Source organism: Equus quagga, chromosome 5 (assembly GCF_021613505.1).
Source record: "Equus quagga isolate Etosha38 chromosome 5, UCLA_HA_Equagga_1.0, whole genome shotgun sequence".
Lineage (NCBI taxonomy): Eukaryota > Metazoa > Chordata > Mammalia > Perissodactyla > Equidae > Equus > Equus quagga.
Genome location: NC_060271.1, coordinates 80,994,820 through 81,226,571, shown reverse-complemented (window position 1 = coordinate 81,226,571; position 231,752 = coordinate 80,994,820). Strand labels below are relative to the sequence as shown.

The 231,752-nt window shown below is 40.3% G+C and overlaps 2 protein-coding genes and 1 non-coding gene across 19 annotated transcripts; 1 reads left to right on the top strand and 2 right to left on the bottom strand.

Annotated features, from left to right (window-relative positions):
• Nucleotides 1-7,254: 7,254 nt before the first annotated feature.
• NFU1 (NFU1 iron-sulfur cluster scaffold) lies at nt 7,255-33,942 on the bottom strand. The gene is made up of 8 exons (XM_046660063.1): nt 33,831-33,942; nt 31,599-31,699; nt 27,337-27,472; nt 22,640-22,706; nt 19,147-19,261; nt 15,193-15,253; nt 10,041-10,215; nt 7,255-7,423 (listed from the first exon to the last, which is right to left on the bottom strand). Exons 1-8 carry the CDS (start codon nt 33,890-33,892, stop codon nt 7,379-7,381), a joined length of 762 nt encoding a protein of 253 aa, XP_046516019.1. The 5' UTR covers nt 33,893-33,942; the 3' UTR covers nt 7,255-7,378.
• On the top strand, nt 17,726-17,832 carry LOC124240521 (U6 spliceosomal RNA). The gene has a single exon (XR_006888910.1). It is a non-coding gene; the product is annotated as a U6 spliceosomal RNA (small nuclear RNA).
• Nucleotides 33,943-47,901: 13,959 nt separating the features above from the next.
• Nucleotides 47,902-213,084, bottom strand: AAK1 (AP2 associated kinase 1). 17 transcript variants are annotated; one of them, XM_046660222.1, is made up of 22 exons: nt 212,880-213,084; nt 212,168-212,578; nt 141,382-141,500; nt 122,394-122,502; nt 120,733-120,875; nt 110,873-110,994; nt 109,453-109,534; nt 108,814-108,946; nt 106,011-106,114; nt 103,980-104,059; nt 99,741-99,895; nt 98,458-98,759; nt 95,005-95,277; nt 90,490-90,722; nt 89,001-89,176; nt 87,404-87,508; nt 81,847-81,942; nt 69,778-69,879; nt 68,612-68,713; nt 67,133-67,243; nt 65,407-65,517; nt 47,902-54,751 (listed from the first exon to the last, which is right to left on the bottom strand). In XM_046660222.1, the coding sequence occupies exons 2-22, from the start codon at nt 212,328-212,330 to the stop codon at nt 53,622-53,624; spliced, it is 3,951 nt and encodes a 1,316-aa protein (XP_046516178.1). In that variant the 5' UTR covers nt 212,331-212,578; nt 212,880-213,084; the 3' UTR covers nt 47,902-53,621. The 17 variants fall into 17 exon arrangements, with proteins under 17 accessions (XP_046516178.1, XP_046516180.1, XP_046516179.1 ...); XM_046660224.1 differs by having other exon boundaries at nt 89,001-89,158; XM_046660223.1 differs by having other exon boundaries at nt 90,490-90,719.
• Nucleotides 213,085-231,752: the final 18,668 nt, after the last annotated feature.

Here is a 231,752-nt window from a genome sequence, read left to right as displayed (position 1 = left end):
GTATTAACCTCATTCTGTGAGCTGCCCCTTTAAAGCAATATGCTTTGATATTTTATGATTTTTTGTGTATGTCCCTACTAGGCTGTAAGTTTCTTGAGGCTAGAACAAGTCTTGGCAGACCAAACACCTAGTATAAACCCTAGCACAAAGTAAGGGGTCAAAAATGTTTTGGGGGGCCTGCCTGGTGGCTGAGTGGTTAAACTTCCTCACACTTGACTTTGGCAGCTCAGGTTCACCAGTTTGGATCCCAGCAAGGACCTACTCCACTTGTCAGCCATGCTGTGGAGGCATCCCACATACAAACTACAGGAGGATTGGCACAGATGTTAGCTCAGGGCGAATCTTCCTCACCAAATAAAAAAAAAAGTTTTTGAATGAGTACAAAAAGCTATATGTTCTTAGGAAAATTGACTTTCTACGGCTGGTTATATGATCATATGAGCAAAGGGCTTCTCAGTTTTTCTCAGAGTGAAAAAAATGCCTTTTTATCACTGGCCTCAAAGAGAGGGGGAAAAATGTCACATTTAATTAATCAAAGAATTTCTCACCTGAAAGTCCTTTAATATTTCATGCTCTTAAACAGGTCCCTAAATCACCCAGAACAAAGTTAAAGAACAGCGAGCTCTTTGTTAATAGACAACACATTTCTTAATTCAAGAAGTAAAAGGCTCTGTGGATGTACATCTTCTCCTCATCTTAGAGGTTCTGGTCAGACCTTAGTAATGTTGCCAAGGAGTCGAGGTATGATTCCAATGTTTGAACAACACGGTTGTGCACTGCCAGCAAATCTCTCCAGGCCACAGAGAATGCCCGCAGTAGCACCAAAGTTCTCATGCTCAAACTATAATAATCCATTGAACCCCTGCTTTCTTCTGCTGCTTGTTACTCCACCATGACTATCAGTTGTCTTATCTCCATTCTACAGCTATTTTGGAAGGTGCTTACGACCAGCTGAGAGGAAGAAACTTTGAAAGCCAATATTTTCCCAACCCAACCATGAACAACATCACTAACCCACTGCAACAAAGAGCCCTTTGTAACCATATGCCAGTCCAGACAGTAATATGGAAGAAGTTTGTTTGTCTGACCCCCCTATATCTGGAGCTTTGTCTTAGCTGGACCTTTGGGAATAAGGGCTGGAGGAGAAAATAAATGATCTATGAAAGAAAGGGGACAGCTGGGTCTAATTCAGACATCTGAGGAAATGGAAAGGATTTTCTCTCCTAATCAAAAGTTCTGAACTGAACTAAAAAAAAGTAGTGATGGTAAGGGGATGTCATTCATCACCCCTTATGTAAGTCCATTTCCCTGTTCACAAGATTAGTCCTGTCAAATCTGATGGCTCTCAGCCTTCTCTTTGCCATGCAGCCTGATGGAAGGCCATCAGAGCTTCCAGTTGCCATTTCCAAAGAAAAGAAGAACCATGTTTGAAATAGCTTTATAAGATTTTTAAATGTCTTCCCATGTCATTTTTTGTTATCACTTATCAGAATTCCAAAGACAAATAGCAATAAAATTATTAAAATAAAAAACATCTGGTTATAAACTTCCACTTATAAAATAAATAAGTCCTAGGGATGTAATGTACAGGATGGTGGCTATAGTTAATAATACTGAGTTGTATATTTGCAAGTTGTTAAGAGAGTAGATCTTAGAAGTTTTCATCACAAGAAAAAAATTTGTAACTGTAGTGATAAATGTTAACTAGACTAATTGTGGTGATCTCTTTGCAGTATATATGTATATCACATCATTATGTTGTACACCTGAAAGTAATAGGTTATATGTCAATTATATCTCAATTGAAAAAAAGGTCTGTGCATAACAAGAAGGTGGGAGGGGGAGGAATTGGTCCCACTTTTTAGGTAGTTTGTGGAGAAATGTACCATAATGGACAGAGAAGATGGAGGCAAGTATCAAAGGAAAAAAAGCAAATTGAGCCACTAAGGCCTCTGAGAAGGAAGAAATGAACACAAGAACAAAAGGCACCAGTCAAGGCCTCAGAAAGACTCCTTAAATGAATCCCTTTGCTTCCACCACTACCCGACTTCATCCTTTCAGAGTGACCTTTCAACAACACAAATCTGATCCTGTTTCTACTTGCTTCCAATTCACTGAGTACCCTTCACCTGTAGGATTAAGTCCAGACTCCTATGCACACACACGGTTCTTCAGGAAGTGACTCCTGCCAGTTTTATCAGCAACATCTCCCACCACTCTATTCAAGCATGTTATGGTCTAGCTATATGGAACTACTGCCAGTTCCCTAAAAAAGAATGCCATCTCAGACATCTACATCTTTGCATTTGCCCCTTTTTGAAAGGAAACGTTAAAAAGGGAACCAGTTGTTAAATAGTTAGGGCTTGACTATAGAGTACTAGATAGTCACTCACAAAATGAGATTATAAGGGGACCAGAAGTTTCCCTCATCCAACGTTACCTCCACTCCTTACCTATCAAGTTGCCTAAACTCCACCTGTACACATATATTTAACGCAGAACACATCCTCCTTCCCCAGGAGATCCTACATTAAGTCATTATCATCTATTAACACTTTAGAATGAATTATTTATAGGATTACTTTTCATTTGGATACCAGGTGTGAAAAGGTCACTGAGGAAATGCAAGTTTTAATGGGATAAAGATAATTCTGAAATCAGAAAGAAGGCAGACCTGGAAAGATTACCTTGGTTGGTGACACTGAACAAGAAAGGGACAATACAAGGGCATGTGGAATTGAGTGCAGTAATGCAGAGAGAGGGGGTCAAGATATGGAAGAAGGAATCAGGAATAAATTGATGATGAAAGCAAACTTTACCCACTGTAATGGGTAATTGTATGTGTCAACTTGGCTGAGCCATAGTGCCTAGATATTTTTAGTCAAACATTATTCTAGGTGTTTCTGTGAGGGTACTTTGGATGAGACTAACATTTACATCAGTGGACTTTGAGTAAAGCACATTGCCTTACATAATGTGAGTGGGCCTCATTCAATCAGTCGAAGGCCTGAAAAGAACAAAAGATTGACCTCCTCAGAGTAAGAAGGAATTTGCCAGTAGAACTGGACTTGGGCCACTACCTTGGCTCTCTCCTGTGTCTGCAGCCTGACAGCCCACCCTGCAGATTTTGGACTTGCCAGCCTCCATGATTGCATGAGCCAATTCCTCAAAATAAATCTCAATTTCTCTCTATATATATCCTATTTTATATATATACTATTAGTTTTGTTTCTCTGAAGAACCCTAATACATCCACCTAATGTTGATTTTATTGATTTCCTCAATGTTGAATACATGTATTTGTTTTAAATTCCTAGAGGATAGAGCTTTCAATCACAAACAACAGAAATCCACTCAAACTAGCTGAAGAAGGGGATCTATTGGCTAATGTAGTTGGGAAAGACAGAGATCAAAAGAGCTTCAGGCATATCTATATCTAGGCACACAATGTTGTCAGAACTCTTTGATTCTCTATCTGACCTCATGGACAGGGAAATGACCTTCAAACAGCTCTGGAATCACATGTTTAGGGCTCACAGTCAAAGAGGAAAGAGAGTTTCCTTCATACGTGCTTTTTATATTCTAGGCACTGATTCTGATCAGTGCAGTGTGAGTCATATGCCCCACTCCTGTGGCAAAGAGGGCAGGACACTGTGATTGGACAATTCCACCAGAGCCACACACAGTAAGCAAGAGGTAGCAGTTCTTCAAAGAAAGGAGAAAGTGTTGCTAAAAGAATGAAAAAGAGACACCAAAAGATGACCACTACATCAGGTGAACATGACCTTGATTGACCCACCAGGAACCTCAGGCTTGAGAACAAAGGATGCTGACTCCATCTGGAATTAACATTCCCCAATACTCTTCCCAGGGTGGCTCCAAATTTTCCCAGTAGGTAGAACCTGGGGCAGAGTTTTCTAGCTCTGCTTGAAAGAAACTGATTCTACTGCCAAGAAGTTGTCAACAAACTGGAAACCATGAGATTAACTCGTCCTATCTACTATATCTGTCCTGTAGGATGTAATCGGAGTCAGAATAGAGGTGGACCATTCGGGGAGCTGCCTAGAGCTGAAAGATCACTAGAAATGCAAGGTGATAGAAAAAATACTATTTTCTAGAGTTTCTTTCAGAGAATACAGAATCACATCTGCATAGCCTGCAAGCACCCTGTGGAGTTATCATAGTTAACTCTGTTGTGGGGAAATGGGGTATAAGGCTGGGGTTTCCCAAAGGGAGGTAAATTCCCACTGGACTGGAGAGCAGCTAGGTTATATTTCTGCATAAAAAATGGACACACATGCACTGCTTTGGCCGATTATGGTCTGGAGCAAGCAAAAGATGGAAAAGACTTTTGCCCACTAGAAAGCAGTACCTGTGAAGACAAGGAAAGCTTCTCTCCTCCCTCAGGTAGAAATACTCAGGCGGGGTATGTGGGTCCAATCCTTAAGACAAAATAGTATTGTAGCAATGTGCGTAGGGTCTGCAGCCAGAATGCCAGGGCTCATGTGCCAGAATGCCAGGGCTCATGTGCCTGGCTTTTCCACTTATATTGTACGGCAATAGAATATGTACTTCTCCCTGTGCCTCATGGGGACAATGATAGTTACCGATCTCCTAGGATTAAATGACAAATGTAAGGTGCTTAGAATAGTGTTGGTCACATAGTGAATGCTCAATGAAAGTTTGCTATTTTTGTATATTTTGCTCCTTATCATTTTGTATAGGGCTTCATCCTAATATTGGTTAGCAAAAAATCCTCCAAGTGCTTGGGCTTACTCTTGGCCAATAACCTTAGTTTCAAATACCTATTGAAACGTCCCTTATTTATAAAGTGTTTTCAAGAATACTTCATGCAAACAAATATTTTAAACATCTTAGGGGGTTAATTGATTCTTTCTTTTGGACTGTCTAGGAGGAAATTAAGTATAATTGAAAATGTTCAAAAATAAAAACTACTACCTGATTAAACTATACCTTCTAAATTAATCTTCGATTGAAAAAGTGGCTCGATTAATTTAAAATGTTAGTTTTCATTTTAAGATTGACATTTGGCAGTGACTGCCACAAATTAAAAAAAGCAGTAAAGTTATTTACCAAGTCCTCCGTGATTTAGCAGGCTCTTTGTGTATTAGAAGGCAATCTAGCAGCAGCTTCTAGTGACAGAATACCTGACAACAGCAGCTATTAACAAGAAAAACTTCCCTCTCAAGATATCTGAAAAAGGGTGGTTCCCTGGCTGGCTCAAAGGTCAATAATGTCATCAAGGATCCAGGACCTTTTTTTCCTTCTTCTTTGCCATTCTTGGTGGACTGGCTTTTCAGGATTACAAGTTGACTGTCACAGCCTTGGACATCAAGTCTTCATACTACAGACTACCACGCAGGGAGAAAATGAATGGATAGGACTAGAGCCTTATTTACAGAGACTAACACTCTCACTCTCTATCAGGGAAGAAAATCCTTCCAGAACTTGTCAATAGACTTTCTCTTACAGCTCACTGGCCAGAGCTGGGTCATATGTCCACACCTAGACTAATGACTCAGAGAAAAGGAATTAAAATGACTGATTTAGACTAGTTATAATTTATCCTCTGGAATTGAGATGGGACCTACCTTCCCTGGGCGTATTACAACCAAATGATAATTGAGAGGGCCTCTCTAAGTAAGAAGCAGGAGTGTATGTTGGGAGGCAACCAAGAGTTTCTCTTTTGTTGTTCTTTTCGAGGAAGATTCACCCTCAGCTAACATCTGTGCCTGTCTTACTTGATTTTGTATATGAGTTGCTGCCACAGCATGGCCATCAATAAGTAGGTGTAGGTCGACACCTGGGAAGTGAAGCCGGGCCACTGAAGCAAAGCACACCAAACTTAATCACTAGGTCACGGGACCAGCTCCCAACCAAGAGTTTCTGCAGCACTCTCCATACTGCCCACTCCCTACCTCTGCACCATTTCCAGCTAAGCACTTCCACTTCACACTCAAGCTATACTTAGCTTCTTGCAGTTCCCAAATACACTTCCCAGCTTCCAGATTCTGGTTACATTGCTCTGTATGGCTAGAATGTTCTTCCCCACCTTTCATCCTTCTTCATAGCTGCTCCCTTTTGTAGAAAATCTTTCCAATACCTTGGCCTCTCAGTTCCGTGATTTCCCTTCTTCCAATAATGTAATCCACTACTCACCTCAGCCACTTATTTCATGGCCATACCCAAGACTTGCCATTAACTGCATCTCCTCCACAATCTCCATTTCCTGTAGCTTCAGCTAAAAGGTGAGTTAATGTGCCTAGCTTATAAAGCAATTCCCAGAGTCTAACCTGAATTCATCTATAATAGCTCAGGGAACAAATTCTCCAACTCCACTGTCGGGTTCTATGAGCCAAAGGAAAAAAATAAAAACTTCAATTCCCAGCATTCGTAACTGCTGGAGTTCTTCTTGTTTCCATCCCTATCTTAATCTCTGTACTTTCAGGGACCAGAATTCCAGAGATGCAATGTACCTATCTTTCCTTTCCTAATATTGTCTTTGAACTGTTCTCTCTGAATTACCATAGAGAAATGAGAGAGAATGATAACATGCTATTTGGGCTATCTGAAAAAGCAGTACTCTCTAGTAGAAAGATAACTGTCCAAATTTCTGGCATGGCACAGATTATAAATCTCTAAATCAGGAGAAGCTAGTGGAAGAAGGACCAAAGTAGTTTCTCACCTTTTTTTCAAAGAGATTCTGCTTCATAAGGTAAAGACTGAGCATGTTAAAGGCAGTTCTTCTCAATTCAGCCTGCTCTGTCTTATAATCAATGCAAATTTTGTCTCCATTCTAGAACTTGGTTCTTTATCAGTTTTCAACATTACAATTTTTCTTTTTTTTTTTTGGTCTTTTAGTGAGAAGTTATGTGCTACTACACTGGGGACTACTAGCCAGATACCATTTTTAAACCAGAATTGTTTAGTTTAGTTTTTTTTTAAACAAGGTAAAAATTCAGTAAAAATAGTTTCAAACATCTCACAAAATGGCTAAGCCATTTTAGAATATTTTAAAAAGCAATCTCCCTATTTACTTCTGCATAAAAAAAGTAAATAAATTAGATGGAGGAAAATGTATTTTAAACTGCTTCAGACATTATGCAAAGAAGGAACCATGAGATATGAAGAACAAAAATAAAAATATCCCTGGATAAAATCCATGTGTACAGAAGATGATTCAGGATGTTACAAATAACTCAGATGAGGTAAAGCAAACATGCAATATTTATGTAGCATTCTCTGAAGAAAGGGCATATTTTATTAATCCTCAAGTTCCTTAGCAGATTAATAATAAAAGCTTGATATATATTATCAACAAGTCCAACTGCTGAGCCCAAAGAAAACTCAAATTATTTTAAGGTGAGTTTGCTTCTTTTTCATCTGATTCATCATCCATAACCTAAAAACAAAAAAACAAAGAGAATTTAATACTTAAGAAAAGGATTAGGAACTGCTATTTCCTGATTTTAATATTACTTACTTAACTGAAATACTCTATAACGATGTATGTCAATCCAATAAGAATAAATCTATCAACAGCTCCCAAAGCACAAAGTTTGCATCATAACTTGGTATTCTAACAACATAAAAGCAAACTGAATGTCAGCAAATTAATTAAAGCACTGGACTCTTTTCCTGTCCCCAAAGAGGCTTCCAACAGCAGAGTCTCAGCTGGACAGAGAAGACTATAACAATTAACTAGTATTTCCTAGCCATAAGACCAATGTAATTGACGTTTTTTGTTTTTTTAAAAAGCATCTCACTTACTTAAATACATTCTGGGGGGCTATACCAAACTGTTACTGTACAATTATATATCAGAAAAATGAATCTCTAAAAAAAGTAAAGAAACAAAATATCATAGTAGCAACTAATTATTTTGGTCTTACTCAGATAAAAATTCATTTTAAACCTTAGAAAAATGTGAAGGCTTTTATTTCTAATAAGTGAAGGAAAATACTAATGAATACTTGAAGAAAAAAATGAAAAGATTAATATCTTCTCGTGAGTTAATATATTACTCAGATAATAAAGATCAACTCCCTTGGAGAGGAAAAGAACTATGTAAGCCTAAGAACTTTTTTTTCTCTTCACCGCACCTACTACAATTAAATGCTAATTCAAGTTTATAATCTGACTGCCAATTCATCACCCCACCCTAATAAATATGTTCCTTTGTCAATCCACCAAGTGTCAACTAATATAATTTTTTTTTAAGATTGGCACCTGAGCTAATATCTGTTGCCAATCTTTTTTTTTTCCTTCTTGTTCTCCCCAAAGCCCCCCAGTACATAGTTGTATATTCTAGTTGTGGGTCCTTCTGGTTCTGCTACATGGGATGCTGCCTCAGCATGGCCTGACGAGCAGTGCCATGTCCGTGCCCAGGATCCGAACCGGCGAAACCCCAGGCTGCCAAAGCGGAGCGTGTAAACTCAAGCACTCAGCCACGGGGCCAGCCCCTAATATAATTTTTTAAAAAGGTATATAGAGCATAAAGGAACAAAAATAATTTTTTTAAAAACATCTAAAAGAACCTGGTTCTGATGTGAGACAATCAATGGAAAAATAATTCTCTCATAGTTCCTTTTCAGGGTTGAGTAAAAATGGATATTTACTTCCAAGAAATTGATATTTAATATTCAATCTCAGCAACACCCAATCCAAAGAATTTTGTCAATCAACTCCTATTTTAGGCAAAATATTCCTAAATTTGGAATATTTTCAAACATTTATTTAATACAAACTATGTATAAAACACTTATAACACATAGGGCTAAGGGCTGCAGAACACAAAGACCTAGACATGACTACAGGTCTCTCAAGAAACTTACCCATAGACGCAAGGCTGAAACAGACACACAGAAAGAGGCTTTGGACCAAAGGAGAGCTCAATTCCAAGCAGAGGACTGATAAGGACTTCAAAGAGGAGACGGCATGTATTGTACCAAAAGGACAGATTTTAATACTACCCAGAGATGTGTAATTCTCAAAGGAGCTGAGAAGAGATTCCCTCTCCTTAAAGGCACAGAATTACCTGAAGACTTTTCTCAAATTTCTAATTTGCACACCCTCTTTCCCTCCGTGAGAACCTCTCTCCATAAGGCCATGCCTCTTGGTTGAGAATCATGCAATGAGGATAACTATTACTGCTGAGAATGGGCTTTGCGGTATTCCTTAGGTCTCTTGGGGCAGAAAAAATTTTGACATCAGGTGAGAGGTAAAGCTCTATAACTCTACTCGGTACTGTTTTACTATACAACAAAGTACGATTTCTCAGTGAGCTTCTTGCCTGCATGTTTAAGAACAAGAAGTGGATAAATATGATGTAGTGGAGCTCTTCCACCAGACTTCCAAATCTCATCTGTAAAATTCCATGACGCTTTGAATCCCATTTTCATAATTCTTCTACAACCAGAGCAGCAGCATGCCCTGTAAATCTCAATTTCCTATATACAAAATGGAAATGACTCAGTAACACTACTAGGAGTGCTACTACTTAATATGCTGTGTTGTTAGAAGATTAAATGAGGTAATACTTGTAAAAATGCCTGGCACATAGTAGGTATTCATAACACAAGATAATTCTAAAATAAGGAGGAGCCTTTGGGGCCGGCCTGGTGGCAGAGTGATTAAGTGTGCGTGCTCCACTTTGGCAGCCCAGGGCTCACGGGTTCAGATGCCAGGCGCAGAGCTACATATGGCTCATCAAGCCATGCTGTGGTGGCATCGCACATACAACATAGAGAAAGACTGGCACAGATGTTAGCTCAGGGCCAATCTTCCTCAAGCAAAAATAGGAAGATTGGCAACAGATGTTAGCTCAAGGCCAATCTTCCTCACAAAAAAAAAAAGAAAAAAGAAATAAAAAAATAAAATAAAATAAGGAGGCTTCAAGTCTCATAACAATTGCAACACAAAGATCCAGCCCTTGAAGAAAATGACGGGTCATGAATCTCTTTTCTTTTCAAATATTTATTTTAATAGTAAATCCGAACTGCCATATAATATTGACATACCTGTTCTACGCCTTCTACTTCTGGAATATAAAACTGCAGCATGTTCTGAATTCCATTCTTCAGAGTAATGATTGAACTGGGGCAGCTCGTACAAGAACCTTGGAGTTTCAGCTGGACGATGCCATCTTCAAAGCCTTTATAGATTACATCTCCTCCATCTTCCTGCACAGTTGGCCTGTGGTCACGGAATATTTGTGATATATGTAAAAGAACAGAAGTTTTGTTGAAAAAATTTAATACAACTCAGAGCTTAGATTTTCTATTGGTAAAATTCACAAAGTCAGAGCTACTTTTATAATAGAGAACAATAGGGTCTGGCCCCGTGGCCAAGTGGTTAAGTTCGCACGCTCCACTGCAGGCGGCCCAGTGTTTTGTTGGTTCAAATCCTGGGCGCGGACATGGCACTGCTCATCAAACCACGCTGAGGCAACGTCCCACATGCCACAACTAGAAGGACTCACAACGAAGAATATACAACTATGTACTGGGGGGCTTTGGGAAGAAAAAGGAAAAAAATAAAATCTTTATAACAGAGAACAATAACTGTGGCTAGTCTCATTTGTAACATTTTTTTACTTTCAGATAAAATGTCAAAATTCATTCATACAAATATTTGCTCTATTAAATCATAATCTTGCTTATTAATAATCTTCTCTGGCATTTAAGACTTCAAATTTCCTTTTTTTTTGCTGAGGAAAATTAGCCCTGAGCTAACATCTGCTGCCAATCTTCCTCTTTTTCTATGTGAGCCACCACCCCAGCATGGCCACTGACAGACAAGTGGTGTAGGGCTGCGCCCAGGAACCAAATCTGGGCTGCTGAAGTGGAGCACACCAAACAACCATTAGGCTACCAGGGCTGGCCCAAGATTTCAAATTTCCTAATAATCATAGCGATTACCTAAGATATACTCATTCACTTCTTTTGGGTGAACAGAGGGAGAAGGACACATTCTGGCTTTTTTTTTCAGGTAAACTTTTCATTGAAAAATGGCATTAATACAGAAAAATCCATACATCATGCTTGATCAATTCAATGAATTTTCACAACATGAACACACATTTGTCCCAGACCAAGAAATAAAACTAGCATCTCAGAAGTCCCCCTTGTGCTTCCTTCTGATTATTCCTCCCAACCAAAGGTAACCATTATCATAATTGCTATCACTATTGATTAGTGTCATCTGTTTTTTAACTTTATAATTTTACTTTTTTAACTTTATAATTTATAAATATAGATTCCATCTCGAAAGTACAGTATTTATTCTTTGGTATCTGGCTTCTTTTGCTCTTTATGAGATTCAGCCACATAGTTCATTCAATCTCACTGCTGCATAGTATTCCGTTAAGTGAATACGCCAGAATTTATCCATTCTATTGTTGATGGACATTTGGGTTAGTACGAATTTTGGGCTTTTACAAATAGTATAGCTATGAAGATTCTTGCAAATGTCTTTTGGTATACACAGATCTTACTACTGGGAATATACCTGAAAGTGGAATTGCTGGATCAAGAATACCCATATGTCCAGATTTCGTAGATACTGCACTGCCAAACAATTTTCCCAAGTTATATAAACTTACATTTCCACCAGCAGTAAAGGAGTGCTTGTTGCTCCACATCCTCACCAACAGCTGGTATTGTCAGTCTTAGTGATTTTAACCCTTCTAATGGATTGGCAGTGATATTTCATTGTAGTTTTAATTTGAATGTTCATAACGACTAATGGAGTCGAGCATTTTTGCATGATTAGTGGCCATTTGGTTACTGTCTTTTGTGAATTCCTACTCCAGTGCTTTCATGAAGAGACTGCTCCAGTCTCTATTTGACTGTTTGCCTTTTTCTTAACAATTTGTAGGTGTGTTAAAACATATTGTCATATATGTATTATAAATATCTTCTACTTTGTGCTTTGCTTCTTCCCTGGACCTGGTGTTTTTTGAAAAAGAGGAAGTCATAATTTTATTGTAGTACAATTTATATGTATTTTCCTTGATTTTTCTTGTTTCCTGTCAGAAAAAAATTTGCCTACCCAAAGGTCATGCAGATATTCTCCTATTTTAAATTTCCTTTGTGATTTCTTTGTTGACTATGGATCTTTTTGAAAAGCACTGTTTAGTTTCCAAATATATGAATATTTTTTAGTTACCTGTTAGTGACTGATGTCCAGCTTAATCCCACTGTAGAAAACAATATTCTCAATTATTTCAATCTTTGAAATTTGTCCAGAGTTGCTTTATGATTCAAAATAGTCTATTTTAGCAAATGTTCCATGTAAACTTGAAAAGAATAAATATTTTGTTCTTGTTGAGTGTAATGTTCTGTATGTGTCAATTTAGTCGTTTGTTAATCACGTGTATAAAACTCCTATCTTAACTCACCATTTTATATGCTTTCTCTATTGTTATTGAGAGAGGCGTGTTAGTCTCCCTCTATGACTGTGGATTATTTATTTCTACTTTCAGTTCTAACAAATACTCTTCATTTATTTTGAAGCTGCTATTAGATACATACAAGTTTAAAGTTAGTATATATTCCTGATAAAAATTACACTTTTATTATTATGAAAGATTTCTCTTTATCAGTAGTAATGTCTTTAGCTATAAAATAATTTTGTCTGATATCTGTATAACTAGATCAGCTTTCTCTTACTCATTCTTTTCATGCTATACATTTCTCCATCTTCTTACTTTCACTCTGTTTTGTGTCCTTATATTTAAGGTGTATATCTCATATAAGCAGCATATAAATGGTTGTTTTTTAATAACCAATCTGACAATTTTATTTTTTGTTAATCAACCTATGTACATTAAAATACAACTACTAACATCTTTGGGCTTATATTACCATCTTACTATTTTTCATTATTTTGGATCAAGTATTTTTTTATTATTCCATTTTTTCCTCTGTTGGCTTGTTGGCTATATGGTCTTTTACCATTCATTTGGTGTTTACCCCACAAGATGCCTACTTGGTTTCTTAGTCTCTAATATAAATTAGCACTTTTTTTTTTTGAGGAAGATTAGCTCTGAGCTAACTGCTGCCAATCCTCCTCTTTTTGCTGAGGAAGACTGGCCCTGAGCTAACATCCATGCCCATCTTCCTCTACTTTATATTTGGGACACCTACCACAGCATGACTTTTGCCAAGCGGTGCCATGTCCGCACCTGGGATCCGAACCAGCAAACCCCAGGCCTCCGAAGCAGAACGTGCGAACTTAACTGCTGTGCCACCGGGCCGGCCCCTAAATTAGTACTTTTATCAATTCCCAGATAATGCTAATACTGTAGAACGCCTCCTCTTAAACTCACCACCTGTTACATTTTTGTCATGTATTTTTATTCTAGCTATATTAAAAGCTCTACAAGACATTCTAAGACCTTTTTTGTCATGTATTATACGTCTCTCACGCTTTTTCCTGTATTTTCCATTCTCTTTTCTGTGCTTCAATCTGGATATTTTCTACTGACCTCTATCCAGTACACTAATCTTCTCTGCAGCAGCATCTGTGATGTTCCACTAATCTAACGAGTTCTTAAATTCAGTTATTACACTTTTTAGTTCCAGGATTACTACTTCTATTTTTATAGATTCCAGTTCTCCGATGAAATTCTTCATCTTGTTTTCTATTTTCTTGAACATGTTAATCACAGTTATTTTAAAGGCCATGTCTGATAACTCTAATATCAAGGTTACCCATGGATCTGTTTTATTTTCTCTTGGTCCAGTTTGTAGGTATGCCTATGATTTGTAACTGAATGATGGACAATGTGCATGAAAAACCGAAGTGATCTGGGATTATACTACATCAGAAAGGATTCATCCTATCTTCTGGCAGCAGTTCAATCCACAGTAGACTCAAGCTCACTCAATACTGGACTACAGTTTTATAAGGCTTGGTCTACCACTGGCTTGCTCCCATTTCAAGGGTACAGTCCTCTAGGGAGCCCAGTTGAGAGGCTGTTTCTTGAGGCCTCACCTTCCTTGACAGATCCTAAATTCCAATTTTTGTCACCCCTAGCACCATAAATCTACCAAACTCTATTCAGCTTTCCAACTGCTTTTTGTTTGACTTCTTAGTCAGCTCCCCTACACAGCTAAGAATAAGTAGATACCTCGTGGGGAGAACCTCTGTAATTTTAGGCTTACTTTTTCTTAACTTTTCTTCTCTCTGGGATTTTGACCCTTTAAGTCAAAGCTTCATTAATAATCTAGAATTTCAATTTTTGTCTTCCCATCTCAACAAATTTTCTAAAAGCTAAATGGTTTCTGATTCTTAGCAGCTATGCTCTACACAACTTCTCTTACTCTAGCCTCACATGAAGAATCAGCAAATGCCCCAAGGGAAGCCTCCATGTGCTTCCCTCTCCTACAGGATCTTGTTTGCTTAGGCAGCTATCTAATTGCCTTCAAACCAATTATTTTTTTTTTAAAGATTCGCTCCTGAGCTAACAACTGTTGCCAATCTTTTTTTTTTCTGCTTTTATCTCCCCAAGTCCCCCCAGTACATAGTTGTATATTATTGTTGTGGGTCCTTCTAGTTGTGGCGTGTGGGACACCACCTCAGGATGGCCCGACCAGCGGTTCCATGTTCATGCCCAGGATCCAAACCAGCAAAACCCTGGGCCACTGAAGTGTAGTGTGCAAACTTAACCACTCGGCCACAGGGCCAGCCCCCCAATTTTTCTTTATTGCATATTATCTACCCTTTCTGGGAGCTCTCAGCAGGATCATTGGTCTGCTACAAGAAAAAGTGGAAGCCTGTGGTTCTCTACTCATTTAAATTTATTCTTTATGGGCAACAGCCTGGAAACAGGGGATCCTTCTCTCCTCACAATCCTCCCAAGCACCAAGTCACTTTTTCTTTCAAAGGAATTTCCTATTATAACAATATCAAACCTAAATGGTGACTGTGAAAGACAAATTCCTTCATTGGCTATGTTTAGATAGATTGAGTGTTTTAAAATTTTGAGTGAATATAGAGAATGTACAGGCTTTAAATTAAATTGTTATGGTTACCTATCATGTTTTACATTAAGGTATACTTATTTTGGAACTCCACTATAATTGCATAAACAACCAAAAGTATACTGCTATAACAAAAATTGGCTCTGTAATATATTTACTCTCAGGTAGAAAGATGAGCACATACCGTATTCTAGTATCTAACAATTCCTTAATCATTGCCACAACTTCATCATCTTCTTCAGATCCTAGAAACAATGAAAAATAAAACATATCAACAGCAGAAATTTTATATCCTTGCAAGTACAAGTATTAAAACATGATGATTTTAACTTAACATCTCATTAAAAAAATAAAAGCATAGAATATGTAACTTGGTATGGTGATGTAAGTGATTTTGGGGAAATGGAAAGATCATTCGATTCTCTGAAGAAAAGTTAAGGAGAACTGATCAACTCAACGTTTGGTGATAAAGGGGGGTATACCGAAATAACTTGATCTACTGATGACGTTAGGGTTTGAATTTTTTGGCCAATAAATTTTTAAACTTTCATCATTTTCAAGGATTGAAAAGTAGCAGAGAGAGAGATTGTCCGGATTTTGATGGAAACTTTGAGACAAAAGGTACACCTACTTTCTAAATTAAGTTACATTTTTAATTTCTCAGTTTAGTGGTTTTCAAAATGACAATCATACTAAATAGAGATATAAGCCTCATGGAAATTTCCAAAAAGTCCTACAAATCTGAGAAAAAAGTTGGTTTTTTTCATTTTTTCTTTTTATTTTGTAAGGTTATATACTGATGTTCACTAAAGCCTTTTTATGGGTTTAAAAATTTTTCTTTGAGAAATTTATTTACCTTTGGGAAAACTATAAATGTAGATAATTCAAATTACATTATAACAAACTAGAGTTCTGGCAACAACATAACAACTACTAACATTAAATTATATTAACTTTGAGACTTTTTTTAATAAAAGAAATAAAATATAATAAAGCTAAAATTCTCTTACATCAGCAAACCTAAGTGCCATTGCACACCATCTCTTCCATAGGCAATCGTTATCATGAGTTTAGTATACATCCTTCTAGTACATGTTTACATTTACATGTGTACACTTACACAGATGAGATCACAATGTTCTATATCTTGTTTTTTTTGTATTTGATACACCTTAAAACTCTTTCCATATCAGCATATACAGATATGGCTCAATTTTTAAAATAAGTGCATAGTAATTTTTGTATAGATTTGTCTTCATTTAGCTAATTTCTTATTTCCATTTTTTCCAATTTGCTGCTATTTCTAACAATTCTGGAGCATACATGCTTGTGTAAAGTATGCATCAGTGTACTTTTGCAAATATGTCTATGAGATAAATTCCTAGTGGTGGGATATTTGGGTCAACAGGCTTGTGTATTTTTAAATTTTGGTAGATATAGTCAAATGCCTCTCAACCATTATATCAATTTTACAAATATAGATATATATATCCAACAAGAACACATATAACTGTTTCATGTATTTAAAAATTTGCATAGGGGCCAGCCCCATGGCCGAGTGGTTGAGTTTGCGTGCTCCACCTCGGCGGCCCAGGGTTCACTGGTTTGGATCCTGGACGCAGACATGGTGCCGCTCATTGAGCCATGCTGAGGCGGCATCCCACATGCCACAACTAGAAGGACCCACAAGTAAAAGTATAAAACTGGGGGGCTGGCCCTGTGGCCGAGTAGTTAAGTTCACGCACTCCACTGCAGGTGGCCCAGTGTTTCATTGGTTCGAATCCTGGGCATGGACATGGCACTGCTCATCAGACTATGCTGAGGCAGCATCCCACATGCCACAACTAGAAGGACCCACAACAAAGAATATACAACCATGTTGTACCAGGGGGCTTTGGGGAGAAAAAGGAAAAAGATAAAATCTTTAAAAAAAAACAAAGTATACAACTGTGTACTAGGGGGCTTTGGGGAGAAAAAGGAAAAATAAAATCTTCAAAAAAAATTTGCATAAATGGTATATATGTAGGAGTATGTAAATAAACATATTATTTAATTTTCTTTTATCACTTATTTTCTTTTATATCTTTTCACATTGATATCTCCCAAACTAGTTCATTCCTTTTAACTGCTGAAATATTTTTAAAATATTTCAGGGGCTGGCCCCGTGGCTGAGTGGTTAAGTTCGCGCACTCCGCTGCAGGCGGCCCAGTGTTTCATTGGTTCAAATCCTGAGCACGGACATGGCACTGCTCGTCAAACCACGCTGAGGCAGCGTCCCACATGCCACAACCAGAAGGATCCACAATGAAGAATATACAACTATGTTCTGGGGGGCTTTGGGGAGAAAAGGGAAAAAAATAAAATCTTAAAAAAAATAAATAAAATAAAATACAATATTTCAATAAATATGCTTCTACGTGTTGTCTTATGTACATTTATAAGACTCATTTAGGGTATATATGTACAAGTGAAACTGCATCATCTAAAGGTGATTATACAAATGTGTGTGTGTGTGTGTGTCTGTATCTTTATCATACTGGAGAAAGGAAAAAAATCATCAACTACAAATATAATAGTTACAGCTAATACTTGAGTTCCATGTGTAGTCACTCTTCCAAGTGCTTTCCTGAAAATAACTCATCAAAATAAGGTACAAAAAGCACAAACCACACAGGAAAAGATAAATATACTTGACCATATTCAAAAGAGAAACTTCTGTGCTTGCTGCAGCAACACGAATACTACAACTGGAATGATACAGAGGTGATTAGCATAGCCCCAGTGCAAAGATGGCATGCAAATTCATCAGAAGTTCCATATTTTAAAAAAAGAGAAAAGGAAAAATTTCTGAATGACAAAAGACGTCCTAAACATAGTAAAAAGATAAGGCATGGTTAGGGAGAAGATATTTGCTAGAAATATACATAACAAAGGATTAATACCCAGAATATTTTTTTTAAAAAAACCTGCTAAAATAAATGCAAAAAAGACATACAACTCAATTTTTTTTAAAACGGGCAAAGATTATCAACAGGAAACTTACTGACAAGAAAAATAATGGCCAATAAACATATGAAAACCTTCATGCTCAGTATTAATGAAGTAAATGCAATTAAAACAAGATACCATTTTGCATTTAACATATTGATTAAAAACAATTTAAAGGACACTAAGTGATGATAAAGATATAAGAAAGTTGAAATTCTTATAACTGCTAATTTGTATGTAAATTAGAACAGATTTCAATACAGCAATTCTGCTTCCGGGAATATACTCTAAAGAAACTCTCCACATATGCACAAAGAGACTTGTACAAGGATGCCCACTGCAACAATGTTTGCAATAGAAATTAGCACAAACAATTCACTTGCACATAAGTAAAGGAATAAACTAACTGTGGTTTATTCATATAATGAAATACTACTCAGCACTTAAAGTAGAACTACATTTTTTCAAAATGGATGCATTTCAAAATACCCAGCAAAAAAAGAAAAGTTGCATATAACACAAGTTATTCAAAATTTAAGAACAAAAACCAATATTATATATTCCCTGTAGAGACGTATATGTGTAGTAAAAATTTAAAAACAAACCAAGTGTACATACATCTCTTGAAAGGGAAAAGGGATGGGGGTTGGGGCTTTGGCTGGGTCTTAATACTTTATTTAAAAAGGAGTCTAGGGCCAGCCCCGTGGCCTAGTGCTTAGGTTTGGCATGCTCTGCTTCAGCAGCCTGGGTTTGGTTCCCAGGCGTGGACCTACACTTTTTGGTGGCCACACTGTGGGGGTGACCCACATACAAAATAGAGGAAGATGGGCACAGATGTGAGCTCAGGGGCCATTCTCTCAGCAAAAAGAGGAGGACTGGTAGTGCATGTTAGCTTAGGGCTAATCGTCCTCAAAAAAAAAGAAAGAAAAATTTAGTTTTGTATAACAGATTCAATTTATACACAAATTTTCAAAAGTGATGGGCAAAACTAGTATATCTGAAGTTTCATTTCCTCTGGAATTGGTTCTAGAGCTACATATGATACAATGATAAAAATCTGTACTCCTAAGACTTCTGAAATCAAGACAAGTGTGAAGAAAGTAGAAAAGTTAAAAAAAAAAAGATAAATATTAGTTACCGAATATATTACCTGCTTCTCCTGAAGATGTTTCCTCAGTAACTAAGGGTAAGCCAGATGCAAAGAAATCCATGATTGTAGCATAAATATCTGGTTTCAGTAAATTCCAGTCTAACTCTTCACTTTCCTATAAATATGTGAAGAAAAATGGTATATTTCCACCCAAAGGCATAGACAAATACAAAACAATACTTTCTATGCTTTAGGAATCTTTTCCTCTATATATTCTGTACCATGCAACAGCACCCATTTTTGGAGAATACATGTCAGTTTCACTTCTTAAAGGATCTGACTTAAAAGGAATTTCAGAAGACATAATCTTAGAACACTTCCCATTCATTCATTCATTCATCAAACTTGTTTCAAGTATGCTGTATGTACCATGCCCTATACAGGAGATACTAAAATGATTAAACGACATTTTTTCATGAAGCAAAGAGAGTTAAAATACTGAATAGATTCTCTGTGTTTAACAAGATGATAAAGAGATTTCCCATTCTTTTAAATAGGATATAATTACTTGATCAAAAGGATATCCCACAACTATTCAAAAAATTCAACTAACATATATTACTTAAGAATATTGAAGAAATCCAATGATGCAACTATAGAACCAAAACATATAATGTGTCTTATCTGTGGCTACTGTGCTAGGGCACTTGTGTACCACCAATAAGACCAGTATCCATAAGAAAGAATCCATAACTTTTTCACCTCTATATCTAGTCAACTAGTTGACTCCATAAAAAAAAGATAGGATTCTTAAATACCTAAATAGTGTTAACATCTGAAAAAAAAAAAGGCAGCATGTTTTGTTTTAGTTTTTTAAAGGATAGCTCTTTAGGAGGAAAACTATTAGATACAGTCTATTTAGACTCTTAGGAGGCTGTTAGCCAGGGTCTCTGCTTAAATACAATTAAACATTGAGTCTACAAGCAAAAGGGACTACTTTTGTCATGGATTAAGAAGCAATTTAGAGACAGCACACAGAAGGTAAGATAAATGGGCACTGCTATGGAGACAAGAGCAAAACTAGTGAAGACGCCATGTGATTGGGAATAGGAACTAATTCTAGGTAACATTTTAATAAATTATTTCCAAGACGCATCAGAGTACCTCAGATCTTCAGCAAATAGTGGGCTCTACTGAGTAGGGAAATATTGATAATAAAAAAAATATTCTGAAGTTGAATGAGAAATAAAAGCAGCATATAAGCTGCAAATACACTTATACATTTAGTAAAAAAATATAAATGATGCATAAAGAAGCCCCTGAATTATCAATTACAAATCAGAAAGGAAAACAGGCGATCCTGAAGATATCAGGTAAATGAAATAGTCCATTGTGAGGAAGGTAATTGAAAGAAAAACCAAATCTACTATTCTACCTATTAAACATCAATGTATGTCCTAATTTGGAATATTATTTATTGGTTATGTCATTTCATTAAGAAAAAATAGTGGAGCTGAGAGATTTCAAAAAGGGTAACTAAATTATGAAGGGAAAGGGAAATAAAAGATGACTTACCAAAATCAAATCAAGAAATAAAATTGTAAGATATAATCACGTTTTCATCAAAAGAAAATTTTCAGTGGCCAGACCCATGGCCTAGTGGTTAAGTTCGACATGCTCCACTTTGGCAGCCCTGCTCTGGTTCCTGGGCACGGACCTAAAGCACTCGTCAGCAGCCATGCTGGGGCAGCAACCCACATACAAAATAAAGGAAGACTGGCACAGATGTTAGCTCAGGGCAAATCTTCCTCAAGCAAAAAAAGAGGAGAATTGGCAGCAGATGTTAGCTCAGGGAAAATCTTCCTCACAAAAAAGCATACTTTAAAAAAACATATATATATCAAAGAAAGAAAACTGAAGAATAACAAAGACAGGCCAAACGTCTATAAACTGGTAAAGACTTGGGATTGGTTAACACAGATTTGCTCACCATAATCCTACATTTGGGGTAAACCACTTGTAGCCTGAAAATTCAGTTTAGGAAATTTTACATCATCATTTCCTTCTACAAAAATTTCTTTGAGGGCATACTATGTGCTAGGCATTGTCAGGTGAACTTAACAAGATGGACATTCTTTATCTTCATGGAGTTCACATTCTAGTGCAGGAAAAATAGGTAATAAAAATTTAAAAAATATGATGAAATGTTAAGTGCAATAAAGAAAATAAACAAGGTAATGAGCTCCTGGAAGGAGTGCTACTTTCACTGATAAAGTCAAGAAAGGACATTTTGAGAATTTAGAACAAATAACACTTTAAGCAATAGGGAAAAATATTTTACAATTGGGATATTTGCAAGAACAACCATAGCCACTGGGATTACCACCAAGGAGAAAAATCATAATTCTCCTCCACACATAAATAGCTACAAGAGAATACTGGACTAGATGTAACGTGTTGCTAACCCAGTATGTCCACTTCTATGATGCATCAAGAACTCAGAGTAATCCTTTCAAATTGCTTAAAAGGAGCTGAATGAAAACCTTTGACTTTGATGCAAAATTTGACAAGTGATTAAGTTCAGTGCATATTATATACCAAGTAACAGAATTAAAAGGACACAGCCCAAATTTAAATAGTTCATTTCTCATTAATCTAGTGCACTTAAAAAAGAAACAGCCTTTTCTAGCAGATACCTCAGCTGTTGGAACGGGTAGCACATGTAGCTTGACTTTTTGACTTCTAGAGGCTAACTAAGTGCTGCAGAACCACACAGTCCACGGCTCTCATCTGTGAAGCTCTGAAGTGTTACTGCAGGATCGAAGAATGTGCAGACACCATGATACAAGTGCCCACCTTGAAAGGGGATATATATTCAACCATTCTGTTGGTCAAATATATATATATTATTTGGTTATTTATTTGCTTTTTTTCACTTTATCAATTTAAATTAAGAATTAGTAAAAATAATATTTGGAAGCCTAAATTCTAGCCCTGCCAAAGTTGAGTCTTGGCCCTGCCATAAGGTAGCTATAATCTTGGACATTGCATTTAACCTTCTGAAGCTCAAGTTTTTCTCTTTTGAAAAATGAGGAATCTGGACTACAGATAATTTCACCTTGAAAATTCTACTAAATAATTAACTTTAGAAACGTGAGGGGCCGGCCTCATGGTATAGTGGTTAAGTTTGCATGTTCCACTTCGGTGGCCCGGGCTTTGCTGGTTCAGATCCTGGGTGCAGACCTACACACCACTCATCAAGCCATGCTGTGCTGGCGTCCCATACACAAAATAGAGGAAGAGTGGCACAGATGTTGGCTCAGGAACAATCTTCCTTGAGCAAAAAGAAGAGGATTGGCAACAAATGCTAGCTTAGGGCCAATATTCCTCAAAAAAAAAAAAAAAAGAAAAGAAATGTGAGAAGCAAACAATTTGATATTTTTAATAACAGCATGTGTAAAATATACCAAGAATGGAAATTCTAGAGAGGAACACCTGATTCAGAAAAAACTAAAAGTACTTCACAACTTATTTTATATAATCCTATGTTTACCTTTGTGACAGTGATGAAATCTGGTCCAAAGAAGACACTTTTTACTCCTTCAATCCTAAATAACTGCCTGTGAAAAAATAAAAATAAAATGTTTTATTATGGAAAAGTTTACACATACAAAAAGATAGAGAGAAAAGTCAAAGAACCTCCATGTACCCATCACTAGCTTCAATAATTATCAGCTCATGGCCAATCTTGTTTCATCCTCTTACCCTACAATCCAGCAATCCCACTCTTAGGTATTGACCCAAGAGAAATGAAAACATATGCTTCACAAAGACTTGCACATGAATCTTTATGGTAGCTTTATCTATAATAGCCAAAAAAATTCTAGAAATGTCCATCAACTGGTGAATTATTAAACAGACTGTGTATACCCATATGTTGTAGTATCACTTGGCAATAAAGAGGAATGAACTACTGATACACACAAAAAAGGATGACTCTCAAAAGCATTATGCTAAATGAAAGAAGCCAAACACAAAAGACTATATGGTTACATTTACACGAAACTCTAGAATAGGCAAATCTGTAGTGGCATAAAGAAGATCAATAGTGGGGCCAGCCCCGTGGCCAAGTGGTTAAGTTTGTGCGCTCTGCTTCAGTGGCCCAGGGTTTCGCTGGTTCGAATCCTGGGCACGGACATGGCACCGCTCATCAAGCCATGCTGAGGTGGCATCCCACATGCCACAACTAGAAGGACCCACAACTAAGATATACAACTATGTACTGGGGGGCTTTGGGGAGAAAAAGGAAAAAAAAAAAAAGATCAATAGTTACCAAGGTGACAGATGTGTTAACTCATTTCACAGTATATATGTATATCAAATTATTCTATCATACACCTTAAACTTACTCAATGTTTTATGTCCACTGCATCTCAAAAAGGCCGGAAAACATTTTTAAATAAAAAGTCATTGCCATAAAAAAAAATGACCAGTGGGGGCCAGCCCTTGTGGCCAAGTGGTTAAGTTCATGCTCTCTGCTTTGGCAGGGTTTCGCCAGTTCAGATCCTGGGTGCGGATCTAGCACTGCTCATCAAGCCATGCTGGGGCAGCGTCCCACATATCACAACCAGAAGGACCTACAACTAGAATATACAACTATGTACTGGGGGGCTTTGGGGAGAAGAAGACTGGCAACAGATGTTAGCTCAAGTGCCAATCTTAAAAAAAAAAAAATGACCAGGGCATGGAGGTGAAGCAAGAGGCCTGAAAATGCAAAGGGAAAAGAGGGATATTTTGCAGTGATAAAAATGTTCTATATTTTTATTTTGGTGGTGGTTACACAATTATACACATTTATCAAACTCACTGAATTGCATACTTAAAATTGGTGAATTTTATCGCATGTAAATTATACCTCAGTGAAGCTAATTTCTAGAATCCTGTGAGAGGAGAAGAGGCAGACTATAACTTGAAAAGTCCCTACAGGGGACTTTGAAATGCCTCTTCCTTCTCCAATCACTGATGGATGTACCATCCCTAGTATACACTCTACAGCAGTTTCCTTATTCCCAACCCTAGGAATAAAAGCGGACACTCCAAAGAAGGTCATGGTTTTCCTTTTCTTTGTCTACCATTACAAGAGTGCTATCAAAATTGCTGTTTTTAAATTATTTAGGAATTTGTCTGAAACAATGTCATCTGAGTCATGTATACAACCACTCAATATTAAATTTAAAAGTAATTATAGGGTTCTTGGTTCAGCTTATGATCCAATAAACCCAAGCACAGACCTTGGAGTAGGCCCTTTGATTGGCTCGGTACATCTGCACTGTTAGCAAAGCCTTTTTTTCCAAATGAAAGGACCACGCAAAGGAATCGACCTGATCTATGGGCCATGTCATGGAGACTGCTTTAGGCAAGAGTTCACAGGTTCTGTCCCTAAAAGGAGGAAAAAGCTGAAACAGGAGTTTCAAACATTATCATACACGCTTTGCTTTTTAGGTTACTTTCCTTGGGACAATTTCAACTTGTCAACATCCAAAATAAAATATGATACCCAGAACTGAACACAATATCCCAAATATAGTCTGACTTGTTCAAGGTACAAAGACTGTCACCTCTCTTGAGCTAGACACTATGACTCTGTTAAAGTTTGATTGACTTTTTTGAGCACTGCATCATATTCAACATGAAGAACTAAAAGGTCAGATTCTTGTACTCCATAATTGTGCTATTCATTTAAAAACTTCAAATACAAGGCTTAATATCTGTTCCTGTTTGATTTTATCTTATTTGCTTTAACCTATCACTCCCGCCTAGTGAAACTTTTTTAATTTCTCTGAATTTTGCCATCCAACATATAAGCAATTCCTCCCAAGTGAAAAACTGATAATTATATCTTTATCAATGCTGTTGATTAAAAAAAGTATTGAACAAACATGCCAACTACAGAGAGACAGAGCCCTTTCACATGTCACTAAAGACAGGTTTACACTCTGCTTACACTTCTTTGTCTTGTCCATAAGGATAGGAAGAAAGAAGTCAAATGCCTCCCTGAAGTAAGATATACTACTCTCTATTCATTCATTCAATCAGTTACTCATTCATTCAACAGATATTTGAACGCCTCTGAGTACTAGACCCTGTACAAGCACTAAGGATACAATGATGGACAAGACAGCTGGGTCTCTGTCCTCATGAAGCTTACATTCTAGCTTACAGCAAAAACATTCTCTGGGAAAAAAACAACAAAAATAAGATTGATTTTGCTTAACTTTTAAGATAATAAATTCTGTGAATCCAGGAAATAGGCTACTTTCAAAAGACTACTTTGAAATGGGCTTTTGCCAACTGAATATCAGACAGAAATAATCTCCAACTAACCTGCAACTGACTTAATTAAGGCCTTTTCACTTTTACATTTTTTAAAATACAAAATATGTGAACTCATACTTGATATAAACATTTCAAACTATACATATAAAGTGAAAATGCCTCTTGACCACTCCTCCCAAACCCTCTGTTACCGGTTTGGTGTGCATTCTTCCAGATCTTTTTGTCAGTGCATTTTTGTTGTTTGAGGTTTTTGTTTTTATATACATAATAATCATATTCTACTCACTGTTCTGCAACTTGCTTTCTTTATTTAACAATATGTCTTAGAGGTCATTCAATGACAGTAAATATGGGTCCTCCTCATCCTTTTTATTATCTGCAGACTATGGATGGACAAAGTTTACCTAACTCTTCCTGTTGATGACTATTTAGATTGTTTCTAACTCGTTACCATGACCAACAAGGCCACAGAGAACATCCCTGCACACACCTTGTGTACATACACAGGTATCCTCTAAAGGAGTGTTTTTCAAACCCACCAGTAAGTTGTGAAATAAACTATGTAGTGACCAGGATCTTATCTAATAAAATAAAACAGAACAGAGGAAAATAAAAAGAACAAGAAAGGAAACAGAAGAACGCATTTCACACTCCTAAGGTGAAAACTGTCCTCTCAAACACCTGTTTCATACATACATACACATGTATCTGTGTGTGTATACACACTTATATATGTATATCTGTGTACATACATATGTGTCTGTCTGTCTGTGTGTCTGTTCATCCTGGATCATAATATAAAACATTTCTTCAGTGTGGCTTATATAAAAAAGTGCGAAAAACAAATGCTCTAAGGTATATTCTGAGAAGTGGCATGTTTAGGTCAAAGGAAATGAGCATTTTTATCAATTAGAAATTTAAAAAACCATTCCTGAGATAAGCATATATCTGGCTTCCCTAAATGAGACATATAAAACGGCTGTAGTATAGAGATAGTTATCTAAGCTTTATTTTCCAAATATCCTTGGCAATCAGTATCAAGCTTAGGTTAACAAAAACTTCAATTGTTGTTGACTGACTCTAACATTTCTTTTTTTGGGGGGGGGGGGGATTAGCCCTGAGCTAACTACTGCCAATTCTCCTCTTTTTGCTGAGGAAGACTGGCGCTAAGCTAACATCCATGCCTACCTTCCTCCACTTTATACGTGGGATGCCTAGTACAGCATGGCTTTTGCCAAGCGGTGCCATGTCCGCACCCGGGATCTGAACCGGCGAACCCCAGGCCACCAAGAAACAGAACATGTGAACTTAACTGCTGCGCCACTGGGCCGGCCCCCTAATATTTCTTATTGTAAATAATATCTCTAGCTATCAGTTAAACAAGGTTCATTCCAATAATTTCATCATTTATGCTTTATCATCTAAGATACATTTAACATGTGTTTATCTAGTAAATTTAAAAACTGTCTTTGCTGACTAGTCTGATATCTATTATCATTTCTAGTTCTGAGTGGAACATTTCAGAAACAATTCCATTTTTAAACATCCAGAAATTTATCCTTAAGAATAAAATGAGCAAGTTTTCATTGCTTTTTAAAAAGAGAGTTTTAAAAACTTAGGATGGATATTTACCATATTATCATTTTGATGGATTTTTTTTTTCTTGAGTAAAAATACAAATTTTCATTTAGTTATGCTACAGATCTCTCAAATAAATCACTTTTCAGGAGAACGGTTTCCTAATAGCAATTCTTATTTTTCGTTATCTCTTAACTGAAAAGAAAATACAGTATTCCTTACACTGAAAAAAAATGCAGTGCACATAAAAATGCAATAGCTAAATATTGGCTGCCTTAACCCCAAAGTCAGTTATTTATGTTTCTTGGTAAAAGCAAACGAAAAATAGTAATATACCTAGCCAGAGGGGAGCGAAATGCTGCAGCTGGTGTGGGAAAATCCATGGTCCTTGTTTCAAGAACTGGTTTTCCTGGAATAAACTTTAAACTGTTGGGATTTGGGGTATCTTGTGTTTGAATAAACATGTATCTGACTAAAAGAGAAAAAAAGAAGAAAGAATGTTATTCTAGAAAAAACAGCAGTTAACAAATTTACAGAATATGGAGGGCTCATTTTCAGAGAACCAAAAGAAGTAAGAAAAATTAGAAAAAATAAAATAAGGCTTTATTCTCCAAGCTGACGAAATAAGAATTTTTAAAGACAAGAGAGAAATTTATCAATATATTTAGGATAACTGCACTGAATTTTATATAAATACTAACTATTTAGATAGCTTTGTTACTCAACAGATTCTAGCAATATCCTACACTTAAGTAGGAAGGTATAACATAATTCAAGAGTCTTATGCGTATTCAATTTGGTGACTTAGAACCAATGGCTATCACAATCACAAATCATCATCACTAGAATATTAAAACAGTAAAATGTTACATTCTCTTCTTTCCAAAGTGCTACCATTCTTTTAAAGACAAAAAATTTATAATAATAACTAATATTTACTGTGTGCTTACTTATTACATGCCAGAGACAGGGTCAAGTGCTTTAAATGTATTCAAGCTTTTAATAACCCTATGAAGAAGTATTATTATTACCATTTAACAAATGAGGAAACTGAAGCTTAAAGTAACTTGCCCAGTGGTATAGTTAGTGACATTATAAATTATCACATAAGTGGGAATCTATGCGAATTACTTTCTGGAATACTTTTGAATTATCTTTACAGGTTCTTTTCTTCTCTGTTTCTTCTGAGGCCATGTTTATATTGAGAATGAATTCATTACAGCAATAAAGAAAGAACAGAATCTTTAATTTCCTACCTTCCTATTATGATTATATAGCTTGTAGGACAAAAGTATAGTACTGGGGTTTTAACAGTTTTAAAACTATTAAACAGTCCCTGATTATTTATTATGAAAATAAATATTCTGACCCCCCCAAAAAAATTCTCATCTTAGAACAATATACTGAAATAGGTTAATTCATTGAGTAATTATCATGTGCTGGGCATGGTGCTAAGCACTGTATGTAAATTACATCATTTAATCCTTATATCCTGCCAAGGAGGCATTGCTTTTATCTTATCTTACAAATGAAGAAACTAAAGCTCAAAGTCACTCAGTCAGTTAAGTGATACAGCCAGCATCCAAGCCCAGCCAATTCCCCAGCATTGACTTGTGTAACCACGGTGCATACTGCCACTCCATGCTGGTAAGTGCCAAGCATAATAGGAAATATATTAAGATCAGTCTTCCTATTTTGTCATACTCCTCATACCACATATCTTAAGAAAGATAGTAAAATATCAAAAACAACAGTTTTATTTTAAATTACAAAGAGATTAAATTTGGCAAAACATATGGTTGGTATAGAAGTGCTTTTCTCAATCATTACAAGAGAAGATTCTAATCTGACAGCTCAGAGTTGTTTTTGTACCTTGCCATGCAGTTCCAGCTAACTGATGTTAAGTCATTTCCTTGGTGAAGCAAAAAATGAAACTAAACTCCTATACATTTTGCTTAAGTCACTGTCCTATAAAGATATCAGTTGGTGACTTGGTAACCAGGCAAATTCTAAAAAACAGAAAAATTAAAAATGATAACCTCAATGTGCAAGTACTTGATTTAAAATATACATACTTCCGGGGCCAGCCGGGTGGCGCAGCAGTTAAGTTTGCATGTTCCCCTTCAGCGGCCCGGGGTTCGCAGGTTCAGATCTCGGGTGAGGACATGGCACCGCTTGGCAAAAGCCATGCTATGGTAGGCGTCCCACATATAAAGTGGAGGAAGACGGACATGGATGTTAGCTCAGGGCCAGTCTTCCTCAGCAAAAAGGGGAGGATTGGCAGCAGTTAGCTCAGGGCTAATCTTCCTCAGAAAAAAACCACAAAATTTATACCTCCAACCAATAAATTCCTCTGAAAATCTGCATTACAAGGGAACCATTTTTGAGATGGAACATTAAAGAAAGGACTGCTACTAGTTTCTGTAAATATAAAGACAATAAGGTTCTTTTAACCCTAATTCTGACCAATCATTTCTTACGGTCTTTCTTAATAATTTATTGGTAACCAAAATCTCTGCACTCAATAGGCACTCTATCAATATCTGAAGAATTAAATCTGGATTTATTTTATTCAATCCATTTGTGTAAAACTATACACACAGAAACAAAAAAATTTTAAATATTTGAAGGTGAGAACTACAAACATAAAAAAATTTAAGACAGCATAATCTATATATACTGTCTGAAGTAGAAAATATATGACATCATTACATAAATTTTCTCTTTTCACAATGAACAAAGCTATTTCAAAAGAGTAATTTGACTAGATATTAACAAAATCATTCCAATTATAGTCTAAATTGGGTTTAATTAGGCATTTCAAACATGACTTCCAGGTCCATCATCCAGAAAGATGCCCCTGAAGGTGTTGTAAGGGTTACAAGAGGATAGAGAGACTGATCTAAAATAATTTTTCCCATTACGTTTGGTACTAATAGGTAATAGATAAATAGGTAGGTATAAGTTCCTCCCAAATAAAGATTAATGGTGCTTAAAGTCCATATCAAAAACTAAAATCAGGGCCAGCCCCCATGGCATAGTGGTTAAGTTCAGCATGCTCCACTTAGGCGGCCCAGGTTCAGTTCCCAGGCATGGACCTACAACACTGGGTTAGTGGCCATGCTGTGCTCGTGGCCCACATACTAAAAAAATAGAGGAAGACTGGCATGGATGTTAGCTCAGTGCCAATCTTCCTCAGCAAAAACAAAACAAAAGAAAAAAAACACCTAAAATCAGCAGGTTTCCAATTTGAAAAACCTAGATGACCACATAATTCAGTCCTACAAAATTTAAAAGTCCAATTAAAGTAGCTTAACATGGAGTAGCTGAGTTACTCCATATTTATGTCTAAATTATTCTGTGATTCAAGCTGACAGGCAAGGCACTCGTGTTCTTGCCCCAGTACACAGGGGAGGTAAGGTCTCTACCCAATCCAACTCATGCCTATAGCCAGAGTGAGTCACCTTCCAGAGTAAGGCCACAAGGAGACATTCAAGGTAGTGATGGAAATGGAGATGGGCCCAGAGCTGAATCTAAACTCTTAGAGCTTCATAAGTGCATATAGGCAGGTGTTTACACACACACACCCTCCTCCCATGGTTCCCTAACCACGTGACAGTGTTCATATTGCAATAATCTTCTATCTTCAAATCTATTTTCACTATTAAAGAATATAAAAGTATGTAACATCAATAAGATTGTCAACAAAACGACAGCAATTAATTTTGACAAAAAAAAGAAAAACCACATTCAAAGTACTACAGCCTAAGGCCTAGATGAAAGTAGAAATTTACTGATTTTAGAGGTATTCTTATCAAAATAAGGAGAGTAACGGATGGCAACTAGACTTTTGGTGGTGAACACAATGCAGAGGTCAAAATATAATGATGTACACCTGAAATTTATATAATGTTACAAACCAATGTGACTTCAACAAAAAAATAAAAATATCAATTCTTGGGGCCGGCCCAGTGGCACAGCGGTTAAGCTGGTGCACACATTCGGCTTCAGCAGCCTGGGGTTCGCTGGTTCAGATCCAGGCACAGACATGGCACCGTGTGGCAAGCCATGCTGTGGCAGGCATCCCACACATTAAGTAGAGGAAGATGGGCGCGGATGTTAGCTCACAGCCAGTCTTCCTCAGAAAAAAAAGGAGGATTGGCAGATGTTGGCTCAGGGCTAATCTCCCTCAGGGGAAAAAAAAAATTGATTCTTCCACACAAAAAAATTGAGGGCAATAGCTTAAAATACATGATTCTTTGAAACACATTTGTAACTTCTTTTTACAATATTTTCATTTCAGAAATCATTTATTGAGCAACTGTATGTTCCAGAAGATGTGTTACACAAGATACTGAGATTTCATGATCTATTGAACACTGTGCTCAGTATTCTCAAAATTTAACGCCAAAGATATGTGTAAGCAAATAACTACAGTAGAGTATGATGGTATAACAGAAAAAAAATGCTATGTTCTTTTCATAGCCATCTGAATAGAAAATTGACAAATTCTAATCTTTTATGACCCACAGAATGTCATTCAAGCACAGTTTAATTAGCTTCTGAAACACAATTTGCTCAAAAAGATGAAATTTTACCTGTGTTACATACGGTTGCAGGTAGTGGGAAAAGTGGTCTTTGTACAAACTGATGCAGAGGCTGTTTCTTAATGGTGTATGTATTCATCACATGACAGAATCTACATTTAAAAACAAATAAAAATGACATTTTAAGACAATCTTTTAAGCTTGGTTTCTACTTCTCACATATTAAAAAAAAAAAACCATAAGGAAAATAATAGCAAAGTCAAATTTTCATTTTCCATCCACATTATTTCCACTTCCTTAGGCAAGCAATAGCTACAAACAATTTAAAAACAAGAGCTCAAGGGGGAATTTACAGCCTCAGTAACTACACAGGATAGTGCAATATCCGGTATAAAAAACAGAAATGCATCTACGTTAGTGATTTATAACCTGGAGTCCTAGGTTCTTAGCTTTGCATTAAGGAGACAAAGAACCACAAACTGTTTTTCCCCTCTTTTTAAATTTTTAAAAATTAGGTAGTAGAGTCACATGGTTCAAAATTCAAAGGGAATTTTGTAAATACAGTGAAAACTCTTCCTCTTTTTCTGTCTCTACCACCATGATTCCTTAGAAAGAGATAAGCTATGTTACCTACTTTGAAAGGTATTTCAACGCTTCAAAAAGTCTAATAGAAAGTGTACTATTCTCCTCCAAACTGCTCAAGAAGCCAACAATCTACATATGCTTTTTTATTGGAAACATATTAACCCAGTGTTGCAACTTTGGTTATTTTACTCTGATAGAGAAGTGGTGATTGGCTATTTTTTTAATGGCTTTGCCAAATTAAAAACAAAGGCAGAAGGGAAAAACCAATATTAATGGAAAAGGAAATAAAAGGAGACATTAGTAGTGAAATAGTTTAGAAATCTGATGCATTACTTTAAAATCCAGTTTACCTCAAAATTCTATTGCTATCCATTACAATTTTCATTTCACTGGAGTCATTATGGAATTTCAAGCATATATATGATGACTTCTTTTAAAAACATTTCTGTGATTATTTTCACCTGCAAACTCATTAAGGGGAGAGACTGTCTTCATTTCCTATGTCCCCGTAGCAGGCGCGATGGCCTCCGTTCCTCATCTCTAAAATGAAGTTAATACTCACAGCTCCCCCATAAAGACTGCTGCAAAGATGGATCCAGATAACGCAGGTAAAGTGCTTAAAAGAGGGCTAGGCCTAACCATTCAATAAATGTTAGCTGCCACTATTATCACTATGTGATAGGTTGCCCAGTAATTATTTACTGAATGAAGTTCAAGGTTTGGGGAGAAAACACTTTTATCTACAGCTCATTGTCTAAATCTTGAACAGTCTGGAATATGGAAATACACTGGAAAACCAGTATTCTTGTCCCTTCAGCCCAGGGAAAGGCAGCAGAATGGATAAATATTCGGACAGAGATGGGTGTAAACTAACAACATGGTAAAGGTAAGTTAAATTATTTCAGGGAGACAGCTACGCAAATATGAGAGAGGGAGGTACGAGGTCACTAACAAAAAATCCTTCTGCAAACTTAACTGTTTGAGGAAATGCATTTAAACTTCAAGAGCATCCTTAGCACTAAACCTCCTAACACTCACGAGATCAAATCCCATCAGGCCTTTTTTTCTCCTTTTGTTCTAGAAGCAAAACCAAGGTATAACACCTACACAGCTCCTTCCACCTAACCAAGGTTGACAGATGTCGTCGGGAGGCCAAACTCAAAGGCAGGGCGCATGAAGCGGGAAAACACAGTGGGTGTAAGTGGCGGGAAGGAAATCTGGGTCTGGATTCTCATGAGTTCCATCCCTTCGAAGCTGTGTGACCTCACACAGGTCACGTCCCCTTTCTGGCCTGCACTGAGAAATGAAACAAGGTATGCTCTCCCATTGTGTAACTTTCTGATTTTGTGTTTAACAGGCAGGGGAGGGAATGTACGTGGTGAAAGGGCTGGAGATCACACGATTTTAAAAGGAGCTCCTCCGTCTGGTCTCTACAGCCGGGTTCTGGGAGCCTCCCCGCTGCAGGGGCTCAGAGCCCGAGATCGGGCACAGCCGAGGCCGCCCGGACCGGGGCGCGGAGCGGCCTCACCGACCGCCGCCCACCTCCGGGCTACCCCTCAACTGCGCCGACGGGGCGGACCCAAAGCTCGGTCACAGGCACTTCTCCCCGCTGTCTGAGAAAGGGTGGGCACGGCGGTGGCCGCTCCGCTGGCTAAGCTCGGCGGCACCCCTACACGCAGCTCCGGGCTCGTCACCTACCGCGTGCGCAGCCCCGCTGCAGCGGCCACAGCTTCCCAGCCCAACCGGGCCGCCGCCGCCATCTTTGTCCGAGTGCGCAGGCGCGGGACTGTCCTTCCCCCGTACTCCGAGCCGCAGAAGCCCCGCGCAGGCGCAGGCGCAGGCGCAGGCCGGCCGGGAGCTGGAGAGGCACCGTGGGGAGCGCACCCTACCGGCCGCGGGCGGCGCTGCTGCAGCTAAAGGGGGCAGGCTTGCGCCCGGCTGTTTGCAAACACTGCCTATCGTCTGTGTAGACCTGAACAAAGAGGGGGGAAAAAAGAAATCCCTGAGATGTTGTGCAGGCGTCCTCGGTAAGGCGGCACTGTACACTGTTATCCTACTTGCTGGGTGTTGTGCTTGCGCTGAGTGATTCTGCAGTTAGAATGCTGTTCCCCACCCCTAAATCTGCCTCACTGCCACTTGTAGGCTTCTAATCACCCTCCAGGCCCAGCTCAGTGACTGCCTCAAAAGACTGCCTGGAGCATCCGCTCTGAAGGTTCTCACCTTCCTCCAGCGAGCTGCCTGCCTTTCTCCCACGGGCTGATGTGGACCAGTGTGTCTTACCCTTCATTTGGGCTGGGCTTGTTAGTCGGTCATCGTGGACCAACACGCATCGAGGACTCACCTAAATGCAGGGCTGCCCTTTGCTGTATAAACACAAGTATTGACTAGTTTCCAGAGCTAAGTACAAAAGCTCATTAACTATTCTTCCAGAACTTTCCTGGGGTATTCGGCTTTCTCTAGTCCAGGGGTTCTCAAAGCGTGACCTAGAGGCAGCAACAGCGTGGGAACACGATGGAAATGCAAATTATCTTGCCTTACCTTAGACCTACTGAATCACAGTCTCTGGAGATGGGGTCCAGTAATCTTTTCACAAGCCTTCCAGGTGATTCTGACGCAGGCTAAAGTTTGAGAACCACTGCTCTAGAAGATATACACACAGTACTGGTTTCTAGAATGGAAACAGCACACTTGTTATTGGACAGGGTGAGGCCACACCCAGGACAACCCCGGTGGTTTCTGTGGCCGGGAGAGGCATCTAAGAGGGTGGATGCGGCTTCAGGCCTGCAGCTGGCCTGGGCCTGGACACTGCCTCCTCTGAGTGCCATTTACATTCTCAAGGCTGCATGTTGGTTTCCAACCACCGTCTCTCTTCATCGACCCATTCTAGACCTCAGTGCAGTCCAAGGCTTGCCCCTTACTCTCTTCTAGACCTTGAATCGAGTCTAGTTTTTCACCTCCCACTGCTCACACCACTGAAACCCAGCTTCTGTGACCCACCGTTTCCCAGGAGGGGGCTGCTCTAGTCAAGACCACCCACCACCCCTGTGTTGCTGTATCTGAAGGAGTCTTCTTGGTTTTTACCTTTCTTGATGTCTGGAACATCGCATGCTGAGGCCCTCTCCCTCCTCTTAATAATCTCATGCCCTAGTACCACAACTGCCAGTTTTTCCTACTACTTTTCTGGTTACTCCTCTGTCTCCTTTTGCAGGGTCTCATCTGCCCACCTCTTAAATGTTGGTGCATTTTGGGATCTCCTTCCAGGCATTTTTCCCTTCTCATTCTTTTGTGATTAATTGACAAATGTCACTTCAGGGAGTTTATACCAATTAGCATTTCAATCAGCCATCAGAATATGTTTCTCTCCCTTGCAAAAACTGGATTAAAAAAAAGCAAACTTTGCCAATTATTAGTCATTTACATTAAGTGAAAAACAAAACTGGTTAGAAACAGAACGTATAGTCTGATCCTATTTATGTAAAATTGTTTTTGTCTATGAGTGTGTGTGCTTGCACGTGTGTGCAAAGAAGTGTCTGAAATGCAGACTGCCAGCCTCCTCTCTCTTTCCCCTCCCCTGGCTGTTCTCAGTTCCTTAAATATGCCAGATTATTTCCTACCTCAGGGCTTTAGCATAAATTGTTACCTTTGCAGAGAATGCCTTCCCCCCCCCCCGCCCCCCTTTTTTCTTGACTCCCTTGTACTGATTATGTGAGGTCTGGGCCTAAATATCCCTACCTTAGGGGGCCTTCCCTGACATCTCCTTTCATTCCCATCAAAATAGTCTCCTCTGTTATTCTCTCTCAACACCTCCTCTCCTTTTCCTTCATAGTACATTGTCATAACTTGAAATTATGGATTTGGGTATCGATTTTTCTAATGATCCTTTCCCCTGCTATACTGTGTACATATACTGTTTGCAAGGGACATGTCTGTCTCTTTACTCGTGTATCTCCAGCACCTAGTATAATGCCTGGCACATGGTAGGTGCTCAAAAAGTATTTGTTGAGTGAATGAATGTAGTCACTTCAAAGCACTCGTTCAACCTGTGTGATGACTGTGTGGACAGAAGAAAGGGAGGAGCAGTAAGGCAAGTGTGGCCTGGCCCTATTCACCCCTCACCTGGTACTGTGCCAGGGCAGGGCGCAGCATCTTATAGAGAGGACTGTGCCCATTGGCGCCTGAAACTGAGGAGAGAGGCCAGGTGAACAGCCCAGGAGCTGATGTGGAACAGCATTCTTTTTTTCCCAAAATAAACTAGAGGGAAGGTGACTCTTCAGGAGAAAGAAAAACTACTACTTGAGATATCTGCACCTCTCTATTTATACCCGCTTCTTTCCTCTTTCCATCTCTACACCACACACATACCCAGACACATAAATACATTCACAATGAGAACTGATAGACAACTGATATTTTCCTGAATACTATTTTAGCAAAGACATCAATTCTATCTTAATTGTTGGCTAAGAAGAGTCCCAGACCATGTGACATGGACCAAAAAGTCATTTACTCATTCACCCATTCATTCATTCAATAACTAGTTGTTGAGTGCTTTCTCGATAGTATGGTGCTGGGCACTAGGCTTTGTATTCGGGATTGAGGCAGACAGTCTAGACACCTTCCAATATTCACTTTCCCCTTCTTCTTTACTAGCAAACACTGATTTTGTTCAGGTAGCAATGTGTCCAATTTTAAAAAACCCACTTTCCAGCCTCCCTTGTAACTAGGAGTGGTCATGTGGCACAGTTCCATCCAACGAGATGAATGTGGAAGACTGCCAGGAATGTTTGAAAAGGCTTGGCTTTGCTGCTGTAAGTGCTGACCCTTCCTCCTGCTTGCACAGGGTTGGGAATACTGGAGTCCTGGCAGCCAGGCTTCAGCCATGACATCCCTGAGGCAATGAGCCAGCGACAAACAGCAACCAACCTCTTCCAGACTTCTTGTTGCATGAAAAAAAAATCAACCTCGAATTTGCCGATGCCACTGTTTAATCAGGTTTCCTGTTATTCACAGATGATCAAAATCCTTGGTACAGGGATATAAAGATGAACAAAACAATTCCTGGTCTCCAGGAGCTCCCAGAGAAGAGGTGTGTAAGTCAACAGAGGCAGCCCAGGGGAACAAAATGCTTCATGAGGGCTATGTCGAGGACACACGGGTGGCAGGTGGAGAAGTGAACCACAGTTCGAGGGTGAGAGGAGAGTCGGAGGAAGTCTTCATACAGAGGAAATTCTTGTGCTCAGTGCTTAAAGAAACATTATCGTTAAGATGTTCCTGCCATGGATGTCAGCACCAGCGCAGAACTGGACCCCTGGCATTAACTCCTGGTTGTGCCACTTACTCGGTGGCCTCACTGGACTGCGAGCTCCGTATAAGCATGCATGTTTATCTGATTCTTGATTTTATTCCCAATGCCTGGCATTTACGAGATGCTCAAAATATACTTGCTGAATTGAAACCTCTCTGAAGTTCCATGGAACCAATTGCCTTCTCACATATATAATTTATTGTATTATTATGCTAATGATTTATTATCAGCTTCCCCCCTCTAGAATATACCCTCCACAAGGGTAAGGATCTTCTCCTACATTGGTAACTGATGTCTCTCACATGCCTAGAACAGTGGCTGCACATAGTAAGTACTCCATAAATGCTTGTTGAATGAAGGAGCCCTAACTTTCCCAATCTGTAAAATGTAGAAAACTATGCCTACCAAAAATGGTTGAGTGGATTAGAGAAAACGCATTTCAAGTGTCTTGCACTGAGCTTGTCACATGGTTGCTGTAATGATGTGCTTGTCTTCTCCTCCTGTAAAACTTTGAGACCCGTTCCTGACACATCTACAGAGGATGACATCTGAAGTCAGCAGCCTAGTCTGTGTTATTCCTAGAACTGAGACAGGTTTGAGCATTTCTGGGAGCCAGTGTGGCAGGTCCAGCAGATAATTATTTACCTGAGGCATGGAGAAACCTCCTGGGAAAGAATTTATCCTGGGGAAGAATTCTTCTCCTGGGGAAAAAATTCATTATTCAAAAGTTTGATCCAAGGTCATTGAGCCCTGCTGCTCAGACTGTGCTGGACCCACCCCCATGGACTCTGCCTGAGGCCCAGGGAGAGGGCTGGAAACCAAGGTCACACACAAAATAAGAGAGCTCTTTCCTTAAAACATCTGAGACTGTGTGAGTCCTGAGCCCCACGTCATGCTGCTTTATAACCAGGGAAAGGAGAGTGTGACAAGTGGAGCACAATTAAGCACCAACTGGATGCCAGCCTGAAGCAGTCTGCAGCAGCCCCCATCTGGACAGAAGTGGGAGGACATTACGCTGTGGGTGCCTGGCCCTTCTGGGGCTGATTTGGCAGCAAGCAGCAGAGCGATTGAAGAAGTAAACACACAAATGGTACAGAACAGAATCTGTTCCAAGCACATGTGATCCCAGGAATAGTTGGGAAGAGATGCAGGTTGTTGGAATCCACAGAGAAAGTGGGAGCAGACAGAGAAACATTGTATTGTGACCCTACTTTTACCTAGAGATTGATGAAGCTCTCAAGAAACAGGTTAGGGGCGGGGCTGGTGGCATAGTGGTTAAGTTTGCACACTGTGCTTCGGCGGCCCGCGGTTCACCTGTTTGAATCCCGGGCACGGACCTATGCATCGCTTAACAAGCTGTGCTGTGGCAGGCATCCCACATATAAAATAGAGGAAGATGGGCACAGATGTAAGCTCAGGGCCAATCTTCCTCAGCAAAAAGAGGAGGTTTGGCAGGAGATGTTAGCTCAGGGCCAATCTTCCTCAAAAAAAGAAAGAAAGAAAGAAACAGGTTAAATAGGTGACAACCGAGATAATACCTTCTAATTATCACTCTAATTCCATACAGCCCTCTCCACACTGCCTTTGGTTTGTTGGTTGAGAGAAAAAAAAATTCTATTCCTCTTTCTTAAATGTTTTGGAATAAACATTTTAAAAGCTAAATTCCTACTTTAGTATTTCCCCCAGTTGCTCTGCCAGCTTTGCAGCTCCTCTGCTATTTTATACCTCATTGGCTTATACCAACAACCACCAAAACCTGGCTTCCTTTATCAAACTGCACCTGTCCCGTCACCTCCAAAGCCAGGAAGGAGTCCTTAGATTTGATATTGAAGAGGAAGACATCTGGTCATTTGGGTTTATTGCTGTGTATCTGTAGCCGTAGAGACACTGCTTCTGGCCACGCGGGTTGTGGCCTGCATAACCCTGGGGCCACAATAATGGGCTGCAGCCCTGGCGTTGTGCAGCCGGGTAGCCTCATGTCACAGGGTATGGACTGGGACTTTTCTTGTTTTGAAGTTTTGTCTAAAGCCTCAAAGTCAAGGACATTAGGTGAGAAGGGCTCCAATATTTTAAAATGATTAGAGACAACTCTGTAGGCTTCCTAAAAGATTTAGAAAAACGGTAACCACCCCCGCAACCCATCCACAGAAGACAGGGCAACTGAAAATCATTCTTTAAGGCCCCAGGGTGCCTGTGAGAAGAGAAGTATAGCGTCTCACCCCCTGGCTGCAGGCCTCCTGAGCTGCAGAAACTCTTGGGTTTGTCTCCCCGGTTTCTGGGCTAAAAGAAACGATGGTAAAAAAAAAAAAGATGGTGAAGGAGTCCTTGGAGTGTACCCAGGAGTTTGCGGTGAAGCCTAAAGATGGGAGGCTGGTGGAAGCAGCCCACCAATGGCACAGCAAAGAAGGAAGGAACAGGGTCCTAGTTTGCACTCCCGGCATTTGGTGAGACAAGGATGCAAGACTTTCCCATGGAACAAGGGGATGCTGCAGAAGCGAGCCAGACTGAGCTGTCCTGGAGGGCTCCTGCTCATGCAAGTCTTCAGTAGGGCAAGGGGCCCCTGCTCGCTGAATAGGGTGCATCACCAGGGGCAGGAGGGGAGGGGAGTGGGTTGCAGGAGTTAGTTAGAGGAACGGTCAGCAACCTTATCTGTAAAGGGCCAGAGAGTAAACATTTTAGTCTTTGCAGACCATATGGTCTCTGTCACAAGGACTCAACCCTGGCATTGTAGAGCAAAAGCAGCCGTAGGCAATACATGGATGAATGGGTGTGGCTGTGTCCCAATACAACTTTATTTATAGACACTAACATTTTCGTCTCATATAATTTCCATGCGTCATGAAATACTGTTCTTCTGATTTTTTTCAGCCATTGAAAAATGTAAAAACCATTCTTAACTGTGGCCCAGATTTCTTGAGCTAGAGGGTACATTGTTCTGGACAGGAAGAGTGCGGAAAGCCCCAGGCAACCCCAGCCAAGGAAAAGGACAGCTGTACCCTGATCCCAATCCCCTTCCTCCTGCCCCAACCTGGGTGCCCGAGCCCCACCCAGGGAAAGAAGGGAAGCTTGGAGGTGGAGGAAAGACGGAACTCTTAAAGAGTCGGCTGGATTCTTTAATACTTGAGAGTAATGTGGAAAATAAGATCGTTTCTAAAGCTGAAAGTGACCAGAGAGTGATGCGATCTGCAGGGAATTTCATAAAGGAGTGTGAGGCAGATCAAAAAGCCCACACGAGCCCTTTCCTGATTGTATCTTACTCAACTCCGTCTGTCCAACATACTGGTTGCATATATCTTAACCATTCCCTTTATTGGCTACTCCAAACTTCACCCCTTCCTTCCTCATTCTTAGCAGATTTTACTTCGCAGAGAAAAAGATAGAGGCCTTGGTGATAGGAGTGATAGCAAGTGACTTTCTGAACTGTCGGAGCCCTGCCCAAACTCACACGCTTATCTCTTGGTGCTGCAGGCATCCAGAACATACCACTGCAGAAGAGCTTTGTTTCATTTTCTTTTCTCTTGGACTCTGCTTATCTATCTAAAAGCAGAGCCTCCCAAAAGAATTCAACTCCCCGGGAGTTTAGCAACCAGGAAAGACTGACTCCTATCCCTGGAGAGGAGAATTTGGCTCAGGGGTAAGAAATCACCTAAACAGACATTCTCACAAAACCATCCTATCTCTATTCTCCCAAGAGTCCATTTCTCTTTTCCTAAAAGTCATTTGTTTTCCCATAGGTGCCCTTCTCCCCTTCCCCATCTCTTATTAAGATGGTATGTGAGCCCCAAATTCTAACTGCCTCCTTGAGTCACATTTTTCTGTGACCTCCCATGTAACTATGTGAATAAGAATCTCTTTTCTCTTGCCGATCTGTCTTTTGGCAGTTTTAATTCGCAGGCCCGCAAGAACTTAACATGAGAGGGTAAAGGAAAAGTATCTTCTCTCTGACACTGCATTAATCTTACCTCCTCCCTCCCATAGCAGGCGAAGAGGCATCTTCCTTACCCAAAGCCAGTATCTTCACCTGTGATCCACCTCCCCACTCCTTACTCCCCCTCCTACTCCTTAGGTACTTTGCCCTATTTTTTAAGAAATTATTTTATTGGGGTCACAGTGGCCTACAACATTGTGTAAATTTCGGGTGTACATCACTATATTCCAGTTTCTGTATAAACGGCATCATGTTCCCCACCAGTGGCCCAGTTTTATCCATCACCATACGTGTGTGCCCCTTTACTACTTTTACCCTCTCCCAACTCCCTTCTCCTCTGGTAACCACTACTCTCCTCTCCTTATTTCTGTGTTTGTTGTTTATCTTCCACATATGAGTGAAATCATACAGTATTTGTCTTTCTCTGTCTGACATTTCACTCAGCCTGATACCCTCAAGGTCCATGCATGTTGTCGCAAATAGCCAGATTTTCTCTTTTTTATGGTTGAGTAGTATCCCCATTTATTTTTTTATGTAAACTTTTTTTCTAGAATACTATTAGATTTACAGAAAAGTTGCAAAGATAGTACAGATTGTTTCTGTATATCCCTTAACCAGTTTCCCCTGTTGATAGCATCTTAGATTATCATTATACGTTTGCCACAACTGAGGAACCAGCGTTACTGCAGTCATGCACCACATAATGACATTTTGGTCAATGATGGACCACATATATGAGGGTTAGTACCATACAGCCCAGGTGTGTAGTGGGCTATACCATCTAGGTCTGTGTAAGTACACTCTGTGATGTTTGCACAATGACGAAATTGCCTAACGATGCCTTTCTCAGAACAAATCCCCATCGTTCGGCGATGCATGACTGTATTTATTACAGCTAGGGAACCAACATTAACCAAACTCCACAGTTTATCTGGATTTCACTATTTTTTTCCCTTATGTTTTTTTCCTGCTCCAAGATCCTATCTGGGATACATTATATTTACATGTCAGATCTCCTAGTGTCTTTTGGCCTGTGACAATTTCTCAGACTTCCCTTGCTTTTGATGACTTTGAGAGTTTTTTAAATTTTTGTTTATTTTTTTTGAGGAAGATTAGCCCTGAGCTAACATCTATGCCCATCTTCCTCTATTTCATATGTGGGACACCTGCCACAGCGTGGCTTGGTAAGTGGTGCCATGTCCATGCCCAGGATTCGAACCAGCGAACCCCGGGCTGCTGAAGTGGAGCGCTGCGCCACCTCGTGGACCCCTGACTTTGACAGTTTTGAGGAATGCTGGTCAGGTATTTTGTGGAATGCCCCTCCATGGGGATTTGTATGATGTTATTCTCTTGGTTAGGCTGGGGGTCTGGGTTTTTGGGAGGAAGACCACAGAGGCGAAGCGCCCTTCTCATCACAAAGTATCAAGAACTCATATTATCGACAGGACTTACCATTATTGATGTTAACCTTGCTCATCTGGCTGAGGTGGTGTTTGTCAGATTTTCCCACTGTAAAGTTACTTCCCCACATCCCCCTTCCATACTCTCCTCTTTGGAAGCACAGCCCACATTCAAAGGTTGTGGAATTAAGCTCCACTCTCAGGAGGTGGAGTGGGTCTATGTAAATTAATAGAAATTCTGTGTGAGAAATGTCTTTTCTTCCCATTTATTTATTCAGTCATTTTTTTATATCAGTATGTGCTCATGGATATTTACGTTACACTTTGTTACTACAACCTAATACTATGTTATTTATTTTGTTGCTCAGATTGTTCCAGCTTTGACCATTGGGAGTTCTTTCGGGTCGACTCCTGTGTACCTGTAACTTTTGGGGTTTTTTTGAGCACTTCTTTACTTCTGGCACTGCTCCTGATTTATCTTCTATATTTCCTGTCCCAGCCCTAGAACCAGCCATTTCTCCATGGAGCCCTGTTCCTTTTAGTAGAGAACAGTGTTTGGACACCAAGACTTGGGTGCTGGGTATGCTTGTTGTCCATTTCATTCTCTTGTGCCTCCATCTTCAGCTGCTCCCTCTCTACGGCTTGTTTCTCCTTAGCTGCTGGCATACCAACATATTCAAGTGCTTCCCCCATTAATCCTTCATGCACGTCCCACACAGGCAAGCTTCCTAGCTCTTTTTTCATTTCCATTCAAGCTCTTAGCATGGTCACGTTTTATATGAATTTCAAAGTGCTACATAAGAGATTAATAAAGTCTTAACTCGTGCAAAATATGAAATAAATGCAAATATTAAAAATTGTCAGGTAAAGCACAATTTCAAAGCTGCTGGGCTGAGGGAATTGTGCCATTACCACACGGTGGCACCATTACAGCTGGTGACTCAAATAGAAATGGCTAACATTGAGCATTTAAAATGGGCTACCCTTCTAAGCACACCTCCTAACAGTCTATGCCGTGGGCATTCAGTGTTATCCCTATTTTACAAGGAAGAAACAGAGACCCTTAAAGTTCAGTAATTTAAGTTTCCACAGCTAGGCAGATGGACCAGGGATGTAAAGCTAAGCAGTCTTAACCCATCTTCTTCACCACCATCCCTCATCACCACGTAGCCATTGCCCTTTGTCACTATTGTAAGAACTATGCTGTTGCTAACTTGTCTTAGAACTTTGGAGGGTAATTTTAGTGACTGGATTAGTTTCCTATTGCTGCTGTAACAAATTATCACAAATTTAGAGGCTTAAAACAGCAAATTTATTTCCTTCAGGGTGGAGGTCAGAAGTTTAAAAGTCATTTTTACTGAGCTCAAGTCAAGTCGTCAGCCGGGCTGGTTCCTTCTAGAGGCTCCGAGGGGAGAACCTATCTCCTTTCCTTTTTCCCCCTCTAGTGGCTACCTGTATTCTTTGAATTCCTCCATCTTCAAAGTATCACTCCAATCTTTGCTCTGTCATCACATCGCCTTCTTCTCTGACTTCGGCTGCATCTCTCTTCAAGGGCGCTGTGATTATGTTGGACCCACATGGATAATCCGGGATAATCTCCCCATTTCAAGATCCTTAACTTCATCGCATATGGCAACTTCCCCTTTGCGGTATAGGTACCATGTACAGGTTCTGGGGGTTAGCACATGGATATATTGGGGAACTGGGGAGGCATTATTCAGCTTACCCCAGTGACTGCTGTTTTTCTTTAATTCACTGATACTATGGTGTAATTCTCCTTCTCTATCCTAAAAAATGTCATCTATTAAACAGTTGTTCAATGATGTTACTAGTATGCGAACTGGAGGGAAAAAAAACACATCCAAATCAATGATGCTGGAATGCAAGTTAGATATAATAACGTATGAAGAAGGTTAATTTAAGGAAGATAAATCTTTCAAGAAAAAAAAATCATTGTATAATGTAAAAAAAAAAAAAAGGGAACCATTTTGGTGTGTTAGGGAAAGGATCATTCATCTTCTGTGACTTTTTTTGGGTCAATTTACGATAGGTTCCTAGAAATTACTACTTATTTTTATTAATATCAGTACAAGTATGGTGTGCTCTTAAATTTTGGATTATTCATCGTCCTTGTATAAAATGGAACCACCCTGTTTTTTAAAACGTATCCTTCGTTCTCTATACTCTGCTCACTCCTCAACCCACTGCAATCTGCCCCCACCACTTTATTAAAGTTGCTCTTGCTGAGATCATCAGTGGCCTCCTAACTGACAAGTCCAATGAACATTCTTCTGTCTCTTTTGATCTGTGGCATTTAACAGTACTGACCACTGCTCATTCTTGAAATTTTTTCCTCCCTTAGTTTTTGTGTCACCTTTCTGCTTTTCTTCCTACATGTGTGGCTCAGTTTCTTTCATGGCTTTTTTTCTCCACCCATCCTTTAAATGTTGATGTTCCCAAAAGATATTATAGGTGCTCTTCTCCTCACTCTACATTCTCCTTCATTGATCTTATCATATCCAGGCATTCAGATACCACTCACTGATGACTTCCCTCTATCAGCAGTCAAGATTGCTCTCCTGATCCAGACAGCTAATGGCCATCTGGACAACTTCACTCTGATAGCCCATGTGCAGGCATGGGACATTTTGAACCACTGTGGCTGTTTCACCCAATGTTTTTGAATACAGATATTTTAACTGGGCTAATATTGATGAATTCTCATCAAGAAACTCTATTAAGCAACTCTGTTAAGCCAATTTAATTCTTGGATCAATTTCTTCTGCAATGCTTTCCTATTTTATTGTAATTTTCATTGGGATCCAGTCTTTTCTATATTCACTTTATAAGGAAGATTAGTCAACTTTTAGTTCATTTCAAATTTTACCAATGGTATCTTCTGTTGAGCTCTCTTGTGGCCACTATACCTACTAAGTTCAAATCTCTGAAGTCGAAATTTTGACTTAAATTTTGTCAAGATTTCATTCGCCCATCAATGTTTAATGGTGTACAAGGTGTGTAGTTTTAGCTGTTTTGAATTTTGCTTGAAGTAAATATTTCTACCAGTAATATTCATTATAAACTGAATAAATGCTGGCAGTTTGTATTTAATTTTTGGTTACTCTATGAGACAACTGTGATCAATCCCCCTCAGAAACTCTAAGTTTTTCTAAAGAGTGAAAAAGAAAGTATTCCTTGGAGTCAAAAGATCCTGCTCAAAAAACAGGATGAGGGGGCTGGCCCCGTGGCCAAGTGGTTAAGTTCGCGCACTCCGCTGCAGGCGGCCCAGTGTTTCGTTGGTTCGAATCCTGGGCGCGGACATGGCACTGCTCATGGAACCACGCTGAGGCAGCGTCCCACATGCCACAACTAGAAGGACCCACAACGAAGAATATACAACTATGTACCAGGGGGCTTTGGGGAGAAAAAGGAAAAAAATAAAATCTTTAAAAAAAAACAAAAACAAAAACACCAGGATGAGGCTTGGGAGATCTGGTGAGCTAATTTCACCATGTCTGACTTTAGGAATTCCATCCCTAGTGAAGGTCTTGGTCCCAAAACCTCAGTGCTGGAGGACTGAGCTGCCTTCTAAAGGGAATATTTGGATTCCTTTTGGGTCTCTGGGATAAGCTTACATAAAAACAGGCTGAAGAATTACCTGGTCTCCTTCCATGTAAGCTGACATGCTAACTTAAGCCATCCAGATCTTACCACTCCAGTATAAGGTAAGATAAACTCAAGGAAAAATACATAAGACGGAAGGGGAAAGATCTTTGTCTCCAAATCCAGAGAAAAAGTTCTAAAACATTTGCTCATGGCTTTTCCCTGGGTCTCACTCGTCCCTCCCACTTGGTTCTCTATTAGGGGGCAATATAAGGACACGTCTTCCCTGACTGGTCTCTTACCAACCGGTGTCAGGGCTGGCAAAAGTGAGCCACAAAAGGGTGAATGCAAACAGAGCCCACCCCGTGGGAGATGGAGCTTCTAACTCTGGCTCTCCCTACAAGGAAGGCAGGGCTAAGTCCCTGCAGGTGAGCTCTATCCACATTTGCAGAAGGCTCTGACCCCTGCATCTCAGTGGGAGCGATACATCTGAACGGGCTTGGCCCAGAGCTGCCCAAGTTGCAGATAAGGAAGACTGTACTTTTTTTTTGGGGGGTGAGAAAGCTTGTCCCTGAGCTAACATCTGTTGCCAATCTTCCTCTTTTTGCTGGAGGAAGATTGTCGCAGAGCTAACATCGGTGGCCATCTTCCTCTATTTTGTATGTGGGATGCCACCACAGCATGGCTTAATGAGCGGTGTGTAGGTTTGCGCCCGGGATCTGAAGCTACAAACTCTGGGCCACCCAAGTGGAGCACATGAACTTAACCACTATGCCGCCAGGCCGGCTCCGGAAGACTGTACTTTTGGTTAATGGTAACTTGAAATAGAAAAAGCATAAGAACTTCACATTGTAGAACTAGGTAGGGCATATATTTAAAGATAGACAGATGAATCAGATCGTAAATCAATCCTCAGAAAAAGCAGGCAACTTTGGTTTTACTTGTGCCTATTATACCAGAACTCTTTGGATCTCTGGATCTTCTTTGAACACTCTCCCTGAACCACGACGTCAAGCTCAATGAAGCACAAATGTTACTGTTATTTTCTCAAATTTAGAGAGGAACTAGGCAGGCAGGTTCTCCTCTCCTGAATGGATTTAAAAATTCTTAGGTGTAATCCATTTCCCCCCAAGACTTCTCTCTTTAGTTTCTTATGTTAACGCTGGTCTCTCTGCGGGGATTTTTTTTTAAAGACTGCATATTTATGCAAGTTACATTCAGATACATATTTTAGAAGCTCACAGTAAAGTTTATATAGCAGGGAGCTCTGTAGTTTTCCCAGCTCAGTTCTTATGGCCCCATTATCTTGTATTATTTATGTCCCCACCATAATACCATCTAGAATGGAAAGCAGGTCTCAGGAAATAACAATGCCAGCATTGGAAACCATTCAACCAAGCAACTAACCAACTAACCAAAAGTTGTTCCTTGAAACTTAAAAACATAAAACTAGGCTTAGTACCAAGTGAAAGGTGCTTATGGAGCCCTTCAATCCTAGGGAGATCTGACTTAAGAAATAATACAAAGTGTGAGTCACATACTTTAATTAGGTCCATTTTAATAAAGTGTATCGGAGTTTACAACTCAATTATTCATAAAAACTATCAGATACATAAGACAGATCACACGAAGAGTGCAATAACGTAAATCCAATAGTCTGCAAATAAGAGGTATTGCAAAAACTGTTAAGATTGACTTTATAAATGTCTTTTTCCCTTCCTTTCCCGTGTTCACAGCCCTTGAGATTGCATGCACATATTGTTTTCTGAGGTCTAATGACCTCAGTATTCCTTACAGCTGGGTCGATCTCCTCATTCAGTCAACTCAAAATACAGTCAGCTGAGGGAGTTCACCTCTTCATGGAATGAGTATGGTCCTTGGCCTTTATTTGGTTTCTATTTCCTAACAAATGACATTAAACGTTCCCTCTTTCAAAGTAACATCTTGCAGGCCTTGTGGTTTTCTGGTCACTATTGCCCTACCAACACCACACAGGAGCCAAGGGTTCAGGTCAAACCCTACTGAGTTTCATCCTTGTCGATGAGACCAGCATGCTGGCCATGGAAATGAGGCTAAGGCAGTGGCTGATTTTTCCCACCCTTAACTAGAATAACTCCAGTTCTAACTCAGAGAGTTGTTGGGAAATGAACTCAGTTTACTCATGCCAAATACCTACTGTCACCTCCTGGTATTCTTTGGATTGCCTTCATTAGGAGGTCTTAACAGCACAGCAGGAAGCACGAGGATACATACATACACACACATGCACACAGACACTCCATTCACGCTCCTCCAACAGTCGTCTTTGGTAGACTCAGAGAATACAACTGACTTCCATTTCAAAGTGAAAAGGCTACCATTGTCTTCTCTCACTCCCAAAGACTCACTTTAACTGACATTGGTAACAATTATATCTGCAATTCTTTGCCAAAAAGAACAAAACAGATTCCTTGAACATGTATATATGGTTCTATCACAATGCAATGCAGATAACATTGACTTGATTTCAAGAACATTGTTACCATAAACTCAAAACACTGTCACATATATTGAGATTTCTGATTTCTGGGAAGTAGCTCAGATGAAATTTCCTATGGAATTAAAAGTTATGGGAATACTGGATGAAGCCACCAGTGTGCTGGTTACATTTAGCCATTTTTACAAGCTATTCTAGAGTCCCTTCACACATAAACTTGCCCCTGCATTCTGGGCCTGTATTAGATCACGGTGGAGAGACGCCTTTCAGTTGAGTCTCCTCAGAGTAAGGCTGGGCTTCTGCCAGCCTTCCTTCATCGTTTCTTCTAATCCATACTAAATGGAGAAAATGAGCCATTTCATTCATACTTGGAATTATTCCAGTGTGGTGAGATTATCACAGGCTAGGCTGAAACCTAAGAAACTGTTTACAGTAACATGGGAGGCAAATAAAAATTAACATGATCATTCAATCATACCTCTCATCATCCACTTATTGGTACAGTCATAATAGGGGAAGGTCAAGTGAGGAAATGAAGCAGGAACAGGAACAAGGGAGGTGAGCCAGGAAGACTTGTAGTGGTAGAGAAAAAGCAGGAAAGAGCTGTGTCTGGCAGTGTTTTAATGATGGGATCTTGGGTACCACACATGGGAGGCCTGTTTCCTAACAAAGGTCAAGGTGCAAATGAGGCAGATAGGACCAGGAAGTCAGACAGCAAGCTGGCATCCTGGGAATCAAGACGCTGCCAGAGCGGATTCCCACGTCTAAGCTGAGGCAGGTGGTTGTTTTCTGCAACCTAGCAAACTTATTTTGTAGCAAAAGAACACAAAAATAATTCCCAACCAGATATTACTGTTTATTTTCAAACATTTTGAAATCTTTCCTTAAGTGAACTTCACAAGTTTGCAAGTGTTCTGGTGGTTTAAAAAAAAAAAAAAAAAAAAACCCCACATAGGCAGTAGTTGACAAAGGTATAGGAAAAACTATAAATTTAAATTGCATGATTCCATTTAAAATCTTCATGTTTACTCCATCAGGCAGGTTAGAGGAGGATTAGAACTCAGGGGTGGCTGTGGGCACTTACAGGGCCCTCCTGCTTCCTTAGAAACTGTGGTCTTTTCAGCAGCTCTCCTATGTACCTTTCATCAAAATAATCTGGATTCCAAATTTATCAGATAAAACAGCATCTGTGTGACCAGAAGCCATACAGAACTGATTGGCATGTGTTTTCCAATTTCAATTCCAAAGACATAGCACAGAATAACATCTTTCTTTATTAAAGGGACCCAAGTGGCTCCATTTTAAGTAGCATCCTTCCTGCTGGAGAGCTGGATCTCACTCTCCTCTAGTTTCCTATAAAATTTCCTATTTGATATAAAGCATACCTATTACATGATCTATATATTGATGATCTTTCTTTATGGAAGCAAATACAGCATGACTGAATTTCTACTGTCAGCTCACTCTGGTGATTACATTTATTTTAAACAAACCTGATAATCTGATACTTTATGTCACTGAAATGTCCACCAAATAGTTGAAAACACTGATGTTCATGTATTCTAAAACTTACTAAATAATGAGTCAATAAATATCGGTATTTTTCTTGAAAGTTTAGAAAGAAATCTTATTGCCAGATTAAACTCAGACCCAACATGGGCATATGAACACATACACACCAGTCAACATATATGAAATTTTCAACTCAACAATGAGTGAGCCCAAAATGAAACAGTTGATGACCTAGATTCCCTTAGGTCCTGCCCAGCAACTGACTCAGTATCACATTTTGTTTATCCCATTTTCCAATCTACAAAGGATTTGGCGCTAAAGGGCTTGTATATGAGCCCAAGAAACATTTATGTTAAGTATTTATCACCACACATAACTAACTTCATTAATTCAATAGTGCCTGTCAGTCAATTAATGTGGATTCTTTAAGAGTTCATCAGTGCATGTTGTGGTTCAATGCTTTATATCTAAATATATTCTGGCTCATCGTGTTCCACTGAAATGAAAGGTCACGAGTTTCTGCATTCCCTATCACTCCCTGCTTTGTGTAAAGCAAATAACACATAAACTAAAACAAGAAGTGCAGCATTTTGTTGACTATGTATTTGTTCTCTTTAGTGTTAACTTGTTGCGGTATAGTTACTGGAAACATGCATTTGCTACTAACTCAGAGCACCCTGAGCACTCTTGATTCCCTTAAAACTAAATTTTCCAGATTTCCAGATTCAGGATGGCTTCTGGCAAGAACATTTTATCTTTAAATGATGCATTTACCCTATATGATCCAAAGAAGATCAGTGCAGAATTCACCAGTTATTAGCTAATAATTAATGTAATCCAAGTCAAAAAATTTCCATGCATCACTCAGTACATACGAATAATACAAAAGTACTTTGCATGTGTTTATATTTATTTCCTATTCAAAGAAGGTATTTAGAGTCTCCACCCATCAAAGTCTCCAGTGAGAATAAAAAAAGGTTTACAAGCCCATGCTTGACAAATGATTCAACTATGTAATAAAATCACCACGATTTTATTGATTTTACCTTAAGAACTAAAATGGCTACTTGATTAGGAGGGAGTGATCGAGTAATCAGACATTTGCAGGGCTGTTACATAGGTAATCCTGAATATCTGGAAGAGTGAATTAGAATGACTTTTCACTTTTTAAGAGTTTTTGACTTGGGGTGAGAACTCTCCCTGAACATTCCTATCCTCTTAGTTCCTGTGTTTGAGGGCTTTAACTGATAATGGCCAAGGGAAGAGTCTGGGGTGCAAAGTTCCCTATGTATCAGCCAAAACTATTCTTTCAACTGGAAAGATGATTTTACATCCATTGCTACACAGAACAATCAGAAATGATCCCTGGGAGAGAAGCAAACTCTTAGAATGAACATTTAGCAGCCGCCAAAGTGAAAGACTGTCACGCTGAAACCTCAGTTGGACAACCATTGCTGGTAGCCCTAATCCAGTGCCAATTATTTAAGTTTATTTTTTAACCTGGACACTTTAAATAGGTGAAGAGTAAACTAGAAAAAGTCTTGAAAAGTAGCTGTTCATATTTTACTGCCGAGATCTCTGAAGTTCAAATTTAAAGAGTATGACACCTACTCAACTGCGGTAGAGTCTGGCATTCAGGCTTGATTCTTGGATGAATTCCCAATAATTCTTAAAGCATTAATCTGGTTTGGTAGGCAATCTCCCGACTTCTCCACCTAATGGAGAAATCACTAACGTTTACTACAAGTCACAGGAAGCTTTCAAGCTGAAACATGGTGCAGCAACTCCTTCCATTAAGTTGAACGTCCTCAGCAGAAATTGTCCCATTGAGACATGTTTCATTTTAAAGCAGTGATGATAAAGGGAGGAAAACAGTCAGGAATGAGTCAGATCCTTCCAGAGATAGAAGACATTTCAAAAACACAAGTCAGTCACCTGTCTGGCCTACTTCAACATCTAAAGAGGATAGAGAATTGAAAGGTTTTCATGTCTAGCTGATTCACCTCTTTTCCTTTCTCCCAAACTTATTTACATGTCTCAGATTTATATTTCCTCAAGAGGCAGCAGAGAAAGATGGCAAGGATTTGGAAAAAACAAACCAGCAAATCTAGTAGCCTAGTCTCATGATTGATTAATTCCATGACAGTACGGAGTGCTCAGAACTAAGGTTTTTAAATACTTTAAAAAATTACTAAGACCACATACCCAGTGGTTGGAACTGCAACAAGGTGCTCTTTTCTATTGTACTCAGGGAAAATGTATAAGGATAATTAATTTTTCAAGACCACGTAAATGGAATTTGTTAATAGCAAATAGTAAATTCTGGAGGAAAAAAAAAAAATCTAATCTGAAACCTCAGTTCCAGCAGAATTTTCCTACACCTTCCAATGAATTCAATTTTGCCATGAGAAAAGAACTAAATAAAAATAGGGTTCAAGTCAGTTAGGTCAAGAGACAAATGCCAGTAAATGAGTGATTGTGGAGGTAGGCATGATGGGACAGGATTTACCTAAAGAAAAATGCTTCCTGTGCACGCGCACACACACACACACACACACACACCTGTGCACTCATACTAATTTAAAAAGCATCGATGTGGGGAAGGCTCAACACTTAGACATGAGCACAGCTATGTCATCTGTTTGCATTTTTACATAGGAGAGGATGTGACACACATTACACACCCAAGGACACTCTCATGGACAAGGGCCAGCCTGGCTTGCACAGACTCAGAAACAGATCTGGAGAATCCTTCTAGAGCTGCTGGTTTTACAGGAATGGTTCGTATCTGCAGGATTACACTTCCTCTTGATGTGCAGGGTTTTTATCTTGCATTTCTTTCCAGAAATATCCCCTTTTCTAGTCCTGGAGGGACTAATCTTAATTCCTTAATGGACATGACTCAGAACAGGAACTGCAGGAATAAATTAGCAGTAAGATGCCCCTTTGGGGTTGGGGTGAAGTATTTCTGGATTTAAACAGTTTCTGGGCAAACAAAAAAAAAAAGCAGAGTTCTGGGTGGAGATGCAGATGGAAGTGCCTGAAAGTCCAGAAATCAATATAAACAAAAGAAATGAGCATAACTTAAAGGGGTTTCAACTAAGTATCACTGCAACTGGGTTTGTTGACTGAAGTTCTGCTCTGACCCATGGAACCGAAAGATAATAACTGATATATTTCTTCTTAGGAAGGCTCAGCTGGGAGTGATGTGGTGGGTACTGACAGTGGGGTTGAGACAGAGAGGCCTAAGGCTCAGGTATTGCTCCTAAGGTTTCTGCTTGGCTGATTTTGAAGGAAAGGGTGCTAAAGAAAAAGGATCAGCAGCTGGCAGCTCCATAGTCCTGGAGGAAAGGGATGTGATGGAAACAGAGCCAGCTATCGACTGCTTGTTGGTTTGTGAAACAATTTTGTAGGCAGCAATGGGCTGGGCTTCTGGACTTGGCTCATCTTCTGGGCTATAGTGACGGGAATATTTGGATAAAGACTGGGGGCGGAATGGTTTGCCAGCCACAGGGCCTGAAACAGCTTCTTTCTGGGGCTGAAGTCCTTGGTTTCTGTCATTAGGATGGGCCCCAGATTCCAGGGAGGATCCCCTGGGAGAGATGCTGTCAAGATGGTCTGCTGCTTGTACAGAATGGAAGGGGAGGTTAGATTGTTGGACAAAACCAGTCATGGAATACTGAGCTCGGACAGAGGCATACGCTGCTCGATCAAGGCCTGAGAGCAGAGGGACATCGTCTGTCTGACTGAGGAGACTGGCCTGCGCAGGCAGCTCCTGGGAGGTGCTCTGGGCAACTGTTAACTCCTCCATGCTTTTCTTCTTGGTAAAAGGAGCTCTCAAGAACACGTCTGCTTCCTCTGGCTGGGAAGGAGCTACATTGCCCTTGGAGACAAATGGGGCTTTGGAGAAAATGTCCATGTCATCAGTTGGAACCCTTGAGCTCCTGAAGGGAGCTGTGGCAAAAACATCTGGCTCACCGAGACCATCCGTGGTTAGTTGTGTGACGGCCTGGAACTGGTTCTTTCTTCCACCTTGCACTGCCTTTGCTGTCTCAGTAGAGACTTCTGGCTGAGCGAACGGAATGGCTCCTCCCACCTTCCCCTGCGGAGGCTTGCAGCTCTCATCCTCCTCTTCAGACTCCATGAGGAGCGGTCGAGACCCGCTGCAGTCTAGCATGTCCCCCTCGAGGTCAGTCCCTTCCTCTTCACTGCTGTGGAATGAGCTGTTGCTTGAAGGGCCATCTCGGGCCAAGTAGTCAGATTCTAAATTGTTCTGAGTTTTTGTGCCAGGTGCTCTGGAGGGGTCTGGATACAGGGGAAGGCCTTTAACACCCGCTGATTCTTTAAAGTGCTCTACAGTAATTACAGGACAGGGATTGGGCTCTCTCTGGAGACCTAGAAAAGTGCAAAATGCAGAATTAATGCATAGGTCAGTTCAACTTTCCTGGGAACACTGAACGGTCAGCTCGCAGCGGAAACATTGTGGGACCAAATAATAGATGTTGAAAATGGAAAAGGAAAAACAAAAAAAAAAATAAAAGTCAGGCAAGGAAACTGCACACAAACTGGAACACAACCAATCACTGTCTCACATTTTGGAACATGATAGGCACAATGTGCAGGAAAGGAGGTGGAGATGTTAGGCACACAGACATTCAGCGTAACTACGCAATGCTCCTACTCGTGGGGCCAGGCACAGGCACCTGCTCTACCTGGCACTAGGCTCATGATGGAATGAAAACAAACCCAGTCACTCATCTCCACATATACCATGACAGTTCTGGATTATGTAGAAATACTGTCTGGGGACAAAGTCAATTCGGTATCTGACATGGGGTCATCTGCTCCATAATGCCTATATCTGAGGACAGAACCACCCCCCCCCACCCCAAAAAGCAGCAGAACATGGCTGCTTGACAAATGCAAGTTTATTTGATGATTTACATCACAAGCACTACTCAAAGAGCACAAGAGTACCCAAAATGTGAATACTAAAGGCACTTTCTAAGGGGAGGAGACATAAAATCATATTAAATAAATCACCTTCAGCTGAAGTTGCCCTGGAATTTTTGTTGTCAGTCTTCTAAGTTAGCAAAGATCTCCTCTGCTTAAATGAATCCATCATAAAGTTCTTTAAGCAGAAGAAATAAAATGCATGGGTAGTTACTGCAATATTTGCAAGCTCTAATATACTAGTCTATTTCTATCTAGGTAGAGGTGCCTCAGGGTGCTCTGGCTTTTAAAATCAAATAGACAATTATCAGAATGCAAGAGAGCTTACCTTCCAAGAAATATTAGCAGGTTAGAAGTATGTCATTGGGCACATGTTAGCAAGAGGGCAGGAAAAAGGCATAAGTAACTAAGCAAGAAGAATCCAGAGAAGGGGCGGTTGGGGACAAAGGTATCATCTCATCATGGGTTTCCCAACCCACCAGGATAAGAACATTAGGTTCAATGGTTTGGATTTGATAGATGACTCAGAACCTCAGTACAGAGGTCATTCAATCATCCCCTCCCCACATTACCCTCTCCCCTTCTATGCAAACCATTAGCTGGTAGAAACTTCTGCTAACAATTAACCCCTGCTAAAGCTGCTGCTTGAAGTAAGCACACAGAACACAGCAGAAGCGGCATCAAAATCAGTTTATTGGGAAACCAGTTACTTAGAGACATTACATTATAAAGAAATGTAGAGAGAGATCTGAACATTTTAGAAGATACTGTACAAAAATATTATGTTTCTCTGAATCCTATAACTTTTTAGCAGTGCTTATTTTTAAACAGTTCTGGCCTTATATACTGTTTTCAGAAACAAAAAAGGTGGGTCCCCCCATTTTTATTTCCCTTTCTAATGGTTTGAATGCATTTGGTGAATTCCAGTTAGAGTCTTTAAGTTAAATTCTTTACTGGTGCCAAATGGCTTTCTGAATAGTATTTGAAGAATATGATTTTGAAGATGATAAATATTTCCTTGCATTATAACTTTAATATGTGCACCTACATGGTGATACAAAAGCATCAGTCAGCTGATAGGAAATAAAGGAAGACCTTCTCCTTTGCAATATATGTGGAAAGACATAATCCTAACCTCTCAGGTAAGTGTATTGATATTAGATCTGTCACAGTGATTCCCACATGATGACTGCTGGGAGAAAATTCAATGAAAGGGGGCAAAGAAGTTTTCCAAAATGAGATTCACCAAGCAAAGTGGTATGAGAGGCCCCCAAAACTCTTCAAACCACTTTCTAACGTAGCATCAGCTGGACAAAGTTCTCAGTTGTCAAAACAAAGGTACAATTTCTCATTTCCAAAACTACTCTGAAAGTTGATGTTATTAAGCTGGTTCTATGGGAGAGCAAGATATCTCTTAGGAAAAAAATGGTAAATTTAGTCAAGTTAATGACCAACTCTGACATCATACAGATCAATAAGGAAAGTGGAGTTTTCTGGAGTTTGACTGGAGTTAGTGTTTTTGGGAAATTTAAATTGAATTCACTCAAATCAGCTGCCCAAAAGCAGCTGCCTATAGAACCAGGGGCACTTTGGATGCCTGCAGTGTTAGACAGGGTTTGTTTCCCAGTCAGGGGACCACACCACCCATCTGTCGGTTGTCATACTGTAGTGGCTGTGTGCTGCTGTGAGGCTGAAAGCTATGCCACAGGTATCTGAAATACCAGCAGAGTCACCCATGGTGGACAGCTTTCAGCAGAGCTTAAAGACTAAGACTGACTAGGAAGAAGGATCTGGGCACCCACTTCTGAAAAAATTGGCCATGAAAACCCTATGAACAGCAGTGGAGCATTCTGATATAGCACCGGAAGGTGAGAGGATGGCGCAAAAAGACTGGGCAGGGTTCCATTCTGCTGTACACAGGGTTGCCAGGAGTCAGAATCGACCTGACAGCACTAACAAAATGTGTTACATTACATTTTGAGAACCGTAAAGAACCAAGAAGGGTGCCCACATCCAGAGTTAGGAGAGAAGAACATGCCTAACCCATCAAAATTACCCATGTTAAAAACTGGGTTCTCAGTCAAGTCAACTGGAAACTTGTCAACTCAGGACATAGTCTGTGACCTTCATGGTGAGTAATGGGAAAACCATACTTAAAATTCCAACAACTTTTTAAAATTGACAAACAGTTACAAAAATACTCTAACATCAAGTTTGAAGGGAAAACTAGTCTCCTGTCCTTCAAAACAAGGCCAGGCCTATCTCATATCTCTCTTTCAGCATGAATCTGCTTTACAGGATTGGGAAAGTACATTCAAAGGATTCTCCTGAGAAAGCCAAGTCTCCCAACCTTCCATTCTTTTTAGAGGAGGTGCAGTGTGACCAAGGCAGAGAGCAACCATCCTCTGCAACTCTCCAAGCCTGGTGCTCTGGAGACCAAAAAAATGCTGGCGGATATGGAGAAACGCAGACATCCACACTGCCTCAGGGAATTTTGGTGGTGGCAGCACAAGGAATATAGTAGTCAAGAGGAGAGAGTCTAAGTAACTGCAAACAGAAGATAGACATTAAACCTTTTGGCAGTTAGAGGTCTTTTTTGGATATGAGTGTGTTCTTGTGGGGAATGTATGTGTTTTCAAGGTGAACAGTCCTTATATATGAAGATAGCCTTGTATTGTGAGGAAAATGTGTTTGAAGTAGTCTGCCTACTAGCAATGAAGGATTTACACTAATTTAACCTCATGCCTTGGCCCATTTCCTTTGGTAACCAACAGCATGCACAGCAGATGCCCTGAGACCACAGAGCTCTAAAGCTAGCCAGTTGTTCCTGGGGGCATGAGGGAGCTTAAACGCAGGACCTGACCTCACATTCTGTACAAGGGTCTTTCTTATCATGAAGGCTAAGATAGGGTATTTTGTTCTGATTCCCTCAAATTGGGTCATGTCTTTTATTTTGATTTAGCACATTAAATTAAGCAAGAAGTCAAAACACATTTCTTTTTCTTGTTCTGATATAGGACTGTGTGCCAGCTTAAGGTTAAGTACACTTTTCTACACTTCCAATAGGGCTAACTCCATTTCTCTTGAGGCTCCAAATTATGCCGTTTTCAGTAAGAGCTCATATGCTTCAAAGAGTAGGATGAGGGTCCCAAAAAGTATTTGATGACTTGGCAAGTATCCTTACTAACTCCCTATTAACTTCTAAAGCAACCAAAAATGTTGAATGATTTGGGATAGGTTCACCCTGGAAATTTTATCTGATGGACACAGTGAGGCTCATCAGAGTGCCTTCCAAAAAATCAAAATCTGAAGACAAATTTCAGGCTGAATATTCCTTAGTGAAATATATCATGTAGAACCAGAATTTTACTTTCCCATAAATTAAAATAACAGTTACAGGGAGTATCAAAGACATAATTCTTGCCAAAAGCTGAAAATGAAGACTTGGAGTATTGAGAAACCTCATATAGTTAGCAAATAGAAAGCAAAAATCCCTTTGGAAGAACTTCAGAAATGCAGCGCCAAAGTTGAAATTCAGACTCTTGGAGCCTAATCAGGGAATCCAGAAATATACATCAAACTAATAATTTCCATGACCTTTTGGCTTAGATAATAAAATGAAGCATGTGGTTCTACCATATGTTGGGTAGTTACATTAAAACCCAGGACTGGGGAATAAGGGATTCGATAGGAACCAACACTGGCTAGTGATGCTCTGTCTCTCAAGCCAACGGAGTCATTAAATGAGAGAGATTTCTCTCTGGGCATAAAACTGCTGCTGCCAACATAAAATCTTTAATTAAATTGGCCTGTGTATATTCAAGATTAAATCAGAGGAGGGTAGCTGCAAATCCGTGCTCCGTTTTCAAACCTGTGTCTGGTCACAGCAGATGCAGGCTCACAGGGGTTTTATTCTCCCTGACCACAAGGTGAAGAGAGGGGAGCCACGACTCACTGAAATGTCCTTAGCATGTGTCTCACACATATTCGCACTTTCCTTGTGCACAGGTACTTATTGTCATTCAACAATGTCTTTAAATCTTTTTTGCAAAAGTGGGTTTTCAGGAAGTCAGGAAAACAGCAGCTATTTTAAGTTATTTACATCTCTGAACATGCTCCCATTTGAACAGATAAAAGTCTTTATTCCCCTGTATGTTTACATAACAAATTTGTTTACAGACGTTTTTTATACAATACTTGCGTAGCAATGTTCAAATTTCACATTTTTACTGCATAAGATAGCTTCGTGTACCTCTGTTTACTTTGTCTTCTTGGGGAGGACAAGATAAAGACCTGTGGTAAATACACATCCACGTGACAAGGAGGTGTGCAACAGGGCAGAGTAGAATACTCACAGGAAAAGAGTGAATTCAGGACACTGCAACAAAGTGGGAACCAAGGACGTGTGTTCCATCCTAGCAATACCATTTAGTACCTTTGCATAGGTTAGCATTACCCAAAGAACCTCCCTCCCCCACCTTAGAGAAAGAAAACCCTAGGGAAACAAAATAGTATCTTGTTACGGATTATTTGAAATGGAGGCCATCTGGGATTCATTCTGACTCAAAAAACTTCAGCACACCCAAGTTTAGGAACATTACTAGAGTGGAAAAGGAAAAGACTAACTGTGTTAGTAAAATTATAGCCTCTAGAGAGGAATAAAAGATAGCTTTGTAATATCTGGAGTGTTTCAGTAAAGATTCCATTTTAAACATCCATGTGATAGTTTCTCTGTTCTGCCTGGCAGCCTGTAATTTGTTTAACTCAGTACTTTGGGCAATCCTGTCATTTTTATCCCCAAACTCTAAGTTAGTGGCTACAGGATCCTGATAATCTTACAGACTGAGAAAGTTAAAGACTCTGGACATACAGAGAGACGTCATGGCGGGAGACTTTATTTTGGCCCAAGGTATCTACAGCATGCCTTTGTTCAGCTGAGCTCAGATCTCTCCATACCTCTGGGCTGAGGTCAACCCCAAAGGTCCCCTCCTTCCCACAGCACTGCTGAAGGCAGAACTGTCCCAACCTGGCGGAAGGTTGTGTTGGTTTGAATCAAAATGATCAACTATCTGTCAGGAGAGTAGGAAAAAAGTATTATAAACAAAATACTTCGTCTTGAGAAAAACAGTTTCCTTCTTGGGTTTGTTCCCCTATAATTATTAGCAATCCAAGTTCTATGACTCTAACTCAGGAAGAGCCAAGTCCAATATCAAATGACACTGAACAAAGTGACAACTTCTTTCAGAGGTATTTTAAAACTCCTATCTTTCAATTTTCTAAACCATACTAAAGACAGGCAAAATTACAGAAATTCCCTTATTCAGAATATTAAGGAAATTAAAATTGTTATGACTTCCCATTATAAGGTCCTCTCTAGGAATTTTCTGTGGATTTCTTTTTACCATCTTCAATAGTAACCACTGTCCGTCTTAGGGGGGTAATTTTACTTTCTGGAAACAGCTGAATGTTACTTAGAACCAAGAGGGGTAGAAAAAGATCAAGAAAGAGAACATACTTTCAGATGCTGAAAGTGATACTAATTAGATGATAATACAACTGGTTTTCTTATACCCTGTTACCTTCCTTGATGGTATTTCTAAGGAGAGGAGTTTCAAAAGTAACTTAAATGACGGCAGCATCATTAGAATAAGGATTAGCTTCCCAATTAAAACCAGATGCTTTTGAAGAAAACAACACTCAATTAGCTGTCAAAATTCTGACATGTCTGCTAAAGAAATCATTAATTAGAATCATATTTAGGAGTATCCATTTAAACCTTATCTGCTCTGAGGCCTGCATTTTAAAAAATACTGGGACTTGAATTTGATGATCTAGTTGTTTGAATGCTATAAAAGGAAGAAAAACAATGTGTGATGTCTTCTGGTGTAGTTACTACTATTGCACAGCTGGAATAAAAGCAAATCAGAAACATATGCTCACAGTATTTGCCCATTTTTAAATGGCAGATCATTGATTATACATTTTAAAAGAATTGAAATCTTCAGATATTGTTTTGTTGGAATAGGTAGGAGTGTGTGTGTAATATTAAAAAAGGAAAAATTGATATCCAAAACTCGGTGATGATTTAGGCTTCTATTCAGATAAACAAAAAAGAGCAACCCGGTTTAGTTAAAAGCCCTATAATTCTCTAAAATGTAAATACTGTTACAGTAATAGTAAGAACTATAGAAGATAACGGAAGAACATCAGGATTATATAAATCCTTCATAGTCCTTCCAAAGCATAATAATATACGTATTTAGAACCCTAGAATTCTATAATCTTAAAGACCATGTAGTCCAAACCCATCATCATATAAATAAGGAACAGCAGCTCTGAGAAGTGAAGCACCTGCTGAAGGCCACTCGGCCACTGACTGGCAAAGGTGAGGATGAGACCCCAGGTGGCCTGTCCTGCCCAGGCCTCTTCTCCCACCAGCTTGCATCAGGTTCCCACACCTGTGAAATGAAATGGATGGACTAGAGGATGGTCTCTAAGGTCCCTCTTGTAGCTCAGTATATAGTTTCATAAGTCTATCAATTATCAGCACACTACACTCATCTCAAATAAACCCTTTTAGTTCAGGGATGATGCTATAAACTAAGGGAGGCCCGGTTTACTGAGTCACTCACATGTATTCCTTAACAGAAAAACAGTTCTCCCCTTTGAGGCCCTACTCCTAAAGAATAAGCCCAAGATAATTTCATGTAATTATCTCCCTCAGGCTTCCTCCAACCACTCTCTGGCTTCCAGTCTGTTCATTGTCATTAACAGCCTCCATTAAGCTTTATTGAGCCAGATGACTAGATAATATATCTCAAGGCGATTATGGGTAATACATGAAAGGAACAATTTAGAGACACTTACCTAATTTCTAAACTGTACTCTTCATGGTTTCAATTAAAGTGAGAAACTAGATATTTCATTATATTTCTAATATGTATGTATGAAAAAAATCAAATTGGAAAACATAGGCATAAAACATTATTCTTATTTAAAAATAAACATTTCCTTCATTGGTTTATACATTCTTTCTATGTCCAGGGAAAAGAAGAGAATTTTGATCTTCAATAATATTCCTGTCCGTGAAGGGGCAACCAAGTCTCATTTGCACTGCTATCCAATGATGGAGCTCTTCAAAGATATCTTTTTTAATCCTCAGTAGGAAGGTTGTGCCTCCCTCAATTTTGGAAATTATCCATTATCCTAATAGAGGCCTTTCCTTAACTCCTTAGTTTCAGCTGGCATGGGAAATATGTCAAGTCAGAAAGGAAGACTGAAAGATTCAGACTTTTCCTCTGATGCCTTTCAAAGGCTGCTCTCACATCACTGGGGTCAAAGCTGGACCTCCAAAGTGCAGTGTTTTGCAGGCTGTTGTTGCTGTTCAACTTTCTTTTTTTCCCCTTAAAGTGCAAATGTGAGGAAGAAGAAACAAAAGTACTAGATAGAGAAACAAGCAAATGGCCTTGGAATTTTATTTGTACAAATCTGATCAACTAAGAGTTCCCCCTTCTGATCATGGAAAATGGCATTCAAGGAAGAGAACCACAATGGGGTTTCTCTGTGCCCACCTCTTTTCAAAAAGGTGACTTTAGAAGACTGCTTTCCAGGTAAGGAAAAAAAATACACTTCAGTGAGTAAGGACATATACAGAGGGTGACCATGAGGCATGTTGTCATGTCAGTGCAGGGTCCTTTATTTATCTTATGAACAATAGTCTAAGGTCAGTGAGGAACTATGCTTTGTTTCGTTTTTTAATCTAGGAAGCCAAGGAAAACCAGCTGAACATATTTCATTGGCTGCATCCTTCAATTCAAACATCAGAGAGAAAGAAAGGTAAGTAGCCAGGGGCAAATTGTGCCTAGCTAGTCAGCACACTTATTTCTGATTATTTGAAAATAAACAACATGCTTATTCTACAAAGACAGAGGACCTGCTGAAAGCTTATAGCAACACACAAGTCTACTCAAAATGATTCCATATGTTACACTGTAAGATTGTTGTGTAGTTATACAAGGGAAAGAGATCAAAACCCTGTACAGACACCTGATATCGGACTGGAAACGCCAAGTGGAAACAGAACTATTCAGCGTCTTCATTTATACACAATTTACAATATTTGATTCAAAATAAAAATCACAAGAAAAATACATCTGTTTCTGCTACAATTCCTTCCCCTCCCCCATCCACCCCCCAGTGAAAAGTCTTCTAATAAAAGGTATCATATTACCACCATTGTCTTGTTTTGGTCTAATTCTGAGATCCCGGCTTGGGAGAGTTAACATGAAAAGGAATGGCAATATTTGGGATTTATATAATGTACATATTTTATCCAAGGATCTCAAGTACTTGCAGTCACGTCTCCAGATCTGAGAAATCACGGTTCAATGGAAGCCAGAATGCTGGACGAATGCTGGGCAGGTTGCATGGGGTGTAAATCCCTTGGCTAAGTCTATGATCAAACAAGGTCAAAGTTGGCTGGCTAGAGCTGGGTTCACATTCTCTTTTCAAATATATACCATCAGTCAGTCAGTTTTACTCTCTCTTAAACCACACACTCATCTCCAGGCTACCGCCTTCTCCAGGCTACTGCCTAGAGTTAAGACCAACTGAAGAAGCCATATCCTCATGATAACGCAGCAGGATAAAAAGCAAAAACAGAGAAACAAATTCAGCAGCATCTGGCCAAAGGAGACAGGGGTTGGGAGGATTGATTTGGGAGGCCATTCCTAGCAAGAATAAGACAAAGGTGTCAATTCACTAGTTTCAGTTACAGTTAAGCTTTTGGTGGAGTTGATTCCAGCAGAGGTGAAGCTCATGGCATCTAGCGCTTGATTTAAGTTAATGCTATTGAAGAAGGGTAATGAGAAAACACAGCAAACTAACAGGGAGGAACTGGCCAAGGACTATCTGGAGGGCCAAAGTGATTTTCTTTCCTTATCATTTCTACAGGAGAAGGCAAGGGGTAGGAGATAAGGGCTAGAGGGTCCCTTATTTGCAGATTTTTAAAAAAATCATTTTCTTATAACTCCATAATGAAAATGTATATTATGGTATGAAGGTTACAGAACTGCATCTGCTACTGGGTCACGGCTACAGGTCTATGAGCTGATCCACCAGCAGTAAAGACCTGGCTAGGTTGGGAAGACTGGACTCAGAGCTCCCACTGCTGTTTCTAGAGTGCCCACCTGGAAGTGGAGAGATAGGAATTCAGTACAAAACACAGAGGGTTACGGTTTAGATGTGCAAAGCAAGCAAAGGAGAAAAAAACCAAAACAAAACCCTAGAGAAGCAACAATTTACATTTGCAAATTCTTACATCTTGATTTTTAAACATATAAATTAGGTATTCACCACCTCCCACCAAAAGTTCAGGCACTGTGTGCATACCATACTAAGGCAGGACACCTTACAAAAGAGGATGCTATTTTCAAATGAATATATATTTTGCCTGAGAACTTCCTAATAACATTGAGTCATCTCCCTGATAAAGTAAAAATCAATCATTTTTGTTTTGCAGAGAAATCATTTATTAAGACCACTGCAATAAAAACATGCTTTAAAAAACATATATAGATGGTCCTATGGCAATTCGGTGTTTTCTGGCATGTTCAAATGATTTTAATCCATCAGAGGAAAAAGGATGCTCCACAAATGTCCCAATAGATGCAAATGATACCAAAGCATGATTGCTAATGTCTTTGGGAAGAATATTTATTACAGATTGTTCTAATCATGATAAAAAATGTTCAGTGCTTTTTTTTTGATATATGCCTTCAGGTTTCCACTGACTGAAGATCACTTTATTTTTGGCTTGATAATTTGTAAAAATCAGCTTTTAGTCAAACCATTCAATACTTTTCTTCTCTCTAAATAAACGCCATGGTCACGCTTCAAGGTATATATATATATATATATATATATATCTCAATATCTCTGTATCTAGCTATACTGGTCCAGCTCACAATGATTGTCATTACCCGAATTTCCTTCATTAAAGCTTGATGCTTTTTCTCCCCCTTGTAGATTAGGTACATTACTTATTTTGTAGAGAGCTGATGTCAAGCTCTTTTTTTTCCCCATCCTCTCTTTCTTACCTTGTGGGTTTTTGGTTATCAATACAGGAATAGGGTCAAACTCATCTTCTGCCACCTTGTCCGAGCCCTCAGGGACATCAAAACCTGAGATGAGATTACTATCTTCTGCAGCTTAATACAGAATGCAAGTACACAAGCAGAAACAACAGAGGTAAAGATTAGCAAAGGAGAGAACGTGTAAAGGGCACAAAGTTCCCAACCATACAATCACTGTTGTTTTTAAAGGTGAAAATGCTTATTTTTCTGAGTTGAAATAAAAGTAGCAAAATTAGAAACCTTAGGGAAATAGGAAAAGATGCTTTAGAGCTGGCCATGTTAAGACTTTTATAAATGATTAGGGAGAAGGGGTATAGGATGGATTGTCTCTACCATTATAAGACCATTTAATTGTAGTTATTGTGAGGCATCTCTTCAACATCAGTAATTCACAAAGGAAGAGGGACTAGTCATTTATCTTCTTTATTGAGCAAACAGAGACCTGACCAATAATATTTGAGGGGGGCAGGGGAAGGTAATTAGTCACTCTTTAATAAGCAAGTGCTATACACAAGGCAAACAAAATACTTCTGAGAGGACGGACTGCCCTGTGATTGGAAAAATAAAAATTTTCAAACAACTCTGAGGCATCAGGAAATGTTGACTACAAGATCACACACACCGAGACTTCAAGCAGAAGTTTGTGAGAATATTCTTCTCCATTCTAATTAAGGCTATCCCACCAGCAAGTGCTCGCTGAGCACCTATTCTGCAAGCGATGCTTCTCTGTAATTACACATTACTGCTGACACACTCCTGCCAGACATACCTGGTTAAATAGGTAACTTCTCTCTACAGGCTCTATAAAAACATAATCATTTTAATGCTGCCAAAGGTAAAAACAAAAACCCAGCTATTACCAGGGCAAACCACAGGCTAATCATTTTTTAGTCATCTCAGGGACGCTTCCTCCTTAGATTTCCTTCAGAAAGGACTTAAGCTGTTCCTCTTCTATGTACTGCTCCTTCCAGAAAGCTGCTGTCACTACTCGAGCACAGAAAGAAGTTTAGTGAAGGCCTGCGTACAGTAAGCCTGGCACTGTGCCCAGCGCTTTCACAAACCACTCACTGAACAGAACTCAATCCAAGTTCCCTCTGTCCAGCAGAATTTCAAACCAGTACTAACTCAAGACTAAGAAATGAAAATGGTAGATTAGAAAGAGAAATCCAGTAACCAGTCATGACTCAAAGGTTAACTAAAATTCAAACTTTTACAAGTTCAATCTTTGAAGACTGCCTTTTGAGGAATGATGCCTGTTTCTTTATTGTAGTAATCACTACAATAAATCACGCAAAAACTTTAAATCAGATTTGATGAAACAATTTTAAGTTCTAAGGCCTAAAAGTATCATATTAATAATTAGAGTCAGTTCGTGGACAGTCAACTCAACGATCTACGGGGGCTGACTGCAAAGGTATGGAGCTCCACCTTTAACAGACAACATGAACTATCTGCTCTCTGGGTGACGGCCAGAAGGCAATACCTCACTAACCGGTTGCCTAAGCTTTCTTAAATGTTATTACTGAGAGAGATTATAACACAGTGGCTAAGAGTACAAACTCAAGTTTTCCACATAAAAGACGTGGTTAAAAAGTTTCACTAGCAAAGACCTTTGGTGAGGAAAATTCTCAGGAGTTGTTCAGTTCTCCTCTAAGGATGCATGTGGGCCCGAGACGAGGAAAGCATTTACCTTTATGGGCCGGAGCAGAGATCGCTATGGGGGCAAACTCTTCCAGAAGGTCAGCAGTAGGGTTAGAAAGCAGAGAGTAATCAATCAAGGAATCTTCCCCAGTGAGAGAATCTGAGTCCAGATTAACAGCATCCCAGGTCAGTGATGGCATTAAATGGCACACACAACAATATCACAAAATTAGATCTTAGCCTTTAAGTTATTGCATTTACATGTTATACATACAAGCCAAGGTGGAAGAAAGAAAATCAAAAGGAACATATTAAGCCTTCTAGATTTGTATCCATAGAAACATGTATTTCTAGATTCCTCTTAACATTAATATATAAATATGGAAGAATTTTTTGCTCAGACAGTTGCTGTTAAGCAAGAATGTGATCTGGATGACAATAAAACTTTAGCACCTTAGTTCTCCACAAACGCCCTTTGGGAAAAAGACTTTGAAACTAAAGAGATTCATTGAGACTTTCCCTAAACGCTCACAGAAAAAGTTACTATAGGATGGGGTATCAAAGCTGACTAGGAGGGCGTTGTCTCTGTTTACTAATGCAGAATATGATATGATTAAACAGTACTTCTAGAACTCAACCAGATTCCCATTCAAAATAGAATGATCTTGCCTCTTACTAGTTTTCTTTAAATTTGAATTGCTCCTTTGAACATACGGTTTTGCTTTTAGTTAAAGAACAAAAGGAAGACAAAATTCAGAATTCAAGCATTTTAACACACAAATTGTTTTCTGGGAAAGTTTTCTAAGAGAAAACAGTCAAGCACAAGGAAAAGGAACAATATTGCCTTCTGTGTTAATTTTTTTTCCACCTAAATGACTATTGTCATACTTCCTAGACTTCTAATTGTTTCTGTTCCAAGTTAGGAAATTGGACACTTATCAAGGTAATTCTGGTCTCAATAAAAATGAAGGCTATCGAATCTATATTTATGGGCAGTTAAGAAACTCCACAAAGAGTGAACTTTGAAATTAGGATGAAAGCAATGGCAGGATCCAGGAAAGACTTCAACTTTGCCTACAATTTAACAGCAAATCACCTACATATGAGTAAAGTACTATGCTGGAAACAGAATGTCAACATACAGAACACGAACTCCATGGATATCACTGACATTGTCAGATAGGAAAGGCTGCTCAGAAATCTCGGAGGAAGTAAACATTTCCTTAGAGCTCAGCAGAGTTCTTTAATTAAGGAGGTGGAGGGAACCTGCCACCAGTAAAAAGAATCTTGAATAAATACTGTAACCAGAGAAAGCCAGGGACTACTCTAAAAGACCATGGCTCCAAAAAGTACTCTGCTCTTTAGCAACATCTAGAAGCTAGGTCTGTAACAATATGGAGCATCCATTCTAGGAGGAACTGACCAAGCTGCAAAACAAGCCCAGGATCATCTGCCATGGGTGGGAAGACTGGCTCTGAGGGCTCACCACAGTGACCAGTCCCTGCAGCTGGAGAGACACCTGACTGACCTGTGCGGTTCGAGGTCACAGATTCCGTCTGAGATGGGAGGCGCTGGGGGACCGGGGGCTCCAGTCCTGGTATGAGACTCTCAACAGCAACATCAGCTTTTTCTTTTGTAACAGAGCATTAAGAAAGGAGAATAAAGGGTAAGGTAAAGAAGAGTCAGAAGCTTCTTTAGACAATTCTGTTAAGACTTTCTTCTACAGGTCTCTAAAATGCCAGTCTCAGGTGAGATGGACAGCACAATGAGTTACTTTATTTCTGCTGCTCTGAGTTTCTGGGCTTCACTGACTGAACACGCATGTGCATGGTTAACTGCTATGGCTAGTCCCAGTGATTCTGTTTTTACAGATAAATGAAAAACATGAGCCACCCAGCAGATTTATTCTATGCCAGAAGACATAGGCTGAAAGGCACCTTAATATCTTCTGGTAATTTTGCTTTTCTTAAGGGATAAACTTGGGGGCAAACATCCTCTGTGCCTTGCAAAGGCCATTAGTCCATCTCAAATCTTACCCCCTGACGTAGCTGGGAGGTATTCTGCACTGTGTGACATCCCCCAGTTGGAGGCCCATCTCTCTGTAGGGTCATGGCCTTTCTGAGTTCTAGGACTCTGTGTCGATGGAGTACAGGGGCCCTGGACATTTTGTAGGTCTTGCCTGCCTTGCAGTTGGAGCACAGGAAAATGTCAGAGCAAGCAGACCAAGCCCCTGCCCAGGATTCTACTCATGGGCTTCACCGCTGGGCAAGTGTTTTCTGTTACTGATTCTTGGAACATACAGAGGCCTTTTGAAGAAGAATGTACTAAAGGTTAAAGTCTAGCTCAAAACAACTGTTTCCATGAAGGTTTTGTAACTAATTTGTGAATTTTCCCACCTTCCTCCTCATTCATAAGAAATTCACTCCAGAAATCTCAGGATATCAAGAAAGGCAAAAATAACAGCACTGTGTCCCTGGAAGGCAGAGAAAACACTTCATTTGGGGTGGTGACAAGTGAGATTAAATAGCCTTGGCTTCTGGGTTGGCACAAGGCACTGTTCCAAAACCAGCAGACTTTGTGGCATTTCCACTCCTCACCAGGGCTATTCACTAGGTATCTGTTAACTAGTTAGTTACTGTTCTCGAAAAAGACACACATATCATGCATGACTAAAGAATGAGATGATGACTTTACCAATCACAGCATCGGAAGTACTACCAAAAGGATCTGTCATAGGCAAGAGGTCAGGGAGCAGAAGAGAAGTGTCAGGAGATTTGAGTCCCTCAATTAGTTTTTCTAGGTTGGGCAGAGAGGTAGAGAGAAAGCAAAAATGCAATGAGATGTTAAAACAAGCTGATCATTTACCATTCTCTATGTAAACACATTTTAGAGGTCAAAATTTTGTATGGATTCATCATAAAAATGAATACTGTCAGCATCTTATTAAAAACAGACTTTCAAAGTATAAAAATGATCATTTCCTCAACCGAAGCAGTCACTTTGTAAGGCATTCAAGATGCTGCTCTAGGTTTATTTGTTTATTTTTAAATTTTTGGTATAATTTACACTAAATAAAAGTCACCAATTTTAAGCATACAATTTGATGAGTTCTGACAAACGTACACATTCAAATAAGCATCACTGTAATAATGGTGTCGAACATTCCCATCACCCCAAAAAGTACCATTGTGCCCCTTTCTGGTCAATGTCTTCCTCTCACTCCCAGACCCTAGCAACAACTGATCTCCTTTCTGTCCATATAGCTTTGTTTTTCTAGAATTTCCTATAAACAAAACCAGTATGTAGCCTTTTCTGTCTGATGGTCTTCATTTAGCATAATGCTTTTGAGATGCCTCCATGGTGTAGCATGTACCAGTAATTTGTTGTTTTATCGCTGAGTAGTGTTCCACTGCATGAATATACCACATTTTGTTGTTTCATTCACCAACTGAGGGACATTTGGTTGTTTCCAGTTTTTAGCTATTAAGAATAAAGCTGCCAGAAACACATGCATGTAAGACTTTGTGTATTCATATCCCTTCCTGGGCTTAGTTTTAAAACTCTTTTCTGGACTTGCATTTAGAAATGGTTTATAACTCACCAAGAGAATCAATTAAACCACACCTGGGTCAACTTCCACAATCATTTATTGTCTGCCAACTAAGAGCCTGTGACTGCCGGGACCCTTATTATTCTATGGCCAAATCTCAAAAAATTCACTTAAGCTTGCAGATGGATTACTTTTGATGTCTTTTGGCTAAGAAACAAAAGGACATTGGAAGCCACTAGATTTGTTGTGTCTGATAACTTAATGTGTGATAACATGTACAAATTAAGATTCCTTCTGAGGGCCAGCCCCATGGCCGAGTGGTTAAAGATCTGTGTGCTCCATTTCGGTGGCCCAGGGTTCACAGATTCAGATCCCAAGTGTGGACCTACTCCACTCATTAACCATGTTGTGGAGGCATCCCACATACAAAGTAGAGGAAGACTGGCACAGATGTTAGCTCAGGACTAATCTTCCTCAAGGAATAAAAGAGGAGGATTGGCAACAGATGTTAGCTCAGGGCAAATTTTCTTCACACGCACACAAAAAAGATTCCTTTCAAAACAACTCCTTTAGCCCTGATCCATCAACAACTCTCTATTTACCTTTAATATATTAAAGGTTAGTGCATTAACTTGAAATACAACAATGAATCATAGAGTGTTACAGAAAGAAGGGAATTAAGAGCTCATTCTTTTATTTACAAGGAGACTAAGGCCACATAAATTCTATAACTTGCCCAGTTAAAGGCCTGTCAACAATGTTTTCTATCTCACAGAAATAAAATTTCATTAAGATAAAACTAAAATTAAAATGTTTGAGAAAAAGAAGTGACTTAGAAAGTTCAAGTATGTGTATATCACATTTTAATGAATCTGTATTTTTCTAGATCATCAGGAATTGAGATAAGCAAAGACAAAATTGACATTCACTGAGGGGTAGGAACCAAATTTTAGGTTATCTATAATTTAGGTTATCTATAACGACACGGGTGAAACAAAATGATGGATTTTAGTGTCTTGGCAAGATAAATTGTTTTGGTACAATTAACACACTGCAGAAAAAGACATTTTTACATCCAAAACCAATTTACCATCTTCAGAGTATATGGCATGTAGATATCTTTGAATTAAATGACAATATGCTACATTTCTCATTTACTCCTGATTTACACTGAAGAAAGGAAGAAAAAAAAGAAGCTTCTCAACAGCAGGGAAAAAAATCCAGGGTACTAGCCAAATATACAAGTGTAATCACATCAGCATTAACCTTGCACTCTATAAGACATTTTATTATAAGAAGTTAAAAATACCTTTGACAGTTTTCTGCATATTGGCAAAAATAAGATGGTTTTCCCAACAAGCTTAATTTTTCATTATTCTGAACACTAGTTTTTCTTTTCTTACCCCCAAAAAGCTGCTTCTACTTAGAAAAAAGTAATTATTTGCTTCTTTCACTTTTAGCACTCATATATTTGCAATCTTGTGAAGCAATGGATAAAAAATAAAGACTCAAAATTATTTGTCTTTCATACAGCAGTTTACCTTGGTGTAAAACCTTAAGCTAGCATTCTTTTGGAGTCTGAATTCCAGAGTCCATCTCCAGTGACTGGCTGTGACCCTGGGGTAGTTCCTTACACTTCTGACATTACCTGTTCAGCTGTAAAATGGAGACGTACCTCCCCCAATTTTTGTGTATTGGTCACTCAAGTATTTGCTCCTCTAAGCCTTTCTCCACCCTCCCCGCCTCTTCAGGGACCTTTGGAGCACCCTGTGCTCACTTCTCTTGCAGCTCTTACAACATGACTGAAAGCAGGGAAGGTGTCTCATTAATCTCTGTACCCTAGTTCTTGGTTCCCTCTCATACTCTATATCATATCTCTGCCTTTTGGCTTCATTGGAGAGGTAGGGAGAACAGGGGATCAACTGGAAAGAGTTAGGAACTTCAACAAGAATCTATTTTATTAGCCATTAGCAAAAAGCATGTGAGAGGGTAAAAAACTACGTGTGGGCATGAGCGCGTACATGTGTTGTGTGGTGAGACGGAATGGGGTGGGGATGGGGTCAGTTGCTAAATTTAGGGATGCTTATTTTCTGATCAAACCTCAAAGTAACGGGCTATTCACATAGATACTTTGTATGGTCACTGCAGCTTGGGAAGACTCAGAAACTGGAACGTGAGAGGGAGGATCAGGGGACACAGTAACACCAGGCAGAAACCTAAGAGTGAGAGTACAGGGCCACAGCATAAGTAAGGTAGCTGGCATGTGCAAAAACAGCTTCTTTCACTCCCAGGACTCTCAAAGTGAGAGAAGTCTCCCAGTTAGTGCTCGTGCCCAGCTGCCATACAACAACAGTCATCACATTTGTAGAGTTTAATGTCAAACATTTTCATTCATTATTCAAAAAAACCCTGGGTTTGGGAATACTGTTAAAGTTGAGAAGAATGGACATCAGAGACTGTGAGAATGTTACTTGCAAAGTCATAGATGGAACATGAGAAAGCCCGGACTTGACTTCAAGTTCCCTCCACACGCTGCCTACTGGACCTGCCCATTTCCATCAACACAGGAGATGGGTCTTCACATAGGCACAGTCCCATGCACAATGGTCAAGTTATCAAAGACACGTTGGCACAGGAAGGAAACTCAGATCTTATTCAATTAGGCTTCTCATTCACAGATCCAGATCAGCTTCAGAGAGGGGAAGCAAGTTGCCTAAGAGCTTACAGCAAGTCAGCCACAGAGCTAGCTAGGACTAGGAACTAGATCTTCTATGCACTAGAGATTCACTCCTCTGGTTTAAAATGGAAAGACTATTAGAAGAAGCCACATCTAAAGCTATTATAGGTCACTTTTGGTCACTGTAAATGAAGAACTTTGAGATCAGGATGTAATGGGAGGCACAAGAAAGGCTACAGGAGGTTGAAAGTCTATAAATCACAGTCTGGAGGCCTCCCATGTGCATCAAGGGCTGGCCTTGATATTCTCCACTTTATGAATTCTGTCCTCGCTCCTACAGTTTTATAAAAACACTATGAGGCCATGTATCATGATGGGGGGGGTGGGGTGGGGGTGAATTTAGGAAATTGTGCAGGAAGAGTTAAGATCCAAAATCTTGATCCAGCTCCACATTGGCATATCACAACTTGACGACATCTAAGGAAAGAAGGCTTTTTAAAATTTTACATGAATCATGGGAAATGGCTTCGCTGAATGCAAAAGCAAAACCCATATTCTGGGACAGTTCATACCTAAAATGTTCAAAGATTCACGCTCTATTTTTCAATTATGCAAGGTTACAGTCCAGTAAAACCCAGAAATAATTCATAAATTTCACTTCGCAATGATTTAATCTTCCTAAGAAACATTTTTCAAGAGTTTTCCATCTCCTTCGTGTTAGAATCACAGGTCCGTGACCCCATCTTATTCTAGTACATGGGAAAGGCAGTGGGCAATTTTGGATAGAAGAAAATGGTCCAGTTCCCAGGCTGCCTCTGATATTTTCAGAATCTAAGTATCTGTTGTGTTTGTGTTGGGGAGAATACCCAGACTTGGGGAGGGTATTATTTAATCTTTTATTGAGATGCTGTACATTTGGGGGACTTTAGCTGGGGTCTTCAAAATCCCAAAAAATAAATAAGCAACATGAAAGAGTAAAAGAGCCTGAATTTAAGTTAAAGTTATCTAACTTTTCTAAGCATCAGTTTTCTCACCTGTAAATAGAGGATAAAAACTAAAGAGCTGCCAGGACTTAATGGACATATTTATCAGAATTAATGTGTGTGTGTATAAATTAAAGTGCTTGGTACATAAAAGGAGATTAACTTCTCTTTTAAGTAAGAGGACTAGATGAAGGGTCACCAAGACACAGATGCCTGAGATTACAGTAGTGAAAATGGGTAGAGTTCCAGATTTTACTCAAATGCTTTGGTGCGAGATCAGAATAAGGAGAATTACTTGAACAAAGTGAAATGTGAGGAAGGGGCAGCATGGTCCGATTGGGAAGAAGAAAAGTCACTAAGAGACAAGAGACCGGGGTTCTGTACTAACTTTATGTGGCACTTTGGGCAAACCATTGTCTCTCTCTGGATCTAAGTTTTCTTCTTGATAAGAAAGTTTGAAGATAAACTTAAAGGTCCTATCCCCCTCTAAAAGTCAATTATCCAACGTAAAGGGAAAAATAGGAAGTAGGAACTAGTTGCTTAGAAAATGGACTGCTTAGAAATGAAACTGGAGATCCGAACTGGGAGTAACCGCAGGGAAGGACACTTGGGGACACCTCGGGGACATGGGCAGGCAGTAAGATGACTGACCCCAAGGTAGCAGGTTTTGGAAAATGCAGGGCTGACTCAATGTACTGTTCAACATGCAAACTCAGCCCAGACACACACAGCCAGGAGAAGAGGGGGAGAAGGTGGGGGAATATTTAAGCTAGCCCCTTGCTCAACAAAAGAACAAACTTTTATTGTTTGATCCCTTATTACAAAAGTAACACAGGTTTATTGTGAAAAAATTAGGAAATACAGAGAAGCCAAAGGATAAAAGTAAAAACTACCTATAATCTCACTTCTAGAGATATCCACTATTAAGAGTTTTTGGTTTTTTTTTTGAGGAAGATTAGCCCTGAGCTAACTACCACCACTCCTCCTCTTTTTGCTGAGGAAGGCTGGCCCTGAACTAACATCCATGCCCATCTTCCTCCACTTTATATGTGGGACGCCTACCACAGCATGGCTTGCCAAGCGGTGCCATGTCCGCACCCAGGATCCGAACCAGCAACCCCGGGCCGCCGAAGCAGAATGTGCGCACTTAACTGCTGTGCCACCGGGCCGGTCCCTATTAAGAGTTTTTAATGAATACTCTTCCAATCTTTTCCTAAATATTCTCATCATTCAGTAAATATTTAAGCATATCCATGTTTTCTTAGAACAATTTTTCTGAAAAGAACTGCTAAGTCAAAGAGAAAGTAAAATCTAAAAGGCCTTTGGAAGGTAGCTATGCTCACCACTATACCACCACCGCCAGCAAAGGCCTTTCTAAAAAATGCCACACTGTCCTCCCCAAAAGTTGTTCTGACTGACAGTCCCACTAGCTGGATCTGAGCATATCTGTTTTCTTATACCTTCACCAAGCCTGAGGTGGTGGGGGTTTTTAATCTTTTCCAATCTGATAGCAGAAGTTGTAGCATCTCATTGATTTATAATTGGCTCTTCTTGGATTCATCACAATGATGAACTTATAAAAAAACATATTTACTGGTAATTTATATTTCTTCTTTGTGAATTGTCTGCTCATAGTCGTCAGTTGATGGTATTCAGTTCTTTCTCAAGTCTTTAGGGTTCCCAAATAAAAACGAGTCAGGTGAAGAGCTTGGAGAAGTGCTGAAATCATAGTTAAAGGACTGAGAAGGTGAACCCCTGAAGAAAAGTGGATGCGGAATTAGTTAGCTTGGACAACGAAAACTGAGAGTGCTTTTAAAGAAGAGGATTGTTAGTATTTTGAAATTAAGAGGGGAGGTGAGAGAAAGGCTCTTCTCTTCTGAGCACCTCCCCCTTTCCTCTTAAACATAACTCAAGTGGCACTGGGAACTGGGAGAAGATGAAAGGAGGTAGCTGCTGGAGTTGGAGATGGGAATTAATCCACTTCAGATTCATTCTCTTATACCTCTCCTCTCAAGACTTAGTCATTGAAAATATCAACCACAGGGCAAGAAGGTAATAAATCCTTCACAGATCAGTCTAAGATTAGATAATCAAAACCACTTCCTGACATACTGCAAGTTGTGAGCTTTTTCTCTTTTAAAATATTGATAGAGAGGAAAGATATCTATTTATACAAGCTAATAAGACTAAGGCCCATTCTGACCTTAACTCAGAATATGACCATAAGGAGTAGAGCAGGCTGAACTAACAAACATGAGTCCCATCAAAACAGATGATTTGGCTGCTATATGATTTGTGGCTTTGGAAATTTAAATTTAGTCTGACTTGGGGTAGAAGCCCTGAAGTCTTGTGATGAGAAATGCTGTTTTTTAAAATCTAGTCTCTCTAAATATTTCCTGTCACTGAGAAACCAGACACTAACTCATCTGTGACATCTGCAAGTTAGAAGCAAAAGTCAACCACTATGCCTAGCCCGAGTTCATTGTAGAGAACTGAAGCTGCAGGAAGATCAACTTTCCAGAGTCAAGACACAGACTATAATCAACCTTGGACTTTTTAATGTCACAAGGCAGCAGTTGGAAGTTAGGAAGATGCTAGGCAAACAGCTCTGAGAGGAACGCCTATCTTGACAACAAACCACTAAGAAAACACAGCTTCTCTTGTCTACTTTTCAAGAGATGATGGAGTGCCATAAACCAAGAGGCAGTTTTTTGGAAAAAGCTGTTAATTCTAGGAAGCAGTACTTATAGGACAACTAATGCATTCTTGCTTAGTCTTGTGGAACACTGATGTTGAGAGGTCAGTATTAAGGAGTTGCTACAAAAATCTCTTCCTCAAACTCTTGTGCACTGCTAGTGGGAATGTAAAAAAGTGTAGTTGCTATGGAAAACAGTATGGTGGTTCCTCAAAAGATTGAAAATATAATTACCATACGATCTAGCAATTCCAATTTGGGGAATATACTCAAGAATCTTGGGTCTTGAAGAGATGTTTGGACACCAGTGTTCATGGAAGCATTATTCACAATAGCCCAAAGACGGAAGCAACCCAAGTATTCACTGACAGATGAGTGGATAAACAAAATGTGGTATATACATACAGCGGAATATTACTCAGCCTTAAAAAGAAAGGAAATTCTGACACATGCTACAACATGGGTGAACTTTGAGGATATTATGTTAAGTGAAATGAACCAGTCACAAAAGGACAAATATTGTATGATTCCACTTAAATGAGGTACCTAGAGTAGTCAAATTCATAGAGACAGAAAGTAGAATGGTGGTTGCCAGGGGCTGTGGGGAGGGAGAGAATGGAGAATTATTGTTTAATAGGTAGAGAATTTCAGTTTTGCAAGATGAAAAAAAGTTCTGTGGATAGATGGTGGTGATGACTGCAAAACAATGTGAATGTGCTTAATGCCACTAGACTGTCCACTTTAAAATGGTAAGTTTTGTGTTATGCATATTTTAACACAATTTAAAAAATTATTGTCTTTCTGACAATTTTCAGAGAAAATTCCTCAATCTTTTCTACCGTATTTTAAAACTCTGGTATCACCTATAGCTTATCTGTTCCCTACTGCAAACAGAAGGCAAATAAATGAGCACACAGCATATGAGCATCAGTGAAATACTCTGAGACTCACTAGGGCTGGCCTTCACTTGGCAGCTTTGTGAGCACACAAATGCTCATGGCTGTGATTTTTTTTTTTAACGCCAGATTTTCTAGGAAAATTTGTTTTATGATGCTTTGGAAAATAAAAACGCTCTTTAAAAAAACTTAATTATTCAGTGCCCCTTCACCCATAGTTTAACAATCATTACATCAAGGAGTCTAGTTTAACGGCTCTCAGTTATGCAAGGTCAAAGGTTTAATGTAGAGCAAGTTTCCTTTCTATAGGAGAAAAATATCACTGTTTAAGGCTTTATGTAACTAGGACTGCCCCACTGGGAATAAGGACCCAGAATCAAAGTTGTTATAACATTTCCTATCTTTATGCTAATTTAAAGTTTACAAAGAGATTTCAAATACATTATTTCATCTGAACCTCATGAGCCACTCCCTAAGGTAGGTTTTAATATTGCCAATTTTGAGAAGGAGGACACAGAGTTTAAGTGAATTGACCAAAATCACATAACTACTAAGTCACTAGAACCCAGGTCTTATAAGTTCAAATCCATTTTCGTATTTCCCTAGACCTTAAATTGAGCTCTCTAGTCAAAGGCTTTATTGATCTGAGAACTGTCCCAAAGACGAAGAAACATCCACTGCTTGGGGGATGTGGGCCATGAAAAGGAGTATGTGGAACAGCACAGTCACAACAGCACTAAGGCCTCGCTTCCTCACCCAGAAAATGAGATATTACTTGACATACCCCCTGGTCAGTATTATTTGTAGGATCAAAAGAAATTACAAGTGAAAACATCTTAAAAGTATAAAATAAAATTAAGTCATTAAAAGGCATACAGTTGTCAGGAGACTAAGATTTCATAATTCTCATCATCAGGAAGGCTGAGTGAGGAAGGTAGCATGTATGCAAAACCAACCAATGAACCAACCAAAAAATTTCACTGGTGCCCATAGTGGGCTGGAGGTAGTGACAAACTGGATGCTTTTGCCGGGGACAGGAGAGGGGTAGACAAACTTGCAGTTTGCTGAGGTGGCAGTGACCCTAAACTCTCAGCCCTTTCCTCACTCAGGCATTTCAAGATGCTAAGGAAGGACGTAGGGACCTTGGACAAAGAAGCTATATAACTGAATGGCGCTACAGGCTGAACATCGAAATAAATAAACTAATCAAAGACACAGTGGAAATGCCATACTTAGCCCAAATTCTAGAGGGCACCATGAAAGGCTGGAGCTGAAAGATCTGCTGAACCTAGCGGCTATTTTCACCCCAGGGTTTGGCAGCTTCCTGACACCATGGGCTGTGCCTTCGTTTATACGCCCTCAAAGAGCGGGTGGGAGGCCTGGCTGGGGGTGGCAGAGGCACAGACGGAAGGATACTGAGCCAGTGGTCTAGTGTTTAGGAGTTGGGGACTGAAACAGAGGTAATGAGGCTGCCGAAAGCCTTTCAGCCTCAGGTTTTACTTCATTCATTCACCCAATCTGCAAATACTCATGGAGTGCTGACTCTGCCTGGCAACGTTCCAGAACCCATGATAGAGTGGTGAATAAGACAGCAAGGCCTCAGGACACGAACATTCTGGTGGGGAAAGACAGACAATGAACAAATGCAAAGGGACAATGTCATGATAAGCGCTATGAAGAAAAAGGCCAGGGCGTGTGATTGAGAGTGCCTGTGGGACCGGACCATGCTGGACCTCTCGGAGACAAGACAGCATTTAAGGTGAGACACAAATGTTGAATGACAAGAAGGAAGAGAGCTGGAGGAAAAGTATTCCAGGTAGAGTATCATCAAGTGCAAAGGCCCTGAGGTGGAAACAAACTTAGTCTGTTGGAGGAAAGACTGAGGGGAAGAATGCTATGAGCTCAGGTTAGAGGAGCAGCCAAGGGCCAGATCATTTAGGGCCTTGTAGGTCATGGTAAGAAGTCTGCACTTTACACTCAGTGATATGGGAATTCACTGGAGCGCAAAGGAGTGATATGTCTGATTTACGTACGTTTTCAACAGATGAGTCTGGTCTGATACATCAGAAAGCAAGTAAGACACTCCTGGAAATCTCTATTAAAATTTTAATAGATTTTCCATTAAAACCCGAGGGGTCATGGCTTAATTGGTATTAAAGTGTATACCAGTAACATTTTAGCAAGAATCCGACAGAACGAGAGAAATATGGAGGATCAGAAGACAGGAAAGATGACAATAAGGCAGGCAGGCTGGCAGCGAGCTGGCTCTGGTGCCTCCCAAGCTCATCTTCACAACACTTCACAACTCATCTCTACAACCAGGAGTTCATGTCCTGAGCTACCTGGTGCGCATGCCTGGCTCCTGACCCCTGATCCAGAGGGCTCCTGTGACAGCTGCAGACAACAACTACTTGCCTGTGGGTCCGCATCCTCTGGCCTGTGCCAAGAGGCCACCCTTCCAGCTTTTGCAGCCCATGGGCTATCTGGGTAAGAGCAAGGCAAGAATCTGAAGGGGTGTCAAAGGAAAAACACCTCAATGATCTTTTTTTCTTCTCTGATCCTACGACTGCCACAACAGGGAGGAAAAAGAGGCCACTGGGCCCCAGCTTGAGTTTGAGCCCCTACTTTTCCAGCCTTCTGCTTGAAACTGGCTTGTCTAGGTACTGCGAGGCATACCTGAAGGATGCAACAGAAAAAAGGGCCTCTATCTGATTGATTCCTTTCTTCCCATGTCTTTAACTATCCTACACTGAATCCTTCCTTGGTGATTTTAGATAGTTTTGACCTATATTCAGGTCTAGCAAGTTATAATGTTACACAATACTACCTGATCTAGGCAAGTTTTTCCTTCCTCTTAGAAGGGTCAACAAATTGCCTAAAGAAATAAAAACCGTCTTGGTACCCTAGCTGCAGTCTGTCTCAGTAAGTAGAGGGTATGAACATCACAAACACTTCCAGTTTTGAGGCAATCAATCAAATACACTGAACATTTTGGGAAAGAAGAAAAAACAAGTAGATCCTATCACAGTTTAAGATCAAGAATCGGCAGGAGTAAGAATGGGAAAAAAGGAAAAAATATCAGAAGTAAAATGACTGCCAGTTGCCTCTAAGGAGTTGGATCTATTTGCTCTTTCAAAGAGACTGATAAAGAAGAGAAAGGGTAGCTTTTGTTCCTTACATCATGCTCCTCCCGCAAAAGGATGCGGAGGGGAGCAAGAAAAGAAATCTTTGGCATTCATGAACTGCAAATGGAAGGCATCCGATTATTGTTTCAAAAGCTGCTTCAATCAGAACACACTAACCATTGCTTACTTTTTTAAACTGCTTATTGAAAATCAGGAAATGGTAGACCTAAAGAGACATTTGAACTCACGCAGTTCAACTTACTTCACTGATGAAGAGCCAAGCCCAGAAGGTTTTCAAGTAGTGGAAGAGCCAAGAAGGGAAACTAGGTCTCCCAATTCACTTTCTCTATCAACTTTTATTGTGTGCTTTTATATTATAAAATAAAAGCACATGATAGGAAAATAGGAACTAGACAGGAAGTCGCTCATAATCCAATCATCATACTATAACCACTAACAGCATTTTGTTCCTTCTATCACATCTTATACGTTTCTCCTCCCACACTGTTATGATCAATCTTATTAAACTAACTTTCTTCCCAACACACAGGCCCTTCACATTACCAATAACACAGTCAAGGATAAAAAACTGAACACTGATATAATGTGGAATGCAATTCAGTATAACTTGAACTGATTATATTATCTTTACTAAGGACTGTTGCCCTCCAGAAAATTTTGCCCCTCTTTATTGAGACACAGTAAAAATATACAACAGTACCTATTAGTAGGGCTTGGAATCCAGATCCTTTTCATGGAGTGTTTAAAACAACTCTCAAGAGGCCTTGGGACACAAGTATCAAGCTACTTAACCTCAGATCAGTTCTATTTACCTACCTGGTGCATCAGGTACTTGAAGAGGAATGAAAGGATCAGATACACTTAGAAGTGGGAGGCTAGGATCCACAGTCTGCCCACCCTTCCTTTTTTCAGCTGGAGTTGGTAGGAGGGGAAAGAAAGGGTCAAGGAGAGAAAAAAAGAGAAAAGCAGAAAATAGCAAGTAAGTCTAGATGAATTTACCACCTAACAACCCAACAGCTCAAATTATAGAGTAAGTCTAAACTCTGAGGCAGAATAAAAAGGGATGAGAGGATATAATCCAATGTAATGGCAAAGTATCTATAATCTGGTCCTTGCAACATACTCTAAGATGCAATTAATGACAAAACTAGGATACTCATACATCTGAAATTCTAGTTTTTCCTTGTGTGGAAGCCTACAGTGATCTCTTTCAGAATTCCAATAACAATTAGTGTCCATATCACACATTTTGGCATGTAAACAAACACTGTCTATTTTGTAATCTAGCACATGTGTATAGGTACTTGTTAGCACCCATTACTCTTGAGGTCGTTTTATCACCAAATGTCTAATGTAGTGTTAGGTAGATAGACAGCAAGAGACAGAAACAGACTTCTTGCCTATTGCACGGTTACATAAACCCTGACGACTACATCTAACACACTATTGGCATTTGTTCTATATTTGGCAAACTTATACACCCTATGGAACATCAGAGCCTGAAGGAATCATAGGATTTTCTAGAATAATTTTCCAGAAAAGACAATGAAGCCTAGAAGTTAAGAGACTAGCAAGAGCTCCACCAGCAGACTCAGGATCAGAACTCAGGTCTCCTGGTTTCTACTTTACCATTCTTTACACTGCATTTTTAATATTGTTTATTCATTAATTACAAGTTTCATTTTTCCCTCTATAGAGTGGATTTTGAAAAAACTTTTTATTTTCAAATAATTACAGAATCATAGGAAGCTGTTGTAAATAAAGTCGAACGAATCCTTCATCCAGCTTCCCTCCATGGTGAGATCTTCTACAACTGTCATAGTAAATCAATGACACTGGCATAGTACTGTTAACTACACTTTATTCAGTTTTCACATGCACCCATTTGTGAGAGTGTGTGTGTGTGTGTGTGTGTGTAGTTCCTTGCAATCAGAGCCTATGTATAGACTAGAGTAAGCTTCACCACAAGCAGCATACAGAACTGTTCCATCAAACAAAACACCTCCCTCGTTGTACTCCTTTACAGTCACACCCACTCCTTACTCCTGTCCCCATCTCTTGGAATTCACTAATGTGTTCTCAATCTCTGTAATTTTGTCATTTCAAAGATGGTATTAAAGTGGGTTTTTAAGCTTCTTTAAAGGTAGATGGAGGAAGAGAAGGGTAAAATCACTGTTTTTAAGTCTCTGAAATATTTTTAAATAAGACATGATAAAATATATTAAAAGAAAAAGAACAAATTATAAAACTGAATATATAATTCATTTTTGAAAAAAGTATACATGCAGAAATGAAATTATGGATATAAATAGTATAAAATGTCAGCAATGCTTTCTTCTTAGAGTGAGGTCATGAATTCTTTTATCTTGCTTCTAGTTATTTTCCCAAAATTTTACAAATGAATATGTATAACTTATCAACGGAAAAATATTTTAAATACAGTGGCACAATGTCAAGTTTTAGACGTCTGCCTCCAATACATGGACACAGTTCAACAACACTTCTGCGGCTTTTAAAATAGTCCTTGTGCCATCCTTCCCGATCCAGTACCAGATTTCCAGCTTATTTCCTCCCTCGGTTGGTAAGCTTTAAAATCAGTGAACAGCCTGAGCTTGATTAGAAAACTTGCAGAAAATGAGGACACATTAATTTCTGGGATTTAGATATAATTTTCTTTCATTTGGAAAGAATGCATGTGTCGCAGAAAAAAAAACCTTCACATTTCTAACAAGAAAGAAGGCAAAATACCAAGTGTTCATTAAAAAAGGCTGGATAAAATGAGGAGGATGTGAAGACATTTTATAATGTTTAATGACACTGATTTACAAGATTCTGGAGATATGGTAATGACTACAGTTTCTGAGCTGGGCTTTCCACATACAAATCCCCATTCTGTTATTTTCCAGCTGTGACCTTGGGCAGGTCACGTGACCTCTCATAGTGATGGTGAGGATCACCTGAGATAATGCGCAAAAAAGCACTTACCCATTGGGCTTAGCCTGGCGCATGTCTCAATATATGTTCACTGCTATTACTGTCATCACTTTACTCAAATATATGTTTTTTATGGCTGGGGTCTTTAAGTCCCTTAAAAAAAATACTGCCATTTATGGTCTTCAAAGTAAGCATAAAGGGGGAGAAGAGGCAAAAACAAAAAACAACTCTTTAAAAAACAGCTCATACAGACAAACAACAAAACATGACCATGTGTGACAAGTAAGAATTAGGCATTAAACCTGGGAGTGGATGAAAAATGATTAGGGACTCTGTTATCAACACTGGTGAATCCAAGCTCCCAGCCTTTGGCAAAAAGCAACCCTTCTCATTCATTTAACAGACGTGTACTGAGCCAAACACTGTACTAAAAGCTGGGATGCAGTAGCAAAGAAGGCTCTCCTAGAGCTTATTTCATTCCCCACCCACCTTCCAAGGAAACTACATCCTACCCAGTACCACAGCTGGTCATTATCGTGATGCTCTACCTCAAGGACGATGGTCAATGCTTCATACATTTGGCACATTGTCAACTACGTGGCCTATCAAACTTTAAGCACTTTAAACTAGACCAGAACATCAATAAATTTAAATATTATCTAGACCAGAAAACAAAGCTAAAAATGAAAAATAACAGAAAATTTTTTTAACTATTTAATATTAAAAAGCATACCTCCCAAATAACTTCAATACCTACTCCAAAATAATAACAATGAGAACATCATATGCAGACTTATGGGATATGGTTAAAACTTCAGTTTTTTTCTAATGAGGGAAACGCACACCTAACAGAAAGCACTCTCAATAAACAGTGTAATCCTCAAAGGTTGGGGTGGGGTGGCAATTGGAGGGAGAAGCAGGGAATATTGGAATATCTGTGAAAAAGCCCTCCCGGAGATTATAATTAGCCACCCTCCCCACTCTCAGGATGGTTGAAAACTACTGTTTTACTGGGAGAAAAGCTCTAAATACTTTTATTATGTTTTTTAAAAGAATTTTTAAAAATTTGACTGTATATTCCTCTTGATATTGACAAAGCAAACCTAAGAAAAACAGGGAACTATAATCAAAAAGATAACATTGAAAGTTAAAGAATTACAAGACAGAAAATACAGGATATTTTACAAATCTAAGAGTTGTCTTTGAAAGGTAATAAACAGAAGATCTCGAGCTCTTACCAAGAAAAAGAGGAACACAAACACATACAATTAAAATTGATGTAGACAAAGAAAATACTCTAAGATTTAAATGTATTGTTCTCTTTCATTTTAAAAACGTTAAAACTGCAGATGATTTTCTAGGAAAATATTACTAAATTTGCCTCACTATGTGGTAGAAAACATAAGGGAAGAAGTTCTAGAGCCAGACGGTTGGTGTCCCAGCTCTGTCACTTACCAACCATGTGACCCTAGAAAAGAGACTAATCTGTGCTCAGTTACCTCAACGGTAACTGACGTGGGGATGATGCACGAACCTCAAAGGGTTTTGAGAGGGTCAGATGAGATAACACTCGTGTAGGAGAAATGACAAACTGGGGAAAATGTTTACAATATATGACATATGAAAAGCTCTTACAAATTAATAAGAACAAATGAACACAGAACATCAAAAAGAAAAAAACACCCCCAAAACAAACAAAGGGCAAAAGATATGAACAATACAAATTCCAAAAGAAATAAAAATGGGCAGCAAACAATGTCCTGTCTACAGTCTCTGAGCTGGGATGAATGGGGAAATGGGAGCAAAAATTACTCTCATTCACGGCTGATGGAAAAAAATTTATATAGCATGCTTGGAGGGCAATTTGGAAATATGTACCAAAAGCCCTAAAAATACACATATCTTTTGATTTAGCAAATAATCCCCTAGAAGTTATCCTAAAGAAACTGTAAAGGATATAAACAAAAATTTAGCTTCAAGAATGTTTATATGGTGAAAAATGAGCAACAACTTATTCATCAAAGGGGATGTTAATGCACTGTTACTATTCTTCCATTAAAAATCATGTTGTAGATTAATATTTGTTGACATGGAAAATTACTAATTCCCATATAATGTTCATAAAATGAATAATAAACTGGGCTACAGAAAGCTCCTCCATAATACCCCAAAGCAAAAACTGCATAGGTACTCTTACCACAATGCAATGAAAGTATATCCTAAGCAACTCTTGGGCAAAACAAGAAATCAAAATTGCAATTTAAAAACATCCAGAAAACAATGAGAATAAGAGAGCATGATATATCAAATATTATGGAGTAACAGCCAAAGTTCTAATCAGAAATAAATTTATGAGGTTAGAAAATCTATTTATGCACCTGAAGAAAGCAGAAAGAACATATAAGGTTAAAAGCAAAAATTAATCAATATAGTTAAAAAGATCAATTTTAGAAGTATATCAAATTCCATATCTTACAAAGAATATATTCAAAACCTCATATCCATTGCTGAGGAATTTATAATAGTAAAACACTGACATCAAATTAATGATTAAAAAGAGGTACTTGGTTAAATACATTAGGAAATATCCATATAAAAGAATTTAACGCAGATATTTTTAAAGTATATTTTAGTAGCTTCTTTAATGATGTGGGGGAAAGGTGCAAGATTTATCAAGTGAAAAAATTAAGTTTTAAAATATGACTATAAAGACGCATGTTATAGTCTCAAGTTGAGGCCAAAAATTGTGTACAAAATTGTGGTCACGTATTTTTGTGAGAGAGAAGATCTATAACTTTCATTAGATTCACAAAGATATCTGTGACCCTAAAAACGTTAAATGCCACTAACAGACATCAAAATGGGCTCCCTGTGCTAATTTCTCAGTGGTGAGATCATAGAGATTTTAACTTTCTTCTCTATGCTTTTCTATAAATTACTTTTATATAATAAACATGTATACTTTTTATTAATAAAAGGGAAAATTAGTTTTTTATTATTGTTCTATAATTTTAAAGTCTCATTTAAAAAGACACCTCTCTCCCTCTCCGTAAGCACACATGCACGCACAAAAACACAGCTTAGCGGAGTCTCAGATGTAGGATAGAACTTCTAATTCTTAGAATTCTTCAAGTCATTCCAAAGAACCTAGGCAATTACGAGAGATCAACTGAGTGATGTTCATCAAATTTAGAAAGATTTGCTTAAAACACATCTGTGTGACTAGAGACAACAAATCCTGTATATTGCTGCCAGATCATCCTGTCACTTTAATTCAAGGTGATTCTAGATCATTCTCTATCCTTTTTTTATTAGAACTCTTTTGAGGGGGAAACATAAGTTACCACCAGGCTTGGGGCTCACTGACATGCTGTGGGGTGGAAAACAGTGTGAAGGTGACAACAGTGAGTCTTGTGTTGCAGGTGTCTGCCATACTAACCGGCTCCAGCAGGAAACGAGGCAGTGGCAAAAGCATCACCTTGGGTGGGCTGAAAGCCTGGGATCAAACTCTCAGCTGAGCCTCCAAGCTTCTCAGGATGTTTGCCTGAAAGGACAAAACACCACTCAGCTCATTCCAGTAGAGTCCCATGATGCATCCCAAGGGCACCCTCCAGACCGACTTCTAGACTTGACTCCTTTTACTGCACTATAGCAACAGCTCAGCTACTCAAAGGTCCTTGTCCAGGAGTCAGTGCGATAACTAAGAGAATAGCCAAGAAAATGAAGGAAGTTTTAAGGATCAGAAGAGACGGCACATCAGTTTTGCAAGATGAAAAGGGTTCTAGAGACTCGCTGCACAACAGTGTGAATGTAATTAACACTACTGAACTGCACCCTCAAAAATGTTTATGACTGTAATTTTTAGGCTATGTATATTTTACCATAATCAAAAATAAATAAAAAACAACAAAAATGTCAGCTAGTGCTAAGCCCTAAAGCTCAAGCACATTATTCAAGGCAGAATGCCTCCAGCCTTCACTCTGAGTCTACTTATTTTTATCTAATTCTAAGGAGTTTGATGATCTGTTTTCCATGTTGGCAGCAGCTGAGAAGAGCTAATGAGAAGAGGGAGTGGTGGAGATGGCAGCCGTGAGAGGTTCTGAGGGACAGGCACAACGACAGCAGCTTCAAGTGAGAGCTAACAGCTGAACAAGAAGACAGGAAACTACTAAAAACAGACACAAGAATTTAAAAACTTGGCGGGGGGGGTCACTTGAGTGCAAAAATACCACCTTTTTCAATAGCCCCTGAAGGTATTTCTGTTTATAGTCTAGAACAATAACTGGCACAAATAACAATGAAATAAGTCAACAAGTTTTCAAAGAAAGTTAAATCCTGTGCCCTATCTTCTGTTTAAAAAGGCAAGAAAGTAATACAGATTTTTAAAAGATATCTATAAAATAATAGTTAAAGCTAAATGTTCGGTCAAGTTCATATCATTCACTTGGTTGTAATCGTTTCTTTACCCAGTGCGCTTGTCTACACTGAGGTACTCTTTTCAAACTGTACCACATTGTGGAATTTTCCCAGGGTGTGAGCTGCTGCTTTCCAAAGTGTGTAGTGTGTGCCTGTGTCTGTGTGTCCTGCCTCTCAAATCAGACTGTGGGTTTGAGGGCAGAAATGGCACCTTCTATTTATTTGATCTCCTCTCCATGGTCAGTCAAGAGCAATATAGAACTCTGATCACAGTCAAGGATTCTCATGGGTAAGCAGTTACAACTTTCTGGGACAATAAATCCACTTAGGACAAGGGAACCATCACACTCCTCCAAAAAGTGACTGTGTTTGACATTATCATTCTGATCTATGCTACTGAATTTTTCCTAAAACTTTCTCATTCTCCTTGTTGCCACCCACAGGCCAGGATTTCCTGAGGATGAAAAGACTTCAGGGCTCTGGTAAACATACAAAGCAATTTGCACTCATACTTCAAAATCAAGCCTTTGAGGGAAAGAAGACTGCAGCCTACGTTTTCACATGCATACTCCTCTCTAGAGTTAAGGTTCAAGAGTCACAAAAAGATACCAATTACTCACCTTCCCCCAGCTTGGCAAAGTCCTTGTTTAGCAGTTCTTCAGCTGTCAGTTTGGAAAAATTGTCATCATCGAAAGGATTCCATGTAGAACTTTCTGAAGGATTATAAACATTTTGCTGGGAGGTTCGAGGAGAGCCTGATGGAGTGGTGGTTGCAGACCTAGAAAGATTCCCACCCCCGAGAAATAAAAAGACATATAAAAGTTGAAAACGGTCAATCTATTTTGTTTCAAGATCAAATTCTTTCTGCGTCAGACCGTTATTTTCCACAGTGGTTTTCTAAAAGGGCTTTCCATGGCAACTGAACAGTTTCCAGAGACACTCTTTCCACTGCGTGAAATAAATATCTCCCTTTCTTTCACAATTCACTATCTCCCACTATCTCTTTAATCTTTTGCTTAGACTTTTGGTCTTGTCTGTAAGTCCTTTCAATTCAGGATCCTAAAGCAACTTGTTCTTAGGATTGTGCATTCTGTAGTGCCCACTGTGACATCAGAATAACTGACCTGAGAGGGGCTGGGACTGATGCCTACTCAGTCTGCCTCCCACCTATTAGGATGTAGCATGCATAGAATTAAAGACCACCATCAGTTGCCATCATCACAGTTAAACAGAAATAAAGACAGATACCACTATCTTGTGCTTCTAGGTATCATTAGCTAATTTTCTTCTACAGTCTCTCTTGATGCCCTTTGCATTTAGCTAATGACATCAAGATTTTTAACTTTAGAGTGCATGGTTCCAAGAAAGCTGAAGGTCTGAAACTGCATTTACTCAACAAACACTCATTGCGGTCTACTTTCTATCAGGCACAGAGCCAGTCACTGGATTTACAAAGGTTGATTAAGACATGGTCCTTGTCTTGGAGGAACTCACAGGCTAGGTCAGCCACACTTGCCAATAAATAACGATAGTACAGTGTGATACATGCTCAAAAAAAGGTTCAGACAAAATTACGTATGACACCAGAGGAAGGGTCAAAGAATAGGTAACCTCTGACACAGATCTTGATGAATAAATAAGCATATCCTCAGAGGACAAGGAGGACAGTGGCAGTTAAGCGACAGAGCATAGGATGAATAAAGCACTGGTGAAGATGGAGAATTGCAAGTCCACCAATGGGATACCACAGGCCTTGGTCTGTTAACTGGTGAGTTCAGATACTACCCCTCAGGCAATGGGAAGCCAATGAAAGATTTTCAGCATGGAAAGACATGGTCAGATCAAGAGTTTAGAAAATATTCTGTGGAGCATGGAATGGATGAGAGAATGGAAACAGAGAGGCAAGTAGAAAATTATTTCTTAAGACCAGTATGGTTTATGCACCACAGGCAAATTCAGCTTCTTATTAAAACACAGACACACACCACTACATATGCATCTATACCACTTCACATATATCTACATACATATGCAAAGAATCACACAGTAACAGCCCATGGCAGACTTCACCCATAAAAGAAAGAAGGATAAAGGGGAAGCACCACATACTTGGACTTATTGAGACTGGCCTCAGCTGCAGCTGCCTGGAGCAGCTGGGTTGATTTGCTGGCAGGGACTCCAAAGACTGCACTGTGGGTTACATCACTGAGAATCCGCCTGTGCCCAGCACGCTGGGTCTTGGGGGATGATGGAGGAGTGAGAGATCCGAGTTTCTGCCCCTGGATGGCAGGAGGTGGGGTTGTCTGAACCTTTGGCTGTTGTCTTACTGGGGCCTGAATCTGCTAGGAAGAGAGATGAAAAATGTTTCAAAAAAAAAAGGGGAAAGGAAAAACAAACAGGCAAGCATAACAAAAAATGCCACATGAGAGCTAACATGGGATTCAAATGGCTGAGTTTACCAATAATGCCCAGAAAGAAAAAAAATAAGTTTTGACAATCTGAGCTGCAACTTTGGGACTGATACCAACATGGCATTTATCTGGTGCTTATACATAAATTTTAATCTTCATCAGCAACAATATACAGGGTAACCATATACAATTCAACCCAGAGCATAAGACTACAGAAGTTATTCCCAGCTCTAAAGATGATCTAGACTATATCCTAAAGGACCACTTTCTGCTTCCGAGGTCACACAGGAACTGGTTCAGAACGTCTCCACGGCATTCTACTACCACAGTCAGAAGCCAATGAAGGCACATCTCCAGCTAAAACACATTTCAGCTGAATGACTTCTGCTACGAGATCCCCGACTCTCTGACATAGCTTAGACTACTACTTAGGAATAAGTTAGATAACATTACACTGTGATTAATAAATGGTAGTGCTTTTTTTTTTGTTTTGTTACTACAGCTCTTTATTTCATTGATAGGATGGGTCTACAAGATTTATTTCTGTGGTAACCCCTGAGAAAATGTATAGCACTGGGGCAGTGGGATTAACTTCTTCCAATCTTCAGCATGGAAATGGCACTGAAGAACCAGGTAGAGAATATAACAAGAAAGAAGAAAAAATTTTAAAAACTCTTGATGATGACTGATCTAAGAACACAAGGACTCTTGAGACGTGGGTCATTTTCAGAAGATAGGACAAAATGTCACTATAGAAAAACAAACAGGTGGGAACATCCTTGTGGCCACATGGTTAGTCTTTAAGCATAAGTCATGATCTACAAAGTGCTATATGAAGAAAATGAACAAATAACGTTTAGAAGGCCACCAAACCTTTTTCCTTAACTCTATCAATCCAAAGATAAAATGACTTAGAATGTTAAACATTTCAGGTATTTAACTATCCCTTCCCTCCAGTGGTTCATCTCAGATTAGGGCTGCCCCTCCATGGTGCAGCTCAGTTCCCACATTCTGTCTTCGCAGGTAGGTTCTGAGTGAGATGAGGGAAACCAGAGAGTCCAGCTACTTGGGCCAGGATGCTGACAGCCTGGGATTTTCTGTCCTTACATTGACTCAGACTTTGAATTATATTGAGACAGGCTACGTGCATGTGTGAGGACACAATCACTTCACCAATAGGCTGAAGGACAATCAGAGAGCTAACATGGGATACTCAATTGATATTCTAGTATCAATCAGACTGAGGTTAGATGGGTAAAGCAGCTGACCGCATCTCTGAGGGAGAAGCAGAGTACTCTGTGAGGACTACAGCTTCAGCTCCACAACTTCCATCAGGGGTCCAGTGCTGCACCTACAAGAGCCAACCTAAAGCCAGTACCCTCAGGAACCAGAGGGGCTTCAAGGACAGAACTAGATTTGCTTATTTCTTGGAGTTTAAGACACTCATTACTCTGCAAAGGGTACTTAACTGTTGAGTTCCTTTATTTTGAAGGGTCCAGACTTAGAAAATATTTTCCCCTGCTCTTACCTATTCTCTGTATGTGGCACATTGAAGAATAGATGCTTCCATCAGGAGCACAATTTCCCTATCACAGCAATCTACTAATACAAAGTGGTTCCAAACCCTTCATACTCCTCACAACAACCCTGTCACGCAGACACCTTCATTTCCATTTAGAATCTAAAAATACGAACATTGAAAGAAACCTTAGAAAACATGAATTCCAACTGTCTGGCTTTAGAGGAGATGAAACCAAGGCCCCCTGAGGCTAAGTGCTTGCCCAAGGTCACAGGGTCAACTGGGGACAGAATCCACATCTCCTGACTGCAGCTCAGGACTCTCTTTTCTGCACCATGATGCCTCCTCATCCAAAGATGGGATTAGGGACGGGGAGCAGGGAGACACTGACCACAGAAGGAGAAGCAAAGGGAGACTCAGATGTCCACCTTGCTGAAGATTTTTTTTAAAAACAAAATACATAATTAAAGGTATACAATCACATCAAGGAATGTAAGACTATAGAGCAGAGGGGGGGTAACCACCCAGACTTCATTCTATCACTCTAATACAGCTGTTTTTATCTTTTCGGTATTTTCTATTTAAGTTTCTTTTAAGTAGCTACTTCTCCTTCACATCTCTTTTAACATTACTTTATGAGTATTTTCTACTTTGTACAAACTTTCTAATTATGATTTTTAATGGCTGCACAGTTTGGTTCTTGAACGATTTACGTTGCTTCCATTCTTTTGGCTATTATTAATAAGACGGCAATAAACATCTATGGCCTGTGGCCGTTTTCCCTTTGCAGATTATTGCTTTAGGATGGCTGCAGGGTATACTTCACATTCACTCACTTTCTTCTCTAGGTAAGTCCTGCCTTGGGTCATTAGAGAAAGGGATGGTCAAAGCTGGGAAGCTCTCTGACTCCTGGCTGAAGCACATTCTGCTCTCATTCCCTCTCCATCCCCTCAACCAACTATCCCTGAGCAAAGTGTTCAAGGTACTTTTTCAAGGTACCCAAGGAACATGGAGAAGTTCTACAATTCATTCACAGGAGAATGGATACTTTTGTCCAGGGAAAGCAGAGGGAACCTGATAAGCAGTGCAGTGGCAGTTGGTCACTCCATCACCCTGGATGGGCATTTGTCATTATCACCCTTGAACACAGAGCAGGAGTCTTTGGTTCCTGCCCCAGCTCTGCTGCTATCAGTCTGTGTAGCTGGGGTAATCACTGTCTAGTCTGGGCCTCAGTTTCCAATTCCATTAAATGAGGCAACTAGACTAGCTAATTAAGATCTTAACTCACTACACCATACAATAATTTCTTTAAAACTCTTTTTCCGTTAACAAGAGAAACTTTATCTCTTGTTAAAAAGACAGAGTAGATGTCTACCACATGTCTGCAGGAAGGCTGAGTTGTTTCTTTTTTTTTTTTTTGAGGAAGATTAGCCCTTAGCTAACATCCGCTGCCAATCCTCCTCTTTTTGATGAGGAAGACTGGCCCTGAGCTAACATCTGTGCCCATCTTCCTCTACTTTATATGTGGGACACCTGCCACAGCATGGTTTGACAAGTGACATGTAGGTCCACACCCAGGATCTGAACTGGTGAACCCAGGGCCGCCGAAGTAGAACATGCGAACTTAACTGCTGCACTACCGGGCCAGCCCATGAGTTGTTTCTTAAACAAAGGTATAAAGACACTGAACACACTCTTAGCTGAGACTTAAAGAAGACAATCTATCTACGGCACTGCTTCCTTTTGAAGGGATGTAGGTTTTCCGGTTTAAGAAAGGCAACAAAACTCTATCAGAAATCAATCCTCAGAAAGACAGTTTCTTACTTTTCCTTCGTTCATCTAGAAGTTGGACTCCCCTGGGAATAAGAGAGTGGCTGTGATACTCGATCTGTTCGGTATGTAAAATGCCTTTTTCTATCACTATAAGATTTCTATCACTATCACTCAGAAATATATGAGAACAGAATTAAGGGCACTCATTAAAGGCCATAGCGCAATGTGCCTGAGGATGCTGAAATGGTAAAGGTCAATCAGGAGAGGATGCAGGGGTTCTGATGTGACACTCAGCCACTATCCAGAAGTGGACACGTCCAATTTCTAAATTGACAAGATGGCTGAAACATTACTTCAGATGCTCTGGTGCTCACAGGGATTAGGCCATGGTAAATAGCCCCAGCAAGCAGACCCTTGAAGGGTGCTGTATGTTAGACTTAAATGAGGTGGTGTAATGTTGTTCGAGACAAAGAATAAACATAACACTGTCAGGACTCAGGGTAAAGGTGGGGGCCCACAAGAACCTCCAGAGACCGGAAGGGCCACAGTAGTCAAATAGCCCCTTGAAGAAGGGAAAGGGATTAGCTCTAATCCTGCCTAGGTCCTTGACTGCTCAACACTCGCCCTGACAGAGACAATGAACAGCTCTTTCTGCCAGCCTAATTTTAGAGTGATAAATAATGTTCATCTTCATTAGCAGCCTAGAGTCATTTTTTTAAAACTTCTACCTTCTAGAGAATATCTCATCTTTTTCTTGGATATATCAAGAAAAGATCAAATGTTTTAACCACGAGGGTGAGGAAACAGCCTAGCCCTAATCCAGAGGCCTCTCACCAGCTACTGCTCTTTCTCACCCTTTCCCTAGCCCTCACTGCACGCTCCTCTCCTGCTTTTGCACTCTGAGCCCTGCGTGATTCTTACTGCTGGCTCCTGGGCCGGGGGTGGCTGCGGGGCTGTGGTCTGCTGTGCCTGGGGCTGCTGTACTGCCACCACAGCAGTTTTCTGCTGCAAGGCAGCCTGCTGAGTCAGCAGCTGTTGTTGATGTAGGGTTGTGGCCAGCTGCTGCTGTTGCTGCTGCTGCTGCTGCTGCTGCTGGTAGAAGTTCTGCATCAGCTGCTGTTGAGAGCTTCCTTGGGATACCACAGGGAACTGGGCAATCGCTGGTTGCTGGGTTGCTGGGTGTACTGCCTGAAACTGAGCAGGAGAAAGCGGCAAGAAATGAGGAGGTGAATAAAAGCCTGTCTCAGAAGGAAATTCCACAAACAACAAATGTCTCAGTAACAACTAAGACCAGCACTGTAGCCAAAGGCAAGGGTAGGTAGAAGTCTTTTAGTATGGCCTGAAAACTCATGAGGGGAACCTTAAGGCATCAAAATAAACACAGCAGCACCTTACACTGCCAGGCTGCATCTACTGCACTATCCTGCCTCTTGCACTGCAGGCTAGATTCCAGCTGGGTTTCTATGCCTGGCCTAAAGGCATCCATCTGACTACACATCTTGTGACTCCACATACTGGAGTGTAACAGAAACTAATAAATGAGCTCCCAATCACAGAAGTAATGCCTTTTATAAAGAGATTTGGAAGTAGCCAAGATTAAAATGCTTCCCTACATGAACAGGAAGAAGCAATGATGACATTGATAGAATAACCTAAATGTTAACCCAGCTATTAAGAGTCATCTCAAGTCTTTCTGAAAATTATTTCCCAATAGCTCTCTCTTATATTAACTCTCCCATCTTTAGACATTCAAAATATTCAGTATACTCGACTACACTTAATGACATTTATCTTATATTGATAACTAATTGTTTCAAGTTATATTCTCTTCTAAACTTCCTAAGGATAGGGATACTTCTATATGTCTCTACACTCCACAGCTAAGGACTATGTGCTGGGCACACAGAGGTCAAACAGAGGCCTACTGATGAACAAAAATCAAGATCTTATCTTTGAACATCCCAAATACTAGTACTTAGTTATAGAGTTAACTGAGAGGATACTGTTTGCCTACTGGGACAAAGTTAAAGGGTTAACGAAGCAGATGTCGATAAATAGCTGCCTATTTACAACCACAAAATGCTGGACAACCAAGTGTTTGTCAACAGTGGATGGACTGAATAAATGAGCTATATTTCCTTAAAAGGGAACACTCTCAAGTTGTAAATAGGAAGGAGGGCTACCTCTATATATGGGATGGAGGGGATAGAATTTTGCAGACTTAATTTTGAAACCACATAAGTGTTTTACATTTTCACAAAACAAAATTAAACCAAAACTGAAAAAGCAGTAACTAAAAATCAAAAGCAAAATAAAGAAAATAAACCTGTGTATCAAACTGATAGCCAAACTCCCCAGGAAATAGTGAGCTAAACACTCTAAGGGTAAAAAAGGCAAAGAAATCTTAAACTGTTTTCAGTAATCATATTGGTATTGTTATCTTGAAACTATAAATCAATTAAGTAATTACGTTAATGTTCTTAGGAATCAAGATTTCCAGATTAAAAAAACAGAAATATAAAATTCAGGAAGTCAGACAAAAAATCCTGTAATTACAAATGTGAATTAAGGACATAAATTTGAATTCATGATGTATATTCTATTAACGAACCAAAAAACAAACAACATATATTTCCTAACAGTCCACTGAAAAGGCCTAAAACCAATAACCAACCCATTAGCAAATGAGTATCCCCAGCACTAAGACTGTGGTCTCTAAATACCGTTTCCATTAAAAGGAAATGGAGTTCCTTAGAGAAATGGCTGATTCCACGTCAAGGGCAGAATGAGCCTGGAACAGCTTGTCACACTAAATGGCAAGGAAACCACGAAAGACTGCTGGAGTCACCACCAAAGGACTCATGAGCCAATTTTAAGAGACATCCATTGGCCAAAGTTGGGACAATTTGAGCATCAAAATAAATAAAAATTTTAAAACATCAATATCTGGAAACGTATCAAATATGTTAAAATCCATGAGTTCATAATGATACCAAAAGAAACAAAACAAAAACATTGTTTACCCTTTGATAACACTAGGAACAAACACATTATTCTGAAAAGTGGTAAACACAGGGAAAGAATCAATCAGTTTTTCCTGCCTTTCCTTACAAACAATACCTTAGGGTAATAAATAGTTGATGAAAAAAGTTCTTCATAGAAAAATTCCAGCCCTAAGTGAAGAGGGAATGCCAGAATATCACCATTTTGCCATCCCTAATGAATTACTGGACTTAGGAAATGATCAGCAATGGCTGCTAAGCTGATGGGACACACTAAATGAATAGATCAGACAGACAACACCAAACTCACCGATTGATCTTAATGTTAATAAAAGAGAGGACAACCAGGGGCTGGCCCCGTGGCCGAGTGGTTAAGTTCGCGCACTCCACAGCAGGCGGCCCAGTGTTTTGTTAGTTCGAATCCTGGGCGCGGACATGGCACTGCTCATCAGACCACGCTGAGGCAGCGTCCCACATGCCACAACTAGAAGAACCCACAATGAAGAATACACAACTATGTACCGGGGGGCTTTGGGGAGAAAAAGGAAAAAATAAAAATCTTTAAAAAAATAATAAAAAAAAAAAAAAAAAAGAGAGGACAACCAGACATGATATGCCTCCTGATATGATGCAACTGGAAGAACAAAGAACTACTAAACTGAATTGATTATTGAGCATGCCTCAAGAAATTACCAGTTTACACCGAGGATGGAGGAACATATTACACGACACCACAGGGAGGAAAGCAGCCAAATCCAGAACGTGGAAAATTCTACAGGACAAATGACGTAGTTTCTTCAAAAAATTAAATGGCAAAGGAGGAAAAAAAAGACGGTGAAGGTACCTATGGATAAAGGGAGGACTTAAAAGATATATCTATAATTATAAAATGAGTATGTTCATAGTAAAAACTGAAAATATACATTAAAATAGGAGAAAAAAGATGTATCACAACTAAATAATGTGGACCTTATTTGGATCCTGATTCAAACAAGCCAACTTAAATTATGAGACATCAGAAAGTTACTGGATATTTGACGATAATAAGAAATTATTATTATTTATTTCAGTATGATAATGGTGTTGAGTTATGTTAGAAAAAAAGAGTCCTTAAAAAATAGCTTCCTCACTGAGGTTCCTCAATCATGTAGAGAATTCCCTGTGGCCTGAGAAGAAAGGAGAAAGGAGTGCGAGCGATCCGGTGATTTCTCCACTACGCAATGCTTTAGTATTTACATCTGTGAGAAGCAATGACGCAACAGTAAACAGCTGACTTCCCAGGGCTTCCCAAGGAAGATGCCTGTACCTAGTGGGCGTTCTCACAGTGACGACTCAGATAGCCAAAGCAAGGGTCAGACTTTGACCACCTTACCTGCTGAGCCTGGGCCTGCTGCTGCTGCTGGTAGAACGTGCCGGCTGGCTGCTGTGATGGTGGCGGTGGCTGTTGTTGTTGCTGCTGCTGCTGCTGCTGCTGCTTGAGGAAGAGTTGCTGCTGGTGCTGGGGTGTGGCCTGGGCCTGAGTAGGCAGACCCTGGGCCGGAGTGGAAGGCGGCTGCTGTGGGGCAGGTGGAGCCTGTGGCTGCTTGGGTTGAGACTGTGGTAGAGGTTGGCTGGGTGGGGGCTGGGTTTTCGGTTGGGGAACACTGGCTAAAAGGCCAGGTTGATTGCTGGATCCTGCAATGAGAATAAACTCCATTTAAGGGCTCAAAACTTTTTAAGACAAAAATGGCTTTCTTTCTTGCCAAAGCAAGAAAGAGCGGGTGATAAGTGGACAGATAATCCCAAGATCCATGTGCGGCTCATCGTCCTTGCACCTGGAAGGTCCTTCCTTCTTGCCAAACTACAGGCTTCCTACTTTTCAAAACAAGGTTCAATAACAGGGTTCAAATCTTGCCTCCTTCAGAAAGTCTTCCCTTATTCACCACCCCATTTAGTCAATTACTCCTTTAGTCAGCACCCTGAGTATCTACATATTCAACTGGCCTTTGATGCTACTGTATATAAACACAATCTTGGCACTTGTTGGCATGGTTGCAGGATAAAAGCATTCTTTGATGTTTCACATGTAGGTTACACAATCTCAGTCTGGATGCCTTGCTGTAAGTAGATGGCCACTAAATTCACAAAAAGCAGCTTCCAGGTTGGGGAAGTGATGGCTGAGTTCAGTTACTTGATAATTTGGATCGATCCTCTTTATGAAACTAAACTCAGCCATCTCATTAGAAACAGAATACCAGAACATGGAGCAGTGACAGATACTTCAAGAGACAGAACATTAAAGAAACAATGTCTCCATGTCAAAAAGAGGTGAGTCTTCTTTCTTTAAAGGCAAAGAGAAGTATACAAGATAAAGAGGTAGGTATGGGATGAATGGACCAAACCACAAAATCAGGGCCAAGACTAGAAAAAAACAGAGACAACAGGCTTCAGTGGTCTTGGAGATTCTCCACAGAATTCAATGAGCGGTCTCCCCTTTTGCCAGCCTCTTGCTATACAATTTCAAAGGCAGCTCACCTCCTGTTGCTTAAGGAAAACCATTATTCTTTATGCGCCTCTGCATTCTATTCCCAAAGTAAAACCAGGCTTTCCAAGACTTCTCTATTACCCATAGTAACAAAGAGGTGTACCAAATTTCAAATCAACCTAGTTACTGACCTGCAGCCTGAGGTGGGGGCTGAACTGTGGCCCTCTTTCGAGGTGTCAGGGCTGGCTGGATGGGAAGGATTCCTGGGTTCGGCTGAGTCTGCCCAGCCTTAGGCCTCTGGCGGGGTGCAATTGAAGTCTCTGTTGTGGGAATGGGATCTGTCAGTCTAGAACAGGAAAAGAAAAAAAAAGATTCATGTGAAAGAGTGGGAAAACAGGAGAGTAGACAGAGTACATGATGGATTAGCTTTCCCCTCCATACTCATCCAAACCTTCCAGATCCACTTAACTGACATTTCCCAAACAGTGTTCCACAGTTATAGGTACTTAGATGTTATGAATAAAGCCTTCATGGGTAAATAAGTTTTGAAACACTCAATAAAATATATCGAGCAGATTTTTTTCCAGCAGAACTTTTCACGTGTGCACGTGCATGGAGAACCTCAAAGAGAATACTATATAGAATGCGATGTTTCTCAAACTTATTTGACCTTGAAACCCTTTTACCTAATTTCTAGGATTTCCCAGAATACACTTTGGGTGATGATGCAAAGAAGGGTTTAAAGCAGCTGGTTTTCAGATGAAGAGGGAACACAAATTTGGTTAGAGCTAGCTGTCAAAATGGTCTCTCTACAATAAAAAGCACGTAAAATGAGTGAATCCAGTAAGGGATCTAGTAGAAGGAATAAGTAAATAATTCAAGGTAAAGGATTTGGGAAGTATTGACAGGAGCTCCATTTCCTCCAATCATATACTCCCTTTTTTCCCATGGTAATAAAATTTTTAGTTGTTGTATACCTTAAATTTACTCAATGTTACCTATTAAATATATTTCAATAAAAAAATTTGAGCTGAGCATAGGGTCACCTAGAGTAAAAAACACATTGCCCTGTCTCTCTTGCAATCACGTGTGGCCATATGCCTAAGTTCCGGCCTTACATGGGATATAAGCAGGTTGTTATGTGGTAGTTTCTAGAAACCTTAAGAAATAACTGGTGTATGCCCTTTGTTGCTCTTCTTCTTTGGCTATTCTTTGATCCTGCTGCTTGGAACAGGGATGCTGCCATACTGGTCCATGAGGTCATGGCCACAACCATAGTGACAGTAGAGTTGTGAGCTTGAAGAGACTGGGCTCCTGAGAGCTTCATGGAGTGGAAATGCCATACTAGCCCTGGACTACTTACCTCCAGACTTGGTTTACTTGAGAGAAAAAAATAAACACCTGTCTTATATAAGCCACTGTCATTTTGGACTTTCTGTAACTCACAGCCAAATCTAATCCAAAGTAATACAGGGAGGACTGCTGTGTGGTCTGCTTGCATCTCGTGATGGTGCTAAAGCCTAGTGGTGACTTCCCCTAATTTATAGAGTCCAGGCAGCTGGCTACTACCTAACTCAGATCAGAGTAGTTGTCTTTTGAAAATGCACTTTAGAGAGCATAGCTGAGGATAAGGCCAAAATAAACAAGTTTCATGGATATTTCCAAAATATGTCTGGCACAGCCTCCATGAAATGCAAAACAGGAAGCAAAGCACCTGGCCCATGTCCTTCCTCATGACACACCTCCCAGGTATGTCCATTCTGGACCCTGAAGCTTTTCACTGTCATCCTGCTAGAGAGATGCTCTTGAGCTGGGTGAAAAACTGAGAATATAAAAGCTATCGCATTTGGGGAGGCTGTAATCTAGGGAAGAGAGGTGGGAAGGAAAATAGGACAAATGTTGGGAAAGATAAAGCTAAGGCTGAGGGAGGCGAACAGACTTCTGTAAAACCAAATGCTAAGAACTTCCACATTGGACTTCTCCCAAGATAACATGTTAGAGACAATGGGATTTGAAGTCAAAGAAAGCTCTGTTTGAGCTTCACTCCCCACTAACCAACTGTGTGGTAATAGATACGTCATTTAACCTCATTTAGCCTTGGGTCCGTCATGTGTAGAATGGAGAAAACAATATCCACATCATGAGGCAGGTGTGAACATCAAACGCATCAATGACTGTGAAACCATTTCATAAAGTGGAGAATGCTCAAAATGTTAGTTTGTATGGACCTCGATAACGCTGTGAGAAATGCAGACCTTGAAGCCAGGAGATCTGGCTCTAAGTTGTCAAACCTGTGTGATCTTGGGCAAATCACTTAACCGACAGAGTAAAAAAGAGTGTGGATGCTGAAGCTCTGGTTCTTATTCTGTTTTGTTTTAAAGATTTTATTTTTCCTTTTTCTCCCAAAGCCCTCCCAGTACATAGTTGCATATTTTTAGCTGTGGGTCCTTCTAGCCATGGCATGTGGGATGCCGCCTCAGCATGGCTTGACGAGCGGTGCCATGTCCGCGCCCAGGATTCGAACCAGCGAAACCCTGGGCTACGGAAGCAGAGCGTGGGAACTTAACCACTCTGCCATGGGGCTGGCCCCAGTTCTGGTTCTTTTAATCTCATATTGACTAACTACCTTGGGCAATGTACTCATAATTCTGAGTCTGTTTCCTTGTCCGTAAAATGAGAATGACAACAATGACCTCACAGGTCATTTAAGGGAAAAAACCATCATCTTATTTATGTAAAGTTCCTAGTATGGTATCTGGTATACACGATGCCTCAATGAATCATGGCTACTTGGAAAACAGGGTTAGAAAGAAAAACTACCTCTCAGAACTGGGGAGCAAATATGATAATGTGAATGAAATCATCAGAAATCATAGATAAGACAACTTAGACCCAAATCTCTTGGCTATAAGGTCTGTGTATTGTCGCATTATTGAGGTCCATATAAACTAATAGTTTGGACACTCTACAGTTTATAAAACAATTTCATAGTCATTGATGCATTCGATGTTCACGTCTGCCTTATGATGCAGGTATTACTTTCTCGATTTTACACAACAGAGTACCATGCAAATGTTAGTGGCTACTATTGTTTTTATAAATGTGTGTGCTTTGTGGGAACGGATCCTTGCCTAGCCTCAGTACCTACCATTTTTGGGCCTAATACAAGAAGGCCATAAATCCAAAATACTAAGTTAATTAAATCAGCCCCCAAAGCAATTCCCAGAGGTGAGCATGGCAGATTTATGTAAGAAATAAACAGACCACAAAGTCACAACATGGATATAGTTTGCTAAGTTTATTAAAAACCAAAGTCTCATTACTTTAGAGCCACATCAGCAGGCATTCTATAAATATTAAAGAATTTTTTAAAATACAGAAGTTATTTTACTGTTCTTTTAAAATTCACATATTCCCATCTAGGGTACTTTGTTGACAGTTTGCTGCTAACATTTCCTTGTCCTGAAGTGTGGTAGAAAAAAGAAGAGAATAAACATCTCCTTGACCACCCTGGGAATTTGCCATTTAGAAGGCACGGCAGCCATGAGGATGTGTCCTGCAGACCTTCAGCTACAAAGGGGGCAAGAGACCAAGTGCCCCAGCTGCCGCGCTCCTGAAATCTACCACATTTGCCCTGGGGCCACGCTTCCCACAGCCTGCCCCTGGGGCTGGGATATTAAGCCAGGCCCGTTCCTGGGAGACAGGGTGGCCTACCGGGCTTGAGGACTCCCCAACACCTTGGGTGAACCTTCCTTATATTGTGTGGCAGTTTCTAGGTCACTTCCATCCAACTTCTCCTTCCTCTCTCTCAGTCACACTTACATCGCCTTCTGCTGGCTCTCCCAGCCTTCCCTGGCCGCCCGGCTCCCTCCCCATTTTCTCTCACAGGGGCATTTCCCCAAATAAATCCTAGCTTCTTTAATCCTCTCTTGGTACCTGCTTCTTGAAGACCCTAGGTTACACAGAATGTGACTAGCTGAGACCCACAGGCTCTTTTACTGTTTATGGGTTCAGTGCTTTGATCTGTACTTTCCTAACGTGGCCAGAGCCACAGAAAGTAAGAAAGAAAGGGAGATGGAGGATTAGGGTAGTGAATGAGGCTAAACAAAGGCCAGGTCACATATTTAGGACACTTACACTAGCAATATTTAAACTCTGCTGTTGCCTCATCTCTGAATGCCCCTGAGCCTATTCCCAAGCAAAGGAACCAGCTGTGGAGTTCTTGATTCTCTTTCAAATGTAGATCACTGTATTTCATTATATTCTTCTTTGCACTCCCAAAGAACAGTTTCTGCCTAGGGGAGACAGAGCTTGCTTGCCTGTTCTGCCAGCCTCTGGCCATGGCAGTATAAGAATGTAGAAACACAGGCATCCTCCCCTGCTACTGCAGCACCCAGAGCAGGACATGTGCTCACTAAGGCCTTTCTTACCTGGCCTTTGGCTGGGTCTTTTTTGCAGCTGCCTCACTGGCTTTCACTGGTTCAGGAAGCTTTGCAGGAATGGGAGAGTTCTGTAGAATTGAAAAGAAATTAAAAAAAAGGACATCACAGACTTCTTTGTAAAATAATAACCAACATAACTGGGCTGATGGAAATACATATTGGAGTCTTCTGGAGCAGCTTCTAGGCCCTGGGTCTCTGGCAGAGGGAAGGGAGGTTAACTAAAAGCATATCCCACTGGACTCAGCCCTAGTAAGGGAGGCAAAGTATCTTGAGAAGAGGACAGAGCAGCCCGCATGCAGCATACTCCTCCCCCATCATTCTCAACCTTCTGGACCAGGCTAAGCACACTGGGGCTTGAACTCAGTACCCTTCTCTTCCTACAACACAGCTTAGAAGTGATGTCATGGAAGGAATGGGAAAGAGATGTCTTTACTATTACTGTTTAAGTTCTCAGCTAGATCTTAGAGAAGTTAAAGCTAACCAGTGTGCCAAAAACAGGGTGCGTTCAGTTAGAATGCTGGGAGAAAACCACAGCCACAGTGCGTTCGGTTGCTGAGCCAGCACCTCTTGCCAGTATGTGAGGCACTACGCAATCCAAAGCCCAGCAGAGCTCCTCCAGCTTGGATTCCGCACCATCTAATGCTGCCTGGTGAGGGAGCACTAGCTGTGCCTAACCAAAGACAACTGCTTACCCTGGCTGAGAAAGTGCCACATGACCTGAGACTTGTGAAGCTGACTTCTTAAAAACTAGTTACCCATATGAATGCTTCCAATTATATTTCACCTTATTTTACTTTATGAATGAGAAAGTGGGACAGCAAAAGAAAACACGGTCATGTTAGGTTACTGAAGAGTATCCCTCGTTTTAATCTGGGAAACCTGACAGACGGAATACTAATAATCAATCTGGCTTTTAGGAGGGATGTCTCATTTCCTTCATGTTTCCAGTGGAAAGAATTTCTGCTAGAAAATTTCTAGCTTTGCTTTTACCCTCCAAGCGTTTGTCTCCTGAGGGAGAAGGGTAACTTATTAGACTGATAAGACTGGGGAAAAAAAGAGAAGCTCCTCTGGTTCACCCTTGCCCTACTTCCTTTAGGGAAGAGCCTGTCCCTCAGGAATCAGGCGCTCACTGTTCAGTCACGTGGAGCTAATGTTAGGGAGCCTGACTGGTCAAGCTACGTTCTTTGACGTAATCTTATCAGTAACAAAGGCAATATTCTAAGCTCCATCTGATGATTCCTACAACTGATTCCAAACATGGGAGTGAAAGAGGACTGTTATGTATCAGCACCCACGAGCCCCAATAGTGACATCAAAAGTTCATTACTGGAGAAATTAGGAAGACAATTTCAGATTAGAACTTATTTCTTATGGCATCTATTAGCAAAATATTTAAGAGCTGGATCATATTGTGACATGAAAAATATGCCAAGCCTGTAAAAAGGGTGTTTGGAAGCACTGTACCCTGAAAACTGTGAATGCAGAGTTTAGGATTACTAAGTGTAGAAAACATTCCTACCTGCTGTGTAGAGGAAGACAGAGGAAAATGAGTGGGAGTTACAGATGGCCAACAGCAGAAACAAAATCAAGAAAGTTCTGGTGCAATGAAGGAGCAGAGTGACAAGGGGCTTACGTTCCAACAGGCATGGGGGCAAGTCCAGAGCCTTGCTCAGGCAAGCAGCCTGCCTAATCACCTCTGGGCAACTACAACAGGCACCTGGCTCTCAGCGAACTGTGAAGTTGACAAGACAATATATCAGTCAATCTTCACCCAAAGTGTTGAACTCAAACCCTAGGGCATTTTTTTTTCAGTGTAACTGACTCAGTTTTATAGTTAAATTCTATGGGAAAATTGGATTCCCTTTATGGCAAGTGCTTCCTGGTTAGTTTTGCTTGGATGCCCTCTACTAGACAAAGAAAGGGACATCCATATTCATTTACACAGCTGATTAACACCCCAGGAATTCTAAAAGACCATTAGATAATGTTTACTTTCCCTAAAAAGCACCTTTCCCGTACCTGTACATTTGGAATTGGGCATTCCTTCTTGAGTAGTTTAAATGAGAAGTAGGAGACCTGGTAAATATCCGGCCTTTTGTCAGGGTCTGGTTCCAACATATACCCTAAGACAAACATATGTAAACTGATTAATACAATCCTAACAATTATTACACTAGATAGGAAGCATAATTTCTCTATTACCAAATTTTTATTTCTCATAAAAGTCAGACAGCACAATTAGCCCTTTTCCTCCCCTCTCAGAAAGGGAAGCTCTAATTTTCCTAAAATTCTTAATATCCACAAGAAAATTAAGTTTTTGAATTGTAACAAAGATACTTGAAGTTCATATTCTGTGCCTTGTACAACAGAGACTCAAGCTCTCAATATGAAAATTAACACCTTCATATTCTGGTACCTAGGAAGTAACAAGGTCTTGCTTCTGGCCTCCTTAGTTCATAATACCTTGCTAAACAAATGATTATTCTTGATAATTATAACCAAAACTCAAACGTCAAGAATTTACTTATGATTCTTTTGTTGGAGATATTAGCTGGTTTCCAGTCTAAAAGAAATTACAAAATAACAAATACATCTCTACTTTTACCGTGATCTATAAATCACTTGTCTGTTTCCAGGTCCTTTAAGCTTCTGCCCTTTCTGAAGCTGGAAAAATCCTCAAGAAAAGAAATCTTTGAGAAGACACACAAACATATACATGTATATATACAAATAACAATCAAGGCAATTTATTGCAAAGGAATCAAATGAAGGGTTTGGACATGAAGTTGGGAAAATAGTGATGAGGCTGCAGTCTCACGTAGGACTTGCAAAAGAGGTAGGACTTGAGCTGGTCCTTGACGGCAGGAAACATTTTAGTCAGTCAGGGAAAAGCAGAGGAAAAGACATTCCAGGTGAGAGAACAGTCTAAGCAAAGATGGACTTGGAGAAAGGCAAGAGAATGCTTTGTTACAAGGAAATTGAGGAGGCAGAAGTACAGGGCAGAGACTTCCTTGTTAGAAATTTCCTAAGGCTAGGCGGGTGGATTGGAACCAGAATATGAAGGCTCTTAGGGGCCATGCCAAGAATCTTGGGCCTGACTGTGGGACCACTAATAAGCCCTGAAGTTTACTAACAGGGATACGGCAGGGTGGCACTTTACAAGATTAATCTCGTGGTGAGGGTGTGCTGGATAGAGCAAAGAGGGAGGGGAGAGGCTGGTGGCCAATCCACCAGTACAGGCATGAGCTCACAGAGTCTACAGAGACAATGGTGACAGCGACTGGAATAGAGAGAATGAAGTGAAAATAGGAGAAACTCCAAACAAAGAATTATTGCCACTTAGGAAATGACTGACTCTTTCCTCTCTCTTGCTAGCCAGATCTAAAGAAAATCTTAAATCTCAGTCACTCAAGTTTGAATGGTGACACTACTGACACAAACTGAAAAGAGGAGAGGGGAACCTTGCACTGGGAGTAAAAGAAGGTTGTGGGGAGGGCAATGACAATAAATTTAATTTTAGGCCTGTGAGTTTAGAGTGACAACAGAATCTTCAAATAGTTTGTAAACTGAAATAGATCAGAGTTTAGGAAAGATGTCAGGTTACAAACGTTCATAAGAGGTGTCTGTCCTAATATGAATTCACCGCACAAATGTTAAAAAGAAAAAAATTTATTACCAAAAACTCTATCATTCTGGCATCTAATTTGGCCATTTCCCCATATTTCCTTCCAATCTCATTTACATAGCTGCAATTCTAGAACAGATACAGTGCTTTAACTCTGAAAACAATCCAACGATCATTAAATATGCCATACTACATTCCTTCAAATACTCTCCCTCCTTTTTTGTAAATAAACAGAAGAGGTTGATTGATAAAACTGGCCCAATAGAAGGGACAGTCACTCAAAAGCTATAACTGTTAACTCAGGTAAGTTATCTTTATTTTCTCACCCTCAGTTTCCTCATTTGTATAATGGGGATAATTATACTTACTATATAAGGTCTCAAGAATTAAATGAGGTACAATCAGGCCCTCAACAAATGTCAGATGCTCCGCCCCACACTTGCTTCTATTTTCTCCAGTATGTTCCTACTCAGGACCCCAGCTGGGTTGCTCAGGATTTATAATCAATCCATAATGGTTAAAATTTAGATGCAAAACGTCTTGACCAATGTCAAAAGATAATAAAAATCTCTGTTTCTTTAGTATTTTAGTACAGTGGTTTGTGCAAAGATGACTTATTCTACCATCTGGTTAATGAATATTGGTACATATGCTTGCTATGACAATGCAAAAGAGTGGGGAATCTTAAAAAACATCTTAAACAAAGCACTGAGTTTAAATGCTTATCAAAATCCAGTGATTAACCTAAATGAAAGGAAAAACCTAGTTCCATAGAGTTATACAGTCTTAATTATGTATTCAATCCAGCCAACGCATTGCAATCATTTTAATTTGAGTTGCTTCCAGTTCTGCAAAGATGAATTTCTTATCATTTGATGTGAGTCAGCTGGACTCCTTTGGTACCAGAGCTTTCATACGGACTGCAAGAAAACAGAGCAGTAGTATACTGATCAAAGCACAGTTAGGATTTCTGCTCAGGTGGCTGGCTCAGGTGTGAAATCGGGTTTAGCTTTCTAGCAAAAAGACCTACTACTGTAACTAGACATTGTTACATATCTTTGAGTGACCAACCATTATCAACTGATTTCTTTTTCTTTGCATTCAACCCATCACTCCTGGGATCGAATCCCTTTATCCTCCAATTCATTCCTAAAGATTAGAAATAAAAATATGACACTAGAAACTTGGAATACTTACTAATTAGGCAGTGCATATCTTGGGAATATCGAGAGTTATCAGGAATTGTGAAGTTTCCATCACAAATTGCCACTTGACTCTCCCCAAATGGTAAAGTGAAATAGCATAATTTATACAACAAACATCCAAGAGCCTAAAAAGATAAAGAAAGCAGACTGCTACCAGTGGTTTATTTACTATAACTGCACTGGGTCTACTGAGGGATACTGGCACCATCCACATTAACTAGCAGATATAAAAACTATGTACTATTAACCTATTAGGAACTGAATTTAGAATCTAACACCACCATTTAGCTGCTGATTTACATTATTTCTAACATCATCAGCAAATTGTGCTCCAATAAAGAACAAGTATTTCAGCTGTTTTGTTCTCAAGAACTGGTAACACATATGTGAAAACCACCTAAATAACGGGCAGGTCACCTGAATAATTTTCACAGAGCTCTAAAGTAATTTCCTTGGACACGCTTCAAGAAGCAGTGGCGGGTCACCTCGAGTCAAGAATAACCCCGAGGGATAAGTGGACAATGATATGGTACAGTGGCCACTTGTGCTATGGCACTGTCTGGATTAAAGCTGAAAGTTTACAGTCAAGACTGCTGATATCTGAGATGTGGATAGGTTAGTTGACACCTACCCAAATGTCTGCCTTCGTAGTGATGATTTTGCCACTGTACAGGTTGACCATTTCTGGTGCTCGATAGGACAGCGTTGTGTATCTACAATCAAGAGATTCATTTTTTGTTAAATATCTGTCATTGCTATAATTAAAAACCAGGAGCAGCAGAAATACTTTTAATATATATATATATTAATAGAGTCTAGTTCCCTGGGAGCAATCTGCAGAAGAGAGTATGACATATTAGTGCAGATAAAATGAAAAGCTGTCCTTGGCACACACCCGTGGCCCTCTACAGCAGACCTTCTAATCTAGGAGCATGTGGGAACCCAGATACTCAGGCACTAAATAAACTCCAAAAGCAACTTTTCTTGGGTCCTCAAATGACAAAACCTTCTCCTGTAAATCCTTGCTGTCTGATACTATATTTTGCTGATTTGTTTTTAAAAACATTAATTCTTTTAAATGTGGCTTGACACAGAGATGTAATACTGGCTGGGACACTGTAAAACAGCAGAAAGTGGGGCCTGGCTGAGGGCCGGGGGAAGGTGTGGATGGGATCTGCACTCCCGGAATAGGGCTGAAACAACAGTGTTCCTCTTATCTCTGGCTCAACAAAAGAGTAGCATATGCTCATCTTCAAAGTGAGTGCCTTGGTGTCACTGAGCATATGATTTGTGCTGCTTGAGTCTCTAGAGCCCAGAGGGCACTATGATTTAGGTGTCCATCAGGGCCTTGGACCAGAAGTCTTCCTGCCCCAGGCTTGGTTGCCAGGGGTGATGCAGCAAAGGAGAGTGACGATTAGGATGTAAGTGTGACCGCTAGACTACTGATTTATCAGCACTATGGTGTTGCCTGTGAAAAATCCAACACTCTGGACAACAGGGGAAAACGGGTCAGATTCTTACTGGAGTCACAAATCTAAAGAAGCTTTTTCTGGTGGAAGTCAGTGATTCAATATCTGTAGAAACTTCAATAGCCCTACTCACCATTAATTCCACTAGATTGCAGGTGAGCTCCTTATGAGCAGGAAGCAATAAACAGTAATTCATGGTTCAGCAAAAAGCATACACAAGTGACTGATAACGTCATGGTGGTTGTGATTCCACTTAAAAACATCACAGTACGTCTATGGTGTGTACATCACACAGCTTTTTAAGGGCTATGTGATGTAAATCAAAATGTCTATGTACAATAACCATAGGACCACTGATAAAATGTTATAAGATTCCTTCATTTTACTCTACTAACCAATGATTGTGAACTCTCTGCACATCCTCTCCTTAAAATCCAACAACCTAACTGCCAACATGATGCTCTGAGACGGGGCAACTGAGTAGCACCATGTCTTCCCACTCTGATCTTCTCAATCATAACCTGAAAGTAAAGTTGCTGATATGATAATGGACAAAACTCCAAGAAAGGAGGAAAAGCTTACTTCTTAATCTCATCTTCTACTGCGTTGACTCCCTCAGTTTGTGGATTCTGGAATTTGTTGGTGGCGCTTCCAAAGTCACACAGGACGTAGTGGCCTCGGTCATGCAAAAGGATATTTTCAACCTGAAAAACATTCCCCAAGCACTGATTACAAAATATCATTTAGTAATGCAAGTGAAAATTTCATTCTCAGTCATATAAACAAAATATTTTATTTATGGTAATCCCATTAATGTGCACAGGAAAGTTATTCCTCTCCAAGTATCTCAACAGGGGTCATCTAAGTGGAACAAAAAGAGGTGAAGAGTAACAGGGTAAAATGAGAGTGGAGGGGACAAAAAGAGGAAATTTCACAGTGGGGAAGCAAAAGCCTCATTTTCCCAGATTTCCAGCCACATTTCTCACCTCTGCAGAAACTTTCTACTTTCAAGCCTCTGCATCTTTTCTCTTTCAGTCTAGAATGCTCTCTGTGATCCCCACCTCCTTACCCAACTATCAAAATCTCATTCATCTTCCAAACTCCAGTTCAAATGCCATCTCTCCATTGACGTCTTCCTCAGGCCCCCACCCAGACAAATGCGTTCCTTTAGTGCTTTCTTCTTCCTGATGTCAATTATTTCACCTAGGCCTTATAAACACATGTATCAATTTCTTTACTATAATAGGTTAGGATTTTCAGAATTAATAACTGTTTGCTATGTTTTAGTTACTTCTCAAAGTGATTAAAGGCCTGTGGGCAAATGGGCTGTTTTCCTATTAAAGTATTACCCTAACCTTTTTATAGATGAATTCTTTGGGCAGTAAGTTAGGAGTTTTGGGTAGAAGAAAACTTACAAAGACCAGAACCTAGAGAAATCCCTGGTATCAAAGGACTCTGCCAAGGAACTATCCCAAAATAGCAGGCACTACTGTACTCAAAATATGTTGATTAGTTTCTGGTACATGCGAATCATGCTGACTGATATGCTGGAGGACAGACCTGGCTATGTGTGAGCAGTAAAATGGCAGCCAAAAAATCTTGTTAGGCCAATAAGTCTGTAGTCTCTATTGTCTTTTGTCTTCAGTCTTCCAAAGACTGATCACCTTTGGAAAACAAAGGCAAGAGTAGACTATAAGCTCCTTAAGGACAAGCACAGATATCTGTAGTCTTCTCTACCAGTGCATAACACAGTGCTTGGTACAGAAAATGTTGGCTGAATGGAATAAACAAAAAAACAGAAATGCATACAACACTGTGTATGTCTGCGCATGCGTGCACATGTACCAGTCTGTCAGAAGCAAGACAAGGGCTACCAAATACCTAGGTCCTGCTGCTACTACTAGTTCTTTTAAAAGTATCTGGTCAATTAAGATAGTGTCTTGTTTCTAGACTTTCTTTTAATTATTCTAAAAATTACATTATTTATTATACAGATGTTTATTTTATAGTTTGTATCTGCTAAATCTAATACCTAAAGTCTTTGCTGCAAACTGATCCTGTAATTTATTGGTTTTTTATTTCTAGTGAGTTTCACTTATGGTGTCGTGAGGGGTTTTGTCATTGTTGATATTATATAAACAAAGTGAAACAGTCAAGCTATCCTGAGCATATACCCACTTTACGAATCTAAAATAATTCCAAGAAAGCAACACTAATGTTTTCAGTCTAATTTAGAGGTTATAAAAAGAACAGCCACAATTTACTGAGCTTTTACTATTATGAGTGCTACTGAACCCAGAACTTTACATGGATTATGTCACTAACTCCTCAAAATAACAATATATTATCATCTCCATTGTACAGATGGGGAAAGTGAGGCTTACAGCATTTAACCCAGGAAGTGAGCCCAGGAAATCTAATCTAGAGAAGGACTGGCAATTGCCTTTCTGCCAGGGCAGGAAGCAGGTTAGAAGCAGAGCAATTTCTCAAGCACCCTATCCTCACCCTCTAACGCTGGTAGGCCTGATGTCTATACTTGCCCAATGTACTGGGTACAAGCTTAAGGACAGAGCTACCTTAGTTCTTTATGTCCAGAAATGCCCCTATAGCAGGAATCTAGTCAATGAGGAACCAAGTGTCTAAATACTAGCCAGGCTGGTTTGTTCAATGTCTCCTAAGCATTCCCTGTATCACCTAGTTTGTCCTTTTAATCAATTGTTCACTCTCCACTAGTCAAGTTCCAGACGTTCTTCAAGGCCTTGCTCAAGTTGTAACTCCTAAGTAAAACCTTCCATGACTACCCTACAAAACCAAGAGAACTTACCTTCGATAGGAGGGGTTGGCAAAGTAAGACCTTTAGGCCAAACAAAGCCTTGCCCAGTGGTTACTTATCCTCTAGTCTATGGCTGCTTTTGAGCTCTAACGACAGAGTTGAGCAGTTGAGACAGACTGTATGGTCAACATGCCTAAAATATTCCCCATCTAACCCTTTGCAGAACAGTTTGACAACCTCTTATCTATAATTACATTATGCCTATGTGTCCCCTACAATACTCAGTCTAGTACTTTACACACATCAGGGATCCCTAAGTCCCTTATTCAGCATCATTCAGCAACAATCTTCCTTCTTGGCCTCATGTACCTCACTCATATAATTGCTCATGTGAAATCATACTTCTCCGATTATATGAGTGCAGTCCCTTCCCAGATCGGTCTCTACACTTCTAATGCTAGAATGTATAATCTAGAAAGCTGAAAAGTTAATTCACATCAAAACACAAACAAGGCAGTTCTAGGGAGCAAAATCACTACTGGGGGAGGGAGGAGAACTAAGTAGACAAAGAACAAAATAAAGATAAGGAACATTAGGGTCCCCCCCCCCACCTTAAAAACTGCATTTCTGGTTAGGTTCCATAGTGTCAGAACTCAGGAGCTATACTATATCCAACCTGGTCCCCACCTCAGCTTGCCTCCCTTCCTCCCACAAGATAACACTGTACAAAACTATATTTACAGGAAAACCAGTTAAAAATTAAGGGTGTGTACAAAAGTAGACAAGAGAGCCAAAAATATCAATGCAGGGAAAACTTTATCAAAGAAACATCAATGCAGAAAAGAACAGTAATCCCTGCTTGGCTACTCTGCAAGTTTGTCGGGAGGATCAAATGAGATTACGAAGTGAGATCACTTGGCAGCAGCTGCCTTAACAATTGCTCTACTCTCCGCCCCCTCTCAGTCTGTCCCTGTGACTTATAAAACCTGTGAAAATCTCCGAGACCAAGCTGGCCACTGCTGCTGCCCTCGGTCATCACCACCACCATTATTAACTAAACACTTAACACAGAGCATGGTGTGTGGCAACCACATTGGATTTGGAGGTCAGAAGACCTCAGTGACTATTTTAGATGTTTGACCTGGGACAAATCTTTAAACCTCTTTGGGCTTGTTTCTCATCCGCAAAGTAAAGCTGATATTTCTATCAATGTCGTTACGAAGCAGGTAAGAGAATGCACATGAAAACAAACTGTAAATCTCCCTATACAAATGCAAGATGTTATTACTATTCATCTATTAAAGAAACATCTCTGAACTCTTACTACATGCCAAGTACTTTTCTGGGTCTGGGGATAAGGCTGTGAACAAACCAAAATCCATCCTCTCATGGAGCTGAGAGTCCAGTTGAGGATAATAAGAAAATAAGTATAATGCCTAACAGTGATAAAAGTTATGAAAAAAATCCAGCAGGTTAAATATATGTAAGACCTCGAGGGATGCAACTGTAAATAGCACAGTCAGGGAAGGTCTCTCTGATGAGGGGAGCAGAGACCTGAATGAAGAAGGGAGCAGTCATGGACTACCGTGGGGAGGAGCACAGAGGCAGGTCAGTGTGGCTGAACAGCACTGTGCTGGGCACTGGTACTGCTAGGAAACTGAAAACACAGGACTGGACATATTATGGCCTAGCGCTCTTATGAATGCAGACATGAGATAATGCTGGGCTTGGAGGAAGTGAAGGACTTAGATAAGTAAAACTAATAACAGGAACAAAGGCACAGAGGCAGGAATGAAAATAACAATAGTACCAGCAACTAATAGCACTTACTATGCGCCACACACTGCCCCATGCACTTCTACCTATAGTATTTCATGTAAGTCTTACAAAGCCTTATTGTCCTCACTTAACAGATGAAAAACCAGAGGTCAGTTGCCTAACATGCTTGAGGTCACAGGCTGTAGGGCAGGATTTGGGCTCAGGCTGCCTGACTGCTAGGACTACACACTCACTCACTGCACTGATGTGCATTATGCAATTAAGGAACAGGGACAGCTCAGACTGGTGAGAGAAAAGAGCAGAAGGAGAGAGGACCAGAGAAGCAGACAGAGGGCAGGCTGAGGAAGGCCACTAGGGAGCCATCCAGCACTTTTAACAGGTCAGCAGCAGATGAACAGAGGTCTGTTAGGAAGGTGAGCATGGTGACAAAGGAGGGAGAATAAGAGAAGGGAGAAAATGAGAGTAGGCACAATCATCCAGGTGTGAGGACACTAGGGCCAGGTCTAGAGTGGGCCAAGACGGATTAAATGAGATTACGAAGGTAAAGAACCAACTGGCTATTCATACACCATCTTCTGAAAGCTTTCGAGAATTTGCACAGTGACTGTTTTTGGCAAAGTTCCTTAGGATGTAAGCCTAGCATTGGTAACCACTGCTTACAACGCTCAAATCTTTCAGCTCTTTGAGAGTTTAATGCTGCTGACCTTATTTCCCAACCTATCAGTTTAAGAGAGTCATTAAAGTTGTCACTCCCAAATTCTGCTGCTTTAGCTAAAAGGTCTGGAAAGCCATCTCCTACTGACCTCTTCATCTTGCCATTACTCCAAACAGATATGGCATTCAGGCATTTCAGTCACAGAATTTATCACAACTGGAAATTATGGAGGATTAGATGAATGTGGCTTTTCAAACCTGTGATTCTAAAAATAGGACAAGAATCTTCATCCTATTGTACTTCACAAGATCAAAATCTTTTTTCTGACAAAAGGAGACATTCATGACTTTTTCAATCTGAACGTGCTCATTAAATCTTAACCCTTTCTTCTTCTTTCTTCCTTTTTTTGTGAGGAAGATTGGTCCCACGCTAACAGCTGTAGCCAATCTTCCTGTTTTTGCTTGAGGAAGAGTGGCCCTGAGCTAACATCTGTGCCAGTCTTCCTCTATTTTGAATGTGGGATGCTGCCACAGCATGTTTTCATGAGTGGTGTGTAGGTCCATACCTGGGATCTGAACCTGCAAGCCCTGGGCTGCCAAAGCAGAGCACATGAACTTAACCACTAGGCCACCAGGCCGGCCCCGCTTCCTCTTTCTTAAGTGCTTGGACAAACAGCATCGTAAAACATAGCAAAGTCAAACAAACAAAAACCAAAATGGGAGTAAAAGACCTTGGCCTTTGCTCTGGTTTGACCACTGAATTAGCTGCGCAGGTCAAAGCCTTTCTGGGTAGAGGTTTCCTCATTGGTAAAAGGAGAGGGCAGGCTTAGGTGACCCTCCCAGGTCTATGACTCCACAATCTACAATAATGATCTCTATCTTTCCTCAGAGAGATGAAAAGTAAAAAGCGGGGTAAATAATTAAAATGCTAAAATAATGTATTTGAGGAGAAACCTTCCATAAAGAACAGAACTTCTGCCACGGTTATTTTTAGAACATAAACTGCTTAAGGACAGGGACTGCCTTCAGCTTATTTCTTACACGTAATTTGAAACAAAGGCCACACACGTGGTGGGCAGGGCAGGAGGGTATTTCTCAGGTCTGAATGTGAACAAGCAGACCCCTTCACAGGGTGGCACTGGCTCAACAAGGGGGTCCAGAGCTGGCCTGGCCTGTGTTCTTTCCTGTGTCCCCTTGACTTTTATTCAGAGTGGTGCCTCCTCACAAATGGAAATCCTGCTCACAGGGAAGCAACCGAGAGACCAGCAACCAGCACTTTCTCTGGCCAACAGGAGAATAAAGAACTTTGTGGCTCTGGCTATTGCTAGGACTGTGGTGGCTGGTTCCAGCAGCAACGTGGAGCTCAGAGTGGCTGAGGCTACGTGACACAATGACAGGGCCGGGGCAAAAAGGAGGTACATGGGGACTTTCACTCAGGCCTTAGGAAGCTGGCGGTACAGAAGGCAAATGTGACTGCCCATCAAGCACACACTAACAGAAATCAACAAAATCTAAGATGCTAAAGAAAGCATCTAGATGGCACCGAGTGTAAGATTTGGGGAGTGTAGGAAAGCTTCAATCAAAACAACCAGGAGTCAATGACTAAAATCAACAGCAACAGGACTCCTCTACAATAATCCCAACTGAGACCTCCTCCCAGGGGCCCCTATTTACATGCCCTGTGTCCAAGGTAGAGAAGAGAGGGAAACAAAGTCTCCTGAACCACTAGTGGCAACCCAGCAGCATGCCTCATGGTCTTCAATATGGACTGAAACACCACTACAGAGCCCAGCACTGTGCTCTCAGGACTGCACTGCCTGTTAGGATCACTGAGGAGGGGCAAGGGGTACAGTGCTGAGGGCAGGCTGGGGAACGGAGCATGGCAGCCTCTCCTCACTCATACCGCGGCCTCACCCTCCAGTTCCAGTTTGCTCCACGTTCTTCTGCTGAAACATCTCATAGGCTGTTCTGTGCAGTGAGGGAAAAGTCAGGGGCTCCTCCTGCCTGAGCCCAAGCACTGACCTACTCCATGTCCCCAGGCTGGACACTGAGCTCTGTACCTCAGCCTCCCGTCACTGGGCAATGCTTACCAATCACCCTGCAGCAGCAGTGTGCACACCACAGGGCATTAACAAGCTGGGAATATGTAAACTGGATAGGTATTATTTATGGGTATGAAATGATAATCACTTAGGCCTCATTTAATCCAATAAATGTTAAAAAACGTTAAAATAAAGGAAGATTTTGTTTAAGAACATGGGACTAGCATCTCTAAAAGGATGCTCAAGGGCCCTTTCTGCCTCCTCCCCTGGCTCTCACCTCTGTGCCCTCTCTCAGGACTTACTGTGCCAGGGCTGTGCCTGGATGCTGACATGCACGCTCTCATTTAACATTACCACGACCCTAACCAAAGCTGGGCTGCTGTCCTCACTTCACAAATGAGAAAACCGAGGCTCAGAGAGGCTAAGTGACTATAGGAGTGACCAAGGAGCTGGAGGAGGAGCCAGGAGAACACGCTGTCACAGAGGTCAAGGGAGGAGATGGTTACGAAGGAGTCAAAGGCCACAGGGAGGACAGTAAGACAGGGACTATAGTGTCCTTTGCATCTGGCAATATGAAGGATGCTGCTGTGCTCATCTCTCATAGCACTTACAGTTCCGTTAAGACAAGTCACAGCGTGAGGGCTACAGAATCAGAGTTCCAATGTGAAATCAAACCCCATCTGACATGGGGAGAGAATGGGGCTCCAGAGAAGCTGGAGTTCATATGGGTCACAGAAGCAGAGCCCACACTTCAAGACTAGGGTTGGTGCTACCCAGCCACACTTCCCCTATTTCTTAGCCCATCATAAACTTTCCTCCACGGCAGGCAGCAGGGAGAGAGGTCAGGTCCTAAAATGTTGGTAAAAACTGCTTGTTTCTAAATATATGCTAACAGGCCCAAGAATTTCACTCATGAGTAAGGGCAGCTAGGAATACAGTGTCAGCATGTACTCAGAGCAGGGGCCTGCAGCCACCCTAGCCTGGTCCACAAAGGGCCATGCCCTAGGCTTGGACCTCCATCCTCACCCTCAAACAGCCTGCTGTTCCCTTCGCTAGGCAGCCGTCAGGCTCCGCTCTCTGCCTGAAATACCCTCTACTCTCACGCATCTCCCACCAGTCCTTTGAAATCCCACCTTTCCAGAAGATTCCAACCACCATTGCCTGATCTCAATATCTGACCATGCATTAAGCCAACAGATTCTCTTCTATTGATCACTTTGTTCTATAAAGTTCTATATTTTACCTATTTGTTTCAAGTCTAAATATTTCATTTATATCCTCTCCCCAATACTTTGAACATCTCGAGAGTAGGACCATATTATATCTATACCACCTCCACAGAATTATGTACTTGTTCTACGCTAGCCTCATAATATTTACTGAGATGTATTCTCCTTTTTCTACTCAGGAAAAGGGCTGACTGTGGGCAGAGGGACACTGAAGAAGGCTACCTAAGGCTTTTGGAAGATGTATCTATCTTCTTCTAAGCCAACTGCTTCAGTACAGAAATGCCAGTATGTATGCACCACTTCACATTTACTAGGATGGCTAAAATAAAAAAGGGCAGTAACAAGTGTTGGTGAGGATGTGGAGAAATTAGAACCCTGATTTATTGCTGGTGGGATATAAAACAGTGCAGCTCCTTTGGAAAACAGTTTGGCAGTTCCTCAAAAAGTCAAACATAGTTACCATACGACCCAGCAATTCCATGCTTAGGTATATAGGTATATACGCAGAAGAACTTTATATGCCCACATAAAAACTCGTACATGAATGTTCATAGTAGCCTTATTCATCATAGGCAAAGCAGAAACGACTCAAATGTTCATCAACTGATGAATGGATAAACAAAATGTGATATATTCATGCAATGGAATATTATGCCACAAAAAGGACTGAAGTACCAATACATGCTACAACACAAATGAATCTTGAAAACATTATGCTAGGGGAAAGAAGTCAGATACAAGAGGTCACAAATTGTATGAGCCCATATATATGAAATGTCCAGAATAGGCAAGAGAATGTAAATTAGTGGTTACCCGGGGATGGAGAAAGGGGGAACGAACAGTGATTGCCAATGGATACAGAGTTTCTTTTTTGGGATGATGAAAACTTCTGGAATTAGATAGTGGTGATGGTTGCACACCCTTGTAAATATAATAAAAGCTACCAAATTATACGCTTTAAAAGGGTGAGTTTTATGGTATGTGAATTATATCTCAATTTTTTTCAAAAGCCCAAAAAACCCCCAAAACAGAAATGCCAGTATGCTGTGATCCTCAAACTTTAGAATATACAAAAAACCACTTGGGGTGCTTAACTTATTAAGATATGAATTCCTGGGCCTCCTTGACATCACCACCAAAATTATAGCTCAACAGAGTGAGTATGGTACCCAGCAGCCTTCATTTAACAAGTACACTAGGGGATGCTGATGCAAGTTATTAGCCATGAAGCATATTTCTCGAAACACAGGTATAATGAAAGGAAATTATAATGTAGAATCAGAAGAGCTGGATTCAGATTCTGGTGCTGCCCCTTCTCAGTTATATGACCTTAGGGAAACCACGTAACCTCTTCGCTCCTTAGTTTCCTCAACTATAAAATGTAAAGAAAAAAGCCCCCCTTCAAACAGACAGTGTACATAAAGTGTCTAGTAAAGTACATGGCACACAGTTGGTGTTCCATAAATGCTAGCGAATCCTAACTGGGTGCCAATTCCATTCAACTAACATTGTCAAGTGACCACCATAGGACAGGCTTGGTACAAGGGGATGGTAATTAGTAGGACAAATTTTTTAAATAGTCAATTAATGGATTTTGCAAAATATGAAACAGACTTTAAAGACCAAGCATCATTGTTCACGAGCTATTTAAATTAGCATATTACTTTTCATGACCCTGGAAAAGTAAATTTGGGAATTTATCATGAAAAACAAAAAAATATGTGTTCAGGCATGTGATGATTATAAAGAATTTCTGAAGACTACTTAAGTAATAAAACTGATATCTGCACTGTACTGTTACTTTTTTCTTTCCTTTCTATTTTCTCTCCCCAAGCAGAATGTAAGATTAGAACTTGGACCATGTCTTAAACTTCACTCACATGCCCACAGTATGTACACCATCCCCAGGGCAGACAGAAAATACTCCGTGAAGACCACACTTAATGAAACAGTGTGGTCTGTTACCTTCAGGTCACGGTGGATAATAGGAGTTTTGCACTGATGCAGGCGGGCAACAGCTTCACAGGTGTCACAAAATATCTGGAGCACTTCATTCTCTGTAAAACCTGTTTGTAGGCGTTGGTTCATCAGGTTGACCACCTGGCCTCCTGAGAAGGGTGCCGAGCAAAAAAGAGGTTATAAACATTCAGACTCATCACTTACCCGAGAGAATAAATATCTGTCTACAGAGCAGCAACTTGGACTAAGGTAACAGAGCTGATCACTGGCTGAGCCAGGAGTAGAACTCTGGTGTCTCGATTCCCAGTCAGGGATTTGTTTTCCTACAATTCAGTGCTTCCTCTAATGTGTCAAAACAGTTTCTTTCGTAAAGCACCCCAGATGTGAGCTGCCCTCATTATGTCTTCAAGATTAGTAGTAGAACTGACAATATGGTCCTGCTCTAGTTGCCTGGTTATATTGTCCCCACTGTGTATAAGATGAGGCCACAGGTTCAACTTGCCATATCTTTTAGTAAGAATCAGATTGCATAATAGACCCTGGGAGAAGGAAGAAGACAGGTTTATAGTCTGTACTTTAGGGACAGCTTGGTCTCTCTGGCTTCAATACTTGCTGCCTGGTCTGTAGAAATGCTACACTGACATTTAATCTCTAGGACCGAAAGACCGATGATCTCATTTACAAGATCATCCAGATCCCTGGATGCTCCTACTGCCTCATCTCTAAACATTTATTGTCCAAAAAGGAAGGAGCAGGAGGAAACCAACTGTCGAGTTCAAATTTGGGAGTATTTTACAAAACCAGGTTAACAGTTATCACAGTCAAAGCTGTAATCACTGGTTAACATCACATTTTTGGGATTAGAAACATATTTAACTCATGGACAGTATATTTAAAGGCAAGGAAAATGATAGCAGAAGTAAGGGTGACTACAAAACAGGGCACCAAACAGTGAGACACTGACCCAAGCTTCTAAGTGGCAGCTGCTTAGGCCAAAAAAGTCAAACCTCCAAATAATGGTTGTATGAAATGCAGTCAACTCTGAATAAATTCATGCTACAGTCTGGATTTCCCAAGATAAATACTGCTTAAAACTCCAAGCTTTCAACTACTTAAGTTCACTGTTAACAGCAGCATCATTTGAATGCAGCCTTACTGGAAATTATAGCTCTCAAGCAAGGAGGAAGGTCATTTCCATTAGACGAAAAGGATTCTTTTACCCCAGAACACAAGGATGGTGGCGTGGGTGGAGAAGAGAACACATGAGTGAGGGAGTGTGGAAGCTGAATTGTTTCTTTAGTCCATCTGGAGCTGGGTCTCTATTATGTGCCTTCATCGTTTGTTTTAAAGCATCACAAAGAACACATTCATTCTCATTCTCATACACTCTCATTCATATATAAGCACCAAACCTTCCTAAACCTAACAAAAATAGAGTTTTGTATAATCTACCACTCTGAATTGTTTGTGCCACTGATCCTTGCCATTATAGGAATAACCAAGAGGTGACTGCAAGCTCTACATCTTTTAGCCCCTTACTTTTCCAATCTTTAAAACCAGAACAACATACATTAAGGTACAATGCACATTAACTGAAATGACTACCATGTCCTTGACAATCAAAGTTCTAGAGAAATAAGAGCTTAAGGTATAGTTCATATACTCACCCCTGCAGAAGTCCATCAGAATGAGAACTTCCCATACATCACCGCTACTCACATTGTTGATACTGGAGTCAATGTAACCCACAATGTTCTTGTGTCCTGACAGGTCCCTCTGTAAAGAAGAGTTGAGAAATATATTACCAGTTACAGATACAAACAGAGACAGAATGAGCCAGTCAGTTCCATTAGCACAGATAATTTAAATACACGGAGATGACACTAACAGTGATGAGAGGTAAGACGAAGGAGCAGGGTCAAGGGCAGTTTTCCAGCAGTCTGTGAGATGCACAGCCAGGTCTTCAAGAGCAATTTTTCAACCCTCTTGAACCACAGCACTCTCCTGAACTAAATTCTAGAACCAAATGCACACAGGGTGCCTACTTGCTCACTGCATTAGTGCTCCATGTAAACCAAAAGCAAAGACTCCCATCTCCAGAAACACCACAGAGGGACTAAGAGGAGAGAGACAGTATGAACTATTTAAATATGTGAATTTTTAATTCAGAAAAGTGAAACTGATGTTTTTTCCTGGTTGTAGGAACACAAGTGAATTCAACTTGACTTTTCAACTGTTCATACTGTTTCACTCCCTTCAGGAAATATGTGCAAAGAATAACCACTTTACAAAGTTTTGAAAAGACTACAATGGCATCTAGACCTAAGCATTTTGCTCACAATTAAACCTTTCAAGCCAACTAACTGGGATATAAGATGGGTCATGCTTCCGGCTCTCTAGTTGGAACTGCATATGATTTCTCAGGGCTGCCTATGGAATTAATTTTCCAACAAATATTTACTGAGCACCTCCTATGTGTCAAGACCCATTTAGGCACTGCAAGTTGCCTCACACCTTGGTATGGTTATTTTAACATCCATAGAGACAAATCTTCATAATGCTGATGTTCAAAATCCAAGGTCATTAGTGAGCAAAAAGGAGCAAGCTGGGTATCAGGATTTTTGCACAAACACAAACTAAGATTTTTTTAACTAGCTGTAATAAATTGTTTTACTTTTATTAATTGTTTTACTTTTAATAAAAAGTGGGAGGGAGGGATGGAAAATACGTGGTTCTAGAAGAGTCACCATACAAACTTGGCAGTTTGGACCATGAGAATAGTAACTTCCACCACACTAAGTGGAGATTCAGTTGTTTAAAGTGATAAATACAGTCTCTTTTAACCTGAAATTATATACCAAAAGAAGAGGAAGCCTCACAGGATGAAATGAACACACCTGACCCCTGAACAAAGTTAAAACTCATCAGAACTTTCCTCTGAGTGAAGGATTAAGAATGACTATTGCCTCAGACAGGCAGACCAAAGGTAGAAATGTGACCACTAAAACTGACAATTGGAAAGTCGCTGGCAATCTACGTAAGAACAGTTTCAGAGAAGGGAAGGAATGGAGGTGAGAATGGAATTGGACTTGCCAAGAATGAGAGTTGAATATGTAGAGCCACTGACTAGAGATCACTCTTTCAGAACATTCTGTGTTTAAGAGAGGAGCAGCATTGAGGGAAAGAATTCTTAGAATGGGAGAGAACTAAGCACTGGAGAGTGGAAGGAGCCAGGAGAAGACAGCCTGAAGATACAGGAGAGGATGAGGATCACTGATGGAACAAAGTCCTGTAGGCAGAAGGGGTGAGGAATAAGAGCAATGTTAAAGGGACTGGTCTTAGACATTTCTTTCCTGGCAAAAAGAAAGAAAACAAGGAGGGATATGCTTATTGGTTTAAGGATGAGAAAACAGGAATCTGAGTGAGTTCAGATCTATTGTTCTGTTTTTGGTAGAGAGCAAGATCATCTTCAAAGTGTAAGGGAATAAGGAAGAAGCTTGATGAGAGAAACAGAAGGCTTAGAGCAACTGCTTTGGGCAACAGACAAGGGAGATGATAAGGCAGAAGAGCAGTCACTAGAGTTCCAGTTTCTCCGAACAGAAAGCGATTTCAGCGCTCAAGTTTCAGAGGACTATCCCTCCCTCTGCTTTTCAGTCTTACCAACTCTTCTAGAACTTGTTTCCATTTACACAGTCCTGGAAGTAGGAAGAACTGGAGAGAAGTTCTCTGAAACTAAAATGGAGCAGTAGATCACGTCCTCCAAATGTCCACAAGGAGGAATGAAAGACTAATGTTTCTGCGTTTAACTGTTTGAAAAAGAAATCAGCAATGTTGCCTCTGAGTTTGTCTCATCCCAAGAGGAATAATAAAGAATCTGGAAGGAAAATAAAAAGCATTTGGTAGAGCCAAGGGGAAGTCAAGAGCTATTAGAGGACCCAAATTGGATAATTAACATCTGCAGATGGCATCCTACAACAGTTTGCCAAGATGTTTGCTGGTCAGTGCAAGCCCAAATTCCTGTTCATTTTGTCTCCTGCAGAGATCCTGAGATATGCCCAAGCAGAAAAGGCCGCCTCTTTGGAGGAACACTATGGCATTTACCTTTAATGAGTTGATAATGCAGCACTGTTTTATAACTAATAGAGAAGATCTGTTTGAACGGCTGTGAAATAGGAAAGGTCAAGAGAAAATCTTTCTGCAAATTGAGACTGACTCACATTTAGGGTACACCGGCAGCAGGTCTCAGCAGCAACAGGCCAGAGGATGTCCATGCTTTCCCTGGCTTTAGTTAAAAGACCAGTCCCAGGCTTACAGAACAGAATGGATGCAGAGGTATGGGATGGAACCCACATCGGGGGTGCACCTCAGTTGCCACCTGTTAACTCAGGAAAAGGCAGGATGTGGGGAAAAATGCACTGATGTCTTGGCTACAACTACTATTTGGAGTATTAAAGATAAAAGTCTATATGATGAGTGGAAGTAAAAACCTGGTTTTCATGGGAGTGGGGAATGTGCAGTTAAACTATAGATCAGATCAATTTATATTACACGATTTAGGCAGCGTTAGGTCTAAAGAGATCATATTGTCATTTTAAACATTATTTTAAATTAACATTAAACAAGATTAATAAACTGCTGACAAATATGTTATTAGAAGACCTGCTTTACTAAATTCGGATATTTAAAGTGTTTTGTAGTTAGCTTATTAACTCTCACATTTAACTGCTTAAAGTGCTCAAAAACTTTTTTCAAAAAAGATACTTTTTGAAAACCAGGCCTTCAACCCAGATCCTATAGATGATCACAAGTTTCAAGTTTATCTGGAGTCCCATTTAACCAGGCTTGCAGCACAGGACAGTATTCTATGCCTAGCTTCAAAATTCCTGCAGCAGACTTCCTACTTAAGAATCTTAAGGTCTTAGAAGAAAATGGAGGACTCAATTCCTAAGTGCATCTATAAAAACCTTTATATTTATGTTCAAGAAAGTAAAGAAGATAGCATTCTAAATAGCATATCAAAACATCACTCACCTCAAAATAGTAAAACTGAGTATTGTATATAACTAATTTCCCTATACATCATTTGCTCAGGCCACCTTTCCTTGGGATGCCCACATGATGCCTGCAAATTCCTGATGCTGACAGTGCCTACATTTGCATAGAGCAAGTTTCCAAAGAGGTATATTTACCTGTTTTGACCCTCCATTCAAATATTCAACGTTTTCTGAGTTTATGACTCAGCACTATTGCTGCCTACTTCTAGAATCACACTATGGTTCCGCAGACACTTTTAACCAAATTTCAGCTTCTTCGTAACTTAAAGATAAAGGAAAGCAGTTCTAAGGCCCAGAATTAGTTTCTCTCTCCCAAAGCTGCTTTGTAAAAGTGTCCCGCCTTACTAGTCCATCCCCTTTTTCTCTAAAACTCCGAATTTCCTTTATAACTCTCTTCAAGGAATTATTCACAGGCAAAGACTATGAAGTCGAGCACAGTAGTGAAAAGAAACACTTTGAGATCTGGGTTGGCCCTCGGTTGCACTGAAGGCCAATGTATCTAGGGCCCTATGGATTTCTGCCACGCAAGAAGTCTCAGATATTCTCCTGCCTACCCTCATATGTACAGCAGTCCTCGCTTGTCCATGGTTTCGCTTTCCTCAGTTTCAGTTACCCATGCTCAACTGCGGTCTGAAAATATTAAATGGAAAATTCCAGAAATGCAAAAGTTTTAAATTGTATGCTATTCTGAGTAGCGTGATGAACTCTCACACCATCCTGCTCCATCCAGCCCAGGATGCAAATCATCCCTTTGTCTAGCATATCCATGCTGCATATGTTGCTCATCCCTTAGTCACCTAGCTTTCTCAGTTATTAGATTGACTGTCGCAGTATCACAGTGTTCAAGTCACCCTTATTTGACTTAATAACAGCCCCAAAGCACAAAAGTCATGATGCTGGCAGTCTGGATACGCCAAAGAGAAGCCATAAAGTGCTTCCTTTAAGTGAAAAGGTGAAAGTTCTTGACTTAATCAGGAAAGAAAAAAATCATACGCTGATGCTACTAAGATCTATGATAACTTTTATTGCAGTATACTGTTGTAATTGTTCTATTTTACTATGTTATTGTTGCTAATCTCTTCTATGCTTAATTTACAAATTAAACTTTACCATAAGTATATATGTACAGGAAAAATCACAGCATACATAGGGTTCAGTACTATGTGCAGTTTCAGGATCCACCGGGGGTCTTGGAATGTATCCATTGTGGGTAAGATGGGAGTACTGTACCCTCCCTTTCCCAAGTCTTATTCATTAATTAATCTTGTACTTACTGAATAGATCTTTAAAGTCACTTAGAGTCTGATTTTAGAGCAGTGCTGTTCAAACTTTAATATGAATATGAATCACCTGGGGATTTTGTTTAAAAATAGATTCTAACCTAGTAGCTCTGGGATAGGGCCTGGGATGCTCCTGGTCAGTGGTACTCAAAGTAGCAAAGACCCAGAGCAGTGCTTCTCAAAATGTGATCCATAAACATTTGCTAGCTAGTCAATTGTTACCAGTCCATAAGGAGATAAGGGGCTTGCTCTTGGACATAAATCAATCAAGTCACTAAGCCGACTTCTTTTCCTAGTGAGACTTCATGTATGAGAGAAACAGTTCATTGCTTGGCATTCTGGCACAAGATCCTTTGAGTAGCACCCATACATTTATGGCCAACTGATTTTCGATAAGGGCGCCAAGACAACTCAATGCGGGAAAGAATAGTCCTTTCAAAAACTGGTGCTGGATAACTGGATGTCTACATGCAAAAGAATCAAGTTGATTTCCTATCTCACACTATATACAAAAAGTAACTCAAAATGGACCAAAGATCTAAAAACTCCTCAAAGGAAACATACACGGAAATCTTCATGATATTGGGTTAGGCAATGGTTTTAGATATGACACCTAAAGTACAAGCAATCAAAAAAAAACAATAGATAAACTGCATTTCATCAAAATTAAAAACTTTTGTGCTTCAAAGGACACTATCAAGAAAGCAAAAAGACGATGTAAAGAACGGAAAAAGATTGTGCACATCATACACGTGATAAGAATCGTGTCCAGGCTATATAAAGAACTCTTAAAACTCAACAATAAAAAGACAATCCAACATAAAAATTGGCAAATGATCTGAACAGACATTTCTCCAAAGAGCATATACAAATGGCTGATTAGCACATAAAAATATGCTCAATACCATTAATCATTAGGAAAACGCAAATCAAAACCATAATGAGATATCACTTCAAAACCACTGGAATGGCTATAATCAAAAACAGAAACAATAAAAAAATGCTGGCAAGGATATGGAGATTGGAACTTTCATACATTGCTGGTAGGAATATAAAATAGTGTGCAGCTTCTATAGAAAACAGTTTGGTATTTTCTCAAAAGTAGAGTTACCACACAACCCAGCAATGTCACCTCTACGTATACACACAAGAGAAATGAAACATTATGTCCACAAAAGCTTGTACACAAATGTCCATAGCAGCATTACTGATAATAGCCCAAAAGAAGAAACAATCCAAATGTCCATCAGGGTGAATAAAACGTGGCATCACCATGCAATGAATATTATGCAGCCATGAAAAGGAATTAAGTAATGATACATGCTACAACATGGACAAACTTTGAAGACACTATGCTAAGTGAAAGAAATCAGACACAAAAGGCCACATATTGTATGAGCCCATTTATAAGAACTGTCCAGAATCGGCAACAGAAAATAGATTAATGGTTGCCAGGGACTGGGGCAAGCAGGAATAGAGAATGACTGCTAACGGGTATGCAGTTTCCTTTCAGGGTGATGACAAAAATGGTCCGGAATTAGATAAATGGTGATGGGGGAATGACCCTGTGCATATATTAAAAAATCACTGAATTCTATTTAAAAGGATGAATTTTATCTCACATTACAAAGTAAACTAAGAAAAGCAATATGATGCTGGGGGGAAAATAAACAAGCACACAAGGGTGAGGAAAAGAAAGGAAAACAAGATCCTTTCAGTAGCACTGATCTAGAGCAACCAGGCAGCCCATATCTAACACCCTGCTATAGCCTTCTGAAGAGCAGTTTTCTCAGAATAATATCATCTCCTTGGGCCCTCAGGCCACCTGCAGGCAGCCTCACTGTTGATCAGCTCTTCTTTACATTAAGCTGGAAACTTCCACCTCCTGATTCTAGATTGTCCTCTTCAGAACAAAAAGAACAAGTCTAGTCTATTTTTTCACTTTCTAAACAACTGAAATGTTATTACTTAGACTCTAAGTTTTTTCTTCTCTAGGTTAAACATATTCACTTTCATTGACACAGCTTTTAGTCACATCACCATTTTGGCTGCTCCCACACTTAAACGGTTTGCTTTGTCTATATTCTTTTTATAAGAATGGTTCCAGAAACAAACGAAATACTCCAGGCCTAGTCTGACTCACGCAAAATAGACCAGCACCATCACCTTCTATTAACTCTACTAATGTAGATAAAAAAATCACATTCTTTTCTCTTTTGGCAGCCACATCATAGCATACTTTTATATCAAATTAACTGACCACTAAAATACTTAAGTCTTTTTCTACTCATGCTGCTTTTAATCTCTGCCTTCCCAGAACTGTGCTTAGAAAGTTGATTAAAATAAAATAAAAATCCAAGTATATGACCTTACCTTGTTATTTCTTCTCATTAGAATCAGCTCATTGTTCCAATTTGTAAAGATCATTTTGGATCCTGATTCTATCACTCAATGTACTTGTTATATCTTCCAACTTTACATTAGGTACATAATTTATAAGTCTGTCTTCTATTTCTTTAACCAAGTTATTCATTAAATATAAAATAACATAAAGCTGATGGTAAGCTGCAGTGTTTTTCTTAGAAAGTTTCCTCCAGATTAATATCAAACCATTGATCAGAAACCAATATAAACAGCAGAAATTACACCTAGCATCCAGCCTAGATGCTCCATCTTGTTCACAGATCTCTGGCAAGTGTCCTTACCCAATGACACGATCCACAGACACTGGATCTACTGCACTTCCCTGAGCTCCCTATCCAGACACCTTCCCAAAGGAGGACATGATGTTGATACGACATGGCTTGTTCTTACTTAATCTGAAAACTCTGGATCCAATTACTCATCCAAATGACTATAAAACAGCTTAAAGTTTAATTTGTAAAAATAAGTCAAATATTAATATTCAAAAAGCAAAAAAACAGTAGACAATTATTTTCTACTCAACTCCTCATATAGGGAAACATCCCCCTCTCTCCCTTCCCTCTCTCTCTCTCTCATCCTTCAGGTAAATTCAAACAATATGTACGTACTATTTATACGGACACAACTCTTACAATCTCTCAGAGAGGTAAGGCTGGGGTTATGGCCTCTATTTGACAGAAGTCTGAGCCCGGGGGGTTAAAAACATCACAGAGCATGTTCATTAAAAATGGTAAGAAATTTTTTTAAAAAGTAAGTTGAATACATGCATTTATCTCTGCTTCCTTCTAAAGCCTTACTAAATGATATAAAGAGCTTGGTTTTTAAAAGACATAAACTGAAGACTTCTTCAGGGAAGATAGAGTAAATGTACTCTTTTCTATTCCTGCAGCTAAGTAAAACTAAATACTTCGGACATTATATATAAAACAAACATAATAACAAGAGTCAGAAATGTGGGTAGAAGGCAGACTGGCTAGGAACTTTGGGACCCAAGGAAAGACGTGGTGGTGAGTTACCTGGGTTTTCTTCTTGCCTCATATATTTCAGACTGGAAACTGAAGAAGTTGGTAAGCTGAAAACACCAGGGGGCACAAAGAAAGCCTGCTCTCTCTAGTCAAACCCAGGAAAGGGGCAACCTAGTAAAACAGAAACTCACAGATACTAACAACTCTACACCAGCTGAAAACCACGGGAAAAAATTGCAGCCCCTCCTCGAGCCATGGCAGCAAAGGCCAAGTGTGGAGCCTAGATTTCCATCCCAATGAGGATGCAACAAGCACCACAACTACCCCTCCCACTCCCTCACTGGGATGGGTAGTGTTAGAGAAGGCCGGGTAGGGAGTCAGGACCTTCATGTCTGTAGGTGATAAGAAGGTGCTCTTCCTTCTTCCCACTGGGGTTGTGTCAGAGGCGGCCAAGATTTTCACAACCACTAAGCAGTAACAAAGCCAACTCCCACCTCCACAGTGTCAGTAAAGGCCAAATGGGGAGCAACACCAAGGCACTCCTAACTTTCCAGCCAGGAAAGTATCAGTGGAAGCCTAATGGGAAACTGAAACTTCCACCTCAACCTAGTAGTAATGAGGAGCACTTCCTGGGGTGTTAACAGACGCTCAAAAGGAAACCTAACTTCTACCCCTACCTAGTAGTCACAACAGAGCACCTCCCAACCCTCATCAATCCTCTGTCAGAGTGCAAACCAGTTAAAACAGAAGGTTTATATAAAATCCAGAATCTCATAACATAATTTGAAGATGTTGACAATTGTTTGTCATACCAAGAACTAGGAAGAGGCGGCATCCCACATGCCATAACTAGAAGGACCCATGACTAAAAATACACAACTATGTACCGGGGGGCTCTGGGATAAAAAGGAAAAATAAAGTCTTTAAAAAAAAAAAAAGAAAATGTGGTATAGACACAAAATGGAATATGACTCAGGCTTAAAAAAGAAAGAATCTTGTCATATTCTACAACATAGATGAGTCTTGAGGATATTACAGTAAGTGAAATAAGCCAGTCACAGAAGGACAAATACTATATAATTCCATTTATATGAAGTATATAAAATAGCCAAACTCACAGAAGCAGAGAATAGAATGGTGGTTGCCAGGAGCTGGAGGGAGGGGAAAACAGAGACATGCTATCCAGCAGGTATAAAGTTTCAGTAATGCTAGATGAACAAGTTCTAGAGATCTGTTGTACAACATTGTGCCTATAGTTAACAATGCTGTAAACTTAAAAATGGTGAAGATGGTAAATTTTAAGTTATGAGTTTTTGACCACAATAAAAAATTTATTTTTAAAAGAGTAAAATTAAAATTAAATAAAAATTTAAATATTGGCTTAGAAACATAAAAAGAAATCTTCAAAATTGAAATAACTGCTTAGTTGAAAATCTATGAAACATATCCAAATGAACTGAAACTTATGCCCACAAAAAAACCTACACATATGTTTATGGTAGCTTTATTCATAATTGCTAAAACTTGTAAGCGACCAAGATGTCCTTCAGTAGATGAATGGGTAAACTGTGATATATCCATGCAATGCAATATTATTCGGCTCCAAAAAGAAATAAGCTATCAAGTCATGAAAAGACACAGAAGAATCTTAAATGCATATTATTAAATGAAAGAAGCCAATCTGAAAAGACCACATACTGAATGATTCCAAACTATATGATGTTCTGAAAAAGGCAAAACTATGGAGACAACAAAAAAATCAGTGGTTGCTAGAGGACTAGGGGAGGAAGGGATGAACAGGCAGAGCACAGGGGATGTTCAAGGCAGTGAAACAATCCCTTATGATACTATAATGGTAGATACATGTCACTATACATTTGTCAAAACGCATAGGATGTACAATACCAAACGTGAACCCTAATGTAAACTATGGACTCTCGGTGATGATGTGTCAATGTAGGTTCACTGATTATAACAAATGTACCACTGTGGTGCTGGATGTTGATAGTGGAGGAGGCTGAGAGTGGAGGGCGGGGGATGGGATATGTGGAGACTGTACTTTCTGTTCAATTTTGCTGTGAACCTAAAACTGCTCTACAAAATAGAGTCCATTTTGTCAAAAAATTATACAAAGCAATATACTCAAAAACACTCTAGATAAATCAAAATGGAATTCTAAAAAAAGTTCAAGTAACCACAAGAAGACAGGAAAAGAAAAACATACAAAAAATAGTGAAAACAAAAAGGAAACAAGAAATAAAATAGGAGATTTAGGGCCTAACTTATTAGGCCTAACAAATAACCACATTAAATGTAAATGGTCTAGATATACCAAGTAAAAGACAGACATTGGCAGAGTGGATTTAAAAACACAACCCCTCTATATGCTGCCTACAAGAACTCACTCAAAAATAAGACAATATAGGCAGGCTCAAAGCAAAAGGATAGAAAAATATACACCCTGCAAATTTGAATCCCCAAAAACAGAAGTAGCTATATTAATATCAGATAAAGTCGATTTCAGAGCAAAGAAAATTACCAGAGATGGAGAGGGACATCAAGTAATGACAAAAGGGTCAATCTATCAAGAACACATAGCAATCCTAAACGCACATGCACCAAACAACAGAGCTGCAAAACATGTAAAGCAGAAACTGATAGAACTGAAAGGAGAAAGACACAAACTACAATTATAGTTTGAGATTTCAACACCCCTTCCCAACAACCGATAGAACAACTAGACAAAAATCAGCAAAGATACAGAAGAATGCAACACCATGAACTAACAGGATCTAATCAAGATTTATAGAACACTTCACCCAACACAAACAGAATACACACTCTTTTCAGGTGCCCACAAAAGATATATCATGATAGGCAATATCCCGGGCCATAAAACAAACCTCAATTAATACAAAAGAAATGAAATCATACAGAGTGTGCTCTCCAACCACAACGGAATCAAGCTAGAAAGCAATAACTGAAAGATAACAGAAAAACTGACAAACACTTGGAAACTAAACAATATACTTCCAGATAATCCATGAGTCAAGAGGAATTCTCAGGGAAATAAAAAAATACATTTTTTTGAATTGAAAATTGAATTGAAAAATAAAATACATATATCAAAATAAAGTGCTAAGAGGGAAATTTACAGTACTAAATGTACATAATAAAGGAGAGGAAAAGTCTCAGTCAACAATCTAAACTTTCACCTCAAGTACCTAGGAAAAGAAGAGCAAAATAAACTTAAACCAAGCAGAAAGAACTAAGTACATTCATGCATCGCTTAATGATGGAGATATGTTCCAAGAAACATGTCATTAGGTAATTTTGTCACTGTGTGTAGAGTGTACTGAAGGGGAACAAAATTTGCCACCCCAAAATGTCTGGCTTTAACATGAGGATTATTTTAGGCTGATTATTTTTAAGAAACAAAAGACACAAACTTTCTTTGTTACCTCCCCCTTAACTGCCTTAAAGAATTCAGATAATAAAACCTGTCTCAGGAAGTGAGCTATCACCTTAGCATGACACAAACTAGGTGGTAGACAGGGAGGAACCTAGAAAAACCTGTTTGTTGGGTTCCCCTCTGTGTTCTTCTGTTTCTGTGTGGTCAAACACTTGTTTTCCAAACGTTTCTCCTTTTCACCTACCTATGAATTGCCTTCCATCCCTTTGAAGTCCCTGACTCTCCCCACTTCCAACATCTTCTTTTGTCTTTAGCTGAGGATGGTATTTAACATGAGGGCTTCAGCCATTTTGGCAAGTTACTATGTTTTCCTGGGTTTATCCCATGTATATATATTATTAAACTTTTGTTTGTCTTTCTCCTGTTAATCTGTCTCATGTCTATTTAATTCTTAGACCAGCTAGAAGAACCTAGGAGGGTAGAGGAAAATTTCTTCCTCTCCTACAGTACTTACACAAACCTAGATGGTATATAGTCTACTACACACCAAGACTATATCGTACTAATCTTGTGGGATCACTATCATATATGCGGTCGGCTCTTTCCTGAAATGTCATGTGGTACATGACTGTGTAAGAACAGCAATTGATGAAGTTGAAAATGGAAAAATAGAGAAAACCAATGAAACAAGATGGGTTTTTTAAAACATCAATAGATTTGGCAAATCAGTAGCAATACTGACAAAAAAAAGAAAAGATACAAATTGCCAATATCAGGAATGAAACAGGGGTTATCACCACAGACCCTGCACACATCAAAAGGATAATAAGAAAATATTACTAACAACTAACTCTACATGCACAAATTTGATAACTGAAGTGAAATGGACCAATTCCTCAAAAATACAAACTATCAAACTTCACCCAACATGAAGGAGATAATCTGAATAGCCCTGTTAACTATTAAGGAAACTGAAATTGCAATTTAATAACTCCCCCCCCAAAATGTCTCCAGGCCCAGATGGTTTCACTGGAGAATTCCACCAAACGCTTAAAGAAGAATAAATACCTATTCTAAAAAATCTGTTCCAGAAGACAGAAGAAGGAACACTTCCCAATCCATGTTGAGACCAAAATTACTCTGATACCAAAACCAGGAAAAGACAGTTATAAAAAACAACTACAAACCATTATCCCTCATGCTGATAGACGCAAAAATGCTCATCAAAATATTAGCAAAAAGAATTCAACAATATATAAAAATAATTATACACCATGACCAAGTGGGAATTATTATAGGGATGTAAGTCTGGTCCAATATTTGGAAATCAATCAATATAATCCACTGTATTAAAGCTAAAGAAGAAAAATCACATGATCATATCAACCAATGCAGAAAAGACATTCGACAAAATTCAACACCGATTCATGATAAAAACTCCTAGAAAAATAAAAAATAGAGGGAACTTCCTCAAATAGATTTTTTTAAAAAACTGTAAAAAACTACAGCTAACCTTATACTTAATAGTGAAAGACTTCTTTCCTCCTAAGATTGAGAACAAGGCAAGGATGTCTACTCAACATTCTTACCTAACATAGTATTGCAAGTGCTAGCCAGTGCAATAAGGTTAGAAAAGGAAACAAAAAGGATACAGATCAGATAGGAAGGAATGAAACTGCCCCTATTTGCGGATGACCTGATGGTCTGTATAGGAAATCCTAAGGAATCTAGAGAAAAATTCTCAGAACTAGTAAGCAAATTCAGCAAGGTTACAGGATACAAAATAAACAGAAAAATCAAGCGGTTTTCTACATACCAGCAATAAACACATGGACAACAAAATTAAACACTCAATACCATTTATAATTACTCAAAACAAAACAAAAACCTAGGTATAAATCTAAGAACATGTATAAAGCCTGTGTGGTGAAAACTTCACAATGATGATGAAAGAAATGAAAGATGTAAATAAATGGAGAGATGTATCATGTTCCTTTATTAGAAGACTAAACATAGAAAAGATGTCATTTCTCCCCAAACTGATATACACGTTTAACGAAATTCCTATCAAAATTCTAGGAAGACATTCTGTAGATACAGATTAGAGTATTCTAAAATTTATATGAAAAGATAAAAGAACTAGAATAGTTAAAACAAGTTTGGGGGAAAAAAAGAAGCGGGAAAAATCAGTCTGATTTCAAGACTTATAAAGCTACAGTAATCAAGGCTGTGTAGCACTGGTGGAAGGATAGACACACAGATTAACAGAACAGAATAGACAATATAGAAAGGTCTGGAAATGAACCCTCACAAATATGCCCAATTGATTTTTGACAAAAACATTCAATGGAGGAAAGATTGCCTTTTCAACAAATGGTGCTGGAGCAAATGGACACCCACAGACAACAAAACGAACTTCAACCTCAGTCTCACATCTTATATAAATATTAACTCAAAACGTATCACAAACTTAAATGTAAAATGTAAAACTTTTAGGGAATAAAATAGGAGAAAACCTTTAGAATCGAGGGCTAGGCAAAGAGTCCTTAGAAATGACAGCAAAAACACGACCCACAAAAGGAAAAATTGATGAATGGGACTTCATCAAAATTAGAAACAAAACCAAAGAAGAAGATCTTAGAAATTAAAAAGCTTGATAAATAAAAAAATTCAACAAGATGGCTGGAATATAAAGCTGAGGAAAATTTCTGGAATGTAGAGGAAAAAAGACAAAGAAATGAAAAATAAAGAGGAGAAAACAAAAAATTCGAAAATCGATTCAGGAGAACCAACATCCAAATAATAGCAATTTCAGGCAGAGGGGACACAGAAAAGGAAATCATCAAATGAGACAAACTAAAATTCCCCACAACACAAGGATATGAGTTTCTAGATTAAATGAGACCACCAAACACTTAACATAATAAATAATAAATGCACACACCAAAGTATATCACCAAGAAATTTCAGAACGCTGTAAACAAAGAAAAAATTTATAAATTTCTGGGGAGAAAAAATGAGTCACACTCAAAGGACCAGGTATTAGAATGACCTTGGACTTCCCAAGCACAACAATGAAAGCTAAAATACTATAGAGCAATGCTTCATGTATCTGAATGAAATGATTTCCAGCCCAGAATTTTATACACAAGCTACATATGAGTGTAAAAGAAAGACACTTCCAGACCTTACATGGTCTCAAAAATTTACCTACCATGCCTCAGGAAACTGGATAAGCTCCACCAAAACAAAGAAGTAAAGCAAAAAAAAGAGAGACCAAGGGAATCCCTAGGAAATTCCAAGACTATAAATTAGTCCTAGAGAGCAACTAACATAGATTCCATCAAGTCAGAAGGCTGAGAGACTTTTTCAAGAAGATAAAACTGACGGAATACTAACTGTGTTTAAAAGAATTAAAAAAATAATTTATGCAACTTGGGGAGAGTTTGGGATTAAATCAGTGAAAAGTACACAAAAAACCCCAAAAAACAGCCAAAGCAACCCTAAGGAAAAAGAACAAAGCTGTAGGCATCACACTCCCTGATTTCAAAATATACTACAAAGCTGTAGTAATCAAAACAGCATGGTACTGGCACAAAAACAGACATACAAATCAATGGAACAGAATCAAGAGCCCAGAAATAAACCCACACATCTACGGACAGCTAATTTTCTACAAGGGAGCCAAGAACATACAATGGAGAAAGGAAAGTCCCTTCAATAAATGCCGTTGGGAAAACTGGACAGCCACATGCAAAAGACTGAAAAGTACACCATTAGCTCACATCATACACAAAGATCAACCCAAAATGGATTAAAGATGAATGTAAAACCTGAAAACATAAAACTTCTGGATGAAAACACAGGCAGTATGCTCTTCGACATTGGTCTTAGCAGTATCTTTCTGAATATCATGTCTCACAAGGAAAGGGAAACAAAAGAAAAAATGAACAAATGGGACTCCATTAAACTAAAAAGCTTCTAAACAGCAAAGGAAAGCATCAACAAAACAAAAAGACAACCTAACAACTGAGAGAAGGTATTTGCAAATCACACAACTGATAAGGGGTTAATATCCAAAATATATAAAGAACTCATATAACTTAACAACAAAAAAACAAACAACCCAGTTAAAAAATGGGCAAAGGGTCTGAACAGACATTTTTTCCAAAGAAGATATACAGATGGCCAACAGGCACATGAAAAGATGTTCAACATCACTAATTATTAGGAAATTGCAAATCAAAACTACAGTGAGATATCACCTCACTCCTGTCAGAATGGCTATAATTAACAAGACAGGAAACAAGCATTGGAGAGGATGTGGAGAGGAGGGAACCCTCGTACACTGCTGGTGGGAGGGCAAACTGGTGCAGCCACTATGGAAAATAGGCATGGAGATTCCTCAAAAAATTAAGAATAGAACCACTATCTGATCCTGCCATTCCACCTCTGAGTATTTACAACATGAAAACAAGAATGCAAAAAGATGTTTGCACTCCCTATGAGCCCTAAAGCATGATTCACAATAGCCAAGACTTAGAAACAACTTAAGTGTCCATCAAGGGACGAATGGATAAAGAAGCTGTGGTATATATGCATAACAGAACACTACTCAGCCATAAAAAAGGATGAAATCTCGCCATTTGCAACAACATGGATGGACCTTGAGGGTATCAAGTTAAGCGAAAAAAGTCAGGTGGAGAGAGACTAATACTGTATAAGTTCACTCATAAGTGGAAGATAAACAAACAAAAACATAGATACAGAGATTAGATTAGTGGTTATCAGAAGGGAAGGGGGGAGGGCAAAAGAGGTAATAGGGCACATGTGTATGGTGATGGATGGTAACTAGTCTTTGGGTGGTGAACGTGATGCAGTTGACACAGAAATCGAAATATGATGATGTACACCTGACATTTATATAATGTTATAAACCAATGTTACCTCAATAAATAAAATTTTCAAAAAAAACCACCACAATTACTAATTCCAGTGAAAAGAGAGTTATATAGGAAAGGAAGGGTAATCACAGTGCACTAGGAGATTTGGCAGGAATCATGTTTTCTTACATAACAATATAAAAACTAATATTAGTATAACTAACATATTGCCAAAACTTACAGCTACTTTGGAAGAATGGGAGATGAGAATAATGCAAGTATTTGGAGAAAAGGGCATGCATGGGATGAAGGAGAGCTAAATTCTTACTTTCCATAGTATATAATGCCTAAAATGGAGGGAAAAAAATCAAGAATTAGCAATATCAACATGTTACTTAGAAATATATCAAATGAATCAACTGAAAGCGGTTGCCTCTGGGACCTTGAAATGGCATAGGAGGACCCCTCAGGGAACCGCTTGATGTTTTCTATAGCAAGTTTAGCTCACCCATTTGAGTATTTAAGTTTTAAAAAGATATAAACTAAATTCAAAACAAAACTCACAGCTTATACATGGCTGGGCCAGAACTTGAACCCATGTAATTTAATTCCTAATCAGGTCCCATTAATTTGTGAGCTCCTAAGGGGCCTGCGTCTTCTTAGTTCCAATACTCCGACGCCTGCCTAGCAGAAAGTAAGCCCTCAGACATGTTTCTGAATGAGCAGGAGAACGTTAGAGTGGGAGTACCTTCATGACACCAGAAAATGAATGAGAAGGGCCTTCCAGGCAGAAGAAACAGCCGAATCAAACATAAAAAATGGAGTGTGAGTGCTAAGCAAGGAAGAGGCAAGGTGGGAGGAGGAGGAATAAGAAGCAGCATGCAAAAAACCCACTGGGTGGATGAAGGGAAATACCCTGAGAATGGTCGTCTGGAGCTGTGTGGCAGGGCAGTGGGAGGACACTCGTGCCTTGCAGACAGATCCATGTGGCCCTGACTGTATGCGTATGAGCCTTGGGGTTTTTTTGTTTATTTGCAATGATGACAGCCACACTTATCTCCACCTACAGTTCCTTCCCAAATGGTTTCAGATTTCTAGAATCCAAAGTAGTACCAGGCTCTCTAAAATTCTGAGTTCTTCTTCTACAGTACAACTAGTTACTCTAAGTACCCACTGAAACGGCAACCCCACAGGGGGTCGGCAGGGGCAAGCAAAGCCTGGTGGGACCCCTACAATGCCACCCTCACTCATTCTTTGGACCTCTTTCTGCTCTTTACAAAAGCATGAAAATCCAGGGCACAAAGGAATCATCACCTCTTGGTGAACATATGCATCTGCTATTAGATTATTCATACATTCATTTCATCCAAAGTTTATTAAGCATTTACTTTATGTCAAGCAGCGTGCTGGAATATACAGTTTCTGATTTTAAATAAATTACTTTCTGAAGGCAGAATTACTTATAAAACAAGATAAGCAATATAATTGGCAAACAAAAGTACTGTGGAAACACAATGGAATAAAAGACCATTTAAAAAAAAATTTTATGTATAATGTGAAACAGAGGTGAAAGAGACAACTCTAACAAACTCCCATATACCCATCACTCAGCTTTGACCATAATCAACTAATTGTCGATCTTGTTTCTCTTCTAAATCCACTCATTAGCTTCAAGACATCATATTATTTCATCCATGAAGATTCCAGCATATACCTCTACCAGATAGGGACTCCCCTTGCTCTTTCTCCCCAAATCCCCCAAGTACATAGTTGTATATTTTAGTTGTGGGTCCTTCTAGTTGTGGCATGTGGGATGCCACCTCAGCATGGCCTGATGAGTGGTGCCATGGCCGTGCCCAGGATCCGAACCAGTGAACCCTGGGCAGCCGAAGTGGAGCGCACAAACTTAACCACTCGGCCACAGGGCCGGCCCCATCTTTCTTTAAACATAGTATGAATCTGAATCTTGAAAACTGAGTAATCGTATAGCCCTGTGTAACCACTACTCAAAACAAGATGTAGAACATTTCTATGGCCCAGAAAGTTCCCACATGCCCCTCCTAATCAATTTCCCACACCTAGATCACCGATTTCTGATTTCTATTACCAAAGATCACTTTTGCCTGTTCTCGGACTTTTAGAATGAAATCATAGAGTATATACGAGTAAGAAGTTTCTAGGCCAAAAAAAGAAAAAAAGCATTCCAAGTGGAAAGAACCACATGTACAAAATTTAAAGGCGTGGTAAGATATGTTCACAGAAGAGTTTGAGAGGGTTGAAAACTGGTTAGGAACTAATAAAAAGAGAAGACTGGAAGAAGAGGTTCATTGGAAAGCTAGAGTTTCCAGACTAAACTCCAGTTAACTCTGGGAACCAAGTTGTTAAATTAACTTTTCCCAATGCCCAAAACTATTTCTCTAAACTGAAAACTGGTCAGTTCTCTCAACATGCTTCTTTCTCCTCAACCCTCCAGCTGAGGGTGACCAAGGCAGGAGCAGCATCCTACACCCCATGGCTGTTCACTGCCACCTCTGTCATCTCAGCGAAGGGAACAAGCCCCTCTTGGCTTTCTTATGAGAGGGCACAGTCTCTCCCCCATTTTAAACAAGCAGTCTCTAGTCTGAAAGGCAGTCTTACCATTATCTGGATTTCTCTCTTGCACACCTGGAGATCATGCTCATTGTTGACAAACATGCGTTTCAAGGCACATTTCATTCCATTGCTTGTCCTCACCAGAAACACGATAGCAAATCCACCTGTGAGAGAAACACACATACAAGCTCTTTTGAGTCATGTTAAAGAAATGAGTCAGATGACTATGGTGGCTACAGGTTGTTGCCGTCACTGTTAAAGGTAGTGATGCCATCGTCAGCCAATCCTAGGGCTGGCCTGGCGTAGAAGACATTCTTAGATTCTGGGGACTCAGAGGTATTACTCGCGGGATTGGGTGGCAAGAGTCAGAGAAATTGTTGCTAAACACCTATCTCAGGAAAAAGGAAGAATAGTAATTATCTTCCAAAGAACCTACAAATCAACAGATGAACAAAGAGATGAAAGAAAAAGAACCAGCTACACTCCAACCACTGTCCTAGGCACTTTGAGCTCTTGTTTAATTCTTACTACAATCCTGTGAGGCTGGGTGTTATTCTTCTCTTTAAGGCAACAATTACTAGCTGGAGCATTCTTAAATGCTGTGAATATGTTACACCTTAGCATTCCACAAATCCTTTGAACTCCTAACCTCGACCTCACTCCCCAAACACTGCATGAGGGGCCCAGTGCCATTGTTAACAGGGATTATAAACAGATAAAGCAGAGCAAAGCTGTCCAAGTTGAAGGCTTTGGGATAAGCAGTAGTTATACTGGACACTTAGCCCATGTGCCTGCTTGTATACCTTCATAATTTAGCTTCAACTACACTGTGCATTGATTGTGGATAGCAAAAATAAAAACATCACTAGGCTGTTCTTTGCACAGAGGTGACCACTAATTGGACGGAGGTGAATACAGAGGTAAGTCATCAGTACAGGAACTCAGCTTGAGGTTATGGTGTAGTATTGGGGCTGGCAGCCATATGCAAAGTCAGAGCTGCCAGAGCAACAGCAATGGTTACAGAGACCTCAGGCCTAAGACAGAGAAGACTTGGGTCCTGACTGTGTCGCTCTAACCCTCTGAGGACCAGCGGCACTTCAGTACCTGTCCATCGATGTTCATGGCATTTTCTGTTGTATCTTTACAATAATTATTCTTTTTCAAGTCAGCCTGAATAAGTTTCTGTTCCTTGCAACCAAAGAGAGCTTTAATCACAAAGCACTGCTGCATGTTTTCATAAAATACATACATAATTTTGTGTCAAAAAAAATTTTTTAATGGGTTCAAATGTTCCAAATGTGCATTTTGATAATGATTTACTAGAGATGAGCCGTTTGTTATTTCCTATAACTATGTTCTTCTCTAGTACTCACATAAACACTAAAATTTACCACACAATCTTTAATTTCAACTGTCATTGCTCTAATTTTTTTTTTAAAGATTTTATTTTTCCGTTTTCTCCCCAAAGCACCCCCAGTACATGGTTGTGTATTTTTAGTTGCGGGTCCTTCTAGTTGTGGCATGTGAGAAGCTGCCTCAGCATGGCTTGATGAGCGGTGCCACATCCACGCCCAGGATTCAAACCAGCGAAACCCTGGGCAGCCAAAGCAGAGCACAGGAACACACAGGGTTGGCCCCTCTAATTTTTTTTTTCTTGAGGAAGATTAGCCCTGACCTAACATCTGCCACCAATCCTTCTTTTTGCTGAGGAAGACTGGCCCTGAGCTAACATCCGTGCCCATCTTCCTCTACTTTATATGTGGGATGCTGCCACAGCATGGCTTGACAAGCAGTGCTAGGTCCATGCCCAGGATCTGAACCGGTGAACCCCAGGCTACCAAAGAGGAGTCACACAAACCCAACTGCCATGCCACCGGGCCAGCCCCTCATTGCTCTAATTTTTGTATATCAATAACACTTTCCATTTTCTTGTAAAACTTTAAAGTCCACTTACACAGCTCAATTGTCAATTTTAATTATAAAATGCTGTGTATTTAACAACAAAAAAATTTTTTTAACCCTAGCATGCATTGACTAGTAGAGGTCTTACACAGACCAAAAACAATCTCAATTTTAAGGTGCATATTTTTTAGATTTTAATTTTTAGGATATCAGAATTTTTCTTACAATATGTCCATTTAATGAAGTACTATTTGTCTTCCTTTTTCCCCCAAAAAAGCTATTAAATTCATGATGTGTTTTACAACCAATTAGAATTAGGGTAAATTATAGTATAAATTATAAAATTTCTATGTATAATTGTTTTGTGAACAGCCCGAATATTTATTTTATAAATATTTTGATTAAAAAAAATCAGAGAACTACAGACTTTGCACTGGTAGTGCTCCTAGGGAGGGCTAAATCCAAGCATTCTGCTTTATGGGTGGAGGAACTGAGTGAGGCTTAGGAATCCCATGGCCAGTTATGAGTAGAACCTGGAACAATGTCACTTTCCTGATTGTCCAAAAAATGTTCTTTCCACTTCACTTAGAGAAAACTATGCAACATCCCTGACAGTGCTAACAGTGCCGCAGAATAAAAGCTGGGAGAACAAAAATTGGGAATGGCTATTTCCTACAGCTTTGTGATACATGGCACCACTAAAGGACAAGGCCACCCTTTCAGAAGTAGGGCGATGATGCAGCGATTTGAGATAACTGCCACCAGATGGGAGCAGTGTAGTTTTCTTTGCCAGGTGGCAAGATGATTTTCCAGCCAAGACTGAAGAAATGGGTCAGATGCCTACCACGTGATCCAGGCAAGTATAACTCATTGAGAGGCGCTGGCCCAGATTCTCAAAGCCCATGACCATCATAAATCTAAAGGCAAAGCAACGAACCACTACACTTAACGTAGATGGAACCATGTCATTAAGCATCTACGCCCATACAAGGGCTTATCTGCAGGTGAGAAGCATTTAAATCAGGGCTCCTTAACCATGAGGATCAAAACTGAAGCCTGATAGGATTTGTCAATTTAAAGATGTTGGCCACTATCATTGTGTAGTTGACCAAATGGAGATATAAATTATCAGCTTAGATGATAGACAGAAGGCAGCACCACTCAAGGCACTTCTCCAGCACAGGTCTACCACATGGATAAGAGTAATAAGATTCTCAGCCACAAGCTAAACAGCATTCAGGCTATTGCAGAAGGCAGCAGCTATGAGACTGTCTATAGAGATACTTCCTTCAGATCAAGCGGCATCCCAAGACCTTGATTAAATGGACAAATCTAAAGCTGAGTTAAGGATGTTTGGATAGAGGTAAGAAAAGGCAACATTCAGTTGAGCCTGTGCTAGTCTCTCTGCCTACTAGCATTTTTTGAAATGCTAAGATAATCTCCATTATTTTATTGGAATGCATTTTTGGGGAAAATCCATGAATTTATTGAAGCACAAAGAGAAAAATGATCCAATCATTATTTGAGGTAAGCAACTGAAACAGGCAGGACAATTGTGACACATACACACTTTTGCCTATTAAATACGTAGGAATTTTTTTTTTACTTCCATAAAGAAACATACTTTCTCCCACTTCCCCTAAAATAGATCACACTCTTGGTCTAATTTTCTCATAATTTTTGATGATGTGGATGGGTACTTACCACTCACTACGAGTTTAGAGATTTTGTCTGTTTGGTTCCCCTCTGTATCCCCATGCCCTAGAATAGTGCCTACACATCACAGGCACTCAAAAACGAATTAACTTTCCTCTAATGTTACCACGGAGAATAGAAAAGGCTACAGAGAGTGGTGGAGACTGTGGGAAACTCAAGCATATGGCCATGGAAAGGAACAGCTACTACACAACTCCAGGTAATTGCTGCCATGTAGGATTATGGACCCAATTTTATCAGATCTGCTAATTTCCAAAAATAAGCTGGAAACCTAAAACTTTATGTGAAATTTCCAGATTTAAACACTGGCAACAAGTCACACTTTAAATTAACGTTAGACAGGCCAACACTGTAGAGGCTAAAGAAAACACATCTGAAAGGCTTTAGAGAGTCTCTGAGCCTACAGTTTTCTACCTCAGATCTAGTCTAACCACATCATTTTACTGATGGGCAGGGAGGCGAAGTGACACAGCCGGAGTTACACAAGTTAAAAGATGACACGCAAATAAAATCCAAAAATATATATATTAGCTCACACATGGGTTATTACAGTTCTCGCGTTTCTTCCCTGAAGAGGAGTTTATGGAACATTCCCCCACCCCCATTCCCAAGCATTTGTGTATGACCTTATACTTTCTTAAAGACATTTCAAAATAAACTATTTCATTTACATTTTCACAATAACAAAATGAGGTAGATGAGCTACCTATTGTCCCCATTTGCTCAATAGGCAAAAGATGTAGAAAGATTAAGCTCCTTTCACAAGAACACACACACATAGTTAGTGCTAGAGCTCAGACTAGATCCCTCATCTTTTTAACTCTTTCTTTTTAAATCAACGTTATATATAATACAATGCACTCTTTTAAGTGTAAAGTTTAATGCATTTTCACAACTGTACTGTCATGCACTGTATAACGATGTTTCGGTTAACAACGAGTCACATGTATGACGGTGGTCCATTAAGATTATTACCATAGAGCTTAGGTATATAGTAGGCTATACCATCTAGGTTTCTGTAAATACACCTTATGATGTTTGCATAAAAATGAAATTGCCTAATGATGCATTTCTCAGAACACATCCCCATCATTAAGTGACACATGACTATATACACTCTTGTAACCATCACCACAATCAATCCATCACTTCAAACAGTTCCTCCTCCCTCTCTGTAGGCATCTCCCCTCCCTCCCACACCACCCCATATAACTACTGACTTGCTTTCTACCCTATAGATGAGTACTGCTTGCTCCAGAATAAATAGAATCATACAGTACGTACTCTTGTGTCTAGCTTCTTTCCTCCAGCATAATATTTCTGAGATTCATCCTCATTGTTATATGTATCATTAGTTTGGTTTTTTGAAAACTGCAAACTAGTATTCCATTGTATAGATATTCCACAATTAGTTTACCCAATCATCTGTTGAAAGACATTTATTCAAATGTTTCTAGCTTTTGGCTTTTAATATAAACAACATGTTCACATGGAAGTCCTTTTGTTGTGGATACAGGTATTTATTTCTCTTAAGTAAATACCTAGGGATGAAATTGCTGGATCAATGGTACGTGTATATTCAGGTTTATAAGAGACTGCTAAATAGTTCTCCACAGTGGTTGTACCATTTCACACTCCCAGCAGCCACACAAGAGAGTTGTTCCACACCCTCACCAACATTTGGTATTATCGGTCTTTTTATTTTAGTCATTCTAATGAGTGTGTAGTGATATTTCATCATGGTTTTAATTTGCATTTCCCTACAGATCCTTCATCATTTAAACTCCTAGGATTAACTGCTTCCCACCAATTTCCTGATAAAAGGCTTTCATAAGCCTAGGATCATAGAGTCACCAAGAAATTACTGAGATAACTTGGACTTCTACCTCTCAAACAAAGATGACAGAAGTGCCTAGTTCTCTCCAAGAAGAAGAAGACAAGTGAGAATTTGTAATACACAGAGGGAGATTATATAATCTCGAAAATCTCTTTCAACTCTGACATCAACAAAAGATCAAGCAGAGGCACTGATATCTAGAATATACAACTATGGACCGAGGCAAGGGGCTTTGGGGAGAAGAAGAAGAAGAAAAAAGAAAGAAGACTGGCAACAGATGTTTAATAAAGATGGCCAATCTTTATTAAAAAAAAAAAAAAGATCATGGTCTCAACACCATTATCACAACTAAAACTTTTTAAACAAAACCTCCTCTTAATCATGATTTTCAAGAACAGCAATGGGGCTTTTGAAGAACTAAGTGTAGTATCTTCCCTGGTTTTGTCTCAAGTACTGAATCGCGCTAAATGCAGGCTCCAGGGGCTGTTCTGAATGAATCAAGACACCAGTGACTTCCACTTAGCAAGGAAAAGTGAGGGATGGGGGAGGTAAGGTGAGCAGGAAGAGGAGAAAAACACCAAACTGATTATCTGAGTAGTGATATGCACAGAGATGGGAAACAGCTGGGCAGACAATGAGAATGATTAGACCCAGGACTATGAGACAAAGAAGCCCAACATGGTGCTGAGACAGGGTTTCTGGATTTGCTGCCAAAGAGGTTTTGGTGGATATTTTAAAATCGGGGCTGGATTCTAGGCACTAAAATCTGTGCCTGCTTATTTCCTGCAGTGAAAGGAAACTTCATTTCCTAACATCAGTCCCATCTACACCTTTAGGAATGGCTTCCACCTGTCTGAGATGAAAGGAGACACAAACCAAAGGAGTCAGAGGATTCTAAAATGAGGAAAACCTCATCCAGACCCATATTCTGCTCCTGTCTTCCACTTTTCTACCCTACAAACTCTTCGTTTCTCCTTTAAAATAAGGTTTAACCCAATGAATGCTGTTTACTTAATGCAGTTTCTCTTTGAAATACATGAGAAAGAAAAACAAGCATAAAATAAATAGCATACTGAGTGTTTTCTAAAGAATAAGATGGAGAATCCAGTTAAATTTATCTGAGAATTCATCTGTGAGATGTAAAAGAAAGGCAACACCGGACAAGGTACTGGACCCCTTTGGCCTCCATTTCCTCAACTGCAGAAATTAAGACAAAAATAGTGGTTTTTAAACCGGGCTCCTCAGAGCTCTAGGATTACTGAAGGTACTTCAGTGGCCCCATAAGGAAAAAACGACTCCACTTAAGGGTAGGGCTCTGCACACAGCTTCCTGTTATCTGTTTAAGATTAATTCTGAAAAAGATGCTAGAAAAAAAAAGGGGGACAACTCTGCTTTAAAGAAGAAGGAAAAAGTACCCAAAGAACATTCTGCAGCTGTATGTAAAAGTATTTTATAAAGAATAGAGGACTACGCTACTGCAAGTCATGCCCTTACTACATGCCTCCTGCAGATAGAAATGTGTACAGGCAGCTCCTGGGGAGGGGCGCTGTGCCACCACATCCACTTTACACTCACCGTGCAGTATTCCCTTAGAGTCTGTGGCTCAGACAAGCCACAACCTGCCCGAGGCCCTGTCCTCTTACCTGTCAAGGATGGCTGAGATCCACCTCACAGCTTTGGGGAGGATTACATGATAAGCAAAGCACTTAGCACAGAGGAGGTATGTGATGAATACAGGTGGTTCCCTCTCTCCCTACCCCCACTCCCACCCCCAAATCCTTTGTATCTGTATGATACTTGACTTATCATAAAGTTCTAAATTTGAAATATCTTTTCGAGATCAAGAGCGAAAACCCACATGCCTTCAGGGCCAGACAGATCATCTAAAGGAGGGAAACAGTCCGAGTATAACAAAACATATAGAGGGAGTCCCATGAGACAGACTCACTGTCAGGGAGATCACGGGGAAGGGCAGGGACTGGGCAAAGCGGAGAGCGCATGCCGCAGCTCGTGGGGAGCCTCTCCTCAACTCAGCCAATTGTTGGCATGAAGCAATGTGGGCTGAGAGTTGCCAAGTTTTTTGATTTCCAAGAGAAGCTGGATTTTTAGGTGAAATCTCCTGATTTTTAAATCCAGGCAATAAACTTTTTAAAAAGTCTCTTAAACTCTGTGCAAGTTAAGGAAAACCTCTTTCTAGGCGAGGACTGTACTAGACAGACCTGCTTCAATCTTTAGGAGAGCCTTGTGAATTAAGCGGGGCATGTATTGCTATTTCCCTCTGACTGGCTGGGAAACTGAGGAACAGAGAAAAGCCTAAGTAGTCTCCCTAGTACTGCCACTTGGTGACAGGACCAGGGCTAGAATCCAGGTGTGCCAAGTCCTGGCCCTCACCTTGGTCCACTCTCTCATGCTGCCGTCCCCTTCCTTCAGAAGCAGACCATGCAGGAACACCTCCATTACCAGGGAAGGTAAGAGAAAAGACACAGTGAAAGGCAAGGGAGGCTGACCAAAGCTCTGCCTTTCCAGCTGACTGGGAGGGAGAGAGTCCTCCTTACAGTGAGAACCTGGTGCACAGTCTGCAGTGTTTGTCACTCCCGTGACGACCAAGAGGCTGACAGACACCCATCTACAATTTATTCACAATGAAGACAACTTTGCCAAAAGTTTCAGAAGGAACAAAAATTTTCAAAACTCTGGAACAGATGGCAAGGAGTACAGCAAAGATTTCACAGGAAAAAAGGTCAATCTGAAGCATTTGTCAACACTGATTTCAGTGGGGACTTGGGGTCTGTTTTTTTAACATCAATCTCTCCTCACTTGCCTCAAATTAAAAATCACCATGTGCCAGCTCCTTCTGGGGAACATGTCAAAGCAGTCCTTTTCCCAGGGAGAAAGAACACCCAGATGGGGGGTGACTTGAGGTATTCAATTTCCTCTCTCCCCATTGGGAGCTGTGGGCACGAAGTCAGAGGCTGGCAAACCCTGGCAGTGGTAGACAAACATCAACAGAACCCAATCAAGGCCACAGCCTAGGCTGAACATGAGGTGGCTGGCAATCGCTTCTTCCTTTCTAGGTCTGTAACAATTAGGGAGCATCTCCACTTCAGGGAGTCCTCTTTACGGGCTTGCTAAGAGTCTTCAAAAAAAACAGAAGACATTTCCAAGGAAGGCACCTGCCTGCTTGGAACAAGAGGTTAGAGTTTAAGACATCAAGGTGGCTCACAGACACCACAGGTTTGTGAATTACTAAATACACAATCAAAGCACCTTGGGCCTGGGGCTGTCAACAGCTACGGCTGACTGCAAGAGGGCCTTTCCCAGAGCTACCCTGACCACCTTCACTGTACTATTACCCTAGGATTAGCTATTTGGTAGATGTAGAGAGAAGTGATGAGACATAGGGCCATGTTCTTTGTTCATTGAAATCCACTGAGCAGCTTCCCCAGGTCAGGCTGAGCCATTTTCTGTTCTCTATACTACCGCTAGGGTGATCTTTTAAAACAGAAATTGAATATTATTCACCTGTTTGAAACTCCTCAGTAGCTTCTCACCTTTCTTAGAACAAAACTCTGAATGCTGACCATGGCTTGCAAGGCCCTATGTGATGCAATGAGATCTCTCTTTTCTCCAGCCTCATTCATACACCATGGCCTTTCGCTGCTCACTCTGTTCCAGCCATAATCGCCTTCTTTGCTCCTCAATGTTGCTTACACTCCACCCAACCTAAGGATTTCTGTGCCCGCTTCTCCCTTTGCCCTCTTCACCTCATTCCTCACCAGCTCCTACTGGTCATTCTTCAGTTTTCAGGATGATTGTTACCTCCATGGGTGAGCCCTCCCTGACTGCCCCTGGCCCCCAGCCCTTCTTCTGTTTAGGTCAAGTTCCTTGTTATGCATGTACCCTCTATTTTTCCTTCAGGACACATAACTAAACATTTAGGTGGGTAATTCCTGGTTTGATGCCTTCTTCCCCTGAACCCTGTAAACTGCACAAGGTCAGGCACAATGACTGACTCACTAAGCCCTCTGTCACCCAGCACATTGCCCACCACATAAACGGTACTCAAGTGTTCATTACACAAAGTGTTTGCCTGCTACCATAAAAAATACCGGCCCCCCACCCCCCGCAAAACAAAACAACAAAAAGCACTACCCAGTCCCCCGCCTTTCAGAAGGTTAGACTCTAGTTTGGGATAGAAGGATCATACTTTGAGAGAACACCCTCTCAGTGATAAAGTAGTCTACCCCTCCTGAGAAAAAGCCTGAGCACACAGCCTGGCATGACCGAGAGTGGAGTGAGACTACAGCTGACTGGACAACTTCCTGGGGCAATATGCTCCAGGCAGAGCTTTATGGAGAGCTTTAGAGAAATCCCTGTTACCGTCACGAGTGACACTTGTTCTGTACACGATCCCTTCTCTTAAAAATAACACTTGAGCTGGAAATGAAAACCTTCTTCAGTTTAGAAGGAACAGAAATCAAGCATCCCCACAGTCAATCCTGCATTGTCCCTCACCTGAAGGAGTGGCAGCCCTCTCGGGCATGAATTGTGCTCACCCCTCAAGCCACTGGTGCCAGCTATCTTCTCATAAGTGGTGTGCGAACAAATCAAGTGGCTGAGGTCAGCCAGATAGAGCGGCATCCGTGCCTAGATTTGTCAGCCCCGCAGCGCAGACACCCAAGCTCTGGCTCTAATCATTTCCACCAAGACTTGAGGTGGGCGACTGATCCACATTCTCCAGAGCACAAGTAGGGTTTCAGCAAAGCCGAAGTTTGGCTGACATTCTCTCAGTTCCCAACTGTTAATTCCAAAGCATTCCACTTTAACTTCATGCTTCAAAGCTTACTTCGTTTTCTACAGTAAGCATTTACTGCTTCAGTAGTAAGATCAGGTTAACTAGAACTGTTCCAGAAAGAGCATTTTCTAGTGTGGTTATTTGAGCTCAGCAGCCAGGTTAAGCCATGTCTTCTGCTCTACTGGGATACACACTGACATCGATGGTACCTAATATAAAAGTTTTCAACTCTTTACGTTTCACTAGAGCTGATCTCCAGACACAACTGCTTTTTGCAGGTCATCCTAATCTGCCTCAACCCTCCCAGTTCTGAGAGGAGATGAACTCTCATCCTGGAAAGCAGGATGACATTTTCTCAGCTCCCAACTGTTAATTCCAGAGCATTCCAATTTAACTTTATGCTAAAGCCTTTCCGCTGAGGTTCAGGATGTCCGACCGCACTACCCTCACCATCATCCACTAGCCCCTCACGCAGGACTTGTGCACCAGTTCACAGCCTCCTCCCCACCCCAACTCCTGCCATCACCCAAGCTGACTTTTCAGAGTTAACAATTCTATCCCCTAAACCTCTCCAGACTTCATCCCTTCTGCTCCATCTTGATGCTCCTTCACACTCTCCTCTTTTCTTACCAGAGAACAAAAATAGAGTCCTAAGCTTTCTGTGCCTCAGATCTCTTTCTCTTCTAAAACACATATCTAATAACTCCTCTTAAAAGTATTCATTAGTTCTCCAAAGGCAGAATGAAGTCCAAATTTCTTAACACAGAACATAAGAATCTTTATATTTTATCCCATTTTATTATGAAAAATTTTAAACACATAGTAAGGCTGAAAAGATCACACTGCAAACATCCATAAACTTACCACCTAGGGTCTACAGTTGTTAACATTTTGCTATATTTGTTTTATCACATATTTATCATCCATTACGCAAATATCAACTCATCTCATTTTTTATGCATTTCCAAGTAAGGTGCAGACCTCAGTGCACTTCACCCTAAACACTTCAGCATGCCTCTCCTTAACTAGTGTTCAGAGTTCATGGTTCTTCTAGCGGGTGGGCATAGGGGTAGAAATATAATTTATTTACAGTGAAGTGTACAAATCTTAAGTGTATTATTGCATGAGTTTTGATAAATGCATATACTCACGTAATCCAAACTTCTATCAAGATATAAAACCTTTCCATCACACAGAAAGTTCCCTAATGCCCCTTTCCAGACAAGCCCACCCTCATATCCCACCTGGAGGCAACCACTGTTCTGATTTTTTCATCTATTACTAATTTTGCCAGCTTTAGAACTTCATATAAAAGGAATCTCATGGTCTGTGCTTTTTTGTGTAAGGATCTTTTACTCATCGTAATAATTTATATTGTTGAGTGTATGAGGTGGTTTGTGAATTTTATTGTTGACTAGTATTTCATTATTTGAATAAACCTGTTTATCCTTTCTCTTACAGATATTTGGGTTATTTCAAATCTGTAGCTATTATGAAGACAGCTCTACATGCATTCTTGTACAAGTCTTCTTGTGTCATGTTTTTACTTGTCTTCGTAAATACCTAATACCTCAGAGTAGAAGTGCAGCGCCACTGGGGAGATTTAATTTTACAAGAAACTTCCAGACCTTTTTCCAAAGTGGTTGTATCGTTTTATACTCCCACCAACAACGTATGACAGTTCCAGACCCTTTACAATGCGAATGCTGCCCTGTCCTCGCCCAGCTCCAGCTCTCAGTTCGCTCTCCTCTACCACCAAGCTTTCAGAACTTCAACCTTTTCGCTGCTTTCCTCCCAGCCACATGCTATTACCACTCCCTGGAATATCCTATCCCAATCTTCTCCTGGATAAAAGGAGTTTAAGATTTTAAAATAACACCTCTTCTGTGAAGTTTTCCCTGTCCCTGACAATCACCCCCAGGCTTTCCTGTTACCATACATTTGGCCAGTACCTCTACTGTTGCACTTATCATGAGATACTGTGATTCTCTGTGATACATTAATCTCTTCACTAGATAGGCTAAGGAAAAGAGGGAGCCACTCTTTTCTGCCTCAGGTAGAAATGCTACTTATGTTATCATAAGTAACAAAACACTTTATGATATACTATGTGATACTTTATAAAGTATTTTTTTACATACAGCATACTACATATACTCTGTATACTTTATGATACTTTAATGTTATCGTTAAACGCTACTTTAAGAACTTTGAATACTGTGACACCATAAGGACAACATTCTACATTGTCCTCTAGATGGGGCACTTGAAAAATGAGTCACCAAAGAAAATGAAAATAGGAAAAAGCTTATTTCTCTTGGAATCCTCAGGGCTACCACAGTGCTTGGTACATGGTAGATGATTAATAGATGTTTCATAAATTAATAGCAAATCAAAATAATGTTGTTTCTTGCTTATAATTCTCCTCTAGCTCTCAACGACCTACAAGATAAAATCCCAACCTTAATGCAGCATACAAGGCCCACCATAATCTAGAGCCCACACTGAACTGAGTGTCTGGGCAGCATCCTCTGATGCCTCACTGCTTTTTGCTTGAATTCTCTGTCTGGAATGCCTGTCTCCTCTCTGAGCACTAACTTGTAGCTGTAAATCCCAGTGTAGCTCCAACCAGGACTCCTGTGAGAACTCTCACTTAACAGAATGCCCATCCTCACATTACTTTCTTACCCTGATTATATCCCATTTGTCTGCATACCAGTCTTTCTCACTAGGACTCTATTCTCTCAGAAGGCAAAGATTTTACTTTATTTTTTATTTATTTATTTTTTGGGAGGAAGACTGGCCCTGAGCTAACATCTATTGCCAATCTTGTTCTTTTTGCTGGAGGAAGATCCTGAGGTAACATCTGTGCCCATCTTCCTCTACTTTGTACATGGGACACCACCACAGCATGACTTGATGAAATCTGAACCTGCAACCCCCAGGCGGCCAAAGAGGACAGCATGAACTTAACCACTGTGCCATGGGCCCCAATTTTACTTTATTTTTATTCCTTGCAGGAAGCACAATGGTCTAGCTTACCATACCCTTCACCCCTTGCTGAAATAATTAGATATGTTATATCAAGTGACCCCCTTCTCCAAGCCACAGCTAACTGGACCAGGAGTGGGCAGCTGGAGCACATTCTCCCTCAAGAATCTGAGTGACAGTCTCAGGTACTGTAATCAGATGGTGCTGTACAACCACGTAGACTAGTCTGGTGGCTACTGTCAGTCACATGCATGCTCACAAATAAGAAGAGTGTTCTGCAAAAAAGGCGAAATAACGGAGCAGAAGCTTGGAAGAAGCTGCGTCTGAGACTGAGGCTCTAGGGGAGAGAGACAGACAGAAGAGCCAACTGATAACTTTCCAATACTCACAAAATCCAGCTTCTTTTCCTACCATTGGGTTCCGGAAGGTTCCCCTGTGTTTATCCAATAAATTCCATTTTACTTAATCTAATTTGAATTAAATTTCTGTTCCTTGCACCTAATGACCCTAATATACCTTGCAGCAATTATGTTTATAGAATGTATGAACTCTGATACCGTCTAAGTTTTAATAATTTTAACCATTACGGGCTCCTTTAACAGAAAGTATCCAGAACAGAGAGTTAAAACAGAGTATTAAAAACCACACTTGAAGAGTGAAAATCTTTAAGTTAAGGACTAGATTTACATTAAAATAGAACCTGCACTAATCTACAAAGACGTATGGAAGAAAGTGGTCAAAAATTTATTTTAGAAAGAAAAGTCACAGGGAACTTGAACAGGGGACGTGGTCGGCACTGTAACCTTTCTTGGGCTCACAGATCAGGGTTAGGGAGTAGGGACACAAGATCCCCAGCACTTAGAGCATTCATTACCCGGGGAATGCCAGGAAGATGGTTTTTACCTGGAGTTATCAGAGAGCAATCACAAAGAAGAGGATTTAGCCCTCAAATGGGAGGAAACGTCCAGAGTGGAGCTTTTCAGATCAAGTGAAAAAAGAGCTCAGACATAGACCTAGGGAGCCCTGTTAAGAAGGTAAGTCTCGAAAAGGACCAGAAGCACACCAGCACTGACCAATGCACTAAATTACAATTGGGAAAAACTTCCTCTGCCTTTGGTGTAAAACCAAGGTCAGGACTACGGCAAGCGGAGTGAGACACTTGCCATAAGCACAACGGACAAAGTCAGTATTACTGATTTTTCCTTTTGACTCAGGCTGCAGTATGGCTGGGCACACACTGTTAAACTGATCCTGCCTTTACTTTAAATTCTGATATTTTGTTTATCATGGCTTCTTGCATTCATTTTTATTTTTTAAATATTGCATAAAAATATTATTTAGGTTGATTACTGAGTTTTTGGGTGCCCCTAAATTCTGCCCTTGAAGTGGAGTGCCTCACTCTAGTCCCAGCTTATGTGAACCTGCTGGCTGCACAGAAGAGAAATCTGCTCAGGCACTGGCATCTGTGTTGTCCTTCCACACGGTTCCACAGAAGGCCTGAGAGGTCAACACATTCCTCGGGGTAGGGGGACAGAAACTCAGTGGGCGACTCCAAAGGGAGTAGAGGGTAGGAAACAGGAAGAGAAATGGAATTGTGGAGTCAGTTTCTGGCTCTCAGTGGGAACTACTGTAATGCAGCAAAGCTCCAGGGACGGCCTACTCCCAAGCCCTCTTGGGCACAGCTGAGATCAGACTTGACTCAGGCGCCAAACAAACGTAAAGAAACCAAGCTTCTCAGAAGCAGAATCCAAGCATTAACAGCCTAGATACGAAATGAATATAAACTCATCAACGAGATGGATAATAAAAGAGTACCAACCAAACAGAACAGAGAAAGGTGGGTTTCCCAATAACTAGAGTCTTGGGGTCCTCAATAAAGGGTTGAAGAAAGAGGCTAACAGGGTCAGTGCAGAGCAGCCAGAAGCCTAGGAAAAAATATCTGAAGCTTAATTAGGAAAGGGCTCACTCACTCAAGGAGCCAGGACAGGGCACCAGGAGAAATGAAGATGTCACAGGGTTCTAGGAGGCTTATGACAAACAAGGAGGGGAAGTAGATGTGAAGAAGAACAAAGGATCCCATCCAACCTGGAAGTAAGAGGAGGACGATTCTACCCAAGTATCCAGTGCCATGTTAAGGAGAGGGAAAGGAACGAGGGCTGAGCATTCTCTGAGTTGTATCAGCAAGAAGTCTGAGTCAGGCAATCAGACCTTCTGGGAGGAATGTCAGCTGGCATGTGCCTGGAAAGCAACATGGAAATAAGTATAAAAAGCCCAATAGATCTTTTGACTCAAAAATTTCACTTCTGGGAATCTATCTTAAGGAAATAATCTGAAATATTCACAAAATGTGTACAAAAATGCTCAAGACAAAAAAATTATAAGCATGAAAAATGGAAATTACTTAAATATCCAATGAGAGAAGATTTGGTTTTAAAAAATTAAAGTTTGTTCATACAAAAGAACATTAGATAGCCATTAAAATATTAGATTTCAGTATGTTAAAACACACAAAATACCTTAAATAAAAAGAACAAGATAAAAAGCTCTGAGTTTATTAAGAACACAGCTATGTAAAAATGCATATGTGTAGCAAAAAGACTAGAAGGAAATACAACAAAATGCTGTGACTGAAATATGCAAAAAAATTCCTCTGACTCGGGGCTGGCCCAGTGGCCTAGTGGTTAAGTTTGCGCGCTCCGCTGCAGGCAGCCCAGTGTTTCGTTGGTTCAAATCCTGGGCGCGGACATGGCACTGCTCATCAAACCACACTGAGGCAGCGTCCCACATACCACAACTAGGAGGACCCACAACGGAGAATATACAACTATGTACCTGGGGGCTTTGGGGAGAAAAAGGAAAAAATAAAATCTTTAAAAAAAAAAAAATCAATTAAAAAAAAAAATTCCTCTGACTCAGTTACCTGTGGATGACGGGATTATAGATGATTACTTTCTTCCTTATCCTTTTCTCTATTTTCCAAATTTTCTATAAATATCCATATATTAATCTTTTTTAAATTATAAAATAAACTCTTTTAGTTGTTTGCTTTTAAAGAAAAACCTACAGACCTGGGGAGGTGTGTTAAAAAGGACCAGGAGCACACCAGCACCAACCAATGCACTGAATTACCGTTGGAGAAAACTTCCTCTGCCTTTGGTGTAAAACCAGAGCCAGGACTAGGGTTAGCAGAGTGAGGCACTTGCCTGGACACACAATTTAAGGAGAGCCAAAAAACTCAGTAATGGAGATAAATAATATTTTAATGTATTTGTTAAATGAAAATAAATGCAAAAAATCCACAAAGAACAAATTTCAAATTTTTAAATAAAGACAGGATCAGTATCGATTTTTCATTTTCCCTCAGGCTCCCGTATGGCTGGGAACAACACAGCACTGTTACTGATCCGGTGTTTATTTAAAATGCTGATATTTTGTTCATCGTAGATTTTTTTGCATTAATTTGTTTCTATGCTTACTGTAATCCTGACTGGCTAATTTCCTGGAAAATTTTTCCAGCCCTCCATTGTGGTCAGAGCATTCAGATGGACCAGTGCCTGTCTGGTCTGACAGCAGAACTAAGCAGGAACAAAAGAAGAATGATGATGACCTTGAAAGGGGAGTAATCTGTTCTAGGGAGCCCCATGCCCTCTCCTAGGTTCCCTAAGACCACAACTCTATTCCAGTCTCTCTCTCCAGTGACTTTCTGGGATTAAAATAGAAAAATCCTTTCCATTCAGAAAATATACAACATACAATGACTAACATCCCCACCAACCATAAAAGGATCATTAGTCCTTAAGAGAATACTATTTAAAAATGTTTGTATGTTAACAATTATGCTTCAGCTTAATGGCAGTATAAACACATGATGCACAAATAAACATTCAAAAAGCAAGTGAAGGACAGTGACTTATAATAATTAGTCCAATTAACCATGCTTATGAGAAGTTAATCAAGACTTGGGTCCACAGGCACATATGCCTAGAAAACAATGGCCTCTGGCTCTCAAGAGCTAAGGCAATGATCGCAGAAGTATCACCACCCTGGACAGCAGTCTGAAAAACTGCTCTGAATATAAGGAGAAAGAAACATACACAAAATATAATGTTCCATGGCTTTAAAGCCACGTGGCCTATTCTCCATCAGACCATCACATCTTCCAGCTACTTTACAGCACATCTGTTTAGGACACATCCAAAAATAGCACTATTGAGATTCAGCTCTGCGCCAAGCACGTTCACATGCATCATCTAATTGCATCCTCATGACAATCCTGTGAGGCAAGTATTATTATACCCGTCTATCTGATGGGGAACCACAGGTTCACTCAGTAAGCAGCAGAACCCCATAACCTGGGCACACGCCCAGTGCCCTGGATCTATGCCTAAGAGGCTCATTTCCTAAAGCCCACCTACAAAACTTGCTTCCAAAGCCGCCTCCAGCATATCCCTACTGTGATTTTCTCACCAAATTACCCCTCATCCATTCAGAGACTCAAGTCCCATTTCACCAGTAAGGAAAGTGAGACACAGCAAAGCAATGAATTCACTGAACTTTCCATGATCTGACCTCCGACCACTGTGCTGTCCGGCGAATCAGGCTGCTCTGTAGAATTTACTCCCCCACTATGAGGGAGAAATGGTGCCCTAATCCTCCTCCTATCGGGTTCTGTTCTAGGTAAAAACCCCCAGCCCTTAGCCCAAGGAGAGCTGAGTGACAATATGGGAGAGTGCCAAGTAACTAGGGGTGCGTTGGTTTTCAGCACATCTTCTACCTTCCAGCACGGTGGAAGAGATTATTTCCCTGCCTGCAGAAACAGACTGTGGGAGGGATTTCAGCTACAAAGCTTGAGTTACAATCCTTCTTTCCTGGCCCTAACCCCCCTTCTCTTGCCCTTTGTATTCACCCTAACAGCAGGAAGCAGAGTACAATCTACACTGTGCCAGAATGGAGGCCAGGTATTGGCAAGACACCTTTCCTTATCCCTACCACATTTATTTCTACAGGAGGCATAAGTGACCCAGACCACGGGGCAGCACATTTCAATGGGGGCTGGCATTTTAGGTAGGGGAGGCAGTGAGGATGGTAGAGAGGGTATTCTTATCCTTAAATTGGGATTCTTTTCACAATCTTTGAGTATCTCTTTCACCTTCATCTTCACTAAGGCACCTTGGGGAATTCAGGCTCCCAGGCAATATGGTCTCAGTTGGAGAAGGCTTGTATTGGGGAGGAGGAAGGAATGGAACTCATTGCACTCGCTTCCCACTCCCAGGGCTGTAAAAGGGAACACAGCCTTACCTCTCAGCCTTCAAGCAGTAAGAAAGGGTTTTGGATGAAGTGAAAAATGGTTAGCATTAGACAAAATCAGACCATAGACACATCCCAACAGGACTATGCTAGTAGATGGGGGAGTAGGAACTGTTTTCAGTGAAATTTTGAACAGAAAAATGCCATTAGGCTTTTCTCTGAATGCTGAATATAGAGATGCTGACGCTGCTTCAATGCAATTAGTGATTCAATCCTAAGGAAACCTGAGAGTCCGCTGCTGAGCACACTGACAACCTGGCTCAGACAAGAGTTCAAACGCAATGAGATCCTGTTCCTGGGAGCACCACCTTCCCCACAACTCCCACTGACCTATACATCACAGCTACCCACCTTTGCTTCTAAAATCATTCTCAGGGTCAAAAGCATGGTTTAAAAAATCTCCACCCACACTGAAAGGGGCCTCAACTCCTCCCTTTCCACCACCCCAGCCTACCAACACTTCTCAAGTCCTGAAAGGTCCTGAATGCACCCAGTGTCCCTCAACTTTCACACCCCTCCCTCTTCTAAGTTCCCTATGTCAGCCCCCTCCTTGCCTCCATCCCTCCTCCTGTCTCTGGAGCCCATACTCCCCGCTAAGGACTTCACTCTAGAAATTATCCCTCCTCTCTTGTATTTCAATTGCTCCTCTCTACTGACTCTCTCCCACCAGTATTTAAACATGCTCCAAGTCTCTCTGGTTGTAAAAAGAAAAAAGAGGAAAAAAATAAATCTCTTCATCCCTTTCTTGATCCAATCAGCTAACCATCCCTTTCCCCTCTTTCACAACCAGACATTTTTAATTGCTTATACTCTTCTCTCTCTCCACACTCTACCTCCCAGTCATTCAGAAACCTCTTATAATCTGGTGTCTGCCCTCTCCAAGACCCTCTCTGTGGCTCAACCCAGTACACTACTTTTCAGATGCTGTCTCACATGACAGCCATGCAGCACTTTTCATGGTGACACTCTCGAATCAAGAAGGCAGTTAAGTTCGCATGTTCCACTTCAGCGCCCCGGGGTTCACTGGTTCGGATCCTGGGTGCCGACCTATGTACCGCTTGTCAAACCATGCTGTGGCAGGCGTCCCAAATATTGAAAAAAAAGTAGAGGAAGATGGGCACAGATGTTAGCTCAGGGCCGGTCTTGCTAGGCAAAAATAGGAGGATTGGCAGTAGATGTTAGCTCAGGACTAATCTTCCTCAAAAAAAAGAACTCTTCCCCTTTTGGCTTCCAAAGGAAAGGATATTACATGCTCAGTTTTTCTCCCTCTGTCCACTTCTTGATCTTCTTTAGAGTTCCTCATCCTTTTCCTGTTCTTTAAATGTGAGTGTTTCTTCACGGTTCAGTCCTGATCGTCTCTATTGGCTCTATAAATGTTCTCTGGGCGAGTTCACCCATTAAGCATTTAAGCATCCTTTAATTACATTCATAATATTGACAACTCTCCTCAGAGGTCCAGACCCATATATTTGACTTTCTCAATTAACCTGACAGACATTCCCACTTGTAATTTTCACAGGCACGCCAAATTCAACACGTTTAAAACTGAAATTAAGCCCCATGTGTGCCCTGCATACCTCCCCAATATCCTTTCCTGTGTTTCCTATTACTGTGGATGTGACCACCATCTACCCCATTTCCTATCTTCAACAACTCCCTCTCAACATCCAAGTAATTACCAGAGCTTATTGAATTTTCTCTCTCTCTCTCAAATCTGCTTATTTCTTCCCATATTCACTGCCATTGCCTTATTTCAGATCCTCCTCCTTTTTCTCCTGGAATACTACAATGCCTTCATGCACTCCTAGAATAGAAAGCTTTGAGATGTCTGCCCAACTCCATGATTCTTCCTCTGGCCCTTCCCCTTCCCCTACCAGTCACGTTTGATCAAATAATATCCCCACCCCCATCCTTGCCAGAGTTGATGATACCAGTAAGGACATCTGACTCAAGCTTGGGCCAATCAGATTCTCTCTCTTGGAAAAGTGGAATTTGGTATAAGTCTATGGTGAGACACATGAATGAATGAACAGAGAAAGTCTACCTGCAGAAAGAAAGAGAAGACCAAAGCAGGAGCACAAAGAAGCAGAGATACAAGAGAGACAGAGACTCCCAAGAGGCTTCTTGTTCCTAATCTCAGACATTTCCCAAGTGTCACTAGCACTCCGGAACCCAGGTTCCATGAGAGACCCCCTACCATATCTTTTTAACATTTTCCCTTTTGTATTTCAACTAGTTTAGGTAACTATTAAGTGCCTTTAGAAAGTCTTGATTAATACATTTGGATCAACTCACTTCTCACTGGGTCTCAGCTTCTCCATCTGTAAAACTAGAAGACTAGATTAGAAGAACTCTATGAGGGCAGTAAATATGAGCACACTACAGTTTTCAGGCAAAGTATGTGTTGTTTCTATATTCAGTCTATATGCAAAATGATGGTCACCACCTGTCCAAGGACTGCCAAACGTATATTTCAGGATTGTGTTTTTTAATAATCAAGTCTTTAAAAGATGCTGAGTTTAAAAACAAATTAATAAAAAGAATCTACTTTTAACTCAAAGAAAGTGTTTTTATGTCAATTTTCAACCCATTTACCATAAATGTAATTTTTAAATTACTTCCTTTTTTAACGCCCTGAATTAAAACATTTGTCTGCAATTTAGTAGATCCCATTTGGCACTCTGCAGGGGGGCCAGTCCATTTCAAATGGGCCATTTCTGAATGTATTTAGAGAATGCTTTTCACTATTCATTCTTAAATTATCGCAGGAAAAAAACAGATTCACTCTACAACGCCACATTGAATGTAGGGCACCAAGTGTTTTTTTTTTAAAAAAAAAACCTTTGTCCTCTCAAAAGGCTCCAGATAAATTCATAAGCCACTTATTAAGTAGCCAATATACAAAGTACATATTACATCACTGATAAAGTACTTGGTAAATAGCTAAATGCCGATAAAGAGACTCATTCAGTAGGCCTGGGTGGGGCCCTGGGATCTATTGTTTAAAAAACCCTCCCAGACAATAGAGATCCTTTGCCACTTTGGGGAACCACTGCCCCTGGGTCAGGGGCATTTCAGATCTTTTTGAAGTAAAAAGTAAAAACTGCAGTATACCGAGAAGCCTTAGAACAGAATCAGAGTATCTCTTTATATTAAAAATTTCTGTGACTAAATTAAATAAACCGTACCAGTGGTTGAGGGGTGGGAGAGGTGGTAAGGAAATTGGACCACGCTGGCTATCTTTGCCTAGGGAAGGAAGCTAAGGACTTTGCAAACTCCTATCCTCCTGAAAAGATCTGCCACCAGGGAAAAGAAAATACACCATAATCCATATTTTAAATGGCTATTCAAGATCCTACAAAAACCTCCCTGCCAGATGTCTGCTCAAGTGTGAATACTAAGAAAGTCTGGAAAAAGAGAAAGGCTATCTCAAGATTGTTTCAGAAACAGGGTTAAATAAGAAGTAGTGGTCAAAGGGAAGAGAAGAGGCAGGCTCAGAGTGGAAATAAAACTTTCTGTCCCAAAGTCTTTGCAAACTCACAGGAAAAGGATGCTGATGTCTAGCACCTTCAAATTCTTCCCTGCTGCTCTGAGGACTCTGCTGGAAGTTAAGACACCAGTGAGAGCCCCACATAACGCCCAAAGGGTTATGTCCATGGACTGTACGGTTACACACCCACCGTAATCACGTGTGACTGCCACTGCACAGAATTCCTGGGAACATTTCAAATAAATCTCCACGTGAGAGATAGCAAGGGGCAACAGAAAGAACAACAGGCCAGGAGTCAGGAGATCTAGCTCTGGTCCAAGTTCCACAAATGACAAGCTATGATCTTGAGCAAGTCACTACACTTCTCTGGGCCTCATTTCTTTATTTGTAAAATAAAAGTGTGGCACTGGATTAAAGGGACAGAAAAATCTCTGACCTTTGGAGCTGAGTATTTGCCATATTTTGGTGATTCTTTAGGGATATGAAGCACACCAAACAATATCCTAAAGTCTAGGCAGGAATCTGAAGGATCGAGTCTTTAAAAGACAAGATTCTTTCATACTGGAGGATGAGGGATGGGCAGCAGAAGAAAATAAATTAAAAGCAGCTCTCTGACAGGTGGGAGTAAGGGTAGGAATTGGCAAAACATTACTTCCTTTGGGATGTTTCCTCTTTATTATTCCAATCACTTGCTGATTTTCCTGATACAGCTACATTTTCAAAACCTGAAGGCAAAGAGATTCTCTGTTAAAGACTCTCCTAAAGAGTATTTAGAAAGTTTGATATTTTCCTTGAAAGTCACTCCCTGCATATCTAGTGTACAAAGAGGGGGTCAGTTTCCTCCTGGGTCTCAGCCTCATGGCTCATAACCTAAAGACTCCTTTCCAGCCTGAGTGCTGGAAAACACCCAGTAGCAGGTCGAAAGACACATTCCCTTCACTTGCCACTCCTGATATCCATGCGATTCTTTCCTCTGCTTCTTGGCCCTGAGTTGCTTCAGAGGCAACTCATCAGGTGCCCTGAGCACGGAGGTTTGTGTTTCAATTCTACATTAACTTAGTCCCACTATTTCAAGATCCTGGATTTAATGTCTTCACCCATAGTACAAACCACTCACTAAAAGAACAAAGTGGAATTTTCAGTCTTTCTTCTCAATGGAGAAAAAAAGTTTCGGTTGGTTCTCTAGGTAGACTTGGGGTCTCTGGCCATAATGTGACAGCCAACTTCACCTGACCACCCCTCCCCTAATACATGGAGCCTCTTCTACAGAGTAATTACCCTTCTACCACTGCTCTCTAGGCTAATGGCTATCACCTGCCTAGGAACCCTCCGAAGGTGCTTCATCTCCCTCCCTCACAACGTACCCACGTGCTTCAAGAAAGGCACTAGTGTTTCTAGTGTTGTTTACCTACCACACACAATGCTGACTTAACAATCTAGCCTCCTCCTTGAAAAAACACAATTAGGGAATCCTAACCAGGCAGGCGTGACTCCTAAGCAGATGGCAGGCCTCATAATTAGGTCATTACATAATACTGCTTCCCTAACCAGCTTCTCTACCCTCAGAGACCTCGCACTGATGAGCTTTACACTGTGGTTACCTTAATTATAATTCGCTCTTGAGAACACAGTAATACCATGTTTTGAAAAAAGAAAAGGAAGAGCATGAGAAGTGTGGGAGAAGTAAGAGTCAGAGGCCGCTTTAGCTTCAGTTTTGACTATCCAGACCTGTACAAGTAACTTTCTCTCTTGGTGCCCTGGTTTTCCAACCTGTCACATAGATAGATGCCAATTCCCAGTTGCACTGGTTCCATTACAGGACTCGCATATAAATGTTCTATCATGTGATTCAATTTCACTAAGATGCTCCATCACATTTAGTGTCATGTCAGGCTCTCCACAGCTCAGCACCAAGCTACAGATTGCACACGGTGGTGTCCACAAGCACAGGGGCAACCGCTACTCTCAGGAAGACGCCAGGTCAGCATGGAATCAGGTTTAGTCTATGGCGTCCCTCGATCTCCAACTCTAGACAGTAAGACATCTCATTTACATCCCACTATACCCAAGATCTCTAAAGCCTTCCACTCCACTCCACAAGCCGCTTCTCCTGGAGTTATCGATGCTCCAAAAATCACTGCTCCCTTCACTCAACATCAAAACTGCCACTTACCAATCTGTTAGTTTTTAGGCAAGCTGGGGTCTCATACTTGGTATTTGTATGGACAGTCTACAGTGTGCAAAAATCATTCACATATATGTTCTCATTTCATTACAATAAACCTGAATTATTTTGTAGATTCGAAAAATGAGGCCCAGATAAGTGTTACCTAACAAAGGCGGCACATAAAAATTCAAGCTATAATTTAAGATTAAAAGAAAAGACTATTCTATTAAAAGGAGAGATGAGTGATCTCTAATTGGCGTAATGGGTAATGGGAAATACTTCCAAGCTGGAGATCCAACCCTCTACACCACTTCTGAATCCCCAAGGACATCAGCTTAGCATTTATGCTTTGGTCACCCTGAGTGCTCCAAATTCTGACACTGGCCTGGACAGTACCTGCATTGGCTCTGGTTCCAACGGGCTGGTCTAGGGATTTGGTGCCTGCCCTCACTGCAATTCTCAGACTGTGATACCTAATGCCACCCTCTCTAGAGACCTGTCCCAAGTCCTATATCTCTCCTGGATTGTTAAAGTCTTGATTTCTAACCTAAACCTACTAAACCTACTAACCTAAACCTACTGAAGATATCAGAAATTCAACTTAAGAGTCACTTATCCAAAAGTAGGTTTGGATCAGATCAAAAGCTTTACATATGATATGGCAGGTGATACCAGGAAAAGAGCATGACCTTTAGGTCAGAAGGTTCTACGGTTGGATTTCTAGCAATAAAACTTACCTTTGAAAACTTGAGAAAGTTACTTAACTTCTGTAAGCCTCAGTTATTATTTATAATTTGCAGATGTGGAAACTTTCTCCCCCAAGGCTATTGAGAGGCATTAAAGAAAAAAAATATGAAAAAGGGCCTAGCACAACGCTGGGCACACACATTGCCCTCCTCCTTCCCTTCCTGGTGACTGGAGGGAAGCACTCCCTTCCTTCTGCTGCGTTCACTGCCCTGACGGGTCTGGGGGAAACTCTGAAAAATATGTAGCTCACAAAAAACAAGGTGGGATGAATCAAAGGACTGTGAACTAATTAGAAAGCACAGCAAAGAGATGGGGGTGACCAGCAGTAGGGCAGATTTTGTCCAAGCATTGCATTTCTAAAATAATCACTGTGCAGCTTTTCAGGCCTTTTCCAGGTAAGACACTTAAAAATGAACTGAGAACAAAGCAGTCAACGGGAAAGCTGTGGGCCTGTGAACCTAAGGCAGAATGGGTGGTTGAATACCAGGCTGGTAATGAGGCAGAAAGGCAGGCAGGAGACCTCTGGAATGGGGAAGCCATGGGCTTTACAGGTCGCTTAATACAGTGTTAACAGGAACCGTTTCCACAGCTTGGGGGATCTCAGAGAGCCTGGCAATGATAATATTCAAAGGCTTAATAACACTGATGATGTGAGGAAACCTGGGTCCCAGTTGTGGCTTTGCATTAACCAACTATGTGGCATTTAGCTAAAACCTCTTCAAAGGCAAAGTAGGTATTTTTTCTTTGCATTTTCTGAATCACCTAGAATAACAAATAATCAATGCTGGGTAAGAACTGGACTGAACGAAGGCATACGTGGCCTCTGAGCTCTCTGGGCCTCAGTCTCCTCTCACAAGAGGGTTGAAAATATTATCTCTAGGGCCACTCCAGGGCTCACATCCATTCCATCGTTCTCTACACACAGTTTCTCACTCCTAACAGCACATCACACATCACAATCATCTCAGAAGTTCCAGCCCTGCATCCAGAACCCAGTGAGATTCAGAATCTTTGGGGTGATGGGTTGGTTTTTGCTTTTTTCTTTAATCTCCACAGGTGATCCTAATAGACAGCTGGTGCTGAGAACTAACGCACCATGCTTTCAAAGGCAGCAGTCTTTACAAAACGAGGGAACTCAGGCTGAGGCCTTCCGTATCGCCTGCCTTTCTGCCAAAATCAGCAGCCTTCCTTTTCTAAATCCTGCCTGCCTCATTCCAAGGAGCAAGGCTTTGGCGTTAGATCCAGGTTCAAATCCCAGTGTGAACACTGTGCAGTAATGTGAGCCCAGCCCATTTATTAAACGAGGAACTATCAGCTACTCCACTGAGGTGTTACGAAGATTACATGAGATAGCGTCATAAAGGACCTGGCACATGTCCAACCACAGAAGCAATCAACCAATGTCCATCCTCACCTCCCCTCACCTCTTCCTTCCTAAGTAGTTTCCATTAGGCGGCTGTCTGGCATCACCTGCAGTCTTCAGTAAAACTCAGGTTACAGAAACTTTTGCTGATATAAAATTTGCTCCATTTTCAGTATTTGTCATGAGCATCAGCTTCTCAATCCCTCATATTAAGGGGGAAGACCAAACCTATCCTGTTCTTAATTAATGACTCTCTCTCTGTTATAATAGTTTGTTGTCAGCAATAGATGGCCTCAGATGATTCAGGTATCCTGAAGTCCTATCCTCTGGTCAAAGCAAGGCCTGGTCCTGGGTGCCTGTGGCATCCAAGTGTATCTGAAACCATCCCTGGTACTGAGCTGTGTAATTTTGTGACTCCTCAGTTCTGACATTTGTTTTACACTTGCTACGAAGGCTACATGCTTTTTTTCCATGTAGGTTTTTATGATGCTTCCATTAAACAGGCTGGTTTATTGAGTTCTTCTACATTATTTATTTTTATCAAATGGCACATCTGATCTGTGGATCGAGGTTTACTATTGTTAGGACTATCCCAGTACATTATGTGGGAGAATACTTTATAAAGAGCTCGATCTGGATCCTCCAATAAATGAAAGAACTACTACCAAAAAGGCAGCCTCTCATTTTTAAAAGCACTTCTGCTGCTTTTTAGATGTCTTTTAGAAAAGGTGGAATCAGTCTTGAGAGACATAAACAATATGATCATATGGTATACATGAAGTCACTGTTCTTTCGTAATCTAATCACAAAGCCATCGCTCGTGTCCTCTGGGGTTAAGGGTCAGAGTACAGATGAAAAACTGGGGTTTTCACTCAATGCTTTGGTCGGGGGGGGCGGGGAGGAGCCACAGATGTGTCAGATTAGACAGGAGTTGAATAGTCCTAAAAACAGGCAAAAAGTTAACAGTAGGTGGAGGTGTGTCAAAATCAGGAAATAAACCACATAGAGCACAGACAAGCGGCAGATTACATGCTGGACAGGGTGGAGAATACAATTATTGGACTCTGAAATGGGCCAGTGGTTAAGCACTGAGGTACAAAGTCAAGACCTAGAAAGAAGGGCAGCAGAAAAGGAGACCCAGGGGAAGCAGACAGAACAGATAAAATATTCCAACAGAAAGAACGTAAAGGAGTGTTGGGTCTGAGAAGCTGAGGTAAGTGTCCTTCAAAGCAGAGAGCAATCCCTTGGTATGACCTGCCTCAAGTGTTCAGGTAACAGAGCACCTGGGCTAGGAGTTGAGGCACAGGGAAGCTAGCAGCTCCTGGCTTGTTTCAAGGTAGCTTCCATTTTATTTCCACAAAAGAAAACATGTTCCAACTGGTTCTGATAAAAAAAATCTACACAAGCTAGCTCTGCCAGGCCAGAGGAATAAGTTAAAAATCTCCATATGACTCTGCTCAATGTGTGGGACAACCAACAACAGAGGTCACACGTGCAGATACGCTGAAGCTGCATTCTTCATTCTGCGAGCTGAGTTGAAAACAAGGCTCTGTCCTCTCACACCAGCAGTCATTCTCTGCACTTTCCAGGCAGGACGAGGCATACTCACTTCCTGGTCACTTCAGTGCATCCTGCAGCCTGTCCCTAAAACACCCAGTTTTAGCTGGTATTATCACAAAGCTCTATCAGTAGCAAGAGAAATGCTAAGGATTAAAGCAGAGGACACTGGGGATTCTGGTCAGCAAAGGTGCCCGGGAACAGAAAAGAGCGCACATTCCAACAAGGCTATATACAGAAACTGTTTATGATCAGAGTCCGTACACCCACCCCGAGACTGCTATTCCGCAGTGCCCGTCCTTCCTGGAGGACAGAGCCAGGGAAGGAGTGATTCAGCATAAGCCATCCCACTAACCTTGTACACAGCCTACTTAATATAGCAGGCTTAGATGTCTCAATACTTTACTGGCAACAGTAAGATTCTGCAGATTGCAACTATAACGGCAAATCAAAAACAGTTTTTAGGTTTGCAGAATTTCTCTAGTTAGGAATCCTAATATGTAACAGGTACTAGCCTTGGCTTAGCCACCTATTAACTGGATAACACTGGAAAAGTCTCAACTTCTCTAAAGATCCATTTTCACAGTCGTAAAATGAGAATACTTCTATCTATCCTAACAATCTTAAAGTTCATAGGAAGATCAAATGAGAGAAAGCAAAAAAGGGATTTAATATAGTATAAAAATATGATGTCCCTTCCAATCCTCACTCCCACCTCCCTGAAAAAACACTTAAACAATTTTGTTGGAGAGATAAGACATGAGATAATGAGCAAAAAAAACTAAGCCTATGGAAAGACAAATACTAGGTGGAATTGGTAAGGAAAGTTTCTTGGGACAAATGGAACTTTGGTTGAATTCTGAAGGACTAGTAAAATTTGGAAAGACAAATTCATTTTGTTCATCCAGATTTATAGAGTATTTACTTAAACTGTAGTTTGAATATAGTTGTTAACATTAGAAATATCACTGCAATTTTATTACTCTCAATGACTTTGAGAAATGGGTAGATTTAAGGCATAAGGTGGATAAAAGAGTCAATTCAAAAGGTCACAGCAGCAAAGCAAAAAAATGAAGTCCAGTTCAGTACTCTACATTACCTGGCTCAATTAGAGCATGAAATAAGTAGTAACCAATCAAAACCAGTAAGGTCTACTCATCATCCACAACACCACTTTGATCCCACGTAAGAGACTTTGCTGTGTAGCACCAAGGTACAGAAATAGCATTCCTACAACTCAGAGTGAACCAGGGCAGGAGAAATAAGACCATGTTTAAGGAAGAAGTCTCTGTAAATGACAAGATAGTTAGAGTGGTTCTGTATTTCAAACCACAATGACCACAGACAGTCTAATGAAGCTTAAATAGGAAAGTTGGGGCAAGATGTCGTCAAGGGATCTGCTGACAATTTTCCTAACATTTTATTAATAACTCCCAGTTACCCTCTCCTGGTTCTCGTATTCCACAGAGGGATCAATAAGAGAAGATGGGGAAGTGAGGCAGAGGAACCAAGTGACTTGTGGAATCCACCAACTGCAAGAAAAGGAAGACTACTCCTCCAAATTCCCAGCGTCTCCAATCTCTAGACTAGAATACAATTCTCAAGAAATGGTCCAGCATGATATTCCACCAGCTAGTGAACTGGTCTCGTGTCCTGCCAGTGTTTCCTCCTGGATAGTGCCTAAACCCACTTCAAGATCTATCACACCACTGCTTCTCAAAGGACGGCAATTTTCCCCCTCAGAGGGGACATTTGGTGATGTCTGGAGACGTTTTTGGTTGTCACAACAGGGGTGGAGGGAGAGTGGTTGGGAAGGACCTACTGGACCTACTGGCATCAAGTGGGTAGAGACCAAGAATGCTGTTAACATCCTACAATGCACAGGACAGAACCTCACAACAAAAAATTATCTAGCCCTAAATGTCAATAGTGTCAAGGTTGAAAAACCCTGCTCCAGGCAATGATCTGTCACATATATATCCCAGGATCACATAAAGCCATACCTGTTAACTCATAAATGTTGACAGTGACTATGATAGGCAGGTGGTAACTATTTAAAAGAACTGAATATACACCTTTTGAAAAATCTATGATAGAATTTCTACAACATGTAACAAAATTGGTGCTATAAAGTGCTTTTAAGGGTTGCTTCTGAACCTGTCGTGGGGACAGACTTAACAGAATTTGCTTATCCTTCAAAGTTTGTACTTAATCACAGATAGCCTATTTATAGCTCTCAAAAGAGTTGAAACATTGGATTAAGCAGTATGTATGAAAACAAATTTGCGAATTGTCTACAATGAAAAACAAATCAATTATGACATTATTTGATTAATAATGGGATATAGATAATTAACTAATAACTTAGCAAGCTCATTCACACTACATCGATGAAGAACAAGTTGCTTTGAGTTTTCAGTTGACCCTTTAAAGAATGCCAACATATTCTGAATTTAGTTATTTTGATGAAATTCTTTTTCAAATGTGTTAAACCTATTTTGGAAATTTAAACGAATGATGTTCAGTCAGCAGACAAAATAAAGAGAGATACTGAAAATGTTCAGATCACATCTTCATTACTTACAGATGATGTAATTGTCTACTTGGAAAACTCAAGACAATTAGCTAAAAAAATAACTAATAAAAGTTCAGTAAAAAAGCTACTTATAAAAGCAACACACAAAAATCTATAGCTTTCCAAAATTAAAATCTGACAATCCAAGAGCTTGACAAGACAAGAGCAACAAAACCTTTCATACATCGCTAGCAGGAATGTAAAACAGTAGAACAACTTTCTAAGAAACTATTTTTCCAAAGTTAAACATACACTTACCATATGAACCAGCAATTCCACTCCTAGAGAAGTGAAACAAATATCCACACACAGACTTGCACAAGAATGTTAACAGTCCAAACTGGAAAAGTTCACCTGTCCTTCAAAAGATGAATGGATAAACAAATTGTGGAATATCTACACAATGGAATACTACACAGAAGTAAGGTATGAACTACCTTCATGCTGATACAACCAACATGGATGAATCACAAAAACACAATGTTGTATAAAAGCAGCCAGAGAAAAAGAGAGTATATACTCAACATGCCAATTAAAATGTAGAGACCATCAGAATGCAGGAAAAGTAAAGACCCATCTATACGTTGCCTATAAGAAAACTACTTTAAATATAAAGATACAAATAGGTTAAAGCAAACGAATAGAAAAAGATATGCCATGCTAACACTAATCAAAAGAAGGTTAGAGTGACTATATTATTATCAGACAAAGTAGATTTCAGAGCAAAAAAGACTACATGGTCATTTCAAAATGATAAAGGGATCAATTCATCAAGAGGACATAACATTCTGAAATGTCTATACACCTAATAACAGACCTTCAAAATACACGAAGCAAAAATTGACAGAACTGCAAGGAGAAATAGACAAATGCACAATAGTCAAAGATTTTAATATCCTTCCTTCAATAATTGATAGAACAAGTAAACAGAAAATTAATAAGGATACAGAAGACTTGAACAACACTACCAACCAACTTGACCTAATTGACATTTATAGAACATGTGACTTAAAAACAGCAGAATACATATTCAACTGCCCACAGAAGACCACGATAAACCATATTCTAGGCCATGAAACAACTATCAATAAATTTAAAAGGATTTAAATCAAAGTATGTTCTCTGACTATAATGATCTTAAATGGAACTAAATTAGAAATCACTAACAGAAAGATCTCTGGGGAAATTCTCAAATATTTGGAAACTAAATCAAACACTTCTAACTAACCTATGGGTCAAACACAAAATCAAAAGGAAAATTAGAAAGTATTTTGAACTGAATGAAAATGAAAACATAATATGCTGCTAAAATCTCGATAGGCTGCTTCTGGTTTTGGGTGAAATTATTCTAAATTTCACCTAGAAAAAAAAAGACGTACTGGAATACTGGAACAGTCAAGATGGGGTGGGGGTGGAAATGAGGGGATGTGGGGGAAGCTGATCCCACCAGACATTAAAATTTAAAAGCATACAACTGAGATACAAAATTATAAAATGTAATTGTTATAAGACCAGACAAAAATTCAAAGACCTCAAGAACACATGAGAATTTAATATAGACTGGAATTATCCAATAAAATTTGTTGGGTCAGCTAACTAGTCATATGGGGAAAAAATTCAAGTCAAATTCCCTCTCCCACCCAAATACCAAAATAAACCCTAGGTTAACTAATTAGGAGTCACAAACTTAAATGTCCATAGGGATCACGTAGATAAAATTAAACATTCAAATCTAAATATGCGAAGTATAAGACAACTGGGAGTTCTGAGGACTGAGACAAATTAGAAGATACATGCCTTTCCTAAAAGGCATTTAAATTCCAACTTTACAAAACACTATACTGGGGGAGAAAACAACTAAAAACACTCACCTCTTCCAGCAGGTGGAAAGCAGCCTAGCAGATAAAAATGTTTACAACTTCTGATTTAAATGTTAAAACTATAAAACTACTAAAAGAAAATTAAGGTAATACTATACCCTGAGGTAGAGGAGGTTTTCTACAAACATAATATGAAAGGAGTAACCACAACTTTTATTGATTTGCCCTCATCAAAATTTGAAACTTCTGTGCGGCAAACAAAACCCACAAAAAATTTAAAAACAACTGCAAAAAAGTTTTAATGTAAAAAAGTTTCACGAAAATCAGTTACAATCCTATCCTGAGACTTGCCCATTTGGGTTATAAGAACTACTCACTTAACATCTCTTCTTCAAACTATGAGGCATTTCTTCTCATTCGTGAGGACTGATTTGGACTCTGGACTGACCGTGAACAGGTGTCTTAAGATGAGAGGTACCATGCTCATGCACTGAATAATTAATGCCTTAAGTTCTCCTCTTAAAGAACCAATAGTTTGCTAGTTTATAAACCATAATAATTTCATGCATTAGATTCCCTAAAATGTATTTTCTCATTGACTTCTTCAGCTTTTATTGCTCTGTTTGCATTTACTTTTTGCATTAAAGATTGAATTACAGAAATATTGATTTAAGAAACTGTAACATCAAATATTGGCAGGAATACAGTGAAAAGGGCACTTAAATATAGTGATCGAAGTGCGATTTGACAATACACCTCGGAAGCCTTTATAAAGTACATATCCATTAACCCAACAATTCTCCCAGAACTTTATCCTGATGAAATTTGGAGGTATATATATTTAAAGATGCTTTATGCAGTGTTAATAACCAAAACTGGAAACCTAAATGTCCAATAGGGAATTGATTAACTAGATTATGTATATCCACGCACCCTCAAAAATGAACATCTACACTCATATACGAGAAAACGTTCACACTACATTGTTGAGTAAAAAAACCAAGCTTCACAACGTGAATATAGTTAACACTGCTGAACTGCACACTTCAAAACAGTTAAGAGGGTACATTTTATATTATGTGTTCTCTACCACAATTTTTAAAATTAAAGAAAAAAGCAGGCTTCAAGTTCTCACACACATATTTGTCATCAATATATTCATATAAATGATATAAATATATCATATAGATTTCTTACATAATATGGAAATATATTACATATTATTATATATTACATTTCTATTGATACATAGGGAGCTCAATACTAATACGCTGAGGGTAGCTAAATCTATGGGTGATAAGACATGGGAACATATCTTGATGTTCCCAAATTATAAACTGGATAAAACTCCCCCTTTTATTGTTCACTGGGGAAATCATCACAAACATTAATCACCTGTGCTGTACTCAGCACTGGGACGCCCTCAGAAGCCACTGGAGTGTGTAATGCTACTTCCCTCACTCATTAGGTAGCTCCAGACTGCAATGCTTTTAACTCTTCTGTCAGCTTTTATGTTTTTGTCTTTTACTCAGTAGCTCCTGTCATTTCTCATTACTGTCAGGATGGTGTCTTTCTCCATTTTAATTTATTGCTTTCAATTTAGTGTAAACCAAAAGTGTAAGAAGTCACTAATAAAAAAAGACAAAGAATCAAACAATTGAGGCAGGGCACAGCGTCTCTCCTAAGGTACAAACTAGAGTGGGCTTTTGTGAGAGATTTCTGTCACCCAAAAAATTTTCTTGGGGAAAGGGAGGCAGGGCAGTGGTGCATTTCTAAATTCGAATCTGTTTTAGCACAGCCATTCAACTGTTCTCCACCATGACATGCATGCCCAATGACATTCACAAATAAGACATACGCCCCTGGACATTCAGGGGCTCACGTAAGGGCTAGCTCAAGTGGAAGCATCCTGCAGACTGTATGCAACTCCCAACGGTATGAGTTGTACCTCCACACCATTCTTTGGCACTCAAGAAAAGTCAAAATCTGAGGGAGAATAAGGTTATTGTAGGGATAACCTTGAATATATTCATGTATTTATATATGAATGTATTTCAAAAATATAATTTAAAATTCAATGTTTTATATTTAACAACGTGGTAGAGGCATGTGGTGACACCACAGCAGAGAGCTGTTTTCAAGGTTACAGCTATCAGGAACATAACTATTGAATAAGTGGGACATTACCATGTCCGATTACTATCATATCTCACCTCATTCATGTTTGATGAACAGAAGTCACCAGCTTTCCCCAAAAGGACCCTGGTGAGTTCAGAAACTTGGAAATGCTGAGAAACTGTGCTCTAAAAAAGGGCAAGGTAACTTGTTGAATAACGGAAAGGAGGGTAGAGCAGCTTCCTGGTACAAATATTGACCCAAGGAGACCAACTTTCTTTGTTTCAACTTGCCATCTAACCTCTAGTTCAACTGAAAAGCAGGAAGGCACTGTAACCAGACACCAGAAGCAGAGACATGGCTATTACCAGTGCCTGCCAATTAGCATAAAGTCAGCCAGCATGTGGGTTACCTAATGTTCTTTCCTGGTGCTAGAAGTCAGTTAAAGATTCCCACCACTGTGCCTTGCCACCCTATCCTCAGCTTCTGGTTGAGCCTTTTACCAGAAAGAACAGAATCCTATCCTTGAATAGAGCCTACACATTCTTACCTATGTGCCTTTTCCCACAATATCCCTAACCAATCTACCATTCAAGGCTCATTTTTCCCAAAAAATCTTCCTTGATTGTTACTTCACTCATGTGTCCTTTCTTTAACATCTATAGCCTCTAACTGTAAGAAGTGGCAATTAATTACATACCACTTGGTATTTTAAAAATTTCTTTATATTATGCATAGTCCTGGACTCTAATATATTAAACACTGGCTTCTGTGACTCACGCACAGCACAGGATATGTAACTGCGGCTCAGTAAACAACTGTCTGATTAGATGGGCTTGGTGGCCAGAAGCAATACTTGTCCACAACAAGTGATTCAACACAGAAGCAGTTTACTCTGGACTTCAACTGACAGCATCTTAATCAGAAGCAAAGATAAGGGGTCAAAGGATCAAAGACAGAACAGAGGCATAAGTCAAAGACCCAAAGGGCACTTGTGACCAAAATAAACTGGATGGATCCTGGGCCCTGGGTGACCAAACCAGGAGCCCAAAGATTACAGGTTACAGCCAATCACTATTCTCAAGAGTCTGACTAAAGTTAAATTAACACATATAAAGACAAAACTCAAAGACCATAAGCAGCAATTAGAAAAAAAATGTGGCTGATCTGCCTAATAGACTGAATGCCTGACCGTCTCTGGGCTTCACTTTATCTCCAAGGGAAGCAAAAGTCTGTATTCACTTTGAGCATCCTTGCTTTGTTACCTCAAAAGATATGACACATGCTAAAATTAATGAGTGCAAGTTTGATGAAGAACAGGATATTTACATAGTCTCAAAGTATTATCCCATCAAATACTTATTAATTACAAAGCAAAAAATAGTAACTTTACAGTGGAGAAGCTTGGCAGATACCATTTAACCAGTGATTCAAGTTAATCACCAGTGACAGGACAAATAGACAACATGTGCCTCTTGATATGATGTACAGCAGAGGACACAATATCAGCATGGTATTCCAGCAAAGACCACATAACCTAGTCATAGGACACATCAGACTCACCAACTTAAGGGACAGAGGACAAAAAGGAACTGGTCTACACTCTAAAACGTCAAGGCCATGAAAAACTAAGCAAGGTGAAGGAGCTGTTCCAGATGAAAGGAGATTTAAGAGACACGACAACAATGTTTGATCCTGGATTAAATTCTGGACTTGGGGGAAATTATTTTCCTTTGCTATAAAGGACATTGGTGGAACAACTGGTACAATCTCAATAATTACATAACAGTATTGTATCAGTTAATCCCCTGATTTTGACAACTGTACAGTGGGTTTTTTATTTTTTTTTGAGGAAGATCAGCCCTGAGCTAACATCTGTACCCATCTTCCTCTACTTTATACGTGGGACGCCACCTCAGCATGGCTTGACAAGTCGTGCGTAGGTCTGCACATAGGATCTGAACTGGCAAACCCCAGGTTGGCGAAGGGGAATGTGCAAACCTAACTGCTGTGCCACCAGGCTGGCCCCCAGCGGTTTTTTTTTTTAAGGAAATACACATTGAAGTACTTAAGGGCAAAGGAACATTATATTTGTAACTGTCAAATGGTTCAGAAAAACATACACGTATATAGATAGAGAGGATGAAAAGTGAATGAACCAAAATGTCAGCCTTTGGTGAATCTGGGTGAAGGGTATATGAGAATTTTTGTACTGTTTTCTTTTTTTTAAAGATTTTACTTTTCCTTTTTCTCCCCAAAGCCCCCCGGTACATTGTTGTGTATTTTTAGTTGTGAGTCCTTCTAGTGTGGCATGTGGGATGCCACCTCAGCATGACCTGAGGAGCGGTGCCATGTCAGCGCCCAGGATCTGAACCAGCAAAACCCTGGGCCACCAAAGTGGAGCACATGAACTTAACCACTCAGCCATGGTGCTGGCCCCTTTTTGTACCTTTTTTTAACTCTTTCTATAACTCGGAATTCTTTCAAAATTTTAAATTTAATTACAAAAAAAAGACAAGATAAGTTAAAGACTGAGCCTTCTGACAAGAGAGATGAGAGTCCCAAGACTGGCCTTTCTCCTTTGATGTGGACTACAATGATGAACTGGACAGTGATGAGCATGGACTTTGGAGCTATGCAGAACTGGGTTCTAATCCCTGTGCCTCACACAAACTAAGCTCACAATAAATGATGGTATTTATTATTTCAAAACTACAGATTATCCCACTTATGAATAAAGATTCAGAGATATTCACTAAAATACCAGTAAATTGAATTTGGCAATATATTAAAAGAATAACATAGTATGGCAAAATCAAGCAGTTCAGAAAGGAAAGGATGGATGAATGAATATCAAGAAATCATCATGATCATCTGCGTTGGGGACTACTAAGTGTAAAAAGCATATTATTCATAGTATACTTGTGTTTAAATTCTCTAGTGTTTCCGGGGTTGGCAGTAGATTTTCAGAACTCAAACAGACAACAGACAATGTCATTCAAGTAATGGACAGAAGAGGAAGCGAGCAAGGAAGTGGGAGCCCCACTCGCTGATGCAATTCTCTATCTGAGGCCAGAAAATAAGGCCTTTTCCAATGATAAAGGGCACAGAAGCCAACAGGAAGCATACTCACTCCCAATTCCAAATAACTTGCGCTGCAAAAGGTAAAGAGCTTTCTGAAACCAGCGAAGTTAAAGAGTCTGATCTCATCCCTTAAGAATAACCAGAGCTCAAGGCTACAGTAACCCAACTCCCTGGTATTATTTTGACCAACTTCATAAAAACAAAAGCTGCTTTTGATGCACTTCAATGCCCAGCCACTTCACCAGAGAATCAGATATTAAAAATTAATCAGGCTGGCAAGGCAACATTCAATGTCAGGCCACTCTACATTTAAGATGGAGCTCTGGGTAGACTTAGACTGAATGCTGATCTTTTGTTGTCACGAACTTCTACAATTTAGATCACGGCCTATTTCTTCTCCTAGCATGTCTAATTCTGGTTGGTCAGCTCTGCTGTGGCTTCACTACTTTCTTGGTTCTTTCGCTCTCCAACTGCTCATCTCCTTCCCCAGGGCTCACTACCTCCAAATGCAAGTTGTTAACTCACCTTCTTTTCTTCTTGCCCTACTTCAGTACCCGTGGTACTGAAATCCACACACTAGCAAAGTTCCAGCCATCACCTCTCTTCTGAAGTAGACATTAACAGGAGTGGGACTGCACTATATGGTGAAGAAAGAGAGGGACATTCCAGGCCAAGGCACAGACTTAAAAAACAAGCTGAGGATGGATGATTGAGGAAGTGGCAAGTAGTCCAGTGTGAATGCAGCTTAAGGTCCAATGCATCTCTACCTCTAGGCTCTGCTTCATCTGAGCTCTGCACACCAGGCTCTCCACATGGGGTTCTTCAGCTACCTCAAACCTAACATATTCTAGCAAAACCTTTCTCCTCCTATACTCTAAACTTTGGCTAACAGAGCCACCATGCATTCAGTCAAGCTCAAAACCTGAGTCATCACAGACTTCCCTCTCTGTTCTAACACACAGTACATCAACAATTTGCATCAATACTATTCCAAAATTGTCATGAATCCACTCCTTAATCTCAATTCCCGCTACCACTAATTTTAGCTGTATCTTTCACCTGGACCAGTGCAGAACCCCAGTGTATGCTACCCAAACTCTCACTCTTCCCTCACAATCAGCTCAGTCATTGTGTCACTATGAAGACCCCCCACCCCTCCTCGCTCTCATAGTTTTTTGTACCTATTTTTGCCAGTACAAAACCAGCACACAGTATGGTCATTATTTAAAACATGTCTGTCTCCACTACTCAAGAACAAATTCCTTAAGGGTAGGCACTATGTTCTATAACTTCCCAAGCATCTTATGTAGTATCTGCACATAGCATTTCATAACAAAACACTGTGAAATAAATGACAACTCCCTGCTCCAGCTTCTCCTTCATCAAGTTTTCCTTCTCACGCTTTTCTTTCTAACTTATTTTGAAATAATTACAGATTCATAGGAAGTTGTAAAAATAGTAGAGAGGATCCATATACTCTTCATCCAGTTTCCCCCAGTAGTAACTTCTTAGATAAATAGAGTACGATACCAAAATTAGGAAATTGACATTGGCACAATCTTCAGAACTTATTTAGATTTTACCAACTTGGCACACATTTGTGTGTATGTATACGTGTAGGTATAGTTCTATGCAAACTTAACATGTATAGATTCATGTAACCACGACCACAATCAAGATACAGAATTGTTCCATATCACAAAGATCTCTTGTGCTGCCCCTTTATAGTTAACTCATCTTCCTCCCTACCTTGTCCCTAGCCCTCTCCATCCCTAATTCCTGGCAACCACTAATTGTTCTCCATCTCTATAACAGACACTTTTACCAGTGTCCCACTGCCTACAGAATAAAGTTCACAGATCTCAGCATGGCTTTCAAGGCCTTCATGATGTGGTCTGGATCTATTTCCAGCCTATTCCTCACCTCCACAGCAACGAACTCACTACTCCAGCAATACAAGACAACTCACTGCTCTAGGAACATGCTCTGTACTTTCCTACCTTTGTTTTTTTGCTTGTGTTGTTCCTATGCCTATTAAATTCCCTCCCCGGTTTTTCCACTCGAACCATCTATAAAGGCTCAGCTCAAATGTCATATTTATAAAAAGCTCTTCCTGACCTCCAACATCTCGAAGCAATTGATTTTCCCCTTCTCTGTGATCCTTCTCTTACAGCACTCAGATCACAGATTTCCTGTCTGTTCGTGTCTTCTCCACTTTACCACAATCCAACTGAATTGAGGATACGTATTCATTTTTGTTCACAAGATCCAGTGGTTTGGTTCAACAGACTTTCAGAAATCCTTCCTCTGTGCTACTTGTCATTACTTGCACTTAGTGCTAGAGATGGAAAAATAAATATAACTATAAGGGGATTTCAGCTGGTACCTCAGTGAGGACACAACAGAAACTTCTTGAATGAGGGCCAGCCGGTGGCACAGCGGTTAAGTTCGCACATTCCACTTTGGCAGCCGGTTCACCGGTTCGGATCCAGGGTAAGGACCTACACACAGTTTGTCACGCCATTCTGTGGCAGGCGCATCCCACATATAAAGTAGAGGAAGATGGGCACGGATGTTAGCTCAAGGCCAGTCTTCCTCAGCAAAAAGAGGAGGATTGGCAGCAGATGTTAGCCCAGGACTAATCTTCCTCAAAAAAAAGAAACTTCTTGAATGAATGAATCCTGAAAATCTGCAGACCACTTGAAAACATTTTTAAGATTCAATGACCTAGAGTAGATATACATTATCCATGATGGTGATGCTGCTGAGTTGACACCAGAAGACACAATCATTGATCATTCAATAAATGCTTACTCAGTGACTACCACAGGTCGGGCACTTTTCTAGGTACTGGGGACAGTGAATCAACAAAACTGACAAAAATCCCTGCCCTCATGGAGCTTTCATTCAAGTGCAAGGAGACAGGAAATAAAACAGATACACAAATTTAAAAGTAGGTTAAATTGTGTCAGTGCTATGGAGGAAAATAAGCAAGAAAGGTGATAGGGAATTATGTATGTTGAGGGGAGGGTGGACAATTTTAAATCAATGATCCGGGAAGGACTCCCTGAGAAGGTGACATTTGAACAAAATCATGAAGGAGGTGAGGGAGCATGCCATGGGGCTATTTGGAGGAAGACTATCCCAGGCAGGGGGAAAAGCAGGCAGGAGCACATTTGGCACATTCAAGAACTAGCAAGAAGGCTGGTGAGAGTTAGGAATGAGCTCAGAAAGGTGGACGACTGTGTGTGGGGGCAGAGGAGGGGAGATCACACAAGGCCTTGTAGGGCACAAGAAGGACTTTGCCTTGATTATCGATGACACTTTAATTATCTTTTTCCGCGTGTCTGTCTTTCCCATGTTATTTGTCTACTCTTTCCCACTCCCACAAGCCCCCAAAATAGCACTCAGGGGTAAAATAGTTTATCAAATACAGATAACAACTACCACTAGCTACCAGGATGCAAAACCTATTGGACGTGGCCCATCAAGATGGGGACACATCATCAAAGACTTCTAGATTAGACTTATACTAAATAAACCCATTTCTAAATGCAGTAATTCTTTATAAAAAATTGATTTTTCCCTGAATCATAACAGTAAAACAGAATAAGCTCTCTCTTCTCCCACTCGATCAATCAGGCCAGTGGTTGGAAGCACAAGGGTGTGGCGAAAGCAGACAGTAGCCATGACCACTCGGCCTGCTGTGAGCAGTCGAGTTTTACAGAAGGAATGGGGAGAGCCTATTAATCTCACCAGGGGGAGTTAGCTAAGAGAACTTCTATCTTACAGGCATCTGGATAACACTGTAATAGAAGACAGGTGTCTCCTACCTCCAGTTGCTCTTAAAATAAAGGAACATAAAAATAGAGAAAAAGCTGCATCTGAGCTGGAAACCAGGAAGGATGCCATCCCACCTGTCCAGAACCTTGAGGAATTTCTGCTTGATATAGTCAAGATGGAGCAGGAGCAAAGAAGGCCTAGCAAACTTTCTATGGAGAAGCAACGTGTACTGGCAGTAAATGTCGGCAGCACCAGCAGAACAAGCAAGAGGCAAGAACAGCACAAACAGAACTGCTACAAAATACAAGGCCCACACCAAAGGGCCTCTCTCAGAGCCTTGGGCAGATATCATCCCACCCAATCCCTCACCCATGCCACCATGCCTGGCAGACGGAATGGCACTGAAGGTATGGGCCCTGGCTTGGGCACCCCAATGTAAATTCAGTCAACCTGAAATTCCCTCTTATTCTTCCAACTGGATACGAAGAAGTCAGACACTCACAGTTCTCCCTGTAAGACTCCATTTTTCCTGAGATTATGGTGATGACTGCAAAACTCTGTTCAGAATAAGATTTAAGGAATCAATGTAACTATGATACTCAAGTAAGGTGTTATTTAAAAAGGAATTTCTAAAACAGGAAAGACTGAATGAAAATTAAAACTTTGAATGTCAATTTAAATAGTAATGAGGGGGGGCCAGCCCCATAGTCCAGTGGTTAAGTTCAGTGTGCTCCATTTTGGCAGGCTGGGTTGGGTTCCCAGGCACAGACCAACACCACTCTTTGGAGGCTATGCTGTGGCAGGCAACCCACACACAAAATGGAGGAGGACTGGCACAGATGTTAGCTTAGGGTGAAGCTTCCTCAAGCAAAAAGAGGAAGATTGGCAACAGATAGCAGCTCAGGGTGAATCTTCCTCAGCAAAATAAATAAATAAATAGCAATGGAGGAAAGGAACACCAAATTGAGGACTACAGAAAATCAAGTTAATAAAGTAAAACTTAAATACCTCAAGAACTCAGAGGAGAAGTTAAAGAAGATAAAAATGAGACAGGGATTAATTTTTAAAGTACAGGATAGAGAAAGAACACAGCAAGTTAAAAGCTTGGGCTTAACACAAAACTGTTAGAACTAATAAACAAATGCAACAAAGTTGTAGGATACAAAATCAACACACAAAAATCAGTTGCATTTCTCTACACTAATAATGACAATTCAAAAAGCATATAAACAATCCCATTTATGATACCATCAGAAAGAATACTTAGAAATAAACTAAACCAAGGAGGTAAAGACTAGTATACTGAAAATTACAAAAAAATTCTGAAAGAAATTAGAGAAGACACAAACAAATGGAAAAGACATTCCATGTACGTGGACTGGAAGGTTTAATATTGTTAAGATGTCAATACTACCCAAAGCGATCAACAGACTCAATGCAATCCCTATCAAATTCCCAATAAAACAGAAAAATCCATCCTAAAATTTAAATGAAATCTCAAGAGACCCTGAATATCAGCCAAAACAATCTTCAAAAAGAACAAAGTTGGAGGTCTCACACTTTGTGATTTCAAACTTACTGCAAAACTACAGTAGTCATGGGGCCAGCTCCATGGCCAAGCGGTTAAGTTCCCACACTCCACTTCAGCAGCCCAGAGTTTCACCAGCGTGGATCCTGGGTGAGGACATGGCACCGCTGGTTGAGCCATGCTGAGACAGTGTCCCACATGGCACAACTAGAGGGACCCACAACTAAAAATATGCAACTATGTACCAGGGGGCTTTGGGAAAAAAAAGGAAAAATAAAATCTTTAAAAAAAAAAAAAACTATAGTAATCAAAACAGGGTGGTATTGGTATAAAGACAGATACACAGACTGATGGAAGAGAATAGAGAGCCTAAAAATAAACCCTCACATATATGGTCAAATAATTTTTCAACAAGGGTGTCAAGACAATTCAACGGGGAGAGGACAATCTTTGCAACAACGGTGCTGGAAAAACTGGCATCCACATGCAAAAAAATGAGGATCCTTACAATATATTCAAAAATTAATTCAAAATGGAACAAAGATCTACATGTCCAAGAGCTAAAATTACAAAACTGTTAGAAGAAATCAAAGGGGAAAAGATTCAGGACAACGAATTTGGCAATGATTTCTTGGATATGACCCAAAGGCATAAAAGGAAAAATAAACAAATAGGACACCAACATTTAAGGCTTTTTTGCAGTAAATGACACTATCAACAGAATGAAAAGGCAACCCACAGAATGGGAAAATATATTTGTAAATCATATATCTGATAAGGAGTAATATCCAGAATATATAAAGTACTCCTACAACTCAACAACAAAAAAACAACCCTATTAAAAAAATGGACAGAGGACTTAAATAGATATCTCTCCAAAGAGATACAAATGGCTAATAAGCACATAAAAAGACGCTCAACATCATTAGTCATTTAGGAAATGCAAATCAAAACCATAATGACATGGGGCCAGCCCGGTGGCTCAGCGGTTAAGTTCACACGTTCCACTTCTCTGAGGCCTGGGGTTCGCTGGTTCGGATCCTGGGTGCAGACATGGCACGGCTTGGCAAACGCCATGCTGTGGTAGGCGTCCCACATATAAAGTAGAGGAAGATGGGCACGGATGTTAGCTCAGGGCCAGTCTTCCTCAGCAAAAAGAGAAGGATTGGCGGTAGTTAGCTCAGGGCTAATCTTCCTCAAAAAAAAAAAACAAAAAAACAAAAAAGCCATAATAACATACTTCACACCCAGTATGATGGCCATTATAAACACAAACACACACACACTCAAAATAACAAGTATTGGCAAGGATGTGAAGAAACTGGAATCCTTGTGCATTGCTGGTAGTAATGGAAAAGGGTATGGTGATTCCTCAAAAAATTAAACACAGAATTAACATTTGATTTACCCAAAAGAAGTAAAAGCAAACACTTGAAAGATATTTGTGTAACTGTGTTCACAGCAGCATTATTCAAAATAGCCAAAAGGGAGAAGCAACCCAAGTGTCCATCAACAGAAGAACGATAAACAAAATGTGGTATATACATACAATGCAATATTATTCACCCTTAAAAAGGAAATTCTAACACCTGCTGTGACATAGATGAACCTTGAAGACATTATGCTAAGTGAAATAAGCCAGTGAGAACAGAACAAATACTATGTGGTTCTGCTTATCTGCAGTACCTATAGTAGGCAAACGCAGAGAGACAGAAGGTAGAATGGTGGTTGCCAGGGGCTGGGGAGGGGAATAGGAAGTTAGCATTTAATGGGTACAGAGCTTCAGTTGGAGAAAATGAAAAAGTTGTAGAGATGGGTGGTAGTGATGGTTGTACAACAATGTGAATGTACTCAACGCAATAGAACTGTACACTTAATTTTACAGTATATATTTTTTAACCACAATATAAAAACAACAGGCTTGGGTTTAGGGTCAGCAGTTCCTCAACCTACTATTAGATCACTTCGTGGCCTCGGGCAAGGTGCTTAACCTCTCTCAGATGTAAAATGAGGTAATAACAATACTTACCTCATATGGCTGTTGAGATAAATGAGCTAATTCCAGCAAAGCACTCACCACATAAGCACTAAAAGTTAGCTCTGATTATTATTTTGAAGATGACTATGAGCGTGACACAAATGACTCCCAGGAGTGTGACAGAAAAGGCCTGTATTTTTTTTTAACTTTTTATTGAGATTATGATAGTTTACAACCTTGTGAAATTTCAGTCGTACATTATTGTTTGTCAGTCATGTTTTTCTTCTTCTTTTCTTTTTTTTTTTGAGGAAGATTAGCCCTGAGCTAACATCTGCCACTAATCCTACTCCTTTTGCTGAGGAAGACTGGCCCTGAGCTAACATCCATGCCCATCTTCCTCTATTTTATATGTGGGACGCCTACCACAGCATGGCGCTTGCCAAGCCGTGCCATGTCCGCACCTGGGATCCGAACCGGCGAATCTTGGGCCGCTGAGAAGCGGAACATGCACACTTAACCGCTGCGCCACCGGGCTGGCCCCAAAAGGCCTGTATTGTTTTAATCACTATCTGGGGAAGGATACCTTCATTTTCGTTTGTATTTTCTTGATAAAGGTCCTTTCTATTATCTCCCTTAATGGCCCTTACCCCCTTCACCATTCAAACCTTCTAGAACTGAACTATGTGCTGTATAATTTTTACCCAGCAAGTCTCAATGTTACCTAAGGAGACAGGACATTCCTTGGAAAAATTAAGAACTGGCACATTCATACCAAGGTGAAAGATAAGACCCATTTAAAAAGCAACTCAATGATGATCTCCAAGCTAGGCAACGATTTCAAAGCCTTTGTGTACTCCTCTCTACTTACGACATCAGCCTTACAGATTTGCAATGCTTCTGTCAATCTTAAAGCGTTATTTGGAGAAGTGCTGACTAGGCCTCTGGACCTTTAGAAGTATTATTATCCTTACGGGAAATCTGCATTTTAACAAAGTAATTTAACCATGTATGATGGCCCAAGCTCTAGATCTGAGGGGAAACCAGGAAAATCCAATGGAAGTGGGTGATTCAAGGTCTCCGGAGTCCCACCCTCTCCCCAAGTCCAATGGCCACTGTAAGACAGGTACTCCTGTCAAGGAAAATGAGTCACAAACATTTGAAGGCACATGCTTTGCGCAGTCCCAACAGCTCCTAAAATCACACCCCGAATCATGTGGCCAAAGATCAAAAACCTACGAAGGGGAAAGGTTACTGCAAGGCTCCAGCACCATCATCTGCTGAGTCAGCTCAGAAGACAAGCAACAGAGTTACTTAATAAACAATAAAATCACTAAAATACATACTTGTTTCATTTACTGTCCATGATGGGGACAGCAAAATACCACAGGAAAGCAAAGTAGCAGAGAGAAAACATCTGGCAAGGAAGGCAGACAGACGTGGGGCCACATGGGGACAGGTTCGACAGGTGTGAGGTGAGGTCCAGTAAACCACCTCGGGTGAAGCCAGGCCTGGTCAGGCCACCAGTCCTTTCTCTGTGGAGTTAGCATTTTAAGCTAAGAGCTTCGGGGGAGGGTGACAGCAGTGCTGCAGGTGCCCAGGTGTGCCACTCTCCACACACCTTGTCTCCTTCTCTCCCAATCAGGAAAAAAAAAAGGCTTCTCTGTACTCCAGCATCTTATCTCCTTCACCCCTGCAGGGGGCTGAATGGTGGTCCACGTCCTAACCCGAGGAACCTGTAAATGTGACTTTATTTGGAAAAAGGGTCTTTGAGATGTAATTACATTAAGGGGCTCAAATTGAGATCATCCTGGATTAATCTGGTAGGCCCTAAATCCAACGACAAGGGTCCTTAGACCAAGACGCTCAGAGGAGAGACGTGAAAAGAGAGGAGAAGGTCATGTGAGGACGGGGGCAGAGACTGGAGCAATGCCGCCACAAGCCAAGGAACCCCCGGAGTCCCCAGAAGCTGGAAGAGGCAAGGAAGGATCCTCCCGAGAGCCTTTGGAGGGAGTGGCCCTGTCAACTGACACCTTGACTTCAGACTCCTGGCCTCCAGAACTGTGAGAAGAGAAACCTTCGTTGACGTAAGCCACCCAGTTTGCGGTCATTTGAGAGGAAAAAACCAAACACTTTGCTGTTCCCTTCTCCATAAGCACTATCAAAAATCTTCCTTCCGGGGAATCTTCACTTACATAGTCTACCAAGGAAACCTCACGTCCACTGGCGCTGTGCTTTCCATGCGGATTTCAACCTCAGCTTAGCCCACGTCTCAGGGACTTCACAGAGAAAGGGGCTCCGCAGGCCGCAGCAGTTCAGTCCTGCTGGGCACCCACCCCACCGCACCTCGCTTGGGCTCTGATCCTTACAGAAGACACAGATGGGTGGCAAGACATGGATGGGTGGCAGAGCATGCAATTTTGCTTTTTAACCAATTCTAAAGGAAATAAAATTGTCCAGTCTATATGGCTCAAAAGATAAAAACAGACCACAAGAGAAGATGTTTTAAGAATCAGCTTGGGGAGTTTCTAAAGGAATCTGAAAGACAGGATTTCCCCAGTGGACTGCAGGAAAGGGACAAATGCCACGGCGCCAGGCCTCCCTCCTGCTCACTACTGGATCTTGTATTTCTCTTCACTTATTTTTTCTCTGTGTCTTTTAAACTATGAATTTGCCCTTACATGAAAGGAACTACGCACACACACACACACACACACAGTGGAAACCAAAACATTGTGACAGTCAACCCTGCCGCAATAGCTACACCTCCCATACTTTCTGCTAAAATCACTTCCAGGACTTGAGAACTTAGTGGTGGGAGTTCAGTAACACCTCCCTCCTCACAGCCTATACCTGTTCTGCTCATCATAACTCACACACTACTTTCAACAGTAGGGCCTTTTTTGAGCAGGGCCTCAAAATTTATTTGTTGAATGACGAAGTCTGTATCAAAGGGTGAAATATTAACAAGGTAAACTTTATGTTATATGTATCGTACCACAGAAAAAAACATAAGTTTTTTTTTAAAAACCACAGTCAGATACTACTTCACAGCTACAGAGATGGCAATTATCAATCAATCAATAAATAAATAAACAAAAGAATAACAAGTGTTGGCAAGGATGTGGAGAAACTGGAACCCTCATACCTTGCTGGTAGGAATGTAAAATGGCTCGGTTGCTGTGGAAAACAGCTGGGCAATTCCTCAAAAAGCTACATATAGAATTACCATATGATCCAACAATTCCACTCCTGCGTATACCCATAGAAAATGAAAAAGGGGCCGGCCTGGTGGCGTAGGGGTTAAGTTCACATGGTCCGCTTCAGCCGCCCAGGGTTCACCAGTCGGATCCTGGGCACGGACCTACACACCACTCATCCAGCCATGCTGTGGCAGCATCCTACGTACAAAACAGAACAAGACTGGTAGAGATGTTAGCTCAGTAACAATATTCCTCAAGCAAAAAGAGTAAGATTGGCAAAAGATGTTAGCTCAGGGCCAATCTTCCTCACCAAAAGAAAAAAAAAGAAAAATAATTTTGTTTTCCAAACAAAAATCTGTATACAAATGTTCACAGCTGCATTATTCACAATAGCCAAAGGTGGAAAACAACCCAAATATCCATCAATAGATGAATGGATAAACAAATTGTGGTATATCCATACATGGAATATTACTATTCAGCCATAAAAATGCATGGAGTACTGATACATGCTACAACATGAATGAACCTTAAAAATATTATGCTAAGTGAAAGAAGCCAGTCACAAAAGGCAATCATATATTGTATGATTCCATTTATATGAAATATCCAGAATAGGTAAATCCATAGAAACAGAAAGGAGGCTGGTGGTTTCCAGGGGCTGGAGAAGGAGGAATTGGGGAGTAACTATTTAACGTGTACAGGTTTCCTTTTGGGGTGATGAAAATGTTTTGGAACTAGGTAGCTGCACAACATTGTGAATGTACTAAATAAACTGTTTACTTTAAAATGATTGTTATGTGGATTTCACCTCAAAAAAGAATAAAAAGAAAAAGGTGAAATAAATCCAACTTGGCCATTTAAACATAGAATTCAAAATGAAGAATACATATAAAACATTTGCTTTACTGACTTATTTAATCGCCAGGGTCTAAATCAGAGTTTCTCATCCTGAGCACTACTGACTCTGGGCTAGATAATAATCCCCTGTTGTGAGGGGCTGTCCTGTGCACTGTAGGATGTTCAGCAGCATCCTTGGTCTCTACCTATTTGATGCCAGTAACACACACAGACACACACCCCTCGCCGAGCTGTGACAACCAAAAATCTCTCCAGACATTGCCAAATGTCCCTTGGTGGGCCAAACAGCCCCCGATTAGGAACCACTGGTCTAAATGGGAAAAGGGCTCTCCCAGCAACTACTAAGAATTTGTTCTCTTTCAATCCCCTGTCAACCTGCCAGTGTGACTCACTGTTTCCTGCCAGCCCTACCAGCCACAAATGACCTATCTATGAACTTCTGGCACCTGATTACAATGTCCTTTCTTCTAATTCCAAGTCCTCCCAAACCACTCACAAGTGCCCCAGATATGCTGCTTTCTGCCTGCCAGGCCAGAGATTATCCAGTACCCTTCACCCTGTCCCCAGTGCATGGCGCCATGTCTCCATTAAAACCCATGAGACAGAAGGACGTCCTAAAGGTACAGGTCAAGGAAAAAGCAAACCTACCAGTTTACTAAGTGGAACAGAACCTTCCTGTGCCGAGGCCCTTATGCCCCAGTCTCAGCAGTTAATTAAAGAACAACAAAAATCCCACCCAACATTTCATCCTCAAACAGGGTGAAAGGGGAAATGAGAAGTTGAAAGCCCCACCCCTAGAACATATGATTAAATTTTCAAGAAGTTCAATTATCTCTAACTTCACGGAACACAACCAAATCAGATCTAGTTGCTTTGATGTCTTTCGAAACGAAACAAAAAATCTTTCAGAAAGCCCCAAACACCTTGAGAGGAGAAATGGATTCTAATCCCATCTGAATCTAGTAACCTTGGACAGGTCACTTAATCCTCTGGGCACAGTTTTCTCCTTTGCAAGATGTGTGAGTTAGGCTATTTGAATTCTAAGTTTAATGCATTAATTCAATACCTACTTCCTAAGTATCCACTTACTAAGAGCATATAAAAAGACAAGTGGAAACTTAACCACACCCTCAAGGAGTCCAAGTTGTGTCAGAGGTAGGTGGAAAACAGCTTGGAAGACAAAGAGATAAATAAAGACAGTAAGACGGAACAAAAACTAAAGAGATACATGCCAAGCGCTCCTGAGTGTATGAGAGAATAAAGATCAGGAACAACTAATCACATGTCTAATAAGTCAAGAGATATTCCCAGCAGCCCCTATACCTGCGCAGGAGGTAAAGCAAGGAGCTTGAAGTATTAGGGGTATGAAGGAGGCAGCATTTAGTGAAGACTTCCCAGCTAACTATTCTGGTTCTTAATAACTGGAAATATGTAAGATACCATTTCTAACTCCAGATCAAGCATCTTTGCTGACACAGTCAGACTTTTTCCTTTATCTAGAGGCTGCAGAGCAAAGACTCAGGAAAGTGGTCCTTCATCACTCAGCAACTCCTAATGTAAAGGGTTAATCATTAGTTCAGTGACAAAAGTGAACCAAGAGGTAACCAACCTGATCAGCGGAGCAGAAAAGTTAAAGGTGAGGACAAACTCTCAGCAACAAAATGCAAAAGGCAAATTCAAAACCATGTACGGAGGATGTCTCTACAGTGACCACGCAAGGTCTTTGTCTTCTCAAAGACAAGACCCAAGGGAGACTTAAAAAAAAATGAAAAAATTATATATATGTAAATATAATATATAATATGTAAATGTATAAGTAAAAAGAAAGTTTATTCCATTTAATAAGAAGAAACACAAGGCTGTCAAATAAATGCCATAAATTATATATACATAACAATAACAACAACTTAGCTCCATAATCTGCCCAAAAGATATATCATCCAAATTGCTCTGGCCTGCTCCTGTGCCAGCCAACAGCACTTGCATCACCAGCCCTGATGCCAGATTTTCCTACACCTCAAGAACATCAGGGCAGGAGGCCAGAATTGTCCTTGTTCTAAGTTGATTCCAGATCATTACTCCTTCCACCTTCCACGCTCATGTAAAAATTCCTGTCCCTCCGAGGTCATGCCACCTGGCTCCTGTGGCTTCCACCCTGCCTTGCCTTTGTACCTCCACCCTCCTACTCATTTCCCAACACTCACTAAAGCCTTTGGCATCCTGGCTTCCTCTCTGCCACAACTCCTGCCATCATCCTGGGTGGTTTCAAAATCCACAAGGATGACCTATTCCTATACTTCAGCCTCTAAATTTCTTTACTACAATGCCCTTTGGTCTTCTCAACCACCTACATCCATGACCACACCCCAGACCATGTCAACACAAATCTTAAATGTCAGTCCTTCACTTTCTGACACACCCTTCAAGACTTCCAGTCTCTCCTGCCTTCACACTGGCCTGATCTGTTCTTCAAACCCATCCATCCTCCAGGCTCTGACTCTTCTCATTTTCTCCTGATCAATCAAAGTGCCCCTCAGATGGTCTTCTCTCCCCATTCTGTCCCCATGGTCGACGATCTGGACTGCTCCTTTCATTCCCCTGCACCCCTGGCCTCCCATCACATCTACCCAACCCTGGATCAATGCTAAATCCAGCTGTTCTGCTCTTTACCCCAGGCTCCTGAGTTCCACGAGAGAAAAATCACACAGCCTTGCAAAACTGCATCACTACCAATTCAAGGTCTTCATCTTGGCCTGCGTCTTTTCCTTGTCCCTGGATAGTTCCCTCTCCCATTCTTCTCAATGACTAACCCAACCCCCCAGGAGACTTCTCAGCCCCATACTCACCACTACCCTCAGCAGACAACCTTGCCTCTTTATTCCAGAAAACTGAGGGCATCTGCTATGACTAGCTTTAAATTCCTGTGTCACCACATACATCCCACCCTCCCATTACAAACTTATGTATATCCACACTGATTCATTTATCTCCTCCTGTCTCAGAGGGTGAAATTTCCTCCATCTTTTCTAAGGACCAGCCTTGATCCGTTCACTCATTCCCCCAATTAATCAACAAATATTTACTGAGTGCCTACTCTGTGACAGCCATGGTTCTAGACCTGTGAACAAAACAAACAAGCTCATGAAGCTTACATTCTTAAAAAGGGAGACAATAAACAAATAAGTAAATTATAGAGCATATTAGAGGCATGGAAGAGGAATAGGGAGAGCTGGGGAAAGGGAGGGGTTGCGATTTTTATAGAACGGCCAGAGAAGGACTCTCTGGGAAAGTGAGGGAGAGCAAGTTTGGAGTTACCTAGAGAAAGGGCATTTTAGGCAGAGGGAACAGCAAATACAAAAGCTCTGAGGGGGAGGCATGAACCCACCCTGCTCTAAAGAGCTGCAAGGAGGCCATGGGATGCAGTGCCATAACCGGAGGAGAGCAGTACAATGGAGGGCAGAGCAGTAACTGTGGGCCTGGGCACAGCACTTGCACGCCCTCAACAGGATCTACAGTTTTACTTTCAGTGAGATGAGGAGTCACTGGATGGTTCTGAGCAGAGGAGTAACATGAAATGATCTGCATTTTAAAGGATAACTCTGGCTATTATGTTGAGAGTAGACTGAGGTAGCTCAGTAGAAGGAGAGACTGATGAAGAAATGGCTAGCACAATCTAGGCCAACTACAGCTTGACCCATGCAGACAGCAGTGGAGGAAGTTAGAAGTGGCTGGATTTGGGATGTACTGGGAACGCAGAGCAAACAGAATGTTCTGATAAACTGGATGGGAGGTAAGAGGTTTGGGGCCTGAGAATATGAAAGGACCCAACTGGATGACTGGAGGAAAGGTTTTTGAACTGAGTAACTGAAAGAATGGAGTTGCAACTCAAAAAGATCAAGACTCCATCTCCTCCAGTCTCCTGTGGAACTTGACTCAATTAGGCAACTGCCTTCACTCATTATAATCTCTCTCTCTCTCTCTCTCTCTCTCTCCCCCTCTCGTCTCCTGCTACCTTCCTATCAGCCTATTAATATACTCAAGCATCTCCCGATCTAGCTACCATACGATCTCTCCTTTTCTTATTCACACTTCTTGAAGAAATAGTCTAAACTTGGTACTCCCTCTCATCAACTCACCACTCTTCTGAAACTGCTCTTGCTGAGGCCAACGCCATTGGACGTTTCCAATGTCCAATCCAGAGGACAATTTCCAGTCTTTATCCTATTTGACCACTCTGGAGCATCTGATCTGCTTTACTTCAACTTTTTAACTCTGTATGTTCCCACGTGGGCGAGACACTGCAGTCTACTGATCCTCCTCAGACCTCTCTGGATATTCTTTCTCTGTCTCCTTTAAGGGCTTTCCTTACTCAGCTATCCCTTAAGTGTTGCTAAACCTCAATTCCATTCTCAGCCCACTGCTCTTCTTAGTCTTGACTTTTCAAACTTGAGTACAAGTATCTGCATGGACAGCTCCAAACAAATCAATTTCATAAAATTCAACTTCCCTTGGTACTCTTTCCTAAAAATGATTTGCCCAAATTCCTCAAAGCCCTTATCCCACTTTACCATAAATAAATAAGTAAATATTCAAAAAGACACACTCTTCACCCAATTCTCACCCAATCCCCCAAGGTGTGAAAAACACAAGAGCTCTGTGTATAAACCCATAGAGTTTCCCACATTTCTCTGACATATGTATTTCTGTTAAGGATGAAGCATGGTGTTAGAAATGTGATATATTGGTCCATGTTGGGATGTTCTGAATTCAGGTATATAGTAGAGTTGTAGGAGTAAAGACAATTTTAACAGACCCTAAATGAGACGATGAGAAGTCCAACAGAGCCCCTAGTCAACCCAAAGAATCACGAGAATAATAAACTGTTGTTGTTTTAAGCCACTGGGTTGTAGGGTAGTTTGTTACACAGCAACAGATAACCCAAACACACTTCAGACTGATCATATCAGACTCATTATCTTCCCTCATTAAACCTGTGTCTTCCCTCTTTCAATCTTCCCCCTCTTCCTGAATAATATGACTCAGTTAGTACCGCTTCTATCTCATGTACCTGGGCAAACTAGAAACCTGAAATCATTCTTGATTATATACCTCTCCTTCAACCTCTAAATCTAATCAAGCACCAAGTCCTAAACATTCGTCTGCACTCTCCTCTGTTCCTGTTACCGCTCTGACACTCAGACCCTCACTGCCTTTAACTTGGATCATGGCAACAGAATGCTAAATGCTCTCGACTCAGCTCCCTCATGTCACCCTCCACAAATCCAACTAGGCTGCAAATCTGATTATGCCATCCCCTCCCCGGCTTAAAACTCTGAATGGCTTCTCTAGTGCTCGAAGATAAAATTTAGACCCAGAGAGTCTCTGTGATCCAGGCCCTATCCTTCTCCTCAGGCCTTTCCAAATGTGACTGCAGACAAAATTTATAAAGGAAAAGACTGACATATTTGATTGTACAGAAATTTAAAACATCTGCAAAAACCCTATCTTAACAGAAGGTAAATGACAAAATAAAAAACAATTATGTGTATTTATATATATATATAAATAAAAGGATTAATATCTTAAATATGTAAAGAACGTTTATAAATCATTAAAGAGGATGAATGCCCTAACAGGAATATGAACAAAGAAACATAAACACAAAACTCACCACAGAAGAAATATAAAAGATAGACAGACAGAAAGAAAGAGAACACGTCCAACCTCATAAACAAGATGCACTTCTGGTGGAAGTATTTATTGGTTTAATCTTTGTGGAGGCTATTTTGTAATATGCACTGAAAGTTAAAATATGCATATCTTTTGATCCAGCCATTTCACATTCACAAATTTATCCTAAGGAAGTAACAGAACAAGTACTCAAAGGCTTAAAAAATACTCATTGTAATTGTTTTGTAATACCGATATAAATAATCTTAACGTCTAATAAGAGAATTGTTAAATAAATCACAATATATCCATACAATAGACTAAAACTCATGATGCAGACATTTAACACAAAAACATAGTTAGGATGTACCGCTAAGTGAGAAAGTAGATTATACAGGACGATGTAAAATATATTCTTATTTTTATAAAAATACACAAATCTGGAAGGCACATACCAAAATGTTAACAATGTAATCTATGGGATTATGGGTAATATTTTATCTTTTTGTCTGGCTTTATCTTCTAATTATTCTACCATCACTGTTAATTTGTATTAAAAAAAATTTTTAAGACTTCCTGATTGCTTTCTTCTGTATCAACAAAAGATTATATATGGAACTAGCATTCATCTCATTGTTTTCAGTCTCCCAGCCCTGAATACCAAATACCATTTGAGAGTCTCCACCAGGACCCTTATTGAGATATAAACATATCCAGCATTGCACAGTGGATTCCAATCCTGGAAACTTCTCTGTAGTTTCAAATAAATAACAGAAATTGTGACTAAAATAATATTATAATGGTGACTACAACATTGCCTTCACTGAAAGAATGGAGAAGGGACTGAGGAGGGCAGGTTGGGAGAGAGGAAGAGAAGGGACTGTAAGCGAAAAGGAAAATGGAAATAGGTTAAGTCCCTATGGCACTCATACTCAACTTTTCAAACAAATGGTTATAAACACAATTAATTAATAATAAATATCAAATGGTAACTCATCTCTTCAGAACTCAACCTTTCTAGAACATGAGGCATCAAAAAGTGGTTGCTGTGCCAACAAGAGATATAAAGTTCATATTCAGCAGCTCATGTCCTTTAATCATAGACAAGACCCTCAAATTCTCACTAAGAGCCTCTTTATTGTACACACAGTTCTAACAAGCTTAGTCATCTAGTTTCCAAGTCCACAGGAGATTAAAAGAAGCAAATTAGAGAGGCACTAATTCAGGAAGACACAGGAATAGTAGCAAGAAGTGACAGCTGACTAGTCTTATAAGAAAGGAACCAGAAAGCACTATAAGGCACAAACACGAAATTCAAAAAGCATAGTAGGGCCATTTTACTCAGGAGCAAACTGTCTTACCCATATCAAGCAATGATCCTAAAAGTTCGATGACAAAACAACAACATTCTAATAACAATGCATTTGAGAAAGAAGAGAATGGAAAGATGTTAGAAGTGGAAAGCAACTTAGTTCTCATTTCACAGGCAAGGAACCTGATGGACGGGGTTGGAAAACAACTTGTCCAGAGTACAGGGCATGGTGGTCACCAGAAAGGTTCAGATCAGGAGTACCTTCCACCTATACTATGCTGCCTCTGAGGCATATAATCTAGAAGACAGGAAACATACAATGTATTTCAGAAAAAGTCCTATCCAAAACAGTAGATTTTTCAAATTTGATAAAACTCTCAGGGGTCAGGAAAACCTATCTTCCCACGATGAGTCATCTCGAATGGGTTCTCCTTTATGACCAGGCCATTCTTCCACTTATCCTTTGTCAGTCCTTCTCTCCATAAACCTAAGGAATTCCTCCATATCCTTCCCCACTCTCTTTAAACCCCGGCCCAGTGGCGCAGCGGTTAGGTGCGCACATTCCGCTTTGGCAGCCCGGGGTTCTCCAGTTCGGATCCCGGGTGCAGACATGGCACCACTTGGCAAGCCATGCTGTGGCGGGCGTCCCACACATAAAGTAGAGGAAGATGGGCATGGATGTTAGCTCAGGGCCAGTCTTCCTCAGCAAAGTAGGAAGATTGGCGGCAGATGTTAGCTCACGGCTAATCTTCCTCAAAAAATTTTTTAAAAAACCAATTCAACTTCCACCCTGCAGCATTCAACAGAAAACAGAAGCCATAAGGCAAGAGGGTGGCAACTTGTGAAACCTCACCCACTTCTTCTCCTCTGCACCGGTTCTTTCTCCTCTTTCTCCCAGGTCAGTTAATGAAGTGCCCTTTCTCTTGTCCAAAGTCATCCCCTCCACTTGAGTTCACGATTCCATCCATGTCCTGCCATCACCTCCTCAGCTCTATTCCATCAATACTCCCCTTGTACTTTATTTCCAACCTCCTCCTCCATTGGCCACTTCTCTGCTTAATGTGCTCAAGACTCTTCCACCATTTAAAACAATAATAAATTCCTCCCTGAGTCAGCATCCACTTTATTTCCCATTCACTCACTTCACTGCCACCTGGACTTCACTCCATTGCTCCACTTAAACTGCTCAAATAAAGTTCATGAATGGGGCCAGCCTGGTGGCGCAGCGGTAAAGTTCACTCGTTCTGCTTCTCTGCGGCCCAGGGTTTGCCAGTTCGGATCCTGGGTGCGGACATGGCACCGCTTGGCAAACAGCATGCTGTGGTAGGCGTCCCACGTATAAATAGAGGAAGATGGGCATGGATGTTAGCTCAGGGCCAGTCTTCCTCAGCAAAAAAAGGAGGATTGGCAGTAGTTAGCTCAGGGCTAATCTTCCTCAAAAAAAAAGGCTCATGAATAAACTCCATATTTCCTAATCCACTAAACACTCTTCATCCTTATCGTGACCTATCTGATTTCTAACACCCCAAAGCATCCACACTCCTTCTTTTAAATCTACTTAGTATTCATTGTCATCACTCACTCTCCTCTCATTCTACATCTATATCTTCAATCATTCCTTCTACCTCCTTCATGTACTCACTCATTCATTCAACTGGTTTTCACTGAGCTCCTCAGATGTGCCAGGCACTACACTAGGAACGGGGCATACAGAAATGAGCAAATCAGTCAAGGTCTCTGCTTTCATGTAAGTGAAATTCTAGTGGGGGGAGATAAACAATAAGCAAGAAAATGAGTTGACATGCAACCTGGCAAAATAAAACACGATGGGTTCCTTACATTGGCTAGTCAAGCAAGGCCTCTCTGAGGTGAGATTTAAGTGAGATCTGAATGGCAAGAAGGAGCCAGCCATGCAAGGATCAGGAGGAAGAACACTCCAGGCAACGGGAATAGCCAAGCCTAAGACACTAAAGAGCAAACAATGTGAAATGCTCAAAAAGATCAAGAGGAATCACTGTGGCTAAAAACCACATTGGCTGAGGTAAAAAGAGATACAAGCTCTTGTAGGGTTTGCAGGTCAGAGTGAGGAGTGTGGATTTTATTCCAAGTGTGCTCCTCTTCCTCTACCTGCCCCTTACACACTGATGCTCCCAAGGAATCTATCCACAGCCCACTTCTTCTTCCAGTCTCCTTGAGAGATCTCCTTCCATTTCAGTTTTCATCAACATCCTGTGGCTATAAAACAGCGTCTGAACTATATAACCACACTAGGATTTTCATTGGTGCTTCATGCAAAAAAGACCCAAACTAAAGTCATTCTCTTTCCCTTGTAGACTATTCTTTCTTCTTTTTATTAACACCATTATCTAACCAGTCACTTAAGCCAGAAGCCCAAGATTCAGCCAAGCTTCCTCTCACCTCCAACATTTAATTATTAACACTAATTTTTCTAGTTTAAGGGAAAGATACAGAAGATGGTGAGTAGAAAAGGAATGAAATCTTTCACCCCTACTAAGAATGAGACCTCCCAGTATGGCTCACACATAGGCCAAGGTTAACAATCCATCTCAGCAATGTTGTCTTAGTCCCAGCCACACAAGTCTAACACTTGAACTTTTTCAACCTGATCAACCCCACCCTTGTTTATATAAGGAAAGACAAGCTCAGAGAAGGAAATGATGTGTCCAAGATCACTGAGAAGGAGACTAGACGACCTACAACCCTTACCTCATACAGTTCTTTGTTCATATTCTATGAACTCACTCTAGAACCGGAACTTGACTACATAGATTTGTACATTATTACATCATATCATGTTAAAATCACTCCAAAATTGCTGAGTAAGTAGACAGCCACTTAAATAACACATTTATGCCACTAATATTCTAAAACTATGATTTTAAAAGAGAAAGAAATAGTTCATCTTCTGGGAAAGTCTATATTACCTAAAAGTAACATTTTCAAGCGAATTCTCATCATTGGTCAGAGAGAACCAAGGGCTGACCTTTCCACAATGTCACAGAGCTCACAAAGGCAAACCACGAGGCAAGATTTACTGATGATCCCTCTTTTCCCTTCTCCTCTCTGAAGGTAGCAAGAATAGGGAGAAATGAGAGTCCACCTATGTTCTAAGAGCTACATACAGTGATCACTTTTAGGCACCACCTCTCTAGTGGTGCCTCTCAATTTACAACTGAGCCACTAGTGCCACATTCATGAACATTTTATAAACCATATCCTCTCTGAGAGCTATGCCTCATGTCCTCTCCTGACCCTAACCACTTAAGTCTACAATATGCCTCTGGAGAGGGTATACCATCACTGCCCAACCTCTCTGAGGCTCCCTCCTTTCCTGACTGGATCTGGGGTTAGTCTGTGCTTTTTCAAATTACATATTCCTTTCCTCTCTGTCCCATGCGTCCATGCTTACTACCCCCCATATAGCTTGAGAATCACTGTCCTAATCTACTACAAGCCAACAACCACCACCAGCCAGAAAATTAATGCACAACTTGCTTAAATCTCAGTAATATCTGAGTTCTTGATACTTGAACTAATCTTCTCCGTCTTCACATTATAGCATTTAAATAGTTTGAGTTCCTTTACATAGTTAAGATACTTATACCTTATATCTCTACTTTTGAGATTGATAATATTAGGTACCCAAAATTGAACCCAATCAGTAAAGAGAGATTTACATGATTTTCCAGAAAGTGTTCTACTTTGCTTTGAATTTTGTTATTTTTCACCTTTACTGAAAACCTAGAAGATTCGATAGTTCTTATCATTGTAATAAGGTGCCAAACACACATTTCTCATATTATTGGAATAGGGATAAGAGAGGTCTGTATATCTCAAATCTGCCTGGGTCCAGCCCCTGCCTAGTGAATTTGAATTAGTACTGATTTATTGTATTATTCATCCAGTTAATTTATTCTCCAGTACCCACTGTTGCAATGTTCAAATTTAAGAGTCCTGAATTGGATACAAAATAAACCTAAGGTTCATACCCTGCCCCCTAAAAACCAGAAAGCAGAAACAAATGAAATAGATGAAGAGCAAAATAAAACTTTTTTTTTTTCTGCTTTTTCTCCCAAAATCCCCCCTAGTACATAGTTGTATATTTTAGTTGTGGGGCCTTCTAGTTGTGCTATATGGGACGCTGCTTCAGCATGGTCTAATGAACAGTGCCATGTCTGTGCCCAGGATCCGAACTGGCCAAACCCTGGGCCGCCAAAGCAGAGCATGGGAACCCAACCCACTCCGCGACGGGGCTAGCTCTGCAAAATAAAATCTTGAGATTATGGGCCCAAACAGTCAACATAGCCAGCAAGAATGACAGGTATCCAGAGGACAGGAGGAGAAACGGATCACTTTGGCAGTTGTGGGAGTACTGAGGTTAGGTGGGATTAAGGTAGGTGGGTGGGGAAGGGGAGGGTATCCCAGGTGCAAGGAACACCATGAGTAAAGCGTTGGAAAGAACTAAATCCATGGTACATGGAGATGAGGAGGCCTGACTGAAGGAGAAGACCTGTGTTAGAGCACAAGAATCTGAAGTCGGACAGGCAGCTGGGGTGAGGCGTTCCTCAGAGGCAGAGAGGCCCACCATACTAATAGCAACTTGACAGGTTGGGAAAATTTTCCTAACACACAGGTGGCTTTCAAGCAGGAAAAAGAAAAAATCAAACCAAAATATTTATCTGAGATTCTCTTCTTCTTATTCATCATCCTGGGGTTTGTGGATACTCAGAGATAGACAGATACATATATACATCTCTACAAGACTCTAGCTCCACCAGGTTATACGCTTATACACAAGGCAAAACAAACATTGCCTGATAAAAACAAAATTCATGCACTCAAATATTGAGTTACTAAGTTATCATAATATTAAGAGTTATAGACTGCTAACTATGTGCCAGGCACTATGCTAAGTGCTTTGCATAATTTCATCTAATCCTTACAACCACCCATGGTATTATCTGCATTTTATAAGTGAGAAGCCTGGATCTTAGTAAGTTGCCCAATATCACAGGGACAGGTCCAGGATTCAAGCCAAGGGCTGCCTACCTCCAATTCCCATGCTTTTAAACTACCACACATGGTAATAACCTCGAAAGTCTTCTCCTAAAGAGAATTTCATAGTGCTCCCTTTATTCCAGGGCGACAGGGGAAGACAGGTAGCACTGGATCTCAGGTTTTCCCCAATCATACTGAGTTACACCTTCTGGTCAAACCAAGATTTTTCCACAGCCAAAAGGCCAGATGAAATTATTTCTTCCAACACTGCCCACCCCCCCGCCACCAAGACTCCCAGGCTTCTAAAAATAGTAGAGGACAAAGATCTGAGGAACAGGGCTAGGCTACTCCTAGGGGAAATTAAACAAGTCTAACAAACCTGTAAGATAATCATGACTTCCTGAATGAATAAGATTCATTGACCAGGGAAAACAATGAGTCAAAGGTACTAGCAGGAGACTTGCCACCTCTGTAAATGCTGCTCAGGCCCTAATCCTCCAGGAACCACCCAACTGGTGAGGCCTGAGTCATCTTCTTTCTTCTGGTCCCTGAAGGGTAATAAATTCTACATTTTGTTCTCAAATTCATGCTGAGTACCTGAGAGGCAAAAATCTTTCTCTCACCACAAAGGTCCCAGTACAATAGCTGGAAGCATCCTTAAAAACAGGCGCCAAACAAATTACATGGCATTATACTGCTTTCTCCAATATTCAAGTCCCATTATTTAAGATCATTATAATTACAAAAGATAATTTAACATCAATGCTATGTTTGGCCTTCTATTATCATAATATAGGGATGCCATAAACTCTTTCATCCAATAATCTTGACTCTTCAGAAATCATAAATAACAAAGCTTCAACCGGCATTGCCATCCATTGCCTGCCAAGGTTAACTCAGAGCCCAAGGAGAACACTGACCAGCTCAAGCTGATTCACTCACAGCAGACCTCAAATGAAATTCCAAATTTTTACTCTTTCAACTTTGTTCCCACTTGAGGAACTCGCTCTCTGCCAAGGCGGAAGGCTCACTCATCAGAAGGACTCCTCTTTCCTAACAATGGTCCATAACTCAGTAGAATTGAGATTATTCAAAGTATACATAATAAACTAAATAATAATAAAGATACCAGACTAATAATAATCATCATGGAGGGACAAAGTAGGCACAAAATGCTGCAGCCAGTATTGCCTTAATGTGCCAATATTCATTATCCCTGAGTGGTCCAAAATCACAGAATGAAAAGGCTTTATTTACCTTGGGTATAAACGCAGAACATACGATTTATTTATGTAGGCAATTTTGTTCCTCAAAAGAGGCCAAAAATGTTGCAATACTTACTTCAACTTTACTAAGAATATAACGTATGCAAACGTGCTGAACTAGGTATGTTCCCCAAAACGAGGTTCCTCGAAGAAGGGTTCCACAGAAAAGACTCACAATTAAGAACAGTGCACCTTCACAAAAACTTTCCTAACTATTTCAGTCCTCACTGATCTCCCTCCCCTCAACTCCTCCAGAATTTAGAGACTACACCACACACCCCAGTATTTCAACAGCTGTTGTCTTGTGGGATGCCCTTGTTTGTGTGTTGGTCACATCATGTCAACTAGGAGCCAAATCTTCCATTACTTCTCTATTTGCCATAGCAGTTCAGACAGAGCTGAGAATGTCCTAGATGCTCAGTAAACCTTGCTACTCCTGGCTGGCAGAGCAAGCTATCTTTTAAGCACTCTACATTAAACCCACATCCTCTTGTTTCATGATCACAACACCCCTACAGAGGGAGCAAGGCCATTCATTACAAATGAGGAAGCAGTGGTTAAACAACTTCTAAATCACATTGGTTAAACAACTTCCCCAAAGCCAAACTCACAAGTAATGAAAGAACTTGAACCCAAGACCCATAGCAGCAAGTGCTAGACTCTTCCTGAAAACTCTTCCTTGTATAAAGGATTATCAATATCCTCTCTCATAGATTCTGATCTTTAATAACCCTTCCTAACTGAACCTCCCTATGAGCAATTCATGTCACAAAATGCTTTCACAACATTTTGGGGTTGCTCACATATGGGAATATGGAGAGTATTTTTTAAAGCTCAAAACCCACATTCAGTCAGTGGTAGAGCACTGTTACAACTCCCCTCCCTCACCAGAGCCTACGAAGACTTGCTATTCTACCTCCTTTGATTTACTGGTTTATTTCCAGAAGTAGCTATTTTACACAGAAAATGACAAAGATTTTTCACCATAACAGGTTAAGAAAGATTACTGGCTCACTGATTCTGAGAAAATGAATTTTAAAATTAAGTGATTTGCCTGAAGCCAAACAGTAAATTAGACCCTTCTGAGCCACTCTTGACGCCCCCCTCTCTCCTCATTTTGGTCAACAGATCATGTTGTACCACCTTGGCACTACTGACATTTTGGACTGGATAATTCTGTGTTGGGGGTGGGGGAGGTTGTCATGTGCACTGTAGGACATTTAGCAGTATCCTTGGCCTATACCCACTAGATGCCAGTATTACCTCCCTCCTTGTGACAATCAAAAATGTCTCCAGAAAGGACCTTGAGGGTATTATGTTAAACGAAATAAGCCAGATAGAGAGACAATCTCTGTATGATTCCACTCATATGTGGAAGATAAACAGACATGTGGACAAAGAACAGATTAGTGGCTACCAGGGGAAAGGGGCGGGGCAGGCACAAAGGGTGAAGTGGTGCACCTAGAATATGACTGACAAATAATAATGTACAACTGAAATTTCACAAGGTTGTAAACTATCATAACCCCAATAAAAAATAAAATAGAAAAAAATAGAAATAAAAGATAAAAGACTCTTTGAGAAGTGAAAAAAAAATCATGGTTTCTTTCTTCCTGATTAAAAATAATGTACGTTCGTTAGGCAGATCCAGGTTTGGCGCGTTGTAAAACGTGCACAATTTGCAGATACTTCTTTAAGGAAAAGAGTAATAAATTACGAATACAAAAAAAAAATATGTCTCCAGACATCGCTAAAAGTCACCTGGGGATAATCACCCTGGTTGAGAACCACTGCTCTAGATCAGTGGTCTCCAAACAGAGGTACACAAAACAATCCATTGGGGTATAGAAAGAAAATATGAGACTCTCTATTTATATTCATTATCATCTTAAAAAATAAGATTTTATCTTTATTACTATTTAACATATCGCCCAACACTAGTGCTCCCATTCAGTCCATATGTCAGTCACGCATCTCACACAAATCTGATGGAACCCTGAGGAAGAGTGGAAGCTCCATGGCACAGGCTGAGACACACTGAGATATACTGCAGTTGTGTGCTTGGTCAAGTGGATTTACAGATTACATTGATTTTAAATGTTAACCCTTATAAAATAAACAAGGGGCTTAAAAAGATTCCTGCAAAGAAATCTTGGATGAAAGATAATGCAAAGATATATGAACAATAAGAGAATGGCAGAGCCTCACTTCTACTCCTGGTATGCTCTCCATCAGTCACATTACAATGCAGAAACAATCACAACCTAAAGATATGACAAGACCGTCACCAAAACCTTACTGAGATTATTTAAAATACGTATTTGTGTCCACTAACATAAATGAACTTCATTTCAAGTATATACTGTGCCTCAGATACTAGCTAATGACAGCAGGACACAAATATAACTTACCAATAAATGGGCATACATATATAAAGGAATTGCATGTTTTTTAATTGATAGTACTATCTATCCAAAAAGCTTATAAACTATTGCTCTAAACCAACCTGCCCAATAGAACTTTCTGTGATGATAAAATATTCTCTATCTGTGCTGCTCAAAATTGTAGGCACTAGACACATGTGGCTACCAAGCAACTGAAATGTGGCTAGTGTGTCTGAAGAATTAAATTTTCATTTTATTTTAGATAATTTTAATTTAAATAGCCATATGCGGCTAGTGGCTACTTTATTAACAGCACAGCCCTGAACCACTAATAGATTACTGCTATCTCAAAACATGCGGCTCCCAGCAAGCACTGCACTTTCCTGCTTTTGTGTCTCTGGCCATGTTATTCTCTCTGCCTAGAATGTCCCCTCAACCTTGTCCATCCAGTAATAAATTCTTATTTTTTGAAGACATATCTCAAATATCACCTTTCTTTAGCTTTCCCTGACTACTCTTCACCCCACAAAATTAATTGCCCTCCCATGTCTGTTCCTCCAGCCCTTCCACATCCTTGCACTACAGCACTTACAGTTACTTGCTGTCATGTCTGAAGTTCTATGATTGTTAAGTTCCTCAAGCCATGTCTCATTTATCACCGGGTGATGTCCAGCACATAGAAAGCGCTCAGTAAGGGTGACTGAATATGGCAACGAATGAATCAACAAACACCGATCTCCCAATTTATACTGCAGGGCTCCTTCCACCACACCAAAATGTGGCTCCAGAAAAGGAGACTGCAGGCTACTCTTCATACCTCACAGTGCTAGATGCTACCTCAATAGACAATACCATTTCTATTATTGTCATTGTTTGGCTTGCAGATGCAGATGTCAGTTATTTCTTAAGCAGGCTCAGAAAGTATTTATCCTTAGAAGAGTACAAGATGAAGGCAAATGATGGTATTAGTCCCCTTTCTGAAATGTCAAGTTTCAAATACTGCAAGTTAAAATGACTGCTCTGATGCAGTAATATTTTTATGTGTACTTTATTAATATTTATCAAGCTTTACCTGTATACTCTACATGCAGTTTTAGCTACTGAGGTACAAGCGTATGCCTCCCCCATCCCTCCCGCTCAAAATCCATGTGAAACTGCTTCTCTTCATCTTCTCTCATTAAATGAGCATGACTGTTGGAAAGACTAAAGAAAAGGCTTTGACCATGCAACTGCTTATTCTGGATTTCATTTCTGAATTCTAGATTTGGCTATATTTAGCAAAGCTATAACCGTCATCATGCCTGAAGCCAGGAAGAAGACACCATTCACAAACCACCCCCTGAAAATCTGCAGTTGCCACTAAAAAACCAGACTTCCCAGCAGGCAAAGACATCTGATGTGGGAGGGATCCAACTGGTGTTTGCGTCAAGAGAAGACCTCAGGTGCTTATAACTAACCTTTCTGCCAGACACTAAAGCTCTCCATAACCTTATTTCCTTTTCTTTTCTCTCTAGTATACTTTCTGCTCTGGTCAAACATCCTCATCATCCCTCTGTCCACTCCTTTCTATAACACTAGTCATCTCACTCCTCGACCTGCTCTGTTTCAAGCTTCCTGCTTCTCTTCAAACCTTCAGGACCACTCCTTCCCCAGACACTAGCCACTCCCTTGTCCCACAATTAGCAAAGGGCCGAGGCACAGAGGGGGCAGTGTATACTGGACAGTTAATCAATAGTTACTCAAAAGGCCCAGGACCACTGAAGAAAGTGAGCAGCAAGGAAAGCCAGGGAGCAAATGTAAAAGAACTTCCTTCTACTATTCCATGTCCTTCTTTCCTTGATTCTGGAAGGGAAACTTGTACTAACCAAAATGATAACACCAGACTAGTCAGTATTCCTGGAACTCATCACACTGTTTCACCACTCCACACTTTTGCATATGCTATTCTCTCTGCTTGGAAGGCCTTGGGTAACCCTCATCTGGAACATCTGCTGGGCAATTTCCATTCTTGATCAAATCACACTTCATCTGTAGACCCTCACCCCCAGGCCCTTCTCTTTATCATCTCATAACATCTTTTTACCACCTACTATACACCCAGGGCCATGCTAAATGCTGGACACTTACCTTAGGGTTTGTTGGTCTATGAGCTCCTTAAGAGCCAAGCCCAAGTCCCATTCACCTTAGTAGCTGTGGAACCTAATACAGTGTCTGGCACAAAGAAGACACTAACACAACTATCACTAACTGAATACATGCATGCATCATATTGATACCACCAACACGTTATAACCATATGCCATATATATCATATATGTTTGGTTGGTTTTTATTTTAATATTGACTTATTCATTTATGCATTCACACAACAAATACATTTTAGCATTCACCACGTACCAGAAACTATTCTGGGTGGTTTGGGTACCTCAGTGAATAAATCAATCATAGATATCTATTCCCTTATAAAGCTTACATTTCAGTGTAGGTAAGATAAACAATACATAAAATAAATAAGTAAATTAGAGATTTCCACTTCAGGCCATGAAAGAGTAACTGTTGGTTTTTTTAGGTGGTTTCACACACATTTTTAAGCCTCATTACCTTGCACTGTAGGTAGGAGAAATGGTCAACGTTGACTGACACGGGGACCTAGTAGTCCTCATAAGCCCTAGACCTGGATTCCTTTAGTGTAAGTGGAAAACTGTTCTGAAGGGCCACCTCGTCCACCCTATACAGAACTGATGCAGTTCTGGAATGTTGTCTTGGACACAGCAGGTATTCAATGAACATTTATTCACTGTTTAAAGCTTAGATGTAAGGCCTCATAGCTAAGGAGGTATGATAAAAGCACAGCTTCTTAGTCCTTCTTTGAGCATTGCTCCAATTTTCCCATTGAGCTCATTCTGGAAGCTTAAGCCAAATCTTCCTTTGACATCACATGCCCATTACCTCAGACATGATTTAGCATCTCATCATGGCATCTTTGCTGAGGAAGCTAGAGAGAAAATATCCTCCCCTTCACCCAATCTAGAGATAGCATATCCCTCTGAACTCACGACTGAGAGCCTTCACTTCCCCCAGACAAACAAGCCCCCGCCGGACTAGTTAGCGAAACTAGGCCAGCAGGGCTGACGCTGCTGATGGAGAGACGGCAGCCCAGGCATTCTCCTGTCTTACTCCAGCACCTCCTCCTTGGGGTTCTTGCAATTCCTCACTATAAAGCATAGACCAATACGCACATTAGGGAAAAAGGAATGATCAGTGGGATGTGGTGTTAATAGATAGGGTCTGTGTTTGAAGCCCACCAGACCACCCCTCTCTGAACTTCCTGGCCACTGCCCTGGGCGCTTGACGCACAACTCTCATCATCCTTAGACCACTCTGGCTGGGACTGGTGGCTAGGTCAGCATGTGGGGACTCAAAGAGAAGAGGGTCCAGGAAGAGGCATGGCTACCAAAAACATCTGTTGACCCTTTAAGGAGCTGGTGAAGACCCTACAAAAAAGATCCGGCTCTGTCGACTCATAATGGGAGGAAAAGGATTGCTGCAGCCAAACTAGCCTTCACATTGCCCTCACACACACTTCTCTAGCTATGTATATATGACGTAAAGTCCTGGTAAATAATGGCTACCATTTACTGAACACTTGAAAAATGTTACATAATTTATCTACATTGCCTCAGTTAATCTTCAAGACCACTCCATAGGACAGTGCTTCTCAAACTTTAGCTTGCATCAGAATCTCTCCAACAACTTATTAAAGCCCCACACCCATGGTGTACAGGATGAGGCCTGAGAATTTGCATTTCTAACAAGCTCCCAGGTGATACTGATGCTCATGATTCAGGCTCCACACTTTGAGAACCACTGCCATAGGGAAACAGAGATTCAAGAGAGGTTTGCAATGTCTTGGCCAAGGTTTCACAGCAAGTAAAGAACAGATCCAGAATTTGAACCTGGATCTGCCTGACTCTACAGAAAGTGCTGGTCACCATGCTACTGTTTGTGTGAATGTTTGCCTCATCTTCCCAAATTTACTGCCAGCTCCTTAAAGGCAGCCATCACACTTTAGACCTCCCTATATCCCTCTCAGAAGCTAGTAGTGCCTTTGGAGTTGGTAGCTGCTACATAAATACTTTGTATACTGGCTCCCATATCGCTACATACTTCTAAGAGCCACAAATTCAAACTCAATTATAGTCAAAGAACATAAAGAGGGGAATGCTACCACACCCAGTTTTCCATACTTTTTCTCTCTTGCTACTCTGAGTCTTTGTCCATGCCGTCACCACACATGGATAACTCCTACTGATTCTTTAGCCAGTCACTTCCTGCAGATTCTTGGCTCGCTAAAAGGGGGACCATTGCACCCTAAGCTCATGTCCATGATAGCACATATCACTCTGTTCTGGCTGTCTTCCATCTCTCAAAGTAGTTTGTAAACTCCAACATCTAGTTTTATATCATATCCCCAGAGCCTAGCACAGTGCCTGGCAACTCATGGACACTCCACAACTATTTGTTGACTGAACAAATAAATGAATGAATGCAGAGCTGCAAGCCCTACGTTCCACTTAAAAATATCCCAATGCACGATGTGCAGTTCTCAGGGATGAATTTTAGGGAAGAGGAGGGCAGCCTAGATAACAAAGACCAATTTTGCCTTTTCTCTTCCCCATCACTCAGACTCTGAGTGGAAGCACTGCCAGGGTAGCACCATCTATCACGAGACAATATCCTGGCTGAACAAAATGCTCCTGGACTGTAAGGTCAGCAGAGGCCATTTAGAGGGAAGGAAAGAGCTCTGCGCCCCCTCATTCCTCCTGATTTCTCTCTCACACACTCCTCCATTTCTCCATCCCACTGCAGTCAAGGGCTTGGCACAGGGATGAAAGAGACACATCAGACTCAAGGGTGCGGATCTGGCAGCGGGCACAGAAGCATCTCCCATCCTGCACCAAAGCCCACAAAGAAAGATCCAGAGGGGCAGTGACTCAGGCCCCGGATTAAGTTCAGCTACAGCAATACTGAGAAAGGAAAAGAGCAACAATTTCACAAAGACATTAATAGTCATATCTTTTTTAAAACAGTGTTTTTAAAGTGCCGGCTTCAACCCTAAACCCAGAAAACTGGGTCCAGCTGAATCCAGTGCTTACACAAGCTGAGAGCCAAACACAGCTTCTTCCTCCTCCCAACCCACCCGCCTGCAACACTCACCATGACAGGCATTTCCCAGGCCCGGGGCAGGACCCTTGCTTCAATCTTAGCTTGCAGAAAGGCTCCTTCCACAGCTAATAAACTGTTCCCCCACCACCATGTTGCAGTAAGAGAGGCCTCCCCCTTCCCCGATCCCCTCTCAGCCAATAACACAACCTACAGCAGGTTGGCCCCATCCAATTAGTTTGAATAGCTTCATGCTGAGGAAATTGCTGCTTTTATTAAAAATAAAAGCACACTAGGCAGGCAATGGGCTGTGAAAAGTATAAGTCTGGCATAATTATGAAGGTCGAGGTTAAGGTTACCCAAAGAGACATGCAAAGATTTCCAAAAAGCCTGGGGGATAAAGATGGATATCTACCTATCGACAGATATACAAATGAACACACACGGAGAGAATTTACAGGGCAGATCTAAATAACATCCTCTTCAATAGAGGAAAAGCAAAAATCAGATGCCACTCTCAAGTATTCTTTTGGCTAAAAAAAAAAAACTAAAACAAGAGGAAGAGGGGCCTACTAGACTGATTTCAAAACAACCACATTCATTTCATGTAATTTCTGTTATCTTAGCTACATCCTGGGGACCTGATTACAGTTGGGTCAGGAAATGAACCTGGTCAAATCCACCAAGAGCCTTGGCTCATAGAAAAACACATTCCCATTCTCTGAAAATCCTCTCTTCCTTCCAATGCCGGCTCGTGGGAGTGGGAAAGTTGGGTGGGAGGAGAAGAAACCCCTCTCTCTTCCAAAACGTCCTCCAACCCCACCCTTCAGCCCTCAAATCAACATTTCAAGTTTTGAAAGGATGACAAGCCCACTACCCTACATTCAACGTGAAGCATTACACTTTCTGCCTGATCCTCATAATTCAGAGAGGCAAACAAGAGTTGGCTTGTCAACGTTTTTTTAAAGAAAAGCCCACCGAGGTAAACAATTTCCAGCAACCTCCCCCTCGTCCCCATAAGCCCTGTCACTTTCAAACCTCAGTTTTAAATTTTTCAAGGACAATGATTCACAGGGCAAGGGAAGGGGGAAGGGAGGGTCAACTGGCCAAAACCCATTCAAACATTCAACAACTAGAAACCAGAGTCTTGCTGCATCAGCACAAGATTTTAATTTACGGCGCACTGAAAGAGCCCACCGTACCTTCCGCCAACACCTCGTCCACAGTGACCTGCTGCCGCCCAATGCCAAAGACCCTTCCGATGTAGCCACTGCCCAGGCCCGAGGTGCTGCCCCCTCCTCCGCTGGAGCCAGAGCCCAGGCCAGAGCAGCCCTGCTCTCGCCGAGAGTCGAAAAACTTCTTCATCTTGCGAATAGGAAGCAGAAAAACAAAATACCGACGGTTTCCCGATTTTTTTTTCTTTTTCTTTCCTCTTTTTTTTTTTTTAAGAAAACAAGAGATCCAAGGATTTCTTCTCGGATTTCAGCGCGGAGAGGAGCCACCCGAATCCGGCCGTGGGGGTGGGGGCTGAGGGAAGATGCCTATAGGAATATGCGTGTCAGTCGCGCGGCGGTCCCCTCCTCCTCAAGAGAGCGATTCGTGTAAGTTTAAACCTGTGATGACAGAGGAAGAGAGAGAGGATGAATCAGTAACACACTTACAAATGCAACTGCTGAGTCCTAAGGGAAGCAAAAGCCATCATCCTAGGGAAACGCTTCATGCATTTTCTTAGCATGAAGAACCCTGCAGCTGAAAACTCGTGCCCGGCCCCAGAACCCGGGACCTCCGTGTCCGGAGCTCGGAAAAAGGAGGGATTCGGGCCGCCCTGGGCAGCGCCAACCCAGCCGGGCACTGCCTCCTCCTCCTCCCCGGTCTCCCCGCCGCCCCGCGAGGCAGCATCCCGGCGGCACCCACTTGAGACGGCTCGGCGACCGGCGCCCAGCTACCAGCCCCGCAACATTGTCACGGCCGCCGGGCCGGCCTGCGACGCGAGAGGACGCGGCGCTGCAGCAAGAGCCGGGGCCGCGTTCGGCGCCCGCCCGCCAGCCAGCTGATCCCCGGAGCGCCCGGCGGAGACTGACCCGCCGCCCCTCCCCCGCGCGCGCTCCCGCCCGGCTCCATCCACCCAACCAGGAAGTGAACCGCCGCCGGAAGTGCCTCTGGGGGCGGTGCGGTGAGGGGCTGGGGCCCTCCTGCAGCCGCCGCTCTGTCGCGAGTAACTTAAAGGAATCGTCTGAGACAAGGGGAACGGGAAAGGCAGTCTCAGTGCGCAGAGAGTTTTGGAAAAGAACGTTAATCTAGCCCAACCCGCAGGGCACTATGGGAAAGGTAGTTCGGCGCAGCCCAGCGGCTGGACTACAACTCCCAGGATGCTCCTGGAGAAGCGAGCAAGGCGGCGGCGGTGGCCTCCTCCGCCTGGAAGATGGTTAGTAAGGAGGTGCGTTTGTGGGGATTCGGTTATTTAAACACATCCGGTAAAGAAACTGCCAGGAACTGGGGTTTCCACCCTGCTGCATGTTCCACCCTCCTGGAGCCATATTATTTGCGGCTTGACCTCCCCTAACAAGGGATTCTGGGGGTTGTGGTTTCCAAAAGGATCGAGGCTGACACCTGAAGGACGTGACTTAACCGCTTAGCCCCTGGCGGGTCCTGCGGCGCTTACCGACGTCACCTGGGCAGAAGGTGGAGGACAGGGGGTGGTTGGGAAAATTTTGCTAGCAGTTGGTACAAGGCCACACCCTAACATAAATAAAACCGGTGGCCTTCCGCCCCAACCTCAAAAGCCGCTTTTTCTGCCAGATGTCATTGAGAACCGGCTCAACGGTCAGGACTGGGTTTGACGCTCTAAGAACGTTTAATAAGACTGTGTCTCGTCTGGGAATCTGCAGGCGAGACTCAAACCGAGAAACTTAAAGGTTGTGCTCAGGGCAGATCCTAGAGTACCAGGAGACCCGACCGGTTAGCTCCGATCCCAAACTTGGGGGCTCGTCTGCCGACGGTGGCCCTTAATTCTTCCACCTTTGCTGATGCTGTGAGTGGGCCTGACCTTCGCTAACCCCCTCCCACACGAGAACCCTAGGCTGCCCTTCTGTTGTTTCTTTTTAGCTTCGAGATTCCCCCTGTGATGCTTATTTTACTCTGCCGTCCCCTGAGTGCCGAGGATGGGGGTGGACAGTGTGATATGCGCCTGCCAAATGCAGATGATGTGGAGCGCCGGTTGGTACCCTTCTCCATCTCTCTATTTCCTGATAGATGATGTTAAAGGTGATCCCAAAGCCCTGCCCTCTCCAAAAAAAAAAGAGAAAAAATCCATGATTTTTCTAACCCCTGAATGTAGGTTATTTCTCACCTCGTCCCGCTCTCCCTAATTCAGCGACAGCCCTCTTAGTTTGTAATTCGTCCCAGAATTTTTTCAGCAGACATTTGAGGAGAGTAGAGAAGGATGCTCCGGGGAAAATCATGGTTCTTGCTTTCTCTAATCTGAGTATTGAACTGAGCTGTGACTGGGCTGGCAGCAGCGTTGCTGCTGCTTCTCCTTACTCCTCCTTCTTTTTCTCCCTCTTCTCCCTCTTTTCCTTTTCCTTCTCTTCCTCCTCCTTCTTGATTCAGGTAGTGCCATTGCAGTTAAATGTCCTTTGTAGAGACAGCATCTTGGAGGGAGTCAACGTTGTCACCTCAGTTCACAAATTCATGCAACCACCTCCAGGGTGGAACGCAGCACCTGCTAAAACGTTGCCTCAGAGCAAGCCCACGGGAGGCATGTTCTCTGCACATTCCTTAAAAGGCTAGCTTTTATCTAAGGAAGTTTGGGATAGATCTTAAAATAGATGAGAAAGCTCATTTGGAATTGGATTCACTAACCCCCATCTTTCGCTACACCTATTGATCTTGACTGACTTTTTTAAAGAAGCAGGTCTGTTGCCTTCCTAGAATCTGTTGCTATCTCAGTTTTTACTTTTCTACATTTTCCTGGTACCAGACTTGGCCAAATTTACCCAAATCCCAAGTCTCGCTTCTGAGATACAAAAACTTGTTTTTATCTGGTAGGATTAAGGCAGATAACATGTATTTATTGAACACCCACCTGGATGCTTTGATCAAAATCTGAAGGAGGAGGTTTAAAAGAAAGAAAAAAATTAAAAGACTAGATTCCTTGCTTTCCATTCTCTCAGAGACTAATAGCAATTATAATGACAAAAAACACAGTTTTTAGGGCTTTATGTATATTAAGTTATTTAATCCTCACAACAACCCTATAAAATAAAGTATTAGGATGTTCATTTTAAAGATGAGGGAACTGAAGCATAGGGATAATTAACTTGCCCAAAATCACACAGATAGCAACTAGCAAAGCCAGGATTCAAATCCACACATTTTGGCTTCAGAGCCCAGTGTTTACCTGGCTACACCAAACTGCCTACTTAGGAAGCGCAAACATAAACTGATTAATATTTAGAAATGTTAGCAGCATGAGACCACAAGACAGGAAACCTCTGCCACTCCATAGCTGTGACCCTAGACCACTTAGATCTCTGGATCTATTTTCTCAGCAGTAAAACCAGAGCTCTGTTACAACTCAGTAATTCTTTAGATCCTGAGTGCAAAATAATCACAAATGAGCCACTATAATCTCAAAACTCCTACCACACTTACTTTCTGTCTAATTTGTCCCACCCTCCCTTGTATTCCTGTTCAGCTTTTCATGTCACTTCAACCAAGTACCTCAAAGTCAGGGAACAGTCTTCTACTTATCTCCTTGAGCATCCAAGGCAATAGTTTATATTGAGTGTGTCCTTACTAGTACTTAAGTAAACCAAATGATTGACTTCAAATTAAATGTGACACAAGAGAGCAATCTGATTAAGGTGGAAAGATTGAGCTATTCTAGACTGGGTGAGCTTTTGAACTGGGTCTAGGAGAAGCTATGGCTAAATACCCGGTTAAAGAGAAGGGGAAAGGAAACTGACATTTACTGTATATCTTCCCTATGCCAGTTACTGTATGAAGCACTTATATTATCTTGTTTAATCCTCATGGATGCATCTTTGCAAAGTAGATACTATCATCTGTTATATCAAAGTAGGTACTGTTATACTGTTATCCCTGATTTTATAGATGAACAGTGAAGATTTTGTTAGTAGCAGAGGGATGTGCGGAGTTTGTTAGGTTTAGAGGAAATGGTTTGACCTGTTTTGTGGGTAAATCATGTCATAGTAAACCCAGTTATGGCAAATGTGTGCTGCATCGTTAGAGGAAATCAAAGAGAAGGGGGCCAACATTAAGGACCTTATCTAAGGCAGGCACTGCATTGAGTATTTAATCATATCATTTAACCTTCACCGTACACTCGAGGTGTGCATTACTTTTATGTTATCAATGCGGAGACAGGCCAAGCAAGGGTAAAGTATGTGAATTCTTGCTACACACAGCCTGCAAAGGGTAGAGCTAGAATCAGAACCGGACTGACCTCAAAACCGACATCATTTTCACTAGACCATGTAGCCATCCTCTGCTGCCATGTTTTAGCCCAGTGGAACTTATTAGAAATGCAAATTGTCAGGGCCCACCTAGACCTACCAAATAGGAGGGAGGAACAGAGGCAGCAATCTCTTTTCACTAACCGTTAGGTGGTTCTGATACGCATTCAAGTTTCAGAACTGCCCATTAGGAGAAGGGAGTTTGTAATAACCATTTCCCTTCTTTAAAAAAAGCATTTCTTGTTTTTGTTTTCTCATTTAAAAAGTAATTACATAATCATTAAAGAAAATATAAAAAATAAAAATCAGCTCAGAATAATAATCACATAGAGAGAACTCCTGTTGACATTTTGATCAATTTCCTTTTAGCGTTTTTTCCATATACAGGCTTTTTTACCATATTGGATCTCATTGTATATTTGGTACGTTCTGGTGTTTTCAGTTAATATTTTCCCATTGCATTACATATTCTCCAGAAACATTATTTTTAATGGTTGCTGGATAATCTGTTCTTTACTATTGAATATTTTATTGTTTTATTTTAATTTTTTGCTGTTATATATATATGATTAGAACAAATATCTTTATTTGTGCTTCTTTGATGTTTTTCATGTTTTTAATAAATGGAATAACTGGGTCAAGAGATATGAGCCAGAGTATCCTCCAGGAAAGTTATACTGCTTTGCTCCCCACTCACTGATTCAGTTAACAAATATTTATTAAATACCCACTGTGGACACACTCCAGAAAGTTTATTACGGTGAACAAAATAGATATACTCCTTGCCCTCAAGGAGCTTTTGGTCTTAAAAGAAAACACTCAATCCTGAGTGTTCCCATCCCTGAATTTGTGCAGTATAAAAAGAAACCTATCCCATTTTGGTAGGTGGAGATGATGCTCAATGCTTTAATTGTCATTGTTTAAGTTAGTGAGCTTGAACCCATTTACAGTGACAAAGACTCTGTCCTTGACCCAACTTGAGCCAGGCTTCTCAGAATCCTCTTTTTGACTAGACCTTGACCGTGGGCTCTGTCGTTGGTCCGCCTAGTCCAGTTTTAGCAAGAACCCTGCTGAGTCAGCTTGGCGAAAATCCCCCACCCTTGATATCTGATTGCTCTTGATATCAGATCAAATTCCTCATCCCCCACTCTCGCTATCTCATCACCCTGGTCTGCCTTCAGCAGCAAGAGTCTGGGAAATATGATTTGCAGAGTTCCAACCTCAGGATCACAGCATAGAAACAATAGTTAAATAGCCAGTATGCTAGCTGTGTGACTTTAGACAAATTACGTAGCTCCTCTGTGCCTCAGTGTCCTCATCTGTAAAATGAACTTAATGATGGTATTTACCTCGTTGGGCAGTTCCAAAGAGTAAATGAGATAATTCATGTAAAGCGTGTAGACCAGAGCCTAACACATAAAAATGTTAGCTGTTACTATTATGAAATTATTATATTTTGTCCTTCAATAATAACTTTTCACATTTGAATCCTTTTGAAACCACAATTAGAAAAATATATTGATGAAATTCTTTGTTTGCCTTATTTTAATACCTCCTGAGAGTTCTTTTATACCATGATCTTTGAGTTTTGAGTTGTCCATTAGACAGGTGGAATCTGTCATCAAGCAATTTTTTTTCTAGAAAGATATGAGGATGATATGCTTTTAAGGCATATCTGTGAATGTCTTTTTGTTGCCTTTAAAAGTGAAAAAGAAGATACATCAGCTAGATATAGAATTCCTGGACACAATTATTTTCCCTCAAACCTTTAGAAATTTGTCCCTTGTCCTCTAATGTTTATTAGTGAGGAAAAGTCTGAAACCTTCCCAATTTTCATTCCTTTGTAGTAAACTTTTTGTAGGATTCTTTATCCTTAAAATTCAGAACTCACAAGGACAGGCCTAGGTAATCATTTCTTTTAATTAATTATGCCAGCAGATTCTACTGTTTCTTTACCTCAGGAAAGTTGTCTTCTATAGTATGTTCAAATATGATCTTTGGTTACTTGCTTTAATTTTCTTTTTAAGTTTTCATTTATATCAGAGTTATATATGACATAGTTTAAAGAGTCAAAGTGTTCCTTCCGGTTTGTTGTGAAAAACAGCGATCTCCTACCCACTTCCTTCCTATTTCTCCCTTCCAGGAAGTAATTATTTTCAATGCCCTTGGCTGATTTTTTTGGTCTTTAACTCTTTGTATTTAAATAATATGGCTTTATTGCTACTTCTAGAGTTTTTACTTTTTGTCATAGTCTATTGATTTCCCACCGTGGTGGAAAATAACTTTGCTTTCTTTCTTCTTCAGCATCTACCATATTCAATTACTCTCTCCACGTCCATCTTCCAATATATCTATAACATAATTTTGGTTAGATTAATAGTCGGTGTTTACATTATTATTAATAAGTAAACACTATTGGGGCCGGCCCAGTGGCATAGTGGTTGGGTTTGCATGCTCTGCTTCAGCAGCCCAGGGTTCACTGGTTCAGATCCCGGGTGTGGACCCACACACCACTCATCAAGCCATGCTGTGGTGACGTCCCACATACAAAATAGAGGAAGATTGACACAAATGTTAGCTCAGGAACAATCTTCCTCAAGCAAAAAGAGGAAGATTGGCAATAGATGTTAGCTCAAGGCCAATCTTCCTCAGCAAAAAAATAAAAAATAAATAAAAAATAAATAAACACTGTGCACAACTGAGCTATGTGGTATGATTATTTCTTTCCTTTTTTCACATAACATTTTGGTGTTCCTAGAGTTAATCATTGTCTTCTTTTTCATTTCCTTAGTTTTCTATGTAGTTTTACTAATTCAGCTCCAAACGCTTAACCAGCTGTCAAGATGTTCATTCACGTTAGGTTTTCTATCAATTTCATCTTCCTATATAAATCTTTCTAGGAACCTCTGACCTGCTTCATTTTGGGCTGGTTGCCCTCTGGGCCTGATATGCAATTGACATCCTATGATTTCCCTTCACCATCATCTTGGGAATTCTCTTTGCCTTCCTCTTCTGTTGGAGCCTCTGTTTTCTGTATCCCATGTCTTCTTCCTGGTTTGCCCTCTCATTTTGATGTAGCATATCCCTAGTACCTTCTCTAGAAGAGTACTCGGAAGGTAAATTTTTAGAAAACTACCATGTCTGACATGTTTTTATTCTTCTCTGACACTGAATTATCTGACTAGTGTGCGATCCTAGAATAAAAATAATTTTTTTCAGAATGTTTAAGAAATTGCTTTATTATCTTCTAGCTTTCAGGGTTATTCTTGAGCAGTGTAAAGCCATTCTGATAACTGGTTCTTTGTTTGTGAATCACTCTCTCTCTCTTCCTCGCTGTCCCTTTCTCTCTCTTTCAGCCTGTAGGATATTCTATTCATCCCTAGTGTTCTTCCATAAATACACATCCTGCAGTTCATTTCTTCAGACCTAGGCTAGTCAGATTTCCCCAGAGAAGATCTTCTGCTCTGGAGGGTAAAGGGCTGGTCACCTGTGTTGAAGGACCCAGTTAGGAGAGAGACCTAGGGGAGCCAGCATGCAGTATGCATCCGATTCCCTCATCTTCTCAGCATCAGTGCTGTACATACTTTGGCTCTTAGCCTTGCCCCGTGTTTCCCAGAAGAGAGACTCTCTGTTTTACCCTTTCCAGGGATAAACCTCCAGTCTTTTGCCAGGGCTGGAGGGGCTGGTCATCTGGCCACTCAGTAGGGGAGGGCATCAGACTGCTTCTTAAACTTTCAACCAATTCTTCCACAGTTATCTTTTGCAACCAATTCCTGAAGCTTTTGGAGACTCAGTGGTATACATTAGGTTTGTTCTCAGCTGTCTCTACCATTGGCTTTGGATGCACCTTTCTCTGGTCTACTCAACCACTTACCATTCTTTCATTTGTTCTCCCTCTTCCAAAAGCTTAGTGCTGTTGTCCCCTGTACTTTTTTTCTTGCCTTTGTGGTTTTATGCCCCTAAAGTCTCATATGTTCTTCGGAACAACAGCTTTGTACATGTCAGATCTCCGTTCTCTGCCCTTTGTTTCTATGATCTCATCCCTCATCCTTTTCATCTCTTTGTTCATTTTCTTTACTTTCTGAGAAATCTTCTAAAGTTTGCCCTCCATGCCACTCAGCTTTTTACTGCTTCTAATGTGGTTTTAAATTCTACATTTTAGTTTCATTACAAGCATCCCTTAACTTATCTACCTTTCTTTGATTCTTACCTTCCTGACTGCCAGCTCCCCCTTTCATCTCAATCTGTATGTTTCATCTATTATCTCTCTCTTTTTTTTAGTGTCCACTTTTCTTAAATTTTTATTGCAAACATAAAGTAGATGCTTTTTCCGGAAATTGCCTTTACTTAAATCTTGTTCAAAAGGGTAACCTTCCTCTGCATCTTGAGCACTGAGTTGTCCTTTTATGTGCTGTAGAATCGTTTCATAAGCCTATGAGGGTATTTTTTTTCCTGTTTACTCATCCTTAGTTAAGCATTGTTGCTATGAATCTTAATCTTTTTTTGAGTCGTTTAAAGAATTTTAATAGGTTGTTGGGAGAAACTGATGAACATCTTCCCAGCTGCCTTCTTAAATTGGGACTCAGCCTTTTCATTTTGGAAATCTGTTGTCTTGACTGAAGTGGGCACATTAAAGAATTGAACTAAGATGTACTTGTTATAATTAACATAAAATATATCTTGGGATTCCTGACATGGTCGGGGAGAACAGTGTGAATGTCCCTGGCCCATGCTTAGTGAGGCTTGTACTCTTGAGATCTTTTTGCCATTGCTCCATGTCCTCTTAGTTGGATTTTGACCTTAGGTGTTTGGTCTGTGTGTAGGGAACAACAGGAAGCTACACCTCATCCCCGTGAGTATTAAATCTGGGACTCTGGTCTCAGTACTTCAGCACTGTCTGCCTGAGCAAACACTCATTAAACACCCACAGTGAGGATGTCCTCCTAGAGGTCTTATTCTGACTCCTTAGAATTTTGATACTCAAAGTGTGGTCTGTAGATTTTGCCAGTCCTGTAACTGTTCATTACTGGTCCATGATGAGATAAGTACAGAAATTGAGAATAAACATTTACAGTATATAAATTACATATAATTTATAGTCCAACTGAAATACTTTGGAAATGAAAGGGAGGATATGATTCTGCACCCCATATTCCAGTGTGTGAGTTTTTTCCCCCTACCACCAATTCTCTAATACCAGCTGGGTATCCTACAATTTTACTCAATTCTGACAGTATCTGCCTGGAGATAGCATCAGATCCCACAGGCTAAAGGCTCAGTCCTACAAGACTGCCCCTCCCCCAACTTCAGATGCTAATCACTAGCCCAGGTTGTCACCTGCGCTTCTGACTGACTAGCTATAGATTGGAGGTTCCAACGACCCCCTCCTTGGGTTCTATGAATTTGCTACAGCGGCTCACAGAACTCAGAGAAACATTTTACTTACTAGCTCACAGGTTTATTACAATAGGATATAACTCAGGAACAGTCACATGGAACAGATACATAGGGCATGATAGGTGGGAAAGGGAGCAGAGCTTCCATGCTCTCTCAGAGAGTGCCACGCATCTTCACCTGTTCGCCAACCTGGAAGCTCTTTGAGCCCCATTCTTTTGGGGTTTTGTGGAGGCTTCACTACATAAACATGACTGATTAAATCATTGGCCATTGGGGATCATTTGACCTCCAGCCCTGATTCCCTCCCAGGAGGTTATGGGGATGGGACTGAAAGTTCCAACCCTCCAATCACAAGGTTCCCCTGGCAACCAGCCCCTATCCTTAGGCGCTTTCCGAAGGGCATCTCATTAACATAAACTCAAGGGTGGTTGAAAGGAGTTTGTTAGGAATATCAAGATACTTTTATTGTTCTTATCACTGTGGAAATTACAAGGGTTTTAGGAACTGTGCCAGGAGTGGAGATGAAGACAAAATATGTATTTCTTAGTATAAATTGCAGTATCACAGAGGACTATTAATAATTGTGTCAAGACAACAAACATTAACTGGACTGTCCAGGCAGAGTGAAACATGGTCACCTCATCCTTAGACTTCACTAGTGGTAGAGCCCTGTGGACACACCTATCAAATGACCTCCTGAACCTCTCTTTCTCTGAGTGTAATATACCAGGCCCCATACACTTGGTAAGATAGCCCAGCAATTACACTTGGACCCCTTGTACCCACCACTTCCTAAATTATTCTTAGAAATTGACATGATTGGACACTGTGTCTTGCCCACTTGCTCCAAGCTGAGACTTCCTCCCAGTGACTGTCTTTCCCCAGGAGGGTATTTTTGAGGGCCAGGTTCCAGTCTTCAGCCATACTTCAAAGAAGAGTCTTAAAATATGATGCATGGTCATGACCATTGAATAAAATATTGAATGCAGCGTTGACCTCAATTCATTAGAAACTTCAGAGTTTAAGTGCTTTTCAGCAAATATTTTCCAAATAGCTCTTTTTGCTGATGGACTTGGTTTAACAAGAAGAGGGTAGAGATTAGACCACATTAGAAATCTGTAGTCTTTTCAGCTGGACCTCTGCTGGGAGTATCTGTGAAATATCATGGATTACTTAGGAATTATTACAGTGGTCTTCAAATGTTTTCACTGACATAATCACTAAGATCATTTTTAAAACCCCGTCTTCTCCCATAGGCTTTAAAGTTGACATACAGAAGTTTTCATCATGAGTCTAAATAATTGCAAAGGATATAATTTATGGCATCTTATAAATACTGTCATTTAAAAATGAAACTGTTCCAATACTCTTTTCAATGTATGCGGTGGAGACTAAACGCCACATATTCAATGGAATATTTGATGAATACACACCATTATCCATTTAAAAATACTTAAATTCTTCTCTAACAACTAGGAATTTCACATCATTTCTTTTTCTTCTAGAAGACATATTTCTAATTCCTCCACAGAATTTTATCTTAAAGTAATATAATTATATGCTTGAAATTTTTTCACTGATTGTATCATTATATTTCTCCACAACAAAATAAACTTAAGTTTTTAATTTCCTGTAAGTGTGAGTCTCTAAATGTTAAAAAATTTCTTCTGGTTATTATGACAATTATTAGCTTTATACAGTTGATTAGAACAACATAAGTATAATACAAATTTTGATAAATTGGCAAAAAGTAAAAATATATTGGGAATGCATTTCTTCACAAGATGAAGGGGGCCTTTAAAAATTTAGTTCATTAGTTCCATCAATTCTATACCTATTTTTTATTTTTATAGATGTAAGCACTGGGAAAACTTGTTCAATGCATAAATGGGTGGGACTGGAAGACATTTTCCTTTAGCAGTATCACTTATTTCTTTGCATTCCTTCAAAGAGATCTATTCTCAAAAATTAGTTTTAACAATATACCAATTTTAACGCGATTGGTGCTTTTAAATTTCTATCAAAAGCAAAAAAAGTGGAAACTATCACTTGCAGAAATTTGTTACGCAGTCATTGGAGTCATTCACTTTCTCTGTTTCTGGGAAATACATTTTAAAAAAAAGGTTTGGCTCATGATTGCTGTTCTTTCCCTTAGAGCACCTTGTTGAACCCGCTATTCTCAAAAAGGATTGAAAAAATAGAAGTAATGTTCACTTCAAAGCACCCTTGCCAGTTTAATATTTCGTAATAAAATGCCATTTTTATAATGTGATTTAAATATATTTTTGCCAAAATTGTGGAGGTGGATTTTAATTTATGAAAATGTATGTCATGTAATCTAATTAGTAAGGTCAGTCCTCTGTCAAATCAGTAAATTAGACTGACTTAGTGAGAAAAGTCTAACTTCTTTTTTTTCTAACTTTATTTTCAATACAAATGTATGTTTATATGTTTCAAGAAAGATTGTTAAGCATTGAGAAGTAAATTATAGATAGCAACATTACTAAAAGCAATCAAGATTAAAATACTATAGATCTAATATAGTTGACTTTTCCATTTTATGTTACAAAATAAGATGAAAAGAATGTGCTTTTTTTTATTGCTTATTTTGAAGTAATGAGCTAAAATGTGTAGCTAAAGTTACAAGGGAGTCATTTATTAAGTTAGGAGGATGATAAAATGTATTGCGTGCTTTTAGTTAAATATGTGCGGCATGTATAAATGCCAGTGTTTGGCTTTTCAGAATAAGAATCATGTATAAAAATCAAAAATAGTCCTGTTAGCTCTTTAGATATTATGTTCGAACTTTCTTTATGTACTTAATAAAAGAGAAAGGTACAAAATGCCAAAAGCTAATTGGCCTCGCAGCCAGTGTATACTTGTATTTTTTGTTTTCAATAGGAGATAGAAAATATTAAACATTTAATGGGATGAAATAAGGTGAAGATTGACTGTAGCTAGAATAAATATTTCTTTATATGATTTATAAAATAGATTTTAACTTACTGATTTACACTGAATTTTAAACAAATTAAGTAAATTTTTCGTCAAAAGTCATATATAGCTGTCCCAGAACACAATCAAATTACATTTAAAAGAGTCAATGTCACAAGCTTGTCCTGCTTATTCAGTTTGAAGATGCTTTTCTTTCCAGCTAATGATGTGTCCTGAGGATGAGTATTAAGAGTAGCCTAAAAGAACTGCTTATATTCTAAAAGCTGCTTATAGCTTTCAGTATTTTTCACCCATGCTTTCTTTGCTTTTCCCTCGTCGGACTCCTCCTAAAAAGTGAGGCATCCTTTGACAATATTTGGGGAATGGAAGAGGTAAAGTCATTAAATAAAAATTGTCATTACTCCCCCAGACTCACACTGAATTAGGTACATCCCAACATGAACAAAATATTCCATTTCTAGTCCCTAGCTTCACCCTTAACAGAAGTAAGTATAAGATACAAAACCTTAAAGCATGCTTTTGGTAACTTGATTAGTAATTAAAAGATGCTTCCCAGAAGTCAATATTTCTTATAGTCCTTTTGGAGGATGTTGCACAGTGAGGTAAATGGGTGACAGGTATGTCTTCCTTTTGTAAAGTGGGAGGACTATTTTGAAAGGGAAAGTGAGAAAGGAGAGTCTGCATACACCTTTACCACTGGCTCATCAATTTTAGGACACAATTCACATGAAAATGGAAAATCTTGAGTTAATTCCCCTAAAATTATATGCCCACATCCCCCTTTGTATGTATTCCCCTGTTGGAAGAATGCTGAATTACAATGAAGATTCCGCTTCACAGTACATCCCACATTTTTTTTCCTGAACTCTTGCCCATCCCTCTGGTCCCCAGCATTCCCACATACTCACTTTTTGTGCTGATAAGACATCTTTCAAAAAGTTAATAGGCAGTGGTTCTAGAAACATCTCCCATTACAAATACTTAGAAACGCTGGATAAAATACAAGAAAAAGTCTTTAGATATATAGCTGAGCTTGCAAGAAAGGAAGAGAAATCTGCAAGTAACAAAAAGGAAGCAGGTGCTGAAATTTGAGGGAAAAAGACTCCAGCAACCATTGCAACTCCTGGGGGTCAGGAGGGAGGAAGTTGCCATAAACTAGGGACTTGGATTTTAAGGCATATGGAAGAGTAAAGGACATGGTTCTAGACAGGGTAGGGGACCAGAAACCTCTGTGAGAGGCTGGAACTCTCAAAGGGTGGCACCGTCAGTGAAAGGGTAGTAGAAAAAAAAAATCTGCTCACCAGCACAGGCAGGTGACAAGAAAATATATATTTCTTTGCCCATACTCTGGATAGGGAAAAAATTTTCACTGAAAAATTGAAACCCAGGCCTGCTTCTCACATTGGTTTTGGCTTTGACATTACACTCTTGTAGTCAGGAATCCCTAAGTTAAGAAACTAACATAAAAATTGATCCTGGGTCAATGGAAAACCTGGGCACTTACAGGAGCAAACGTAAAACCACTCTGGAGGGATGCTCCTTCATCTAAGGTCACATGAGTTTCTTACGGAATAAAGCCAATCCAGGCAAAAATAAGTTTATCATAAAAGAGTGTAAAACACAAAAAAGAAATCAGCCATGAGCTCAGTCAGGAGAAACAAAACAAGAGGATTAAAGCCCTAAAATCCTGAAATATTAGACTGATAATCTAGAAGAGAATATAAAATAAGTGTGTTTAAAATAACTACACATGAAAAAAGAGATCAAAACCCTAAAATTAAGAAAAAGATCTTATGAAGAAACAACAGGAAGCTATGGGGGAACTACCAAGGAGAAATTTTAGAAATGGAAGACTTAATCATTGAAATTTAAAGTAAATGGTTAAACAGATTAGACAGAAATGAGGAGAAAGAACTAATTTACTAGAAGCTAAATCTGAGGATGTTACCAAAAAAGAGAGAGAAAATATGAATGAGAAGTTGGGACATGGAGAAAAGGAACATAAAATAAAAGGGTGTGGAGGAGAGGCAATATTTAAAATGATAATGGCTGAGAATTCCCAGGCCTGATGAAGGACAGAATTCCTCAGATTCCAGAAGCACAGTAGGTCCTGAAAACTATAAATAAAAGTAAATCCACATATAGCTACATTTAGTAACAAAGACTTGAAGAATTTAAGAACTCAAAGAGAAGAAATATAAATTATCCACGAAGAAACAACAATTAGACAAACAGAAGACTACTCACAACAAGAAGAGTGACCCAAAACCCATGGAATAATATCTTCAACGTGGTAAAAGAAATATAAAAATTAATCCAGAATTCTGTACTCAGCTAAAGGATCCTTCAAGGATAATCATGAAACAAAGGAAACTTCAGACACAAAAAAAGTCTGAGAAAATTTATACTCATAGACCTTCCCTAAAAGAGCTACTAAAAGTTTTATTTCAGAAGAAGAAAATTAAACTCAGAGAAAGAAAAGGGATGCAAGAAGCTGATTAAAAGACAAAGAGGATTAAGCAAAACCTTCATAGATAGGAAAGCGCCAAAGGAAAAAAAGAAGATTAATTGGACCTCCTCAAAATTGAAAATTTCTTCAGGAGACACTGTTAAGAGAAGAAAAAGACAACCTACAGAATGGGAGGAAATATTTATCTGATAAGGGACTTGTATCCAGAACATATAAATTACTCTTACAATTCAACAATAAAAACACAAAATAACCTGATTTTAAAATGTGCAAAGGATCCAAATAGACACTTCTGCAAAGAAGACACACAAATGGCCAATAATCACATAAAAGATGCTAACATGATTAGTTATTAGGGAAACCACAATGAAACACTACTTCACACCTCTTAGAATGGCTATAGTAAAAAGGGCAGACAATAACAAGTGTTGACGAGTATGTGCAGAAATTGGAACCCTCCCACACTGCTGGTGGGAATGTGAACTGTGCAGCCAGTGGAAAACAGTCTGGCAGTTCCTCAAAAAGTTAAACGTGACATTACCATATGACCCAGCAATTCCACTCCTAGTTATATACCAAGAGAAAGAAAAGCATTTGTATATACAACAACATACTTGAATGTTCACAGAAGCATTATTCATACTAGCCAAAAAGTGGAAACAATCCAGGTGGCCACTGACTGATGAATAAATAAGTAAAATGTGGTGCAGTCCACACAAAGTAACATTATTCAGCCATAAAAAGGAATGAAGTATTCATACATGCTACAACATGGATGAACCTTTAACACATTATGCAAAGTGAAAGAAGCCAGTCACAAAGGACCACATATTGGTTCAATTTATATAAAATGTCCAGAATAAGCAAATCTCTAGAGACAGAAAGTAGATTAGTGGTTGCCTAGGGCTGGGTGGGAGGTGGGGTTGGGAAGAAGTGGAGAGTGACTGCTAATGTGTACAGGATTTCTTTTTGGAGTGACGAAATGTTCTAAAACTGATTGTGGTAATGGTTACACAACTCCGTGAATACACTAAAAACCATCGAATTGTACACTTTAAATGGATGAACTATATGGTTTGTGAATATCTCAATAAAGCTGTTAAAAAAAAAGATTCATAAAAGTGTTGCAAACTAAGATTTAGTTCTAATTTACAGAGTACTCGAGCCTATCCTTAGAGAAGGAGGCAGGATATTCTGCGATGGGAGGCCTGGTGATGCTGTGGTGAAATTTATATAAACTCTTCTCTCGGGGTGGCCCGGTGGTGTAGCGGTTAAGTTCGAACGTTCAGCTTCTCCGCGGCCCAGGGTTCCCCGGTTCAGATCCCGGGTGAAGACATGGCACTGCTGGGCAAAAGCCATGCTGTGGTAGGCCTCCCACATATAAAAGACAGGAAGATGGGCACGGATGTTAGCTCAGGGCCAGTCTTCCTCAGCAAAAAGAGGAGGATCGGCAGCGGTTAGCTCAGGGCTAATCTTCCTCAAACAAACAAACAAAAACTCTTCTCTCTTTTTGTCTCTTGGTTTTCTCCTGTCCATACAGCATATTATTTATTCTTTGTCCATGTATCAGTTATCTACTGACTCACTAACACTGATAACAAACCACCTGAAGGTTTATTCTTATTGCTTACAAGCCTATGGTAGCTGAGCCATTATCTGATGTTGACTGGACTCGCTCATGCATCTACAATCAGTCATTGATCTTAGCTGGGCTGGCTCACGTGTTGGGCGTTGGCTGACTTCCCTCTGGACCAGGATGGTCTTTGCTTTTCTCCACACGTCTCTTACATCCCTCCAGTGGACTAGCTGAGGCAAGTTCTCATGCTGAGGCAAAGATGCAAAATTGAGCAAGCTCAAGGCACAAGACAGCAAGCAGAAACGCACAGGTGCTTTTTAAGCCCCTGCTCGTTCGTGTCTGTTAACATTCCATTGGCCTAAGTAAGCTACATGGCCGAACCCATAGTCAGAGGGAGAAGGGACTACAAAGTGACAAGGCAAAGGGTGAGCAGACAGGAAGGCCTTAACTGGGGACATTAATACAGTACACAGTCGTGTATGTAAGTTCATGTTTATCTGTTTAATAAACTCTACATAGTTTATTTCATATTGTAAATTCAGTCATTCCCCCTCTGGAAATAAAATTTCTTCTATTGTTATTTGTTATTATAGAAGTATAAGAAATAAGTCAGAAAATAATAGACAAGCAAAGTGAACATAAAGAAGTATGATAATGTCCCCCACCTATAGAGACAATCACTCTTGATACCTATTCTTCCAGATATTTCTCTCTGTCTCTCTCTATATAATACATAAATTAATTATATAATTATAATTATTTTTAAGGTTAATTATATAATTATTTTTAAATTATATATAATTATAAATATTGATTTGAAATAGTTATTAGATCTCAATGAAAAGTCATGTTTCAGAGAATGATATGTAAAACTCACCTGTGCATGGAAAATCGTTGTCTTCAGGCACGGTCCCTGTATACCAGACATAACTTCTACTTTTTGAATGAGAGGTTTGTGCTTCTGCAGCAGGTATATCTTCTGGTTTTCATGTCACTGATATTACTACATGCTCCATGGGATGGTAAACGTTGACATTTTGTGAAAATTATATATTTTTCGTAGATTTTCTTGAGAAATTAAAATTAATTATTTATTTTTTTTATTAAACCTACGCTCTCTTCTTTTCCTTTGAGCTTGTTTTTTGTGTAAGGGCTTATTGCACAATATTCAAGTGTTAAAAAACAATAACATACATAAAGAATTGTAGGTTATCACCATAAAACAAATGGAAAAACATTACAGCAAGAGCGTCCAGTCTACTTTCTATATACGGTCACGCATAGCTTCAGGACGGGGATACGTTCTGAGAAATGCATCCTTAGGTGATTTCTTTGTTTTCTGAACATCATGGAGTGTACTAAAGGGGAACAGAATTTGCCACCCCAAAATGTGTCTCTTAAACATGAGGATTATTTTAGGCTGATTATTTTTAAGGAACAAAAGACTCAGAAAGCTTTCCTTGTTACCTCCCCCTTAACCGCCTTAAAGAATTCAGATAACAAAAAACCTGTCTAGGGGCTGGCCCCGTGGCCCAGTGGTTAAGTTCGCGTGCTCCTCTGCAGACAGCCCAGTGTTTCGTTGGTTCGAATCCTGGGCATGGACATGGCACTGCTCATCAAACCATGCTGAGGCAGCATCCCACATGCCACAACTAGAAGGACCCACAATGAAGAATATACAACTATGTGCTAGGGGGCTTTGGGGAGAAAAAGGAAAAAAAAATAATAGAAATTAAAAAATAAAATAAATAAAAAATAAAAAAACCTGTCTCAGGAAGCAAGCTATCACCTTAGCATAAATGAACTAGGTGGTAGCCAGGGAGAAACCTAGAGAAGCCTGTTTGTTGGGCTCCCCTCTGTGTTATTCTGTTTCTGTGTGGTCAAACAAACACTTATTTTCCAAACATTTGCTCCTTTTCACCTACCTGTGAATTGCCTTCCTTTTGAAGTCCCTGATTATCCCCACCCCCAACATTTTTTGTCTTTAGCTGAGGATGGTATTTAAGGTGAGGGCTTTGGCCATTTGGGCGAGTTACTAGGTTTTCCTGGGTTTCTCCCATGTATACATACGTGTTGTTAAACTTTGATTCGTTTTCCTCCTGTTGATCTGTCTCATGTCAATTTAATTCTCAGACCAATCAGAAGAACCCAGAAAGGCAGAGGAAGATTTCTTCCTCCCCTACGGTACTTATGCAAACCTAGCTGGTATAGCCTACTGTATACATAAGCTATGTGACACTGAACTTGCGGGGTCCACTGTCATGTACGTGGTCTGTCACCGACCACACGTCGCTACGTGGCACGTGGCCGCACTCTGCTGCAGCAGTGTTCAGCCTCTGTCTCCTGCACGTGGTTTACACCATCTAACCTAGGATTTCCCATGTTTCCCACTGACTGGTGGCCTGTCAGGCCTGGCACTACTGTGTGATACACCAAACAGTCATCAGGGACAGCCACATCTGATACTTCTCCCCTCACCACCCGAAATCACAAAGAGTTTGCTGTCCTCGCCTTATCTTATCAGTAAGTGTCTGGCATGCTGTTCTTGAAAGGGAATTAACAGCTACCTTGCCTCTGGAAAGAGTTTGAAGAAGAGATACAGATTATTGTTGGTTACATTTCAGTTTTAACCATGAATTATAGTGAGAATTCTGTTTGCTGCACGTGTGTCTCAAACTCTAGAGATGGGAGAAGCTAAAGGACGAAGTAGGGGCTTACCAAACTCATTCTAGCATATTGCAATGCAATTGTTAATAAAAGTATGTGGTTTAAAAAATGACAAATCTGGGACAAATGCCAAAACGGATGGCAGCTGGATACAGTACACCTGAAGCGTTGGTGTCCTAATTATAAAGCTCTAGTAATTAAGACAATGCAGTGTGGGCACAGGGGTAGACAAATAGACCATTGGC

Coding starts and splice junctions, on each gene's coding strand:
- NFU1 (XM_046660063.1), bottom strand. CDS start 33,892: ATGGCGGCGGCGGCCCGGTTGGGCTGGGAAGCTGTGGCCGCTGCAGCG. Junction 27,473..31,598: donor TGCAACCGTATGTAACACAG/GTAAAATTTCAT, acceptor TTTCTCTTTTAG/TCAGATACATGTTTATTCAA. Junction 15,254..19,146: donor AACATCTTCAGGAGAAGCAG/GTAATATATTCG, acceptor CATTGTTTCTAG/GATCTGAAGAAGATGATGAA.
- AAK1 (XM_046660222.1), bottom strand. CDS start 212,330: ATGAAGAAGTTTTTCGACTCTCGGCGAGAGCAGGGCTGCTCTGGCCTG. Junction 95,278..98,457: donor AGCAGGCCCAGGCTCAGCAG/GTAAGGTGGTCA, acceptor TCTCCTGCTCAG/TTTCAGGCAGTACACCCAGC. Junction 81,943..87,403: donor CTCGTTTCCTGCTGGAGCCG/GTTAGTATGGCA, acceptor TACCAACTCCAG/CTGAAAAAAGGAAGGGTGGG.